This window comes from Schistocerca gregaria, chromosome X, assembly GCF_023897955.1.
Source record: "Schistocerca gregaria isolate iqSchGreg1 chromosome X, iqSchGreg1.2, whole genome shotgun sequence".
In the NCBI taxonomy this organism is placed as follows: Eukaryota; Metazoa; Arthropoda; class Insecta; order Orthoptera; family Acrididae; genus Schistocerca; species Schistocerca gregaria.
The window spans coordinates 664,364,472-664,650,950 of NC_064931.1; the positions used below are offsets into that span (position 1 = coordinate 664,364,472).

The 286,479-nt window shown below is 39.4% G+C and overlaps 2 protein-coding genes across 4 annotated transcripts; both read right to left on the minus strand.

The window, feature by feature from the left end:
- Positions 1-13,699: 13,699 nt before the first annotated feature.
- Positions 13,700-14,432, minus strand: LOC126298261 (uncharacterized). The gene is made up of 3 exons (XM_049989563.1): positions 14,355-14,432; positions 13,973-14,264; positions 13,700-13,812 (listed from the first exon to the last, which is right to left on the minus strand). The coding sequence occupies exons 1-3, from the start codon at positions 14,430-14,432 to the stop codon at positions 13,700-13,702; spliced, it is 483 nt and encodes a 160-aa protein (XP_049845520.1).
- A 5,042-nt stretch (positions 14,433-19,474) lies between these two features.
- Positions 19,475-202,709, minus strand: LOC126299036 (extended synaptotagmin-2-B). Of its 3 annotated transcripts, none has more exons than XM_049990676.1 (20): positions 202,184-202,709; positions 197,391-197,432; positions 184,916-185,056; positions 184,654-184,730; positions 180,592-180,658; positions 158,503-158,648; positions 157,283-157,403; positions 152,738-152,908; positions 112,459-112,544; positions 71,168-71,216; positions 67,593-67,682; positions 63,648-63,734; positions 54,887-55,045; positions 52,260-52,412; positions 51,516-51,660; positions 47,849-48,005; positions 39,708-39,800; positions 36,478-36,574; positions 26,924-27,064; positions 19,475-20,124 (listed from the first exon to the last, which is right to left on the minus strand). In XM_049990676.1, the coding sequence occupies exons 1-20, from the start codon at positions 202,472-202,474 to the stop codon at positions 20,038-20,040; spliced, it is 2,400 nt and encodes a 799-aa protein (XP_049846633.1). In that variant the 5' UTR covers positions 202,475-202,709; the 3' UTR covers positions 19,475-20,037. The 3 variants fall into 3 exon arrangements, with proteins under 3 accessions (XP_049846633.1, XP_049846634.1, XP_049846632.1); XM_049990677.1 differs by lacking the exon at positions 112,459-112,544 and adding an exon at positions 89,830-89,912 and having other exon boundaries at positions 202,184-202,706; XM_049990675.1 differs by lacking the exon at positions 112,459-112,544 and adding an exon at positions 95,995-96,092 and having other exon boundaries at positions 202,184-202,706.
- Positions 202,710-286,479: the final 83,770 nt, after the last annotated feature.

Below are 286,479 nucleotides of genomic sequence, written 5' to 3' on the forward strand. Positions count from 1 at the left end.
GCCTGGAATGGCTACTGCAAGTGCCCTACTACAGTTACAACACCAAGCCACCTTCAGGAAGACACCAATACCTTACCAAATATGGTCACTATGAGAGGTTTTGGTGTGAGGCACTAATGATGCCACCATTGCACAATCAGCAGATGGCATCACATTTAGTCCCCATCCCACTGTCATTTGTCATTTATCAGCAATCACGGACAGCGATATGTGGTTGTTTTATGATGATCCACCCTATGCAAATGATGCAGCTGCCTCTGCCCCCACTGGGTCCTGAACTTCTGCTCTTGGCCTGAGTGCCTGTCCAGGGAGCTGTGCTCTGCTTTGCCACCAGCTGATGGGACAAGTTGGGAGGTTTCGGCCTGCCTGCCATGCCCTCACTGGGGTTGCAACATGGGTCTCCTGTACTCTGGGGCTCGGAGCATGATGCAGCCCAGGTCTTCCTCGCCACCATGTTCAATGGTGTGAGCCACCACTATTAGGGTGTCCCAAGATATAATGGGGATGATTTTTCGTGAAATCGAAAACGCATACCCTCTATTTTTTCTATTTGACCTTAATAACGCACATACTAAATATTATCACAATTAAATTATTATAACACGTGCCAACTTGATGCTAAACATGAGACTTGAAAACTTTCAGTATATGAGAATGGAGGGATTCTCGAGCTTAATGATTGTTTGGTGCAGCGCGGCATTAGCCGAGCGGTGTAAGGCGCTGCAGTCATGGACTGTGGGGCTGGTCCCGGCAGACGTTGGAGTCCTCCCTCGGGGGGGGGGGGGGGGGGGGGTGTTTTTCCTTAGGATAATTTAGGTTACGTAGTGTGTAAGCTTAGGGACTGATGACCTTAGCAGTTAAGTCCCATAAGATTTCACACACATTTGAACATTTGATTGTTTGGTAAATAAAACACCAAATTGCCAAGATCGTGTTTATTCACTATTTAACATGTAAAAACATTAGTCTCTAAATTTTCGTTTCAAAGTTCGTTTTCTGAAGCCAGGATAAATCTTTCGGTGTTCTTGTACATAAGGTGACAAAAATTGTTTTTGTTCCACCTCAACCGAGATTAAACTACGAAAGTCTTGAATCAACTTGATCGCTCTTTCAGCTGTATCATTCACTGCTCTCAGTGTTGAAACCTTCTTTCTGGTTTCTTGAAAGGAAGCATTGTTTGACCACATGGCAGGGCATTCGTGGAGAAAACTGACTGAAATGAAGTCATAGACGTTTTTCTTTGTAATTACAAGAGAGCAAACCAGTTAACAAAATTATGATGAAAACAGAAAACTAAAAACACAACGTCTCTATTCATTTATTTAACTCCCCATACAATGGACCGCAAAGTTCTTCCTTCAAAGGGATGTAACGGTTAGCATCAGCTGGTAAATTATCTTAGGTTAAACTTTCAACCATTTTTACTTTTGTTTCTAGATCCACATCATCACCAAACAGTGACAAGACAGAAACTTCATCAGGCAAATACCGCAAATGCTGGCTTTTCTTTTGTAGAACTGCTTTTGAGATGTCTTTATCTGTTTTTTTTTTCGTATGCCTTCATTGACTAGATCACTATGGATCAATTGGAATGAAAGTAAATCTAATCTAATGTAATCCAAGAAGCACAAATCTTGGTAGGGTGCCTTTACTGCCAAAATACACTGAAGCCATGGCTTGACGTAGGATGTCACGGTGAACAAGCAAACATCAAACCTTCTCCTTTTCAACTGAGTACAAAGTAATGGTATTCTTAGGAAATATATGGCTCTCACCATCCATTGAGCTTGGTGTATGGCACCTGGAGGCCTTATCTTGAATTTTCTGTCTGTATCTCCACCTAAAAATATAACAGAAAGCTCTATCAACTCTCGGTAATCATCTCTGATTATTTCTGTTGTCAGTTCAGTGCGGTAAAACTCAAGCAGATTGTCAATTTCTGAAACAGTCAGGTGCATTGCGACCTTTTCTTTGTAGCACTGTATGTTATCTGGATTTACACTTTTCCAGTTATCTCGGAACTTTTTGAAGAGTGGAATATTAGGACTTGTTGCCACTGAACTGATTTTTACCTGGAACACGTTTTTTAACACTAGTTCATACACGTGGTGGCGGCTAGGAAAGAGAATGACACTTCTGTTAAGTTTTTGCTCAAGTAGCATACAGGCACCATTGATATGGCCTGTATTTGAAGCCGTAGTATCACAACAAAGAAACTGCACTTTGTCTTCGAGATTCCAGTCCACAATCGCGTTCCAAACAGCTTTCGCCTGTTCACATCTTGAAGAGTTTTCCAACCTTGGCACAGCAATAAGATGATCTTTATTTCTATATGAAATAGCTATCGGAAGACGTTCTTCTTCTGATTACCGATCATTTGTAGCAGGCAACAGTTCGCCATCCCAATGAACAGTCACAACATCTGGTGCCTCGTTTTGAAAATTAACTTTTATAGCTTCCGCACACTCTTTCCGTTTCTTTGTACAAATTCTTTGAATCGAGGACTTACTTATAGGAAATTCATCATTATTATATTCAAGTGCCTCAATGGTAACTTCAAGAATATACACTGAATCTATCACACTCAACTGGCACTTGCTGCTACTAATTTTGGCGTAATGAAATTTTTACGCGTAGTTGTTTTACTGGTTCCAGATTTTATGTTCTCAATCACATTTGGGACATTTTCTTGCAAACACATCTAATTTCATTACGATCTGAAGATGAGTCATTTCGTAGTGCTTTATAAGATGCTGTCGAAGGAGCTGACGTGGAAAAATATTTAGCACGTCGGTTTTCGTCCTCAGTAGTTTTGATGCGTGACCTTTCCTCTTTATAAGCCATTTTCTTGTGCACTCCAGCTAAGTGACCAGGCCGACCTGACTCTCTCTGTCGCTGTAAAAAGATTTTATCTTCATTGATTTTCATTAACTGAAGTGCATCGGCGTGTGCAATGTCGAACATATCATCCAAATTGTTGACAAACTCTTGTCGGCGCTGCCCAAATACCTTTTGGGTTTTTTGTGCATTTTTTTTTGCAAAACCCTCCAAACTTGATGTAGGTTCACTAATTTCTTCACACAATTAGGTACAGATCTGGTAGGTATACGCGCCTTTTCCCAAAAGATCATACATTCCCGAATAGTGAGATTTGCACTTTCACTGACAGTTAAATTCACTTCCCGGATATTATAAAATAAAACTGCTGGAACTTGTCGATGAGATGGCAGTTTTGGACCTTTTACCTGATGTTTTACCGCACCTATTAAAATATATGCGTTTTAGAACTACTACGTAATTCCACTGACATTTTCACTTACTGACAACAGTTTAGATTAACAATTTTAGAGACACAAGGGCGCGCGCCTTCGCCTATCTTACCAAGTAAAGCCAACCTGACATTTTTCAATGCATGTCGGCACGGGTTGCCAACATCCTAAGGCGCTGAAATTTTACATATAGTTGTTTTGGCATCGTACAAATAAATTAAGAGGGTATGCGTTCAAACAAAAACTGCTTAGAATTTTTGGGACACCCTAACCACTATGGGCCTTTCTGCAACAAAGAAATAGCAGCCGCTGCAAGCAGCTGGTCAGGAGCTGGGGTCCGACGCACCCATCCTGTACATTGTTAATAAAGTAGAATTGTAGTTCATCAGTGCCTTTCTCAATTGTTTGGCACTAATCCACAGCTCACCATCTACCATTCCTGTATCTCCTACACTTCTGTGACTTTTGGAGTGTTGTTGTTCTAGTTTCATCTAGACTGAAAATGCATGATCCTACAGCAAAATTTGGCTGTTGGCAAGGAAACAAATGCATTTTTGAGAGCACAAAATCTGTATCGAATGGAATCGATGAGGTTTTCCTGAATATCCCACAGATATGTCGTAGCATGCACAAAACCTTGGTTTATGAGAGAAACATTCTCAAAGCATGATGTGTTCATTATACCGAACAGGAGTGGTTATATCAAGAAAGAGACGCTGAACCATTCAACAAACAAGGGCTGACCATAGTGATGTTTTGTAGCAGAATACTAGAATAAAGTAACCTTGCTGTTACCCTCTGCCAAGCACTTAAATGTGAATTGCAGAGTAATCATGTAGATGTAGATCTGCCGACATCTCAGCTTCTGTGCTAGAAACAACTAGTTTTTCAGTGACTCAAAGAGAAATAGGCCTACAAGTCCTCCTGGACATCTTCATGGTTACATAACTCTGCATTTTTTCTAAACTTACTAAGTTTACCTAACAACACTTTGCAACTCTTGGGATAACAAGACTATGATAGCGTCCTAGTAAAGCACAACTATCAAACCTACTTATCATAGAGGGAATAGTACTTTTTCATGTGCCACAAACTACATAATAGTAAAACACATGAGAATTCCTACTATCAGAGAGGCAATAACTACACAGTTCCATAACATCTGTAAGCAATGCTAGAAAACAGTTCTTCACATGGTATGGCCAAGTTATATTACTTAGTAAATTTTGATGAAATCACCAATCATCATAATCAGCATGTCTGCAGCTCATGGTCTAGTGGCTAGTGTTGCTGCCTCTGGATTACAGGGTCCCCGGGTAGGGGATTTGCTCTGTCCAGGGACTGGGTGTTTGTGTTGTCCTTATCATTTCATCATCATCATTTATGATCGTGGCTAGACTGGACCATGTAAAAATTGGGACTTTATATGGATGCTGATGACTGCACAGTTGAGTGCCCCACAAACTAAACATCATGATAATAACCAGCATGTAAGCTGAAGAACTAAATCACAGGATATTGCAGATGTGAGTAGTTATCACACCACCTTTATCAGCTAGTAATTTCCAAACACGTATGGGTTGTCACCTAATAGTACTGAGGTAGCAAGTGCACTAGGGATTGATACCATACAATCACAACATTGATTATGAGTTCTGTGAATTATAACACAATCCACAAACAGCAGGCAGTTTTTGCAAGCATAGGGCAATTTTCATCCCAAAGTGCATTAAAAAAGTGCAGATTTCACAGTCTTCAGTCATTTATGAAGGAAAATAAATACCACACAACCTGGAGAACCCCGAAAAAATCCACAGACATGGGATTCCACAAGCATAACTTAGGTGAGATTATGAGGAACTCTAGCTGAGGGGTGAAACTGGATACACACAGATGGTGGACATTAGCTCTAATAATGTAACAATCATAAGTTTTTGCTGCTGAAAGACTGAGAACACCTCTACCACATATGACAGAGTGATACATGCAATAGCTGTCTCTTTCAAAGAGTCAATTTGGTCTGCCACGTACAAAAGTGACCCTCACTACAGACAAATGCATGGCACTCTACCAAACTATGTCATGGACAACTATCATATATGACTGACAACACAATACAACCAACATGTCAAAATCTTTGCAACAGAGTAAAGTTGAAAGATCCTGTTCAGAGCAAGTTAAGCACCAAATTACAAAGTGTAAGTGGCAAATAAATGATGTAAACGATTTCTGTCAAATAAGATCACACTGCTATATAAAAGGGAGATACCAAAATGTTGGAGATGCTGAAATGACAGCACATATCCACACTTTAATGAAATAACACTAAATTTCTTCCATAAGCCAATGTTTTTCATATTCTGCAGGAAAGAGGCAGTAGATTTCAGCAACCTACAGAACTTGTTAGCAGAAAACTATTAGTACATGCCAAAACATAACATAACATCACCAGAATCATGCATTAAAAATTTGTATCATCAGGTCAGACTCTTATAGACAATAACTGCTGTCACATAAATTGTAAACATCCAAGTACAAGATACAAATTGAACTTAAATTTAGTTGCTGAAGAGTTAAACTGTTCATGGGTTATTTTCCTTGTTGTGGCTCTGAATACATTGGCAAAGATACCCACAAATATCGCTCAAAGGAAAATGACATATCAGCATTGATTAAAAGCACCACACATGTTTGAGCACTGCATTTTATGCTAATATAGGATCCAGACTGTATGTTGCTTGAATACATCTGCAGGGAGCTTACATGTGTGCCATTTGCATTGAATTCATACCTCACCCATTGGTCATGCCCACATTCTGTGTCGATCATAAGTTTACTCAACATTTGCAGCACAGTATAGAAGAGTGTGTCCTGTGAATCAAGACATTATCACACTGAACATGAAATTTTATGTCATCAGGATGAGAGACTGCAATCAACAAGAGTGCTCATCTAATATGCTGTAGTGTTTTTCAGAGCTTGTGAATAAAGAAGATGAGGTAGAGTATATTATACTTGGTACTTGGTGCCAAGATGTTTCACTGGAGAACAACAGTCTTTCAGGGAAAGAAACTAAACTTATCAAAAGATAAATGTTGTGCCTATATAGACTGTTTCAATAATGATACTAAAAAGACTAGTTGGCAAGCTGGTATTACTACAAGGAACTGGAAAATTAGACAAAAGGGCCGTTGCAGACTGAAATAACTAAAACCTGTAGTTACTTAATAATTACAGCGTGTGACAGATCAGAAATCAGTTTTGATTTAAGCTCGATAGGCATATACAGAACATTGCAAAAGTTTTAACACAATTCACATTGATTTACTTCTTTTTTCTCGAACAATTAAATGCTATTAGAAATGTCTGTGAACAAATTGAAAGGGAATACATCCAAAAATTTATTATACATATGGTACATGCTCCCAATACATGGAGAGAAAAAATGACAAAAGCAATAGTTTTTTGAGACTTCATGACTTTTTAATGAAATTTCTCCTACATTTGACTTCTATGATGTACATCCAATGCAGGAAACAGAGTTTGCACCTGTCCTCTACACATCTATGCAAACAGCTATGGTCACATACCATGTGTTTCCAACAATCAATACATGTGAATCAATAGGCAAAATCACATGCTATTGCTTTGTGATCTATCTCATATTTTTCTATAAGCCTCACTTTTTTATTAAAAGAAACAAATTTTTCAGTCAGTATAGCTTAGTCAGTTGGGCAATAGTAAGGGTAATAACCTATTTTGTACAAGCTCCTACTAGTACCTTTACCTAGCTTTACTTAAGAAGAATCAAATGTCTCACTGACTCAGCTGTAATGACCAAACATCTTTATAAACTGCACACTCCCATCAAAACAGACACGCAGGGACATGTACAGACATGCTCATAAAACAATAGACATCATTTAAAGACTTAATTAATTTATATTTATTTAGCTAATAAACAATTGAAAATACATTTTCAACAGAACATGTCAATTAGTTTCTTGTGAGCATTATGAAAAACTATTTTCTTTTCATTTTCTGATCATAATTTATCTAACGACAGACATACTCCTCAATACTGTACACATTAGCTTCGGAAAACAGTCACTCTTTAGCCCAGCTCATTTTCTGTTGTTATTTGACAAAAACATACAAACACATATTGCTCAATGCTTTACTACAGATGTCTTTCTTTGACTTATACTGCTAAAAAACGTCGTGTGACTAGGGCTCCCTGTCAGGTAGACTGTTCACCGGGTGCAAGTCTTTTGATTTGACACCACTTCGGTGACTTGCATGTTGATGGGGATGAAATGATGATGATTAAGACAGCACAACACCCAGTTCCTCAGTGGAGAAAATCTCTGACCCAGCCGGGAATCGCACCTGTCGCACTGACCACTCAGCTACCGGGGGCGGACACTTCTGCTGCTGAATGCTTTACAATGTCTGTGAGTTGTTTTCATGTTTCATGGACCATTATCATGATAAACTGTAATGATGTGGAAAAGAATTATTTTACATTGGCATCAAAAATTAATTTGTAAATATGGCTACACACTGAACATTTAGTTATTTATTTATGTTTTAAATATACATGTGTGTATTAGCAGTTCCTATCCATCACCTTTTACATATTACAATAATAGAAATTCATCTATGGAATAAAAGGAGTTGTCAAGGAGAATCTTTCGCTGTTTGTTTTCAAATTTTACTTTGCTGTCCATCAGATGTTTTATGTCACTCCTTTTTGTGCTAAAGATAACTTTAATGTAGTGTAATGAATGTTATTTTTCCTTCTGGTATTGTAATTATGTATAGCATTGTTCCTTTTGAACTGCAATGGACTATTTACAACAAAATTCATGAGGAAATAAGTATACTGCGAAACAGTAGTCAGAATGCCCAACTCCTTAAACAGATGTTTACAGGGTGATCATAGGTGAGCACTACATATTATTCTTAAAGCATGTTTCTGCACAATGACTCGTTTCTTTCTTAAAGATGAGTTACCCAGAACATTATTCCGTATCACATTATTGAATGAAAATATGCAGAACATGCCAGTTTACTGATTTGTCTCTCCCCAAGATATGCAAATGTGGCTGAACTAAGTTGTTTTAGGAGTTCCAAACTGTCCTTTTTCCAGTTTAAATTCTCATCAATATGAGCACCCCAAGTTTCTGCCCTATTCATTATTTCCTCATCACGTGTCACACTTCACTGGTGTAGTACCCCTAGATGTGCAGAACTGAATGTGTCATGTCGTTTCAAAATTAAAGGTGAGACCATTTCAAGAAAACCAGTCACTCATTCTTTTAAGAACATTGCTTACCATTCCTCCAGTTTCTGTGGATTGATTACAATATTAGTATCATCTGCAAAAAGAACTAATTCTGCTTGTTGTATATTAGAGGGAAGAACCGTTAAATGTATGAGGAATGATAATGGACATAAGATTGAGCCTCGATGTTCCCCTGCATGATTTCTCCCCAGTCAGTCCTGGACAACATTGATTGAATTACTAAGCACAACTTTCCATGTTCTTTTGGTTAGAATTGACATTATCTATTGGTTGGCTATACCATCAGTGTCATTAAACTTCAATTTATCTAGCAGAATACTTTGATTCACAAAATCAAATGCCTTAGAAAGACTGCGGAAAATACCAACTGGTGCTATTTTATTATTTATACATTTATACACTGAAGTGGGGAAGCAGTGACTGTAGAGTTACTTGCTAAATGGTGGTGTCACTAGCATTACTGCAGATGTCAATTCACAATAGCAGTCAATGTTCAATGAAAATGGGTGTTAAGTGATGAGAAATTATTTTATTTGTTTACAAAATTGTTGTTCAGGATGGTGGTGATATTATTGATTTTGTAAAGGACTGAACAGAGTTTATTATTTGCACAGTGTGTGTGATAATGTAATAAAACTAGATCTTATGTTACAGTAATCCAATTGTTGTGTTTCTTATCAAACCATGAGCATTGCACAAATGCCTTCTTCCTCAATAATTCTCTGCAAGGCAGGCTTGTGGACAGTTAGTTTTCTGCATGTCCATAAAATCAGCCAGTAATGTTATGCAGTTGTTTACTGTATAATATATGTTCTCAGATTTGTTTCTTGGAATTTAGCTACCTTAAAAATTTCAGTTTGGAGCATACACCTTATCAAACACTGCTTTGTGCTTGCTGATTCTTACAAAATACCCCATCCTGACCGCCACCACTGCTGTTGACCGTAGCTCTTGGCGCTCTGCCAAGCAATAAATACACCAAGCTTACCAGTGAACCAGAATCAAACATACATGGGCTGCTATCACAAAGAAAATAACCCACAGTCGCAAAAACAGATACAAAACACTACTGAACCATAACTGAAGACTTTCAGGTTACAAAATTGAAGATAAACACCATGCAGACTCTGAGAGCCATGAAACCTCAAGGAGAGAAAAAAGTCAATATATCCAAAGAAGTGACTGGTGCTGCAGGGATGATCTTGACAGTTTTGTTCTAAGAATAACACAATTACATTCATGAAATAAACAAAATTTTGTCAGTGCTAAGGCAGCTAAGTGCACATGCAACATAGAAAACAGAAACAGGTTCCTTTAGTTTGAGTGCTCACTGATAATGGCTGTAACATCATCAAGAAAACTGAATAATACACTAAATCCATTTATGTGTGTCTTACAGTGACTTTAACTTTTTTCATGGTTTTAAGTCATACATCTAATGTTCTACACTAACTTTGGAACTGAGCAACGTCAAAACAAGTGATGTAATATGAAGAACAGATTTTAGAGAAGTAGGTATTGTTTGAGTCCAGGTGTTCTCTGGTCAAGGTTGGTGGGCAGGATAAGTCATAAGTGGCTCATTCACAGTAGAAACCTTTATATACTTATCAGCAGTTTACAATGGTAAACTTGAGCCACATCTCGTGAGCATTGGCTGGTGGCTGTTGAATTCACAGAACATGGTGCATAATGTGTAGAGGTGATGTAGCCAGCAGTTGCTACATCCATAGATCCTCTTCAGCACAGCTGCAAAGCAACCTTGACACTTTTCCTGTTTTGGGCAACCAGCAGTGCTGGATGACCTTCACAGTGAGGTATCTCAGCTGGAATAGGATGTAGGTGAAGGTGGCTAGCAGAGGATGATGGTGTGTGGCAGCAAAGGCATCAGGTAAAACCACCTATACCTGAATCTGGCTGTCGGCATCTGGCAATGGAGGGTGCCCATTGGCTCAGTGGCTGGGAGGACTTCAAATTGACCCTTGGCTCATCAGTGCTGTGGCTGGACCCCCTTGCAGGTGGGCCTGTCAATATGATAGTCAAGCAACGGTGGCCTCATGGCGGTAGCCCACACTATGGCAGATGCTGACTCTATGACTCATGATTTGATGCCCAACCTGGATGGACAGCCAGTATTTATATGCACCAGAGCAGGTTTGTTGCTGAGTGACCATCACAGGTGCCATGTATGTCACATGCCAAAGCATTTGTGGATTTGGTAACCTTGTAGGTCATCAATAGGACAGGCATGCTGCAGCTCATAGGTGGGCAGCCTGGCATGATGCTTTGTCAGTGTGTTGTAGCAGGTATTATGATTTCAGTAAGAAGCCTTTGTCTTTACTCATGCCACTACTCTCTTACACTCTTAGCAGAGTGCAGCCCTATTGTTATAGGCCTGCAGGTGGAAGGTCAGTAGTGGCATGCGGTATCAATGGAAAGACCCTTATTTTTGTAAATTACGTGTATGACTGACATAGAAGTTTTCCACGTGATGAGTCAGTGCTGATGTTCATTGTGGTACTGTCTTATATGCCCAGAAACAAACTCATGCAGTGTAAAAGTCAATGGAAAAAAAAATCTTTCATTACCTCAGACATAAAATTAGTTTCATGGTTGGTTTTCACAGTCTCCAGTGCCCTAAATTGGAAAATCCAGCTTGACCGATGCCGGAGTTACTATCTTCACTTGCTGATTTGACACAGCAATCACAGATAAATGACACAAACAGTGATCAACTGATTCTCTGCTGGAGTCTGTGCAAAGGGTCCAAGATTATCCATAACAATATCTCTACAATAATGTGTAGAGGTGATAATCTCTACAATTAAATTCGCTGGTGATTACACCCATCCCTTTGTGCACACAGCAGCAGTTTTCCACATATTGCTCCATGTCCTGCTTGTGCATTTTCCACAGATAATTCTCTCCAACATATTGGTTGGTAGTTTGGTGACCACCATGGCCTGCTAAGGTAGACTTGTGGGCTTGCCTCAATGCCTCATCGCGTATACTCACTGGCACAACTATATGTCATCTGCACTTTGTTTGTTTATGCAATACTCCATCATCAGCATAAAACTATTCACATATCCTCCTGGCTGACAACATAGTGCTAGTAATGAACTTCCTTCAGTATTAAATGGCACTTTCTTGAATTAAGTATCAATTGTACTGCTGTTTACTAAACACATCCCTAAATGTATCCCATGTTCTTGGGTGTCCTTAGAAAATAATATAATCGAATCTAAGTATACAATACACTGTTTTGGTTTCGGGGCTCATAATACTCCATGTAATAGGCATTTGAAAATCATTGGTGCATACCCCAATAGTATTTAGTGGTAGTGGTAGTGGTAATGACCATATGGAGCCATACACTTGGGCTTATGACTGTTCTTTGGCGCCACCACCAACTGACAATACCTACTTTGCGTACCCAAGATTGTAAAATAACAGCATTGCCCCAGGTTAACCAAAGATTCTGTGATATTAGGTACTGTGCATGTATCTATGACCATACATTGATCTAAATACTAATAGTCACAATAGCATCTATAGGTCTTACTCCTATCTGAGATTTTTTTTACAGCTACTACTGGAGCACTCCACAGGCTGGTACTCTCTTGTATAATTCTGTCACAGAGCTTTTGATTTATAAATTCTTCCTCCACCTGTTGGAGGTGATATGGTAGTTGGTATGCTTTCCTGTACACCAGCAGTTCATTCTCAGTGGGAATCCTATGCTATGTTATCAGTGTAGCTTCCAATGGTCCACAAGGATTAAATGATTCCTAAAAACTTTTCCATTACTCCCCTGTCATTTCCTTACAGATGTGACACTTTTCCCCATAGTGCAGCTATATCAGCAGTGCCATGGCTTAAAACCTTTTAGACCGAAATTCCTATACAACTTTCCTAACTCCAACCCTTCCAGGTTGATTATCAGTGCATGTCATGATAGCTTTTCTTCCAATGACTCAAAATTATTCATGCTGACAGGCAGTACCTGGCGTCCACGAAGCTCTTGCACATATGACAAACTATAGCATACAAAACACTGTGCCTTGTTCAGTTTCTCATCTTATGTTAAGAGTCCAACTATATACAATGTATTCCTTAAGGTTATTTATTAAAAATACACTGCAAAAGGTTTATGACGCACACATAAGGACATTGTACCAAAACATTTTCAGTTTTACTAGTCCAAATATTTCACTGCACTTGCACAACAAAGATATGAAAATACATTTTGTATTTTTATTTTCAATGTCAGGACTTCCTGCAAAGAAAAACATGAAATGTGAGAACTGAATTTTACATGGATTTAATCTTCTGCATTTCAATTCTTTCATGCAGAATCTTGAGTCAAACCCTTTCGAAGGGCTTTGTTAGCACATCAACTGACTGGTTGGGCCTGCCAGTGTTTTCAAATCCAAGGTCTGCATTCAAGAATCTCTTACTGATGTAGAAGTAACAAACTTTTATATGCTTTGATTTTCAAAGAAACATTGGATTTTTGGACAACTTCAACGTACTTACATTGTCAAAGTAGAACTTAGGTGATTTCATGTGTTTGGAAGTTCCAGTCAGTTAATACAGCAACCCCTCCAGCCAGACCAATTCCTTTGCCCCTTCACTTGCTGAGAGTATTTCTGCTTCCATTGGGGATATTACCACTGTCTGTCATAAGTGAATGGTCCATGATGGAGTCCCAAAACTAAGACTTTGACATCTGTTGTTAAATGTCTCTTGCCATTGCCATGTGCATAATCAGCATCACTGTTAACCTTTAAACCTCTTTGTATATGTAGATGGTTCCACAATCCATTGTATTCTTTAAGTATCTAAAAATTCATTTCATTTGATTCCAGTCTTGAGCCGTAGGATATTCCATGGCTCCAGGTGCTTTGTTCACTGTGAAAGCCCTGTCTGGATGTGAGACGACTGTATTCAAACACATCAGACAACTCATCACCTTGCGATAAGGAACTTTGGCTGTGATCTTTTCTTCGACATTACTTCCTATGTGCCAACTGGTGCAGAAACTCCATTAGACTTGGCCACTCCAGATACTTCTAGAATTTCCCTTGCATAATCCTCTTGGTTCACTGCTGCTGGCCCGTCTTCATTCTGCTGTATCTTCAGACTCAAAAAATTGTTGAGTCACTCTAACTGTATGAAACTCCAGCTTCAATGTTTTCATTAACTCCTTAATATCTGCTCTGTTGCTGCCCAGAACTAAAATATTAACAACAAAGATTACAACAGATAAATGATTATTCTTGCTTCAACAGTACAACAGACATGGATCAGCATCAGATTTTAAATCCAGCCTTTGTCACGAAGTCTATGAAATGTTTGCCCCAACAACACAGTGCCTGTTCGAGAAAATACAGACTTTTATTCAGCAAACATACACGTCCAGTATCATCTTCAGCTCCTTCAGGTTGTTTCACGTACACACCTTCCTTGAATACACCATTTAGAAAAGCTGTTTTGATATCAAACTGATCAGGCTTCATTTTCTCTGCAGCAGGCACTGCCAATAGGGTTTGAATAGTATAATAATACGTAACAGGGCTGGATGTTTCTTCATGGTCGATTTCCTGCCTTTTGCCACACATGAACAGGTGAAACAAACTTTCCCATTTCCTAGTTTTGTTGCACAAGACCCACAGTGTCTGCAAAATCTGTGCACCACAGGGACACTCAGCAAGTACCCAAGTATTATTCTCTTTCCAGGGACTTCAATTCTTCATGAGTGGCCTCCAGCCACTGACTTTTATTATTGGACTGCAAAGCTTTTCCTGATGATAGAAGTTCCAGCCACGTACACATAATCTCCACTGGTCATCCATTCTGGTTTCCTTCTTTCATGTTTGCTCTTCATTTATCACTTAATATTTGACTTGCTTCAGGACTTATGGTTGTATCCAAATCTTCCTCCTCTTCACTTAAACCTTCTGTTCTCTTGCCATGGCTGATGTTTTCTGATACCTTTTTCTCATTGGAAGTCTGGTTACACTGACTCTGTTGGATGGTTTCATCATGGGCACATCCAAACTTAGTAACATTTGTGTGCAGGCTGCATATTTTATGATGTGACTTAGTACAACCTTCCTCTGAGGTGGAATCCAGACCCTAACGACATCTCTGCATTTATGTACCCAACCAGACGTCCAGGAACAGCTTTGATGTTACATTTTGAATGAAAATTCTTGTTCACTTGCCATGTAACATTATGTTTTAAAAGTTATCAGGTAATTCAAGTTGCCTACTTGTTATCCATACCACAGTTCATGAGGAAGTTTGTTTTCAATACAGGACTTCCCAGTGCAATTCAAAAGGCGTGCAACAGTATTGAATGCTTCTGGCCACACTTCTTTTGGCAATTTACTAGGATTCCACACAGAATGAGCACACTCCACACTAGTGCAGTTTTCTCTTCCTGCAACACCGTTTTGCTGTGGTATGTAGGGTGGGGTAATGTAAGGCTCTATGCCTCCGTCTACCAGCAATTCGGAGACTTTATTGTTAAAAAACTATTTTTCTTCTGTGACACCTGAACTGTTTGATAACACAACCATTTGTCTTAGCTTTATTTGAGAACTGTTATGGGATGGTGTCAACTTTACCGTCCTACTTCAGGAAGGCAATTTTACAAAACTTGCTAAATCTGTCTATAAAACATTATGGAACATGTTGTAAGTTCAAGAATTATAAATTTTTGGAGAATGAAAATCTCCTCTCTAAAAATCAAGATGGTTTCCTCAAACAGAGATCTTGCGAAACTCAGTTTGCTCTATTCTTCCATGATTTCTGTAGAGCTGTAGACAATGGTATCAATGTTGATGCCATGTTCCTTCACTCCAGGAAGGCATTTGACACCACCCCGCACTGCTATCAAGGAAAAAAAAAAGGAGCTTACCAAGTTCCAAACCACATTTATGAATGGAGGTGGAGACTTTGGCAGTTGACCTTGAACTTAATAACTGTAAGATATTGTGCATATCTAGGAAAAGAAACCCATTGTTGTACAACTACACTATTGATGACAGATTGCTGGAAAAAGTATCTATAGTAAAATACCTACAAGTAACTATCCAGAGTGACCTTAAGTGGAGGAGGGGTGGGGGGGGGGGGAGTAGTAGTAGTAGTAAAAGCAGGTGCCACACTAAAATTCATAGGAAGTTCATTTATGAAGAAAGTGACTTACAAGGTGCTTGTTCAACTTATTCTTGAGTATAGTTTATCGACGTGGGATCCTTACCAGATACAGCTGATAGGAGGGGGGGGGGAGAGGGGGGGGGAGAGGGGGGGAGAGGGGGGGAGAGAGAGAGAGAGAGAGAGAGAGAGAGAGAGAGAGAGAGAGAGAGAGAGAGAGAGAGAGAGAGAGAGAGAGAGAGAGAAGAAGATCCAAGGAAAAGTGGGGTGTTTCATCATGTGATCATTTAGTCACCGCAAGAGCATTGCAGAGATGCTCAACGAACTCCAGTGGCAGATGTTACAAGAGAAGTGTTGTGCATCAATTATAGATTTACCATTGAAATTTCAAGAGAGCATTTTCTGGGAAGAGTTGGACAAAATATTACTTCTTCCCACATACATCTTGTGAAATGACCATGACCAGAAAATTCGAGACATTAGAGATAACACAGTGGACTGTCAACAATCATTCTTTCCATGGGCCATTCATGAGTGGAACATGGAAGAAGGGATCTGTTAGTGGTACCAGAAGTACCCTCCACCACACACTGTGAGGTGGCTTGTAGAGTAAGATGTAGATACGTATAAATGGTAGAGATCTTTTCCAAGAGACTTTATGGATGTAGGTCCATTTACATCAACATGGATTTGTTCATCGGCAACCATCCATCATTCGTTCATTCCCAAATGGCAGTCAATGCATTTTTACCACTGCACATCCATTTCAGAATTATTCTTTGCACCTATCCACACTGATGTTCATCTATTTCAAGAAACTTTGCATGTCTTGATGACCAAATGTCAAGAACATGAACTATGGCTGACATGATTGTCATCATTGTTTCCCCTGTCACTTTGTTTTCAATTTTGACACTTTCGTTATCAAGGCTCATTCAAAACCCTTTTCATGCAGCTGCTTTTATGGAGAACAAGTGAGCACTTGTTTCAGGAAAGTAAAACACATCTATGAATTCAGCATTTTTTTCTGGCAATACTCAACTGCATTTGAATTTTCACAGTGTAATGACCGAATCATGAAGGTCTGTCAGAAAAATAAGAAATCTTCTAGGTTTCAAACTTAACAGTAACTTAGATGGATATATACAGTGCTAGTTGCTTTCCCCAATTGGTACGAGGTCACACACATTAAGAAACCAATGATTTCACACTTGCTGATTGTGAATTGAATACGAAAGGCAATGCAGCCACATACTGTCTACAAGCAAACAGCCCCAAATGCAATCTATAGAGGCCTCCAAATGACAAGCAGACAGAGTTCCAGCCAGCACCTACTTGTCCCTAGAAATCTAGGATGAATCCAATTGCTTGATGTAATTTTCAGACTAGATATTCAGAAGGGTCCCTCGTGAATTACTGCCCCTCACACCTGTTTTAATTGCACGATTAGCTGGCATCATATATCCCCTTTACTGTGGCTATCAGCAGTTATTTTGCAGCCCAAATAGCAAAAACCATCTTCTACTTTTAGTGCACCATTTACTAACCTCATTTCCTCAGCATCACATGATTTAATCTGAATATATTCCATTACTGTAGTTTTAGTTTTGTTAGTGTTCATCTAATAATCTGTTTTCCTGTCACTATACTATTCAACTGCTCTTCCAGGTCCTTTGCCATCTCTGACAAAATTACAATGTCATCAGCAAACCTCAAATTTTTAGCTCATTCTCCTTGAATTTTAATTTCCTTTCCTAATTTCTCCTTGGTTTCCTTTACTGCTTGCTCAATGTACAGATGGAATAACATGAAAGATAGGCCATCATCCTGTCTCACCGCCTTCTCAAGGACTGTTTCCCTTTCATATCCTTCAACTCTTAAAACTGCAGCCTGGTTTCTGTTCATGTTGTAAAGAACTTCTCTCTCCCTTTATTTTATCCCACCTACCTTCAGAATTGTGAAGTGTATATTCCAGTCAACACTGTCGAAATTTTGTCTACAGCTACAAATGCCATAAATGGAAGCTTGTCTTTCTTCAACCTATCTCCTCAACACTGTGTGCACAATTTACTAGAGCTGGAGGCAATTCTAGTGAGTGTGGGCTGCTGAAACAGCCAGTGGTAGTGGCCTGCACATAGAATGTCTATGACTGAGTAACAACAAGTGGGAAAGAAGAAAATGCAGCACGAGTACCAATTAAAATACTAAGCGGGAGGGAAACCTCACCTCACTTAAAACATCTTTATGGAAAACAGCTTCCAATTCAAACAAGAGAATGCCATATTGTCTGTCCAAAAGTTTCACATAAATCCTTCAGTATACCTGCCCAATATCCTAATAATCTACAGAAATTGCTTGGATATTTATGTCATCTACATATATTAACATGCCATGGACTTGTAGAATCGACGCCATGACAAATCGCAAATCTGTGACATGCCAAAGTAGTACCAACACACTCCTAAGAAACTAGTCATAATTTTGTGACCAATGTATAGAGAAATGGCTACGAAAGTATTCTGCCCCCCATACAGCTTGTATACTACAAATAAATACCTGCACTATCTAGCCTACACTTAACATAAAAACTGCCTGCACAGATACTAATACCTAGAATAACTGCACACTGGACATTTACGAAAATCACTAGAGAAGTACTATTACAGGTATGGACAACTATGAGCTAAACGAGAGCATCTATCATACTGCACTTTACGGGTGCCTATGCATGACTACATGGTTCACCATGTCAATAAAATGACTTCTTATGATTACAAATAATTATGTACCGATTTCAAAAATTTCTGAAGGAAGCAGAAGTCATGAAAACACTAACAAGCAAAGATGTATGAATTAAGTATAAGTTTGAAGAAAACCATAACATGCAATGGATATTTACCAGTAGCAAGTGTACACAGAGTCATTTTTGTGAAATTAATAAACTATTTCATCATTCACTGAGAAAATAACGAGTTAACCTCGCTCTCCCATAGCTCAGAGCCTGTGCGTGCTCTTGGATTTTAATTACTTATTTTATTTTATTGTTCTCCAATTAACCAGCAACAATTACTCAGATATAGGCATCACTAAAGCCTTTTCTACCAAACCTGATACTTATGCCACGAATACAGTATGTGATCTCGTGAACTGAAATATTAAGTAGTAGTGTAGAAATGTAGTTTATTTTGTGCTATTTCATCATTATATCAATGCCTATTCTTGGAAGTTTTTCTAACTGTAAGAACTGACTGAAAGGTCCGACACATATCTTTATACAACTGGGATTTTTTTCATGGCTCTATGGGACCTCAAAAGAACCACAGTGAATATTCCTTTTGAGGACATTGAACTCAAAAGCAGATGCTTCAGTACTTGTTCCGGTATTTTTATTTGCAAGAGCAAGAGCTATAATTTCGTTGCCCCTTTTATTAGCTCTCAAAATTACATTGTTGGTTACTGTGCTGGTTATCCTTTCCATAATCAAAGCGACTGCTACAATTGCTGCTATGAATTTCTTGCAACTGGACAACATTACCTGCTGCAGTATGCCAATATTCCTGTGAAAAACAATAACAGTGTCACTATCATTTTGTCATGTATTTATTGATTAAAAGTGATATGATGGGGGAAAGGTGGATGGAAAAACATTCATTTCACAGTATTAATGTGAAAGATGAAGTTCCATAGTATATTCATACAGGAAATTACATGGCTAAAAAATAAAAGGTCAATGCAGTACTGTATGAATAAATATATTTAAATATTAGGATAACACAAAACATAACAGCAATAACTTCTTAACAATCACATTTCATAACAGAGTGCCAATTACTTTGAATTAATCCTTGCTGTGCTCATACATTTCATGTAAGTCATGCTTTTGTCAGTTTGATTACAACACAATAAATTACACACATAGAAACACAAAGAGCAACACTTCATTTCCTAAACTATTTAACTTTTATATTATTGCACAATACACACTGTATTTTTTTTTATAAAAGCTTTGTCTATTACTAGGTACTTGATTAGTAAAAAAGAAATGCACAAATATTTTTTTGTTTGAAGAAATACCTATAATTACACATAAAATGCTGCTTCTGCAAGTTTGTGTTTGCACAGCATCACTTGAAGAAAGCTTTAAAGACTCCATGTGAGAATTACAGATCGATTTTCTTTCACTCTTTCATGGCTTATGGCAGATTACACCTTCATTTACATAATTTTCCTAGAATCTGACAGTGGTTATCTCTGCGATATTAAGTGTTTTAAGTGAAAGGCCATAGATGAAAAGGGAATTTATGCTTCCCTGGAAGTTTCTGGACACAAGTCAAGCCACATTGTCTTTGCCTCATTTAGATCCATATTCTTCAGGTCCAGCACAACCTGTAACAGTTCATTTTTGTTTAACATCTTAATATCTATTACAAAAAAAGTGACAGAAACATAAACATTGCGCATACTAATAATATGGACTGTGTACTGAAGAATACAAAATGTGAACATACAGTACTTCTCCTTTTCAAAAACTGCTTAGATAATATTGTACACAAATTTTAAATAATTCCTGCAATTGAAATAAATGATACTCTCAAGATGTATCTGGGAATTAACTCTGATATGAGTAGCATGTTGCCTGTCTAGCTTGTAACACAAGTGTTGCTAAATTATGATGGCCATTAGAGGTAAACAGTAATAGTGCTTTTTTACAGCTCTTGTGACCTGGTACATAGCCAATGTCTTCACAAAATTTTTAAAAGCTGTGTGAATTTTCTTAAGGCCTTATTCCTATTATTGTCACAAAGATATTCAAGATATCTGGAAAGAAACCTACAAAATGCAAATAACGCCAATGATATGTTACTGGAGATGACTCGTACTGAAATATCTATACTGTTTGAGTGTCAGTACATAGCTATTGAGAAATAAATTGTGGGATGACAGCCAACCTCAAATCTTAACCTTTCCTGTAATTCTTTACACAGTGTGGTCCAATATGCCTGACACTAATAAGTTCTTGCAATTATAATGTAGTAGATACAATCAAAATAAACACAAGCTGTTTCAGAATGAAGTGTTTTCCTACTGCTAAGTGCCAACAAGTCTGCATTGGTTTTAAGATGCAATATTATTTTAATTACTCTGAGTTCGAGATACAATATACTGGCTTGTACTCTCAGATGCAAAACATGTTAACATTAAAGTTATGGAAAAAAAAAAACAACAGAAAATTCAGCTTTAGATACGCTATCAGCACTGAACCAAGATTATGGTGTGAGTGCACTAAAGAAATCCATAGCACACCACTGAATTTCTCAGTTTAAGGACAGATGAAAGATGCTGGGAGATGAACTGCATTTTGGGGATCTTTTGATATGTGAAAATGACTGAAGAAGTCCTAAATTTTAAAATGTGCATAACAGTCACCTTACGAGCAGCTAAAATGAGAAGGGAAAGGGGAGGGAGGGAGGGAGGGAGGGAGGGAGGGAGGGAGGACCGGGTTCATCTTTCAAATGGGAGCTCTTATCCTTTACTAGATACTAATACTGTGTTTTAATTCAGGAAGTTTGGCAGAGTGGCCAGTTTTTCCATGAGATAATTGCCACAGTCTGGCATTTCAACCATTCAGCTTTCAACATTATTACACACACATATATGTTTGAATAGTCACAGTACTCTGTCATTTGATTATGTTGTAATGAGTTTGTGGGTTTTATACATTGCCTAATGCACCATTTGCTTGTTTTCACATATTAACATAATCTTTCAAAACTACTTCTCTTAACCTGCAAGACTAACTGCAATGAAATACCAGAACTTCTGTGATGGTATTTCCTCCAAGTTTCCTGAAAGACCGTCAACATAAAGAGAAAATTTTCATGCTACCAGTGAGAGGGTTTATTTTAAAGTCAATACAATTTGTCCATAGTCTTTTAGCAAGTTGAATCCATCTCTGAAATGTAATTTTAAAAGGTCTGAAAAAAATGTGTGTCTATGACTCCCATAACATTTCACTGAATTCAAAATATTTTCAAGACACAACTTTTAATACATGTGGGAATATGTGAAAGTTATGAAGTTAAATCTTGTGAACAGAGTATAATTTATGCTTCAAATCATTCAATTCGTCCATCATCATAGTACCATTCTTGGCAGCTGCATTGTTTTGCATTCTAGGCCTTTCCTCACTTTGTTTTCATCCAGGCCTTTTCTCACTTTCTTGTTTACCTCCAGTTGGTCCAAAAGACTTGCATTTTATTTCCCAGTTATTGTTTTACCCCTGTTCAAAGCACTAAACGTGAACAACTTCATTTTCATTGTTGAAAACAATGGTCATACACCTTCTGGTAGGTGACGTTAGTTTTTTTTTTTTTTTTTAAAGAAAGAAGTACTGTATGGACACGTTTGGGCGCAGCTAAAACTGGAAGAGCACACAGCTTATAAATCTTCATCAAATTTGTATGAAAGAAGAGAAGACTGTGTTAAGTTAGTTTCATGTATCATTTCGAAGATAAATCATATGATGTGGAATGAGTCATTTTATATCCATACCACCTTTTACACATTAAAATAATACAAATTCTTCTACAGAACAGATGGAGTTGTCAAGGAGAAACTTTTTCAGTTTATTTTCAAACATTGCTTTGCTGTCTGTCTGATACTTTACATCACTGATTGGCGATCAAAACTCTTGGTTGCAGCACTGTGTACCACTTTTTGTGCTAAAGACAGTCTTAATGTGCGCAATGAATATCAGTTTTTGCTTCTGGTAGTGTAGTTATGTACATCATTCTTCCTTAAGAACTGCAGATTATTAATTACAACAAACTTCATGAGGGAATAATTATACTGTTAAGAAGTAGCCAGGATGGCCAACTGCTTAACAATATGTCTACAAGATGATTGTGGGTGAGCACCACATACCATTCTTACAGCACATTTTTGAGCAATGAAGACCGACTTTCCTTCTTAAAGGTGAGTTATCCCAGAACATTATTCTATTTGACATTACTGAATGAAACTATGCAAAATATGTCAGCTTACTGATTTCTCTCTCCCCCCAAGATTTGCAATGAAATTAAGTACGACTGTGTCTGAAGTATGTTGTTTCAGGATTATCAAAGTGTGCCTTTACTAGTTCAAATTCTCATTAATATGGAAACCTAACAATTTTCAAGTTTCCATCCCATTTATTATTTACTCACTATGCATTACACTTATCATTGGTGTAGTACCCCTACAGGTGCAGAACTGAATATGTTGTGTATTTTTAAAACTGAGGGTGAGATCATTTGTAAAAAACCAGTTGTACTTTTAAGAACATTGTTTACCGTTTCTTCTGAATGAGCCTTGTAGAAATCCATATGTTATATCCTCCCCTCCCTCCCCGTCCCCCAAATCAGAATAATGTCCCCGTACTACACACTTTCAAATACTAAGTAGAACTTTCTGCCTTCTTTTGGTTACATTTGACACTATACATTTGTTGGATATACCATCCACTCCACAAAACTTCAATTTATCTAGGTGAACCCTGTGATTCATGCAATCAAATGCCTTAGTTAGGTTGCAGAAAATACCAACTACTGCTATTTTGTTACAGGAGAATACAGACTAGGTAATAAGAAAGAGAAGGTGAGAGAGAGCCTGTGCTCTGTAATAAATTTTGGATAGTTAATAGCAATATACTGTTCAAGAATTACAGGAGGAGGAAGTATACTTGGGGAAAGCATGGAGACATGGGAAGATACCAGCTGGATTACATCACTTTGAGACAGATATTTCAAAATCATACAAAGGATTGTAATGTGTACCCAACAGCAGATATAGATTCAGATCACAATTTATTAAAGATAAAGAGTAGACTGGAATTGAAGAGAATCACCATGGAGAACAAAAGTCTAAAGAAGCGAGACACTGAATTATTGAGATTGAAAATGCATGTCTGAAGTTCTCTGTGGTTGTAAATACTGTGATAATGAGTGCCGCAGCAGGCAGTTCAGTTGAAGAGGAGTGGACATCTCTATCAAGGGCAATCACATAAATTGGACAGACAAATGTTTAAGTACAAGGAAGTTAATTGTGAAGAAACCTTGCATAACAGAAGAAATACTTCAATTTTTGATAGAAGAAAGAAATTAAAAACTGTTCAGGAAAATATACGAAAGCAACAATGTAAGTTACTTGAGAATGAAATCAATAGGTAAGTGCAGCAAAAATGTGAGGAGATCAACACAGAAATGGTCATTGGAAAAGATAGATTCAGCATATACAAAAGTCAAAAGGATCTTCGGTGAAATTAAAAGCAATAAGCATAAGAGTCCAAAAAGAATTCCACTGTTAAATACTAAGGAGAATGCAGAGGGATGAAAAAGAACATGCTGAAGGCCTCTATGAGTGGGACAAACTATCTGCTGACGATGTAGAAAAAGAAATGGGTGGCAGTTATTTGGGGATTCATTAGGAATCCAGCATTAGAGTCAGAGTCTTGGAAAATGTGCAATCAAATAATGTGGAAGGGATGGGGAAACATTTTTTTTGGTATTTTTAAAATTGTTGGAGGGAAGTAGTAACCAAATGATTATTCAAGCTGCTGTGTATAATCTATGAGACTGGGGACATACCATCAGACAGTTGAAAAAGTAATAATTCCGTAAACAGCAAGGGCAGATAAACACTGCTTTCGTATGGCATCATATTCTGGAGTAATTCATCGTTGAGTAGGAAAGTATTCATTGCTCAAAAATGTGTAATCAGAATAATTGCTGGAGTCCACCCACGGTCATCCTAAAGACATCTATTTAAGGATCTAGAGATCCTCACAGTAACCTCACAGTAAATATATATTCACTTATGAAATTTGTTGTTAATAATCCTACCCAGTTCAAAAGTAATAGCAGTGTGCATAGCTATAACACCAGGAGAAAGGATGATCTTCACTATGCAGGGTTAAATCTGACTTTGGCACAGAAAGGGGTAAATTGGTCACCTACCAAACAGTATCAAAAGCCTGACAGACAGTAAACCAACATTTAAAAATAAATTAAAAGAATTTCTAGATGACAACTCCTACTCATTGGCTGAATTTTTAGATATAAATTAAGGGAGGGGAAAAAAAAAACAAAAAAACTAGCTGAAACATTAGTGTCATGCAATATTTTGTGTAATGCAATATCTTGTACAGACATCTTTTATTAACCTGACACGTTCCACATCATTATGAAGTGTCGTATTCATGATCTATGGAACAAGTATTAATCTAATCTAATCTAAGAACATTCACAACAGTTCATGCTCTAAGTTTCTGGCAAGAACAGTATACAAAATAATCAAAAAGAAAATTGAGCATATATTAGACAATGGTCAGTGTAGCTTTAGGAAAGGTAAAGATAGGCAATGCCGATACTAAACTTGATAATGATGGCAAGACTTAAGGAAAATCAAGAAATATTCCTAGGAGATGTGGATCTAGAAAAAGCAGTGAAAAAAGTAAAATTGTGCAATATGTTTGAAATTCTCAGAAAGATTGCTAGAATCTACAGGGAAGTTTGATTATATAGAAAATGTACAACAACCAAGAGGGTGCAGAAGCATGGACAACTATGAGCAAAGTGGACGCGTGGATGGTTAAATTTTAAAGTTTACAATCTGTTGAAAATTACGAAATATGGCATAATCTTTCGGATGCTATGTGATTTGAGTAAGGGATACATTTCCTCATTGAAGATATATTCCGGCGCTGGACAGCCTTTAGCAAAAACAGTGATGGAACTATTGACACCTTCTAATGGAAAGTGGCTTAACCATGGATAATTATTATTAGAGTGCAGAACTTGCACGAAGTTACTTGAAAATAAAATTCGAGTTTGTGGAACGATATGGCAAAATAGAGGATTTTCAGGAAAATTAAAGTGCGCAAGAGTCAATGTGTTTGTAGCTTGTCATTAACCCAAAGGTGACATATTCACACAGAAATGGAGAGCTTCGAAAATTAAAATGATATGAATGATCTCTACAATACATAATCCCTCTTTGACTGGCACTCACAGAAAATGTAGAAAAACCAATTACACAATAAAAAACCTGAAAGTGTATTAGACTACAACAAATACATGAATGGATTGGATCGGGCAGACCAATATTTGAGTTATTGCCCTATATACAGAAAAACAATTAAAACTGTCAAAAAAAATTTGCATATACCTTTATTATTGCCCATTATTTAATGCATTCCGTACATGTCAATATTTCAATACAGAACACAAGAGTCTCTGATTTCACGATTTTTTTATTGATAGTATCTGCTTCGTGGATAAAAGACCATGTACCTGCTTCTGAGCAAAACTTGGAGGTTGCCACTACATCACGTATGTCTCCATCACATTCTGGTTGACAGACTTTCTGGTCACATAAACCAACTAATACTTATTTCCGAAAAGAATAAAAACAAAAACAGAGAAACTGCCTTGTATGTTCCAAAAACAAAAAATAACAACAACAAACTTAATGTGTAAGTCTTGTGGAGTTGCGTAACATCTTGGAGACTGCTTTGCTGCATATTATATGAAAGAGAAATACTAAGTACCAAAGACAATGCAAATAAACAAACATATAAGACAAACAAATTTTGTATTTATTTACATATGTATATCTTTGACGTTTCATGGAAGTAGGGGAAGAGGGTTGAGAACTTAATCTCCCGATAATGTCAAGAACGGCCAACGACAAGCCAAGTAATCTGAATTAGTGCTGCCGGCGCCAAGCAAATACATTTGTACAAGACGTGCAGAGGGCAAAAACTATGGGGGGGGGGGGGGGACAAATTGGAATATATCCTACTAATACCTGGGGTTGTTGGGCGCAAGTGCTACTACGAGAAGAAGAGGTTGGCACAGGAGAGGAAATCATGGTGGGCTATATCATCAATGAGGTGCAACACTGAAGAACACATACTAGCAATGGTACAGAAAAGTGTGTATCCCCCACTGAAAAGATACAATAGATTCATCTAATGTTTTTCACATGTCTGTTTCTTGGCAGCTGTTGGTATGAAGTGAATCTGATCACAAAGATACTTCCCTTCACACTTATAAGTAACCTACTACCAAGGAACAAACCATACTGCCAACTGTAGGAGCACAACTGTGTTTTTGAAAAGTGTAAAAATACTGCAGAATGTATTTACCTGGCCCATGGTAGGACTCTGCTGCAAGAATCCTTTTCGAGTAACAACAGAAACCTCAAGTTGCCTATTTCGCATGTCAGCCTGAGAGATAAGGTATTCAAATGTTTCATCATAAACAGGGTTGCAGTTGTCCTTCAGCGTCTGAAATGAAAATTTTTAAAAGTAGAATAACCATTAAATATTACCATATATTAGCAACACTATAAATTTTTGTTACTAGTATTATAAAAGTTTGTAATCTAAATAATGCAATGACATAGAATAATATGTTACAGTTACAATGTTTATATATTTCCTTCAGTAGTATACTTTGTGTAAGGCTTGCTATTTGATACCATTTAGGCGGTGTGTGGGTCACGTAACTTAAATTTAACTATTTCATGCATGTGCTTGTGCCAAGTACTTGTCTTGTGTAGTGTAGTATGCTGTGATGTGCTGTGCTGTGCTGTGCTGTACTGTACTGTACTGAAATGTAGTGTAGTGTGTCATGTTTGTTGCTTCCAATGATGACGAAGCGAAAATGGAGATGGTAAAATGTGGTGCCACCACATATCCTAATCATCTCAACAAGCACCCAGCAGACCATCCAGTTTGCTGTCCCCAATTGATGGATTAATTACTGTCAACACTGTGACATGTTCACGCTCTGTGGGAAACTGCAGAGATGTGACAGGAATTTTACTATCACTTCTTCTCATTTTGCTGACCAAGCTCTACAGGGCATTTTTTTCATTGTCAGGATTTGGACCTGCTACCTCGATATCCAACACTTCTGCACAAACATGCATTAGCAATCTCTACTAAAGAGGCAGGTATCAAGGACACAGCACTAAGCTGATATTTTTCCATGAAAAAGTATGTAGAATTATATTTAAAAATCAACTGCCACATTTCAAGAATCTGGGATGCAATTATGGATTAAACAAGGAAAGAAAATTATTTTTACTGAAGCTGTATCTTGAAATTTATTGGCTAGTTTCCACCACATGGTAAATTACCATATTTTTTTTCTGCTATATATTTCATTCTTTACAGAAAATTATGGATATATGACAACTTAGCAAGAATTCTAAAGAGGTACACAGGTGTAAACAATATACAGCCTTCATCATATTTCGTGGAAATTAGTTACGGTACTTGATATTGGCTGTCAGTGTTACACCCACAGACAAGAATGTACAGCAAATTGTAGTGCTCACATAAATACTTGCACAGAGAATATATCACTTTCAATTTAGTAACACTTCATAAAATACAAATATATTTTAACAGCTTAAAATGATAGTGTAACACACAAATTATTATGTGCCTGTATTGAGTGTCGTGTCTTTTGTAGCTACAATGTGGTGTGCATGCTTGTTCTGACAAGTCTGTGATTATCCAATGTACATGTCACAAGAATACTACATTAAGCCACTGACTGGCCTAGGCATTATAAAACAGTGATGAAGATAAAAAAAGGAAGGGATGCCCAACATCTTCACTGACTGTTTTGCGAATTCAGAATTTCTTTCCCAATAACATAATTTGAACCTTATTCATGTAGTACTCTATTCTATCTAGTAAATTGTTAAGGTGCCCCTAGGAAGATAGCTCCTGTGAATGATAGCATGAATGGTTTTACCAGTACTGCTTCAACATTAAGATTAATTTGTCTCTAAAACTGATGGCTGTGTGGGACAATAGTTAATGTATTACTAATAATGGGTATGAGACTATACTTGATTATACTGGAGAGAGTCAAACCATTCCATTCCAAAACCATTCCATTCCAAAATTGATACAGAATTATTTAGTGACTGGTAACTGCTTGAGCTTCTAAGAAGTATCTTTTAGGCATTCAGCTGTATTAAGTTTATTCTATTCACCAATCTTCATTCACGATATTTATATCTGCATTAGGTGTTTGATTCTGAAATTATGTACTTTCATCCTCATCCTTGAAATCCTTATGGCCATCTGAAGATGGGGTTATATAACCCAAAAAATCAATGATATGGTGTGTAAGTGTGTCCATCATAAATAGAAGACCTGAAGTGAATATTTAAGACGTACTAAAAATACTGCTGCTTTAATATGAATCATATTTACCATTAACAGAATGGACTAAATAGTTCTGTTAGATGATTCTAAATCAAGCAAGTGCTGTGCAACTATGCAGCTCCAAATAATTAAGAGTATAAGAAGAAAATGATAGTATGGATGATCGTGTTATGGGACAACTAGGAGTACAAAGATGTAGCATAAATCTAGGAAACAGTGAACAATTAGTTACATATTACGTGAATGGGTCGATTGTCTGGCAAGGTGTAAAACTTTAGTACTGATGCTACCTAAGTGCCCACGCTCTGACCTAATAGGTCAGAGAACAGGTATGCACGGTATGTAAGAGGAGCTGACTGACAGAAAAGCAGGAAGGTGTGTGTGTGTGTGTGTGTGTGTGTGTGTGTGTGTGTGAGAGAGAGAGAGAGAGAGAGAGAGAGAGAGAGAGAGAGAGAGAGAGAGAGAGAGAGAGAGAGAATGGGGGATTACTTGTATCCAAAGGACACTGTACTAAAGCTCTGTAAAGTTATCAACCTGATAATGTGCCTCTTTAGTCTCAGGGAAATTCACCCTCAAAAATCTTCATTAGCTAATTAAAATGTCTGTTCAAAATAAATAATGATTTATTATCACAACACAGTCAAATACAACTGTTGCATTTGTTACTTTAAGCCGACTATGATCAGCTTATATTTAGTAATTTCAACACTTAATATACCACAGGTCATCACTTCACACAATTAAAAAGTGGTTTAACAGAGTTTTTCACGTGGCTACACAGATAATTGACTTTGTAAGTTTAAATTACACTGGCTAAACACAGATTGAATGACACAATAACTGTACTGTTTGATTAGTGGACACGAACTAAGATCACAGTATCTGAACTGATTGAATGTTCACCTACTGCTGACTGACTAATAACATTGTGCCTTTATTGACCGAGTATCATCTGCAGACTTAATACTGACTACATGAAGTTTATGTAACTAATGCTACCCTCCGATTGCTTGTAGCATTGAGTGCCACAACTATTACAGAAACTTACAAATTAGTAAAACGTGAAGTTATTCCAGTTGCGATGTTAACATAAAATGCAAGAAAATTTAAACAAACAAACATACAATAGGTGATGAAGTAAGTTTAACTACTAGATGTTCAATTTCAAAACAGCAAAATTATCGGTACAGTTTTATTGGAGAGCAATTTAATGTACACAGGGATTTTTAAAGTTATCTGAAAAGTTCTCTGTGCACCATTCGATTTTCCGACCAACTTTGTTGTATGGGAGCGAAAGCTGGGTGGATTCAGGTTACTTTATCAACAAGGTTGAGGTTACGGATATGAAAGTAGCTAGGATGATTGCAGGTACTAGTAGATGGAAACAATGGCAGGAGGGTGTCCACAATGAGGAAACCAAAGAAAAACTGGGCATGAACTCTATAGATGTAGCAGTCAGGGCGAACTGGCTTAGATGGTGGGGTCATGTTACACACATGGGAGAAGCAAGGTTACCCAAAAGACTCATGGGTTCAGCAGTAGAGGGTAGGAGGAGTCGGGGCAGACCAAGGAGAAGGTACCTGGATTCGGTTAAGAATGATTTTGAAGTAATAGGTTTAACATCAGAAGAGGCACCAATGTTAGCACTGAATAGGGGATCATGGAGGAATTTTATAAGGGGGCTATGCTCCAGACTGAATGCTGAAAGGCATAATCAGTCTTAAATGATGATGATGATGATGACTGAAAAGTTTACAGAAAGTTAAATTTTCTAGTTGGAATAATTAACAGATTAACATGTTATTTAAGTGGAAGTATACATTTTCAGAAATAGAAAAATCTATGCTACAAAACAGTATTGGATTTTGGAAAGAAGCACATTTTAAGATTTGAACATTCTGGAACATGAGCCTTTAGTATATAAATAACTTTATGATATAAATCTTTTGGAAAGAGTAAAACATATGTTAAAAAGTGGAGAAACAGGGCTTTCAGATGAAACAAACAAGTTATGAAACAAACAAGTTTTAGCATCACTGAAATTTTACATTCACAAGGTTTGCCGGTATGGTAAATCATGAATATTTTTTTAAAATGAAATGTTTTCATGTGAACTATATGTATTACTGTCATTAGCAATCGTTAATTTATACAGTGAGTAACAAAGTTTAATAAAAGACTGTTTCAATAATGGTTTAGTAATTCTATGTACTAATAATGTATATACTACTAATGAAAATATGTCAGAAAAATATAGCATCAGGAGTGGTATAAGAGCAAGTAGGATAATCCCACGTTGCTCTACTACGGTTCAGCTAGATTTTCAATCTTACGTTCCAGTCAACTGTTGAATGTTTCAACTGTAAGCTGAGTGATTACCTAAACTCCTTCTATTACTTACACTATTGAAAATGTTTCACAACAGACAAGAGACCTTATGGTTATTCTAGCCACTTTACTGAAGTATTTTGAACTCCCTCTCTACAAGGATGGCCCAAAAATACTTTTGTGGGTGTTAAACACGTTGCTTGCCAAAACACGTGAAGTACCCTGAAGAGATGCTGAGATGTCATGTACCTTTGTGCCTGTACATACCACCAGCAGCTCGATAAATGAATAGAGATGCGAGAACTGGAATGGCCATCAGAGTGCATTAGTGTCGCTTGTGTTAACTGTTACCAGACCTAGTAGGGTATACAGGGTGTTACAAAAAGGTACGGCCAAACTTTCAGGAAACATTCCTCACACACTAAGAAAGAAAATATGTTATGTGGACATGTGTCCGCAAATGCTTAATTTCCATGTTAGAGCTCATTTTAGTTTCGTCAGTATGTACTGTACTTCCTCGATTCACGGCCAGTTGGCCCAATTGAAGGAAGGCAATGTTGACTTTGGTGCTTGTGTTGACATGTGACTCATTGCTCTACAGTACAGGCATTGTTGGTGATGTTTTGATTGGGCCCCATGTTCTTCCACCTACGTTCAATGGAGCATGTTGTTATGATTTCATACGGGATACTCTATCTGTGCTGGTAGAACATGGGCCTTTACAAGTACAACAGAAGATGTGGTTCATGCGTGATGGAGCTCCTGCACATTTTGGCCGAAGTGTTCGTAAGCTTCTCAACAACAGATTCGGTGACCGATGGATTGGTAGAGGTGGACCAATTCCATGGCCTCCACACTCTCTTGACCTCAACCCTCTTGACTTTCATTTATTGGGGCATTTGAAAGCTCTTGTCTACGCAACCCCGGTACCAAATGTAGAGACTCTTCGTGCTCGTATTGTGGACGGCTGTGATACAATACGCCATTCTCCAGGGCTGCATCTTCGCATCAGGGATTCGATGCGATGGAGGGTGGATGCATGTATCCTCACTAACGGAGGACATTTTGAACATTTTATGTAACAAAGTGTTTGAAGTCACACTGGTATGTTCTGTTGCTGTGTGTTTCCATTCCATGGTTAATGTGATTTAAAGAGAAGTAATAAAATGAGCTCTAACATGGAAAGTAAGCATTTCCGGACACATGTCCACATAACATATTTTCTTTCTTTGTGTGTGAGGAATGTTTCCTGAAAGTTTGGCCGTAACTTTTTGTAACACCCTGTATAATGGGTGTTAACAGTGTCAGATGTTGAGTACTCACTGTGAAGGATACAGAGATGTCGTGTAGTCATGTGAGACAGTATTATCACCACTTCACAGAATTTGAAAGGGGCTTCACTGTGGGTCTCCGTTTGGCAGACTGGTCAAATTGTGCAATATCCAGATTAGTGAGGTATTTGGACGTGACAGTGACATATTGCTGGACTGCGTGGAAATGTGAAGGCAGGAATATTCATTTACCAGCTTTCAGCTGACCATGTCTCACCACTATAAGGGAGGATTGCTGTAATGTGCACCAAGCACATCATAAACTCCTTCAAATATGCACCTGCCACCTGAGAACAAGTAATGGACTCCCTGCAACCTGATGTGTCATCCTCCACCATCGGTCAGAAACTAATCGCAGCTGGGCCAGGGAATTACTACTGTCGCATGTTAGGCTGCCGTTAACACACAACATGAACTGTTGTGATTGGAGTGGTACCTTGACTGGAAAGGATGGACTGCTGATGAATGGTGTTGCTTTCTGTTCAGCAGTGAATGAAAGTTCTGCACTATCCCTGGTGACCATTGTCGGCGACAATGGTGATGACCTGTAGAGAATGTACCATTCTTCAAATTTTTGGAGAGGTACACCTGATGTCCTGGTTTGAGGAGCCATCAGGTATGAATTTAGGTTACAGCTGGTAGTGATTGACGAAACTTAATGGCACAATGGTATGTCACAGACATTCTGCTCCCTCATGTGTTAGCTCTTGTGTGACACTACCATGGCACCATTTTTCAACAGGACAATGCTTATCCACACACGGGATGTCTCTCTATGAACCGTCTGCATGATGTTGAGGTGCTCCCGTGGCCATGTGGATTCCCAGAGCTGCACTGGATATTATATGTATTGAGGCAGCTCGGTCATCAACTCTGTCCCAGTGCCAGTATCCATGATATCATGGACCATTTACAACAGTTGTGGGCCAGCTTATCCCAGGAGTGGACAAAACAGTTTTAGGAGCTCTTCCAAACTGAATCACTCCTGCATCTTTGTCAGAGTAACATCAATGTCATTCTGTAAGTGGACTCACATTGCCAAGTTCGTTGTCAATATGACTCGATATTGTCATCACTGAAATAACATCTCACATGCTCTCAACCTGTGAAGTTTCATTTCATTCCATCCTCCCTTTCTGGCTGCTTCACTTTTGTTGTCATTCAGGTACATGGTTTTGTGAATGCTTGTCAATGATTTTAGCACTCCTGAAGAACACAGAAATGATAAACTAGTGTGTCAATTGTTATTTTGAACAAAGCTTCCTTTGAAATTTCTGAAAATTGTATAGAAATTCCTCATCATGCAACAACTTTCCATGACTTTCACATTTACACATACAATGGGAGCAACAAAATAAATGCTTGGTGTACAGACTCTTCTCATTCTGATTATTCAAGTGAAGTGCGTTTATCCATTTAAACACCACTGTTCCACTTCACCTCTTTTCACTTCACGGAGGTTATACATTAAAAAAATAAATAGATGCTTACTTTTCTTAACACTGCATTCTCTGGCAATGAGGAACCTAAACAGTGCCCACAATCTACTTAAGGGCAGTTATAACTTTTTGTCATAAACTGACGTGAAAATGACATGTGTACTAATAAGTGAAAACAAAAGTGAACAATTCAAAATGCTCAGTACAGGAAAGGCCACTGAACCTGATAATGTACCCACTGCAGTCTATATACAATATGGAAAACACCGACAGTAAAATGAGACAGAATGATGGAACATATATTAAGGCACCAGGGAATAACTTCCATGGTACTAGAGGGATACATACAGGGTAAAAGCTGGCAGGGAAGACAGACACTGGTATTCGCATAACTGTAAAATGGCACAGGTTGTTCCAGTCTTTAAAATGTGCAGAAATATAGGCCTATGTTACTGATTTCAGTTTACTATAGGATTATGATACCCATCGTGGGCTTGTGTGTGATGGATACTAAGTTGCTTCTACAGAAATCAGTACAGATTACATAGGCAATGAATACCTGGAATTCACTTGCTCTGTTTCTCACAAGATCCAGAGCTCTGTAGGTAGCAGAGCCCTTGATTTTTGGAAAACTGATAATATTAGACATCATCAAGCCAGACCTCAGCACACTGTTGCTGCTGGGGAGGCATCTTCAGAAATGAAAATGTTAACAAGGACACCAGAAGAAACTGTTGTACAACTGTTACTGCCTACAACATTTATAGATGACTTGGCAGACAACATCTGTAGCTGTTTGAGGCAGCTAGGAATTAAGGTGGAACAACCATATAAATGGAATAGTGGTGGAAGCAGATGCCAGACAGTGATTTCTCAGAAGAATCATAAGGAAGTGTTATTTGCCCATGAAAGATGAAGATTTCATAATAAAAAAAACTCAGCTCATCAGTTTTTGAGTATTGTTTATCAATCACTGATCCCTACCATGTTGAAACAACAAAAGATTCAAAGATAAGTAGTGTGATTCTTCACAGGTTTGTTTCATCTGTGTGAGTATCGTTGAAGTGTTTGATTAGCTAGAAGGTGAGAAAGTAGAAGATGGTTTTGAGTATCAGAGAAAGGTTTAACACCTGAAGTTCCAAGTGCCCACATTCTAGTGAGAATCAAGAAACATATTACTTCCTCCGGAATATGTTTAGTGTAAATACCAAGAGAAAAATTTATGGATTTGTACAGAGGAATGCAGATCATTAATTTTTCCTGTATATCACCTACAAATGAAACAGGATGGGGGGGAAATGATTCCGTACACTTTGTACACAATGCCACAGATGTACAAAGACCTGCAGCGTATGGGTGTAGTACTATATTGTTTATCTGCACATTTTACCTGTTTCACACATAAATTCTGTGATTTCAGAATAAAGAAAATCACCGACTGAATATGAGCATTCTTAGCGTTTTTTCTGAACTTTTCTAGCGGCACAGATTTTACTTCTGTGAGTAGCTGATGTGGATGTGAAAGGGTGTGTAGAACACTGTAACAAGATACTTTGTTTTTGTTATTACTTTGTCACTTGTTACATCTGTTATTGAAACTGAACAGTTTCTGACACAGATGAGCTGTATGGTCTCACCAGGTGAACTTGCTATGAATTAAAAAACCACGAAGTTTCACCGCACCCACATTATTAAAGAACTCACTATCAGCAAGAGTACATAATATTTGTTGCATACTGTTTTCATTTTGTTTATAGTGAAACGTCCCTATGTTATAGTGGATAATACATCTGCTTCATAAGCTGCCCGAGTAGGTTGTTACCACACTGGATAATAAAGTTGGCATCTGGCCAACAGCAAAAACTGTAGCCCACGCCTGAGAACAATATCATAAGTAACACTAATTTGTATTTGTACCTTGAAAACAAAAACACAAACACACACACACACACACACACACACACACACACACACACACACACACACACACACACACACCACCCCCTCTTGTCAACAGTTAGGTGATGGTGAGAGCTATGGCAGCAGCTGAACAATAATTTGTGAGCAGTTGTACATAAGCCGATTAAGATTTATGGCAGAGAGCCTTCCATTTTGCTTATGAAACCCTCAGCTCAAATTGAGTCATGAAACTTGAAAAAATATGTATGATAAATGCTCACCAACTAGTAGGTGCAGAATTATCAGTTGTAAAACCAAGAATTTCTGTACGCTATTCCTGAATTATTGGTCTGTCTCATTGTTATACTGTTCTTAGTTTATTTTGCTGTTCATATGGATCAACTCATTAAAATATTGGGCAATATAACTTTCTTCTCTACAGTTACTTATATAAAAGAGTTTACATTACCCAAATTACACACGCTAGTAATTTTAAATTATAACAGGAACTTACATCAGTTTTTCGTTTGGAATCCTTGGAACGTTCTGGAAGCAGATACAGCTTCACATATGGATCAGGGATACTGTTTGGATCCTTCAGTGGCAGATTACTGAAAGAAGTGAGAAATAAACTCTTGAATGTTGTCATGACAATGTGTCACAAAGTTAACAGTTTATAACCATGTACAATAACCTAAAATTTGTGTGTATATAAAAATATACAGCAACATTTTCTTTCAATGTTGGATAAAACTGGGGATTGCATTAAAAATATTTTCATAACAAAGAAACAATTAATATAGTTCCTGTGATAAAAGTTAATCATGACCAAACCACTCTACAACAATGTAGACACTGACATCATGGGAACTAATCACATTCTTTTCTGCTGGCATAATGTGCTCTTACTGAAACATCTGTTTTTAATTCAGGATCCATCTTATGCACTAGTGCAGACAAGCCTTAGTGAAGAAATAAAATGTTACAAGCTTAGAAAGTACTGCTCATCAGATTGAGGCATGCTAGCAATGCTAGATGTTACAAGTTTTCAGTTTAACAGAATCTAGAAGTGCAAGTTGAAAACAAGTGCACCGGACACATATTCCAGATGACAAATTCCAAATTGGTATCACTTATGCAGTATTAGGTAAACAGGGTTATATCAAGGCATATTTACACTACATGTATCCTTCACTGCAGTTCACTATCCTATGTAACCTTCTACTGGGATTAAATGTATGAGAGCACAGTTATTTTACTGAAGATGGGAAACTAAGAGGCTTGTCAAATTTAGTGTTACATATAGCCAGTTCTTTAACATTTGATATGGAACATTTTATGCCAAATTCTTTTGTATTTGCTACTTATTTATTAGGTGATTCTTAGCAAAAAAACAGAATTATATGTATGTAAAAAATAGTTCTCAGCATACATTACAGCCTCTTTACAAACTGCTTGCCCCTCAAGAACCATAATAAATAATATAAACTTGAAGTATGAACTGGAAAATTGAGATAAATGTGCATAGCATGAGATAACTTGATATCCTAAAATGCTAATTTTTCACATTCCATCTCAGGCTGTTGTTTACATAATTTTCAACTTCATATGTCCAGTTGACTGCTGTGTATTACATGAGGCACATCATTCTATGGGGGATTTTGTATGTGCATTAACTGTTTTTAAGCAATATCTTTGCTGCTGTTCTACATAGTATGTGTGGAAGCCACATATCTGTTCTTTAGGTGGAAGGAGTATACAGAGGGTCTATACAAGGGCGATGTACTTGAGGACATTGTTATAGAAATGGAAGAGGACGTAGATGAAGATGAGATGAGAGATATGATACAGCGTAAAGAATTTGACAGAGCAGAGAAAGACCTGTCACAACCGGCCCCCAGGAGTAGACAACATTCCATTAGAACTACTCACATGCTTGGGAGAGCCAGCCAACTCATCCATTTGGTGAGCAAGATGTACGAGACAGGAGAAATCCCCTCAGACATAAACAAGAATGTAATAATTCCAATTCCAAAGAAAGCAGGTGCTGACAGGTGTGAAAATTACTGAACTATCAGTTTAATAAGACACTGCTGCAAAATACTAACATGAATTCTTTACACACGAGTGGAAAAACTGGTAGAAGCTGACCTTGGGGAAGATCAGTTTGGATTCCACAGAAATGTATGAACACACGAGGCACCCTACGACTTATCTTAGAAGATAGGTTAAGGAAAGGCAAACATACATTTCTAGCATTTGTAGACTTAAAGAAAGCTTTTGACAATGTTGACTAGAAGACTCTCTTTCAAATTATGAAGGTGGCAGGGGTAAAATACAGGGAGCGAGAGGGAAAAATTTGGAGTAGGCATTAAAATCCAGGGAGGAGAAATAAAAACCTTGAGGTTTGCCAATTACATTGTAATTTTGTCAGAGACAACAAATGACTTGGAAGAACAGCTTAATGGAATGGGCAGTGTCTTTAAAGGAGGGTGTAAGATGAACACCAACAAAAACAAAATGAGGATAATGGAATGTAGTCGAATTAAATCACATGATGCTGAGGGCATTAGATTAGGGAATGAGACACTTAAAGTAGTAGATGAGTTTTGCTATTTGGGCAGCAAAATAACTGAGGGTGGTTGAAGTAGAAAGGATGTAAAATTAGACTGACAATGGCAAGGAAATTGTTTCTGAAGGAGGGAAATTTGTTAACATTGATTATAGATTTAAGGGCCAGGAAGTTTTTTCTGAAAGTAATTTGTATGGAGTTAGACATGTATGGAAGTGAAACATGGACAATAAACAGTTTAACCAAAAAAGAATAGAAGCTTCTGAAATGTGGTACTACAGAAGAATGCAGAAGATCAGATGGATAGATCACAACTAATGAAGAGGTACTGGGGGGGGGGGGGGGGGGGGGCAAAAATCATAGGAGGAGGCCAAGAGATGAATACACTAAGCAGATGCATAAGAATGTAGGTTACAGTAGTTACTCGGAGGTGAAGAGGATTGCACAGGATACAGTAGCATGGAGAGCTGCATCAAACCAGTCTTTGGACTGAAGACCACCACCAACTACAACAACATTACTTATGGTTGCCAGTCATCTGTATTCAGAATTGAGTTCAATACTGTGAATGACACTTTTTCTTCCACTTTATCTCAACTGTACCATTTCAAACAAAGTACATGACAGGGCCAGGGCTTAAGGCTGATACAGATATCAGCAATATACAGTTAATGAACATCATTCATCTGTCATTCTTTCAGCTAACGTTCCACAATGTATTCATATTTCATTACTACTTTGACCACATTGTGTCATAAGGTTCATATGGAACTACTAATCTGACACCACATTGCTCTCTGATGTCTTGAAAATGTACAATGTTCACTGTATACCTGTCTATCTATGTGTGCATTACAGCAAATGAATAAAGCAACCTTTCTAGCAAAACAAAGTAAATGGAATGGAGATCAGTTCTGCTACCCACTCATTAGTATTGAACTTTGCTGTGATCACAAGTCTACCATTAAAGTGCCATAATTTACACAAAGACGTCTATGACGAAGTGTCAAGAAAAATACTATGGAAATATTTGGCCATTTATGAAACGCAAGGAGTTGAGAAAGTAAGAACAGTTATCACTTTCACACTGTATGCTACACATTTACAAGCAGTACACAGTAAAATATATAGTAAGTACTAAAATAGTTATAGTAGACCCACTAAATACTTACACAACCCTGTGGACAACAACAATTAATCTCTGACGCTGCTGGCTGTAGCGAAGTGTCAACTGTATTCGGCCCAAGTTATATTCTCCAGCAGATCTGCAAACATTTATATTTATTGATATACATTTGTTAAGTAATGCTGTTAATGGAACAGAGTTCAAAGGCTTAGTGTCCAAACATCATATCTAGAAAACTGCCAGTTTTTCAGGTGAGGTAACTTTCAATGTGACAAAGATTGCATATCCAATTTCAATGCTTATCAAAATAGCATATAAACACACACATTATGTGAATTGATGAAACTTTGTTTTGCTTGCATAGCAAGAACCAATGAGAGTCAAACAATTGTGGACTAGAATAAGATTCTTGTTTCTAAAGGAATACATTGGCTTATTGCTAGAAGACTGGCCTTTTTTTTTTTTTTTTTTTTTTTTTTTTGCCGGTAACAAACAATATTCACAGCTGACTGTTAAATTATTTAAAAAGTCTACCTCTATTTCTGAGTCAAAGTTCCCTGTTAATCTTGGAGATCATGTTATATAGCAGAATATTACATGTTACATGACCTATAAATCATGTATTATCTGCTTTTTTATCTTCCATGGAGAATTTTAGTGACAGGAAGATCAGGCTTAACATCTTGATAAAATTAGCTTGACTGACTCTTCAAACAGAATGAATATTGTGATAAATAGAACATAATACAAAAAAATAAGCAGATGATTTAAGTTTTTGGAGTAATCATTTTAAGATTGCCTGTTAGAAAGAACATAATTATTACCAAAATCTTGATGAATAAAATAATTTTGGGCATTAGGCCATGTCATTGCAAAGCAGTGCAGTAGCTAAACTGTTGATGTTTTGATCGACTTGCTGCAATCCTCTTCAGAGCCAGAAGAAGACCACAGCAAGTCGGTTGAAACATTAATAATTTTGTTGCTTTAGTGTTTTTACAGTGACACAGCACAATACCCAAAATTATTTTATTCAAAATGACACTGGCTGTGGAAGCCTACATACTTATATGACCAAAATCATTAACATTTAGTATGAATAACTTTTTTTCATTCAAATTTGATCCAAGAGTAACACACAACATGTGTCATACATAATTTAATGACATTTAAGGTATATTGAAGTATGTTTGAATTTCTTTAGGTTCCTCCAGGAGTGAAGAGTGGAGGAGAATCTTGAAGTGCAGAAGTAACGACAAACAGACACACCATGTTCATCTGTCTTTCTACGAAAAGTGAAGCCAACTGTGAACCAACAACAGCATTGCCATGGTTCTCTAGTTGTTCATCAATTAGGAGTGTGACTTAACAATCAAGTTACTGATAAAAAGAGTAAAAATATAGGAAAAATCTATAGAAATTATAGCAAATAATAATGAGGTGAAAAGAGTAATTAAGGTTAATGACAGACAAAATGGTGCACAAGAATATCTACCTAAAAGAAGTAACAGAGCAAGGAAGCTAAATCAGATGACAAGAAAAAAATGAATGAAATCACCCTGGAAATGAATATGTACATAGGAATGCAAACATAATGACCCCAATAAATCTATTTAAAGCACAAGGCTACACAATGTGTTTCAGAAAATGTTGTCAAAATATCACTGAGCAAGAAAAAACAAACAAATGAAAACCACTAGGGTGTGCATGATGTAAGTGAACAAAGATGATAACCTACATTGATTTGTTAAAGAACCTGGGAAAGAACTGAAAAGGATCAAAGCTGATTTGTGTAGAAAACAGGGCTAGTGCTGTGTGGTTTGTCAGAAATTTTTTTGACCCCATACTGAAGAAAGTGACAAAGAACCAAAATTAACATAATGCAGTAGATGATGACAAAAGGTGTAAGCATACCCTTGCTATGAAGGTGCCAGAATGCCAGAAAGAATTCATAACTGAACACACAAGTTCACTTCCTCGTGTGATATTTTGTGATACTCTTAAGGATACTACAGAAAAGTACTTTGCACCAGATTTTAATACATCCAAAAATGTATTAAACCTTTTCAGATACATTAAGAGGCCAAAGCATTTCTCCAGAAAAATAGTTTATATGAATATTTTCGTAACAACTTCAATCTTCCATGACACATGAAATGACTAGCATGACAAATGGCATGTGTTTGAGAAAATGGGTAACAAGGAAATGTTGGAAAAGAAGGATAAACATGTGAAACAGAAAGTGAAAAATTAGGATATGTTCAACAAAAAGGCATATCTTGGTAAGTCATGTTTTTAAAATTTGACTTCAAAGCTGCAAATACTGTTGCTTTTTCTGACAAATGCCATGTTTAATAAAACAAGAATTTCCATTTCACTCTTACAATCACTGCAAGTACTATGAAAGTTAGGTGGGAGGTGTGAAAACTTTGATTTCATGGTCAAGCGGCTGTTTGTAAGCCATACATCACGTCGTTAAATGCCAAATGGCCCTTCGCTTGGTGTAAGGAGCATAAACATTGGACAATTGAATAGTGGAAAAATGTTGCGTGGAGTGAGGAATCATGGTACACAATGTGGTGATCCGATGGCAGGGTGTAGGTATAGCGAATGCCTGGTGAACATCTGCCAGTGTGTGTAGTGCCAACAATTAAATTTGGAGGCAGTCGTGTTATGGTGTGGTGGTGTTTTACATGGAGGGGGCTTGCACCCCTTGTTGTTTTGTGGAATATTATCACAGCACAGGCCTATATTGATGTTTTAAATGCCTTCTTACTTCTCACTGTTGAAGAGCGATTCGAGGGTGGTGACTATCTTTCAACACGATCAAGCACCTGTTCACAATGCACGGCCTGTGGTGGAGTGGTTACATAACCATAACATCCTTCTAAAGGACCGACCTGCACAGTCCTATCCTACAGAACGCCTTTGGGATGTTTTGCAATGCAGACTTCATGACAGACCTCACCGACCGACAGTGATACCTCTCCTCAGTGTCGCACTCCATGAAGAATGGGCTGCCATTCACCAAGAAACCTTCCAGCACCTGACCGAAAGCATGCCTGCGAGAGTGGAAGCTGTCTTCAAGGCTAAGGGTGGGCCAACACCATACTGAATTCCAGCATTACCAATGGAGTGTGCCATGAACTTTTAAGTCATTTTCAGCCAGGTGTCCAGATACTTTTGATCACATAGTGTATGTGTAGTGAACAACATCAGAACTCATTTAAAAATGATTATAATGAGAACAATTTCCAAGTTTATGGAAGAGACGGTAGTGCATATCTGCTTTAAGGACCATGGGCTGGAACAGTGCTACAGTGGTTCCATGAGAAATAAATAAATACATACATGAAATTTAGCAGATTAGTTTTCATAAAGCAATATTATTCCTGATTTTATAAACCTCTAGTCATCCAAAATCATAGCTACAGGTAGATGACTACAGTAACGAAGATGTACAGTAACTCTCAGTTGTCTTTCACATGCTGTTTCATATAATGGATAAGGTTAATGAACCTTCATATTGCAAAAATTAATACAAATTTTCAGAGTGTCAGCTGTAATCTGGTGGAGTGTGTAACCTCTTTAGACTCAAACAACCTAATATCACTAACCTTTTTTCCACAATTCTTTAATTTACTCAGGTGTTGCCAGGAACAAATGAAATAATTTCATGCAATAGTGTAAAGTCAGATGAAGTCAATAAAAAATAACTAACTATTAATTTGTTGACACAGTTAACTGCACTTCATTACTCCTCATCAAAATTACAGGTTTTGCAGATATAGTTTTACAAGGTGGGGCTCCACAGCTGCAATATGTTTAATGAAAGACATTTTTATACACCATCAGCTGCTTATAAACTGTACTGAAATAGGCTACTAGTTTCACTCTTTGAGTAACATCTTCTCTCACTAAAAAAAAAAAAAACGTATTTCTGATGTATTAAACAGTTGTCTTAATATAAACATAAATAAGAGAAACAACAATATTTATATTATATGTCACAAACACACTTTTGATAATTGGACACATCTGTACTCCACTGTAAAGGCAGCATATACATTTTTTTGCAAAACCTATCCTGGAACTGCAGTTCTCACATTGCTGGTGGTCACTGATCTCACTCCAATCAAAGAGACATAGAAAACCTTCAACACAATACCATACCGACAAGTAAAAACAAAAGTGTGTTACTGATGTGTAACATAAATACTGATGTCTGCCTATTTATGTCAATATTATGGCAACCATGTTTAATATATCAGAAAGTGAGTGACTAACAACTTTTTGTCCAGTGCCAGAAGATAGCCCACAGATTGAAACTAGTAGCACATTTCAATAAAGTTTATACAGCAGCTATGGTCTCAACATGAAGCCCTGAAATGCCAACAAGAACAAATGCAACACAAAACTGTTTTCTATTACAATAAAATAAGGACTGAGGAACATTAAACAAAAGTCTATTTGCAGAAACTGGATTACATTGACAGGTGTAAGAGATCAATACATGAAAGGAATATTTCAGACCTGACAGCTTATTCAGGAATTGGTAAGGTCAGAAGAAACTATTACCTGAATATCTTTTTAAAGAGGACATGAATGATACTTAGCAACATATCAGTCACTAATATTATCTCATCATATAAGGCAATCCCAAAAGTAAGTTCTTCAGTGCATTGGGGATGCAGAGAGACTGTTTATGTGGTTGTTGGCCACATGGCCGTGATTGGTGCTTCTCCCACTCCCAAATAAGGATGTGCAAGCTTTGCTTTGATGCTCAGTCTTGGCTTGGCAGCCTCTCAAAATGGAGCTCACATTAAACACTACTATCATGTGCAAAGTTCATGCAGTTATTCGATTTCCCACTGAAAAAGGCATTAAACTAGTTGAAATTCATTGCCAATTGATGAAGGTGTATGCACAGTCATGCATGACTGTCAAAAACGTTTGCAAGTGGTGTAGAGAGTTTACAGCAGGTTGTACTGAAATTCATCACAAAGAAAGGAGTGGCAGGCCATTAGTTTCTGATGAGAAGTTGTGAAGATTGAGGAAATCATGAGTTAAGATCAGAGGGTCATTCTTGATGCTCTCTGCATTCTGGTTCTTGAGATTTCCCAAAATACCATCCATAGGATTTTAACAGAAAAGTTGTAATACTGGAAAGTGTGTGCAAGATGGGTACCACATATGCTGAGATATGATCACAAACAGCAGAAAGTTGATTTTTCCTGTGAATTTCATCATCACTATGCAGACAAAAGGACAACTGTTTGGACCTGATTGTCACACGTGATGAAACCTGGGCATTCCACTTCACACCTGAGACAAAATAACAGTCACACAAGTGGTAGCATCCCTCTTCACTTAAGCTGTGAAAATTCAAACACACAGTCTCCTGGCAAACTCATGGGAATTGTGTTTTGAGAATGGAAGGGGGTACTGTTGGTTGACATTCAGTCTCCTGAGACAACAATAAATCTGGCAGGTACTGTTACACATGGAACAAATTCAGAAGGGAAACTCAGAACCAGAGACAAGGAATCATGATCAAGAGCATAAGCATTCTCCATGACAAAGTTTGCCCACACATTGACCATCAAACCGCCTATCTCCAACAAAACTCTGGGTGGAACTTCATCACCCACCTGGAATACAAGGAGGTCTTGGCACCAAGTGACTATCACCTGTTTGCTAAGTTACAGGGGCATTTGTCTGGAAGGTGGTTCTGCTCTGATGATGACATGAAAGATGAGATTCAGTGCTTCCTAAAGGATAAGGTGGCAAGCGAGTATGAAATGGATATTGTAAAACTGCGACAGCGTCTACAAAATTGCATAAACCAAAATGGTATTGATATAGAAAAATATAGGATTCTTCAACGATTAAAATTGTGTAACTGTTATAGACAATAAACAAACCTACCAACAAACTGTCAGAGCCCTGATACACAGAATCAGTGATGTATTTTGTTCCAAAGATGGACAAATGAGCTACTAAGCAGATGGTCATAATGTTTTGGCTCATCAATGTCTTCTTTGGGCGTGCTACAAGGTCACCATGTGAAATTCCCACAATATTTCCTTAAAATAACAGCCTAAACTTTTTCAGGTGTCTGTAGCAGTTGTCCCCAGAAAATGTCCAGCAGCTGTCTCAAGAAAATATTGTCAGAACTTCACCAAGATAATCTTGTAACAGACTAGAGAACTATATATTACATTCTTTCCACAACAGTACTATCTTATGAGCTGAAAAAAAAAACCATGATATATTGCAATAATGGATTTGATGAGTCAAGCAGCCATATGTAAATCATCATGAGGCTGAAGCAGCACAGGATTCAAACTGAAACGAACTATCATCACATTTACAATAATTTTAGTCAAACATGTCTGATGCATTAGCATTTTCTGTGGATTGTTCAAACTGGAATTTTTATTACAGGTAGAGACACACATTTTAGTTACTCTGGAAACACCTACACCTGAAAGACATAGCAAAAAAAAAAAAAAGCTATGTTTTCCCTTTGGACCACATCAATTATAACTACTAACTGTGATTTGCTAATTGTTTGCAAAATTAAAATTAAAAGAATGACACAGCTGGTACTGGACTCCAGTGCTTGAGGAAGTATACAGGACAATATTCTATAACCTAATATCACACCATCAAACCTCACGATGTTCAAAAAATTAGCTTCACTGAGTTTATAAATTAGTGGCTGGCTGTGTGTTTCAATTGTACCTGTCCAGAATATGAAAACCATGCTTACCATTGCTAAGGTAATAGCTGACAGAGACATTACTAACAGAAACAAGAACACAATAAAGCTTATGATGTAGCACTGGGACTGCGTTGGTGCAAATCTGGAGAAGCCTGAACGCCAATCTGCATTTAGTGTACCTACACCCACTGACTAACACATCAAACGGACTATATCAAGCTGCTGTTGACTAAGTATAAAGAAGAATTTTACTGGTGCACCTTCTTTAGAATACTGCAAGCACTATGTGCCCCCCAAAAATGTTGTGCTTCAGAAACATGACTTATTCATGGCATTACTTTTTGGAGGCACATACTGTATATTTGAGAACAATTGTAGTCAAAGACACACACAGTTGAATGGAAAGAAAATCTTTTGATGAACACTTGCTACTTTACAACACACACTAACACATCAATCTCACAAAAGCAATAGCACTTATATTTTTTTATCATATTTATTTTTTCATTGAAGGTGCCTGATAGTGAATTTTTTACTTGTCAGTCACAAAAACAATATCAGCCATATTTTACAGAGTTTATTTATGTGTTTATAATTTCATCTTTCTAACATAAGATATAAACACAGAATATATTGTAAGTCCATGTGTTCTTTCTACTGACATTTATCCTGTATCTTCATGAAGTCAGCATGTTAATTTGTGAATTCTGCAATTTTAGTGGTACAGGATGGCTGGATGTCCTTCCTGTCATTAGCTGCCAGCCCCAGCCCCCATTTGCCATCTCCTCCCCCTCCCCCTCCCCCCCCCCCAACGCCCCCGCCCCCCACCACCCCAGGGATGGAATTTGTATACCTCATTTGTCTGCATTTAGTGTTACTCCAGGTGAAAGTGTGCCAATGCTTTCTAAATGTTTGCAAATCATCTAACTGAGGCAGGATGTGGGTAGAGGCCCAGTATCCATCTAGTCAGATGTCAGAAGCCACCTCAAAACCACATTTAGGCTGGCCTGCACACTGGTCCTAGTCATTTATCCACCACCAGATGGATTCAATCCAGGGCTGGTGTGTCTCCCCGAACCCCAGAAGCACTGAGCTAACATGCAAAACTCTCTGGGCAGGTCTATTATAAGCTCCATATTGATCAACAATCACTTCCTGTCATGCGGTGGAGACCTGAAAAGCCCTAAATGATATCAGTTGTCAATAGAGACTCTTCTTGCATCATATAGAAAGAGGGATGGGAGGCAGAGACAGAATGTACTATACCCCTTGAAATTGTAAAATACTATAAATACTATGAGTGTGGGAAAGGGGGGGGGGGAGGGCCAGAGGTGGTAGGGAGGGGGAGGCAGGGGGGAAGAAGGGAGGAAGGAAGGTATTACATTCCTTGAAATTGTAAAATAATACTCTTATACTAAAGACAGAGACATTACTAACAGAAAAACAAACACAATAAATCTTACGAGGTAGCACTGGGACTTCGCTGGCGCAAGTCTGGAGAAGTCTGCACGCCAGGGGATGCTGCTGCTGGTATTATAATTTCTTCTGTAGCTGATTTCATTGACTCAGTACGATCAAGTTCAGTTTTCACAGCAGGCTCCTTTGCTGGACTTGCTTCCACTGTGAACAAATTGATAGTGTGTCTATACAGTGTTGTAAACTGTACAGTACTGTTGGAATAAAAAGCAGTTTCAGCTCAAGTGAAGAACGCAAGCATAGGTCCTATTCCCTTTCCTAAAACAATATAATATTGATGCATGTTACACACACAATGTTGGATCACTAATCATATCCCATCTAAATTCAGATGGCTATATAGCAGGTGAATTTGGTGGCACATGCAACCAGGCATTTTCATGCTGAAATATAATGTGAGGAATTGCCTAAAGGAGAAGCAGTACCTTGGGTTCAAATGGCTCTGAGCACTATGCGACTTAACTTCTGAGGTCATCAGTCGCCTAGAACTTAGAACTAATTAAACCTAACTAACCTAAGGACATCACACACATCCATGCCCGAGGCAGGATTTGAACCTGCTACCGTAGCGGTCGCTCTGTTCTAGACTGCAGCACCTATAACTGCATGGTCACTCCAGCCGGCAGTACCTTGGGTCCAAATACTTCTTGATATAGTGGGAACTCATGTCATCAGTACATTTATCACTCTGCATGTAACAGACAATGCTGATGTGCCCATTTCAGTATGAGACTGTTGTTTTTGGATAGAGGAAGCTGACACAATGTAACATGTCCAGACACAGTAGACTATGCCAAACTGTGAACACAGGCAGTTATAAGAACCAAATGACAATATTATTCACTTGGCCTCCCACAGCCGTAATTGGAAACACATGGTGACATTACAGTAAACAAAAAAAACCGTATCAGTTTTTTGTCTCTGTACTCTCTCTCTCTCTCTCTCTCTCTCTCTCTCTCTCTCTCTCTCTCTCTCTCTCTCTCCCCCCCCCCCCCCTCCAATATATGGAAGTCTGAATAGTGTTACGAGCAAGTCATTTCATCATTAGAACAGCAGAGCACATTCTGATGGTCTTAAAGTGCATGGGTAAACACATGAGCCAATTGAAACAACCTCACTTCCAGGTGTAATAATACTGTGGACACAGTGGACAAAACTGTGCAATCAACACAGACAAAATCACAACATCAAAAATATTAATGTAGAGCAACTGAATTTCAAGAACATACTTGTCCAGGTAACATATTTAAGTATTAACATAGCAAGATCACAGGTTAATTCAAGTGCAATATAAGCCACTCCAAATGTGAAATGCTTGGACTTTAATAAGCAGTGTAGCCACCACAATATTGAATGCAAGAAAACAAATGTGCACGCATTACTGTGTTATACAGACATTAGATGCCAGTTTGTGGGATGGAGATTCATGCCTGTTGCACTAGGTCGGTCAATGCAGGACTGTTAGTACAGGCTGTGGATGATGTTGGCATTGTTGTCTGATGATGGTTAATATGTGCTCAATGGGAGATTGATCTGCTACTTGAGCAGGCCATGGTAACATGTCTGCACACTGTAGAGCATGTTGGGTTACAGCAGCAGTATGTGGGCGAGTATTATCTACCCCCGTGGAATGCTGTTCATGAATGGCAGTAGAACAGGTGTAATCACCAGACTAACATGCAAATTTGCAGTCTGAGTGCATGGGATAACTATGAGTGCTCCTGCTGTCACATAAAATTGCACTCCAGACCATAACTCCCAGTGTAGGTCTAGTGTGTGTAGCACGGAAACCGGTTGGTTGTAGGTTCTCAACTGGCCTCTGTTGGACTAAAAGAGGACTATCATTCACACAGAGTCAGAACCAGCATTCATCAGCAAACACACCAGCCCCCCACTCGCTCTCACTTGACACCACTGAAGCCACACAGTGGAAAGCACACTACAGGGTATCTGGCTAAAAGCTGTCCTTGAGGTAACTAACCAATTTGTAACAGTTGATTGTGTCACTGTGGTGCCAACTGCACCTGAAATTGCTGCTGCAGATGCAGTAAAATGTGCCAGAGCCATATGCTGAACACAAAGATCTTCCCTATCAGTAATGCCACGACGCCACTCTGAGCCGGGCCATCTTGCGACCATAAATTCTTGTGACCATTGCAACAGTTATCATGTACAATGGCTACATTCCTGTGAAGACTTCCTACAATATCACAGAAGGAGCATCCAGCTCCTCATAGCTCTATTATACGATGTTGTTCAAACTCAATAAGGTGTTGATAGTGTCATCTTTGTCACATTAAAGGCTTTCTTGACCAACATCAATTCACCATGCCTAATCACGAAAGAAGCTAATGCTTGTGACCATTATAATGTGTATTTAAAGTAAACTTGATTTGCAACCTCATAGTGGCACTAGTAGTGCCACTCTTACCTGACTGGTGTAAAACTTGAATAGACACCACATTTCAGATGAAGAAACATGCCTACCCCTGAAAACATACATGCTAATGTTGTAAACTTTGATGCTGATGATGTCTTCCAGCACTTCCCTTCATGTTACTAGCTTGTCTGATGGTACTACACAATATGAGCTCAGTGTAACACCGCACTTTCGCATCACACAACAGTGGGATCTCCTGGTTCCACGTTTCCACCATCTCTCTGCAATTGTAATCACATATAGCTTATAGAATGTTCTAAACATTGTCTTAGTTTGTGTATAAAAAGAATATTATGTACACAGATAGTCTAGAAACCACAGAGACAAGAGCTTGTCATCAATAATGCCATGGTTGTAATGTAAGTTCACCAAACAAAATCTGTGTCAGGGAAAATAATGAATTTTCTGGCCAAAAAGTTGGCACCCCGACACTAGCCCAGAGGCACAACAGCCAGTGACCTGTGACACTTTTGTATACAGTCACTTTTGAGAGTTTTTTTGGCCATCCCTTTGAGTGTGCCTAATAGCACATAGTAAATGTGTTTCAGTTCATAGGTGGTTCACTGTCCAGTGTGTGTAAGGACTGATTTAAAAGAGGATTTGGTTTTCAAAAATATGTGTCAACTGTACAGCTAATATATTTGTGGATGATATATTTGAGTCAGCAAACAAGAACAGTTTACCATTGCATATCATCTGTGATTTGACTCAAGTCTTTTAACTGAATAGATCACCAACTACTATTAGGGTTTAAGAGAAAGCCTAGCAGCATGGCATCAGGGGGCCGTTAGGTAACCGGCTGAAATCCTGTCTCACCACAGTAAGGATGAAGTAATTTTAGACGCTGTGCATTGCAAATCAGGAATAGCTGTTGCAATGAATAAGGCGTTATTCATTGCAGAGTCCAAAAGCATTCTGTACTAGGTCCTTTAGTGTTTCTGATTTTTGCTCATGATCTGCCTGTAAGTAGAAATGGTAATGAGTGGAAATTAACTATGTTTGCAGACAACACCAGAATTGTAACAGATAATCTGTCAACCACAAACACAACATTTTACCAAAAGTCTTTAAACTCCCTTTCTGTTAATCTGAGCAAGAAAAATTTTATGCATTTTCCGTCAAGTCACAACAGCACAGAGGAATACACAGAGAGACTCAGTAGCAAACAATTACAGACAGTAATAAAATTAATAGTTAACGTATACGTAAGTCACCTGATGATTCAGATCCCTCGGATAATTGAGTGGGACTGCGTTTATCCAACAAAGGTGCTGTAGCAGTGTCAGTTTCAGTGTCTCCTCCTTCTGTGGGTTCCTCTTCATCTTCTTCATTTGTGTCTTTTTCCTCATATTTCAGTATCTAGGCAAGTAATTGTAAGTTGGATACACAATATAATTCTTATATATGGTAGTCAATGAGGCAGAGATAATTTTAAAACAAATACAAACATTTCACAATACTATTGCTAGCATCTTATACAACTGGTTATAACTCAAGCATTGAGTAAAACAGTTTTACAGGTTAAGGATGCCTTTGAAAAGAACAGACATTTTGCCCAGAAACCTATTTCATGTTTTCAGTTGGCACACACAATAATGTACAACCTCTTCAGATCTGTTATCCATATATAACCTAGTCATTATTTTTACTTTCAATATCAAAAGTCTGGATGAAATACAGAAATATATTTTTCTTTTCACATTTACTGCAATTCATGCCAGAAATCTCAAACACAGGGCTATAATAGTGTCAACAAGCCCCAGAGCTGTAAATTACAGGTTTTTTAAGATAACCCTAATGTACATCAAATGTGGGTATTATATTGATGAGTCTTTATTATATTTTTAAGGACAAGAATTTGTCATTTTGGAAAATTGTAGTAGCAGAAAGTGTGTGTGTGTGTGTGTGTGTGTGTGTGTGTGTGTGTGTGTGAGAGAGAACAGCACTACACTACTAACCCGTAAATGCATAGCCAGGTAAATTGTGCTTTCAGGACCAGATTTACTGAGTGAAAATGGCTGTTTCTCCACTTCCATATCCATCTTCTGAAGAAGTGTAGACACATTGTACACAAACACTCCAAGTTCTTGAGTTGTTTTACTGTCGATAGCCTAAAACAAAATCATGCATAATACATAAGGAATTTACACTAAAACTTATATGCAATATTTTCAAGCTTTTTGATATTATTACCTAGTACTACTAACACGGATTAATGAGAGATTATAGAGAACAAATAGACATTCAATGAACAATTCCTATTACATAACAAACTCAGATGTTATGCACAATTTTTGTGAAAACATTCAGCTCCGAGTGGTTTTGTACACATTTCACTCAGCCTTTAAAAAGATTTTCTGTGTCATCTGCTTACACAACTAATTTTTATTGTTGTGCTGAAATACAGCATAACTGCTTACATTTACTTGTACAGAAATTTTAGGCTATACACCATCTGAATGCGACACTGAAAATCTTTGTAAAAGGTATGGAGTACATAAAACTTTTCACCGAGTGCTCTTCCAATTCCATTCACAAGTGGTGATCAGATTTGAGTTCAATGAAAGCATGGTTTGTGTGTAGAACAACTGTCACAGTTACACATCTGAGCCTGAGGGTAGTGGTAGGTATCCAGTTAGATGGTGAAAATGCCTGCAGATAAGCACAGAATCCTCTGATCAGTAGGCATGCTTTCCTAGAGAAGGCAGTTAATGTTGCGTGTGTCCGTCATCTGCGCCCTGAACATTTGGATGAGTTGTTCAGCTGTGTTGCCAAATGATGTATGGGAAAGAGCTGAGGGAACATGGAAAATGTGATTCAGACTACATAAGATCAATATCTGAGCCAAGAAGATGTGCCCACTTGTCTCAGACTGATAATGAATGATAATTAATGACAATGAGTCTACCGTAAAAATACATGACTAGGTCCTCCCTTTGCTTCTGCTGACAGATGACACCATCACAACGTAAGGGAAACGTTACACAGCATCCATGGCAATTAGAAACATGAAATATAGGCATGGATCAAAGAAATTTACACTGACGCAATCCCAAACCACTGAAAAGTTTTGTATGACATTAATTTTGAATGTTATACCAGCTGAAATCAAGTAGATATCTAGGACTGACTGATCATTTTTATTTCTTCTTTCATCTGTGTTTATTGTATGTAACTCCATGCAAGTTGTTTTACCTAGGACATGTCCCAAAGCCTCTTACAGTCATGACCTCAGTGCTCAGATCAAGGTGTTGCACACACAGTCATCTGTTCTCTAATGCTGGAGAAGATGAAAATGTAAGGATTGATTCTCACAGGGGAAAAAAAAAAACCACCTTTCTATTTCTTGGTGTATCATTGAGAAACTGTGGGATCAGACATATTGTACAAAGGTATAAACATATTGCAGAGTGTGGATCTCCACTGTTAGGTCCATGATTCACTGTTCACTTAATATAAAAACTATGGAGGCCATGAGAAGCAGGTCTTTTAGCTGACTACAGACTTCCATCAAAGTTTCCAAGTTAATACTGGGCCATACAAAAAGGCAGGCAAAGGTAAAGTCAGTTGAAAAGCAATGCTATAATTTTAATTGTTTAACATACACATTTAGTGCTGCAGCAGCTGTTCTAAGCAATGAGGAATATAGTGCTGATGCCCAAGAATTTCTAGAAATCATTAGTGATATGTAACTAGTTAGAATATTACTCTGTAGAGGTAATTATTGTATTTAAATGAATATGTCATAAGAACTGAAAATTTGGATGCAACCTGAAATCACAGACAGATTTCCTGTTTTGTCAGATGTGTCCTCACCAGTTTGGCTATCTGGGGATGTTTCAATTTGTGATCCATTCATTTAATTTCATTACAATGCATTTAATTTATTTCAGACATAAAATTTAAATGCAGAAACAATGTACTTGAGAAAATTTTAGGCTCAAACTGGGATGCTAGATCACAACTGGTCAATACAAGAGCGCTGTGAGTTTCCTACTCCAGTGTCAAACTTGCCTCCCCTGTCATGCACAAATCCACCCATGCTAAGTGTGTTGATGTAGCAATTAGTGAAGCAAGCAGGCTGATTACCATCTGTCTGAAACCTACTCCATGTGATAAGCTCTAGAAGCTGGCTGGGAATGATCAACAAAAATTCGATGGGAGGCAAGTGGTTACAAGGAGAGAACGAAGTCCTCCACTGCCATATAAAACCTACTATATGAATCTGACCAGTTACCCAGAGGGTTAAATCAAGAAATAGCTTCCTCGGAGCAATTGCGGATTATGAACAACAAACACACCCTAAAAGGAATGGGTCAACTTTTAACTGTCTGAAACATGATGATATGTTTAAAGAACACAAAAAGGTTAGTTTCATTCTAATCAAAACATGCAATAATCATTCATAAATAAGCTGTCCTGCACTGTGTTTCACTTGGCCAGCATCCTTCTCTTTAAGAATCACAGAAAGAGAGTTATGAAATGAGGAAGGGGTAGCCCTATGAGTGAGATTATAAAAGAAAAAAGAGTATAAGATTTACTAAATTTTCTTTTCGTTTTGAGAAGTCATATTTATGAGACATACCTTGATATAAAGTGTGTCATTTTCAGGATTGCTGACAAGGAAAGTAAAGCCCTGTTCCCAAACAGGGTGAACTGTACGGAACTGACTTGCAGTCTGCTCTGTAGTGTTTCCCACTGTCAATGTAACATATGGATCTGGCAGACTAGTAGTGCGTGCTTTCTGCAACAGTTTAAACAATCCAAATGTAAGTTGCCACACATATCATGTTAGCACTGTGATTCACAGTATAACAAACTAGACATGCTATTCACCAAAACTGAGAAGGATAATAAAAGCAACATAAAAATTATGATCACTCTTATTCTTATACAGCCATACCTCTTAATCCAGTTTACGTAATATATTTCCTTTGTATGTCTTCCAATGTGAATTGTGATTTGAAAAAATCTGTTGCGGTATTATTTCAAGTAAGGAAAAAAGGGACAGAGTTAGATATTTACCCTACCTTTTCTTCAGCATATGACAAACTCTATTTACAACACGATAAATGAGATATTGTGGATAACTCACTTAAAATATCAGGACAGAAATGAGAGTGTCCATTTTTACACAGGTGCTAAGTTCTTTACAGCAGTTGGTTAAATGATCTGAGGAAGGTAATTATGTATCACATCCATTGGCAGCATGGCTAATATATAATTGTGGTGCTGAATGCAATTTCTGGATTGATTACTAATTTGCTCTTTCCATTTCACCACATTTTCAAATTAGTCTCTTTCCCTATGTATACTTTACTCGTTTGTTCTCCAAAGCACAAATGTCTCCATGTTATTTCAAGGTACACAATCAGTGCCTATCAGTCTACTGACACTAGGACAATGCATAGGATTTTGAATTCACTTCTCACCCCACACAGGCAAGAGTAAATTTCTTATTCACATTGTTACACAACTAGTAAACAAAGAAATAAATTGTGGCATCAACTTGGAACGTGCAATGAAAGTTTTTTTCTGTCATCCTCATATTCAATTCAAAATTTGATGATTTAATACTCACCTGCTGTTCAACTGTTTCAATTCTGTTCTTTGTTTTTCCCACTTGGATTAATCTTTTCATCTCTGCATGCTACATTTCCTCAATCTTTTTCACATATTCTGATATTTGTCTGCCCCTGGAAACTTTCCCCCTATTGTTGCTTCTTGTGCTAAGCACCACCATAATACATGTTCATTAACCTCTCCCTCTCCTTTCCTTCTAACCTCCCTCCCCCTTTAGGGGTTTGTCACACACACATTCCTCACATGCTCTCCCTAGCACTTCTTCATTTCATATTTTTTTGTTCTCTTTTTTTACAGTATCCTTATGTAGCAACAAATTTCAAATCATCATATTCAAGTAGTTGTTTACTACTCCACAAGGCTTTGTACTAAACATAGTGTTTCAGAATACTCTTCATCAGTTTGGACATCGACAAAGCTCTTTTGTTGGAGAGAGCTGCCTGCATATGCCTGTGTCACTTTGGTTCTAACATCTTCTTTGCTTTAACCATCTTATGCAATAAAAAAATGAGGTAGTTAAGTTGCATATGGAGCAAATACATTGTTTTAAGAGTCTCAGAAATTTTGAGCATAGAGATATGTGCTACTGCAAAGTGTAAAATACATTAACTATAAAATTTCATTTTATGTGTGTAAATGTCTACCCAAATGCAGTTATTGCACAAAATACAACAAAGAATTAAGATCAACAATATTACAAAAAGAACTAGAGTGATGAAATTATTATGGAGTTATTGGGACAGCAATATGCTGCAAAATATATATCTTACAAACTAAACCAGTAAACTAATAATTTTGAAAATTAAGATAATAGTGAGTTGTAGCTATATGATTCAGCTTTTAATTACAAAGGTTCTGCAGGCTGCATTTGTAAACTGTGCAGTATAACCAATGAAAGCAATGTTATGGGCACTGCATACAAAACAAATTTTGAGTTTTGATGAGGAAAAGTGGGGCACTTGAAAATAAGAAATCTATGATGACATGCAAATGCGATAAAATTGTGAGGCTGAAACATTCTCTTAAACAGGTATTAACTGCTCAACAACGCCAGTGACAATACAGAGTCTTAGTATCTTAACGAAAAAGCACAAAGGAAACACATGCTGCTGCTGTTCCAAAATATACACAAACAGCAATAACATGTAAAAATTCTGATGTTTGCACATGAATGAGATTTCTTTCAGGAGTTAAATAACTTTCAGGTATCACAAATCTATGTCAATGAAACTGTGTTTTATATAAGATAATTAGCATTTTATAACAAACGGTAAAGACTTCCATCATCATCAACATATCATTCCAGTGTTTTTCTCTTTGGTCTGGTTTGATTCAGCTCTGCACACTTGTCATTCCGTGTAACACTCCCTATCTCTGAATAATTACAACAGCAACTTAGAGGCATTCAAATCTGCTTACTGTACTCAAGCCTTGGTTTCCCCTTAACCCCCCCCCCCCCCCCCCACACACACACACAATTACTTACTTAGAATGAAATTTTCACTCTACAGCGGCGTGTGCGCTGATATGAAACTTCCTGGCAGATTAAAACTGTGTGCCGGACTGAGACTTGAACTCGGGCCTTTTGCCTTTTGCGGGCAAGTGCTCTACCAACTGAGCTACCCAAGCACGACTCACGCCCCGTCCTCACGGCGTTACTTCTGCCAGTACCTCGTCTCCTACCTTCCAAACTTTACAGAAGCTCTCCCGCAGGATATGTCCTCTCAACCCATCCCTTCTTTTGGTCAAGTTGTGTCATAAATTTGTTTTTCCCCAAATTTGATACAGCACCTCTTTATTAGTTATTCAATCCACCTATCAATTTTCAGCATTCTTCTGTAACCCCACATTTCGAAAGCTAATATTCTCTTCCCGTCTCAGCTGTTTATCATCCATGCTTCACACTCCATACAAATATTCTCCATACACTCCACTTCATACAAATATCTCCACTCCATACCCACTCCACACAAATATCTTCACAAAAGGCTTCCTAATTCTTACATTTATATTCTATGTTAATAAATTTCCTTTCTTCAGAAACACTTTTCTTGCTACAGCCAGTTTTTCTTTTAAATTCTTTCTATTTCAGTCATCACCACTTATTTTGCTGCTCAACTAGCAAAACTCATCTACTACTTTTAGTGTATTATTTCATAAACTAACTCTACCAGTATCAGCTGATTTAATTCAAATACATTACATTACCCTTGTTTTACTTTCAAGGATGTTGACCACATAATCTCTTTTTCAGTACACTATCCATTCTGTCCAACTGCCCTTCCAAGTCTTTTTCTGTCTCAGAAAAAATTACAATGTCACTGACAAAACCTCAAAGTTTTAATTTCTTTTCCATGAACTTTAATTCCCTTTCCAAATCACATCTTGGTTTCCTTTACCATTTTTTAAAATGTATACATGAAATAACTTCAATGATAGAATACAACACAGTCTTACCTATCTCTCAACCATTAATACCCTTCCATGTCCTTTGACTCGTATAACTGCAGTCTGGTTTCAGTACATATTGTAGATAATTTTTTGTGTCTGTATTTTATCTTCACTACCTTCAGAATTTCAAAATGAGTGTTTCAGTTAACACTGTTGAAAGCTCTCTTTAAATCTACAAATGGTATAAACATAGGTTTTCTTCAGGTTATCTCCTAAGATAAGTTGAAGGGTCAGTATTGCCACGCACATTCATACATTTGTCTGGAATCCAAACTGATCTTCCTCGAGGTCATTTATACAAGTTTTTTCCAATCTTTTCCAAATGATTCTTAGCAGTATTTTGCAACAATGACTTATTAAACTGATGGTTCAGTGATATTCACACTTTCCAGCAATGCCTTCTTTGGAATATGAATTACTCCACTTCTCTTGAATGTCTGAGGGTATTTAGTCTCTCTCTCATATTTTGTATACCTGGTGAAATAGTTCCAAGGATCTCAATAAGTTTGAGGGAATGTTCTCTACTCCAGGATCTTGTTTCAATTTAGTGCTGTACCACCAGGATACTGCCTACGACAGGGCAAACAGCCAAACAGTCATACACCACAGGTTGAAACAGCACTAGTCCACAAACACCACCTCCAGATGGCAGTCCGCAATGCTTGTTGTCAATTAGAAATATTGTAATAAGGTCCCATGATTGTATAACACTAGAATTAACAAAGATAATTTAACATAAAAACCAGTATGCACCAAGTAATCATACCGGCAAAATTACACACACTGTATGTAACGAGAGACAGTGTGCTGTAAAGTGTCATAGATGGTGGCCCATGATATGGGAATAATTAATTGGGATTTATTTATTTTGATGTAATGATGAAGTAATACACCGAGTAGGCAAAAGTCATGGGATAGTGATATTCACATATACAGATGATGGTATTATCGTGGATCCAAGGTATAAAAGCGCACAGTGCATTGGTGGAGCTGTCATTTGTAATCAGGTGATTCATGTGAAATGTTTCTGATCTTATTATGGGCACATGATGGGAATTAAGACTTTGATCATGGAATGGTAATTGGAGCTAGATACATGGGAAATTCCACTGTGGAAATCACTGGGGAAGTCAATATTTCCAAGACTCACAGGGTCAAGAGTGTGCTGCAAGTATCAAATGTCAGACATTACCTCCCACCAACAGCCTTCACTAAATGTCTGAGAGCAGTGGTGTTTGCATGGAGTCGTCAGTGCTAACAGATGAGTAACACAGTGTGAAATAACCACAGAAATCAATGTGGGATGTACAATGAACATATCTGTTATAGCAGTGTGGCAGAATTCAGTGTTAATGAGCTATGGTAGCAGATGACACATGCTACCGGCATGGCATTGCCTGCTGTGCCTCTCCTGGGCTCGTGACAATATCAGTTGGACTTTAGACGACTGGAAAACTGTGGCCTGGTCAGATGAATCCTGATTTCCGCTGGTAAGACCTGATTGTACAGTTCAAGTGTGGTGCAGACCACCTGAAGCCATGGAGTCAAGTTGCCAACAAGGCACCGTGCAAGCTGGTGGTGGCTTCATAATGATGTGGGCTGTGTTTACATGTTATGGAAAGGGTACACTCGTCCAATTGAATCAAACATTGACTGGAAATGGCTATGTTCAGCTAATTAGAGACCATCTGCCACCATTCATGGACTCCATTCCCCAAACAACAATGGGATTTTTATGGATGACAATGTGCCATGTCACCTGGCCACAGGTATTCTGGGCAATTCGAGTGAATGATCTTGCCCTGAAGATCATTTAACATTCATGGGACATAATTGAGAAGTCAGTTCATGCACAAAATCCAACATCAAAAACACTTTCGTAATTACGGATGGCTACAGAGACAGCATGGCTCAACATTTCTACAGGGGACATCCAACGACTTCTTGTGTCATGCCATGTTGAGCTGCTGTACTACACCAGGCAAAAAGAGGTCCAACACAATATTAGGAGGTATCCCATGACTTTTGTCACCTCAGTGTATAGTACATGCAAAATTAATAGGTTACATAATACAAAATATATAATAGAACTGCCTTTTAGAGGATAACTACACAGTCGAGATTTGCAGGAGGAATTGACCTTACTGGTCAGTTTTGCTGCAAGCAAAGGATGACAATAGTTAACAAATGTATGATAGGAAACTGCAAAACAAGCCACCACATGGTGTAGGATAGCAATATGAAAAACACTTCACATATGAAATTTTTTAGGAAAACATGCCTCAGCTATAGGATATATATAATGTAACTGTCTTTATTAAATTTACATCTTTACATCAATGTGTCATCATTGTATGAATAAAACTATAGTTCATTAACAACCATTAGAGAGAATTTCTGAAAATACATTGTGTGGCTAGGTATATGAGGGAAGTTATCACAAGTTACACTTATTGGCTGACTGTGATGTGCAAATTAAGTGGTATTTTACTTTCACATCCTGAATAAGTAGGCATGAGCAGCAAAACATTATTTTATTTAGTAATCGAGGCATTATCTGCCATATACTAATACTGGGTTTGCTACCGGGTCTCTGTCCTTACATTGTCAGGCACACATTTTCTGTGGTGTTTCAAAAGATATTTGCAATTTTGTGTTTTCAAACTGCAGCTAGAGTTCAAACAAATACTGCTCATCATGCTTCATACAATAACCAGTGTCAAAAGAAAGCATCAGTTTCTTCCCATCACAAACAAAAACATTTTTAAAGTGGAATTTGATATGCCCATTCGACTGAGTGGTCCCAAATAGTGAGATATCTACTTTAGCGATATGTATTAACAGGGACAGTAAAACATAAATAGTAACCAGTGCCCCACCTGTGACTCACATGTCAAACCGGCCACACTGACTGCTACGACCATATAGCAGTGATACTCAGTCACAACTGGAATATTGGTTATTCTTTCTGTTTTACTGCCCCGTTATTACATATTGCTCAAAAGGTTATCACATTAGACTTATCTGAGATTGCTCTATGGAGGGGCATGTGAAATTCCACTTTGAAAATCAGTTTGTGATGGGAAACAAACCAACACTTTTTGCTGACACTGGTCATCACGTGAAAATTGCGATGAGCAGTATTTGTTTGGATCAACTCCATCTACACATTGCAAAAATGAAATAGCAAATATCTACTGAAACTCCAGAGAAAATATGCCTGACGACTTATGAGAGAGAGCCTGTAATTCAATACCATGTACTATAAAGATTGCATTACTACTATTCTTATAAGACCTGTAACATACGCAAAGTGGGAGTCTTTCAGTACTAAGGTACAAGCTGCAATTTCATAAGAGTAGCATCCTGTAGTATGCTAATGATTTGACAAAATCAGAGTGATGCTCTTCAGCTTGTGATCTAGGTCCTAAATCAAATCCCAAAATGTACAAATGGTAAAGGTGAAAATCCACAAAAAATGGAGAACATAGATTTCATAGTTGAAGAAGAAATAGCATATTTTTACCATACATAAAATAGTGTAGACTTAAGCTAAGTGACAAGAAAATAAATACCGAAGTACACAACACACTGATTGCAGACTACGGTATCATTAACTTGGCTTATAATCTACTGGTTAATGAAAATAAAATGTATTTGTTGTGATAAGAGTGGTAGTGAAAATTTGATTACAAGAAACCTTGTCGCAATGTAATGTTACAATTTACCTCAATGTCTAGGTCAAAACATTCAAGCTACGTGATCTGTTAACCATTAAGCGGCAATATAAGACCAAATACCTTACAAAAACATCAAAAAGGTAAGGCAAATAAAACAATATCAAGATAGGCTTTGTCAAGAAACGCGCAGCAGTATGGGTTGCATAGTCCGAGATATAAGTAAGATCAACCCTAAGCCAAGGTTGAAAATTGAGTCCCAAAAGAGTACTAAGGGTGAGGCTGAAAAATCTAGGAAGAAATGGAGAATGTTGATTTCATACTTGAAGTAGCAACTGTATGTGACTACCATTTGTACATAACATTTATAAACACAGCAGGCCAATAAATTAACTTCTGGCAACTTTCCTCATATGGCTAGCCACACCACCCATTTTCAGAAATGGTGCCCAATGGTAGTAAACCAACTACAATTTTACTCAGTGATAGAACGTTGACGTACAAATGTAAATTTAATAAAGAAAATTTTATTACATGTACATTATGAGACTGGTGCATATTTAAAAAAAATTACACATTAAAAGGTTTTCATAATGTTATCCTACATTGCATATTGGCTTGTTTTGCAGTCTTCTATTACATAATTGTTAAGTTCTGTCATCCTTCGCTTGCAAGGAAATCTACCGATAAGGTCAAATCCTACTTCGTTTATCTGTAAATGTTGACTGCGTAGTTTTCCTCTAAAGGCAATTCTGCTATATACCTTGTATGATGTAATCTGTTAATATTTCATCTACCGTATTATGCCGCCATTCCATCAAAAACACAACAACAATGAATTATTCCAATGTTGTAGATCACCATTTATGATACTTTACATCAAACAGTGTCTCTTACGTATAATTTGTATAATTTTGCTGTTACAGTTACTTGGTGCATACTACCTTTGAAGTTGAATTACCTACGTTAATTCTAATGTTATACACATGTGGGATCGTATGACATTACGTCTAACTGACATCATGCACTGGTGATCACTATCTGGTGGTACCTCTCAGGACTTAGCATTACCGTTTTACTCAAGGTCTAGTCGTTAGTTACTCTGTCATAGCCAACATGGCATTAAAACATGAAATGACATTATGCAGCAGGAATTTCTTTAGGTATGTAGGCAGTGTTAAATTAAGAGACTACAACCTACAAAGGAGCAACTAATCACCACGCTCCCTTCTTTAGTGCCTCATTTGACCGTAGTCCTCACCATTTTCACATGCATTGGCCAAAAGTTGCATCTTTAATGGTACTGACAGTCAGCTTGTGACCTGTGTTTTATTACAATAAAAGTCATCCAAATGTGAAGTGCGGTGCAACATTTCTATGAAAAAAAAGTTTGGAGTCATTAAATTGTTCAACTTGAATATGTTTATTACACACAGTTTATTCACATTATACTAACAACATTGTTTTTTCTGTCAGGCAGATACAATGTAAAGAAGTAGTGTGCGCACACACACACACACACACGCACACACACACACACACACACACACACACACACACACACACACACCAGAGAGAGAGAGAGAGAGAGAGAGAGAGAGAGAGAGAGAGAATTTTTTCACATGGGTCACTCACAGGCAGGTTTTTAACTGAATCCACAAAAACAACCAGGACAGCAGTGCTCATGGAAGTAACTCTCAGCATTTGTGTTTCTTGCAATGCCTGTAAAAAAGAAAATTACTGTTACAAAAACAATTGTCACAAACCGAAAAAGCAGTATCAAGTTAATAAGCATCCATAGTTCTGGTAACGCACAACAATGACAAAAAGTGCACCATTTTCCTGTTGGATAATTACAGCAAGTGGACAGTAGACATGTGGTTGTCAACAGCCTTGGTGCCATAAAATCTTTTTAGAGTTCTTTCAACTAAAGGTAATCACAAATTGTCCTTAACTGCTGTTTGAAACACTGTCTTGACACAGTTTAATGACGATGTGTTCATAAATCTGAGCTTCAAGAATGTTTCCTCTTCGCTGATAGCAACAACATGAAGTGAACAGATGTGCCAGAACCTTGTCATTTTCTATCTAAAGTCAAGAGGAAAGTGATGAACTGCCAAATCACCCTGTAACGTGCAAAGAGACAGACATTTGCCATGATCCTTGAATGAAACAAGCATTTGCTTGGTAAGCTCTCTGTAGGAGGCAGGGCGAGAAACAAGTTCACCATCTATATTAATACAGTAAATGTCTTTTGGGTTAGATAGCACTTCTCTGAAGGACTTTATACAGAAACAAGTAGAAAGAAAGAGAGCAGAATTTTATGCAACCTTTAAAAAAACATTGTGACTCTAACCAAAAGGGATGCTATGGACTCCTGTCCACTGGAATTGGTTTTGAAACTCTGGTTGGCAGTACTGACATGAAGTCCCATATGGTCCTCATCTTATTTCAGGGATTACTACATGTTTCCCCGATTACAAAAAGGTTCCTAGGCAATAAGTACTTTCAAACAGAGGACAAAGTGGGAAAAACAGTTCAGAAACTGCTATCATCAGATTTGATGCAAAATTTTGTCAAAGTCTGTAGAAAGTATTACACACTACACAAACATTTGAAAAGAAAGTATGTAGAGCTTAACACCCAAGGAAGAAAGAAATTGCAGAAGAATTCACATCAATTTATTTTCTAGTTACCTGACACAGCCAGCAGCAGAGCAGTCTCTGGATCATAAAAATGTAATCTTTGTACCAGAGTAGCTTTGTTTGCCCAGATTTCAATAAATACACTATGTGATCAAAAGTATCTGGATACCTGGCTGAAAATGACTTACAAGTTCGTCGTGCCCTCCATTGGTAATGCTGAAATTTAATATGATGTTGGCCCACCCTTAGCCTTTATGACACCTTCCACTCTCACAGGCATACATTTCATCAGGTGCTGGACAATGGCAGCCCATTCTTCATTGAGTGCTGCATTGAGGAGAGGTATCAATGTTGGTCGGTGAGTACTGGTATGAAGTCGATGTTCCAAAACATTCCAAATGTGTTCTATAGGATTCAGGTCAGGACTCTGTGCAGGCCAGGCTATTACAGGGATGTTATTGTTAAGTAAACGCTCCGCCACAGACCGTGCACTATGAACAGAAGATCGATCATGTTGAAAGATGCGATCGCCATACCCAAATTGCTCTTCAACAGTTGGAAGCAAGAAGGTGCTTAAAACATCAATTTAAGCCTGTGCTGTGATAGTGTCATGCAAAACTACAATGAGTGCAAGCCCCCTCCATGGTAAACTTGACCACACCATAACACCAGTGCCTCCGAATTTTACTACACATGCTGGCAGATGTTCACCAGGCATTCGCCATACCCACACCCTACCATTCGATTGCCACATTGTGTACTGTGATTCGTCACTCCACAAAATGTTTTTCCATTGTTCAATCGTCCAATGTTTACACTCCTTATACCAAGCGAGGTGTCGTTTGGACTTTACTGGCGTGATGTGTGGCTTATGAGCAACTGCTTGACCATGAAATCCAAGTTTTCTCACCTCCCACCTAACTGTCATAGTACTTGCAGTGGCTCCTGATGCAGTTTGGAATTCCTGTGTGATGGTCTGGATAGATGTTTGCCTATTACACATTATGACCCTCTTCAGCTGTTGGCAGTCTCTGTCAGTCAACAGATGAGGTCGGACTGTATGCTTTTGTGCTGTATATGTCCCTTCACGTTTCCGCTTCACTATCACATCAGAAACAGTTGACCTAAGGATGTTCAGGAGTGTGAAAATCTCGGTAAAGATGTATGACACCACATCACCTGACCATATTCGAAGTCTGTGAGTTCCCCATTCTGCTCTCTGATGATGTCTAATGACTACTGAGGTCGCTGATATAGAGTACCTGGCAGTAAGTGGCAGCACAATGCACCTAATGTGAAAGAAACGTATGTTTTTGAGGGTATTTGGATACTTTTCATCACATAATGTACATATGGAGACAACTAGTTTCAGCAACGTAAATTGCCCTCTTCAGATCATCTACATACAACATCCACTGTGTTACTCGGTGAATATATTTGGGAGCAACTTGTTGCTGAAGATGCTCCAGTGTAACATCATGTTTCATATAATAAAACAATACTTGTGGTAAACACTCACAAAAAATTTCAGATAAAATGCATTTGGTACAAAGGGTATTGCTTGCTGTGTTTGTATTAACAGCTGGTGTGCTGTCAGCTGTCAATATGACACAGCAAACAATTCCCAGTAAATCAAATGTATTTTATCAGAAACTTTTGTGCATGATACCATAAATATGGTTTAATTATATGATGTATTATGTTACACTTGCATGCCTTATTCAGTGAGATGCTTCCAAAATGTTTTTGAGTAGCTGACAGTGCATTACACTGAGTGGCACAGTGGTTGATATACACAGATGATCTGAAGATGGCAATTTAAATTGCTGAACTCCATGTCTATGTAAATATTTATTGTGGTTTGAGCAAATAAAACTTGTCTAGTATTAAGACGATTAGATTTTTCAAACTCATTTTCTGTTGAAATTTGTCATCTTTTTTTTTTTTAAATTATCTTTTAAACTGATAGAATGGTTAGACCAGTGTTGCAATATTCTGAATGGACACAGAGCTACACATTTTTCCCCCCATTGCTATGACATTGACATCAGTTGAGAGAGAGAGAGAGAGAGAGAGAGAGAGAGAGAGAGAGAGAGAGAAAGAGAGAGAGAGAGAGTAAAGGGGAGAGGGGGGGGGGGGGTAGAGAGGTTACTACAACTGTGTGGGTGCCATTATTATGTGGACATAGCCAATTTTCACCAGAGGCATTTAAAAGGACCTTTCTGAGAAATTAAGAAGGTATCATATATTAACCTAGAAACCAATAATGGTGTATAGATGACAGCAATATCAAAATTTATGACAACATAAAATAATTTCCTCCAATCATCATTGGAAGTGCAATGTACAGTATACTCTAAAATGATGAGTTACATACGACCCATCCGACACTAATGATAAGCAGAATATTGCCTTTTGGTGGTTATCATGAGGATGATAAATGTCAGACTGATAAAAAGCTTGGTTTCCTCTCATATACTCTACAATTAGTTGATTTGGCGATGGTTATCCTCACTACAACTAATTGTTAAATTTCAAGCTACACAATCTGCAGCTGCCTTTGAGCAACTAAGTTCAAAACTTGCATGTAACAGAATGAGAAATGTCAAAGTTCATACCTACTCTTCTTGTAAAAACCACAGGATAAATTAATTTAAACATTTTACTCGTAAAATATTTATCTGCCACTAAATTTCAAAACTTTTTTCATGCCAGAGCTAGACTCTCCAGTATTTAGTCTCAAATTGTACACACATTAAGTTATCAAACAAAAGGAGAATGTTTTAGTGTGGAAATTTATTCTAGAGATTTTCCAAATTCACCTCACCATTATTATTATTATTATTATTATTATTATTATGAATAAAACTAAGAAACAGTTCCATCAATCTGATGTTACAAAATTTTAATTACTATACAATACAAACATACTTACTGCTGCAAGGTCATTCTTGTCCTTACTTAGAGTTAACCAGGTCATACGAACATGTACCATGCCACGCTTTGCTCCTTCTAAAGTCAGCCACTGAAAATATTTTGAAAACTTTAATAACAAAGGAAACTCATAGTTAATCTGTTACTAATTTTGCTGCATCAATTGTAACAGTTATTTTATGCTATACACTGTAAACAAGTGTAACAACTAGTCTGCATTTTGATAATCTGCAATGATTAGTCATTGTATTACGAAGTTACAGAAGTGCCATAATGTCAAGAAACAGCAGTTAGGCAGTATAGGTATTCTGAAATAAGAGACACAGCAATAATACATGGTACAACAAATTACTATTGACATCTACAGTGATACTCCATTATGCACTTTACGGTGCATGGCAGAGGGTATTCCGTACTACTACTACTACTACTACTACTACTACTAGTCATTCCCTTTCCTCTTCCACTCACAAATAGAAAAGGGAAAAAATACTATCTATATGTCTCCCTATGACCCCTAATTTCTTGTATCTCATCCTCGTGATCCTTACACGCAGTGTATATTGGAGTCACCAGTATTGTTCTGAGGTCAGCTAACAATGACAGTTCTCTAAATTTTCTCAAAAGTGTTCCTCGAAAAGTATGTAGCCTTTCCCCCAGGGATTCCCATTTAAATTCCTGAAACATCTCCATTAACACCTGTGTGTTGTTGGACTCTGCCAGTAATAAATCTAGCAGGCCTGTCTCTGAATTGCTTCAATGTCTTCCCTTAATCCGACCTTGTACAGATCTCAAACACTATCAATACTCAAGAATAGGTCACACTAACATCCTACAAGTGGTCTCCTGTACAGATGAAATACACTTTCCTAGAATTCTCCCAATAAACGAAGTCAACCATTCACCTGTAATCCTCACATGATCATTCCATTTCATATTGCTTTGCCATGTTATGCCCAGATATATTTCTCAAACTACATGTGTCTGTTAAGATGCAACACAAGATCTCTCTCATTTAATTAGTTTACAGTCAGTTCAGCAATTAAAGTCCAGTGTTACAACATAAAAACAACCACCAGCACCTACTAACCATCAGCAATGCCACCATTTCGGCAGCTGCCACCCATTCATTACCAAGAAGTCCCTTCTACTAGTCTAGCCACCCATGGCTGCTGTATACGTAGTGATGAGCAGTCCCTCTCGAAATACACCAAGGGTTTCACTGAGGCCTTCACAGACTGTAATTACACTCCCAACCTTGTAGAAAAACAGATCTGTGCCTTCTCTCTCCAGTCACCAACCACTTCCCAAAGTCCTAATGTCTGGCTGCAGAGGAGCATTCCCCTCGTGACTCAGTACCACCCAGGACTGGCACAACTGAATCACATTCTCTGCCAAGGTCTTGATTACCTTTTTTCATGCCCTGACATGAGAAATGTCTTACCCACTATCCTTCCCACCCCTCCCACAATGGTATTCCGCTGCCCACTGAACCCATACACAACTCCCGCTCCTAACCCCTTGCCTCATGGTTCATATCCCTGTAATAGACACAGATGCAAGACCTATCCCATACGTCACCTAATCTGGTCATACTCACCCCCCTTCTTCACAGATTTAAGATCCACATTACAATCTTTTTCTTTATTTTTCTTTGATCTCTCAGTTTTCATGTTGATTTCTGTTGGTTTTTGCCTTTCACCATTGGCCTACTCTCTGAAATTTCAGCTTGTTTCCACATACTTCATCTGTTTCATCCTTTTCAAAATTTTTCTCATGTTTGGTGTATTTTTTCAGACTCATTTCTACATTATTTAAGTGTTTTTACACGTTTTTATCCTCCACTATGAATCCTTGGCTCCATCCATCTGCTCCACACAGAAATGTTTCCTTATCCCTAACCAGAACCCAGTCCCACATACTTTTTCTGGAGTGTTGCTTGTCTCATAGTAACTCCCGAATGGCTTTCCTATAACATTACCCATCTCAGGATGCAACTTCCTCTTCAACAATGACCTTCATTTGTTCAGATTTCGCCAGTCCTTAACCCTCATCAACACAGTCCTGTAAAACCATGTCAATCAGGCCCAAACCACCCTGCAATACCTCCTCTCCACCTGTAAAATTCTCTTGGTATGTAATCCCAGATTCCTGGATTCCGTATCACATGATGAAATTCTTGCCCTCCGGGAAGTAGAGCAGCATGCAAAATGCCAACTCAAAACTCTCCACCCTGCTCACTTATTACTCCCGCTTTGGACTACCACTGTCCACTGCCTCTATAACAGCATCCAAACCTCCTCCACATCCCCTCACAGCTGACAAACCCTGCCTTGCAGACCTATGACATTTACCCCACCCTCAAAAACTCCCTCCCACCACCATACAGAATCAAGAACCCAAAGACACCCAAAACACAGTCACGAACCATTCCTTCAAAAGCCTAAGGTCCACAAAAGTATCAGTCCTTCCCAAACGCCTCCCCTTTTGCCCCACTCCTAAATTCAATAATGCAGGACTTGTTCGACCTTCTCTCCTTCCCCCAGTCCCTACAGTGAAAACGCAATATATCCTACGTTCCTGTAACCATCTTGCCCTCAACCTTCACTAGTAATTTTCCTTACCCACCTATAACCTTCCCTGTTCCCATTCCAGCACTACACAGCCCTCTGTTCCACCAACCCACCCACAGTCCTCTTACTTCTCTCCTTTTCCGCTGCCGCCCCACCCACCCATCCCTCCCGCCCCTCTGTCTAACATCTCATCTACATCTAGCTGCCCTAATCTCTTCCCACTTTATCCCTATGTGCTCCCTCAAGCAGCACTTTACATTCCCCCACCCCTACCCTACTATACCTTCCTCTGCCTGCCACAGCCTACTCCTTATCCCCACCACTCAGCTGCTTCTCCAGTCATGCGCTGCTGCTCACAGTGTGACCTTGGCAGCCTGTGTGTGTGTGTGTGTGTGTGTGTGTGTGTGTGTGTGTGTGTGTGTGTGTGTCATTTATTCTGATGAAGGCCTGTTTAGCCAAAAGCTTTGTTTGATAGTCACTTTGTTGTGCCTATCTGAGACTCTGCATCTCTGCTATATGGTGAGTAGCAACTATCCTTTTCATCATATTATCAAATATAAATACAGTATATGACAAAAATTAAATGACATTATTTAACCTCCCAATGCATACAAATTAGCACATTAAGGCACTAACAATGGGAACTACTACTATAAGGAAATTTGGGATTTGGGGGCAGGGGAGAAGGGGGCAGGGATAGGGAAACAAAAGCACAATTCAGTCATGATGAAGTTCTGTAGAGGCTGCACACCACTAAATAGCCCTCTGTATAGAGTTATGTAGCAAATCATTTTAAACTTTATTCTGACACCCCAACCAATTTAATAATAACTGATACTTTTATCTTCTATTTACTCATTAGAAAATCCTAATTTTCCTTAAATTCACTTGTTACTACCATAGTAAATAACATTATAGATAAGATAACATAGCAGTCATTCAAGCTGAGATCAAGGTTCTTTTAGAGAGGTATATTATTATCCAAGATTTATGCTATACGTACCATTCCAACTTTTCCTTTTTTGGTCACCTGACTTAGTTCAACAGTGGCTCTGGAAAACATGTAAATTGCTCCGTTAATTATATGTAAACACAGATCTAACTATTCTTAATATTGATAAAAATTTCAAATTTAGCTAAGAACAACATCTAAATTGCAGAATGCATGATTAACACAAATAATGTGTAAATGTATGATCATTGCTTTGGATTTATCTGGCAACCTGCTACCAATCTCATGCACAGTCCGCATGCTAGGATGCATGAAAACTACGACATTAAAATCTACAACTAGTAGTTCCCACAACATTTAATCACCTAAATGTAAAAACAGCTTACACATGAATACTATGCATACAGCAGCGCCTAACAAATATAAGAAACCTGCTATGAACTTAATTTCTTGTAACAGTAAACACATTAAGTACAAATAAAATTACATATAAAGTACATGTATAACCTTCAAACTATCAGCGATAAGTATTTTTTCCTGATTAGTTACAAGTTTAGGCCCAGACAATTACTGGTGACAGATCCATAAACTGAAATATCTTAATATTACAATTACTTTCACAATGTTACATACTTGTAAACTATGTCTTATTTATTATGGACTACACCTTTTTTTTCTTCTACACTAGAAGATATAACACTATGATAACCCACATTTGTTTTCAATACAGTGTGTTTCTTATAATGATACTAAATTACAAGAAACAAAATACGCAAAGAAAATCTAACTAAACAGCAAAATACAATGACATTGGATCACACTAATAAAAACTGATATTTCTACACTATCTGAATCAAAATTTCTTCTTCTTCCCATTAACAAAATCATTTACGGTACATCAAAGTTACTTTATCAGTAGGAACTAATAACTAAACTAAAGGATATAAAAACGATAGTTATTCAAATGACAGTACTCATATATTTAAAGAAAGAAAATGAAGGTAATTTGTAGACTGAGAGCAATGAGTTTGAAGAATGTTTAATAAATTACACTGAGTGACAATCAGAACAGTCTTATTTGTTGTCACTGTTTAAACAGAAAACATGCAGAAAGCACATAGCCAGAAACATTACACACACAAAAAAGCTGCTAATAATAAGATTAAGTAAAACACACAAAGATACATAGTGTATTTACAAAATTTCGATAACTATATAATAATGTAATTACTGGGAACTAAATAAAGACTAAATTCCATTACTTTTGCATTTTAAAGCTCAAGAAATTGTCCTTGATTAGCTTATAAAATGCAGAACATTCCTTATTTGTTACAAGCTAGAGTATGCTTAGTCATTATGTCCATAGCTTACTCAACAAATAATTTAACACTACAAATATCACGTAAAAAAAAAAAAGAGAAGCCATCAATAGCAAAAAGTGATTATGGCGGTGTATGATCTGCCAAGAATATAATTAGAATATATGAGAAATATCCTAAAGACATACATAATTTGGAACATAACGAAATAGTTCCTTTTATTCTACACAGCTTTTCAATCTCTGGGTACAAAGACATAATGTGTTATTTCAAGGAACAACTGAGTTGACCTAATGCAAACTAGCAGAAAAGGAAGAAACAGTACACATGGAAAGGTGACTTCAAATTTGATGTGATGAAAAATCTGATGATGGCATATGCCACCTGAAGGCGAGTTGATGTATTGAAAATGTTTTAAATGTCATCCACCAAAAACAGCGTGGTGGCGTAGCTACCAGAATGCCATCTGTGTATATCCTCTAATAGGAAATGCTCACAGCCAGAAGGCTCAATTTGGTGAAAACATGTGAAGCACACATGCAACCATACCACTGAGACACTGTCGTGCTTCCTACAGGCAACTGAGTGAGTTTGAAAGGGCTCAAATTGTAGCCCACCGAGTGGCCGCATGGTTCTTTTGGAGAATTGGCACTGAAGTTGGACATGCTGCATCAGATGTGCAACAATACTGGTCAATGGTCACATGAACATTCTCTCACATGCAAACATGGTTCTGGATGTCCACACAGCACAGATGCCCAGGAGGATCTCATACTGTAAGGACAGCAGTGGCAGATAGCTATCACAGAAGACATGAGAGGGTTTGTGAGCTCAGACATGTCAACATGAACTTTTGTGAACTGGTTATTAGAAGTAGGAATATGGGAATGCACACCTCCAACCCGTCTTCCCTCTCACCACAGCATCAACGTGCATAGCTCAACTGGTGCCTTCAGAGGATCACCTGGAAGATGGAATGGCATGCCCTGGTCTTCAGCGACGAAAGCAGATTCTGCCTGCATGCAGGTGATGGTCGTTTGTGTGTATGACGTAGACCTGGTGAATGCTGTCTCACAGAGTTCATTCAGCCAAGACACACTGGCCCCACCCCAGGTCTTAATGTCTGAGGTGTGATAAGCTACAACTCTCGTTCACCTTTGGTGTTTCTGGAGGGCCCACTAACCAGTGCTTGGCACATGCAGAATATTGTTAGACCTACTGTTTTCCTGTTCTTGCAGCAGGAAGGTGATGTGTTGTTCCAACAGGATAATGCTAGCCCACACTGCCTGTGAAACTCAATGTGCTCTGCAAAATGTGTCCAAATATTTCCTACAATATAAAGTCCGTATTTCTCTCAAAACATTTTCTATTACCAGTTATGTTGCTAGTGTTTGTAAACTAATTTTCAGAGAGTTGTTTTTATTTACATTGTACAAAGAAAATGGAATTTTGTTCTTTAAATACTGTTCATTCCTTAAATTCTCAACTTCAGAAAGAATTATGTAATTATATAAGTATTATGAAGGCCAAATATGGCTGAACGTTTTTTTCACTGTTAAATTTCTACCTAGTGGTTTACATTCCATTCCAACACGCTCAGTATCATATTACTGAGTTTTGTCTTCCAGTTGAATTTTGGTGCTGGTGTTCACTCACATTCTGGTCTGTCATTGTATCTACTCAAACCATTTATTTGTCAGGTGATATTCTGCTTTTGAACAGAATACGATTTCAGTTGCAACAAGATTCTCAATTCCTGTATCATTAGCTCTTTCTAAATGTAAATCCACTGCACTATGAGTAATTAATGTATCTGTTCTATTATGATACAATTGTCTGCGTTTAGATGACTATTAAACATTTAACTGTTTGTTGACTCACCAAGCACAGTTAGATTTGAAATAATCTCCCAGTTCAAATGTTGCTACATATTGCCAACAGGATCATACTAATTGTGATGTTTATGTCGCTACCAGCGATGTGGAACAACCTCACAAACAACTGCATGTGAGACATCTGAAGAGGTTACAAGGTGACTAGGGTAGCTTCAGTTTGCCCCATTTGATTGAAAATAAACCTCATATGAGCATACAGTATGAGTTATCATGTTGTATCTATGTAATGGCTAATGGTGAGGAATAATGCACATCTGGTTACCCACATGTACATTGATGGGAACTGTATGATTACACAAGTCCATGGATTGAAAACAAAGACGATTGTCTGAAACTAGCCACCACAAAGAAATGACTGTTATCATAACTGTGATGGATACTGACTGAAGAAATGGACTATTATCAAAGAAAAAGCATACAACATTCCCACATGGCCAGCATACTTAAAAGACATGCTGGCAATGAGCTTAAAGCAAGGAAAAAGGGGAAAAATGCTATTTTAATTTTTGCAACCATTTCCTGTAAGTACTGCTTATACTGAAACCTCAAAAGAAAATATCTACAAGTAATAGATTCTATTTTCATGTTTATTCTACCAGGACATGATCTACTTCTATTATTTGAAAGTTTCATTAACTGTGAACCAATTATTGCAAACATTTGGTAATGAATTTCAATCATTAGCCTAATTACAAAATTAGTTTGACTGCACATCCAATACACATCTATTCTCATTACACAGTTACAGTTTTTCCCTGTCTTCTCACACAAAAATCAAGATCACATTCCCAATTACAAGGAAATCGAAAAAATAAAACATGTTTCAGTATGATACAGGTTGAATTGGTTTTCATGATTATGTTAGAAAATATTTTGGCTAACATAACACACTGCTCTTTTCTTGCTCTGTCAGTATCAAGCACAGCAAAATATAAGAGGTGATCATCAAAACATTTCTGTTTGAGGACACTGTTGCAGCGTATATGCAACATAGCATAACTCTGATGTGTAGGCATGAGATTAGTGTGGCATTCGTATCTTTCTGATGTGTATGCAGTAAATGTGGAAACATGAATTATGGCAATGGTATTAGCAAATATGCTGTTATTCTTTCCTTGGCTCAGAGTCCATCCTGATAGCTGAGTGGTCAGCAGACTGTCATACCAAGGGGCCCAGGTTAGATTCCTGGCTGGGTCAGAGATTTTCTCCACTCAGGGACTGGGTGTTGTATTTTTCTCCTCATCTTCATCTCATTACCATCAACACACAAGTCACCAAAGTGGCATCAACTCAAAAGACTTGGACCAGGGACTGGTCTACCCGTTGGGGGGCGCTAGCCACATGACATTTCATTCCACTTTCTTGGCTCTGAATGACAAACACCAGTAGAAATCCATCAGAGACTTAAGAATGTATATGGGGGCAGCATGTCTATCAAAAACCACCACTGTGAATGGTGCACAGAGGTGCTCCCAATTCATAACAATGCACATCCCCATATCACAAAAGTCGTAATGTAGAAGTTATGCCCACTCAAATGCAAGACACTCAGCCACTTGCCATATAGCCCTGATCTTTCCCCATGTGATTATCATGCCTTCGGTCCCTTAAAAAAGGCCTTCATGATTTCTGCCAGATGAATGATATGCAGCAGGCAGTTACAGACTTCTTAACACAGCAGGACAGGGTGTTATACAACAGGTATCTTCAACCCAGTGTGTTATATATATAATCTTGTAAAGTGTTTATAGAAAAACAAATATCTTAGTAAAGAAAATATATTTTACCAAACTGCACTGGAAAGAAGGCCAATATACTGTACTGGACAGTTGCTAAGAAAAGATAATCAGTTTCAATTATTTGGCATTTACTTTACATACAAATTCTGCAGTAGTTACACAGAGATGAAGAGAGACAGAATAGACTAGCATGAAGAGCTGCATCAAATCAATCTTCAGTTTGAACAACACAAATTATTACACCAATAATTAACAGCTTTTCCGAACAGCACTTTCACCTTGCAAGTGCCTAGCAGGACACATTACCTTAAAGATCACTTTGAGTGTGTCAAAGGGCAAGTGAAATCAATGTTGATGTTAGAGCTATTCAACATTAGCTATCAGAGCACAAGCATATACAGCACAGATGAGGAGTCTGCTTAAAAATGGACACAAGATACGGACTTAAGACAAAACAGATTACTCTTCATAATAGTAAGAAAATTCATGCCAAGCTGACTAAAGCATGCACGAATTTTCCATGCCAATATAAAGGCCAATAACAATAATCAGATGCAATAATGTCACCATAACACTGGGCAACAGTACCCTGAAAGCATCTAAAAATGGATGTTCAGTAGTATGGCTATGTAGCTGTCTATATTTCCAACAGAAGAGAAGTGTTTACATATCAGATGTTGCAATGGCTGAAGCTGATATAACAGCCACAAAGATTTTGAAACATGGCTGAATCTTCAGATTTCCAGATTAAAAAAAAAAAAAAAGCAATTGTTTTACTAAAAAATACATAAAAATCACACTCAAGCAAAGATACAGAAGTGCAGACACTGAATGGAAGACTAAGTCATTCTAGCCACTATATAAAGAATCAATGGACTAAAGTTCAGACTTAGCTCAGAGTAATACCAAAAATGCGCTACTGGCAACTGACACTTACAATTGGAATGAACATGCACGTAACACCCCCCCCCCCCCCCCCCCCCCCCCAACAAAGAGGTGGCAGAAGGGGGGGGGGGAGAGGGAGGGGGGGGAGGGAGAGAGAGAGAGAGAGAGAGAGAGAGAGAGAGAGAGAGAGAGAGAGAGAGAGAGAGAGAGAACGCATAGGGAGGAGATATTAAGGGTATTGGAGAGCCAGTATTCATTGCTGAAATTTGAAAGCACTAGTCTGAAGAAAGGGAAAACAAAATTATCTGAACACTGGAACCAGTAACCAGTTCTCCAATTAAGAACCACTGGAATGTCAGAAAAATTATTTCCTTAACTAATATGAATAGTTCCTGTGATGGGTCGAAAAGCTGTTTCACAAGTGATGAACACACAGAGTTTTTCAACTGATATAATGAACACACAAAGTTTTTCAACTGAAATACTAAGAAAATGGAATTTGGGGTACTATGTACACATTCATGAGTAATTTGCAAAAAAGTGTATAAAGATGTAGTCCATAGCCCAATTTTGTGAGGGATGACTTTCTACCTAACTTTTGTAACACTATATATAATTTTTTTTAAATGTCATGCAATGGGATTGGGCAATTTGAAGCTCTCACACTGCAGATATGTTTAAAAATTTCTAAGACCACTGCCAAATTTTATCTGGCTCCTACTTGAAACTAACTAGCATACTGCTGAAACACTCTCCAATCATTTTGCAGATTATGGATTTGAAATTAACAACAAAGATGTTTCAACATTTGGATTTTCTGGCATAGGCAGGTGGTTCTCTACTTAAGCACCTCAAAGCTTAAATATTTATGATGAGAAAAGAATGCAAATAATCACAATTTGAGAGAAAGAATGACTTTTTCCGTCATCGCTTGTTTTTGTCACAAGACAATCTTCAGGTAGTGTGATATATTTCTTATGCAAATTAGATGTCATTTTTCATGGAGACTGCATTATATTCCTAAAATAATACAGATTATATAATGTTTGCAGTGCTCCATGTTGGCTTGCAGGAAAAATATTTTCCCTGCATGACAATAATATGCAATTTGCACAAGGTACATTCTTTCCAGTGATAATGGAACATAGTGGGTATTTTATATCTGTCATGTTTTAGAAAATGAGGGCTTTCTCTACATGAGAGACGACATGTAATTTGTATATGAAATGCTTGGTGTCTTCTAAATATGGGTTTAGGCCCAAACACAGTTACAGTTCAATAAACCTATTTTACTGTCAAAATTCTACAAATTTGTGGAGTTCTCCCATCATTACGGATAAAGTAATGCAGATAATTACATTTCAGTCCACTATCGCAATGGAAAACTTATTCAGTCTAAGAAGAGACACTAGATATTAGGAAAAACTACTAATAAAAAACACACTTATATCCATAACTTACAAGAACTTCAAAATTCATGAAATAACATGGGAGAAAGGTAAGAACAGTATGAGCACTGTTGCCAGGGCTGGTAACAGGGTGGCACTTGGCACAATGAAACAAATGTAAGATATGGTGACGCACACACTGTCAATATAGTGTGCTATGCCCTTGCATAATGGTTTCCCATATTGCGTATCAGGTTGTCTGACATGACTTGTAGTAACACATCCCACAGATGGACAAGCACTATACAGTATAGCAGACAGATATTGTCTGTTGTGGTGGCTTTATGGCTGCAGCCATTTGGCACAGTGTGTACCATGCACATTCAGTCAAATTGTTTGGTTTGGAGAGTTGTCTGGTCATTCCATGATGCCCGATACGCTTTGCTATTCACCAGGTCAGCTACGGGGGAAGGGGGAGGGGGAGGGGGAGGGGGAGGGGGAGGAGGAGGGGGGGGGGGGGTGGGTGGGCGGTGGCTCTAGTCTCTCTCACGCTGCCAGCAGATAGCCTATAATCTGTCAAATATCCAGTGACATGTAATGTCCTATGTATGTGTGTACTATGTCATTTTGCTTCCATCAAATGCAATAACATGCAGTCAGAATCACTACATTTAAGACTTCTGCTCAGCGGGGCCACAGTGGACTCCTACTGATATGCCATGCATGACACATTTCTTTGCTGTCTTCCAAAGTTCATTCCATATAAGGCCACAATCACACAATGTTTTTCATAACTCTCAAAGATCCCGCCACTGCTCGAGATGCGTGTAAATCAGTTTTAGGGCTAAGTATTATCACCCTTAATATAAAATATCCTTAATGTAAATGGTATACATAGTGACAAAGGACTGCAGCCATGCCACAAGATGATATATCTGTATGCAATATAGTGCTTGTTCATCTATGGAAGGCATTACTACAAGTCATGTCAGACAGCCTGATACACAACGCCGGGAACCTTTGTGCTACGGCAGAAGACACTATGCTGGTAGTCCACAGATTACCATCAAGGAAAAACCACACACAGGAAGTATTCTAATTCTTGATTAAAAAAAGAAATAAAATAAAAAAAACAGTTACTCAAACACATATATTATCAAATATGAAGACCACCACAATATCAAGATCCGAAATCTAAGTCCTCAAGTTATCACATTATGAGGCCCCACATGGAACAATAAATACTGATCCTGCCACAACTCTTGGGCAACATCTCCAGCTATGATTTGCAAATACAGAACTCAGCTATGCCACCTACAACCAGTACAGCATTTGTCATGAATACAATAATTACACTATGTGATACAAAGTATCCGGACACCCCGAAAAACATAAGTTTTTCATATTAGGTGCATTGTGCTCCCACCTACTGCCAGGTGCTCCATATCAGCGACCTCAGTAGTCATTAGACACCTTGAGAGAGCAGAATGGGGCATTCTGCAGAACTCATGGGCTTCGAATGTGGTCACATGATATGGTGTCAAACGGCTGCACCGAGATTTTCACACTCCTAAACATCCCTAGGTCAACTGTTTCTGATGTGATAGTGAAGTGGAAACATGAAGGGACATGTACAGCACAAAAGCATACGGGCCGACCTCATCTGCTGACCGACAGAGACTGCCAACAGTTGAAGAGGGTCATAATGTGTAATAGGCAGACATCTATCCAGACCATCACACAGGAATTCCAAACTGCATCAGGAGCCACTGCAAGTACTACGACAGTTAGGTGGGAGGTGAGAAAACTTGGATTTAATGGTCAAACGGCTGCTCATAAGCTGGTTAATGCCAAGTGATGCCTTGCTTGGTGTAAGGAGCGTAAACATTGGGTGATTGAAAAGTGGAAAAATGTTGTGTGGAGTGACGAATCATAGTACACAATGTGGCGGTCCGATGGCAGGATGTGGATATGGCGAATACCCATTGAACATCATCTGCCAGGATGTGTAATGCCAACAGTAAAATTTGGAGGTGGTGGTGTTACAGTGTGGTAATGTTTTTCATGGAGGGGGATTGTACCCCTAGTTGTTTTGCATGGCACTATTACAGCACAGGCTTTAACTGATGTTTTAAGCACCTTCTTGCTTCCAACTGTTGAAGAGCAATTCAGGGATGGCGGCTGCATCTTTCAACGCAATGAGCACCTGTTCATAATGCATGGCCTGTGGTGGAGTGGTTACACAACAATAACATCCCTATAATGGACTGGCCATTACAGAGTCCTGACCTGAATCCTACAGAACACCTTTGGGATGTTTTGGAACGTCGACTTTATGCCGGTCCTCACTGAGTGACATTAATACCTCTCCTCAGTGCAGCACTTCATGAAGAATGGGCTGCCATTCCCCAAGAAAACTTCCAGCACCTGATTGAACGTATACCTGCGAGCGTGGAAGGTGTCAAAGGCTAAGGGTTGGCCAACACCATACTGAATTCCAACATTACTGATGTAGGGTGCCACGAACTTTTGAGTCATTTTCAGCCAAGTGTCAGCATACTTTCGATCATGTAGTGTACCTTCTCACCACACCACCTTTTTGGATCATCACTATGGGACTGTTGGAGTCTGGACTGCTCTTTGGCTGGTTCCTTGTTCCTTAATGGCTAATTATCAATAAAAGGTGTAAAGGTAGCCACTCACCAAATTGCTGGTAAGACTACAGGTATATAAACAAGACAATGTCCTACCTTGGAAACTAACAAAACACTACTGTCACTTGTGACACAACAGGACAGTAGAAAATTACGTAGTTAATTTTTCTGTATGCTTCTACAGTTTCATTCTTAAATCCTTTGCACATTTGTATATTTAAAAGGAGTAGTCCCGCATTTTAACCAATTGTGTAGGGAAGATTCATGCACTCTCTAGAGCAGTTGTCATTTGTTTTCGGCAACTTAAAAGTGACTGTTGGAAACAGCCCTGTTAGGCTCCAGTGGCTGCTTGTGACACATTGGGAGAGCAGCAAGTTATATATTTAGCTTTTTCTGTGGGCTTTTCCAGTTTAATTCTCAAATTAGTAGTAGCAGGATGGACAGGGTGTGCATGTGCTCTGTATAGACGAAGGAGCTAGCTGCAGTTTGCGAACAGATGAATATGGTGCAGGCCAGGGTCAACCATCTGCAGGCTGCTGCCTCAGGTTGTAGCAGTGGCAGAGAGGCTGGTGCATCACATGGGACACCACAGGTATCGCTTGTTTCACTCAGAGGCTCTGTTACCAATGCACCTTACAGTGTACGTGAAGTTGAGGATCTGCCTTCACTGCAGGATGAGCGACAAGTTGTAACAAATTCAAATTGTTTGAAGGTCAAAGTCAATGTGGGCTCTGGAAGTCTGGCTTTATCCATTCACTCTGTGGGTGGGCAGGCGTCAGCTCCTCCATCAGGGCCCAAACAGGCACACAGGGTGAGGGGTTTACGGGTTATCAAAAGCTCCAATGTTAGGTGCACAGGAAAATAGTGTCCAGGGGTAGGGAAGAAACTGAATATGTGCTTGGTACATCTGTTGGGGAATCTCATCTAAGATGTGGAGGAGGCCCTGCCTACGGCTATTGAGGGTGCAAGGTATAGTCATCTGCAGGTTGTGGCCCGTGTACCCTAGCCTTGTTGATGGATGCAAGCAGGGTGGTATTATACCCAGAGATGATCAGGGTCCTTTGGTTTGGAGGTGAGTGGATGCCCTCAACAAGAGGCTCCTTCAATTCTACGATGGTATTGGCTGCAGATTTCTGGATCTGTGTTATGAGGTTGAGAACTGTAGGATTCTCCTTGAAAGGTCAAAAAATGGTTCAAATGGCTCTGAGCACTATGGGACTTAACATCTGAGGTCATTAGTCCCCTAGAACTTAGAACTACTTAAACCTAACCAACCTAAGGACATCACACACATCCATGCGCGAGGCAGGATTCGAACCTGCGACCGTAGCGGTCACGCGGTTCCAGACTGTAGCACCTAGAACCGCTCGGCCACCAGCGGCCAGCCCTTGGCAGGTCAGGTGTGCACTATACACAGGAAGCATTTACTCAGATAGCAGAGGGCTTGTGCAGTGCACAAACGTTTTTTTTTTTTTTTTTTTTTTTAAAGACTAAGTGATAGTTTGAGTTTCTCTGATAAACACTCATTAGTTGACATGAAGAGAGCAAAATCATTCTGCAACCAAAGTAAGGGGACTGCAGCTGTCAAATTTTTAACTGTAAATTGCTGAACAATTCGTAACAGAGTTCCTGAATTTACTACCATCCGGGGCAGTTGTCACACTAAAATTACTCTCGGAATTAAGAGCTGGATGAAAGCCGAAGTAGAGGGCTCCGACATATTTAATGAAGCATGGAATGTACATCTGAAAGACAGGTTAGACATCATAGGAGGGGAAATGTTAACTGCAGTCAACAAGGAAAAATGTCTCTATTGATTTGAAATTGAGGCTAACTGTGAAATTATTCGGACACAAGTAATCGGCCTAGGTGAACTCAAGTTAATCACTGGATGTTTATACTGGTCATCCGATTCCACCATAACAGTTGTAGAATCATCAAAGAAAGTGCTCAATAGTGCAGAAATACTTTGATTATGTAATACTAGTTGGAGGCAATTTTACTCTGTTGAGTATAGACTGGGACATCTATTGATTCATTGCAGGTGGTAGAGACAGTCAGTTTTGTGAACACATTTTCCAAAAAGTGTCTTGAGCAGCTGGTTCAACAACCAACATTAAATGTGGGCTTCAAATAGGCCTGACTTCTTGACAAGTGTCAGTATCAAGACAGCAATTAGTGATCATGATGTCATAGTGAAGACGGTTACTAAAGCTAATAAATCATTCAAGAAGGGTAGGAGAGCACTTATGCTAGAAAGAGCAGATAAGCACTTGTTAGCATCCAATTTAGACAGTGAATGGACATCATTTAGCTTCACTATGATGGCTGTAAAGGAATTATGAACAAAGTTTACAATCTGATGGTAAATCACTTTCTGGAGAAATATGTAACAGGACTAAGGATGCTTAAGATTCACAGTGTAACATGCTGAGGAAGCAGAGACTGTTGACTTTCAGGTCAAAAAAGAACACGGAAATGTTGACAGACAGAAGTTGTGGAAATTTGTAAATGTATAAAAAGATCAATGTATGAAACATAAAACAACTTCCACTGTCATTTGTGTTGTTTGTTTGTTGTTCAAAAGCTAGCAACGATTTCAATCTTCTTTATGTGCCTGATCACCCACTCAGTGCCTAAACTACGTGGAGAATAGTTTCATTTACTACTTCCATCGCTTGTATCCTTCCAGTGTTTTCCAAATTTCATTAATAATTAATTAGCCAGACACATGTTATTTGCAAATTTATGAATGACTTTGAACATATTATTTGTATAATGGTGACACAAACTTATGAGAAGTATGTTTTAACATATCAATAACATGATTTTTTTTCCAACTGCATATTCAATTATATGCATTGCTCAAGATTAATAAATTTCTAACCTGTTTAAATGTGTCAGAGTAACAGAAAAAAGGAATTATGACCTTTTTACATTACAAAACTAAATGAAGTGATTTTTTTTTTTTAAGTTTGTGGGCGTCAATGGATGAATTTGAAACTGACAGATCAAAACTGAGTACTGGGCCGAGATTCAATCTGAAACCTTGCCCTTCACAGTGCTCATATTTTATTTCCCTGTGGCAACCTCAATGTTGCCTCTGTCTTTGATGAACACTCACCATCTAAGACAATGTATTAAGCTATACTACCCAAAAGTCTGACTCTCCATCGTACTCTATTAACAAATATCCAAGTACAAGGAATAGTTTATCAAATATGACTGGCGCAAACACTTTTTCAGAAGTATAGGAATGTAGAATCCACCTATTTTCCTGCATCCATCGTTAGCATGATTTTTTGTTTGAAAAGGGCAATCTGTGTTTCATGTGAACAATGCTTTCTAAATCTGTGCTGCGTTATGGACAGAGACAAGACAAAATTAAGTTAAAATTATACATGTAACAGTGGCTCAGTTTCTTTAGGGAGCGATAGTGATGGCTGTAAAATCTGTGCCAAAAAGGTTAAAAAGAGGGTTTACTATATGTCAACTTCAAATGCTGGCACCACGACAAATGTGTAAGAGTAAATCTGAAATACGTAAAAGATGAACAGGAGAGGACATGCCATCAGTGCATTGAAAAATGAAATAATGAACATGCCAAAGCAAAGGAAAAATAGCAGGTGCACTAACAGAGAATATAGTGACAATTCAAAAGATCAAGAGCTTGTGAGGAATACAAAGAGTTCAAAATTAAATATAAAGCATTTGATTGGAAACATCACCTAGCCAAAGACAACACTGTTGTTAACAGTCATTCCATGCAGATAATACAACATGTACCCAACAAAAGACGTAAACATGCACTACATGAGTGCAACAACAGTGATACCGCGATCAAACAAATTGTCAGCACTAGGCACCGACTGTGGCAATGCAACAAACACACATGAAGCAAAACACAAAAGCAATGACAAAACTTCCAATAAAGAATAAAAAAGACCCCCGAACACAAAGATGCAGCAAGGAATTCCTGCTGTAAGCTAACAGTGAAGGGAAATATGTCCCCACTCTCATTCGTAAAAATATACATTCCAAGTATTCCATTTTCATAAAAGTTAAGCCTGGTGTCACATTAAATGCAGTGGCAAAGAATATTACAGCAGAGACAAGTCAACTACAAAAGACAAACATGTTGTGACTATAGGTGACAGCAATGAAGTGTATAAAAGTGAAAGCAAGACATCCCTCCAATGTTTTTGGAAACTTATTGCCTGAACTATTCAATATGAACACTGTTATCACAAATGTTCGAGTGTGACATGATCTGCCACAATGGTCATTTGTAAATAAAGAGGGGCTACAGATCTGACAAGGAGATCACACGGCAACCCATATTATAGATGCACAACTCGAGACACCATCTCACCTCAGTGTACCAAGTTTGAATTTATGGAAGTGAATAAGTAGGTAGTATGGAAGATAATATGCATGGCAATAAAAAATTTTTCAATGGAGTGGAATGGTATAACCAGTGCAATTACTAAGGTATGCTTAAAAGGACTCTCAAAAGTCTCTCACCCATCTAATTGATTACAGCATTACAGAAAATATCTATCAGACTGTTCTAAAAATGAGTGTCGTAAAATTATTTTATAAGAATGGAAGTATGGATGATATCTTCGACTATAGACCAATATTATTATTTTTCTCTTTTAGTAAGATATTTGAAAGCTTAGTGCCTTTTTCACAACACGAAAACTGGTAGGAGATTATCGGCATGACTTTAGAAAAGAGCTAAGCACAACCACAGCAGTTACAAAGTTCTTCTCTGAATTGTACTGCCTGTTGGACCAGAAGATGCAGACTTTAGCTATATTTTTTGACATGGCAAGAGCTTTCGACACTGTAAACTGTAGGTTACTTCTTAAACACCTGAGGTCATACTGTATTGTGGGGATCCATCTTTGAATCTACTAGCCACATACCTGCTGAATCAAAAACAATGCACTAAACTGACATAAATTACGCAATAAAATTATAAACTGTCAAGTCACTGATGAGACAGGAATACAAGGTGTATCTTGGCCCTTTCCCCTTCCTCACATATATTAATGACACTGCTCAATCCACTAACTCCCATATAATAAGCTATGCAGAACACACTTTAATCTCAGCTTGTGTTAGAGAATAGAAGGAACTAAAAACTTTTGCTACTAGTGGTGCAATAGAATTAATAAAATTCTTCAATGATTGTGGCATCAAGGTAAATGTCAATGAATTTCAAGTACTGGCATTTAAAATGGGCAGTTTGTGAGAAAAGCAATGTAAATTATGTATGTAACATGTCAGCAACAGAAAGTGGCAGCTGTAGATTATTAGGTGCTTATGCTGATGCCAATTATAGTGAACAAATCACATTAATTTTATATTTGGACAGGTCAGTAGTGGCAGGTACCTCCTTAGCCAGTTAACATAGATGGTTTCTCACAATCAATTAAAGCAGTATACTATGGAATGATTTACTGCTTCCTTAACTACGGGACTGAATTGTGGGGCTGTGAAGCTGATGTCCACTTACAAAGAATATTGCTGTTACAGAAAAGAGCAATGAAACTTATACACAGGTTAGGGCCAGAGAGAATCATGTTGTATATTCTTTACACGTATTCAAATTAGTTACATTTTTTATGAATCAACCAATGGAAGTTATCAAAGTGAAGTGATATACATGATCAAAACACCAGAACAAAATTCAACTATTTCCACAAGAGAACAAAATTAAAAATGGCAGTTCGAAGTCTATGGTTTGACTTTGCTTCAACAAACTACCAAACTTTCTTAGAACATGCAAGGTGAATGATTTCAACAGAAAATTAATTGATCTGTCTTTTCTGATAGCAAAATGTTTATATTCATTCAATGAATTTCATGACACTGCTTATGACATGAACCAGTGTATCAGCTGTAAAAAAGAAGACTGTGCAACATGTAAAAAACTTTGTAAGAGGAATTATTGTCACACAGTTATTTATGATGTGTGCAAAAGCCATCATTTTGATGGCACCATGCAAAGAAAATGTAAATAAATGAATAAAAAGAAGGATTTTAGTGAGAGCATAGAACATGCTCCAGGATTCTGCAGATCACCATTAAGGAAATCAGTCAATAATTTTGCTCACCCGTTCTTTTACTTTCCTTATACATGGGAGCAATCAGTACTTTTTCCCAGTTGGTTGGGAGTGTGTATTATATAAGAGCTTTGTGGTAAATGCAAGCTGAGAAAGGAACCAATGTCAGAAAGTACTTTTTGTAGAACTGAATAGTAATTAAATCAGAAACTGATGCATTACTTGTTTTCAACTGTTTTTGTTGCTTGTGAAGAACAACATGTGTTGACTCAAAATTCCCTGACATATGTGGACAGTCTACAAAAGACAAGGGTACAGGTTTGAGTTCACCCCTGGCTCACAATTTTCATCTGTCACGAACATATAAAACAAAAGATTTTTCACATATATCTAAACCACCTGAGGACTTTATGAAGTAATACCCTTTGTCATTTCTTCTCATGCGGAATTTATGGCTAACCCCTTTGAATAAGTAACTACTTTGCATCACTTTCAATAAGGTATCTTGGTCACAGAAAAACTCAACTGGCCATAATTTATTGTTTATAGTTTTCACTGTGTGTCAAGGTAAAGCAAAAAAGCAATGCTTATAAAGATGTCCTCCTACGACCCAAGCAATGACTGTTTTTGAATTCCATTGTTCCACATATGAGCAGCAATCTTTGAGCCATTACAGTACCCAAATATTTGAGATCAATATAAGCCGAGAAAGTTTTAGGCAGCTGTTGACAAATTTATATTGCCCTTCTTACATGGTGTCCTGACAATGTGTATTTCAGTCTTTAGCTCAAACTGTTTTCAAATACATATGTATTCATAGCCTCATTCAGGCACTATCTACAAAATGGTCACGACTTCTACCAAATTATTTATACCTGTTCTAGAGTTCTGGTTGTTTTATTAAACACCTTATATTTATAAGCTTTAAAGAGGATGAATGTCTTTATTTTTATGTAGAGCTACATGATCATATTTACTTATATTATACGTCTCATGAAGTGCTATCAACTCACTAAGAATTTCAAGTGTATACACTGGACAGTGTCATAGTATTCAGACTCGAACTGCTGGAAGAGTATAAAAGAAACTAAGTGATCTGTGAATGTAGACACAAAAATCTGAGCTGCAAAGATATGTATTGTGCGGCAAACAAAACATTTAATATTAGATGAATTCCAAATAATAAACTAAATGTGCACAAGTTCTAAGACACCGGTAGTCGAATAAATGCAAGATAGAATTTTTGCACTTCACTGAAGGACAATGCATAAACTTCTTAATATTAGGGTCCGACTTTTTATATAAAATCCGAACTGCACTGTCAGTGAAGGCTCAGAAGCATTTTTCCCCACAACAATATCATCCAGACAGATTTCTATGAGGACACATGTTCTGTTATAGTTGAAACCAGCAAGAGTATCAGAAAGAAAGAAAGAAAGAAAAAAAATGAGAAATCAATTTGTATAGCTATGAAGGATATTTATGAAGGTACTAACATTATTTACATCAATTTGGTGGAAATATCTATTCATCTGAGATGTTCTATAAAACAAATGATGACTTATGAGTGTTGTAAATGACTCTAGCAGTAAGTTGTTATCCTAGTGATGGGCAGTGTGATGAAGAATGGTGAAGATAGTACATTTCATACCGAAAGAGAAGGACCTTGACAGTTTTACAAATTTCTTGTTTCAGAAGACAAAGCAGGTACTAAATTGATGAAGTTCTGTTGTTACTGCTCAAGGTTCTACAACTGAAACAGTCCAGTAAAATATGAGAAGCAAACTTACTGAGTGAGGGTTCACTCATGGTTATTTTCTGTAGGAAAACAAGGAAACTTAAAACTTCTCCAAAGGCTACTTTTTGTGCTGGTGAGTGATAAAATAGCAGCTTAGTTATTAGGTTAATGAAGCATTCTAGCCCTCTCCAATTATACTTCATGGAACCTTCAGCTCAATTTATTTGCAAGTCCGTTCCCTCTCAAAAGTGCAGCTGTTCAGATGATACTGGACTCTCATTCAGGAGTGGAATTCAGATTCCTCTTCCTTCAACAAAAGCCACAATCAATATGGGAGGTTCTGGGTTTAACTTATTTCCAAAATATTCTAATCTGCTGGAATGCTTTATGTACCTGCATGTATAAATAGGAGCTCATTCGTATGAAGGAGGCAGCTCAGCTTCAGTCACACTTTATTGTGTGATCAATAAGCATTCCTTTCAGTGTAAAGTGTTAGTTCTTGTTGAGTGACCTGCTCTTTGCACTAGTACTTGATTCCAATTCTATGCAGTGGTGTATGTTGATGATAAGTTTTGAGATGAAAAATTTTGGGATTATATGAAATTCGTACAAAGAATAACTGAAATGGACAAAATTTGTTAGAAAATGTAATGTTATTTGGTACTGCTAGCCAGATTGGTGAAAAGATATTTTCTGAGAGGACAGAGGTTGGGAAGTAAGCTAAGCAAAGGGATGGACTCTCTTAAGACATGCTAGGTAAGCAGTGTAAAGAAAGCAAACGCCTGTTGCCATAATATGAAACTGCTCTTAAAATACTACACAGTAAGGGAGAATCAAGATTTCAAAGATGAAAGTTTGTCAATCACATAACCAACTCTTTGTGCTAGCACAGCTTCAAGGATAATGCAATAAATACTTGTTCTAGCAATGACATTGCTTGCAGTCATTCATTTTTAACACTCATGCTTTCAGTATAAAATACGTATTTAAAAAGAACTGTTCCATAGGAAATATTTAATACCTTCCAAGAAAATCATCTTGAGTTCTATCTTTGTCAAAGAGCTTGTATAGCACGTACTGGCTATTCACCTCCTCTACCACACACTGGGAAGTGTAAGAAGCAAAAGCACATTAAGAGCCAGTCACAGAACTTAATTATAGTTAACACAATGTTACTTGCAATTTATGCAGAATAAAATAGTACAGGAAAATTAAGTTAACTGAAAACACATAAACCAAATTATATTGAATGAGGAAGTGAAGGCAAACATGCTAGCTACGAAATCTGTAAAGAAGGGTAAGAAACAAACAGACTGCAGTTCATGAGTTAACACTGATACCAGCAGAAAAAGATAAGTGAAGGCCCTTGGAAACTATTTTTAAAATTTTGCAAACGACTGGTAACGGAGAGCAAGAGGTGCTGGTATTGCTCAAGAGCTGCAATCTATTATGAAGTATTTTTTTCAATATTAGAAGACATAAGCAGAGCCACACATATATTCTAGTTAATAGTTTGAAATTAAATAACCTAACTGGCAAACATACAAATTAGAAAAAATCAGTAGGTTGATATCCAAAGAGGAATTAAAAACAGCAAGCTCATTATTTTATAATCAAACATAAAATTTAAGTGGCACTAAACCACACTCATGTTCAGAAAAGACAGAACACCTTGAATGACCAGAGATAGGACGTGCATATTCACAGGACATGTACATTAGTACGTTCTGAAGAAGTAGCATTTGAACCATGTCGGCCCATGGGTTCAGGGTCAATATTGATATTGTGGCACAATACAACCTGCCTGTAAAATGTGTCTGTGGCTCTCATTGTTGCTATAAACTGAAGGTAATGGATCAATGTGACTTGAGCAGACATGCAAGATGCCTCACAGACGTATGCACAAATTGTACTGTCAAATCAGCGAGTCTGGAAGAGGGTGAATTAATGGCATGAGAGAATGTGATGCATCCATCTGGAAAATTGCTGCTCATGTGGAACGAAGTTTTTTGGCAGTGCAATGGGTGTGTGCAGAATGGTTGATGGAAGCCTGTAGAACACGACGAGGTGGGTCAGGTCGCACCACCCAGACTGTCCCCTGAAAAAAAGCCACACCTCATATGAATGGCATTGCAGGACAGATCTGCATACTCTTCGCCTCTGGCACAACAATGGAACAGTGTAACACATCGTATACTACCTGGGATGATAGTCCGTAGCTGTTTATTATGGTATGGGTTACGTGCACATTATACACTTCTCTGCCCACCTCTGAAGAATGTGCAAGAACATCCTAGACAGCAATGATGTATGGATGATGTCACTGGGCACAGGAATGGCATCAGACAGATTTTTCAGATGAATCCAGGTTCTGTTTGTTTGAAAATGATGGCTGCATTTTGGATTACCACAGACAGGGGGAGCAGCATCACAGTGACTGCGTTTTCACATGACATAAAGCACCAGCTCAAGGCTTTATGGTGTGGGGTGCCATTGGATACAATCAAAAATCACAGTTGGTGTGTGTCTGGGGCACTGTGACCAGTGTGACATATGTGAGAAGCATCTAGCAACCTGTAACTGTACCCTTTCTGCACAACACCCCAGATGCCATTTTGCAGCAAGGAAATGCACGACCACATGTTGCTGCATAAACATGTGTTTTCTTGATATCACAGGATCTTGACCTTTTGAGCTGGCCCACCAGATTACCTGATTTGTTAACTATTGAAAATGTGTAGGATATGGTGAAACGACAGGTGCAGCACTGTGACCCAATGCCAACCACCACAGATGAACTTCGGAACCAAGAGAATGCAACATGGATGGCTATAAACACAGAAATCCATTTGTGCCTTATCTACGTTGATACCATCATGCGTGAAACAAGTTATCAGGGCCCATGGTGGTCCCTGTGCCTACTAGGCAACAGGACACATGCTGAACAGGGGTGACTGAAATGCTAATCATTTCTACAGAACATACTGATGTATATGTCCTGTGAATATGAACATCCTCTAGTCATTCAAGGTGCTCTCTTTTTTATTTTTTAAACACAAGTGTGTTTTTCAAGCAATGATAAATGTCAGACTTAGCAAAGTGGCAAATTAGAAACCCACACCCTACATCATACAAACCAATGGATGTGAAGGCCAAGCAGGAAAATTAATCTAACAAAACAATCACAGCACACTGCATGTAAAGATGAAATTGCTTTTATAAAACAGTGAGTAAATGACATAACTTGATTCAATAACTTATAACAAATGAGATTTGAAAATATGTACATCAGAGATTTGAAAATATGTACACACCTGAAACAGAAAGTCAACTATTAACAAAGAGACACAATAAACAGCACAATATTAGCAAAAAAGCTGACACAGGAAAAACTTCAAAGACATAAAGCTGATATGTTAGCAGCAAACATTTTGATTAAAAGCAATTATAAAATAGTCTTGCAACTACAGAATACTTTTAAAATGGACGTAACTACTTAGGCGGCACTATTAAGCAGCCAAGTTTATCTTCACATGGCCATACAATGTAACAACTTACCATAATGTGTAATTCTCTAAAAGACCACAATGAAAAAACTGACTGCTGTTAATAGATCATGGGCTTACATTAAGTATGTACTCTCTGAGTATATTCTAGTTTCTAATATAAAAAAATGTGAGACACTTCTACTAGAGGCCACCTTCAAACGAAGTCAGAAAAAGGCAACCCTAGCATTTGTTGGAGGAGGAAGAGAAACAAGAATTTAACAAAATTGTTGAGTCTCTGCTCAACTGAGGGACAACAAAGTTAAATGTGCAACAAATAATTCAGTGAGATGAGAACAAAATTTAAACAGCAAAAACATATATAAACAGTAATATTAGTTGTAGGATCTGCAGGTTGCTCATATTTTCTGGTTATGAAATAATGAATAAAAATCAACTCAATTAGCTGTGAATGATCACAATTCATAATCTGCACACCTAAAAATAGCTGACTAATTAAAAGCATGAATATGCGAGAGCTTAACAATAAGCACGAATTTTTATTTTATGGAAGCTATTAAAAAAAAAAAAAAAAAAAAAAAAAAAACTATAAATGTCTGTACCAGTTGCAAAGGAATGGAGCAAGTCACTAAGCAATTTTTTTGCATTATTGGAGGCAAATAAATAGTACATACAATAGCAATACATGTAAGATTTGTTAACAAAACCTTTTTTCTATCTTAAAATGAGCTCCTTGCCATGCCATGAAAGCCCAAGGGGATATATACTTGGGGATAAGTATGCTTATCTGTATTAATGCTTCAAAACTATGCTCATGACGACACATATGCCACATTCTAGTCTCCTGCTGTCAGTGATGTGATGGAACACGAATGCGCGCGCGCGCGCACACACACACACACACACACACACACACACACACATATGCAGAGAAACATTAATATTGTAGGCTAAAGAGAATAACATTAAAAAAAACCACCAACACACAAAAACAGAAGCAAACAACTAAAGATAACTCTACATAAAATTAAACAGATGAAACTTGAAGCAATTGATGTTACATCACATGGCTCTGACAGTTGCACACCAAACCATGCTACAATATGCAAACTGGGTCTAGCATATGAAAGAGTAAGTGACAGTCAAAAAGTTTCCATCTGAGGGTGTTGCAGCAGACTCCAATGTGAACATATAGGCAAGGGGTCTGTAGGGCATTTGTGTCTTCCTGAGGTGTGCATGCTAAATATGCTCTATATGAACTATGGTGATATTATTACCAAATGCATCCAAACTGGACCAATGTGCTGTTATTCTCTTCTTGGCTCCCAAAGGGAAAAGACCGGTAGATACCAATAGGAAAATGAAGGATGTATAGGAAAATGAAGGATGTATACGGTGCAGTATGTCTGTCGAAATCCACCATTCCAGAACAGTGCAACAAGGGATGCTGCTGCTTCATCCTCCGCACCCTGTAGTCCTGACCTCTCCCCATGTGATTATTATGCCTTCGGTCCCTTAAAAAAATACCTCAAAGGGTCGATATTTCTTGCTGGATGATGATCCGATGCAGGCGGTTACAGACTTCTTCACAAAGAAGGACATGGTGTTTTACAAAATGGGTATTTTCAACATGATGTGTTGGTGGATGATTGCCTCACTGCTCAGGTGTTTTTGCCTGATTGGCATACTAATGCAGAATGTATGGCGTTTGAATGGAAACTTTTTGTTCACCCCTTACATACATTTTTCCAACATGAAAACCAAAGCATACCTCTCATAAAAAAGTCACAAAACATAATTGGCGGAAAATGGAAAGGGAATTTCTGGTATATACATCAACTCATGACTGGCAGGATCACACATATTAGGATATTAAAAATTCCAAATGAAATTAATCAATTCCCAGGAGCATTAGCAAGCAGTTGTAATGGGATATAATATATGGTGTTAAATCTGGGAGATGGATAAACAAAACAGAAAATCACCAAGGGTTTAAACACCACAATACCTTTACTATGACCAAAGCTTCCATACAAACTTACTAAATAAAATACACCTTTAAAGTCTGAATTTTTATGACTGAAAAAACTGATTTATTTCATACAGATTTGTCAGGCACAATCTTACAGAACACTAACTCAGCAGGTTTCACACTTCAAAGCTTTGTCTGCTCCACCACCAAACTGTCCTGTGTAAGTATATGAACACACAGTTTTAAACACCAAAACAGAAAGACTACCTGTATTTATTTGCACCAAAAATTAAAAATATTCATTTTGGATCTACAGGCCGCAGCATACAATACATGAGGGAAATTCAAGAAGCATTCAGACATTGGGAAGCACAAACATTTGTAAGTTCCTATTCAGATTATATTCGCTGTAGCTTCACTTCCTTAGTTAAGCAGTTCCTCCACCAGATGAAACTGTTGCAGAAGTTACCTACAAGAATTCCTGGACAACAGTCATGTTATTTGTTCATACTGCTAATACATAATCAGTAGCATTTTCATTTCTGGAAATGATTAGAAATAAAGTGGATCAGAGGTGGAAATAATGGAACTTACAAATGAATGCAGTGACTTACGAAACAACTTACAGTCATACTGCAGCTGACAGTTGGATGAAGTTACACCAGCAACATGAGTAGAGTCATGTAAGTGCACAGTGTGCACTTTAGGGTATTAAAACAAGGTATTAAAAAAGGAAAAAAATCATACTGATTTTTCATCACACTTGTTAAATTTTCTCCAGGTCTTGGGGATGTCCAATGTGGTAACTGCACCTCAGTTTCTTGGCCACAGGTATAGATTCTTTTTCTTGGTATCTTGTTACAGTCACGGAGAGATCCAATACCCTAAAACAGTACATGCAGGCCCCTCACAAGTAGCTTCTCGGTCAAAACAACAATGTTGCACCTCACTATTTGTGCAACTTTTTAACTTGCCTTGTAAAGTTCTTGTTATGTATAGTTGAAATGCAGTAATATTTACCACATTTCAACAATTATTCAATTTACATGACCTTCACAACACACTCTAGTTCTTTGGCCTGTCCCCAAGATTGGGTATCTGATTCAGCAATGCACTTTTGATGTTTGATTAGGAAAGAAAATGTTACATGGCTATAGGATACCAACTCATTAGCAAGTTTCCAAAAAATTCCTGCTGTATGCAGAAGTTCTGTCAGTATTCGAATATCACTGGTGTGCCATTAATATCATTTCACTCTTAATATAAAATAGTTATAGAAAGAGTCCTGTACTGCAGAAATATGAAAGTTTCTTAATTTTTTTATTTGTTTATTTATTTTTCCTAAGTATGTGTATTGAAAGATAATGGGGAAAACTTCAATTCTTTTTCAGAGGCCACCACATTACTTTTCAATAGTATATCACAACACTAAATTTAGAGTTCTTAAACTGCCAAATACTACTTTACACACTATGTGGTGTGTGTGGCCATACACTACAATGAAATATGGGCTAGAAACTAACTTTTATAAAGAGAATATATAGTTAGGGAAACCTATACCACGTAAGAAACTTGCATGAGCAACTGATATTACTATGCAGAAAGGTTGTAAGTTTGTATGGAAGCAGGCATTCTGGTACATTTCTGAAACAAAAATAAGCACACAAAAAAATTCTAACCTCAAGTAGTAGAAATCATTTTAAACTACCTGCCAAGAAAATCGTCATTTTCAATGCCTGGGAAACCGGGGTCCCAATCCCACAGCTCGAATGACAACATCTGTGCTTTTTGGGATGTAATCTTCGCCTTCGACATAAACATAAACATCATTTAAATGAAATGCTTCTTTGTGAGAATATTACAACTGCTTGCTACGCAACTTTGCTGAAATAATGAGCAAACAAAGACAAATAAAGACTGCATTACCAGTCGCAGAATAACATACATCAAAGAACTATGGCATGAAAAAGTATATCTACTTATGTGGAATTACTTAAGAATGTTACAGACTTCTGTTCCATTTTTTCTTTTGTGATACATAAACATACAAATCATTGTCATGTAACTAATACATTTTCTTTACCATGGAGGACTATGCATAGGTACAGAATACAATGGTCTAATGCACTGTTCTTACTATACTACAGTCTTAACATGCATGTGCAAGATCCAGTTTCTTGGTTTTCGAGTACTGTAACAACATTACTGTGTGCACCTGATGCTATAAACATGCCGAGTGTTATTAGCCTGCATACACAAGTGCTGCTAAATGTACAGTCATGTCAATGATGGTAATGATTATGAAGAAATTTACCAATATCTGTAAAGAAGGGTGACTAATTTATAAAATGACAGGCCACACAGGGCTGTTAGTTACAAGTAATTGAGAAATGAGGCACCAAAGTGAATGGCAGATGGATGGGACGTAACATATTTTATGTTGTACATAGATTCCACAAGCCTCGATCCATGCAACAGTCATGTACTGAGAAAACTGCTTGGGAGACATTACAGATGCTGCTGTCTTCTTCCCTGCCTACATCACTGCCAATGGGAACAAATAGCTGGAATTATTCAAAACAATCAGCATGACAAAGCAAACCTTAATCACACTATGACAGAGGTATATAACAGAAGACAGAAAAGTATTTATCAGCTTCTATGAGATTGCACATCAACTTAACAATTTCAGTCAGTCACTGGAAAGTGGAGGACTGAAGATATGTTCGTCAAACTAATCACTGTACATGCTTGTTTGAGCTGATAGATTTGTATATTTTGCAGAATACTTTAGGCCATCAATTGTACTGATTTCCTGAGGACTGGACAAATTGTGTCGATCGACATTTTAGCTTTCATAAGCTGATGAAGATAATACTGAAAGATAGTGTAGAGTCTATCAACAACAGCCTGCGCAAACTATAAAACATTCTAAAAGGACAACACATACGCTTACATGGCAAGTAACATTAAAACTAGGTTTGATGATTATTTTGGGGAGCTTCACACAATAGCTCATTGTATGTAACAAATGTGAACCCCACCAAGCACAACTGGTATGTGGTTTAGAAACCATGTTTAAGAACTTAAAAGTAACAATCACTAGGAATACATGTAAGGGTATAAATTTGCAAGATTCTAAATTTTGCAAAGGTCACCTGTCACTTGTTGAGTGAGTGTCATATCGGGTTGCCACACCTTGTGAAGTTGTAGGAGGGACCTACCTGGTATCAAGTACTCATATCACAAATATCATTCTGCCATTGTCTAGCACTGAATATGACATAGCAGCCCTGTTAATAATACAGACACTTATACTAACTCATCAATAATTAACTTGTACCAGAAGAGTACCGAGCGTGAGTCGTGCTTCGGTAGCTCAGATGGTAGAGCACTTGCCCGCGAAAGGCAAAGGTCCTGAGTTCGAGTCTCGGTCAGGCACACAGTTTTAATCTGCCAGGAAGTTTCACAATGTACTTTACTTCTGGTGTTCAACATAACTTTTCACTTAAGCATTAGAGATTACATCTTTCTCTGTAAACAGATTTTCAATGTAGAATGAAATATGGTTATCTCCTACTGAAAACATGCACAATACTAAATGAACTTCTTTAAAGTGACAACCATTATATTTGTAATATTACAAAAGAAAGTACCAGAATTTGAAACTGTATCTTGCTAACTTGTATTGTATGTGCTTATAACATTCAACTCACTTCATAAACGAAAAATATACCACACTACAGTCAAATAATATCTTGGCAAGTCTGAACATGTTACCTATATGCTTACACAAAAATTTTCAGTTTTTGTAATAAAAGTGTGTATAGTTTTCCCAGCAATCAACGCCCATTTTCTCCTGTTAGGTATCAATTTACTTTGACAGTGCAATAATGGCAGCACTTTTACAAAGAATCAGAAACTATGACTAGTGAAATTTTGGGTTCTAAGAGCTAAAATAAAATCATTGTGTCTAGAAAAATCAAGATTTATAAAATGTAAGAAACTGTACGTATGTACGCCTAACTCTCTTTTTATCATGAATAAATTTTTGGAAAGCATGCAAGCCTTAAACAGTACAGTTTTTTTACGATGTGGAAAATTCACTTTAAAATGCCATGCCAGAAACTGCACAAATTACATTTTCACAAATTCTCTTATTACTGAAAACTATCTATCTCAACAGCAGATGATCGTTACTTGTGGAAGGGACTTAACTCCAGATAAATATACTAAATAGCTGAAAAATTCAACTCTGGATGATACTTTATGTGAAATACAATGAAACAGGTGATGTGATGCTTTTGTTAGGGCTACCGTTATTCTATTAGGCAGAATCTTTCACCTTAGATTCACCAGTTGTCTCTGAAGAGATTGACCACAACGATTTAAATGCACTTTTCAATCACAGTAAATTACAAACAAGTTTCCAAAACCATTCTGTGTTCATAAGATAGTACTTTTTGAAATCTGGCAACACCATACACCTTCTACACTAAGACAGCGAGCAGCTTTGCTCATAATAATTCCTGCCTCTGAATAGAAACAAAACTGCTTTGACACCAGTTACTGCATTTACATCATATGATATTTCATATTATCTTCAGCAAGAAACTTTAATTTTCTTGTTTCAACAGAGCAAAACATTTAATAGTTGAGATCACAAATGTGTGTAAATCCAAGATAACCTGCTATACACGGTTTAATAAAGGAATGGTTCCAAACCAAATGTCTGCAAGGAGGTTCTATTGTTTATCGATTTGTTTGTTTCTCTTCTCAGGCATTCATTACCTTTTATTACTCCTTTCTAAGTTTTATTGTTCATAATATTGCTCCTCACCAACTTGCCTCTGGTAAGTTAGTTTGGTTAGCATCAGGCCTTGTTTCAGCTGCTCTTCATGTTAACAATGTTGCTTACTTCTCTACTTATTACTTTTGGGGTGTTTATATCAGTCAAGAAGCTGCTAATATGGATGGAGTTGTGATGAATGACATTCTGTGCAGATGGATGGTCAAACTTAATCCTCACTACAGTCTGCCTGTGGCAGTTTATATTTGTTGGCTGGTGATTGATGGCCATTCCCACAAAAAATTAATAATAATGTGCAGTAGTTGAACCAAATTTTGTATGTGGAACATCTGCTTCCACAAATGGCTTTAATTGGAAGAGAGAGAGAAGGTAGGTAATCCCTCTCAAAATATACAGAATCACTTTTCATCAGCTTCGAAAACACACACACACACACACACACACACACACACACACACACACACACACACACACACACACACGAGTGTATTGTTATTATCCATCCCGGATTTTCCACAGCTTCAAACATATTTTGCTGCAACATCAATATTTCCAAAAACCGTTAGATGTGAGCAAACTCCAGAGGAACACCATCTGAATTCAAAGCAATATTTTACAAGGTGAGGAATAAATGCAATGGGGGTGGGTGTACATCTCTAACTCTGTTGGAGGGAACCTAAACTAAATGGTGGAAGCAAGCCCAACCTTTTTGGGACTCGCAAAAATCTCCAAAAACTGTCCAAGGTGATTACAAATGCAGAGAATGTTTTAACTCGCTATTCTACAATTTAGTAGAATCTTTTTCTGACTTCAAGAACACAAAATTCAGTTTTCAGTTTTGATTAAACTAACATTCATTTAAAAGTACATACAGGGTCAGTCACATGAAAATGAAACAGATGGAAAAAAAGTAAGTAAATTGTTTATTATTTCAAAAGTAATCACTGTAATTATCAATAAATTTATCCCACTGTGAGGCAAGACAGTCAACAGCACCATGCAAAAATTTTTGTGGTTGTCTACAGAACAATGATTGAACTCAGACAGGTACCTCTCCAGACGAAGGAAATTGACAACCACGAATGTCTTCATTCAGCATACCAAAAATATGAAAATGACACTGGAAGAGGTTGAGATTTTAGGGAGGATGTAAAAGGGCTTCCCAGCAAAACATCTGCTGCATAGTCAGCATAATGATTTTGGCAACATGTAGGTGGTCTTCCTATACAATTTTCATTTTGGTGCCCTGAAGAAAGATATTCATGGCCATGTATTTGCTTTGGCTGAAGAACTGCACAACTGGGTACAATGATGGTTCTATAGCAACTGTAAACATTTTCCCATGAAGGCATCCACCATCTTGTTTCACAGTGGGATAAATGTATTAACAGTTATAGTAATTACTTCTGAAATAATACACAGTTTACTTTACTCCATCTGCCTTGTTTTCCATTTGACTGCTCCTTATAAAAAAGACACATTTTTCCCTTCCCTTTAACGACATGATTCCATAGAGGAATCACATACAGTCCCCTATCAGTTACAAAATAGTCTTTTCACCCACATGTTCCTCACAACCTCTTGCACCATGGGTCATACCTCTTGAAAGACGCAGGTGCATACCTATCTCATGCATGTATACCATAACTACTTATTTTATTACTGTCACCAGTATATTCTGTCTTGAGTACATAGGAAATATATATCCAAATTGTCCATTAGTTATAGGTGGAGACTTTAATCTGGCACCAATTGACTGGGAAAATTACACGTTTATCATAGGGGGCAGAAGCAAAGGCTCGTGTGAAGTTATTCTAGGAGTGCACTCAACATACAACCTTGAGCAATTGGTTAGAAAACCAACTCGAGATGGGAACGTATTAGATATCTTGGAGACAAACAGACCTGATCTTTTTGAGGAAGTTAATCTAGAAGAAGGTAATTGCGACCATAATGTCGTTTTGGCCTCTATGTCAGTGGAATTTGAAAAAAAACCAGTGCAGAGTTTTCTTGTGTGGGAAAGCAAATAAAAGTGGCATTAATGAATATCTTCATAGTCAGCTCCAAGCACACACTGTGGGACACAAAGATATTGAGTATCTTTGGTCGGAATTTATAGGTATTGTCCACAATGTGCTAGAGAAGTATGCGCCTAGCAAAAATAGAGGGGAGGGAAAGGATACACCTTGGTACAACAAACATATTAGGAAGTTGCTGAGAAAGCAGAGAATTTTGCACAGTCGTTTTAAACATAGTCACTACCCCGCTGACAAACAGAAATTATGTGAAATGAAAGCAGCTGTCAAAAGGTCAATGAGAGATTCTATTAACAAATCTGAAAGCAATATGTTATCTACAGATTCTAAAAATAACCCCCCAAAAAATTTTGGTCATACGTAAAATCTATGAACGCTACAAATAATTCAATACCTTCTCTTGCTGACAGTACAGGTAATGTGACTGATGATGATAAAGAGAGGGCCGAAATCCTAAACCTAGTTTTCAAAAATTCGTTTACGGTAGAGGGCTGCAGCACCATTCCCACTTTCAATTATCAAACAAATACAAGGATGGCTGACATAGTGTTGAGTGTATCTGGGATTGTAAAACATTTAAGATCCTTAGACGCCAGGAAGGCATCTGGCCCAGACAGTATCCCTGTAAGATTTTATGTTGACCATGCTACAAATATAGCACCATTCTCATCCATCACCTATCAGACATCATTGGAACAGCGGAAAATTCCATGGGACTGGAAGAAGGCCCAGGTCATAGCAATCTATAAAAAGGGTAGGAAATTGGATGCACATAATTATCGGCCAATTTCACCTTCATCAATTTGTTGTAGAATCATGGAACATATTTTGTGTTCAGACATAATGACCTTCTAGATTCTGAGAAGCTCATCTGCAGAAACCAGCACAGTTTTAGGAAACAACGGTCAAGCGAGACACAACTGGCCATTTTTGTGCATGATATACAACAGGCTCTAGAAACCGGCTCCCAGGTTGATGCCATATTTCTCGACTTTCAAAAGGCGCTTGACTCAGTTCCGCACAGCCGCTTGCTCAAAAAAGTGCACACTTACGGCCTTTCTAATGACATATGCCGTTGGATAGATAGTTTTCTAACAGACGGGGTGGCTTCAACAGAAACAAGCGTAACTTCAGGTGTGCCCGTGGGCAGTGTAATAGGTCCGCTGCTTTTTATGATTTACATAAGTGATCTGGTTGACGGTACTGACAGTGGCATTAGACTGTTTGCCAATGATGCTGTAGTCTACAGGAAAGTAGTATCACATGAAAGTTGTTTACAAATCAATGAGGATTTGTAGAAAATAAATGTGTGATGTAATGACTGGCAGTTATCTCTCAATATTAGCATGTGTAATCTACTACATATAACAAGGCAAAAATCCCCATTAATGTATGAGTACAAAATAAATACCCAGTCTTTGGAAGCTGTAATGTCCGTCAAGTATCTAGGTGTGACTATTCGAAATGATCTCGAATGGGATGATCAGATTACACAGGTAAAGGGCAAGGCAATCTCTAGATTGCAATTTACTGGTAGAATCCTGAAGCGATGCACAGGGAGGGGGGGAAGGGTGGGGGGAAAGGGGTGTGTGCAATGATAGTTTAGACAAATGTGGGTGATAATGGCTGTGTCCCTTATGCCTCTGGAACATAACTGTTGTTATAGTAGAGCTACTTATTTCTTACTACACATTTTGAGAAGTCTGATTCATATATGTTGAAAAAGTGATACCTTACAGTTAAAACAACAGCAAATTCAATTACATACGAGGGGAGGTCGAAAAATTTCTAGCCTAACAAATAAAAAATGACAGAAATTTCGTAAGACCAATTTATTTTTCAATATAATACCTGTGTGCACTAATACACTTGCGGGCATGCTCGGATAATTTCTGCAGGTCTTCTATTTCAAGTCCAACCAAGTGTTCACAGCATCAATCACTTCATCATCATTGTCAAATCATCATCCTTTGATATCTTTTTTTCTTTTAGGTTTAGGAAAAGAAAAAAGTCTGATGGAGCCAAATCTGGAGAATACAGCAGATCATGTGGCAATTCAAACCTGCAGTCATGTGGTTACCAGTATTGCGAGGGCTTTGTGCACCAGTGCACTGTCCTGATGCGAAAGAACTCCATGTGCCAATTTTCTGCACCTTTTTTCTTTATCTCTTCTTTCAAACGATGCAGGAGGGTGCAATAGTATGATGCACTGATAGTTACCATTTCTGCATTCCAGAAGACCAATGCCATCACCTGACCAGATGATATTTGCACCTGGAAATTTCTTTGGAGGTAGGGGATGAAAGATATTTCCATTGTTGTGACTGTTGTTTTGTCTCAGGATCAAAGTGGTGAACCCACATTTTGTCCAGTCTCACATAACTTTCAAGAAAACTATCTTCATCCACTTAAAATTGACGGACAATTTCTTCACAACACAGTACACACTCTTGTCTCTGATCTTCATTCAAGTCTTGTGGGACCCACCGAGATGAAACTTTCCACATTCCCAAAATATCCACAAAAATGTCATGAGAACACCCATGGGAGATTCCAAATGTGCTTTCAATGTGCTGCAACATTGTCTGTAATCCACGATACAATTGTGCAGGATCATCAGTCACTATTCCATCAGTGGCAACAATGACATGCCTTCCACTCCTTAGCACATCTTCCACACTCGTTCTTCCGCGTTTGAAGTCAGACACCCAGTTTTTCCCTGTTGCAAGAGACGAAGCACTGTCCTTAAGTGCATTCCGCATGTTCTCCGCAATTTCCTTCAGCATCATTCCCTTCAAATGAAGGCATTCAATTGCAGCACGGTTCTTGATTCCCTTGATATTCAGCATTTTCCTTACACTATGGTGTACAACACATCCTAGCAGTAAAACTAACAAAGCTGGAGCCACAAAATTTGACTTGCATACCCACAAAGGGGCACCATAAAAGTAGGTGGTGCTGTTTGTATGAGACATTATGGTAACTGAAACCCTGGCAGATTAAAACTGTGTGCCCGACTGAGACTCGAACTCGGGACCTTTGCCTTTTGTGGGCAACTGCTCTACCATCTGAGCTACCGAAGCATGACTCACACCCGGTCCTCACAGATTTACTTCTGCCAGTATCTCATCTCCTACCTTCCAAACTTTACAGAAGCTCTTCTGCGAACTTTGCAGAACTAGCACTCCTGAAAGAAAGGATACTGCGGAGACATGGCTTAGCCACAGCTTCGGTAGCTCAGATGGTAGAGCACTTGCCCGCAGAACACTTGCCCGCGAAAGGCAAAGGTCCCGAGTTCGAGTCTCGGTCGGGCACAAAGTTTTAATCTGCCAGGAAGTTTCATATCAGCGCACACTCCGCTGCAGAGTGAAAATCTCATTATGGTAACTATCTTAGGCTAGAAACTTTTTGACCACCCCTCGTATAATGTTCCCTCCCTCCCTTTCTTTCTTTCTTTCAGGAATAATGACAAATAATTATCTGTGCTTATTTTCCTAACACTTAGTTAGTACCCCACACACACACACAAAAAAAAAAAAAAAAAAAAAAAAAAAAAGGGGGGGGGGTATTCTTCACTCACCTGATACTTAACATAGCTTCAACATAGAAAAGGAGAAAATTTTTACTATTGTTCCAGATCTTATAGTGCAATGTGCATTGAAACTTAATGGTGATTCTTAACATTGAACTTTTTACATGAAGGAAAACTTCTCTTAATTTTCTTCTACATTTAGATCAAGTTACTAATCCTAGCGCCACACTGAATGTTTGTTACGATATTACTGTATGTTCATGCAGTTAGGTTTAGGTTAACCTTTTGTAAAATACATAATATGTGATTATATGTTACAAGTTAAAACTGGTTTAACTTGTCATTCATAATGTATGCTGTATATACACTACACAGATTTAAGAGAAGTTGTTCTCAAATATATATGCCTCCCAGTTCAAACATGGTTGTAACAAATAATTGTAAAGTTAAGATATTACACCTGCAATATTCTTCTCGTGCAGTTTACTACTTCACCTGCACCAAGAAAATTCAAACGAATAAAGCCCATGTTGTAGAAAAATATAGGTGCCATGGGCAACATGATATTTTGCATAATGATGCAATATAACACAATTAAAATCCAAGCAGTGTTTTGGAAGCAGCAGAAAATTTGGAGTTTTGATACTGATTGTACTGACTCAATACAGATATGAAATTATTAACAACTGCAAGTATAATTTTGGAAATATTAATTTGCATATAAAGTAGTGATGGTGATGGGATGATTACATTTTTTGTCTTCTTGATTATAATAACCCTTATTTCTTTACAAAACAAAATAAAGAAAAGGTATCAATTATGATAATACCAAGTTGGCTAAATACTAAAACTGGTTATTTCTTTGAGTTAACAGAGCAACACAAGCGCATGAAAAATATGGTACAAATCCTTTAAATAGTTTTGGTTGCATCAATTTATTTTGGAGGCTATGCATAGCATTGGGTGATATCTCAAACATAGTGAGAGTGTCCTAATCAAAATTTTTGAAGTCTGAGTCAAACATTTTTCAGCCTATTAAACTGATTTTCAACTCGCATGTTAAAAGGTAAAGTTGTTTGTACTTCACATTAAACAGTCTGTCACATCCCCTCACAACTGACACAGTAAGTTGTCTTTTAGTTCAGAGGAATGCCAGGACATATTTCCACCTGAAAGAGGACCTTTCCTAGAGGAGCTATGTTTTGCTTTTTTTTAAAAAACATCACACAGTATCAATAGTAAATTTAGCATCTTTTAGTAATTACGAATGAGCCTAGTACACTCTAGTCATATTAACAACACATGCATATGCGTGTGTGTGTGCTGAAAATGGTTGAAGTGTTAAATAGATAACATCCAACACATTTCAAAGGTCAATGGACTATATCTATTGTCAACTGAAATGGCAACAATTATAAAAATATGAATAAAAATTAAAGAATAAATATTTGAACTGTAATAATGCATAAAATCAATAATTATTGTGCAGTCACATAATTTACGATTTCATTTTTCCTTATTAAAATAGCTTTTTACATAATCAATACAAATCACAGCTATATGCAGTAATGCAATCTAACTTTTACAGCTCTGCATAAATATCACTCACTATCTACAATGCATATACCGTAGCATTCCATTCAGTAACACCATTACAAAAAGAACAAAGTCCAAGAATTCAAAACTTACACTTCTAAAATTGGACAAGAATTACATTTATTTAATGGTTATTTCTATACATCTTCTGAGAGCAGCTTTATGCAACACAGTCATGTGTGTGTCCCCCAACTATGTTAGTGAATAGAACAAAGATATTAGTAGAATTTGCTGGAAAGTGCCAAAGATATAAAAGGTACTGCAGTTAAAACAAAAGAAAGTTTCCACTGCAGACTGTGAAAAGAACTGGACCACCTGAACAACAAGAAGCACCATTCTCTGGGTGAAATAGCACACAAAGCAGAAAAACAGACTGTTGTAAGATACACAATCACATGCAATATTGGAGATAAAGTAGTTGGAAAGATGAATGACAAAAGAAAATTAGTGGGAAATAAAAACCACTGAAGCTGATCATGCTCTAATGCTAACTTGTAACAAACCAGTTTGCACATTGTATATCACAGAAGTTAATTTCTTAGCAATACTGTCACACAGCACCTTTTTCATTTATAGAGCTACTTTATGGAAAACTTAGCTTTTAATTTCTTTTTATCCTTTAAAATCACACTGAAGTTGCCAATTAAACCCATTTCATTATCTTCTTCTACTATAGTATTTTACTCAAAATTTCCTTTGCTCTCTCTCTCTCTCTCTCTCTCTCTCTCTCTCTCTCTCTCTCTCTTGCTTTCCACTACACTCAGACACTATCTATCCCATTTCTAACCAATATAACTTTATGAGCATATAAGAAATATTACACTGCAGGAAAAGAACACACACAGTGCCCAGTTTGTTTAGCGCATGCTGCTTCTGTAAACAGTTGTCAGACGCTACAAGAGTACAAGATAAATAAATACTGAAGGCATTCTTTACTTTCGCTGCACCACAGTTGTAATAATAGTTTAATTCTATATGGTACCCTCCCCGTTTACAATAATTTAATTTCAAAACTTACCTATAATTTTTACATGTGTTCAAATAGCTGATATTGATATTAAGTTTCTATACCATGTTGTTTTACAATGTTTTAATCAATATAAATTTACAAAATTTCCACACTTTGTATAAGCTGCAAAAATAACATTTTGAGGTGTACACATCATCTACAAATGAAACGGGAACTAACAATATATAAGGTGTACGTCAGAAGTATTGACCCTGGCTGTTGAGACACTTGTCCCACTGTGACACAAGGCTGTGAAAGGCTGTCTCATAAAATTCTCAGGGCTGTGATCTTAACTAGTTCCACAAGTACAGCTGGACGTTGTCATCCGAGGTGAATCATTTGCTGCTCAGAGCCTTTTCAAGGGGTCCAATAATGACATAATCACAGGGAGAGAGGTCCAGACTGCATGGAGGTTGGCTGAGAACCTCCCATTTGAATTTCTGCACGAGTGCTGGCACTGTGTTGGCTGTATGAAGCTTTGCATTGTCGTGGAGCAGGATGACCCCACAATTGAGATTGCCTGGTAGTTTCAATTTGTTCACTTGGCGAAGGGTGGTCAAGGTTAGCAAGTAACGCTGGGCATTCACTGTTGACCTGTGCTGCAAGAAGTGAATCAGAAGGGGGCCATCTTGGTCCCCTTAAAAAGGTTCTGAGGGGGCAAACGATTCACGTCGGGTGATGCGTTTCATGGCGGACGACGATGTCCAGTTGTACATGCGGAACTGGTTAACATTGCACCCCCAGGAATTTTATGAGACAGCCACTCACTGCCTTGTGTCACAGTGGGGCAAGTGTCTCAACAGCCAGGGTCAATACTACTAACATACAAGTACTGGTTTCTGTAATTATGCCTCTGGCTCATTTCTTTTTTAATACACATTATAAAACTAGGTAATAACTGTCAATCTGTTATCAAAGGGTATGTATGATGTCACATAGAAGAACTGCAGCTGTAGGCTTCTTAGGTGTTGTCTGTGAAACTGTACTTACTAAATATCTGATAGGTTACCACCTGTGGTAAGTGTTGTTGTAATCAAATTTAACAAAAAGAAAGGAATGTAGTTTAGGGTGTAATGTCCCACTGCTGTTGAGGTCATTAGAAAAAGGGCACAAGCTCACATTGGACATTGGAGCAGGAAATTGGCCATGACTTCACAGAAGGAACCATCCCCTTAAAATTTAACAGTTGAACCAAAGGCTCATATGTGCAATTTAGTGTGGACTGCACAATTATGTAGAGACAAGATGCAGTGAAAGATAAGCTCCTGAGTCTATGAATTTTCACCTGTCACTTCAGGTTTCTTAACATAGAGCACATTACAACAATCCTACAAATTCTAGACATAGAAATAATTGAGATATGACAAATTGGATGTTGTACAACTAAATTACCACAAATACAAAACTAGCCACAAGCACTGACATTCACAAAGTGCTAAGAAAAATCATCAGATGTACCAGTTAGACATGTGAAAACCTCGATCCACCTCACTAAAAAGGAGGAGATCTATGGTTACCAAACATAGTCACTTCCAATTACTAGCTACAATCATATGTGCAGACACTGGTCTGTATGTGGTAACATAGTTGTTTTCTTTTTTAGTTAAACACTTCATTTTATGATATAATAAACTGAAGCTATATATGGCAAAAACATCTTAATGAACAACACCTACAAACATGCATTATTTAACACTGTCTGTTAGAAGTTCGGAATGTTACAGACTGCTGCCAGCATTGAAGACAAGAGAAAAAATACTAGCTCATTTAGACAAAGATGGAAAAGCAAATCATCCATAGCCTTTTTGAAGGAACATTTTGCCATTTAAATCATGGTACTCAAATGAGAATATGGAACTGTTTCTGCGGAATATGTAATCAGTGTTGTGATCACTGTACTTTACTCAGTTCATATTGTTTGATATGTCACTGTGTGCATTTAAAACTAAATAGCAGCAGAAGAAAGCAGTGGTTCTCCAACTGAAAGTGAGTGCGATAATTCGCTTTGTTGGTGATGTAGTAGGCACCCCAACAATGAACTGTGAAATAAATACAGAACAAACTTGCAGTCCCTTATAAGGATGTTATCCAGAACATCCGACATTCACAGCCAAAGAATTATATGAACATTTAATATGCAATACGGCTTTGACTTCACCAGTAACTGATTTTTGAAGGGTATAGCATTGCTGTGTGCCTCTGAAATACAGCAAATTAATTTTTTTCTGAATAGATGTTCAGATGAGTACAGATGGTCCTAATTTGTACATTTCAAAAGGCTCATTTCCATGAATAACAATGTACAAAATACTGTCTGAAGGACAATCTGAAATGCACTTGTAGTTATCTTCATAAATATAACTTCATAAGCATGCTTATTTGTGTGCAGCTTTCACTCATTAAATTATAGTACTTGTATTATGACCAATAAACATTGCTATGTCTAAAGACTTTCTGAAGCGCTACTTTGAGTGGAAATGTATGAAAATAACAACAACTGGAGGATCTTTTTAAAGACAAACTTTTCCTCAGATACCACATTTCTCAATAAATAAGTTATAACTAGTACAACTGCATTATCACACTTAACTTATAATTATGTGACCTATTGTGATAATTAAATGGTTAAAAAGTATGCAATGCTAATTCTACATTATTTCTAGTACTCTTAATAAAACATACTGTGTTGTGGAACAGGAGTGAGAGAGAGAGACAGACAGACAGAGAGAGAGAGAGAGAGAGAGAGAGAGAGAGAGAGAGAGAGAGAGAGAGAGAGAGAGAGAGACCCCTACAGCTGCAGCAAACAACTTACCATAAAGGAGCATCATTGTAGAAGTGTATACATAATTGGGAGCAAGGGACACAAAGGGGGGGGGGGGGGGGGTAAATGCAAGAAAAAACAGAAATAATTATGAGGCCCATTATTCTTTTTAATTTAGTAACAGCTATTGTGAGCAGAAAATTTTTACTTTAGTGGGACTGGAAGGCCGTGCTATGATCATGAGATGGTACACAGGACAACCTGTTACTGTAAGTAATAAAAGGCGGCGGAATAGCTGTTCCCAAGACAATATCTAATGTGCAGCAGATAGTGTGTCTGGGAACATACAGATCAATTGTAATCAAAGTGACATTGTTATCTGTGGCAAATTCTTTGGGAACTATAACTAGTAATAGCCCACAATGAGGATGATGGAGGAATTTCTGGTTATATTAACTTCAATTGATATGTTAACAACTATTATCTCAATGTTTGCAAAATATGTGAGTAATAATAATTCACATAATAGTAGGCAAACAGAGTGGTACTGTATACAATCACAGTGATCTGATTGCTGAAACCTGCGTAACCAGTAGCCATTTATTAGTTTGGACCATGTTGGGAGCAAAATTTATTTTGTAAACGGGAATACGCATTACATTTCTTTGTCAGTGAAATTAGTTTTATCGACTATGTGGAACTGGATGCTGATTAATTTCTCTGAGCAAAACCATAGTTACAGTACATAAGTTTATGGCACTTGAGTATTTGAGATTTTGCATCTGCCACTGTCCATTTAATAAGCGAAAAACCACAATTTATTAATGACTTTAGCAACCTGCTACCAATTTGAAGGTAACAAGTGAGTCATGAATGTGACTAAGGAGGATATACTGAGTGAAATGTTGATTTACATGGGCTCTTGGAGGAAATTACAGATGTCAAGAGCATGTACCTGCATTACGGGGCCACATGGGAACAGCCATTGGTTGCAAGTTTGGTCTTGGAAAAGTAATTAAGAGATGAGGTACTGTTGCAGGGTCTGAACAAAAGAAATAAGAAAAATAATATCACATTTACATGATTAAAAATAGTACACTGAAATAATCTCAGTGCATATTGTTAGTAACACACAAAACTGGGTGTCAGTGGGAAACTCACGCAGCTACATGGAAGTGTTCTGAAATAATGCAGGAAGAACTTCAGTTAAAAAGATATGAATTTGTCTAGCCATCTCCAATGAAATCACACACAAAAGAACTAATTTTGTTTTATTTTCAGGAATGGTTAAAATTCTGACTTAGCAAACACATGCAGGTAGTACGATCCTATAGCAATGTATCTGGATCCTAGTGGTAAAATTTTTAATGACAATTACTGCCACCATCTGCAACCTGTGAATTTAGTTATGTGCATGTTCAGCACATTACTTGAGATTCAAAAGTCCATTTAATTTCCTTAGTCTCAAGTGATGGCTCACAAATACATCTGGTTCACAACTGCAACTTATCTGGGAACTTTTCATAAGCAAAAAATATACAGTCACCATCAGTAACAGAATGTGCTACAAGTGTGTACTTTATAAAAGAAATCAATCTGCAATATGTTACATTACAGGATCTTGCACTTTTAATATTTCCACCCATGAATGATGGTGCTGTGATATCATTATTATTTTAAGGTATCATTAAGCTTTTTTTAAAAATAATCAACAGCAGCTTAATTTGAAACGGAAACTTTTTCACATGATATTCTTAATATACTGACTACCTTTTCATTCAGATTGTTCAGTGTGCTTACAGTCAACTGTGATGGGCACAAAATATTCTTTCTATCTTCCATACATTCATCATTTTAGAATGTTGCACAAGACTTATAAAGAACAGATTACAATCAGAATGTACATTATCCTCTGATTGCAAATAAAATTTTATTTTGGGCTTATTTAATGTACAAAAAAGATAATATAGTTAACATACACATTTCTGAAACAATGAATGCCTGTCATCAAAATTCATTAGTTACTGACAGATCCTAATCTCCATCATGAAAAAAATGAGCATAATAAGGACTAACCTGGTTAACTATTCAGATAAAAATTGTATACAGGAATCTCACTTGTCACAATGCAGATCCTGCATCCTGGACAAGTTCGACATTCAATTCTTTAATTCCATGTGTGGAATGAGGCATTTCTCTAAAAACATTAAGTTCATTCATCTTTCATGTATGACCATGGAGATGCTCCTGTCTTTACTTTGTTACTATAACCCAGTCCCAAATTTACAGCAAATATGAGAACGAAGACTTGGTTAACACAGATCAACGTGTTTGAAAACACCCAGTTTTATGTCACACGTTACATATTTATTTGCCTCATTAAAGATCATGCTGAAATGTGGGTAGGTGAAATATGCTGGATTCTCACCTGCCAAGACTTTCATCCGCTGAAGAGTCATCATAATCCATCAGATGCAACAGAAGCTCTTGGCTGCGTGAGTCAAACACGATGCTCTGGGGGTGCAAGCAGGCTCACAAACATCAAAGCAGTAATGCCACACACAGTAAATACGCAGTATACTCATAAAGCAAAAATAAAAAGTATTTATTAACCTCATATGCTAAAAACCACCTAATCTTTGGGATGACGACATACTTTAAATACAATGAAGAGTTTTAGAACAGTTCATGCATGATTCAGGAAATTAAATGTGAAATTGCAGTTTCGGGGACATGACAGCTGTGTTTATACAAAATTTGGGATATTAGAGGATTATTTGTAACAACTATTTAAACTGAATCTAAGGGCAGTTAAAATAGATTTAGATGCCTCTTCAAAACATCTGTAAAGAATATAGACTGTGTCACCTCGTACTCTTAAGCATAGTATAGTGAGCACATGAATAGTAATATTATCTGCTGTGATTTACAACCAAGTTAATCCCATTCTAACTGACAAATCTTAGTGCATTAAACTCTGACTTCAGACAATAAAGCATTCCTAATCTACTAAATTGCATAATTTGCACAATAAAGGGCAGCTATCAAACAAAATGGAGTAAAATATATGCATATAAAATCTAAACTATGAAAATTTACATCGGCTCTGAAAATGTGGTTTTTTAGTTTCAGTATTAATGGCAGTCTTCACTGAGGGGAGCATGTACTACAAAATATGAATCACTTACTACAAAAAAAAAAATCTTCAATTTGACTGTAAAATATCACTGTAGGTCCTTATACAATTAACTTTGCCATACTTCAAAGCACTTAACAAGGACCACCAACATTAAACCTATTTTTAAATTAATTTGATAACAACAAACCTAAAATAGTTCACTGTAGGTTATTAACTGCATGACACCCATTACAGATAAAGACTGAAGTAGTTTGGTCCGCATGCAATGATATCTAGTCTTCAAACAAGCAAAGTGAGTAACACACAAAAAGATATCAAATTAAATTTTGGCTTCAAACTACAACTGGAAATAAATGTGTGTGGCTGTCTTCCCTTCAGTGAATTGTTTTGGGAAAGTATTGGTGAGTTTACTTCAGAGATTATGAAATAAATTACTATTTCAATTTTGAAAGTCCTTACTCTTAGAGAGTACCCAAGAAACTGCTGCCCACAACACCCTAGCCATAAATCATAAAATAATTTAATTGTCTAACAAATTATATTCACCTTATCCAAGCTTTTAAAGGAAATTTTCTTAGTTATACCCAGAAATGTAAAATATTGTGCTTCCAAAATAGGTCCTGGGGGATGGGGGATGGGAGGGAGCAGAGATGAGATGAGGTCCTGGGGGACAGAGACAGAGACAGAGAGAGAGAGAGAGAGAGAGAGAGAGAGAGAGAGAGAGAGAGAGAGAGAGAGAGGGGGGGGGGGGGGGGGGGGGAGGGATAGGGGATGCTGACAGACAGTCAAGGGCAGCAGGGCAAGCAGGGAATGAGAGTGAAGATACTGTATGTGAGAAAATGAAGGGGGTGAAAGTTTCTTAAGGTAACCCAGACCTCTCTGTTAGCAATTCAACTCAAACAACTCAATCCATTGCTTCGTTACATATTTCTATTTGTCTTACCTTTCTTTTAGCTCCTGACAAAGAAGTCACTGAATACAAAAGCTTGAAATTATAATCATCAACTACTGTACATTTAAGTTTGGCCGATACCAACAGCTCCTGTTTACCTGATTCACAAGTACCTGGTGTATCTCTCCCTATTTATGTTCTCTAACACAATTTTAAAAAATACATTTTAATTCAGTTTTTCAACACAGTGATAGTGAAAATGATGGCCAATACTTGCAGCATGCAGTAAGTATTTTTCTTTTTAGTACATGCAGCATTCTGTTTCGTTTAGTTTTATACTTTCATATTTTTAACTAAAAGCAGAAGTACGAAACAAGTATCTTGGTGGTATTTGTGGAAAGCACATGAAGAATCGAGATTTACTACAGATCAATCATAACAGTACGGAATAATTTTAATGTATTAGGCTTTTCATTTAATTATCCCTCTTCTTCATGAAGATCAAACTTGGACCATAAATACCTAGATATACAGAATTCCAGGTTTAGAAATGGACTCTAGCACTTAATTTGAGTTATGTTCTCTAGAGGTCCAATAAGCCCATGAAACAGACTTTCAGTGGGCTACTGTTTGAATTTCTCACGACTGTTGTTGATTGGTTTGTTCTCAATTGAAACTGACAGGATCATTGTGCCCATAACTTGGTGGACAAAGAATCATAGTTACAGAGCAAATGAAAATGTGAGAAAGTAGCAAAATGAAGTCAGGTAAGGGTTTAATGTCATTTAGATCACTAGGTCACCAGAGACAGGAACAACTAATATGCTAAAAGCACAAATAAAACAGTAATGCTTTCCCAAATTCAAGCTTAGGCTTAACAATTCCATTTAACATTTAATATTAAGGCACCAGAAAGTAACTTCTCTCCTGCTATTGGTAGTAAGTGCACTTAGCTAACACCGTGAAAGAGTTGCAAATCTTGTAATCATAGTTTAGCTAAAACCAATTTTGTTGAAAGCGCTTGTCTTTAAGCTTAATATTTAGGCTTTTCCTTCACATCATTAGTGCTAAATACAGTAATGAATTACAACCTCTTATGCATTTTTCAAAGCAATGTAGATTAAAACAGATACTGTATCACTAAGGACAATTTATTTGTTTTATTTTATGGCCAAAACAGTTTCTCAGTGTCTATATTAGAAAATGGGAGGTAAACTACCTTCAACACAACAGCAGGTCTTTGACAATGTAAATATTTTTCAGTTGGCAAGGAAAGTAGCACTTCTATTACATTCTGAAGGGATTGTACCCCTTCAGGGTATCTACACTAGAGAGAACTGCCACTGTGTATACATAACAGACTCTCTGCCATGTCTCATTAACAGAGATCATCATTATCACCCAAGGGTTGAAATAAGAACCAAGGGCTGTGGCCACAGACTTGCAGTGATCTGTGACCATGAGAGTTGGCAGCCTAGTCTGGTGCTGTAGCCTAGAGTGCACACAGTGAGAATCTAGTAAGGACAGTTGACCCCCACCCTCTAGGGAAGGAAAAAAAAAATTCACAAACTGAACTTGGATCCAGTAAAGCCAGACAGACAAGACACAATAATTCAGTAGCAGTCTGAAGAAAGCAGAACATGTAATGGACATTGACTAATAGCAAGTGTTCTCAGAGAGCTATTTGTGGTGAAATTTCCTCCTCCACTTGTAGGCCAGACCTCAGGTATGGGTACACTGTTAAGAGCAGTTCAGTAAATTTACAGCCCAGTACATTCCAATGTTTCCCTAATCTCTGCCTGAAGCTTTTTTTATGTTTTTCCAAAGCTTCACAGTTTCATCACCATAAATTACTTTTCTCACAATAATAAATCCATCGCTAAATTATTTTAACTTGCAACAGAGGTGCAAGTTTCATCCACCAATGTTACAATTCCCAACCTTTTAGCACACCAAATCATACAAAAAAAAAAAAAAAAAACCAATGTTACAATTCCCAACCAAATCACACAAAAAAAAAAAAACAATACATTTTGGAGATATTTATGATGCAGTGCAGATCAATAATTTTAGCTACCTGGGATCTACTTTAGAAAAAAAGAGATAAAATTAAATGTTGAATTTAATAAAGGAATTATTAATAGTCAGAAGGTCACTGGGATCCTGAGCTCATTTTTATGAAGCTTGACTGTGATTAACAGAACTAAAAGAATCATATTCAAGTTGATATTATAGAATGTAATCTTGTAAGGACAACAAACAAGAAATATGTCAATAAACTGACAGTATTAGCAGTGGCTAGTTTTGGAGATCAGCAAGAATTTGATCAGAACAAAAAGTAAGGAACAATGTAGCATTAAGAGAACGTAACTGAAACAAGGTGCATGTGACTTGCTGGATAGAAGGATGCAGTGGTATGGCACATATAAGAACAATGGAAGAAAATGAAAGAAGGAGAAGAAGATGACCTATGACTACCTGGCTCCAAAATATACAGTTGATAATGAGAAGACATGGTGCAGAAGATGAAGATACACACGATTGAAAACATGGAGGAACATCTTGAAGGGACAGTGTTGAATACTTGTGCACTAATACGTTAAACTTTCTGAGCTACTGTATGTTGAAGAAAGAACCTTGGTACTGAGGAAACCTCATTTAACAATAGTAATAAATTGAACTGCATATTTTTATAGTATGCACGTATAAAAATGAAAGCTGCCAAATATGGCACGTAAACTTTGCAAACACTTAAATCTGTATGGTGCCCGCTTGGTTTGCTTCCATCAGCTACTTACAGGAGGGGTATGTGATGTTACAAAACTGTATTTCTTATGGTAAACAGAGAACTAACAATGTTTATTTTAATCTCATTGTGAGCTAAAGTCAAAGTATATCTCTGGAAGCTTCTTTATTCTTATACGTCATTAAGTTGTTGTCTGTGTGTGTTCCTTGTTTGGCTCAGCATTGTGAGAGTTCTTTTAATGTTGGATCAAGTAGTGTATTTAAATCAAAATACAGCATTTCAGTGATCCCAACGTGATTTGAACATACAGCTAAGCAGTTAGCATCAAATGGTTTAGTCTAACATTTACACCACTAATTAAAAGTGTGTCTAAGGTGCCACAAATTGTAGAGTTTGAGAGAAATGCTGCCCACTGCCCTAACTGGTCTCCACATTATCATCAAGATCATAATGCTACAACAGATGAAATAGTCTATGGGCAACCAATCAGTTTGCTCAGTGAATTCTTCAACAATACATCTAACAATTTTATCCAATTGTGTTGACAGATTAATCAACTTTGACTCATCAAAGTAGGTGTTTGTAGTTCACAAAGCTCAACTGATGGATTACATCAACACCCGAGTATTTGACTGCTACAGGTAGGAATGGAAGCCATTAACAACTTTCTGCAACCTCAACAGTTCATAAGTTGCTACTTTTTCTCAGCCTTGCTAACTAGTACTGTCACTTCTTATGCAACCGTATACTTCTGGATGCTCTACTGAAAGACTTCTTAGCAGATTCACTGAAACCAAGAGAAATTACAATGGGCCACCAAACCAGACACTGCCTTGAACAATGTGAAGACAGCTAGCACAGAGCTCACATATTTAATACACCCTGTTCTCTAAGCAGCACTCGCTTTGATGACTGATGTGTCTGCAACCGCAATAGATGCTGCATGTCAACAACAGATAAAAGAACAATGGCATCCCTTGGTATTATTCAGTCAATAGCTGTCTCCTAAGACCCGTGTGTGGCTTACGCTTCTACAAAGAAATTCTATCATATGCTTAATGGTTACACCATTCACCAATTACATGTCCATAATTACATGCAAACTCGACTAAGAAATACCTTGGCACAGCAAGATGATTATGGTGTGGCTGAATATAGATACAAATGGTAAAGTTTTTGTACATCAGTGTATGGGCAATAAACATAATCATATCATAAGCCATAGCACTAGACACACCCAGGCTCATTGCACAGGCGATCACTGATGCTGTCACTGTAGCAGTGGTGGGCAAAATACAGGAAACTCTTGAGATGAAAGTGAGCAAGATCTTCGAAAGAAATTGAGGATAGGGAATGACTGCTTGAAAAGAAGCTGGTTGCGAAATATGACAAGCTTGCACAAACCAGAGATGCTATGAGTTTGGACTGTTCAGGATTCCTGAAAATCAACAGATAGAATTATGGCTCAGTCCTGCCCAAGAGAAGCTATGCCTGCAAATGACTCTGAATGACAGACATAATTCATTGAATAGGGTGTAAGCTGCAAAGATCTCCAAAACCTAGACCGATAATACTAAAGTTTGCATTGTACAGGAAAAGAACTGGAATTTTCAGAGCGAAGAAGAAACTTTCAAAGTCAGGTCTGACAATACATGAGATCTCACTTCTGAAAGACTAAAGATTTTGAACAGTGTGAACTCTAGATTTGGGCTACAAAATGTGTGTACAAATGAAGAGTGAATAATGGTGAAGACTGAAAATGGAAAAAGATTAGCCTGCAATGTGTAGAACTTAAATGCCTGTGCTTGAGGAGCTACAAGGGTGTAAACTCTTGCTGCCTCTAGTTTGTGTGTTTATTTCTGTGACTATTTTGTAATGAACAATTTATTTTTTACAATACTTTCTTTAAAATAGTTTTATGTTATTATCATTTGTTTGTTTAGGCTTACTTTTAACACCAGTTATAAATATTCTGTTCAACTCTCATACTTTCAATACCAATATAATACGTTGTTTTCATTATTACTTGAATATTCTCACAGGGCACTTATTCAGACAAATAATTTACTGCCTTGCTTCTATTTTTATTTAGCAATTTATCATCACATTACAGTTGTTACTAATAATTAGAAGGTTTCATAATACACATTGATTTTATTCTGTTTATCTTGCTGCCAGTACTGTTGAGCACAGATTATTGTAGTTCTGTTTAGTAAAGTCCTTCTCCTGTCTCCAGTCAGCTGCTGAATGACTGGCTGGCCTTGAAAACAGTTCCTTCCTTCTCCTTGAAGATACCTGCCACTCTCCATTTCCAGGAACCCTGCTCCCTTACCTCCTAAGAGCGCTGCTCCATAATGCATTGTTTCCTCACCTCACTGATCCAGTGTTGCCAATGTCCATTAACGGTATCCTTGCAAACTTTGCGCCCAAATGGACTAACCTGCACATTGAACATGCCAACGTCCAATTTCTGACAGCTCACCTTGATGAGTACTGTCACATATTTCATGAGATAAACATCCATGAAATACATCTGTCGGAGACCTGACTCAATCCCGGTATTCCCACAAGTTCAGTAAATCTAGATGGCTATATCTTTTTAAGACACAACAGATGTAACTGACAAGAGGGTGGAGTAGGGATGTACATATGCTCTGATTTTGTCACTTTCTGTGCTACACACGTCCAACAATAATGAAGATAAACAAATGTAATATATCTTCATACAGATCAAATGCTTGATACGTGTCCTCTATAAACCTTCTAAAGTAGGCAAGTTTGCCTGCTTCAAAACTGTTCTTTCAAGTCTCAAATAGATGTACGAGCATATAATGTGACACTAATATAAATTTTCTAGACAATAGTCCAGCTAGCATAAAATTTAAGTGGATGCCCCTTTTTTTTTTTCAAATATGTCGCCTACTTGAGCTTGCTACTACCCATCATATGAACAGTTGTCACACTATCAGACATATTTGCAATGAAATCCCCAACCAGAGTAATTCATCCTTCTAAAATATCTGTACCTGGAATGTCTGCCCATGACATAATTTTCCATGGCATACTTGGAAGAAGGTCCCAGAAAGAAGCTGCAACCTGACTACATACTGAGACTTTGTACACATTAGTTTATCTGAACTTGCAACTGAGGCACAAAAAAATAACTTGGTGGATGTCTTCTATTCCTTTCTCAGACATAAACGAAACATTTCATGGGTTTACTAACAGACTTATTCAGATATATGACAAACATGCCCCCCTTTAAGACCAGAAAAGTAAGAAGGAAACCTGCACATTTGCTAACTGAAGAACTAAAACAGCTCGTCAATCTCGGAGAGGCTGCACATCGGACATACAAACAGCAGTGCCCCACATGTGAAAATCATATTACTTATGAGCAGAAGTGGAACGGAGTCAATCAAGCTGCACAAAATGGAAAACTCAGGAATGCCCTTACATTAGCCGACAGCAGGAACAGACCAATTATCGAATGGAAAAACCTGTGTTGTCTTGGTACAGCCACAGTAAAGGCTGCAGCCAATCCTGTCGTACCAGGTGATGTGAGGAACTGAACTGGTACTTCACATTACCTATCACCAAAACTGAACCACAAATGAAACATACTCATTGATTACTTCATGGGGGTAAATGACTGTAGCCACGAAAGATTCTATCTAAAGCATGTTACTTGCAAAACTGTCAAAAAAGCCATCAGCATCTATTGGACATGACGGCGTCACAGTCCTAATGATGAAGCTTATTACTGGCCCATTACTGCCCACTATAAACAGATATCTTCAACCACTCCTTAGTTACAAGTCTTTTCTCTGAGACCTGGAAACAGGGACTAGTTAAGCCATTACCTAAAATGAATGTTGCTACACCACCCTCTGGTTACCGACTAATGACATTCTTCCTGCGTTGTCCAAAGCCTTAAAATATACAGTCCACAACAAGCTAACGAAGTACAAACAACCTACTACACCAATACCAATCAGGCTTAAGTAAACATCACATCACAACATATGCCTTAATTAAGGTAACAGACGACCTGAAGCTTGCAACGGATCCACAAGAGGCAACTATTATGTTATTCCTAGATTTCAGCAAAGCCATTGACACTGTCTACTATGACATTTTACTCGTCAAACTTAGCAGCCCAAAATTACTTGTCAAGTGCAATGCAATGACTTCGCTCACACCTGACATTTCACCAGCACTGCATCACGTCCTGCACCATAAAGTCACGATGGAGGCAGGCAGTATCAGGCAGCCCCGTGGATATGGTATTAGGTCCTACACACTTTTCACTGTATTAGGTTTGGGCATAAATTCACAGCATTGCTATTGTCATTTGGAGATAGTGAGTGGAACTGTGGGTGCTAGAAAATGGAGTGCCAAGTGGAGAAATCAGAACACTTCTGATATATTCTTCTGTTTGAGTGACAGCAAGAAACATTAGTGCCGTCTATGGCAATGATACCATTGGACACAGCATGGCAAGAAAATGACATCAGTGACTCTCCACATTCAGGAAGACTTTTGCGGTTTGAAGAAGATCATTCACACACATTAATCCACAATGACCCACATCAGTGTTTTCGAGAACTGGCAAATGTAATGAACTGTAGTCATTCCACAATCTTGTGACATTTCCATGTAATAATGGGGATGGTACAAAAATTGGGTGTACATGCACAACATGCTCCAAGCCAAAATCAGTAAAACCAGCAGGTCACCATATGTGCATCTCTGCTTGTTCGTCATCAACTGGCTTGTGAACATCAACCATTCTTATCCTGTATCGTTACTGGTGACAAGAAATACGAGTCTTTATGCTAAAGTAAGGAAAAGAGAAGAATGGGTGAGCATTTACATGTACAAAGACTTGCGTGCATCCACAAAAGATAATGTTATGCATCTGGGGGAACAGTGATTGTGTAGTATGCAACAAATTGCTTCACTGTTGACATTTATTCTTAACAGCTGAGGCATCTTGCGGAAACAATCCTAGAATGACAACCAGTAAGGCTGCATGAAGTGATGCTTCTCTATGATAATACCTAACAGCCACCCACATCCTGCTAGACTGAGCAAAAAACATTAAACAGGAATTGGATTAGGAATTCATTCTGCAACCACCTCACTCACCTGATCTCGGGCCCTCAAATTTTCACCTTTTCCATTCTCTAACAAAAACCTTCAATCAACTTCCTTTGCGGAGGAAAATGTGGTCTGAACATGGCTTGCCAAGTTCTTCACCACATAACCACGTGGTTTCTACAGTCATGAAATCGACATCTTACCACAGTGTTGGTCAGTTGTTAACAGTGAAGGAGAATTTATTACTGATGACTAAAGTCTACATTATATGTACCTGTTGTGTTTATTAATGTTACGAAAAAAAATGCTACAAACTTATGCACCAATCCAATACATAAATGATGTGTCATTTGTCTTGTCCTATTGCAAATGCCACATGAACACTGATACCTACACACTTGAAGACAGCTACCGAGACTCTCAATACCATCCCATGTGCACTATCAAAATGGTTGCCAATTAAAACTCAAGTGGTACTGGTTGGTCATTCTAGGCTCATTAGCCTGAAATATCAGGAATCCCCACCATCTTTAACCCTAAATGGGACAACTATCAACTTCTCATTCAGCAAAGAGTCTAGGAATAATAACAGATGAAAAATTTTAATTGGACTGAGCATGTAACTGTAAAGTGCAGGAAGGCATCAGCATCTCTCCACGCCCTACAAAAATATGAAAAGCTCTTCCCTCTTGATCTGAAAACAAAACTTACACAAACACTTATACTTCCAATTATTGATTACAGCAATGTTATCCTGCAAGGCCCTTCTCAGCAAAGTTCATGGCACCAAGAACTAGTTATGAATACCTGTGTTTATTATATATGTGATGTTTGACTCCTTGATCACATTTCACCATCTACGCACAGCTATTCTGGCTGTGTACAGCCAAGTGCAGATATTTTCATACCCTGTCTTCTGCACAGTCTTACCAATGAACAGAATCACTCGTATCTTTCCTCGAACTTAGAGCTCATTGAACAACATGGCAGAAACACCTGTCCCCATCAGAGCAAAATCCTTTCTGTCCCAGTCCACTGATCAGCTGTCTTCTCACAGTTCTTCTCATTAGCAGGAACCAAATTTTGGAACAACCTCCCACATTATATTACAGAACTAAGTAACACCTCCAGTTTCAGAAGACAGGTAATGACATATCTACTAAAACAACAATAATATTACCATTGTCCCTGTACGCACTCATTACCCTCGTACATGCCTCTTTCCAACCTGATCTCCTCATTTTCCAATATTTTTAGCTGATGTAGTCTCCTTGAATTTCCTTTTTCCAGAACTTGCTATACAAGAAACATCTATTGTGTACACCTATAAATTCTTCTTATATCTGCCACTATCATCATCATCATCATCATCATCATCATCATCGTTATTATTATTATTATTATTATTATTATTATTATTATTATTATTATTATTATTATTATTACTACTACTACTACTGTTGTTATTAGTGGCTGCAGTGTAGTAGTACTAGTGTTGTCAGTATTAACTTTGTTAGTTCATAGACAGTATAATTTACTCACACCACCATTTCAGACACTCAGATAATTTTAATACTAGTTGTCATATTGAAATTTATTTTCTTACATAACTGTGATGTAATAGACACTGTATATGTGAAACCGTGGTCTGATGTGAGAGAGGGCCTGATGGTCCTAATCAGACGAGTTTAAATAAATAAATGTAGCTCTAAGCACATTGGGCCCACGCAACCTACAATTTGAAAATGTACACATTAACTGTTGGAACTTGATCATCATCTGAAGGACAAATTTATTCTGTAACAACCATCTGTCACTGCAGTCTGGGAGCATCTCTGATAAAATATAAAAATGCATTTCTATATTATTAAAGACAAATTTTATTACATATGGTGTAGTGAACACACCCTCTGGCAGCAGCAGGATGTGACATCATACGATGGGTGCAGTAAGGGGATGCAAGAGAGGAGTGATTATTTTGTGTTTGGTGGCAATGAGGGCCACATCTGTTGGATAAGATCATACCTATGAGTTGAATAAATGTGTTCAGTGTGCATGGCACTTATTTCAACCAATCACAACTATTCTACAATTATTTAACAGTTCTATATTTTTTTAAAACTGTGCTGTTAGCACTAGTAACAAAGAGGGTGGGGGGGGGGGGGGGGCGACTAGAGGGCAGGAGATGAAGAGTTATTAAGTCTATTTTATGAGTCGTAAGTCAGTGTGTATCTCTGGATGAACTTTATTCTTACAGAGCATTAAGTTGTTATGTTCCATGGTCAGCACAACATTGTTCATGGTCTCATGAGTGTCTTATTAACATTGAAAAATAAATTATTTGTTCTAAAACACTACACAATATTCACTCCAGGTCTGTTTTATACTTTGCAAAATGAAGTTTGTGGTGGTGGCCTGATCAGCAGTGTAGCCCAAGGTAGGACTGGATGAAAGAAACATACCAGGTAGATGCCATACTCATTTACGTGTTTGTCAGTACTAAAGAGCTGTATTCAGTGGTTTTCCTATCCATACTTTTATATTAAAAAATATGCATTTTAATTGATACATTGCATTGAATACCTCTCCACAGTAGGTCATTTTTTGTACAATTTTTTAATGTAAGAGTTTGGGAAACATGAAGTCCACAGATTTTACTACAAAGAAGTTAACAGGAAATAGGGTATTTTGGTGTAACATAACATCTAGGGCATCGGTTCCTTGTGTGGTAAACGGTCATTCTAAACTTATACATAAACCTCAGACTTATGAAAAAAAGTCAATATTCAATTTAAACATTAGATAATTGTTAGGTACTAATATTAGCAAACTACTGTTTTACGAATCTTGCATTACCTGTCACATTACCATTTACGCAATATTTTCTCATACCTAACCATCCCATTTGTCAAAATTACTGGTAATGTAACATTTTGCATTTGAGCCTCATTATGTTTTTATACTGAATTTCATTTGATTAATCTTTTGGGGAGACATGTGAACTAAATCATGAGATTAAACCTTGTACAGTCAAAAAACTCAAGTAGGTGTTCAAGGATTAAAAAAATGATACTGCATTTTCAAGTTCTGAGTCCACGTGTGTGTGCGAGAGAGAGAGAGAGAGAGAGAGAGAGAGAGAGAGAGAGAGAGAGAGAGAGAGAGAGAGGAGGAAGAAGAGGAGGAGGAGGAGGAGGAGGAGTAGACTGTCATTAGCACAGCAGCACTGTGAACTACTTGTCTTTCAACTTGAGTTAAAAATATGGACTCTGTTTCTACTAACAAAGTATGAGACATAGCTGAAGAGATGCCACACTGCTTGCGAGATGGCAGCAATGCCTGTTCTTTCCACACAACGAAGAAAATATAATGAGGTCTAATTTAGATATTAGGTTTACTGAATGCCAACAATGCTAAAGAAACTGCATATACTGTATGACGAAAAATACTGAACAGTTGATTCCTCTGAGAAGAACCCCTGCATCTATGTGCACTGTAAGTAGTCTCATCTTGTCTTCACAGCCTCTATGGCAGTGATTTGTTTCTAGATTCTTCCATTAATACTGGTTCTTTAAGATTCGTAAGTAAGTTTCACAAGATAATTTGCATCTATCTTCAAGTGTTTGCCAATTAGAGTTTCTCAGGATTTTTGCGATGCTCTCCCGTTAGTCATACAAACCTTTGACCACTCCTCACACATACCAAAATAATTGACAGCAAGACTACTTTAGTCATAAACAGTAACATCTGTAATACGAATAATAAATTAAAATGGTATACAGTATGCTGGATTTTGATTAAATGTCATTTTCCAGCCTGATTTAATCTTGTTTGTTAGTTTCTGTTCATGGAGATCTGATTTTTAAGTGGCACTGTGAAAAGAAGGGAGTCAAAGCCATTTGTGCCAAGCAGTCTACAAAAAAATTATGAAACATTACAATGTAGCCAAACCATTAATGCCAGTAAGACAGATGATCAAGATTTGCAGAATATCCAGATCAGAGGTGGGTATGAGAGTTGCCCACCTCGTGGCTTATGGGCACTATAGGCAGATAGGATGCCATGAGAGCACGATGTACATGTAGCTTGTCAACAGGAGAAAATTTCCACTGATTGCAGCTGTCCTGCTTGTTGCAGGTGAGAAACACTTACCCATTTAGGTAAGTAGTTTGAGTCTACTCAGTTTCAAAATGTGTTAAAACATTTTGAATCTCATAGTCTCAAATATAATACATGCACAGCATAGTAAGCAAAGAACACAAGCTGTTTGCTAAGTGCCTATTAACATATTTCTAATTTTATGCAGAAGTGTGAAGTTCACTGTACGGCTAATACTTATGACTTCTTCCTTTTTTTTCTCTTTTTTTGGTAACATCTATGTTTGAAGTGAAACTACTGGTCACTGAAGGAACAGTTCCAATAAGATGAACATCAGTCAGACCATTCCTAACTGTTATTTCGTTATAGTAAGTATTGACTTAGTTAATTATTGGAAAAAAAAGGTTTGAAGCAAATCAGCGATTCCAATCAAACACAGACTTGAGATGCTATTTTAAACAATGGATGGAACTACTGATAAGGAAAATCTTTGTACAAGATTCACAAATTTTCTACAGAGAGAAACTTCTCTCTCATATACAATCAGACTAAGTCTATGAGCTCAAAGAGAAATCGGGAGGCATCTTCTCAATTTTCATTGCAAAAGGAATTGTAAGGATTTTAAAATCAAATTCAAAACAATTTAAATCAGTAGATGTATTGTCAACAAGCTCTCTCAGAAACTTAAGCAAACATTTCAAAGGATTTGTTACTGTGCTGATTTTCTCCTTGACCTGATGATAAAGATGATGATGGTAGGGGTAGGGGTGGTGACACACAAACTTTTTCAAAGTTGCTTTACTTGCATCAGTAATTTTCTCTAGGACCATGAAACAATTTCAAATACTTTGGTTAATTAGTTTATGTTTGACTGCTGTGCTCAAAACATTCAGATGCTTGGTAAGGTAAATTGTCAAGGTAGGCAAGATCTAATAACTACTGTGAGTCATCGAACTATTTTCCTAGCTTTCCATTTAATACCCTTGAATTCCACCACATCTTTACATACATGGAAAAAAACGTGTACTTCATCCACACTATTTACAAAAATAAGGCACATTGCCATATTCATAACAGAGCTCTGCCAGAAAAGAAGTGAACTGTGGTTGCCCCAAATCATGCAGTGTGAGTATATCAACTGCATTTTTCAACTACGTCCATGATGCCATTAATTTTGGACATTTTGTCAGCAGATTAATGTGATACAGAACACAGTGGATTGCTGGTATTTCCTGTTGGATATTAACTTGTTAAAAATTTTCAGCAAAGCAACGACAGTAGACTTGTGACCAATGACTGCAGGAGCTTGATCCATTGCAATTGATGAAAGTTTTTTAACAGGAGTCACGTTTGATGATCATGTTTTCTAATTATGGAAATCTGTCATCAGTTGTAATTGTGCCATGCACTGGGACCAAATCAAAGAATTGTTCCTTCTTGTTCAACTCAGTGTCATCACCAATCCGAAATCAGGCAAGTTGGCTTTGGACAAAAGAACTGATGCTACTAAAAGAGGGGGGCAGAAAAGATTTGTTTTCCTCACATTTTAGCTGTGCTTCCACATAGTTTGCCATTTCTTTACTGTATCTGCAAATCAATATCCTTGAAAGAGGAAGTATTTTGAATCGTTGCGGCAATCACAAAGCATTTTTTCACAGATTCTCCATCAATGAAAGGATTTACAGCTTTTGCAATTTTAAGAGCTACATGATAAGTTCAGCTTCACTGCAACATGATTATGCATTGCACAATATTCTTCATATAAATACATGACAAGGCGAAACTAAAATTGAGGGCAAAAGCATAACACATTACCAAGAACAGTAATAATTTCAAAACATGACATACCTACTTCAATAAACAGTGTAAATTTTTATCTGCCATTTTCCGACTGAAAATGCCTCTTCACATTATACACTCCTGGAAATGGAAAAAAGAACACATTGACACCGGTGTGTCAGACCCACCATACTTGCTCCGGACACTGCGAGAGGGCTGTACAAGCAATGATCACACGCACGGCACAGCGGGCACACCAGGAACCGCGGTGTTGGCCGTCGAATGGCGCTAGCTGCGCAGCATTTGTGCACTGCCGCCGTCAGTGTCAGCCAGTTTGCCGTGGCATACGGAGCTCCATCGCAGTCTTTAACACTGGTAGCATGCCGCGACAGTGTGGACGTGAACCGTATGTGCAGTTGACGGACTTTGAGCGAGGGCGTATAGTGGGCATGCGGGAGGCCAGGTGGACGTACCGCCGAATTGCTCAACACGTGGGGCGTGACGTCTCCACAGTACATCGATGTTGTCGCCAGTGGTCGGCGGAAGATGCACGTGCCCATCGACCTGGGACCGGACCGCAGCGACGCACAGATGCACGCAAAGACCGTAGGATCCTACGCAGTGCCGTAGGGGACCGCACCGCCACTTCCCAGCAAATTAGGGACACTGTTGCTCCTGGGGTATCGTCGAGGGCCATTCGCAACCGTCTCCATGAAGCTGGGCTACGGTCCCGCACACCGTTAGGTCGTCTTCCGCTCACGCCCCAACATCGTGCAGCCCGCCTCCAGTGGTGTCGCGACAGGCGTGAATGGAGGGACGAATGGAGACGTGTCGTCTTCAGCGATGAGAGTCGCTTCTGCTTTGGTGCCAATGATGGTCGTATGCATGTTTGGCGCCGTGCAGGTGAGCGCCACAATCAGGACTGCATACGACTGAGGCACACAGGGCCAACACCCGGCATCATGGTGTGGGGAGCGATCTCCTACACTGGCCGTACACCTCTGGTGATCGTCGAGGGGACACTGAATAGTGCACGGTACATCCAAACCATCATCGAACCCATCGTTCTACCATTCCTAGACCGGCAAGGGAACTTGCTGTTCCAACAGGACAATGCACGTCCGCATGTATCTCGTGCCACCCAACGTGCTCTAGAAGGTGTAAGTCAACTACCCTGGCCAGCAAGATCTTCGGATCTGTCCCCCATTGAGCATGTTTGGGACTGGATGAAGCGTCGTCTCACGCGGTCTGCATGCCCAGCACGAACGCTGGTCCAACTGAGGCGCCAGGTGGAAATGGCATGGCAAGCCGTTCCACAGGACTACATCCAGCATCTCTACGATCGTCTCCATGGGAGAATAGCAGCCTGCATTGCTGCGAAAGGTGGATATACACTGTACTACTGCCGACATTGTGCATGCTCTGTTGCCTGTGTCTATGTGCCTGTGGTTCTGTCAGTGTGATCATGTGATGTATCTGACCCCAGGAATGTGTCAATAAAGTTTCCCCTTCCTGGGACAATGAATTCACGGTGTTCTTATTTCAATTTCCAGGAGTGTATTTCTTTGACACTGAGAACATTGAAGGCTACTCTATGTTGCAGTTTTGTTTTTGCCACTGTGTGTTGAAGAGTAAAGGATTAATTAGATTTTTGCTTTGAGGAACTCAACTTCTTTTCGGCCATTTTCTCCTCAGTAGTTCTGTCTTATTACCACAAACTAGCCACCACCACACACAATACTAACAAGAAGATTAAAGTTAAAGCAATTACAGCACTTGGCCACATTTTTTTAAAAGTCTTCTGACCAGGTTTCGACAATTCTATGTGTGCCTTCATCAGAAATTAAATATTCAAATTGGCATGTCACGTATAACGTAAATATCAAGCGATAAAGGCTACAGTCACAAGTTGGACGCCACAGTGGTGTACCATGTCCAGCACCCACAATGCTGAAGGTGATGCTGAGGCATATGCTTGACTCGTACAATTGCTTTAAATTTAATTTGTAAATGGTGGCTGACTATGCAGCCATGTTTAAAACTAGTAACAAGAGGTCAACATGCCACATTATTGAGGTATCTCTGAAAGGCAAATACTTCAGGGATACAGGGAGAGAGGAAAGGATTATTAGTCTCAGGGGACTGTCAATTTTACACCACTCAACGGTGCAGCTCTTGACATGTTAAAGATGATGTCCCTACACTGTGTGGCCGTTTCACATTGTTTTCATTCTTAGTTCAATGATTGACATAGCACTGTCAAAGTACTGGTTTGCACAGCTTTGGGCTTCAAAAAATACAGCACAAAATAGCTACAAATAATGATTTTCCCATACATCTCAGAGCTACTGCTTTGGCATATTACACTTTTCTTAACCCTCTCGCCGTATTTTGTAGTTTTCCATATCTGTGGTTTACTTGGAAAATCATAAGTAGAATTTTTGCCACTAGAAATCTCAAAATTAAATTTAGCATTTATCTTTCATTTTGCAGCTTGAACTAGATTTGTGTCAAATTGAAATAAATATAATAACAACAGCAACACTGGGGAATTCCAACTATAATGATCACAAATAGAATATATTAGCTAGAATATGAAAAACGTGTTGGTACAAACTGCTTTGTTGTTGGGTTGGATTAATAGGGTTAAAGGGACCAAACTACCAATGTCATCAGTCCCTCCATTTAAGCCAGAAGGAGTCCTCAGAGAGTAACGCCATACAAGATAAATCCTGATGAACCTGATTGTAACAGGGAATGAATAAAACCACGAGATAGATGTGAGTACAAGTGAGAGGTGGGTAAGACTATAAAGATGCTCGAGTTCCTCCACTCAGAAAGCAGCTTGTGGCCCCTCGGACATATCATGTAACGGAAGATGCACCCTCTTCCTCTTATGGGTGTTTCCTTACCCTCCATAACCACAAGAAAAGATAGCAATGCAGACAATTTGATAAAATCTCAGGTAAGAGAGCAACAAAGAAGCAGTAGACTAATGCCAGGTGTAAAAGAATGAAAAGGTGTGAAGTGCCAGAGCCAGGCTGGACCACCAAGCAAGGGCAGCCATGGGAACCCTTGGGCTGGAGCAGGCACTTATGCACTCCTAGTAATTAATGAGGCTAATGTGCCCTGCCTCACAAAAAGGAGTAGAAATGAGTAGAAACTGTCTTTAAGAGTAAAATGTAAAACCCGATCAGCTGCTCTGCCACTGTCATAGCACCAGAGGCAGAATGTTAGCAAATTTAAGGTTTCATCATAAGGTGGCCAAATTGGGGCAGTACAGTGGACCTGTGAGCCACTGTCAGACAGGCACCACATGGACAGTAGGATGGTTCCTCACACCATAGTATGTGGTCACAGGTCAGCCAAGTGTGGCTAATGTAAAGTCGACAGAAGACGGTTGATTTCCAGAGAGAAACACAATAAGAAGACTGCCACATGGTCATGGTCCCATTTACTGCTTGCAGTTTGTTTGGAGAAACTGGAGCACACCATGTTCCAAGCCTCTAACAACTGATGGAATAGAGTTGACCGAAGATCCAGTTTTGGTATTCCTATCTCCAAGGTCAGCATGGCCAGCATGCTCGTTTCCTGGGATCCCAACATGACCTGGGGTCCAGAAAAAGATGACCACTTGATAGAGGCCAAAAAGGCCAAAAAGAGGTTCCAGATAGTCACAACTAGTGACCGTCAAGGGTAGCACTCGGTCGACAGCCTAACGATTACTCAGGGCATGGCTCAAGCAGTGGTCACCGATTGACTGAATCCATTCGGTTGATAATGTAGTTCACTGCACTTTGCATATGGGTAGGCAAAACCACTTCATCCATCAACAGAGCCATCAGTGTATACAACTTCCGAAACTGGAAATGCATCGAGCAGGCCAGAAAGAGGAAGTGAGAAACAACAGGGTCAACAGTCTTTCAGTCTGAAGGTTAGTGTACACACCATGGGAGTGTATGTGACTCCTCCCTGACATGAGGCAACTGTGGAAGAAGTTGGAGTTCAGAGGAGACACGCTGCATGAGAAAACTGTAATCATGACTCCAGTCTTGGGCTGCTGTTGCGGGAGGTGTATCTCGCTACCATGAAAAGGACACAGTAGTTCAGATACTCAGGCGAGCAGCGAATGTGTATTGAAAAGTTGAGCAGCAGTTGTTGGTGCCTTATTTGTAGTGGAGGGACCCCAGCCTCTGCAGGTAGGCCCTTAACAGTGCTGGCCCAAAAGGTAACTGTCGCAAGTTGACGCCACAATGGTGTACCACGTCCAGCAACTGCAATGCTGAAGGTGATGCTGAGGCATATGCTTGACTCATATAATCAAGATGGGATAGGATCAGAGCTCTGTACAGCTGCAAAACTGTAGAGCAGTCTGCACCCAAGTTCGTGTTGCTGCGGCAGCAAAGGGTATTAAGGTGTAACCAGCATCTTTGCTTAAATTGGCAAAGATGGGGAAGCCATATCAACTGGGCACTGAAGACCAGTCCCAGAAATCAACAAGACTTCAGCACATTGAGCAATTGGTCACTGAGGTAGAGTTCTGATTATGGATGAACAGTACGATGGCAACAGAACTGCATAACATGTCTTGGCGGCTGACAATAGGAAACCATGGGTGAGGCCCTGGATTATGCCTTTCATATGGCACCCTGAGGTTGGCGTTCAGCAGCATGCACAGGGGAAGAGCAACAGTAAATGCAAAAATCATTGGGGGGGGGGGGGGGGGAGACAATACACCACACAGCTGCAACTAAGACCATTGACAGCCACTAGAAAAAAGAGTACACTCAATACATAGCTCTGCAGGACCCCATTATGTTGCATTTGGGGTGTATTGTGGGAAGCACCAACTCAAATACGGAAAGTACAGTGTGACAAGGAGTTCCAGACAAAATTCAGGAGTTGGCCCTCGGGACTCCACTCATGTAGGCTAATCAGGATGTGAAGACAGCAGATGGTGTCGTAAGCATTTTGCAAGTCAAAGGAGACAGGTGTTGACATCAGGCTAAAGCTGTCCAGTTGCAGACTCCAGGAAGACCAAATTGTCAGTAGTAGGACAGCCTTGGTGAAAACTGCCTTGGGATGGAGCCAAAGGGCACTGATATTAATGGTACCAGCACAACTGCCAGCTCACCATATGTTCGAGAAACTTGCAGAGAACATTAGTAAGACTAATTGGGTGATAACTGTCCATCTCAAAGAAGCGTTTATCCAGTTCCAGTACCGGGACGGTCACGCATTCTCGTCATTAGGATGGAAACTGACCCTTGCTACAGATACAGCTGAAAATGGCAAGGATGTGAAACTGACAAGCAACTGACGTGTTCGAGCATTTGGCTGTGGATGTGGTCTGTCCCTGTAGCCATGTCAGGGCAAAAGGCTAGGGGACTGAGAATTTCCACTCGCCGAATGGAGCACTGTATGGCCCTAGGTGGCATGTAGTGAAAGTAATTCAATTTGATCCACCTGCTGTTTGAGGACACAAAATGCACACTGATTATTCTCAGACACTGAGGCTCGAGCAAAATGTTCGGTGGCAGCATCTGTGTCAGTGTAGACCAGGGGAGACCAGTTACACCTGTTGGGGAGTTTTGCCCACAGAGGCGTCTAATGTTTGCCCAAACCTTCATAGGAGGGGTAGGTGGTCCAACGATAGCAACATACCGTTCCCAGCATTCTTGTTTGTCATTTTACTGGGTAGCAGGCCTGAACACAGAGCTATTTAAACACGAGGTTCTCCATTGATGGACGTCAATTATAGCATTGGAGAGCCCATCTGTGATTTCTAGTGACCATAGAAATTTGAATTCCACCAAGGTACTGTCTTCCAACAGGGTTATCCCACGGAATAAGGGACTGCTAAGACTGCTGCTGATAAAATGGTTGTGGTTGTACTCTGGACAGACACATCAGTACCTCCACATGGCAGGGTGCTGAGGGCTGTGGCAGAGGCACATGCATCCCAGTCAGCATTGCTGTGAGCCCATTTGGGTGGGAAAGATCAATGGCACAGTAAGGTCGATACGCCACAGTAAGGTCGATACGTCACACTTAAGTGTGCAGGGGGACCAGTAATCAAGAGACAAATATTGAGCTCTGTGAAGAGGGGTTGTAGTTTCACCCACAAAGGGCTGTGGACCCTAAGTCAACCAAAATTGAATGGGTTGGGGGGAGCAGAGAAATCAGTGCAGACAATGCAGTCAGACACTTCACTACCAAGTGTGAGATACATGTCACAGACGGCAAAATCTAGACATGTCCTAACACGAACAGTCACAGCCTCTTACGTTTTATCACCTGGCACATGTTCACTGTAGACAGCGTGTGCAAATTCTGTCCAATGCTCTGACACAGTCAGCTTGATTCTTGAAATAGCCCCGAGAGCTACTAAGGGTATGTGAAATATACGAGAGATGACATAGGGCAGCCAGGTATTGGGGAAAACCACTACAGTTCCACTGGAGCATCACACTATCAGTAACCTGTTGGGACAGGAAGGGACCTAGGAGGTGGGTTACCTCTAGAGTTGCTTACTGCCACCAGTCACAAGGATATACCATCAATACACAATGGTTATGAATCAGCTCGCATGAGGGCACCTGATGATACAGAAGCCGCCTCGAGTGCAGAGGTGAAATATGCGGGTACAGCAGCATAGAGATCATCTTTTTGTCCCTCTTCTACTTGGATGATTTTGATGTCTGCAAGGGCTTGTCTGTCCTAGTCATGGACAGAGGAGGAACACAAAGCTCTAAAACCACCAACCTGGGGTTCCTTCAGGCACTGGCTGGTACTTGCTTGCACATCAGCAGAATCTTAAGAGGGGAGAGCCCCAAGTGATTCCTTCCTGGTGAGAGATGCTGCAAATGGTGTTGCTTTCTGGGGTTGGGGATTGACATACCCAGTGGGTTGGGAGTCAGTGCTCCTGTAGTGTGGTGAAACAGTAGGAGGGGGGCCCCCAACCACTAGGAGAGTGGGTGTAGTCATGTGGCCCTGAGAACCCATTGTAGAAAGCAGAAAGGGTGAGGGTACTGCCACTAGAGGGGATGATGATGTCGTAGCCATAGCAAACATCACCAACATATATACAGAATGCTGACAATCATATGTCTTCTTGTCCTCTTTATACATTAGTTAAGAGTCTTGTATTCCCCCTGTTCAACAGCACAAGCTGATGTCAACAATTGCTACATACAGGGCTAGTGTTACAACCCACATTAGTGTGCACAAATCTTGTGCATCTGAAGCACTGCATTGGCGGGGGAACATACGGTTACACACTGCATCCGTGCACCATCACCTTGACCTTTTCAGTCAATGCGTTGCTTCAAAGGCCAAGGTGAAGACCCCAGTATCAACCCTATTGTTCTTTAGCCCCCACTGAACATGGACAAAATGCACACCCTGTCACTCCAAATTGGCATGTGACTCATCATCGGTATGTAAAAGGAAGCTGTGGTGGAAGATGATACTTTGTACCTTACTGGAACTATTATGGGGGGTGGTAGTTACAGGAATATCATACAGTTTGTAACAGGTGAGCAGTGCCCATGACTGAATGGGGGTTGCTGTTTTAATCAGAAATAAACCACTTTTCATTTTCAAAATCACTGCTACTTCCCCAAACCTGCCCCATGGTGTTCAACAAAGAATACTGACTTAGTTGTCACAGTTGTCATAAGGGACACACTGTTGGTCCTAGAACAAGCTAAGTACTGTGGGGATTATTTCTTCCCTTGTCTCTTAGCCCTACATTCCTCCCACAGAGTAGCCAGGGAAGGAAATGTTGTGGGCTCATATCTCTGAATTGTGGTAGTTCTATCCTCCAGAACAGACTGATGTGGCCATGCATCCACCAATGGAAGAAAGTTTGATCTGCTCCATTTGCGAGTCATCTGCCTTTGTACTACCCACTCCAACGAGGGGTGGGGGCATGTGCATCAGCTAGCAACAGCAACCTGAGCATTAACCATTGACTGGAGCCCTTGTGCACCTGCTACGACAGGCACATACTCCTTGGAATAAGCAGGGAGTTTCCAGTTCAGGCACCAATACTGTCAGGGGCTACCACTGTACAGGTACTTCACACATCTGTAAAGAAATGGCTACCGTGTTGGGTTTCGGCTGTAGAACTTTTGTTAGAAAGGAAGGGTGCAAACACAGAAAAGCACAAAAGGTAGAATGTACAACCGTTTGGGTAATGTTCCCTGCATGATCTGCACTTCTGTAAAATTTAGAAGAGGAATGGTATGTCAAAACCAACAACGGGGACCATATAGTGAAGGATGGGAAGTTGTAGAACATGGCAGGAGAGAGAAAAACTTGTGTCCAAGATCTTAAACCAAATCAAAATATGATCGGCACCATAAAGACCAGTCAATGAAAAGGTAGAGGGGAAAAAAAAGAATAGTTTAAGGAAAGACTTTCAGCATGGAATGGGAAGTGGCAATGCGAGGGCTGGGCCCCGTGGTGGTGAAGCATGTATGCACAAAATGGATGTGAGCCGCTCTGGGGAGGCTGCTTAGTTTTGTTACCCGTAGTGTATAAGTACATATAGCAATGCTCCTATGGGAAGCACATTACAGTTTATGCACGGTGCATGAGATTTCAGGTTGCACCTCAGAAGCATGCCTTTTGAAAGGTGCCGATTTAGCACACAAATTTAATAACTATCTGGTAGTACAGGGAAATAAAATGAATATACTGATTACAAATGGCAGTAAGTATTTGGTGCACAGTGGTATATCAATAAAAACCGAGGAGAATGTAAGATAAAGTTAAAAATCACAATTGTTGCACAAGGACAGTGCATCAGAAGCTGGAGCATGCACAATGATGCACAAGTGAAAAATACTGCATCTTGAAAGAAAATGGTGGATACCGTACAAAAGGCAGCCTATATATTAGCATTTAATAGTTGTCATTCTGTGCAAAGAAGATTTTATAAGCAGTGCAATCAAGCAGCTCAAATATCAACAATATTTGCAGATGGAGTCAGACCGTTTCAAGGATGAGGAAGGAAATCGGCCTCGTTTTTTTAAAGAAACCATCCCAGTATTTTCCTAGAGCGATTGAGGGAAATTATGGAAAACTTAAATCTGGATGACTGTATGTGGATTTGAACAGTCATCTTCGCGAATGCAGAATGTAGATGGGATGTCGTCTGTATGACTAAGGGGTGTCATACAGAAAACCTATATGCAATAAAACTTCATCATTCTTTGAATTTCTCTGAAATTCTTGTTGGTGTATCACCAATCATTAAATAGTTCCGACAGTTTGTAACTGCTATATTCGTTTTTAGTTGCCCCGAATTTCTGCAAACTAAAATTAGGCATATGAAGCAGTAGCTGTGTTCTGATTAATGCTACATTACATGTTTTGATAATAAGCAATTGTAGCTGTTATCTTTATTTTTGGGATACATCACAATATACACGTTTCAGTATGCTCCAGCCACGTAAGTGCAGTTAAATTTAGCACTTGTACGATAACTGATAGCTGATTGTGTCTTGCTGCAGTTTGAGAGTTATATTTAAGCAAAATATTTTCTTGGTAGCCATGCAGCTTCTGCACTGAAAACCATGTATACTTACAGTTCATAACAAACCCAAGGCGCACAAATGACAATGCCTCACACTGTGCGTAACACTTTCAGATTTCAACATATGAAAATAACGTTATGCAATGCTGTGTTAGACCCCATCTAAAAACAAAATTCTAATTTATTTTATTAAAAAGGTGAGAAGAGGAAAGACACTTGGCTTGCATTTTGGTATCTTGGTAACAATTTCAGTTGTGCTAAAATATCACACAGGTATCAACCAATGTATACATTTTGTTTTGTAGTACCTCTCAACAGTTATAACTTCCAGGCAAAATAAAGCTGTATGCAAGACAGAAAACTGAACCTATAATCTTGCCTTTTGCATGCAAGGTTGTTGACAACTCAACTATTCAGACACACCCCACCATTCACAGCTCCAGTTCTATTACAGACACACACCTACCATTCTTTGTTTGACTAGTATTCTTAGGACAAAGGGTACTGAGGAGAAATGGTTTAGCCTAGCCTACAAACGGTTTCCAGAATGAACCTATCACTCTGCAGCAGAAAAAAAAAATCCTGTAAAAAGTGCCTGAAAGCTTCTATCAACTCAAAGAATGGCATCAGAAAACCATCAAAAGCTGCTGTAATGTGTATTTATTTAATGACAATCAGTTTCAGTCAAGTGATTACATCATGAATATATCCACCAGGTACAGAAAGGTTCCTTGTTGTCAAGTACATCATTATCAGTTGCAGCATGTCACAATGGACACATGTGTAAGTGATAGATGATTTATATCACACCTTACAGAACTCCTTCCTCTGATCTTGCCCTGAACACCAGTTTTACTGGATGTGATTTCTTTTGAAGGTAAGCAAGCACACATCACATTCCTCTGTTTCTGTACGTCAGTGTGTCCCTTCCACACTGGCTTTCTACCGAGTCATGTGTTTAGTTACACTACACACACACAATGAGAAACAGCTTAGCTAAGAAACTTCATTTTCTACGTAATTATCTGCTGTAGGTACATTCACATCGACCAATGCCAGTTAATTTACTATACTAACCTCACGAGACACAGTAAAGTAAAATGATCGATTACAAGATCTCCAATGGGTTAAATCAATTACTATACAATACATATAAATTCATGGTGTTTATTTGGGTTATCATAAAATAGAGGTTAATGATTTAAGATCATATTCTGATGCACTAATTATATTTACATGAATTTTAAACAGTCACGGAGCATTCTTACTGCAACCACAGAACAAGGAACTTAAATTAATTTACACTCAATTCTATGAGGCTATTTTATTTTTACCTAAATTGTCAAAACACTCTTTAATTAACTTGAAGATAGGAAAAAGAAATGTTCCTGTGGTAGGGAAGTAGAAACATGAAATATAGATGGTTGCGGACAATCAAGGACTTCTACAGATATTTCCTCATGGTAAGTGTTAAAAGTTATTAATGAGTCACCAACTCCTATACAAAGCCTATTCTGTAAGTCACTGAAGCAAACAGAAGCCTGTAATAGTGGAAACTTCTAATACCATGCAATAACAATATTACATTGAGATACACAGATGAATGAGGATATGCGATGTGTTCTCGCGTATTTTTTCATTGTCATATTGATAGACTGGTGGTAAGAACCTTTGACAGCTTGGTGGTAAGTGACACTGTTTACACTCTTCCATAATTATTAAAAATGGAGTGGCATCACAGCAGCATAATTCTGTTGTAAGAACATCAGAATGGCTGAACGAGGACTTGTTGCCTGTTCCTCTTGAACATGCATACAGGGCCTTAAACCATGGACACTCACACTTCATTAAGTTGAGTGTGTTATACAGTATTCTTTCACACCTCTTCTTTTAGGTAACACTGACATGTCAGTTACACATGTCACAGGGTATTAAATACAAATACAGAAAACTGTATCTAGTCACTTTTTTTTGAAATAGTTATTTATTTAATGAAACAGTTTTTGAACCTTTTCAGGCTCATCTTTAGATGGTGTACAGGAGGTTACAGATATATTTCAGAGCATTTGCTGGTTACAGATTCCTGTACTTATATTGAATAAACATCATGGCTTTTTAAATGTCAGTGATAGATAAGTTTAATCAAAGAGTATTTATTTCTGATGGTAAGTTTCTACTTACCTTCCCCAATGATTTCCACGAGGTCTGTTCAAAAAATTCTGGAACTTTGTCCACAAAATTTTTCTATGCTTATCTTTTACTTCTTGTGTATGGTCTCCTTTGAAATATTCTCCTTCACAATTGATAAACTGCTTCAAATGCTGTTGACTCTTCTGTAAGCAGGCTTGGTATGCCTCTTGCTGGATAGCATGAAGTGACATCTGTGACCTTTCTTTTATTTCATCTGCCGTTGCAAATCTTTGTCCTTTCAATGGGGTTTTGAACTTTGGATATAAAAAGAAGCCCGCAGGGACCAGGTTTGGAAAATACGGACAATGAGGCAGGACAGTGATTTCATGTTTTGTGCAATAGTAATGCACCAACAGTATGAATATGCAGATGCATTATCATGGTTTAAGAGTCATGAATTGTTTTGCCACATTTTAGGCTGTTTCCTTCTCACAGGCATCACAACACATCTCAATAGGACCATTAACAGTTTGTCCCTGTGGCACAAATTCATGATGAACTAATCCTTCAAAGTCAAAGAAAACTATCAGCATGGCTTGGACATTTGACCTGATGAGCTTTTTGTGGTCTTGGAGAACATTTCCCAACCCATTGTGAAAATTGAACCTTCGTCTCAACAACGTAACTGTAGAATTATGTCTAATCACCAGTTACGGTTCTCTCAAGGAACATCCCATTCTCATTTATGCGATACAAAAGCTCTTCACAGATTGTGAGGCAAAGGTCTTTCGGGTCTTGACTCTTGAGCAGTGGGATGAACTTGATGGCAACATGATGCATTTCAAGATGCTGTATCAGGATTTCATGATATGATCCAACTGAAATGTAACATTCTTCTGAAATCTGACATTCAGTCTTTGAATGGTGTGCACACTTTCGTTGATGTTCCCGACATGCATCGTCAGTAGATGTCTAAGGGTGTCCTGAATGAGAGTTACCTGTAACTTCCATCTGGTCATTTTTAAATTGAGTGAACCATTTGTAACACCAAGTACAGCTTAAGCACTAACCACCATAGGCTTCCTGCATCATTTGGTGTGTCTCAGTACAGGTTTTCTTGAATTTCATGCAAAATTTAATGCAGACACATTGCTCCTCTAACTCTGCCATTTCAAAACGTTCTACTCAATACATCACTGAGCAATAACTAACAGACATACAACAATGAAACTTCTGGCAGTTACAAATTAAACACAGGTGCATGCAGAGATGCCAATCGCATTTTTGTCCAACATACCAACGGTGCAAAATTATGAATGTTCTGGAGTTTTTTTTGGACAGACCTCGTATGGATAAATGTAACACCTTGAAGCCACTGCGACGTAATAACAAATAGTGATAGTCTACTCTGATTAATAATGGCATGCATAATCAAACCAGAGTGGAAACACATTGTTAGCTCACATAAATTAATGTTGTGTTTACTTTCAGACTAATGTTCCATAATTGTCATGAAGAAATGATATGGAAACCATTCATTTCTCTTAACAAGGCACACCAACAGTAACTTTTATCAAGGCAAAATCTGTTAATAACATCATAGCTGGAGACCTTCTTGAGCAATTTGCAAGAAATCATCAATAATTGTATTATTATTGGTATTTGTTTAATGGGCATTAGGCCATGTACAACACACAATTCTCTGACTAATGTTTCATCTTCCAATGCTGGAGACATCATGCGCAGTTCTAATGACTGAGAAAGCTGTTACGAGCCCCAAACAAGCTCAGGATCCTGAACTGTTTATATGTATCCATGCAACAGCCAGTTCGAGATGGCACCTTAGACCATGGAGTCATGCTGACATAAGTTATGGAGCTTTCTGAGTCATTAAAGCCTCTGATGGTTTATCTACCATTGGAAGAGGAAATGTTAGGCAAAGAATTACGCCTTGGACCATGGCCTAAAGTCAATAAAACAAAAATCAGGAGTAACACAAATATAGGCCATGAAAGCCTGCATTCTATGATTAATAATAATTGTCTCATTTGCTACCACACCAAAGCATACTTTCTACAGTCAGTAATTACATCCTCTTTCTTTATGTGCAGCATACACCTTACGTGAATGCAGGGTGTGTTACATCTGTCTCAGTTGTGGTTCATAGTGAAAGGCTCTGAAGCAGAGCAACGCCAGAAGATACATTAAAATATATTTTTCCACTAACGTATTACAAAATTTTAATTACCAGGAAGTATTCTGAATATTTTCCACACTGATTTGGGTAATAAGTCAAATTACTTAAAACTGTTTATTTCAAGTGATCTTTTTCAAACAGACAGTAGCTACTATTAAGCCTATGCCTTGAAATGCTGGTCAGCTCGAAGGAATAGAGAACTGGGGGCTACTTTCTACACAGTGCACCCCTGATGGTCTTCTCATAGGCTCAGTTAGCTGAACCTAAGAGAGTTGCACCAATCTCCATGATTTTCACATTTCACTGATAACAATGAAGGGAATTAATAGAGTGGCTGAACTTTCACTTTCGAATCTCGGACTCAGTATTTCTCTATTGATACATTATTAATCAATGTTTAATATTAAAGACACTTTTTCCATTAGCAATTTTTTCCACTGTGCTACAGGCATGCTAAGTTCATAAATGTTTTATTACAGCGTACTAGAATATGGTAACACAAGTGTCACAACTTAGTGAGAATTTCATGATTGATCGAATAAGGGCACAAAATGTTTTGTTACTTTCAGTTGCCACTAAGTTACATACAGTATAACCCTGCTTTTATGTTCTCGGAATTAACATTTTCCTGCCGTTTACGACTTTTTTACCAGTCCTGTCAAATTTCCTATGCCCCTAATGCTAATTTGCACCTGATTTTGTGTCAACATAATTATAATTTTCCAATGATTTGCGCATTACGAAAAAATGTTTTTGGAGAAAATATGCTGGTGGCATAATGTTGACTGTCGAGTAGTGTTTACAAATATTAAGTGGTTAAGTTTCTTGACACCAGGGAACTCTATTCCGCAGATTTGAACAGGTACACGAGTAAAAGTTGTCACAATTTGTCCTTATCTCCTGCCACTGCCTAGCTCTACGTGGCCTAGTGGCTGATGGGAGTAAACAGGTTCATTAGAATGAAGATATCATGAGCAATCACAACCATTTTCAAACTAATAGATAATGTATTTGTACAGAAAGAGGATGAAAAACAAACACAAGCTTTCCCTGTGGTAAATGGATTGTCAGACCATGATGCACAACTAATTAACTTACAAAACCTGACAGGGTGTACAGTTCAGAAACCATTAAGTAAAAGTGTACATCACTCAACCCGGTATCTATAGAGCACTTCAAAGAAAGCTTAAGAAATATTAACTGGAGAGATGTATATAATGAGAAAATGCTTATGATAAATGCAACGTATTTCTTGATAAATTTATATCCGTTTTGGAACATTGTTTCCCAAAAAAATTGCTAAATGTAACACCACACACTTCTCAAAGAAACTTTGGATTACTACAAGTATTAAAGTGTCTTCAGAAAGAAAAAGAAAACTTTATGAGACAGCAAAAACTAGTAAAGATCCAGAAGTAGTTTTACACTATAAAAATTATTGTAACCTACTGAGAAAATTTGTAAAGAAATCAAGAAATATGTATGTTAGAGAAGAAATTAACAACTCCGGCAATAAAATCAAATCAGTATGGAATGTTGTTAGAAGGGAGACAGGAAAAGTAACCACTGGAGTAGGTAGTATAAATATTAAGGAGAACGAGACCAACCTACCCAACAGTACACAAGTAGCTAATGTATTTACAACCATTTCCTAAATGTAGGAGAAAAAATTGATGAGAACAGTTCAAAAGAAAAAGCCACGCAGTACATGGAAGAGACTTTTGAAAAAATTTAGTCCGATTAAGTTTCACCTCTTGTGAAATAAGTAAAATTATTAAATCTTACAAAAATAAATGTTCTGTTGGAGTAGATGACATCTCCAATAAGATATGAAAACAATGTGTAGCAATTACAGCTGATGTTTTGAGTCACATATGGAATGCATCATTAACTCAAGGTATTAACCCAGACAGGTTAAAATACGCCATTGTCAGGCCGCTCTACAAAAAGGGGGACACCACAGATGTCAATAATTATCGGCCAGTATCCTTGCTTACAGCACTTTCAAAAATATTTGAGAAAGTAATGTACTCAAGAGTAGTCAGCCATTTCAACAGTAATAGGATACTTAGTAAATCACAATTCGGATTTCAAAAATGCTGTTCCACTGAGACAGCAATATATAATTTCACCATCCACATAATAGAGTCTTTAAATAATAAAATGTCACCAATAGGAATTTTCTGTGACTTGTCCAAAGCTTCGCGATAAAAACAATCTCGGCAGGCATCATATCAGATACTGTAATTTGAGCAGTACTGGCCAAAATGCGTAAAATTGTTGAGGCCAATACTACCGAAATTACAGCACTAAAAAGTCTGTGTCTGAATACGAGAAAAAGGCATGAGAGTTGGAAGTGAAACTATCTGCCGCCACGGACGAGCTAGAACAGTACCAAAGGCGAAATAGTCTACGACTGTTTGGAGTAGCAGAAAATAAAGAAGACACGGACAACCTGCTTATACAGGTTGTGCGTGAAAAATTAGGCGTTGAAGTGACCAAGGCAGACATTGACAGGAGCCACCGGGTGGGACGAAAACTACCAGGTGCTACCAAACCTCGTCCAATAATAATTAAATTTGTGTCGTACCGAAAAAGGGCTGAGATCTTTACTCAGAAGAAGAAGTTAGCAAGGACAGGGCTTACAATAAGGGAAGATCTGACACACGAGCGGCTAAAGATTTTAAACAGTGCCATATCCCATTTCGGTCTTCAGAATGTGTGGACTCAGGATGGCAGAGTAATCATTAAGACTGCAGCTGGAAAGAAGACAGTCACAAACATGACAGAACTAAATAGCATTAAGTGAACCTACTCGAGCCAAACGTCAAACTTAACACCATTTGCAAATTTTAACAGTCCTATACTCAGATATAGTCTTGTAATTGTATTAACTTTTTAATTATTTGTACCTTCAACTAATTGTTTTTGTAACTGTATTAACTTTTTACTATTTTTTTGTGTCTTTAGCTGTAGCCATTGCTTAGTTTTAGTTACTGCTAATACTTTTTTTCATTTTCCATTCTGTAATAGTTCTCTTCCATTCTGTAATAGTTCTATTGCAATTATTAGTCTCTCCTTTAGTTCATTAGTCAACCATCTCTTCGGTTTAAATTGTTCATAACAAAAATCACTATCAGTATCACCTTAGCAAATTTAAATGTAATTGTAGCTTCCTACGATAATCACTACCAGTATCACTCTAGTAAACTTCAATTTAATTCTAGCTTCCTACGATAATCCATTAAATATTAAGCTTACTTCTCTCTGCTGGCATCATCGGCCTCTTAAATCACTCCCCTTTCCCTTACTTCCATCCTAAGCTGTTTCAAATACTCTAATTACATTTCTCCTCTTACGACATAGGACACTCAGTGACACACAGCCGTCACCATTTTGGTCATATTCTCCCTGCACCGAATACCACTAATCCATTTTCTATACTCCCGCAACCTCAGGAAATCTCTTGCGGTCGCCTTTCTTTCGGCACTCGCGGAGACACAAAAAGGGCGCGCAAAATCTCGGACACCCCTGTATTATGTCACTCGGCGGAAACACCGGCCAGTGCCCCTCGCGGCAGGTAGTGCCTAACAAAGGGACAAACCAGTCTGCCACCCTACTCCAGACTGCTCAGCGGAATGCGTCCGAGCTTTTAGCAGCTCACTGCAACATTCAGTCTTTACCTGCGCATTACGAAGAACTTTGCCTCCTCTTCAACCAACTAAACTACCACGTAATCCTCTTATCCGAAACGTGGTTGAAACCACACATATCCTCTGCATCTATTCATCTCCCAGGGTACACATTTCTTAGGGCAGACAGATCAAAAAAGCGAGGTGGCGGGGTCGGCGCATATATACGAACAGATCTCAAAGCGAAAGTCTTATGTATGTCAAATCCTGCTGAAGAAAAAGAGGCTGAATTCATGTTCATTGAAATAAATATACAAAATTGGAAATTCTTGACTGGCATCGTATACAAGCCGCCAAAAATAAGCTCAACGAGTTCCTTCCAGTCGGAATTACATTCACTTCCATGTCAATACGAACATGTCATCGTAATGGGTGACTTGAACATAGACCTGCTAAGAGACACTCCCTCTGCAATAAACCTAAGTAGATTGTTTAGTTGCAATAGCATGAACATTCTTCCATTACAACCTACACACCATACGGCGCACAGTCATACTCTTATAGACGTGATCGCAACGAAACAGACTGACAAAGTAAGAGATGTTTGTCAATCATCGGCCCCTGGCCTCTCAGCACATGATGTAATATTCCTGGCCTAGTCTGTGCAGCCCCCAAGGATCAAATCGTGTTACGTAACTTGTAGGAACATGAAACGTATTGACCTTGACGCTCTAACAGCCGATTGCTCAGAAATCTCATGGCATCAAATAATCAGAGAACCTACAATCGACGGCAAAATTAATGAACTTGGTGATAAACTCACTGCCCTCTATGACAAACATGCACCTGTGCGCACAGTCCGTGTAAGAAAATCTCCTGCTCCATGGCTGACAGCTGAATTACGTCAAATGATGACTAATAGGGATGCTGCCCACAGGTGTTTCAAGGCAGATCCGAAACCCGAACGTTTCGAAGAATATAGAAAGCTACGGAACAGAGTGAAACAATGCATTCGCAATGCCAAAATCAGGCACGACCGCTCCCTTGTATGCAGCGATCTGACACTCACGACTCTATGGAAGAATCTCCGTAGCTTGGGGGTCGGAAAGGCAAAATCGGAAACTACTTTTCATGTGTCAGCTAACGAATTAAATGAATTCTTCTCTGTACCTCTGAATACCAGCACGGCTGATCATTACCGTCCACAAGAATCCCCAAACAGGATAACTAACAACGATACCTTCCATCTAAAACATGTAACAACAAATACGGCAAGAAAAGCAATAATGAGAATCTCTTCTGATGCAATAGGCAACGACAGTATTGGTATAACCATGATTAAGAAGGTTGCCGATATCTTAGTACCTGTCTTAACTGACATATTTAATTTTTCCCTCGTGAACGGAATATACCCCACTGCATGGAAAAGAAGCATAATTCGACCCATCCCTAAGATCGAAAACCCGCAACTGCCTAGTGATTACCGACCAATTAGCATACTGCCTGCTGTTTCCAAAGCACTTGAATATATTGTTCATGACCAAATCACTGAACACTTGCATGAATTCAGTCTATATGACAAATTTCAATCCGGTTTCCGTAAACATCACAGCACAAACACTGCTCTAATTAAAGTAACTGATGACCTGAAATATGCCATTGACAATCGAAAGGCAACAATATTGACGCTACTGGACTTCAGCAAAGCTTTTGACACTGTTAACTTTGACATATTACTCAGAAAAATGCAACAGCTTAATTTCTCTGATAGTGCAATGAGATGGTTTGAAAGCTACTTAAAAGACAGACAGCAATGTGTTGTCTGCGCAAATGAAAAATCTTCCTGGAAACATGTTTCTTCGGGAGTGCCACAAGGATCAGTCTTAGGACCACTTTTGTTTTCTTTACATGCCAACGATATTTCGTCGGTTTTGTCCTCCTGTAAACATCATTTCTATGCCGACGACCTCCAGCTCTACCTAAGCGTCAGACCTGAAGACGTAAACACTGCAATCGCTCTGATGAATGATGATCTGTCTTCAGTAGTGACATGGGCGAAAAACCTGGGGCTTAAATTAAATGCAAAAAAGACGCAAGTAATCTTAATAGCCCATCAGAAATTAATAAGTTCAGATTTCCGCGAACGGCTACCTCCTATTCTGCTCGAAGGTACTCCAATACCATATCAGAAAACAGTGAAGAACTTGGGTGTAACTTTGGACGAGCATCTCAACTGGGTGGAGAATACAGTTGCAGTGGGCCGAAAGACGTCTGCATGTCTCTATGCTCTCAAAAAGTTTCGGAACATATTCCCACAGGACTTGAAACGCCAGCTCGTGCAAGCACTCGTCCTACCGAACCTCCACTATTGTGATGTGATTCAACAAGGCATGAGTAGTGAAAACAAAAGACGGCTAGAGCTAACCATGAATGCCTGTGTGCGTTACACCTGCAACATTCGCCGATATGATCATGTTAGTGCTTCATACTCCGAGCTAGGGTGGCTGCGGCCGAACAAACTGCGGGACTACCACACTCTATGTCTACTTCACCGACTCCTCGTCGCGCAAGCACCCCAGTACCAAGCTTCAGAGATTAAGAACCTGTCATGCCATTCATAATCGAAACACGAGGTCACTCTTATCTGGTATCCTAACAGTGCCCACTCACAAAACAAAAACTTTTGCAAACTCCTTCTCAGTTTCCACTGTCCGCCTCTGGAACAAACTGCCCCTTACCTTGAGGAAAATTCAATCTCCTGTTGCTTTTAAGAAGAAGTTGAAGCATTTCCTACTATCATCTGCATAAAATTCTCCACAAAATTAATGTGCAAGGCCAATCCTCTCATCTGTCAAATAACAAAGCTCGCATCTCCTATCTTGCTCCTGAGATGCCTTCCTCTTCATCTATCTCTATTAGCCACGCAGTCTTCTTTTCCTTTATATTTTCCTTAATTATGTTTCATCATGTCTCTCTATTCTTCTTCTCCCTTCACCATGAGTCTCCCTCATACTCCCTGCTGCCAGCATTCCTATCTAATATCTCTCTCTTCAATAATGTATTTTTCGAGGTGTAGCTTTCTAATTGTTTATCTCACTTTTTGTATTAGATGTAGTTTAACATGCCTACTAAAACATATGACTGTAAAATAAGTAGAATGCCTGGTTAGATGTAAGAGGGGGCCTGATGGCCCTAATCTTGCCAGGTTAAATAAATAAATAAAAAATTATGTTACAGGAATTACAGTTCTATGGTATAAATGGAATAGCATATGAGTGGTTTAAGTCGTACCTAAAGAAAACTTCATCTAACCGGTGTGAAATTACATTAGGTGTTCCATAGGGTTCAATCATGGGACCCCTTCTGTTCTTGTTATATGTGAATGACCTCCCTTCCTATTTGAAACAGGAAGCTGAACTGACACTGTTTGCTGATGATACAAGCATCATTATTAACCCGGTAAAAGAAATTCCAATTGAAAATGATACAAATAAGGTCTTCGGAAAAGTCATTAACGGTTTTCTGCAAATGGGCTTGCACTAAACTTTGAAAAAACACAGTATATCCAATTTTATGCTGCAAAAAGTACAGTTCCTTCAATAAATATAACATATCAACAGAAGTCAGTAGAAAGGGTAGAGCATACTAAGTTGTTGGGTGTACACATAGATGAGAATCTTAACTGGAAAATTCATATTTTGGATCTTCTAAAGCGACTAGGTTCAACAACTTTTGCAATCAGAATAATTGGCAATTTTGAGGATATAAAAATTAGTAAGCTAACATACTTTGCATACTTTCACTCTATGAAGTCATACAGAATAATATTTTGGGGTAACTCAACATTTAGACAAAAAGTATCCACTGCTCAAAAGAAAGTGGTTAGAATAATGTGTGGGGATTCATAGTCGCACATCTTGTAGGCATCTTTTTAAAAGATTGGGAATTCTTACAACAGCCTCAGAGTACATTTACTCACAAATGAAATTTGTTCTCAACAACATGGACCAGTTTAAAAACAACAGTGACATTCAAGTTCATAATACCAGAAGAAAAAGAAAGACTTTACTTATCTTTGGCACAGAAAGGGGTAAAATATGCTGCTGTGAAAATTTACGACAAATTACCAGATGAAATAAAATGTCTGACAGACAGCAGTAATAGATTCAAAAATAAACTGAAATCATATCTCCTTGACAACTCCTGCTGTACAATAGATGAATTCTTGAATAGGAATAAATAAATTTATAAATACAGGATATTAATTTTGTGCCATTTAAGGTAATGGGGTAAATAATAGAAATATTAATCGTTAACTCTGTATTGTAATACATACATATTAAAAAATCTTGTTTCTTATGTGCATTTCTTGTGCACCTGACACGTTCCACATCATAATGGCTACCATACCGTGTGATTGATCAATGGAACACACAACCAACCAACTAACTAACTAACTAACTAACTAACTAACTAACTAACTGTCTCTACTGCGCAAACACAGTTTCGTGATTGTTGTGATCATTGTGACACCTTTGTCGAACAGTATTTAACGTGTTTTGGTTTATGGCCACATGGAACGCTACTTGACACCGTCATTCACTTTGTGTTGATCAAATGTTTTTATTGTAAACACAGTGCTGGTTACGTACTGTATTCATGCTGGGCAAAACCTATCTCATTGTCAAGTGCAGTATTTACGTATGTATTTTTTGTGATGTTACATAAACAAACAATGTGAGTGATAAAGTGTGTGTGTGTGTGTGTGTGTGTGTGTGTGTGTGTGTGTGTGTGTGTGTGTGTGTGTGTGGTTTTATAAGTAACTGATGAGGCGGAGTACCCGATAACCTCAAAAAGACAAGTACAGCGCAAGAGACGCAGAATAACACATATTCAAACACTATACAAACTACTTATTTTCATATTTGCACTTGACAATGAGAAAAAATTCGCTAAGCATTAAACAATATGTAACTAGTACAGTATTTTGTTATTTAAATAATGAATGACAGCTGCAGGCTTTCCAAAAACATCGATTATGACGTTTGAAATTAAGTCAAATGTTTCCACTTCCCACACAGTTATCAATTCCAGTTACACCAGCAGTTTTTATTAGATAATAAACATTTATTAGATAATAATAATGTCCCTGACAATTTTTTTACACCTGTTATGTACATACATCATACATAAAGTGCAAGGGGGGTATCCTATACGTAACTTTTACAGCTTGAAACATTATTTCCCACCTTTTACATTTTCCTGCATTTTACCATTTTAAGTCCCTTGAAAAGTGTAAAAGCGGGGTTTCATTGTATTTACTTACTTGCTAATGTAATTTGCTTAATGAAGTCATTATTTTCACATTTCTTTTTGTTACTTGAGAGCCATTTTGATGGATTTCACAATGTATGCTGTGCATTAGATAGAACTATTATAAACATGTATTTTGTAAAATAATTGAAGAGGGGAGGGGGAGGGGGAAGTCAGGAGAACTCTCGGGCACTTTGAAAACACATTCACATCCTTGCAAGTACAGAAACCATCTGCTATGTACAGTCATATACTACAAACCAAAAACACAGACTTAAAGGTGACCTAGCCCAAGTCTACCTTATTTACTTTAAAAGGCCATGTAAAATACAGAGAATCCTATACATGCATCAGAATCTCAAAGAACATGCTGACAGAATTTTTTTGCTATTATATAGTTTCTTTTCCCAGCTAAGCTACTCTTATTACATGCATTACCTAAACAAGAATTCAGTCTTTGTACAATAAATAGGGAATGAAGAAATAGCATTCTTCTTTTTAAGTTCTTGGAGCCTTCACTTTATTATGAGGATGGTTATAGAGATCTTACTGCTGTATTTGGAACAGGAAGGTGAACGAACATCTAGAATCATGGGACTGAACGTACTGTTTGGGACAATATACATCACAAGGCAATGCCATGTTAAAATTAAGGAAACTGTTAGTATTTCCAGCACCATTTATCCCTTTGTGAGATGGATGACAGCATCCAATTTTGATAGTAGCTTTCCACCTATAAATGTTTGTTAAAATATTTATCCATTTATTTGAAAAACACAATATAAGAATGATAATGTATATAGACCTTTTGAAAAAATTGAGGTTTCATCTACAGTATATATTAAAACATATCCAAAACATGTGCAAAAGGGTGAATATTAACCATGTGTTCGTCTGGAAAATAGAATAAATATCTACACAAATATGAATAAGTTTTAAAAAATATGTCTCTCATTTACTTAACCTGCATTATTTGACAAGTAATAAAATACTGAAACACTGCAAATGTAAAGGTCTTGTGCAGAATTATTTGGTTCACACACAGGATTTTGTGGTATGGTAGTATATCTGAGTGACCCACTGCTCATTTCAGTTATCTGTTGCTATATCAGTAACTAACGTGCACTAATGTTAAGTAAATGTTAAGAAAGTAGACTTCACTATTTGCATACGATAAACAAACTACAGTCACAATTTATTCTCTAAAATTCTAATTTCCTACTTTATACGTTAAGAAAAAAATCTACAGAGATTTACTTGGTGAATACAATTAATTTAATAACAGCAATGGATGGAAAGTAAAATCATGTAATTGAAGTGACAAATAAAATAGCTAACCAGTAAGAAGAGAGCACAGAAAAATGTTTAAGTGTAAACTTTATAAGAGACTATGTATATGCAAAGCAAGAGGGGAGGGCAGATGGAGGTAGACAGAGGAGATGGAGATGATCACTGTGATGACTAAAGTTTAAATGTATAATTCAATATGGCTTTAAGCTAAATGAATCCGAATGCAAGTCTATGACTTTTATTCAAAGTGAAATTTATCCCAACAAGCAGTAATGGTAAAATGGAAGATAATAATGAACACATTATTGTAAACGAAAGACAATGATTTAGGAAAAATGGTTCGTAATGAATCATCATATTTACACCAGCGGACAGAGGATATTTGAAAATTTCTGTAGTGACATTACTGCTTTGAACAACCTGTTAAAGACATATCTAAATTTATGGATTAGTAACAGCAGGAATTTGATAAACTGTGGTACTGTGAAGAAACACACACACTACTTTAACACTAACAGATAATACAGACATCAAGAGCATGAAGGCACTAAACAAGTATAAGCACTACAAACAGAGACGTAGCAAAGATAGAATAAAGTGAAGCTCTTTTGAAACTGTACTTCAGTTTCAAAACATTGAAATAGGAATTACACAAGAAATCACACAAGAATGCAAACACGATGCGCAAATGTAATGTACAGTGTATTAAGAGTAGTATTAACCTGGTCAATGTGAGAAAAACATGGAAATACACAAAATACAAACAAGCTGGAACCAACATCTGAAAAGGTATACTGAACATATGCACGCTCTTTCAGCAACAATGAACATTCCCAATTATGCTTACCTCACACCAGAAGTCCCATTTTGGATTCAGGGTGTTATCAATTGTCTGAGTACGAAATGTTTTACCTCCAATTGACACTATACAATATGGATCAGACTTTCCCATTCCAAGCATCTTCATATCCTTTTTCATCAAATTCTTGGCTTCAACTACATGTATACGAACCACACCCTACAAAAAATAAAATCCAAAGTAGTAAGATCAAAATCAGAAATGTTAATACTCTGATACTCTGTAAAATTATACGCATTTTTTAAAATGAATGACAACACATAGCCCATGGTGACCCACTCCATTCAAAACATTACTAATTTACAACTATTTTTAAACCCAAATGTGATTTTTTTTGGGAGGGGGGGGGGGCTGATGGACATTTGATGTCCTAATAAATGAACGGTCATTAGAGACAACTGTAATGTTATGATTCAATGGTTTTTCCTGGTGTATAATAGGAATGAAAATTTCTCAGGTAAATGAGCAGACCATCATGGCAAACTTGTGCAGTACATCATTCTGTTCTGTACCCTCAGTATTTTTAAGTCTATTCTGTTGTGTAATCTTTGATTTTCAATTATCCGAATCTGGTTTACATTTCTGCTATTTAAGCAAACAGATAAGAAGATCCAAACTTTACAGAGATGATACTCCTACCCGTGAATAGTAAGGTTTCACATAAATTCAATTACAAAGTATTTCTTTTTCTAAAATAATGGAATCCTAGAAGTTAGAAGTCTACATCACCAACTTTGTTCTGTCAAATGTCACAGAGTGCCTTGTTGCTGCACACTGTTTTGTGACCTCTGTTCTGCACAGATTTTAGGGTTCTCACTTCAATCAGTACAAATGGAATCCTTACATTATCACTGTTTTACGTCTGTTAAAACCCCTTTTTCTCAGGAACAGAGAGAGGTATTAAGATGAAGTATATGTAAAATACTAAGGTCTATGGTCCCTTGATGGTGTACAACATTTATGATTCTAAGTCACTGTAATCAAGAGATACGGCCATTTATGCCACATATTTTGATGCTCACAAACTAGCTCATCAAAACCTATAGGGTACTTCTACTTGACCTAAAATCATGAAATTTTGGTAAGTAGTAAGGTTTGATGGTAGAAGTAAAGAAAAAAATCCAAAAATTAATTTATTATTATACCACATACAATTTTTTTTTTTTTTTTTGCCATTTGCTGTCCATCTGTCTGTCTGTTAAGACCTCTTTTTCTCAGCAACAAATAGAGGTATCCAGTTGAAATTTATGTCAAATACTGAAGTCTATGGTTCCTTGGTGGTGTAAAAAAATTAAATTTTAAGTCAGTGCACTCAAAAGATACAGCTATTTGTGTCACATATTCAATACTCGCAAATCACTCACCTATAGATGACTTATTCATACACATAATTCAATTTGTACAGAAGCCTCAGAGCACAAGTCCTGCTCACACTTGTGCGGTTTTTTCTAAACACGTTTTCCACTGCGATTCATTACAGCATTCTTCCAAGGCTCTGACCATTAGGCCTATTTGTGATGGACCATATTGGAAAATGATCTGGTAAACTCTTAACTTGTGGAACTCCAAAAAAAATCTTCTATGCTGCCCAGCAATGATACTACTTGACATTGCAGCTGATCCCGTATGACAGAGTGCCACCATATGGCTGTCATCCTCAGCTTCTCTGCCTATTCCTAGGATGGGCCCAAGTAAATTGTTGTAGGAAACGAATAAGCTGGTTTCTATGTGGAAGAGTTTTTAAGAATGATAAGCATAAAATTTGATGACAAGATGACAGACCCTCATGAATCATTACAAACTGGTGTGTAAGGCAATTTGAAGAGGAAGCACTAAAATCAGCCACATGGAAGCATTTTTTTTTTTTTTTTTTAACCACATAGTCAACTCTGTTGCACAACAAAATGATGTACTTGGTATGCCTGGGGAAAAATTAAATTATCTCCCTCGACTAATGAAACGGGCCACATAAGTGGCTTGGACCAGAGCTGACCAAACATCACTGCATCATAAGCTACTTTCATGTACAACAAAATCATTGTTAGGACGCAGCAGCAAGGCAGAGTTACTGCAGTGTCGATGGCCTGGTTACTTCACATCTGAGCCACAGACTTTTTGTGGCTTGCGTGCTCAAAACCAATGCGATAGCAAAGGAAGGTCAGGACAAATTCATATAAATAGACATTTTTTGTCAAAAATATTACAGTCTGCTGGCCTCCAGTCCTGAAAACGCACGTATGTTTGTCCACAAGTCTACATGGCTTCACCAATCACTCTCTTCGGGTTCTGCTGCTGCTAGCTGTGTTGTTGCTGCTGCTGCTGCTGCTCGTGTGAAGTCTGATGATGTGGCCTTAGTGCTCTCCAACCAGTAGGCCAAAACCGCCAAATTCAGCTGCAGCAGCAGCTGCTGCTGCTTACCACCCTGGAGGTCTCTGGTTCCCATCCAGGGATGGGCAGCCACTCGTCTCCCATTGCCTTTGTGGGCAAACTTCTTGCTGCCTGCTTCTGCTTTGGACAGACTCTGCTGTTGTGAGCTATCCCTTTGGTGTGTGGCCTCCAGTGTGGTCATGCATTCCTCGGCCATTCTCAGGGCTGTTAGCGGCCTCTAGTTGGCACCACTGATACAGTGCTCCTGTACTGCTGCTGGCTCAGTGGTCTCATGCTGTCACTTGTGCCACCATCTTATTACCTGCATGTTGGCCATGTGCCGCATGCTGACTGCGGTGCCTTCTTTGACTGGGCACACAGTGTTTGCGTGCCATGAGCACTGTCATCCTGGGGCAATGACAAAATGGATGTACTTTGAGCTATAAGGGAATGGTTTTCCAATGCTGCTTCTCTTATTTCTCAGTGGACATCTAATAGGCACCTACTCACAGCTCCACTGCAGCCCTTGCCTTATTGGTCATATTCTGGCACCTTGACCACAATTTAACCAGTTCCACCATCGTGGTCGGTCAACGCAGCCACTGTTAACACATTTGCAACTTGGCTAGCTGTGAAAGACAAACTAGATTTCTTACAACAGCTAAAGTTAACATATCTCCATATAGCTCTCATGATGGAAGGAAACTGATTTTTGGATGTGTCAACCAGAAGGAAAAAAGGGATGGCAAATTAGGATACACAGTTTACTGTAAACCACCTCATAAGAACCTGTATCTTCAAGCTGACAATTACCACTATATAGTGTTGAGAAGAGATGTTCTGTCAGGCACAGGACACTTAACAGCTGGACCAGAATACCTCAAAATTATATTCAGCAGCAATGGTTATACCAAACAGCAAATATGTTGTACTCTTTGACCAATACCAATGGGCAGTGGGAACACAAACCAGGAAAAGACAGAAAATCCATGAGTAACCACCTTTATTTCATATGCTGGCAATTTTTTGAGTACAGTTAGTACCATTATGAAGTAGAATAAGGTATGATGCATGTTCTGTATGTACAGCAGAATTAGATAACTCCTGGACAGCATGAAACATGTTTTGTAACTCCATAAGACAGGAATCTACCGGATAATTTGTCAATATGGTTTGTAATAAATAGATCAAATGGTAATGACCATTGGAGACTGTTGCTATGAACATCAACGTTATGCACAACTGGGACAAAACAGTCAGTGGTCGCAGAACGTCTGGCTATGGGACACTCCACGAATTTCAACAAAATGAAGATATCGCAGGCCTTTAAATTCCAGAATTCCATCATAAAAGAATGAATTGAGATTAAAATTAGAGAACACCTTATTAATCCCAACACAGGAAAAGCCTGAGATCCTGTCCTCGATTTGGTTAAGGAGCGAGTGATTCCTGCTTGAATAAAAGGCCACTTTTCTCAGCTCCAGACATCAATTCATCAATGAGCCTGCTTATGACACCTTGGTTTGTTATTGAAATTTCATGCACATCAGACACAAAGCGCCAACAGTTTGCTCAAGAACTTTCCTTCAAATGTAATATTGCTTCAAGACAGAAATTTTATTTATTGGTGGTTAGTGTTTAACGTCCTGTCGACAACAAGGTCATTAGAGACGGAGCGCAAGCTCGGGTTAGGGAAGGATTGGGAAGGAAATCGGCCGTGCCCTTTCAAAGGAACCATCCTGGCATTTGCCTGAAACGATTTAGGGAAATCAGGGAAAACCTACATCAGGACGGTTGGAGACGGGACTGAACCGTCATCCTCCCGAATGCGAGTCCAGTGTGCTAACCACTGCGCCACCTCGCTCGGTAATTTTATTTATTAACACTTTAGTTATAGAGGTAAGTTTTATCCAACAGTAAATTTTACATTTATGTGCATTGAAGTAGTAATTGGAATTATCTGTAAAAGGTCCAAAATCAGTCAACATTATTGAATTTTAAATACTAATTATGATAGAATAGGTGGCTTTCTATGAACATGTCACACCTTTCAAACAAATAAAGAAGGCTAATATCATGAAGTACATCTCTATGACTATTCCACAGACAGATTCTCCATCCTCATTCCTAAGTTTATGTAGCAGAACTAACATATACAAGCATTACCTCAGGGTCTGGCATCTTCAAACTCAATGCTGGGACTGCATCACTTAGCGTAATTGCTATTTTGTTTGGAAGTACCATAATGTTTCCAACAGCTTCTACAACAATGCGTCGCAGGAGATCGCTACAAAGATAACACCACTGTAAATTAATTTTGTATGAAATAGTAAAGATGTCACTAGATTACAAAAAATGATATAAGAAGGTAACCGATATGCTAATAAAAGATCTACCAAGTGTGTTGCACTGTGAAAATACACTTAAAACAGGGAACACATGATGTCAGAATAGCAAATGATCTCATTAGTAGACGAAACTAAAAATTAAAATACTGGTTTCTAATTTACCTATCAACCTACCACTTAGTAAGTATATTTTCTTCATACTTGTTTGGCTGAATATATGATAGATAAATTTTATGTCTGCCTTGCATATACATCTCCCTTAAATATCAATACAGGTAGTTACCAGTAGATATCAACATTAAACAACATCTCACAGACAGATGGTCTCATTCTTTAGTGTCCAAATGCCTGTATAACATAAAAGCTACACTATGACACAGGCTACACAGCAGCTCCTTCTGTGTCTGGAGGAGTTAAATGAATGGCATTTATTTGTAGAAATAGGTAAAGATGTCATGTACACAAAGACATGTAAAAAATCACACATAGAAACCATTTAATTACCAACATATCACTGTACCTAGATTTTGAGGAATTTCCCCATCACCATGGAGATTTTTTTTTTCCTTCTGTAGTGAAAATAATGCTGACCTCCACAAAACATAATCAAATGAATAAATACAGTGAGAATGGTTTATGTTAACCAGATAAGTGTCCATGGAGAAGGTTTGGTGGTCCCAATGCCAACTAGAACCAACAAACACACCCTTTGCTCATTAAATTACTCATTCAATTTACTAGCTACCAAACTTCAGCACATCAAAACAACAAATCTTCAGTCTGCCATACTACCATTTACTATGATTACACCGACATACAAGATTAAGAAGTTATGGAAAATGGAATGCCTTCTGTTAGCACAGAATGGATTATTTTTGAGTCCTATGAAATATTGGCAAATGCAATCATTCATCTGATAAATAACGAAGCCACAGATCAACAAGAACATTCAGGCTAGTAAAACTAAATCCTCTCAAAGGAGGAGTCAATTCACTTTAGCACCTTACCAAGAATTTAAAAAATTAAATGAGCACATACCTAAGGCCAGGCATATCCAGGACATCAGCCACACCAACTAAATTGAAGTCTATTGTTGGGTGACGCAAGAAAAATACCTGAAGTCCTCCAATCAGTGGTACTGTGGATATGAGGGGTCTCATCACTGTCCTCACATTTCCTTGTATCTTAAAATGAAGAAATGTTTATGTAAATGGATGAACATATTTTTTATCAGCAAGATAATCTACTGATACATTAAGTTTTTGGATAATACGGGTAATAATGAGACATTAGGAATGTTGTTTTCTCACCCAGGAATGTTCTAGAATTTGAAGATTTTGCTGATCCCATATTATAAAAAGAAGGGAAAACAAACAATCTATTTATTTTAAGGTGTGTACTGTAAATCAACTACTATTCTCCGACTCTTTTTTGGTAAAATTTCAAACAATCCAAAAAATTATTTTTACTCGTGACAAATTAAAAGAAATAACCTGAAATATGTACAATCCCCTTCATGCATAAATCCAGTATTTACAATCCATTATACTTGAGGAAAAGGCTCTCAATTCACTACTGGACCATATAAATGTTTCTGGGAAATGTATGTATCACTAGGAAATAATGGCTTTTTTCATATAATACAATGATAGTCTACATATTACATCACTGACTGTTTACAATAATGGAATTATAATAACAAATTATACATTTCATGCAAATGTAAACCCTTGGCAATATTCTATCCATCCCTGCACCAAGTATAAACAGTAATGCCTCAGCAATGACACATAAAATGAACATTTATCACATAATTAATTTGTCATGAATTAGAATGAACAATGCCTCTTGTATGGGATGTCTGTTTTGATGCACATATTTTAATAGAGACAAGAAATTATTTTCTTATTCCATGGATTTAATAACTATAAACTACTGCAGTATCACATCAGTGAACTGGCATCAAGAGTGATTCCACTATGACCTTATAGCCACTGAATAATTATACTCCTAAGAGGTGGAGTGAGCAGATGGATGGCTGAATGGATGGAAGTAGTGTTGAATAAACTTTGCCATGTTGCATTTATGGTTGCTATTAACCACCTATCATTTTCTAATTTTAATAGTATGAGGGAGACGTTATTCGACTTTGGCTGAAATATTTACCGAGTCGCCATCTTACTTGCACAACTAGTTTTGACTACTAACAATATCAAGAATTTACATAGTCTAGTGTAAATATGGACACAAAATATAATGATTAGCAGTCATGCTTAGCTGATATAGTACACTGGTTCTTAAGTGTGAAAATAACTTTTCCTACTAAGAGTCATAGTTCAACGAAACTTTGACCATGCATAGAAAGAACTGCTACTGTATAGTACAGAAGGGAACTGAAAGAAATATGCAACGGGATGAACAGGAGTGATATTTTTATTCAAGGATAGTAATGACACCAAAATAGCTGTGACATATGATAGTCCCCTGGACATTACAAAAGGTGGGACATGGTATGTAATAGGGTGTGCAATCATCATCATGGACAGCAATGCAAGCTCTCTAACATGCTCCCATGCTGGCCACAAGGTTGGTAAGGAGTTCTTGTGGTTCATCCACCAGCACTGTTGACAAACGCTAGACAGGTGTCAATGCAGTTGGACATGCTACAATATATCTCCCCAATGCATCCCACATGTGCTGTATGAGGTTTAATGGGGTGAACAGGCAAGCCAGTCCATTTGTCGAATATCCTCTTGTTCCAAGAAGTCCTCCACCTTCACTGTTTGATGAAGTCACACATTTTTATGCCTAAAAATTATGTCAGGGTCGAATCCACCCCTAAAAAGGCACCCACAGGGAAGGAGGATGTTCACATGCACCAATGACTATCCAGCACTTGACGACCGCACTGTCAGCAGACTGGAATGTCCTGTTACAAGAACTCCTCATTAATCATGTGGCCAGAACAGGAGCATGTTGCAGAGCACGCATTGCTGTTCATTGTAATCACACTATTTATTACGAAAAATGATGCACCTTTTGTAATGTCTTGGGGAGCAACATAAATCATGGTGACTTCAGTGTTATAATAGTGTTTGAATAAAAGTGTCATTTCTATTCATTCCATTGTGTATTTATTTAAGTTACTTTCTGTATTAAAAGTTAGCAGTTCTTTCGATGTATGGTCCAAGTTTCATAGAGCTATCTACATTGCATGGCAGTGACACATAATCCGAAAGTTACTTTTGTCCATAAGTTTTGCACATGAGTGTACATATTATGAAACAGACAATAATAACACACCCAAGGAAGGAGCCACAAAGACAAAAATACGTGCTATTTTCACATGTGTAACACCTTGTTTTGAGTAAACTCTTATGTGCAATTTTATAATATGTACTGCAGTAGCTTTGCCAAATTGTCATTCATGATTCTTTTATGTCTATATTGACACTAGCAGATATACAAAAAAAAAAAAAGAAACCCATTATACATGGTGAAACTATCTGTGCATCTATGAGCTGAAAAATGTCACATCAATTTGATAAATTTAATGCTGTGATGTACACTGTGAAGATGATGTTTATATTAATAGTTTTTGGGACCAGCTTTTGGAGACAAGTACAGAAGAGGAGAACTAGAAATTTTTTATTTCATTTTCATTCAAGTTCATAAAACAGTTTTCAAACAATACAGCTCAGCACTAATTCTGGGTATGTACTGGAGTGATTTATAAGAATAGGCGATCATTGTCAAATTCCCATTTTCCCGGCCATCATAATTTGAAATTAACATTTTATACAGTGACAGAATTACTTTTATCACCACTCAACATTATTGTGGTATCAGCTGCGGACAAGATTTCACAACAAGCTGAGGGGCATGCAGGCCTCTTACTGATGAAATCCTCCAGCCAAATGCTAAAATAATGCTGGTGTAGCATTTCCATTGCAGCTGTCTACAGTAGCAGAGGGCTGCGTTACTTCATGCTGTGGCATAATACTGCATTTCTGCAGCTGTCTGTGTAATAGGAAGTGGACTGCTGTCAGGACCTATTCTCGCCCGGTGGATGCAGATGGGCTCCTCAGCCATTAGTGGCACTCATTCTCTGACTTCTGTTTCTGTTAGCATCACAACAGTCTCCACATGAGTTGTTGGTCTGGTGTGTGGCTGAACCACTACAATCTCACAAAATAGTGCTGTCAGCAAGACAAAGTTACTGGTCTGTGAGCCGCCAGCTAGACCTAACTGTTCCAGATCTCACATTGGTACGGCCAAGAGGCTTCTCGGCGAGTATCATCACCAGACACACTGGCTGGCTGCAGGGCATTTGCTCATTCTCGCCAGCTGACTGCAGTTTACACGAAGGCAGCCGTATACTCACGGGCCACTGAGCTGACTCTGGCCTTGCATCCGCAGAGCCATGCATGCTGCGAGCTGTGTACTGCCGAGGTGGCATGCCACTGCATCAGTGTCCACATCTGTCACCAAGTTCCTGGATGCAGACATTGACCTCTCCGACAGAAGTTGTGATTAAAAAAAAAAGGAGGTTGTAATTGAGTGAGTATTCTCGACTCTGTGCTTGTCGCTGCGTTGGAATATCCACAGGTCCTGCATTTGCCATTCTGGAGTAGATGTGGCCATCCTGGCTAGTACTGGTGTTCGTGTTGCTTACCACTCAGTGGTGCAATTACAGTTTGGTGTCATTAGAGGCAGCCCCAATGAGCGACATAGTTGAGCAATGACCTGCAGCATCATTTCAACATGGTGAGTGGGAAAAAACTATTTTTCACGCAATACATTTGGGCATGCAATTTAACTGCCAAGACTGGAGAACTGAATGAAAAGTTCAAGTGTTGAAAGAGGACTGAGTCAGTAAAGCAAGTGGTTTTAAAGGGCACAACAAGGAAACAGAGATTTGTGTCTGTTTAGGTACATGCAGTATAGCTTGTTGAGGCACAATTTCTCCATGGGCCCAGAATCCCCTATGTTTTTTTTGGAGTGTTGGAGGCCTGAACATTAGGTCACAGAATGTAGGGAATGCTCATGCATTCATATATAAGAATCAGGTGTAGTCAGTGCCAGGAAATGAAACTGTGATATTGGTTTGGCTCCTTTCCTATTGTATTTTTCTTTTATTGTGGGCATAAGCTTCACAATGGACTAATCACAGGTAGAGATGTTTACCACTGTATTGATGGTTCAGACCTTATTAATTCAGATGGTACAAATGCTGGCAGACAATACATAGTTGCACAATCTGTTATAAGTGTCTGAGAAGATTGGCCCAATGACACACAGTACTCTCATCAACACAATCACCATAAATTGCTCTCATTCTCTGATGAATCTCCTTTGGGGTGACACTTTCTGCCGTCAAGAAGTAAATGACTGCACATTGCTTAGATCGCATTGATCGACCGTCTGGGCAGGGTTCCATACTTAACACTGTGACAACACAACCGTTCAATGCTAAGACTTCCCGCCAACTGGAGTTGTAGAGAAGATGCTACAGAACAAGCCAATACCTCCCCCATACAAATGCTGCCAACTGTTGAAGAGTTACAAAGGTTGAGGCATTACTTTTCAGTCAACCCTTATACATAGTGTATGTTGAGGAACTGAGGAGTGCACAGATATTTGAAATTCTGAAGGCAGATATGGTACAGTGAGATAGAAGTAAAAACAGCTGTAGACATTATAGGGAACAGTTTAGCAGTGTCACAGGAACAGGGGAAGTCCATTGAAATCTTTGTGAACAGGATTAGGAGGCAAGCGACAAATACGAGTTGACACAAAGCAATGATACTAATAGCATTCTCCTGAAGAGGCAGAACAGAGTGCACTGGATACATTCTGCAGAGGTTGCTGCCTTATGTCAAGAAAGTACAGGCAGGGTTTCTTAATAATTCAGCTGAAGCCACAGCAATGGCATTGAAAGGTATGGATGCAGTAATCTGAGTTTGGGATAGAAAAAGACTTTTTATTGCAGCTGCTACGTGTAACAGATGTGGGACAAATGGGTCATATATGACAGGAATGCCATAAGGCACAAAGTAAGAAACTCAGGCAAATAGGGTATCTGGAATGGGATTGCAAGTGAAAGCCCATGAAAGGACATGATAGGATGACATGACGTGGGAATAGTAACTCATCATTAAATGGCACAGGGTGCTCCCAGAGAATATAAACACAGCAAAAATGTGTGTAGTAGTGGAAAGTCTCACATGTGTCCATGTAAGTTAGAATCTCATGTGGAAAAGCAGGTTGACCCCATCACAATGTAGGTTCAAGTGTAGTGGGTGGAAGCGTCATGCATTCACTAGGTTCACCGGTATTGTGTTTGTGTGTTCTGGTGAAAAATTTCATGGTTTGTATGGAAGTTTTCCCTCAGATGAGCGATCGTTTCTACGCAATCTTAGGATAGATTTCTTGCTTAAACAACATGCCCCAATCGAGGCAATACATTTATCTGTTTAGGTACTATGGCTGGAATAGTACCAGACATGATCTAAGCCACTTAAGCTGCATGCACAGTACTCTAGAATCGACTCCCACAAGGTACGGGAAAACTCTTTTGGATGAGTGTAGGAACCAATTTGCCGGTGGATACGCTGTCTGTTATAGAGTCTATAAAGGAAAGTAGGGAGTGACATTAAGCTTAGTGTCTCTCTGCAGGAGTGATGATCACTTAAATGAAGTAGATGATGAGCAGGTAGTGATTGTCGGGATAGATAATTTTGGGACTGTGGACATGAGGTTATCCAAAGAGTTAACCATCACAAGTTTTGGAGATTTTACAGGAAGACTATCTGGATAGAATAAATTTGGACCATTTAGCTGCATTACAAGACACGGTAGCTTACTTGGGAGGAGCAGAGAGTATAGGAACGTAACAGTTATTGTAAGAGAACCAAGATCCTCGTGGGTCTTTGGCAGTGACCCCAGTTACAAAGCACAGAATCCCAACTGGGAATGAACTGCCTGTGTATCATAAGCTGTATGGAATACATCACATACAGATGATGATGGGAGAATTTATTAACCAGCAGTTATGAGATTGTGTTATTTAAGAATGAACCAGTTCTTGGGCAGCATCAGTGGTGATTGTTCCAAAGAAGAGTATATATTCTTGGTACCCTAAGGTAAGTGCACAGCTGTGGGCTTATACAGTTCCAAATATAATGGAAACTTTGGGTAACTTGAGGCAAGCATATATTGTACCACCATGGCTCTGTGGAGTGGTTATAATCAGAAGTAGCACCAGAGAATCAGCTGCAGACAGGATTTTATGGTCTCTTCAGGACACTACCAGTATCAACATGTGCCACTCAGGTTGAAGTACCTACCACCTACATTTCACTACCTTTTAGACAGAGTTTTGTAGTGATTGAACCTAGACACAATTAACACCCTAATGAGTGATATGAAAAAAAAACTTATATCTGGAAAGTGTGAGCCTTCATGAAAATCACATATAATTTTGTGTGATAACGAACTGTTCCAAATATGAAGATAAAAAAACCTAACATCTAGAGAGTGTTGCCAACTGTTATCGCTATGAAAACTGTATACATTTACGGACGATTGTCAAACTCTTCCAAATAAGAGGAATGCAATTATTACTGAAGCAAGCGTTAGTGACAAACATGAAAGTGTGAAGCGTGATGGCATCAAAGTTCATAAACAACACAGCAGTGGAGCGAACGAAACAAAAGGAAGAGAGAGTGACAACAGAACCAAGACTCAGTCACCAAAAAGGTACGGTGTTCTTTTTTTAACAGACAACCATGGCAGAAACCCGGTGAGTATTTTACAAGACAATAACAAAGACTTCCAACCAATGGGAATAGTAGACCTGGTTGCAAGAATGAAAAATGTTACTGATGTCGACCTGCAGGAAGAAATGAAAGATGACACTGAAAATGCATAGCAAGTGCCAGCAATGTCACACGAAAAAGAGGCACAAAATTGCTTAGCAAGCCTGGAAAAGTTCTTAGAAGCTAAAAAATCTTGAAACACTATAGTTACAATGCTACCGCAAATGCACGACCTAATATACTGCATGTATCAAAAAGAATCATTCAATTTGGCATGTCTATATTTCTGAAACTAATAAACATATATGATGAATTTTGTTTTCTGATGAACAGGAAACTTGAAACTTTTTTCATACCTTTCATAGGTGTTCAATATGATCCCCCTTGAGATGCACAGCCATTGTCAATGCGGTATTCAAATTGTTCCCACATTGCAGTGAGCATGTCTTGAGATACAGCTTCCATTCAACAGTTGCTGTTATATGATGTCTCAGTTCATGCATTGTTGTTGGTAACGGAGGCACATAAACAGAGTCTTTTATAAAACCCCACAAGAAATAATCACATACAATCAGGTCCGGTGACCTTGGAGACCAGTAATGTAAAGCTGAATCACCTGGTCCAGTGTAACTGACCCATCTTTCAGTAATCCTTTGATTTAAAAATTTACGCACTTCCACAAGCTAGTGTGGTGGTGCCCCACCCTGTTGGTAAATGAAGTCATTCAAATTAGTTGACAACTGTGGGAAAATAATGTTCTCAAGCATATTGAGATATATGCTTCAAGGAACATGGGTGGACGCGTTCAACATCTGTGTTAGACACTCGGGGACGGCCTAGCGGTTTGCCTTTACACAAACAACCTATTTCTTGGAATTGTTCATGCCGCTGTCTAATGCCCTGTGCTGCAGAAGTATCCACACCATACCTAGTACGAAAGTCACACTGAACAGTTACTAGTGTCCTGCACTGCGCAAAATGTAGGATACAAAATGCTTTCTGTTGTCCCGGCACCATTTTTACTAGAACTGAGGTGAGCACTCACTGTTGCTACCTAGTGGGAACCATGTAAAACTCAAGAGTTCGCTCTTTCCAATAGTATGTTGTTCATGCACATATCTCAAATAACAACAGTTGTGACTTCTTTTTAAATCTGATGATTTTTTTCTGATACACCCTGTACAATGTGTGTCAATAAGAAGGTATGAAAAACGAACATCAAAATCAAACAGCTGTGTGCTTCGTTTGGAAAATGTAGAACAGTGGATTAGGTAAAATAAACAAATGCCCATATATCAAACATGGGATGCATCTAAATTTCAAAGGCAAGAAACTTTTATGTGAGAAAGTAAGCAATATTATCAATCACAAAGATAATAGGGATGCTTTTTTTTAGAGTAAAACATAGCAATTTAATCCTTGTATACCAGAATGTTCAGTATATAATGAATAAAACAGAGCATTTGGACATATACCTAAATGAATCAAAACCAAATTTCTTCATAGCAAGTGAAAAAGTCAATTGGATTGATGATCTGAGTAATGAAATGGTATCTGAGGTTGCAACAATAAATTTAAAACTAGGAAACAGCAGTCTGATTGTAGCAACTCTGCATAGGTCACTTGGAAGCAGTTATGAAGACGTTTTCAATTGTCTGCTGGAGAAGACATCAGCATATATATAAAAAGTGCTGTTTGTTGGAGATATCAACACACACTCTTTAAATAACAACAATAATTATTTTTACATTATGTTGACTTACTTCAGTGTTATAACTATTATCACATAAAATCAGAACCTCTACAAGAATTACTGTAGAAAGGCAGACATGCATTGACCATATTCTCATAAACGTAACAAAAGGAGAACTTAAACATACCACCACAGAAAATGACATATCTGGCTACATGTAAATTGATGTATGGAATGTAGATATAACTAAAAGTGATATGTTTATGCATGAAAGAAAAAGTAATTATAATCAACTTAAGAGGGCATTAGGCAATGACAAATGGGAACCTGTTTGCAGTGCAACAAATGAGAATGATAAATGGACAAAAAAATCTATAAACAATTCAATAAGACATTAAATGTAACATGTTCTTTAGTAAAACAAATTCACAATGCTATCAATCACAAATCTGAGAATTTCCCTCCAGAAACCACTGAAAGAGAGAGAACATGAAAGACTGTTACATACTCTTTATGGATACTAAACTACAATACTATTTCACAAAATAGATCTGCTCAGAAAAAAATACAGAGATTCCTTGACTAACCTTAAAGGTTATAAATACACCTATCAAAGAAGCAACTCAACCTGTGTCAGTAAAACAGCCTGAAAAATAATATATAAAGAATGTGGAAAACAGCAGGCTCATGAACATACCAGCATAACATTAAAAGAAAATGACGACATAACAGATGACCCAAAAGCAGTGCGTGAGAAATTCATTCATACAATGTTAAATACAATTAGCACAAATGAAACATATGACTGAGCACCCAGTTTAAATGGTGGACCTCTAAGCAATCATTTCAAAACTTAAAGCTAAAATGTCTTGTGGCTGGGATGACATTTCACATAAGCTGCTAAAGGAATGCAGAGCAGAATTAGTGAAGTTTCTGACACACCTAATAAATATTTCCCTCTGCCATGGAGAATTCTCTGATCTTTTGAAAATGATTTGTAATCCTACTGGTGTAAAAGAAGGGAATAAAAATTGACATGAGAAACGATAGGCCAACATTATTAACTTCAGACCTTGGGAAATTATTAGAGAAAGTAATATTAAATCAATTTGAGGCATATTTCATCAAACATAATCTCTTAAACAATCTACAACATGGTTTTAGAACAGGAAGCCCTACTGCAACAGCAGCAATTTTTATACGTGAAATATTGAACAAGCCAGATGAAGGAGACAAGGTAACATACATCTTCCTGGATACGAGTAAAGCTTTTGACACTGTGAATCATACAGTTATATTGCATAAATTAGTAGCATATGGGATGAGAGGGATAGCCTTACAACTATTTACCTCCTATCTAACACACTGGAAACAGCACATCAAGCTAACTTACAAAAGGAATGAACAGTTGGTAACAACCAAATCAACTCACAAGATACTTTAATGTGGTGTGTCCAAAGGAAGTATGTTGGGGCCTTTTCTGTTTCTCATGTATGTTAATGATTTGATTTAACCCCAAAACTCCAAGGTTGTAAGCTATGCTGATGAAACATTTTTTGTCAGATGGGGCACTGATACACAAACTACTACACACAATAGTGAAATCAATTATAATTTTCTGTCAAGTTATCTTACTGCAAATAAGCTGCTTATAAACAAAGAGAAGACAGTTACACTGCAATTTATGCTTAGCCATAATCATAACATAAGTAGAACAGTATTTACACCTCCATTGGTCCTAAGCTACATAAACACATATTTTTGGGTATAACTGTTGACAAAGACCTGTCGTGGAGAGAACATAGAGACCACATTTGTAAGAAAATCAGTACAAATGTGTACCTACTGAAAAGCATCTCGGTCTTCCTTGATCATGATAGCTCGAGACATACTTCAGAGTGATACAGTCACACCTTCAGTATGGTACCGAGATATGGGGTGGGGCACCAGCTGTCTATACAGGCAGGCTCTTCAGACTACAAAAAATGGCAGTAAGGTAAACAGGAGGGAGCCTTGTACAGAAATCTTCAGAAAACATAAAATACTAACCATCTACTCTACGTACACCCTGTAGACAATGAAGTTTGTAAAATAAAATCCAGAATATAATGTAATAAACAGTAATGTACACAGGTACAATACACGAGGAAGGGAAAACTTTCACAGAACTGTAAGTAAAAAAGGTTGCAGACCATTGTCCACATACAATATTAACCATGTTTAATAACAGACTTCCATCTGACCTCCTGGGCTGGATCAGATCCACAGTCAGATGATTAAACATCTCACGTCTTACTAAAAGCGACATCTCCTCGTCATCTTCAACCGGATCTGGTGGAATGGCATCTTTCCATTGCAGTGGCGGTAGAGCACCATCATTCCAGTGCTCAAGCCTAGTAAAATACCACTTGATGTGGATAGCTACCAGTCTATCAGCTTCACCAACTTTCTTTGTAAGCTGCTGGAATGCGTTGGAGGTTGGGTTGGGTTCTGGAGTCACGTGGCCTACTGACTCCATGTCAGAGCGGCTTCTGCCAGGGTCGCTCTGCCACTGATAATCTTGTCCCCCTAGAGACTGCCATCCGAACAGCCTTTTCCATATGCCAACATCTGGTTACCGTCCTTTTTGACTTGCTTAAGGCATACAACACGACCTGGCGACATCATATCCTTACCACATGGTATGAGTGGCGTTACTGCTGCCTGCTCCCAATTTTGATCCAAAGCTTCCTGTTGCTCCGTTCTTTCTGTGTCCAAGTTGGTGCCTCCCATAGTTCCCTCTGTATTCAGGAGAATGGAGTTCTGCAGGGCTCCATATTGAGTGTCTCTCTATTTTTAGTGGTTACTAATGGTCTCACCCCTTCTGTGTATGCGGATGACTTATGCATTTCGTACTGCTCCTCTAGTACTGGTGTTCCTGAGTGGCAACTGCAGGGAGCCATTCACAAAGCATAGTCATGGGCTCTAGCCCAGCCATGAAATCAGGTGTCATGCATTTCTGTCGGCGTCACACAGTTTATCCAGAACCACAACTTTACCATAATGACGATCCACTCACTGTAGTGGAGGCATATCAATTCTTAGGACTGGTTTTTGACACCTGATTGACTTGACTACCTCACCTTCGTCAGCTCAAGCGGAAGTGCTGGCAGCACCTCAATGCCCTCTGCCACCTGAGCAACACCAACTGGGGTGCAGATCATCCTTGTTCAATTCCGCCGTGACTATGGATGTCTGGTTCATGATTTGGCGGCGCCCTCAGCGCTGCGTTTACTTGACCCAGTGCACCACTGTGGCTTTCGCCTAGTGATGGGAGCTTTTAGAATGAGTCCAAAGACCAGTGTCCTGGTGAGGCCGGAGTCCCTCCATTGAAAGTTAGGTGTGCACAACTGCTCGCCAGTTATGTGGCACAAATTCGTAGTTCTCCAGTGCATCCGAATTACTGTCTCCTTTTCCCAACCACGGCGGTTCGTCTCCCACATTGGCGGCACAGGTCAAGGCTTAAAATTTTGGTTCATGTCTGGTCCCTTCTGTCTGAACTGGAGTCCTTTCTGTTACCACCTCTCCTCAAGGTGCATTCACGTACACCTCCATTGTGTACACCTAGGCCGCAGATTCTTCTGAAACTTTCACATGGCCCTAAGGACTCTGTTAACCCTGTGGCTCTCTGCTATCACTTCCTCTCGATTCTCGACATGTACCGGGGCCATGAAATGGTTTACACTGATGGCTCGATGGCTGACGGTCACGTAGGCTTTGTGTATGTTCATGTAGGCCATATTGAACAGAATTCCTTGCCAGATGGCTGCAGTGTTTTCGCTGCAAAGCTGGCGGCCATATCTTGTGCTCTTGAGCACATTCGCTCATGCCCTGGTAGTCATTTCTCCTGTGTACTGACTCCTTGAGCAGCCTACAAGCTATCGACCAATTCTATCCTTGCCATCCTTTGGTAGCATCCATTCAGGAGTCCATCTATGCCCTGGAATGGCCCCGTTGTTCAGTGGTGTTTGTGTGGACCCCAAGACATGTGGGAATCCCAGGCAATGAACTTGCCGACAGGCTGGTCAAACAGGCTACGCAGAAACTCCATCTGGAGATGGGCATCTCTGACTCTGACCTGTGTTCTCTCTTATGCCGCATGGTTTTTCAGCTTTGGGAGATGGAATGGCACACTCTCAGTGTGCACAACAAACTGCGTGTCATTAAGGAGACTACGAATGTGTAGAAGTCTTCCACGAGATCCTCTCGTAGGGAATCAGTTTTTCTCTGCCAGCTCTGCACTGGCCATACATGGCTAACGCATGGTTACCCATTGCGAGGACCCACTTCAGTGTCACTGTGGCTCACAAGTGCTGGTCATCCACCTCTTGCTGGACTGCGCACTTTTAGCCACTCTGCGGCGGGCTTTTAACTTAAACAGCATCCTACCTTTGGTGTTGGGTGACTGACAATACCTCAACAGCAGCTTTAGTTTTACGCTTTATTCATAAGGGTGGGTTTTATCAACTGATCTGAGTTTCAGCACATGTCCTTTGTCCCTTTGTGTCCTCCATCCTAGTGCTTTTAGGGTGCACATTTTAATGTGTTGCAGAGTGGCTGGCTTCTCCTTTTTATTCTCATGGTCAGCCAACCACGGTAATCTGCTCTCTTGCTTTGATCCCTTCTACATGTTTCTTGCATCTCTCTGTGGTTTTCTTGTCTGATTTTGTCCATTTTAGTGTTTGTTGCCCTACTGTCATTCTTGTGCTTTCTTCCAGCTGTGTTTTGTATGTCTTGATTATTTTACTCCCAGCCTTGTGGAATTATTTTAATCAGAACGAGGGACCGATGACCTAGCAGTTTGGTCCCTCCCCCCTCTTTTAAACCAACCAACGCAGGCCGACGTGTGTATAGAAGTGTCCTCCCTTGGGGATCAGAAGTAACTGTGTAAACATTCACCTCTATGCCATTTGTCTATTAGACGTGCTCAATGTGAGATCAGTGAGTCGTATGTGCACGAGACTTTCCTATGGAGACAAGGAAAAAAGAAAAATGAGGTGTAGTGCAATTCATGACGACAGAAGAAATGTCAGGAAGTGAAATTTGTGCCTCAAAGTCTGTTGTGTACAGTGAACACCATACGTCATATGCATGTCTGTTTTCCAGGAATAAAAGATTTCGAGAAGGTAAGGTACCATTGAAAGACAGTAGTTGGTCAGGACAGGCTCATTGTGTCATTACCCCTTCTGTCACTGTTGCGGTAGATGCTGCCATCAGAAATGATCAATGGCAGATGACATTCGGCTCATGTTGTGCATTAGTCACAGTACCACTCATGCCATCATGACAGAGCCTCTGAAGCTCCAGAAAATCTGTGAGCGGGGCTTGCGCCACAGCCTGATGGAGAAGCAGGAGTTGAACAGAATGTTAACATCACTGCAGCACCCAGAAGTGTATCACTGTGAAGAGTATTGTTTCCTGTCCCATACTATCGTGGAAGATTAAACATGGTATCATCAGTTTGAACCAGAGAGCAAGTGTCTGAACAAGTAATGGAAGCACGTGGATTTACCCCTATCAAAAAAATCCAAAGTCATGCATGCCAGCTCTGGGAAAGTCTAAATGGCCTCTTTATTTGACTGCAAGGGCCTGCTGCCCATTGATTTTCTGAAATACGATGCCACAATTAATGCGTCGCAGTATGTGGGCAATTTGCAAAAACTGAAGTGTGCCATCAGGTTCAAACACTCGGGAAAGTTGTGGATAGCATCATCCTGTAGCAGGATAATGACCACCCACATGTTGCCAAGGTTGTTTTGACTACACTGCAGAAGTTTCACTGTGAAGTCCTTACAACGTCTTCCACACAGTCCCAATCTCTCCCCATGCAATTTTCATATTTTTGGGGCCCTGAAGAGATATTTGTGGCCACTGATTTGCTTCAGACCAAGAGGTGCATACATGGGTACGATCATTGTTCCATAGGCAACTGCAAACAGTTTTCCTTAAAGGCATTGACCATCTTGTCTCACAGTGGGATAAATGTATTAACAGTTCTGATAATTACTTTTCAAGTAATAAACAGTTTACTTACTTTCTCTCACTGTGTCTTGTTTTCATTTGACTACCCCTTATACTTATATCAATTCCTATACCATAACTGAATGTCATTGGTAACTTCACACTTCCACAACTTAGGTAGTAGGAAGGAACAATATGAGAACTGAAAGAGTGAAATCACCCCATCCACTGATGGGGCTTCTCAATCCCTAGGCAGTGTTAATCAAACTGGGTTAAATCCAGAAACACAGTATGTCATGATATGAAGAATAATCCTGACTTCAAGGTATGACGATGCCAGAAGGGGGACTTTGCCACAATAAATCATCTCCAGTGAAGTGGCAAAGAAACTGGTATAGGCACGCATAATCAAATACAGAGAGATGTAAACAGGCAGAAGACAGCACTGCGGTCACTAACGCCAATATAGGACAAGTGTCTGGCACAGTTGTTAGATCAGTTACTGCTGCTACATTGGCAAGTTATCAACATTTAAGTGAGTTTGAATGTGTTGTTATAGTTGGTGCACAAGCAATGGGAAACAGCATCTCCGAAGGTAACGATGAAGTGGGGATTTGCCCATACGACCATTTCGTGAGCGTACTGTGAATATCAGGAATCCAGTAAAACATCAGATCTCTGACATCGCTGTGACTGGAAAAAGATCGTGCAAGAACAGGATCAACATTGACTGAAGAGAATTGTTCAATATGACAGAAGTGCAGCCCTTCCGCAAATTGCTGCAGGTCTCAATGTTGGGCCATTAACAAGAGTCAGTGTGCGAACCATTCAACGAAACATCAATGATATGGGCTTTTGGAGCCAATGGTCCACTCATGTACCGTGGCTGACTGCACGACACAAAGCTTCACACCTTGCCTGAGCCCATCAACACAATCACTGGACTGTTGATGACTGGAAACATGTTACCTGGTTGGTCGACTCTCGTTCCAAATTGTATCAAGAGGATGGCCGTGTACAGGTATGGAAACAACCTTATGAATCCATGGACCCTGCATATCACCATGTGACTGTTCAAGCTGGTGGAGGCTCTGTAATGGTATGGGGTGTGTGCAGTTGGAGTGATATGGGACCCCTGATACTTCTAGATATGACTGACAGGTGACATATATGTAAGCATCCTGTCTGGTCACCTGCATCCGTTCATGTCCACGGTGCATTCCAATGGACGTGGGCAATTCCAGCAGGACAGTGCGACACCCCACACATCCAGAATTGTTACAGAGTGGCTTCGGGAACAGTCTTCCAAGGTTAAACACTTCCACTGGCCACTAAACTCTCCAGACAGGATCATCATCGAGCGTATCTGGGATGCCTTGCAATGTGCTGTACAGGAGAGACCTCTGCCCCCTCGTACTCTTATGGATTTATGGGCAGCCCTGCAGGATTCATGGTGTCTATTCTCTCCAGCATTACTTCAGACACTAGTCAAGTCCATGCCACGTCATGTTGCAGCACTTCTGTGTTCTCGCAGGGGCCCTACACAATATTGGGCAGGTGTACCAATTTCTTTGACTCTTCAGTGTAGATATCACAGACTCATCAGTTAAATTACAAGACAGTTGCAGATCCAAGGAAGGATCTGCTTCATCAAGTATCAAACATTAATAACCAATTACTGACCACGGCTTGCCCCATTGTGTCAGTTTGTTGATTTGCATAGCTGTCACTTCTTTGTAGCATGAAAGGTGATCTGCTACTGTTAAAAAATAACAATTTTCTGCCATTTTTGCCCAAGAAAACCTGGGATGTCAAAACTGATCATCTCAAACAGCTTACTTGCCTCCAGTAATCTCTGTAGTGCAATGCACTAATGACGTGACTCGTTGGATGCTTGGTACATAGTTTTTTTTACATACTGTTCTATGTTGTGCTTATGTATTCAACACCAATATTGTTCTGCCAAACATCATTCCATTTTTCTATAACCCCCATGTCCTGCTAACACATTATTGTGAACCCACCTTAATACTTAATCTCAAAATGTAGCTGGTACCACAATATGGAGTCTGAGCTTTGTTTTCTTTCATAACACACTGTTGCCCACAATGATTTGGGATTGCATTTCAAATAATTTGGTTTTCATAAGCTGTTTGCGCCTTCTACCATTCTGCAGTGGTGGAACCTATGAATTGCAATGTATTAAATTTCTGACTGGTACGGCTGCCCAATATTGTGAAGGGCCCCCCACGAGCACGCAGAAGTGCTGCAACATGACATGGCATGGACTCAACTAATGTCTGACGTAGTGCTGAAGGGAACTGACACCATGAATCCTGAAGGGCTGTCTATAAATTTGTAAGAGTAAGAGGGGGTTGAGATATCTTCTGAACAGCACATTGCAAGGCATCCCAGATACGCTCTATAATGTTCCTGTCTGGGGAGTTTGGTGGCCAGTGGAAGTGTTTAAATTCAGAAGAGTGTTCCTGGAGCCACTCTGTAACAATTCTGGATGTGTGGAGTGTCTCACTGTCCTGCTGGAATTGCCCACGTCCATCGGAATGTCCAGTGGACATGAATGGGATGCAGGTGATCAGACAGGGTGCTTATATATGTGTTACCTGTCAGTTGTATCTAGACATATCAGACATCCCATATCACTCCAACTTCACACACCGCACACCATTGCACAGCCTCCACCGCCTTGAACAGCCCCCTGCTAACATGTAGGGTGCATGGATTCATAAGGTTGTCTCCATACCCATACACATCCATCTGCTCAATACAATTTGAAATGAGATTGGTCTGACCGGGCAACATGGTTCCAGTCATCAACAGTCCAATGTCAGAGTTGGTGGGCCCGGGCAAGGTGTAAATCTTTGTGTCGTGCAGTCATCAAGTGTACACAAGTGGACCTTCGGCTCCAAAATCCTGTATCAATGATGTTTTGTTGAATGGTTTGCATGCTGACACTTGTTGATGGCGCAGCATTGAAATCTGCACCAATTTGCAGAAGGGCTGCACTTCTGTCATGTTGTCATATTCAATGTGTCTCTTTAGTCATCGTTGGTACCGTTTTAGCAGGGCCTTTTCCGGCTACAGCAATCTCGGAGATTTGATGTTTTACTAAATTCTTGATATTCACAGTACACTCATGAAATGGTTGTATGGGAAAAATCCCCACTTCACCACTACCTTGGAGATGCTGTGTCCCATCAGTCGGGTGCCGACTATAACACCACACTCAAACTCACTTAAATCTTGATAACCTGCCATTGCAGCAGCAGTAACCAATCTAACAACAGCACCAAACACTTGTTGTCCTATATACACATTGCTGACTGGAGTGGCATCTTCTGCCTGTTTGCATATCTCTGTATTTGAATAAGCATGCCTATACTAGTTACTTTGGCACTTCAGTGTAAATAGTGAAGGTCAGAAATTATTATTTTTTTTGTTGCAAAAACAAACTTGTATGCTATGTACACTGTTTTACAAAATGCTATTAGAACTTTAAAGCTTCTACTGAATAATAGCTTTTCTCTATTAATAAAGGCTAAAGTTTATTCTTTGAAGTGTTTAAATTAGCAATGTGCAAGGGTGCGAGGAGCTCCCACTCTGTAAATGAGGCATTATAGGGTTCACTGTGGCATGTAGTGAACAAGAGGACTTTCTGTTCTGCCTGCCGTTAAAGAGTGCAAAAGGCTGCGGGGGTGGTTCTCCGAGTCAGGGACTCCAGCACAGTGCTCAGAAAAGTGTTCAGCAATTGCGCTTGACGTTAATGTCAGGGACACATGTTGGGTTCTGGTTCCCAAAAATACGTCTGATCTTCGTCCAGACTTGGGAAGGTGACGTACGGCACCCAATGATTTGACACATACCTCTCCCAATGTTCCTGTTTCCATCGTTTTATAAGTTGGCGAACACGGGCATGCAGCTACTTAAAGGCTATTAGGTGCTCTACAGAAAGGTGCCGCTTATGTCACTATAGAGCTCGCCAACGCTCTTTAACTGCCTCAGTGACTTCCGGCAATCACCAAGGGACTGTCGTTTGCTGGGGGCACCCTAAAGAATGAGGGATTGCATTTTTCACCGCAGGAAAGATTGCTGTAGTGACCTGCTCAACGACAACATCGGTGGCACCATGTGGGGGAGATTCGGTGGTGACAGCAGAGATGAACGCTTCCCAGTCTGCCTTGCTTAAAGCCCATCTGGATAGGTGTCCATGGGCATGATGCCAGGGGAGTGACAGGAAGTTGGGGAAGTGGTCACTACCACACAGATCATCATGTGCTCTCCAGTGGATGGATGGGAGAAGGCCAGGACTGCAAACTGAGAGATCAATGGCCAAATATGTGCCCTGTGCCAAACTGAAATGTGTGGGTGCACCTGTATTTAAGAGGCAGAGGTCGAGTTGTGACAGTATATTTTCGACCTCCCTATCTCTGCCAGTAAGCATGGTGCCACCCCACAAAGTGTTATACGCATTTAAGTCTCCCAAAAGTAGGAAAGGTTTAGGGAGTTGATCAATCAGTGCAACCAATATGTACAGGGGTACTGCAACATCTGGAGGAAGCTACACATCGCAGACAGTTATTTCCTATGTCATCCATATCCTGACAGCCACAGCTTCAAGAGGGGTTTGAAGGGGCACACGTTGACTAGATACTGAGTTCAGGACAAAGACACAAACCCTACCTAACACACTATTATGGTCGCTACAGTTCCTGTAATATCTCTTATAGCCGCGGAGGGCAGGGGTCTGCATTGCTGGCAACCAGGTTTCCTGTAGGGCAGTGCAGAAAGCAGGTGTAAATCTTAACAGTTATCATAGCTCAGCCAGGTTGTGGAAAAACTGCTGCAATTCCACTGGAGGATTACATGATCATGCGACTGGGAAGATATGAAACACTCAATGAAGTAGTCTACACCTCAGGGTCACCAGCTGCAACCAGATGAGTGAATCCATTGTGTCCGAGGGCACAGAGAGATCTACATCCTCAGCAGACACCAGAATCTGCCCCTCATCCTCAGACACAGAGCTTGTAAGTAGTGGCGGTGTGGGTGCCACCGCAGTGCCTTGGTTCTTGGGAGTATTTTTCTTTTGAAGTTTCTCTCGCTGCTCTGTAGGTTTGTGCAGCTGGGATGACTTCACTGATTCAGTCTCAGGGACTGAGGAGGACCGTGACCAGCTACCTGTTGATGCTTCAGCCACTGGCTGGTGTCAGCTTTGTCACTCGTAGGAAGCTGGGAAGGGAGAGACCCAAGAGATCTCTTCCTCGCAAGAGGAGCCGAAGAAGACTTACGCTTCTCTGGCTGAGAAGTGGGGACTGACGTCCTCAATGGTTGGGGGGAGGGGGGGGGGGGATTGGCTCCTGAAGTAGGTTGTGCAGGAGCAACTGGGAAGGAAGTGCCTCCCACCACCAAGGGGGCAGGTGGAGTCTGACGGCTGAGAGCCAACTGTACATGGCAGAACGGAAGATGGTAGAACCATTGTTGTAGTGGCGGCGTAGGTTGACGGCATATGCACAGGATGTAGCTACTCATATTTTCTCTTAGCCTCAGTGTAGGTCAGTTGATCCAGGGTCTTTTATTCCATTATTTTTCCTTTTCTTTCTGGAGAATCCTGTAGTCTGGCAAGCAAGGCGAATGGTGCTCTCCACAGTTGACATAGATGGGAGGCGGGGCACAGGGAGTATTGGGATATGAAGGATGTCCACAATTCCAACAGGTGATGCTGGTAGTACAGCAGGAAGACATATGGCCAAACTTCCAGCACTTAAAGCACCGCATCGGGGGAGGGATATACGGCTTTACGTCACAGCGGTAGACCATCACCTTGGCCTTCTAGGGTAATGTGTCGCCCTCGAAGGCCAAGATGAAGGCACTGGTGGTAGTTTGTTTATCCCCCAGACCCTGATGGACACCTCGCCGCTCTAAATACTCGCGCAGCTCATCATCAGCCAGCATAAGACGATCCCTGTGAAATATAATACCCTGGACCATATTTAAGCTCATAGGACGTGATGGAAACAGAAACATTCCCCAGCTTGTCACAGGTGAGTAGTGCCCGTGACTGGGCAGACGATGCTGTTTTGATGAAGACCTACCCTGACCGCATTTTGGAGAAGCCCTCCACCACCCCAAACTTGTCCTCTAAATGCTCCACAAAAAACTGAGGCTTCATTGACAAGGAAGATTCCCTATCGATTCTCGTACATATGACGTACCGGGGTGAATAAGCTTTGCTGCCATCCTTAGTCTGGTGTTCCTCCCATGGAGTGGCCAGCGAGGGATACGATTTGGGGTCGTATTTCTTAGCACTGAGGTCAGACTTTGACCGCTTAGAGACTGCTAGTGTTTGACCACCAGCAAGAGATGACGTACAATGCTTCATGGTGTGTCATCCACCCTGATGCCACCCACTCTGACCAGGAGCCCTCCCCAAAGGCGCCACCCAGCCGCAGCAAAGGCCAACTGGCTGAATGGCCATTGCTGAGAGCCCCAATGCCCCGGGGTGACGGGCATCTACTCCTTGGCATACGTGGGGAGTTAATGGCACAGGCATCAGCAGAGTGATCCCTGTGTTGTCAGAGGGCTACAACCAACAGGGTACATGGCAGCCCCACCACAATGGACTGGCTACCATGCTGGATATCAGGCGCAAACGAGCTAAGAAGACCATAATGGTCGGCAGTGCAGAAAGCGATACTGCACAGAGGATGGAGGAAAACACACTCAGGAGGGTGACCTCGCCCAACAGCTGGAGAATGAGCGTAAGTGCAGATCCACGCTGATGAAAGATGCAAGAAGTCTCAGCGCATGATGGACATTACGCAATATGGAAGGCGCCCTTCCCCAATTGGCTTGCTCTTCGGGAAAATTTTGAGAAATGGAGGACAAACCGTATAGAGGACCATCACATAAAGGCCGAAACATGTGAGACTCCTTTTCGTCGACTCTTATGACAGGTAGGAATACCTTGGGCCTATTCTAATCCCTGGACGTGCAGTGGGAGGCAGGGGGAGGGGGGGGGGGACCTCCTGCCTGCATTACCAACATCCACATCACATCATGCACATGCACATTATATAGCCTGTCTTGTTTCCATTTGACTGCCACCTTGTATATATGTAACAGCTATCAAGAATACATAAAGGTAAATGCCAATTTCGTTGGTGTGGTGGCTGCATTGACAGCATGTAGTCTGTGGTAAAGAGAGCTCAAAAATTCCTATGTGTGAGTGAGAGAGATAGAATATGCCTAGTACCAATTTACAGGAGGTATAAAGAGAACTGCACCCAGCACTAAACTGGCAATGCAAATACATTAGAACCAGCAGGATGAAACTAGTAGAATGAGGAACTGATGAGGAGTAGCGGAGCCCCCTCCCCCCTTTTTTTTTTTTTTTTTTTTTTTTAAGAAAGGGGTGGGGCAGGGAAACGAGAAGATACAAGCATTAAGTTCACAAAACCTTACTAGTGGTTGTCATGTAGTATGCTTGCAGAAGTAATGATAATGATTTATATGATTATCATGATGATAAACCTAAACTCAATGACACACATGTAATTGGCATGGCAGAAAATATGCTAGATATTAAATACAACACACCTGTAAATCTTTAATGCCTCCTTTGATTCCACCAATACTAAAAGATATATCACAGTCACCAGCGTACCTAGAACATAAGAAATGTAAACTTGAAAACTCATCACACACAACAGAAATTCTAAAAAGAAAAGTGTCAGAATCACTCTGGAAATGAAGTAAAACTATTTTTTAAATTCTTTTAGTCTGAAACTTATGTTAACAATGCACATTTTTGTATCTTAACAACAATAATCAACTTATATTCTTATGTTAATGCGAGATATCCAAATAATTTCACCAAATCTATATCTGGGATGATACACTCAAAACTAATCTTATTTGGACAAGAAAGTATTGCCGCACAAGTTCTACAGGGTGGCGAGACTGTCTCTAACACACATGCACAAATTCCCTACAAACTTTCACAATTCATCTTTCAAACAGCATTAATCCTTACACAGTAACAGGCCAAAAAGGTGTTTTTCAGTTATGTTACAGGTCAAAAATATGACTTAGCATGGTAATTCATACATAAGCTAAGCCTGCTAAATGACTGCAGGAATCCTGTTAACGTTTTGTACTTACAATGTCTGTTATAGGGTCAGATTCGAGCAGAAAGAAATAATAGGAATGCAGCTCAGAATGTTGTGGGAAGAACTGCAGGAAATCTCAAACAGATGTTAACAAGGGAGCAAATGTACACCTTCTCTGGTATAATTTAAGAGCAGCACGTAGAACATCATTTTACATTCTACTATGTTCATTTGGACAACTCTATTTCAAACTTCACAGGCCAAGTTACTTCAATGATTTCTGGTTCTTGTGGCAGATATGTGAACTGCTGAGCAAAGGTGGTAAGCATGCTGTTATCATTCTTTGGTGGAGAACAGAATTGTATTTTTAAATTTCTGAGTGCACCATAACAAATCCAAATTCAAATTTACAGGAAAATGTTGAACAAGCTTGGAGGTGATTACATAAACATGTCTAAAGGTGGTGCAGTTTTTTTTTAAGATGTCCATTTGAAGACTGAAAATTTTTTGTGTTCTGGGTGACCAATACCAGTTGTTTACTTACATGGATATGGTGACTATACAGTTCTAACAATACCAGTCATGACCTTCTTCTTCTGCGCAAATGCACACATATTACCAGAACTCTTACGGGACTTGGTAAGAATGTCTTCCACGAGTAATGAGTGTGCTGGGCTGGGACACTACGGATGTAGTGTGTGGACATATAAGGTGACAATGTGGGTCTCACAGGAAGTGTGCAAGAGATAGTACCTGCAGTAGCACTATCCTCTGTGCCCTCGGTGGCTCAGATGGATAGAGCATCTGCTATGTAAGCAGATCCCAGGTTCGAGTCCCAGTCAGGGCACACATTTTCACCTGTCCCCATTGCTACATACCAACACCCATCAGCAGTTGAAGGTATTAATATATAATCTAATAGCAGTTGTATCTTCACTTAATGTCACTACTTTTCGGGACTACCAACAGATCCAGCTGTGAAACTTGGTACACCAGTTAAATAGTTTTTACAGTGTAGTGTATAATATAATGCAAGATAAATGAAAATTTAATCAAGTTAGTGCCAACTAAATAGCAAGGGATCTAATAAATGGTTTAGGCGGCCGCTGAATGATGACATCTAGAACACAAAGCATTTTTGCTGACAGCATGTTATTACCTCATGGAAGGAATTTTTTTGAACTATTTAGCACACAAGTATAAACACAAAAAGATGCATTCTCCAAAGAATGGAAACAAACTGGAATTCCCCTGGATCTCATAAATTCAGATAGATGCAATTTACAAAAAAAAAAAAAGTATTAGAGAGAGTGCTTTGTAGCATGCATGATGTCCTGATAGTGGTCTTTGTTTACGGCGACTTCTGCACAAGGGAAAGTATTACCAGCATGGAAAGAGATTCGTTGAGAGATGACATTAGTGTTACAAGTTATAAATGAACATTTACACATATATTACAAATATATTAATTCTCCAAGTGTCTGATAGTCCCATGACAAGGTTCCCCCCTTAGTTTCATTTCCTCTGCATGAGCGGGTACTTATTTATCAACCTTAATATGAACTTGCAAACGTAGGTTAATGTGCACCATACTGACAATAATACAAAATGAGAATGTGCGCTGCTACAAATCAACATGGCGTAAAGAGATCAGAAATGAAAACAGTTTGTTCCAGGTAAAACTAACGAACTACACAAATCACATGACACTATATGCAAAATTATAATCCAAATTTATATTCCATTAATTTAGCAGCTGAAATTTAAAATACTGGAATAAGTGCCTTAACAACACTCACAGCAGAGGTTAGAGCCTGCTGAAAAGGTAAGTATACTGTCACAGGTAGTTTCGACTATGAATTTAACTACTTTAAAGGTAAGATAAAATTGATATTGTAGTACACATGGTGTTTCAAATAGATTCATGTAATTTCACAAGATTACATCTTCTACAAGAACGAAAATAGAAATCTGGGGTGAATTTTAATTTATGCACTGAAACTAAAAGTTCACCTTTGCACCAGTTTTAAGTAGTTGATTTAAGTGGTTGCTAATAAAGGCCTCCTTGCTGTAGTTAGCTTGCTCTCTCACTCATTCATTACCCAGTGCATCGAGTTAAGATGACAATAACAAGGACACAAAATATGCTTCCCATTTGCCATTTCAACATGTGCAGTTCAGTTACAACTGTGTGGTTTGATTTTCATTGTGAGTAAGCACTGAATTGTTCTACAGCTCAAGATATTTGAAAATGACCCAGTAGTTTCAAGATATGGATTGTTTATGAGAAGTTCCTAGGTCTCCCCTGAGCACTTGTTCAAAGTGTGCAACACATTCAACAGAATTTTGCGTGTGTGTGTGTGTGTGTGTGTGTGTGTGTGTGTGTGTGTGTGTGTGTGTGTGTGTGTGTGTGTGTGTGTGTGGTTTTGTGGCAACGTTTACGTTTCAAATCGTACAGAATTCAACTGCTTGAAGTTCTCAATGGTTACAATAAACCATTTGCTCTAAATGAAGGAATGTGAAGTTGAACACTTCAGAAAATGAAAGAACATTGTATCCTATGATTACAATATCAATAAGTCACAACTGGAATCAGTCAGTTCAGACAAATAACTGGATGTAACACTTTGTAAGGATATGAAATGGAACTGTTACATAGGTTCGCTTTTTGGTAAAATAGGCAACAAAATTGAGTTCATTTGCAGGATACTAGGAAATTTAAGATTGCTTACAAAGAACTCGTGCGACCCATCCTAGAACAATGCTCTAAGTGTGTGAGAACCATACAGAAAATATCCAAGAGGGGATGTTGAACGTATACAAAGAAGTGTAGCATGAATGATCACAAGTTGTCTGACTCATGGGAGAGTCTCACAGAGTTTCTGAAAAATCGGAAGTTGCAGAAGCTTAAATAAATATATGCAAGCTATACCATGAACACCTATTTACAAAGTATCAAGAACTAGCATTAAAAGAGGACTGTCTGATTATACTAAAAACCACTGTGCATTCTCTTGCAGGGACCATGAAGACAAGATTAGACTAATTACAGTACACACAGAGGCATTTAGGTAAGCAATTTTTGTGCACTCCATACATGAATAGAATGGGAAGAAGCCTTAATAAGTGCTACAACACGAAGTACCCTGTAACATGCAATTAGCAGCAATTTGTAGAATATACACGTAAAAGAAGATGAAGTTAAGATTTACTCCATGCTTCTACCTTCACTCATGTAGAATATAGTCCTTGAAACTGTATGAACCTTTTTGAAACATTTTGCATAACATTCCCCCCTGTAATGTACAAAGCACTAGCTGATGCAGTACTGGCCACAAAGGTTGAATAACTCTGCTTCCTTCTCCAACAGATAAAGAAAATACTCTCATTGTATAAAATTACGATTGCAATCCAAAACGTAAGATTGCTCTGCTATCTTGCTTGTTTCATACAATATCATAAAAATACAGTTGTTAGTAGTAACAACAACAACAACAACAACAACAACAACAACAACAATAATAATAATAATACGGCAAATAGCACTTACGAAACATCCATATCCAAAATAATTTGGTCCCGTGGAACATTCTGGTCATATACCTTCACACCACCAATCCTCAGGGGCTATAAAATGAAATGTTCAATATATTTTACAATTAGCATGTACTACACTTTTTAACTGGATTGCAGACATTTCTGTTTCTCTGTACATATTCTGCAGACCATACTCACTAAATAATGATTTAAGAAAATATTCAAGGGTATTAAATAAGAAATTAGTTATAAAATATGGTTTGTGATATACTTACAATACTACCCAATACCATTTTCTCAAAATGGAAGCCATTTAAGTGGTAAGCAACTAAGCTTTCTCTGATGCTTGGTTCAATAGTGTTTTTAAGGATATCTTTGGCATAGTGATTTACATTTGGCCAAACTTGACGAAGGATCTGGAATGAAAGTATTTCATCATGATTGTAAATTTTCTATTTGAATGAAAAAGTACATTGTGATCACCACTGCATAAAATAATTCATTTCTTTTTTCTATGTGACCAATAATTCACCACTAATTCAGTCTACAAAAGGGACATCTCAATTATGATATGTATAAAAAAATTTGTTTCTACCATTTTAAGTACTATTAAAAACTAAAGGCAAGTTTTGGAAAAGTTATCCTTGAAAACTAATATTATTATTTTATATTGTAGGTCTTCCACTACCTGAAAAAAGAAATGTTTAAAAATTTGGTAATTAAAGGAATCAAACTGGACTATTTGCATTACTAAAAAGAAAATCAAGTATCAGAACAGCAAGTGATGACCAATAGGCTCGCCACAAAACTACTTGAGTAACAACTCTGAACAGCGCTGATAGCATCAATGGTTGGTTGATTCGGGGGATGGTACCAAACAGCAAGGTCATCGGTCCCATCTGATTAGGGAAGGATGGAGAAGAAAGTCGGCCATGCCCTTATAGAGGAACCATCCTGGCATTTACCTGAAGCAATTTAGGGAAATCATAGAAAACCTAAATTAGAATAGCCAGACATGGGTTTGAACCATCATCCTCCCTAATATGAATACAGTGTGTTAACCACTGCACCACCTCAGATGGTGACAGCATCAATAACCAAACTATAATTTTATAATGCAGAAGGATGCCCTTAAACACTTAGAGATGTTAGTTCTACAAAAGAACATGTGGACACCTCACCAGGAATACAAATAAAGTCAAGGGGGTAAATATACAAAGACATACCCAGTATGTCCCCACCATCAGTTTTAATTAGTGATATACAATATTAGTAATACATACAATGACAGCGAAAGATATAATCACAATTTCAGTATAAATCTGTCATCCTTTTAGATTAAGGTTCAGAGAGGAAATCTGTATTGTGATGTGAAAGTCTTAACAAGTTGCCCAGACACAATGCTAGAAATTGGGAATCCTCAGAAACCCAAAATTAAAGGCGTGCTCCATTTTATATTCGCTCACACTGTCTTGGATATGGACGTGGACACAGAGCTCTACTACTGGTCTTACCTTTCAATTAAGAATACTGATAACTGAAACTGAAAGTTGTATGAGGTAAGATTGGTTGGTTGTGGGGGAGGGAAAGGGGGGTGGGGCTGGGGGTTGAGAGGGGACTAAATGTGTACATGGTAAGAAGATAGTAACGCAACATTTCTGCAGTGGAAAACGTTCATCCTGTTGTATAATAATAACTAAAAATGAGACCCCACCAGAAAAGCAAAACAAGCCTGTAACAGCTGCCTGAAGATTGATTTTCAATAATTCTGAAATCAGTAATGGTTTGGTTTAAACTGCATAGTATCTTACTCTGGAATAAAGTTTCAAAAGATCAGATCTTCAAATCACAAGTGTTTCTGTAACATCATTTGATAGGCTATTAAAGTTCACATTTAACTGGTAATTAGATCCAGGGGCAGTGATGGATCAGTGCCACTAACCATTAGCAATATGTGATACTACAGTAACTGTGTTATTCTGAATTATGATGCAAGTTCCTTGGGAACTGCGATGACTACAGAAATTATGAAATACGTGAAATGTATTAAGAACCGCAAATATGGACTACTATCAGCTGTATAATGGAATAACGGCAATAAAAATTTGTGCCAGACCGGGACTCCAATCCATATTTCCCACTTATCGCGATTGGTCGCCTTACCATTTCACTATCTGAGCATGACTCACAGCCAAACAACTTCCACAGGTTGACAACAAAGTGTCCATAACATGTACTTGTACATATGTAATGTACACTACTGGCCATTAAAATTGCTACAACACAAATATGACGTGCTACAGATGCAAAATTTAACTGACAGGAAGAAGATGCTGTGACATGCAAATGATTAGCTTTTCAGAGCATTCACACAAGGTTGGCATTGGTGGCGACACCTACAACGTGCTGACATGAGGAAAGTTTCCAACTGATTTCTCATATACAAACAGCAGTTGACCGGCGTTGCCTGGTTAAACGTTGGTGTGATGCCTCATGTAAGGAAAAGAAATGTGTACCATCACATTTCCAACTTTGATAAAGGTCAGATTATAGCCTATCACGATTGCGGTTTATCGTATCGCAACATTGCTGCTCGCATTGGTCGAGATCCAATGACTGGTAGCAGAATATGGAATATGTGGGTTCAGGAGGGTAAAACGGAATGCCGTGCTGGATCCCAATGGCCTCGTATCACTAGCACTTGAGATGACAGGCATCTTATTCGCATGGCTGTAACGGATCGTGCAGCTACATCTCGATCCCCGAGTCAACAGATGGGGACGTTTCCAAGAAAACAACCACCTACACGAGCAGTTCGACGACATTTGCAGCAGCACGGACTATCAGCTCAGAGGCCATGGCTGTGGGTAGGGTGTATTTGTCATTGCCGTACTGGTGTATCACCAGGCGTGATGGTATGGGGTGCCATTGGTTACACGTCTCTGTCACCTCTTGTTCGCATTGATGGCACTTTGAACAGTGGACTTTACATTTCAGATGTGTTACAACCCGTGGCTCTACCCTTCATCCGATCCCTGCAAAATCCTACATTTCAGCAGGATAATGCACGACCGCATGTTGCAAGTCCTGTACGGGCCTTTCTGGATACCGAAAATGTTCGACTGCTGCCCTGGCTAGCACATTCTCCAGATCTCTCACCAACTGAAAACGTCCGGTCAATGGTGAACGATCAACTGGCTCGTCACAATACGCCAGTCACTACTCTTGATGCACTTTGTTATCGTGTTGAAGCTGCATGGGCAGCTGTACCTGTACACGACATCCAAGCTCTGTTTGACTCAATGCCCAGGCCTATCAAGGCCGTTATTACGGCCAGAAGTGGTTGTTATGGGTACTGATTTCTCAGGATCTATGCACCCAAATTGCATGAAAATGTTATCACATCTCAGTTTTAGTATAATATATTTGTCCAATGGATACCTGTTGATCATCTGCATTTCTTCTTGGTGTAGCAGCTTTAATGGCCAGTAGTGTATAATCACATACAGGGGAGACATTTTAAATGAAAATCACTTGCCCGGTATTGGCAGATAAATACAATATGGCAGTGCCTGTGTTAGTCTGAATTATAATGGGTAGTTCGTTTGGACATGCATGTGTGCTACAAATTTGAGGTAGGTTTATGATTCTTTCATGTTGTTTCTACTTTACTTGAAGCTGCTGCTGAAGTTAGTTTGTTTCTTCCAGTGTAACTAAACAAAGTATGCAGATCTATGTGAGCAGACAAATGTTGATGAGACAAGTGCCAAACCAGAAAACAGGCAGTGTCAATACAAAAACTGAAATACTGAATTTGAAGTCTCATCATTACTTAGCAAACGGGGGAAAAACATTGAACCATCCACTGTCACACTACTGCAGAGAGGTAAGTTACACATACATCACTACCAGTGATGCTGAATAGCAACTGAGATTTCTGAAACTCAGTATTGTTATAGTGTCAGATAGAATCCCAAATTGGTCCTATAGAGTATTCGACAAATGACCTGCCAAAGTAGGAATACTTCAGGAAGAAGAAAATATTCTAAATTTAACTAGCCCCACTCTTATCCATAATTCACTTCAGATCCCTTGAGCAAAAGTCATTAAGGAAAATGAAAAACAGCACAAAAAGGCAACAGAATTAAGCTATCCTGCATCATTCTCCTTAATTTGGCGCAGAATCCTACACAACATTCATATAGTGACCCTCATGGAGAAAGAGAATAGCTTCCTCAATGGCAACTAGAATACACTCGAGAAAAATTAGCAATGCAAACCCAAACTTGTTCTCTTCATGCACGAGATCCTAAAAGTCAAGGCCAGGAGTAACTAGCTGAATTCAGTATTTTTACAGTTTAGCAAAGTGTAACTCAGTTATCATAGTGACTTAAACTAAACACACACATAAAAGGGGAAAATGCAACAATCTTGGCCTGGCACATAAATGGCATTGGCATCGACAGAATTTTGTTTTGTTGGTATACAACGTGTACAATATCATACAAGCACGAACTTTATCTGTGGAATAGTTCTGATCATACAACTATTCAGAGTAATAGTGTGGTGTGTGTCATTCGAACCGAAACTGGAATACTGTGCCAGTACAAAATTCTTTTTATTGGATAGTTTATCGCCAACAAAAATTCATTAAAGTTGGTGAAAACTCATAATGAAGCTAATAGCTAAACTGAAAAAGGCTGTGCAGCAGGGGAGAACAACCTCTGTGCACATTTGTACAAGCATCAATTACTTTAATTTTGACACTGTATTCATTACATACGAGGTTCATTTGGTACATCTGATAAATATCCGTAAAATGTCAGGGAATTTTGTTAGATTGCATCAGTGTTGACAATGACTAAATGCACTGCACTGAAATGAATGCATTGATGGGGATGAAATTGATTATGGTGCAACTATTCTGTTAAGTAAGTATACTTCATATGCCCAAACACCAGAGTATATGGAGTTAAAAAATTTTCAATAAAATAAAAGGCAGTAATATATTTAAAATGGAAATGGGTTCACTGAAAAGATTGCTCTTTACTCATCTGGTGGAAAAGTGTTATTATTCTGTCGATGAATTCATTGAGGACAGCTTCACAATCTGAACACAGGGATTGTATTACACTTATTATTTTATGTACACGTAACTTAGAAATGTAAAATATAATGTAAACTTTTGTATTTCTCTTAAAAAAGTGAAAAAAGTTTCTTTTGTAAACCTTGACATGTCTCCTGTACATCAAATCAAATGAGTTGAAAATTGTATGTAATGAGATGAATAAACCACATATCACATATGTGCTGTGGCACCCTAGACATCCGGCACCAACAGTGCCATGCACAATATATTCATCATGCGGGTTGCAGCAAGCTCAACCTCTACAGTGTATACAATATGGAATTTCAAAATACTGTAACTCCACAGCCAGACAAGCAGAGAGCATAAACAGTACTCCGGCCAGATCACCAGGTCACATACACAATGACAGAGGTCACTGACAAACTGCACATCTGCAAGCATCTGCCATGTCATATGCCAAAATTAGGCCAGCAAGTATCCATCTGTGAGGCGACTACTTAGGTTGGCACTCGACACCAGCGGGGATTCTTAAGTGATCAGTGATGTGGTGGTTGAGGCTTTGCAAACTGCACTGCTGTTCTTCGAGACAACAAGATAGTGTCAGACAGAAAGTTTTTATTCCTGTCAGACTTAGATCCCTCAATACTTCTTCAGCAAAGTACACCATAAGAGGTTGTTAAGTGTTTATTCTCCTTCACTGAAACTTGGGATTGGACTTTGGTTCTAAACCTGAAACGAGAGATCTATTTTTTTTCTGTTTTAATCTAAATTTAATAGGACTTCAAGACGCTGCTCACCAAAGAGCATGTGACTACAGAAATCTAGTTCACTATTTTTAACATAAACCTCAAATGACATCAAGATTATGCTAACAGAAGAGTGTGTATCATAGCTATTTCAAGATCATGGAAATTATTATTTACTTTGTGATTCTGGGAATCTAAGTGGTTCCGTTATTTACACGTGATATTTATTTATTTATTTTTTTTTTTTTTCGCTTCACTTACTGAAAGACTAATATTCATTTTGGTTCACTTATTGAAGAACCATTCTTTCTTTTGTTTCACTGTGAATAATATTTTTGTGGAAATTGTGTTCAACAAACTTTTGCTTGTTCCCTATACCTGGGCTGTTTACTTTTGCCCGCCAGCAGTGGACACATCAATTTGAAATCTTGATCATTCATGCGCCTCAAGTTTAAGCACAATTGCTCTACATTTCCACACCTGAGTTACACAATTTCAGTTCCTCTGTGAGATGTGTCATGATCACTTGCTTGAGCAGTTTATTCATGATGTCTTTACTTAAATGTGCTTTGTAGCTCTTGGTACCTGGTTAACAATTTTTACCAACCACTGCCCAGTTTCTATGAGAATCCCTCAATGAGGATTGCCCTATTTCCCGTTGACAAATATACAGGTAACTCTCAGAAAACGCATACATGTGTTTCACAATGATGCAGTCAACAAAAAAACTTTGTAAAACTGAAGTACTGTTACACAAAAACATACTGGGTTAAATTAGATCTCCTCTCTCTTTCCCTCTCTCTCTCTCTCTCTCTCTCTCTCTCTCTTTTTGATAGAGGGGTGATCACTGTCAACTGTAGATCTTTCTTCAACATCCCTTCACTATTGTGCTTCTTTACATATGTAGATCATTGTCTACAAACATTTTCATTGAAGAATACCTACCAAAATCTTTGTTGTCAGCTTCATTGCACAGTGTACTACTTTGATTTATTCCTTCATACATACATAAATACTTGTTCTATAGACCATGAATATGACATTTTGTAATGATGTGGAACACGTCACTATAACGTAAGTTTTCTTTATACAAAGTAATTAAATATTTTTTTACATTTACTACTTTATATCTAAAAATTCATCTATTGAGCAATAGGAGCTGTTATTCAGACATTCTTTTAATTTGTTTTTAACTGTTGGATGGCTATCTGTCAGACTTTTAATGCTATTTGGAAAATGACCAAAGATTTTTGTGGCAGCATTTTCTGTGCCAAAGTCAGATTTTACCCAGAATAGTGAAGACTATCCTTTCTTCTAGTGTTGTAGCTATGCACTTTGTCATCATTTTTGAATTGGGATGGGTTATCAATAACAAATTTCATAAGTGAATATATGTATTGCTAAGGTACTGTGAATATACTTCGTTCCTGCAAGGTGATCTTGGGTGGGCTCCAGCTATTATTCTCATTACACATTTCTGTGCAATGAATACTTTTTTTCTTCAAAGATGAATTACCCTAAAATTGGTGCCTTATGAAAACAGTGAATGAAAATTGGCATTGCAGGGTAATTTACTGGTATGTTTATCACCAAAATTTGCAATAACCCTAATAGCATAAGTAGAGGAACCTAACTGTTTCAGCAAATCATTGATGTGTTTTTACAATTAAATTTCTCATCAGTGCATACACCCAGAAATTTTGAATATTCTGCCTTAGCAACAGACTTCTGATCAATGTCTGTATTTATCAATTGTGCTATGCCATTTACTGTAGAGGATTGTATGTACTGTGTACTCTCAAAATTTAGAGAGACCCCATTTGCAGAGAACCACTTAATAATTTTCTGAACAACATTATTTATAATTTCCTTGGCTAATTCTTGTTTGTTGGGTGTGATTACTATACTTGTATCATCAGCAAAAAGAACTAGCCTTGCATCTTTATGAATATAGAGTGGGACATCATTCTTGATACCTCCCAGTTAGAGGACTCTGCTGATTTTTATAGACTATCTGTATCATTAATTTCAACCTTCTGCAGTCTTCCAGTGAAATATGAATTAAACCATTTGTGTACTGCCCAACTCATACCACAATACTTAAGCTTATCTAAAAGATTTTCATGACACACACAATCAAAAGCTTTTGGGAGATCACAAAATATCCCAATGGGTGATGTTTGGTTAATCAATGCATTTAATATTTGATCAGTGAAAGGATATATAACATGCATTCTGAAAATCAAATTGACATTTTGTTAATACTTCATTTTTACAAATATGTGATGCCACTCTTGAATACATCACCTTTTTAAGACTTTTGGATAAAGCTGTCAGAAGTGAGATTGGGTGGTAGCTGTTAGCATCAGACCTATCCCCTTCTTTATGCAATGGTTTAACAATAGCATATTTCAGTCGATCTGGAAAAATACCCTGTTTCAGTGAGCTACTACATACATAGCTGAGAATCCTACTTATCTGTTGGGAACACCCTTTTAGTACTCTGTTCAAAATTTCATCAATTCCATGTGAGCTTTTACTCTCGAATGAAAGTATTATGTTCCTAACTTCCGTAGAAGAGGTGGGTTGAATTTCAATTTTATCAAATTGCATAGGTATTGCCTCTTCAATATACTGCCTTGCATTTTCTAATGAATAGCTGGAGCCCGTTCTCTCTACAACACTTAGAAATGATTATTAAAGACGTTTTCTAGTTCTGACTTCTTTACAACAAACTTCTTATCAAGTCTGACAGAAATACAGTCTTCCTGTGCTCTCAGTTGCCATGTTTCCCTTTTAACAATATTCCAAGTAGTTTTAATTTTATTGTCAGATGTGCTAATCTCAGACATAATGCACATACTTCTGGACTATTTAATAACTTTTCTTAATACAGTGTAGTAGTTTTTTAAAGGTTTCTCTGTTTCTCGATCATTAATCCTCCTAGCTGAAAGATACATTTTCCTTTTCTGTTTACAAGATGTTTTTTATCCTTTTAGTAAGCCATGTCTTTGTAGATGGTTTCTGACAATTATATTTGAGCATTTTCTTGGGGAAACAGTTTTCAAATTCACTCACAAAGGTATCATGAAATAGGTTAAATTTTAAATTAGCTTCAGGTTCCCGATACACTTTACCCCACTCTAGCTGCTGCAGGCTTTACCTAAAATTTTCAACTGCTAAATCACTAACCGAATGCACTATTTTGGAAGACTGTTTTGCATTACTGTATGGAGATGTGTCATATACTGTAACTAGCTGTGCATCATGATCAGACAGATCATTCTTAACGGGAAAAGCTTTTATTCGATTAAATTTGGCGTATAAAAACATTATCTATCAGTGCCCTGCATTCCTGTACCACCTGCGTAGGAAAATCAACAACTGACATCAAATTGAAAGAACCAAATATAACTTCAAGGTCAAACTTTCTATCAGACAATCTACATTGAAATACTTACAAACAATATATTGCTTCCTTCTGCCTGACAGACGGCACAACAAAGAATTCAACTTTTTTGAAAATAGCTGAAAATTTCCCTATGGGGACCTATACATGGTTACGATTATAAAAGTACCATTATTTAGCTTAAACTGACATGCAAATGCTTCTCTACACAAAAATGTTTCAGTTCCTTAAGTTTTCACAAATTTTAACATATATGTCAACTCCTCTCTCCATAGTGTCTCTACTTACATGTGCTGAAAGCTTATATCCACCTACATTTACCATTTCCATACCTGTGATTATATGATGTTCACAGAGGCACAGTACATCTATTCCACCCTCAATTTATGAAGCTTTTAAACAAACAAGAAGCTCATCTTCTTTGTTTTTTAATCCCCTGATATTCTGATGCAATATACTAACATTTTCCGCTGTGTTTTTAGGAGAATCTTGTGATATTTTAACATCTATAGTACCTGCCTGTCTGAGCTTCTAATTAAACTTAATTTCAATTAATGTTTGATGATTGGAACTAATCTTAGCACAAAAAAGAGGTACTCCCATCAGTTTCAGTGACCCCCTTAAAGATTTTGCTATCATATCAGCCAATTTACCCTTCCCTTCCCTACTGAGATGTAGACCATGTCTTGCAAAGTCCCCCCTACCAATACCATTAACAGGAACCAAACCTATGCTTGAGAAAGTAGCTACACCAAGCAGCTGATATAGCTCCATATTGACCCTCCTGACAGACCTGTTTAACTGGGGCTATCAATGCCACATGAAAGCAGGAACCAAGCCAACATTTGCATGGTTCATTGCAGATGCTGTTTTTACCAAATCACACTCAATATTGTAGCCCCACTCCCTATCAATACAGTATCCCTACCCCCCCCCCCCCCCCCCATTACCACAACATGATGACTTTGCTTTGTGATACACCTGCACAATGATAATATTTAAGGATCTACGGATCCTCACAGTATATATATTCACTTATGAAATTTGTTGTTAATAATCCAACCCAATTCAAAAGTAATAGCAGTGTGCATAGCTATAACACCAGGAGAAAGATGATCTTCACTATGCAGGGTTAAATCTGACTTTGGCACAGAAAGGGGTAAGTTATGCTGCCACAAAAGCCTTTGGTCACCTACCAAACAGCATCAAAAGCCTGACAGATAGCCAACTAAATTAAACGAATTTCTAGATGACAACTCCTTCTACTCATTGGCTGAATTTTTAGATATTAATTAAGAGGGGATAAAAACAACAACTTAAACATTAGTGTCATGCAATATTTTGTGTAATGTAATATCTTGTACAGACATCTTTTATTAACCCGACACGTTCCACATCATTACGAAGTGTCGTGTTCATGATCTATGGAACAAGTATTAATCTAATCTGTCACCTGGCTAAGACAGCACTGGGCTTGAAAATAGGACCTGGTACTTGTCCCCTAATTTTTCCTTCAATATCTGGCCCACACGTCTTCCATGGATACTACCTAACAACAGAACTTTCCTCCTACTTTATATTTCTTTTTCTTCTTTTCGAAACAACTGGTTTCCTAGTGGAAGTCTATTGGGTGCTAACTACAATTACAACTACTTGAGCCTCTTCCTTAGTTGAATGAGGTAGCAAGACAAATCTATTTTATGTGCCAATGATGAAACAGTCAGATACTGCTCTATTTCTGTGGCCCCTGCTCCTTGCCACCACTTCCCACCTGTCGTCACCCTTCTACCTCCTTAACCTCATCAGTTCCCCCCTAGTACTATCCAGTTTAGCCTTAAGAGCTCTAACGTTCCCTATTTATGAAATTCAATGAAATCAATGTTTTGTGCCATGCTAACTACCCTTTCAGTAGGAATAGTAATGTCAATATCCATTTTCTGGAACTGGCAGTGTAAGGCAGCAGTTTGCTACAAACAGCATTAAAATATTTCAAACTGATATTTTCCATGTATATATATTTGCCTCTATCAGCATGTTAATGTTGAACTGTCATGATAGGCTCTTGATGGGAACATTGTCATTTGAGTTCCATTTGGGTAAAGTTTTGAAGAAGTGTGACATATAGATCATCTTTATTGTTACAACAAACATTTGATCAGTGCACTTTGAAACAAAAATAATGCTGATATTTCCATTTCAAATAATAATGGCAGACGGTGCCCTTAGACTTGGTGAATGGTAACTATAAAATTTCAATTGTCTCCTCCTGAAAGGTCTCCTCTACAAATGAGTTTTTTTTTAATTTTTATTTTAGCAGCCTATAATGTGGCAACAATTCCAGAATAGACAAAAAAGATTGTATGGTTAAACAATTGTTTTCAAAATAAACCCATTTTGTTCAGTTTAAAAAGATTCTTTTAGTGCAAAACTGGTCAATTGCAATTTTCTTGAATATCGCTTTAAATTCTTTTATTCCAAGTTAATCTTTTAGATTTGTATTCACTATAAGGTTTATTTTACAAAAACCAATTGTAAGATCTGTAAATGAACTCTTAGCTTTAACTCAACATCCTATAGCATGCTGAATGTCAACGATGTGCGCAACTTCTCACTGTGAAACAAAACTAACTTCTTTTCTGATGGACATTGCTGTTTTATGCACCTTTTTACCTTGACAGACACACCTCCTTATCCTTCTCCTCCTTTGAATACAGAGTATCACATATACACCGTTACATCTCTAGTACAGTGATACGGCAATAAAACAGACGTGTGAACATAATATGTTAAGGTTGTCATTTTGCTGCTGCTGTTGCACTCCAAATGCTATTTAAGCAAGACTTGTGTTTAAGTGAAAATGCAGGTTCATATATACTTCCATTATGGATTTTTTCTGAATTACCCATCATGGAGGCTACTTTCAGAGTATGCTTTGAGGACAGTTATTCAAGAAAGTTTTTTCTCGACTACTGCCTGTGAGAATTGTAATTTTAGCACTCATTTCCAGTTCCCTGCAGCCTTACTTCTGGTAAACTTTTACATCTATCCCAAAAACATTACTGCAGATATCATGTTTAGAGCTGTATAAAAGGTGCTAAAGTATAAGAAAAATATTGCTATGACCATAGGAAGCATAGTATATGCCTAACTCAGCATACTACTGAATGTCACATTTTGCTTCAAGGTATCGTAATGATGCTATTTGAATTTCCAGAGCAAACGAAAAAGTCAACACGAAGTAAAACTTCCATTGTTATACTCTTTGGACAAGCAACACACAACAGTAGGCTAAACACAACTTAACCCCATACAACATTTTAATAACTGCAATACTTCCAAGCACTTGCTGTACTTTGCTTAGTTAAAATGACAAATACAGATTGCCATCAAACACAAATAGTAGCTCACAGTGCAGCAGTATTTGCACTGTACCCCACAATCTGGAAATATATTTTGGAAGCACAAACAAATAAAAATTAGAAAGACCACATGGAAAATTGCCTTACCTTATTAACCCATTCAACTCTTTCCACATCGGGGAAGAAGACCTGGAAGGAAAAAATAATAAATAAATTGAACAATTTAATTTAACATACATATAGCAAACATTGCACATTACCACAATAAGTCAGATTATTATTTATTTTTTGCTACATTTAAGTAAAATTGGCCACCCCCCTCCCCCCAGGGACCTTGCTGTCGGTGGGGAGGCTTGTGTGCCTCAGCAATACAGAGAGCCGTACCGTAGGTGCCATCACAATGGAGGAGTATCTGTTTAGAGGTCAGACAAACATAGGGTTCCTGAAGAGGGGCAGCAGTTGCAGGTCAGCAGTCTGGATGATTGACTGATATGGCCTTGTAACATTCACCAAAATAGCCTTGCTGTGCTGGTACTATGAACAGCTGAAAGCAAGCGGAGCCTACATCTGTAATTTCTCCCAAAGGGCATGCAACACTACTGTATGGTTACATGATGATGGCGTCCTTTTGGGTAAAATATTCTGGAGGTAAAATAGTCCCCCTATTCGGATCTCCGGGTGGGGACTACTGAGGAGGTGGTTGTTATCAGGAGAAAGAAAACTAGCGTCCTACGTATCCCAGTGTGGAATGTCAGATCCCTTAATTGGACAGGTAGGTTAGAAAATTTAGAAAGGGCAATTGATACGTTAAAGGTAGATATAGTGGGAATTAGTGAAGTTCGGTGGCTGGAGGAACAAGACTTCTGGTCAGGTGAATACAGGGTTATAAATACAAAATCAAATAGGGGTAATGCAGGAGTAGGTTTAATGATGAATAAGAAAGTAGGAGTCTGGGTAAGCTACTATAAACTGAATAGTGAATGCATTATTGTGGCCAAGATAGACACGAAGCCCACGCCTACCACAGTAGTAAACGTTTATATGCCAAATAGCCCCGTAGATGATGAAGAAATAGATGAAATGTATGATGAGATAAAAGAAATTATTCAGGTAGTGAAGGGAGACGAAAATTTAACAGTCATGGGTGACTGGAATTCGATTGAAGGAAAGGAAGAGAAGAAAACGTGGTAGGTGAATACGGGTTGGGGTAAGAAATGAAAGACGAAGCAGTCTGGTAGAATTTTCAACAGAGCATAACTTAATCATAGCTAACACTTGGTTCAAGAATCATGAAAGAAGGTTGTATACATGGAAGAAGCCTGGAGATCCTAGAAGGTATCAGACAGGTTATATAATGGTAAGACAGATTTAGGAACCGAGTTTTAAATTTGTAAGACATTTCTAGGGGCAGATGTGGACTCTGATCACAATGTATTGGCTATGAACTGTAGAGTAAAACTGAAGAACTGCAAAAAGGTAGGAATTTAAGGAGACGGGACCTGGATAAACTGACAGAACCAGAGGTTGTGGACAGTTTCAGAGAGAGCATTGGGGGAAAGATTGACAAGAATGGTGGAAAGAAATACAGTAGATGAAGAATGGGTAGCTTTGAGAGATGAAATAGTGAAGGCAGCAGAGGATCAAGTAGGTAAAAAGGTGAGGGCTAGTAGAAATCCTTGGGTAACTGAAGATATACTGAATTTAACTGATGAAAGGAGAAAATATAAAATGCAGTAAATGAAGCAAGAAAAAAGGAATACAAACGTCTCAAAAATGAGACTGACAGGAAGTGCAAAATGGCTAAGCAGGGATGACTAGAGGACAAATGTAAGGAGGTAGAGGCATATATCACTAGAGGTAGGATAGATACCGCTTATAGAAAAATTAAGAGACACATTTTGAGAAAAAGAGATCCATTTGTATGAATATCAGAGCTCAGATGGAAACCCAGTTCTAAGCAAAGAAGGGAAAGCAGAAAGGTGGAAAGAGTATATAGAGGGTTTATACAAGGGTGATGTACTTGAGGACAATATTATGGAAATGGATAAGCATCTAGATGATGATGATGAAATGGGAGATATGATACTGCGTCAAAACATTCCATTAGAACTACTGATAGCCTTGGGAGAGCCAGCCCTGACAAAACTCGTACCATCTGGTGAGCAAGATCTATAAGACAGGCGAAATACCCTCAGACTTCAAGAAGAATATAATAATTCCAATCCCAAGGAAAGCAGGTGTTGCCAGATGTGAAAATTACCAAACTATCAGTTTAGTAAGTCACGGGTGCAAAATACTAACACAAATTCTTTGCAGATGAATGGAAAAACTAGTAGAAGCCAACCGCGGGGAAGATCAGTTTGGATTCCGTAGAAATGTTGGAACATGTGAGGCAATAGTGACCCTATGACTTATCTTAGAAGATAGATTAAGGAACGGCAAACCTATGTTTCTAGCATTTGTAGACAGAGAATGTTGATTAGAATACTCTCAAATTCTGAAGTTGGCAGGGGTAAAACACAGGGAACAAAAGGCTATTTACAATTTCTACAGAAAGCAGATGGCAGTTATAAGAGTCGAGGGGCATGAAGGGAAGCAGTGGTTGGGAGGGGAGTGAGACAGGGTTGTAACCTCTCCCCGATGTTATTCAATCTGTATATTGAGCTAGCAGTAAAGGAAATAAAAAACAAATTCTGAGTACGAATTAAAACCCATGGAGAAGAAATAAAAACTTTGAGGTTCGCCAATGGCATTATAATTCTGTCAGAGACAGCACAGGACTTTGAAGAGCAGTTGAACAGAAGGGACAGAGTATTGAAAAGCAAAATAAGAATAATAGAATGTAGTCTAATTAAATCAGGTGATGTTGAGGGAATTAGATTGACACGTGATGGCAAGAAAAGCATTTCTGAAGAAGATAATTCTGTTAACATCAAGCATAGATTCAAGTGTCAGGAAGTCATTTCTGTAAGTATTTGTCTGGAGTGTAGCCATGTATGGAAGTGAAATATGGACGATAAAGAGTTTAGACAAGAAGAGAACAGAAGCTTTCAAAATGTGGTGCTACAGAAGAATTAGATGGGTAGACCACATAACTAATGAGGAGGTACTGAATAGAATATGGGAGAAGAGGAGTTTGTGGCACAACTTGACTAGAAGACGGGATCGGTTGGTAGGACGTGTTCTGAGGCATTAAGTGATCACGAATTTAGTACTGGAGGGCAGCGTGGAGGGTAAAAATCGTAGAGGCAGACCAAGAGATGAATACCCTAAGCAGATTCAGAAGGATGTAGGTTGCAGTAGGTACTGGGAGCTGAAGAAGCTTGCACAGGATAGAGTAGCATGGAGAGCTGAATCAAATCAGTCTCTGGACTGAAGACCACAACACAAGTAAAATTGCCTTCTAAGTTTAAATGGCATTGTGTGTGAAACCTGATGGGGAAGTACAATCCAGAATCTCACACTTTTGGAACCAAGAAACATCCACCAAGACCTTGAAAGATTATCATGTAATATCCTGTTGATGATTAAGTTGTTGCAGATGGGGCCACAAGCTTGGGCTGCAAAGGACATCAAACCTAGTCCAAAGTTCAATAAACATTATAAACACAGTTTAAATAAAAACAAACAATGTGAATGCAAATAATGCACTAAAAAGGTGTTTTTTTTTAATAATTTCAATTGAGTACCTCTATAATGAGGGAGTAAATATTCTAATACTGCATCTGCATATAATGCAAACAATGTACAACTTTCTTCATCAAAGTCAGAACTGTAGCAAGCTGCTCACAAAGTAAGCACCGTACACATTAACATAGACGTGGAAGATGTTTTTGAGTAACGAGAGTAATTTTCTGTTTACTCATTAGAAGTCAATGCAGATGCTATTTTCACAGTGCTTAACGAAAATGATTTTTGGAATTTCACAACCATCATCAGCAAGTGCAAAGTGGGATTTTGTTATGTTACTGACAGCAGTCAGCAGAGAGGGGTATAATAGTGGCACAAAGAAATTTTGACCAACATTTACAAGCGTATTTGCAAATGGCTATGTGCATCAGAAACTTGGGTTCTACATACTAATTCTCGAACTGTACCACTGAGAACAGTGTTTAACAACAATTTCGTGGCATGTTGTACAACTATGATATAGAGGGAATAATTTTTCCTTTTTAATACATGTGTTGTTGGATAGGATTCACCTTTAGCAAAACACAATTGTGTTCTTTAATACAAACATGCTTCACTACTGTTGCAGCATCTTCAGTGGGCTTTTATTTTGTGGTTTTCCTGACGTATTGCGTTTCTACAGCGACCTTTTTTTTTTTCCTTCACAGTTTGTATCTGCAACCACTTACAAACTGTGAAACAAAAGAGCCCATGTAGAAACATTATACATCAGGAAAACCACACCATGTGGTAAAAAGCCATAAAATAATAGCCCACTGAAAATGCTGCAACTGCAGTGAAACATGTTTGAGTTAAAACACAAAGTTATGTTTAGTAAAATGCGGACCCTATCCAAAAACATATGTATTGTTAAAGCAAACGCGGGAAATATAGCGCTTCAACACCAATATGATTATTTTCCTTTTTATTTTACTTCCGTTCTTCGAAAATGCAACGATTAGTTCTAATAGATGTAGCATAAATATTGTCCATATTTTTAAATTTAAGCAACATTAATTTATAATGCTTCCAGCAGTGTGTAGTTCGGAACACAAAAGAAAATATTTGGCTATTTGTACTTCACTATTCTCTCAACCATGTTGATTCCACGGATATATTAAGTTTAAGAATGACAATGCAACGATTGCGCTTTAAACATCCCGGTTTCATGCCAGTGACGGAACAGACTGAATACAAACTATATCCGACACAAAACAGTTATATCAAACAAAATTTACGGAATGTCTGGGATTAACATTTAAAAAACTTACCCAGCTTGGTAGTTCGTCGACTCTTGCCAGAATTACTTCTTTTTCCTGGCACAATGCTGATGCTTTGGCAATGTTTCGTTGGAGTTCTTTCTCTTTTTTCCACTCATCTCTTATGACAGATAATACGATAGGTCCTATCAGCCACGCTATACTGAATTCCATGTACCCAAGAGCATACACCAACGCAACTGTCCCTAACTTTTTTACAAAACTATACATAACATGCATTATGTTCACTCCCCCTATACGTTTTGGGGCATCTGCGGGCTGCTCTTTACTTGGTGCAACCATTCTGCCCGCTGACGGAAGAACTGTCAAAAAGCAATTAAATGCAACTCCGCCAGATCAACAAATGCAAGTGGAAACTGAAGAACACAATGCACCTGTCACTGCTTAAATAACCACACCCACTCCATAAACCGGGTGTCACAAATCCTCGTTGTCTGACGTAATATTTATTATTAAACACTTTGGCGGCAAAGTAGTTAACTGACGACACCGCAAACGCGCAAACTACTTGCCACATAATCGATACGCATCGACACAGTCGAAAGTTTTAAGATCGATTCATACATAACGGAGCGGAACGTCAAAATATTATTTTTAAATTTTGTACATTCTTTGCATGTAGCCGTCCAGCTAACGACTTTTGCACACGTGATTTAGAGATTGAATAATAAATAATACTTACATATAGTAATGGTACATAGAATAGTCTTAATATTCTTAATATACTACGTTTTGCAGCAGAAGCCCTGCACCTTAAAGGTCACGGAGTGAATATAAACAATTATTTACTAGGAATGCTTTGAACCCTCCATGGAACAGTTTTCCTTCAGAAGTTTTTCAAAGTACTAGGCAGCTTGTTGAGCCCTCTCCGTTGTCAGTTATTTTTAATTTTGTAATTGCTTTAAGAAGTCACCCTTGCTTCTCGTCTCATAATATGTGTATCACTTCACTTGCTTACTTTGTTGGTGTTGCTTACAAACTATACTAAGTTTATACAAATATAAGGAATATATTATTAAAATTTTTATGTACTCTGGATTCACAACTGGACTCCCTGAGACTCCGTCCATGTGTTAATGTAATTATTCTACTCTCCAACCTCAACGTTCTATTCAAGTGTAGATTTGCTGCATAGCTCCGCAGTTTAGTCCCATTATTAAGAAAAGGATAAATTGTGCTGTAGCATGGAATTTTTAAGATTTGGGTTTGGAACTATTTTTTCCAGCTGAGGTGTCAGATACTAGGGACTGCTGATTTTCTCGCATATGGAATCAATGTAATCTGCTCATCGAAGATTTTTGATCAGGTGGATACCAGAAAACTTAATGTTATTTGCAGCTATTGACGTAATACCACAAATATTATTTCACTTCATAAGAGATGGTTGTTTTAAATGTTAGTTGCTGGATTTTGCTGATGTTAGTGTTTAAACCTTGGCGTCGAGAATACCTTGTTATTTACGTCTAGTCCTCAGTTGCAACAGATTATGATGGTTCAATGTCTTTGTCATTAAATAAGAGGGAGGTGTCATCAGCAACCTTACTAGATGTGTTTTGCAGTATTTGAACAGCCATCTTTCCTAATGTCATTCTGTTTTTCTGTTAGCAATTTGTTTTTTGTAAAATGAGCAGAGAGCTGTAAAGGATAACCACTACAAAACCTCTTCTAAAAGGGGGGATCAATGGTACTGGGTGGTTGTTTGAAGCCTCTTTTGCACTTACCCATCTTATACACTAGTTTAACAATGCTTATTTTTACACTCCTAGGAAAAGTGTTTTCTCTATCACTACAGTTTATGAGGTAAGGTAGTGGTTTAACTCTTTCTTTTATGTATTTTTTAACTATGGTATTTACCACAACATTCCATACATCTGTAAATTGGTCTTTAATGTGAGGATTCTCTTGCTTATTTCATTTTCATTAACCTTCTGAAGTTCAGAATACACTGTTTGAGTGAAGTGATTACATAATTCCACAATGCATTCCAAATGGCGGTATTCATGTAGGCCATCAACAGAACGGAATAGGATGGCAAAGAATGGCAAATCAAAGCCAAGGTATCTCGGGAAGCAAGTTTTTGACTTTAGTGGAGGGAACTATGTCGTCATCTTTCAACATCAGAAGTTAACCTTCTTTTATGCACATCCTAGCGTTTTAGTAGTATATATCGTGCTTGTCCATCTTCTCAGTCTTTGTTTACTAATTTTGTTTTGTTTTCGGCACGTACTGGAAATGCTCCATTACAAGTAACATATTGCTTCCACTGAACGCTCTTTCACAAGAGAGGTCAGATAACTGGAGTGAAAATGATTTGGGTTTTACAATAAGTGGACAGAGACAAGTTCTGCACTGTGTATGAATAAGAAAATTGAGAAAGTAGTTGTCATTAAATAACATTTTGTTAGGACTGAAAAAGTTATATCTACTGAAGCAGAAAAAAGAGCAGTTGTGGACGTTATACAGTACTTAGAGAAGAAAACGCGATGGATGAGGTAAACAGACTCTGCATATCACCTCAGATATATTGTTTGATTTGTCTGTGTGCATATAATTTCGCTGGAAAACAAATGTCTGTGTTTTAAAATGTTTTGAAGACACTTTCCTGTTGTCTCACTTCTCAATAGTTTATCTCAAAAACGTTATCAACGGTATCTGTAACGAACTTTGCTTTAATCACTGACAAATTTTATTATTACTAGTTTTAATTCTGATGCTATATTCCCACTGTTTGTGCCATGAATGGTATCTCATGATGTCACTTTCACCATTTGGTACTCAAGAGCATAAACAAAGAGGGGGTCCAATGAATCCTGATCCCCTGTCCCCCCTCCCATCATCCAAATGAAGTTATGCACAGCCTAGTTGCCATGTAATAGAATTAAACGACATTTTTATTTTCAATCATAACACGAAAAAGGGATTTGTGCTATTAATAGTCAGGAAGGTCAAAGACAGATTTGAACTATCTATGCATCCATAGCACTATCAGCTATCACCCATCCCTATTTTCGCCAAGGCTTTACTTCAGCTCACCTATTGTTTTGTTAATCAGTTCAATTCTTTTAATTGCAGTTAAATATAATGTAAGAGCTATGGTCTATTGCTTTTGTGTTTTGTTTCTAAGTATGGGTAAGTTTGTGACAAGAAAGATGAGGAAACCCCTTTCTGATTCGTCCACTAACTTTATGGCAAGTTAAAAATATGTATGTACTACTATGTTAGCCCAATTACCTATCTAATTACCTATCTATATGCGCAATTATATGAAAATCTTACATCTTTGGTTATGGTACATTTTATTTTGTTTTAAAAACTTGTACAATAACCACTTTTCTTCAAATTCTGTTCTGACTTGAGATAGCCCCGCATGTTGAGCTGCTGAGCTAGCAATCCATGAAGTCGAGAGGTGAGGTGATATGAATCCATCTGCCAGCAGACTAGAAAATGGATTTATGTTATTACCATATTTAGTTTAGGCAAATACTAGGATTTAGGCCACAGCCAGTTGCTTCTGAATACCTTTCTTTCCTCACAGATTCCAATATCCTGAAAAATTCCAATATGCTGAAAGATCTAGCTCCTCTGCTCAATGGAAAGAGCTACAACAAAGGCAAACCAAACACATCTTCAGAGATTCATGGCACTAAAGCTGTGTGATAACCAATAATCCAAATTCCCCTCAATTGGGCTCATGCATTTGCTCTCAGGACATTCTTTAACACGGACAATGATCTTTCTTAGCTTCTAAGAAATCGTAAGGCTGAATAATTCCAGATACTTTGTATGTTCACCACCAACAATTATTCTAGCTCCTCTGTCGAACAGAGATCTCTTTATTCCAAAAGCTCTGTCAGTAATAATTACAATTTTCCAAAATATTAGCGCTTGTGCGTTTCTGATCACTTCCTCAACTCAAATCTAGACTGAAAGAAGAAAAGTATAAAATGACTTTTGAGGGTGAAGTAGCCTGGAACATGACTGCTCCTTAGTGGTTACCAAAATATGTCACCCTAAATAAAAAGATTATATCTCTGTTTGATGAAAACTCTAAGATCATTCTTGAATAAAAATTTTATCATTCTTTACGAAAATTTTCAGAATAAACCAGAAGCATGAGTCTTTTTAGGGCCCTCGTTAAGACATTGGACCCTCATTTGACACAATCCTGGCTACATACTTGTGGTACTGAAAAAGTGAAATGATGAAGAGTTGACGTTCTGCCCAGTGTGAACACTCTTCCATGTTATTCTATGTGGTGATTTGGACATGTCCGAAAGACCAGACGCCATTTTTTGATTCAGGAGCCAGATATATACATGATGTAAGAGAGATTCAGACCTCAACCACAATCAGGCATTGCAATAAACCAATGGTGACAAGTAAAAACCTGAGCCAGACTGAAAGTCAGTCCCAGATATCCTGCTTTACATGAGCAGTCGCCTTAACGATTTTGGCTCTCTGAGCATGCACCGCCTCCACCCCACCCTAATTCTCAACTTGTTGCACACTATACATGCAGTGCCCACTGTTTGTTATCCTTGTTGCTTGCAGCTTCATTTGGTTTCTGCAAGAGTTCAGGTGTAGTGTGCATCTACAATGAAGGTATCATTATTTGCCATCATACAGGTATGTCTTATTATATGCATGGTGCTCGTTCTTTTAGCAAAAATACTTTAACTTGGAAAGTTGATAGATGACATCAATTACACCTCCAGCGTTAATTTCAAAATCTTCTGCCCAAGAAACCTTGGCCTAGGTATCCTGTTCTGTTCCGATGAAGGCCTAGGCGAATGCAACCATTTTAAATGCATTGTAGAATGTGTTGACTTTCCATCCCGTCTTATTCCATTCAGTCAAGTGTGAATCGATCCTAATGAAGGCAATATAAAAGGTAAATGTTCCAGACTCTACAACCCTGTAAAAATATTGCAACACCAAAGTTTTGAAGCCATATACATATATCAAAAAAAGTTTTGCATCACCTCAGTTCAGAGAGTTCTGGAACCTGTACAGAAAACTGGAATAGAGATCAGCATAAACATCATTTCCGCCCTTTTTATTGCTTATGAAAACCACAATTGCATGTTGTACCACCATACAGCGAGATCTTCAGTGGTATTGGTCCAGATTGCTATACACACTAGTATTTCTAATACCCAGTAGCACGTTGCCTTGAATTGATTCTTGCCTGTATTCACCGTGGCATACTATCCACAAGTTCGTCAAGGTGCTGTTGGTCCAGATTGTCCCACTCCTCAACCGCGATTCAGTGTAGATCCCTCAGAGTGGTTGGTGGGTCACATCATCCATAAACAGCCCTTTTAAAACTATTCCAGGCATGTTCGATAGGGTTCATGTCTGGAGAACATGTTGACCACTGCTGGCCGGTGTGGCCGAGTGGTTCTAGGCGCTGCACTCTGGAACTGCGCGATCGCTACGGTCGCAGGTTCGAATCCTGCTTCGGGTATGGATGTGTGTGATGTCTTTAGGTTAGTTAGGTTTAAGTGGTTGTAAGTTCTAGGGGGCTGATGACGTCAGATGTTAAGTCCCATTGTGCTCAGAGCCTTTTGAACCATTTGTTGGCCACTGTAGTCGAGCAATGTTGTTATCCGCCGGCTGGGGTGGCCGAGCGGTGCTAGGTGCTACAGTCTGGAACCGCACGACCGCTACAGTCGCAGGTTCGAATCCTGCCTCGGGCAAGGATGTGTGTGATGTCCTTAGGTTAGCTAGGTTTAAGTAGTTCTAAGTTCTAGGGGACTGATGACCTCAGAAGTTAAGTCCCATAGTGCTGAGAGCCATTTTGTTGTTATCCAGAAGGAAGTCATTCACAAGATGTGCACAATGGGGGCGCAAATTGTAGTCCATGAAGACGAATGCCTCATCAATATACTGCTGATATGGTTGCACTATCTGTCGGAGGACGACATTCACGTACTGTACAACCATTTTAGCGCCTTCCATAACCACCAGAGGTATGTATACGTCAGCTCCACATAATGCCACCCCAAAACAGCAGGGAACTTCCACCTTGCTGCACCCACAGGACAGTGTGTCTAAGGGATACAGCCTGATTGGGTTGCCTCCAAACACGTCTCCGGCGATTGTCTGGTTGAAGGCATATGCGACACTCATCAGTATGATGCCAATCCTGAGCAGACCCATTCGGCATGTTGTTGGGCACATCTGTACTGCATTGCGTGGCGTCGTGGTTGCCAAGATAGGCCTCACCATGGACATCAGGAGTGAAGTTGCGTGTCATGCAGCCTATTGCAAACAGTTTGAGTCATAACACGACATCCTGCGGCTGCAGGTAAAGTATTGTTAAACATGGTAGCACTGCTGTCAGGGTTCCTCCGAGCCATAATCCGTAGGTAGCAGTCATCCAGTGCAGTAGTAGCCGTTGTGCCGCTTGATCGAGGTATGTCATTGACAATTCCTGCCTCCCTGTATCTCCTCCATCGGTTTGGTTCACTCCAAGATGCCTGGACATTTCCCTTGTTGAGAGCTCTTCCTGGAACAAAGTAACAATGCGGACGCTGTCAAATTGCGGTATTGGCCTTCTAGGCATGGTTGAACTACAGACAATATGAGCCCTGTACCTCCTTCCTGGTGGAATGACTGGAACTGGTCGGCTGTCGAACCCCCCTTTGTCTAACAGGCGCAGCTCATTCAAGGTTGTTTACATCTTTGGGTGGGTTTGGCTCAAATGACTCTGAGCACTATGTGACTTAACATCTATGGGCATCAGTCCCCTAGAACTTAGAACTACTTAAACCTAACTAACCTAAGGACATCACACAACACCCAGTCATGATGAGGCAGAGAAAATCCCTGACCCCGGGGTGGGTTTAGTGACGTCTCTGAACAGTCAATGGGACTATGTCTGTGATACAATATCCACAGTCAATGTCTATATTCAGGAGTTCTGTAAATAAGGGTGATGCAAAACTTTTTTTTGATATGTGTAGTATGTCTTCCCTTTCAGACAAATTTAAATTGTAATTTGTCTCCATATTACAATAAAACTTAGCTGCCCATCACTTGCAGCTGATATTTCTCTAAAAGTGTTCTCTAACCACCATAGAATACAGCTACAATATTAGAGTCCTATGACAGGCCTCTTGTCACTAGAATGGAACAATATGTAAAGAGAAGAAGTATGTATGATGGTAACATCAATAGGGTGAACTGTATATTAGAACCTATACCACTGTTTGACGTGATAGCTTATCCTACGACAGTTTTGATGTTGACTTATACTACTGTTCTGATATTGCATGCCCAGTTGTAGCCACAAGAGCTAACCTCAGAAAAATACAAACAAAAGTATCTGGATAAATATTAATGTCATTAAAATTATTCTATTGAGCAATGTTAAATGATAATAAAAATGACAACCTAAAAAAAGCCTTCAAAACTTATCATGTGTTTTATAAACATTTGTTAACACAGACAAGGACCAACTACACTCCAAACTAGGTTAAGCCTTTACAAAATGTTAGTGCTGGTGTCTGGATAGTGATTAACAGTTTTAGAACAATCTGGGACAAATCCTATATGGACTTTGTTATTAACCAGAATGGGATTTACATAAAACACCTACTTCAAATTGCTAAGACATTCAATGAAAGCTTTTCTTCACTAGGAAAAGTCTTTAGAGACAAATATAAAAACCTTCAATATAATTTTAAAGGCAATTCATATGAGCACAGCATATACTCAGCCCCCAAGGGTGCAGAGGAATAATTGATATTGTAAAATTATCAGTTACTTTGAATCTGTCAGTTGTGCAGGACATGACAACCTCAATTTAATGTACTAAAAGCATGCAGACAAAAGTATCATTATCATTGTCTGCGACAGTAAATAATGTAATAGAATCAGGCATCTTCCCAGACAGACTAAAACTTATCCAGATGAGACTGATCTTTAAAAATTATGTGAAATACAAAACAAAAAACTTTTAAATCAATTTCAGTACTGTTTGTCATTTCCAGATTAGTTGAAAATGTTTTCTATAGCAGAAATACAAATTTTCTGAGTATACACAATCTAATTCTAAAAACAAAATGGATTCCTAAAATGTAAATCAACTAAGACAGTAGCTTCTCAGTTAAGGTGAAGACATGTGGTGAAATTGGTTAAAAAGTGAAATTTTACGATTATTATCTCTTAATAATGTTTGATCTCTCCTGTATGATTTCAGGCATCATTTGTCGATTACAGTAGAGTGTCGATTATCCGAACGTCGGTTAACCGAACGACCGCTTAACCAAACTGTGTACTCGCTCGCACCTGTTACTCTCCCACCGTACCGCACAACATCCCCCTCACTCCCAAACCAAGCAATAGATTGTCACGAATGTGATGAAGAAGACGTTTATGAATGGATGAATATCAATGATGCAGATCCAGGACACCAAATCACGCAGGACAGCGAGATTGTAAACGTCGCCACTGATAAAGATGACGCCGCCAGCGTCTCATCAATCAGTGCTCCAGAAAGTGAAGATGAAAGTATACCAACAGCTTCTGAGGCGTTCACTTGTTTAGATACTGCCTTGCGATGGTTTGAAGCCCAAGATGAAAGTGACCAGTTTCAGATATCTGTAACGAAAAAGTACATGACTTAGCTGCTCGTAAGCGTGTAGGCTTGCTTAGACAGACCAAAATAAAGGATTTTTTTAAATGTTAATTTTGTATACTGTGCATATTGTACATGCAAAATGTGTATGTAATATATATATATATATATATATATATATATATATATATATATATATATATATATATATATATATATTGTATTTGTATGGAGTGTAGCCATCTATGGAAGTGAAACATGGACGATAAATAGTTTGGAAAAGAAGAGAATACAAGCTTTTAAAAAGTGGTACTACAGAAGAATGCTGAAGATTAGATGGGTAGATCACATAACGAATGAAGAAGTATTGAATAGGATTGGGGAGAAGAGAAGTTTGTGGTACAACTTGACTAGATGAAGGGATCGGTTGGTAGGACATGTGCTGAGGCATCAAGGGATCACCAATTTAGTATTGGAAGGCAGCATGGAGGGTAAAAGTCGTAGAGGGAGACCAAGAGATGAATACACTAAGCAGATTCAGAAGGATGTAGGTTGCAATAGGTACTGGGAGATGAAGAAGCTTGTACAGGCTAGAGTAGCTTGGAGAGGTGCATCAAACCAGTCTCAGGACTGAAGACCACGACAACAACATGTATTTATTTTTGTGTAATAAACTGTGCCGCATACTATATATTCCTACTGATGTTGCCGTTATATGTTACTTTGTAATACTAAAAGAGATGCCTGTTTTTATGAATAAATTTACTGCACAGTACGTCTTTTGGCAAATAAACATGTACAGTTCGATTATCCGAACAAACCAGTTTTCTGAACACCCATGTCCCCCAATTACTTCGGATAATCGACGTTCTACTGTAATTCCAATTAGAAGTGTAGCTTTTATTGTTTCAAAGCTAATATTGCAAGTGTAAAAAAGTCCAGTCGTTCTGCACTGACTTTCTTAAGTATCTCTATCTTAGGAACTATTCAGTGTAGAAGGCTGTGATATTTGTTCCTTGAATTTGAAACGTCCCCTTAGAAGAATTCTACAAGACTGGTCTATGTGAAACGTCCTCTTTGAACAATTATACACGAATGTGCTTAAACTGACACATAATATTTTTAGCGCAACACAATCTGACTTCCAAAAATCCCTACGAAAGAATGGCCCAGACTAACATTAACCTATACGTTTCACAAATCACTTACCTCACAAAAATCTTCGTTACTCGAACTACTGCAATACAGCGAGCGCCACTACTGCCAGCTAACTAAAAGTTTCAAACTACGGAAGTCACTAACTAATGATAGGCACAGTTAGCAAATGAAAGATTTTAATAGAGAACAAACAATGTATTTACCTATATAGTCACAATATATATATATATATCAGTTCATGACACCAATTCTTACAAATTTCAAAACTTCGCCATCTCTCTCCCCACGTCCACCACTGCTGGCGGCTCACCTCCAACTGCGCAACGCTACGCGCTGTTAGCATCCAGCTGCCGCTGCCCGACACTACAATGGCAGACAACAATGCAAACTAAACACAGACTGTGCACAGCACAGCCAGTGATTTTTCATACCGAGCGCTAAGCGGCGTTACCAATAAGAAAACCTAAACAGCCTACTTACATAGCCCCCATGCTCCCCACAAAAATTTTTTACAAATTGTTTTGGGCAGTGGCCAATAATGATTTGATAAAATTTTTCATAATTAGTATGACAAAGAAATGAAATGCACACACTTATCGATACAATGTTGGTCAAAAGTTAAAATTTTCTCACAGTCCATAAAGACAGTCCTGATCATTCATCAAAGTAAAATTGCAGTGTTTTTCTCAAAGTCTGAGTAGTAAAAGAAAATGCACACGGAAGTAGAGGATTTCCATGCAGTCTTGAAGAAGTAGTGTTGTCCTTCCAACAGAAAGACAGTGCTGACTCTTGACATGCTGACAGGTAATGGGCCATAACAGAGCAAACCCACAGCAGAGTCAGTCGACGTTGAAGACTATCGGTAGGTAGGTCATCACAGAGCAGACCCACTGTAGTCCTGGTAGAGATTACAGTATTGGTGGGCCACCAGAGGTGCAGACCCATTGCAGTCCTTGTAGAAATAATGGTATTGGTGTATCATCATAGGTGTAGACCCACTGTAGTCCTTGTAGAGATGGCCAGCAGCCATCTGTTTGAATGTGCAGGCGCACAATCACCATTGAAGAGTCTTGCGGATAATATAGCAAGTCCATAACCACCACTTGTGCACTCACAAAAATTGTTTTTGAAATGTCCTTACAACCAGCAATGCTCTTATCCAGTCCCTTACTGAATCATTAACACACGTGCAAACACTATCAGTCCCTACTTCTCACATATTGTCCATATACTGTGACCAACTGAAACGTGTGCAGTGAAATGTAATTTACAAGTTACTTAATTTGATGAACTGGTGTCAATTACAATTTTATAACATAACAATACAGATAAGATTAGCAGTAGTACAGGCTTTACAAAAGAATCGAAATAGCAAATACATCAGTGTTACAAAAATTACGACATAAGTACATACATAAAAGATCAGAATAACTTTTGAAACATCAACTTCACACATGAGCATTACAACAAAACACAATAAATAATGTCTGAACATATTTACAAAGAAAATAACATAGTATTTGAAAAATTCTACAACATAAATCTTATTAGCTAAACACATAAAGACAGGAAAAAGACAAATACACAAGGGTACATAAACACATAGAGGGATAATACGAAAGGAAAGGACAGGGTTTGTTTTACTGCAATATTTTGCATAGAGATCTCCCGTAGTTTATCATTATTCCCAAAAAGTCCTATCTAAACCTGCTTTCTGTATTCTGTTCACATCCTCTTTCAAAAATAGTTTTTCTCCACTGTACACTAATTTTTTGGCCAAACCATTTTCTGAAAGCTTCTCAATGCTTTTCTTCCAATTCATCATAGTTAGGTTCTTATATAGTCTACCCCCTCTTAAGCTAACTTAAAGCTACTGAGCTCAGATGCTAAACTAAGGGGCAAGGCAGCAGCAGCAGCAGCACAAAACAATTAATACAAACAGCAATGACAAAAAAATGCAAGAAAGCATAGCGAGCAGCAATAAATGTAGTAATTTATATCTAAACATGACAAAGCTGAAGCAGAAACAATATTACAGTAAAAATGTTTAATACCTATGTCACATCTTAACACTAGAGTGATGCATCACAAGAACATACGCTAGCAGATAAGTTACCAAATCGTAAAAAAATTATTTTTGCAATTCCCGTGAAGGGAAATGTCTATTTGTGCTCTCTTTTCCAAGAAAGTAAATCATAAAATGATTCTTTACTGGGTCTGTAGACAGAAAGTAGTTATATTAGTACATGTATTAAATTTTAATTTAAACAATGCTGCGTTGCAACAAGAAACTAGATATTAAACAAAATAGGCAAAGCAAGGCGTGAAACATCATTCGCTAGCTATAAGGCACTTCATAATGCAGTAAACAATCTTCCAGCTAGCAAGACAATAGACATGAAACGTTTCTCATCATTTCATTTCAGTAAATATCATAAATTAAGAACTCCACAGTGTAATCATGTTTTCAAGTTTGAGGGTGTCGTATTTACGATGCTTTCTACAAAGGAATGTCAATACCGAGGATAATGGCCATTTTTTTTTTGTTTCACCTGTGTCTCTGACAGGCACACACTGGCTTTCTTTTGTCAGGTGGTTGTCACTCAACTGGGTGCCCATGACGCATTATGTGCAGGTAGTCACTTAACTTTCTTACCGAAATATTTACGACAGCAGTTTCCGCTACAGTGACAGTCTCTTATAAAAATATTTTCACAGGTTGAGAATTTGCGTTATGAATGTGTAGAAAATAAAATCCTATAAATATAAGAGTGTCCAAAAAATTTTCGTCGGCATTGTAATACATTCACACATTTACATACATTTCATAACTCTTAAAGTACGATTCTTGGTTTCCAACAACCTTTTTCACAAACCAGAGTCCCTAACCACTACTCATTATTCCTTACCTTATTCGTAGATACTTCTTCAATATTTCATCATAACAGATACGTAGCATAATCAAATAACTCTTATACCATCAGCTTATTGATCATAAACATACCACAACAGCATAATACACATTGTCATCGTCATAATAACATCATAAAAACTCAGCTAAATCTCAAAATCCTATTTCAAAACCTAAAAAAAAATCTGTGCTCATGTCAAAAGTGTCATCTACCTCAAACGTACTTTAAAAATCATGACCCCATACCAAATACATCATTCAAAGCTCTCATAGTATCACAATGGTTCTGAAAAAATATGAACAGTTCACAATGTACAGACAAAATACAATTTCGTAAGTGTGAAGTTATCCAACTGTGTAATTACGTAAACATCTGTCACTGATGTAGTATAATAAATGTTTGTTTCTCTCAGTTAAATGATCAGATAGCTGTGTAATTTATGTGTTAGAGAAATATGGTACCGATGTGTAAAGCTGTATAAGCAAATACCATATTAGCTAGGGCACCTTGTGCTTGCCAGACACATGGTACACAAAGTAAGCGTGTACACCCCCCCCCCCCCCCCCCCCCCCGAGGATTAATGTAATTATATCCTCAGGTGTTACAGATTACAGCAATGGAATGAAATGTATCACAAAAAACTTTCTTTTTAATTCAACAATATTGATAAATAAATGGTTTAAGTACCAAATTAATCACTCAAATGCGTGCCATGTAGTGCTAAATGTGCGTTTTGCTGTAAGATAATTCTGTGGAACTGTCGTAGTTATCGTCCTCTGTAAGCAAAGTTGTGCTGAAGTCAATGTACTTACCTCATCATAAACGAAGGTGAAATGCTTTCCGTATAGATATCGTAGTTATTACGTACCTTACCGTGATCAAGAAAGTACTATAATGGAACGTATTGTTGTGCTACGATAAAGGCTGTCTCATTGTAGCTATATCACAAAAGTTACTACTAAAACATGTTTTACTTTCCAGAATAATACAGAAAAACTGTGCAGATATAAAACAGATACACCGCAAAAGCAACAATGTAAATCGTGTCACATATTAGTAGCGTCGTGATATAATCGTGTATCTATTAGAGAAACCAAATGCTGAGTCATCTTTAATCTCACCGAATGAACTTCAAATAAAGAATGTGTTTTCAAGTAAACCAAAATGTTGCATTAAAATCTCATTAGCAGTGTATGTTGTAAGTGTGTAAGCCTTATAGCCGTTACGTAATCGTGCAACTAACAAGCAAGAATGTACACATACAATAACATTGTGTCGTCTGTTCACAATAACAGTTCACTCGTAAATACTGTTTAAATATGTTCCCTAGGTTCTAGACTGGATAGTTAACTTCAAAACATTGTTGCATGTTAACAGTTTCTCAGTGTGACAGATTGTACTAGTAGCGTGAAGTGATAAATTTTACGGTAAAGACTAAATTAAAAAGCAGATTATTTTTCAATAAACTGTTTTACATGTGAAATGAGGTGCAATCCTTCACTTTTCCTAGTGCTTATAATTAACTTGAACGCAGTTATCATGCGGTATACGCCGGTAAAGAATACTGGAGTTTTTCTCAAGGTTAGCGCCTATGTTATTTTTCTCTGAGCCAGCCGGCGCACGCGGCTGCCTGCGGTGCGAGTCATTGTCTGTTTCTTTGTTGGCGCGCGTCGTTAATGGGATTAGGAGACCTAACTTCTAAAAATTCACCTTGCCAAGAGGGCCCTGTTCTGTTTGAATCCCGCCAGTTCTGATGCAATTCAGGTCTGTCGTTACGATCATATCGTCTGTCGTCATGTCGGTAGATTCCATAGTTTCTTTCTTGTCGGTCACGTGGTCGAGAATTTCTCCCAGAATCGTAACTGCGTGGTGGACCGTTGCGTCTGAAGTTATTCTGTCTCCCGTGATAATAATTATTTTGGTTTCCATATTGTCTGTTTCTCTGATTGTCTCTGCGATAGTCATTACCGCGGAAATGCGATCTTTCTCTGTAATTATTACTACTCCGCCAGTGGTTGTCATATGGGTGGCGTCTGTTTTGGTCACGATTTGCGTTGTAAGAATAGACATGTCGTGTCCAGTTATTGTTTCTTTCATCGCGGAATTGCGACGGATATGACCTGTAATTGTTGTGTTCCTGTTTTCGCGTTCCGCGATTGGCAGTGTCAATTTCTAATTCTTGTAAGAGTCCCCGAAAAGCTTCAGTGTCGTCTTTGCAACGTCCTACCAAAATAATATTCCTTAAATGTTCGGGCAATTTCATTAAGCAAATGTGGATGAGTTCTGTGGGGCTGTGTGGGTTTGAAAGATATTTATTCTTATGTAACATGTCTTCAAAATATTTCACGTTGTTGTTGTTGTCTTCAGTCCTGAGACTGGTTTGATGCAGCTCTCCATGCTACTCTATCCTGTGCAAGCTTCTTCATCTCCCAGTACCTACTGCAACCTACATCCTTCTGAATCTGCTTAGTGTATTCATCTCTTGGTCTCCCTCTACGATTTTTACCCTCCACGCTGCCCTCCAATGCTAAATTTGTGATCCCTTGATGCCTCAAAACATGTCCTACCAACCGATCCCTTCTTCTAGTCAAGTTGTGCCACAAACTTCTCTTCTCCCCAATCCTATTCAATACCTCCTCATTAGATACGTGATCTATCCACCTTATCTTCAGTATTCTTCTGTAGCACCACATTTCGAAAGCTTCTATTCTCTTCTTGTCCAAACTAGTTATCGTCCATGTTTCACTTCCATACATGGCTACACTCCAAACAAATACTTTCAGAAACGACTTCCTGATACATAAATCTATATTCGATGTTAACAAATTTCTCTTCTTCAGAAACGCTTTCCTTGCCATTGCCAGTCTACATTTTATATCCTCTCTACTTCGACCATCATCAGTTATTTTACTTCCTAAATAGCAAAACTCCTTTACTACTTGAAGTGTCTCATTTCCTAATCTAATTCCCTCAGCATCACCCGATTTAATTTGACTACATTCCATTATCCTGGTTTTGCTTTTGTTAATGTTCATCTTATATCCTCCTTTCAAGACACTGTCCATTCCATTCAACTGCTCTTCCAAGTCCTTTGCCGTCTCTGACAGAATTACAATGTCATCGGCGAACCTCAAAGTTTTTACTTCGTCTCCATGAATTTTAATACCTACTCCAAATTTTTCTTTTGTTTCCTTTACTGCTTGCTCAATATACAGATTGAATAACATCGGGGAGAGGCTACAACCCTGTCTCACTCCTTTCCCAACCGCTGCTTCCCTTTCATGCCCCTCGACTCTTATTACTGCCATCTGGTTTCTGTACAAATTATAAATAGCCTTTCGCTCCCTGTATTTTACCCCTGCCACCTTTAGAATTTGAAAAAGAGTATTCCAGTCAACATTGTCAAAAGCTTTCTCTAAGTCTACAAATGCTAGAAACGTAGGTTTGCCTTTTCTTAATCTTTCTTCTAAGATAAGTCGTAAGGTCAGTATTGCCTCACGTGTTCCAACATTTCGACGGAATCCAAACTGATCCTCCCCGAGGTCTGCATCTACCAGTTTTTCCATTCGTCTGTAAAGAATTCGCGTTAGTATTTTGCAGCCGTGGCTTATTAAACTGATAGTTCGGTAATTTTCACATCTGTCAGCACCTGCTTTCTTTGGGATTGGAATTATTATATTCTTCTTGAAGTCTGAGGGTATTTCGCCTGTCTCATACATCTTGCTCACCAGCTGGTAGAGTTTTGTCATGACTGGCTCTCCCAAGGCCGTCAGTAGTTCTAATGGAATGTTGTCTACTCCGGGGGCCTTGTTTCGACTCAGGTCTTTCACTGCTCTGTCAAACTCTTCACGCAATATCGTATCTCCCATTTCGTCTTCATCTACATCCTCTTCTATTTCCATAATATTGTCCTCAAGTACATCGCCCTTGTATAAGCCTTCTATATACTCCTTCCACCTTTCTGCCTTCCCTTCTTTGCTTAGAACTGGGCTGCCATCTGAGCTCTTGATATTCATACAAGTGGTTCTCTTCTCTCCAAAGGTCTCTTTAATTTTCCTGTAGGCAGTATCTATCTTACCCCTAGTGAGATAAGCTTCTACATCCTTACATTTGTCCTCTAGCCATCCCTGTTTAGCCATTTTGCACTTCCTGTCGATCTCATTTTTGAGACGTTTGTATTCCTTTTTGCCTGCTTCATTTACTGCATTTTTATATTTTCTCCTTTCATCAATTAAATTCAATATTTCTTCTGTTACCCAAGGATTTCTAGCAGCCCTCGTCTTTTTACCTACTTTATCCTCTGCTGCCTTCACTACTACATCCCTCAGAGCTACCCATTCTTCTTCTACTGTATTTCTTTCCCCTATTCCTGTCAATTGTTCCCTTATGCTCTTTCTGAAACTCTGTACAACCTCTGGTTCTTTCAGTTTATCCAGGTCCCATCTCCTTAATTTCTCACATTTTTGCAGTTTCTTCAGTTTTAATCTACAGGTCATAACCAATAGATTGTGGTCAGAGTCCACATCTGCCCCTGGAAATGTCTTACAACTTAAAACCTGGTTCCTAAATCTCTGTCTTACCATTATATAATCTATCTGATACCTTTTAGTATCTCCAGGGTTCTTCCACGTATACAACCTTCTTTCATGATTCTTAAACCAAGTGTTAGCTATGATCAAGTTGTGCTCTGTGCAAAATTCTACTAGGCAGCTTCCTCTTTCATTTCTTAGCCCCAATCCATATTCACCTACTATGTTTCCTTCTCTCCATTTTCCTACACTCGAATTCCAGTCACCCATTACTATTAAATTTTCGTCTCCCTTCACTATCTGAATAATTTCTTTTATTTCATCGTACATTTCTTCAATTTCTTCATCATCTGCAGAGCTAGTTGGCATATAAACTTGTACTACTGTACAGTAGTACAAATATTTCACAAGACTTGAAAATTCAGATTGTTCAAAATTTTTCATCATTATGATACCATGTTTTACTCGGTCTTGTGTGGCTTGAGACCAATATGCTGAGAGGAAGGCATGATAAAATTCTCCTTCACTATGACAATCGTGAATGACCGATCGCATTCTTACAGCTGGTTCATTCTCTAAATAGCCACATATAAATTCTAATCTGTGCTCTAATGACCAGTTGGGAGGAAAACAATGAGATAATTGATGGAGCCACGCTTGTGGATGAATGTCGTTGCCAGAATTCTTAAATGTTTTGAATTTACGTGCAGTAATGAACAGCTTAACACATTTCCTCAGTGTGTTTTTCTGAACCAAGTTTCAGAGTGTCCATTTGTGTTGAAATCGAATCTACTGTGACCTTTAAGTTTTCCTGAGTTCTTGCAAGTTGCGTAACCGAATCTGTGGATGCAACTGAGTCCATTTTAGCTTGCAAGGTGTCGTGATTTTCACGAACAATAGTTTGCAGTTCTTTTATGGTTGCTTCATGATTCTGTAATGCATTTTCATGCCGCGAAAAAATAGGTTGAAAATGCTCACAAATTTGTGTTTTTACGTCATTACAGATTTTTTGGCATTTCGATTCAATGTTATGTAACTCAGTAGTTAAATCTTCACGTGTTTGTTCAAGTGTGGTGTCTAACTTTCGAAGATTTTGTTCCATTGTGTCTAACTTTTGAAGATTATGTTCCATTGTGTCTAACTTTTGAAGCTTTTGCTGTGTTTGTCTCTGATTTTGTTCCATTGGGTTTAACTTTTGAAGCTTTCGCTGTGTTTGTCTCTGATTTTGTTCCATTGTGTCTAACTTTTGAAGCTTTTGCTGTGTTTGTCTCTGATTTTGTTCCATTGTGTCTAACTTTTGAAGATTTTATTCCATTTGTTTCTGATTTTGTTGAAGCGTTGTGTCTAACTTTTGTAGCCTTTGTCCCATTTGTTGCATTAACTGTAATAACAGTGCACTGGTGTCTGAAACATGTTCCTCAGTGCTTTTCGGCAGTGCATTTGAACCGGCAATATTCGCATTTTGAAAAGCAGAAAATGTGTCTTGATTTATTTGAGAAACCGGTGAGGACGCAAAACCTGAATCTACAGTATTTGCAAGAATGTGTCCTGTCATTTCGGACTTCTGAGGCGTGCGGCTGCCAACCGATCGATCGATAATGCTTCCCTGTTCACTAATTGTTTCACTGTCTACACCATTGTTTGCAGCCCGCTCCATTTCCCTATGTACAATTACCAAATTACTACTTTGAACATTAGTTAATTCATTACATGGTGACGCTAACACACTGCTTTCGTCTTCACTGTCATTTCTCAGTTTACTTTGGAGCCTAGTGTTACGTTTTTCACACGCCATTATTGTCACAAATTTTCACACGACAACACAGAAAAACACTATTTGAAGAACAAAAATAAGAGAACACATTAACATAGCACTGAAAATAATATCTAGTTAACTGCAAGCACAGCTGCGAAATACTTGGTGCAAATCTACATGCACGCCACAACTTGCAACTACGAAGGAAATTCTCTCTATGATTACGCGCTAGCAATAAACAAAAGCTACACTAATTACACAAACTACAAGAAAAAATCAGAAGATTCCAGTGAGGTATCCTCGGCTAAGGGTCGACATATGAAACGTCCCCTTAGAACAATTTATACACGACTGGTCTATATGAAACGTCCCCTTTGAACAATTTATACAAGACTGTGCTTAAACTGACACACAATATTTTTAGCGCAACGCAATCTGACTTCCAAAAATCCCTACGAAAGAATGGCCCAGACTAACATTAACCTATACGTTTCACAAATCACTTACCTCACAAAAATCTTCGTTACTCGAACTACTGCAATACAGCGAGCGCCACTACTGCCAGCTAACTAAAAGTTTCAAACTACGGAAGTCACTAACTAATGATAGGCACAGTTAGCAAATGAAAGATTTTAATAGAGAACAAACAATGTATTTACCTTTATAGTCACAATATATATATATCAGTTCATGACACCAATTCTTACAAATTTCAAAACTTCGCCATCTCTCTCCCCACGTCCACCACTGATGGCGGCTCACCTCCAACTGCGCAACGCTACGCGCTGTTAGCATCCAGCTGCCGCTGCCCGACACTACAATGACAGACAACAATGCAAACTAAACACAGACTGCGCACAGCACAGCCAGTGATTTTTCATACCGAGCGCTAAGCGGCGTTACCAATAAGAAAACCTAAACAGCCTACTTACAAATTCATGTTAATGTTTGTGTAAGGAGTGTGCAGTGTGTAAACAGAACTGGCATTTTGTGAAGTTACTTTGTGGTTGTAGTGTTTATAGGTTTTGAATTCTAACCGTTGTGGTTGTTGCGTTATTACCTGTTCTTATACCTCTTTTCAGCATGACGAAAAGAAAGGTTGTTTTAAGAAGCAACGTTTCCATGGAAACCAGCATACACCTGAAGCACAAACACATGATAAGAGCACGCCCTCTAGTGCTTCATAGAGGAAACTTGGAAACCATGAAGATTTCTTTATTAATAAAGAAGATCAAGTAAATAGTCCAGGTTATGTTTTATTATATTTGTGTGTGTTAGGGCAAATTTTACAAGATGCTGTCTCACGTAAGTTTTGTGGTGGGCAAATTAATGTCTGCAAGGACACATCTGCAAGGAGAAGACTTGCTGACAAACATGTTATTCAGTGCAAAGTTTACAGGCTCTCTATGTCATTTTGGACGTCTCAAAAGTGCATGAACGACTTGTTTGAGAGCAATGTTAGATTATTAAATGGAATGAAGTGCTCCGTTTGTGAATTTCACGATCCACACATGCCTCTTAACAATTCAAACTTGCTAAGAAGTGCGTGTGGATTGTGACAGTCATTCTGCAATCATTTTATAAAATATATGTTGCCACTTTTATGTCATTATTAAGATCAGGCACTTTCGGTTAGGACTCAGTAGTCCAACCTTGAAAATGAACCTGTAAGTTTTGGAACTAGGCACGAACTATAAGTACTGCAACTCCTGGCAGATTCATTAATAAATGCTTTATGAAACTGAATAAAGTTATTGGTTCCCTGTTAACAAAATGCTGAAACTGAGAGAACAGTTTTTTCATGAAGCATTTTATCAGAAAGTTTTTCTTTTCACAGTTAGGTGTAGTTGTTAGTCTCTGCTATGCGTGAGACATTGTGCTTTCTGTATATGTGTATCACAGCACTTTCACTATAGAATTACAGGTCATAAATGGGTAAAACCATTGATGTAAGCAGCTTTAACAAAGAGCGAATTGTTATGGTCCTGTATCTTGGAAATGGCGAAGTTACTCAGCTGTTCACATATACTGTCGTGAGCACCTATAGAAAGTGGCTGAAGGACAGTGAATCAGTCAGTAGTCGACTAGGTGTTGGAGATCAATACTTCATCACAGAATCGGGTGATTGGAGGTTTGCCCACTCTGTAAATCAGATTAGGCGACGATCTGCAGCAGATCTGATGACTGTGTACAAGTGTTTCAGAACTCACCATTCATCGCAAATTGTTGAAGATGGGGCTCCTCACCAGACAGTGCCGATGTGTCCCATTTTGACCCAACAACATTGTCAGGTGTGACTGGAGTGGGCATGGGATCATCGAGGCTGGACTGTAGATCAATGGAAATGTGTCACCTGGTCAGATGACTTTGTTACACCCAGTCAACTGTTGTATGCACATATGCTATCGTTCAGACAAACAGCTATTTGAAACACGCACCACCCTTTGAACAAAGGCAGGCAAATTCAGCATTATGCTATGGGAACACTAACTTGGGTTTCAACGGGGCCTATGATAGTAATCTAAGGCACAGTTGTAGACTATGTGAAAATTAATGGTGGACCACCTGCATTCTTTCACACTTGATGTCTTTGCTGACAGCTACAGCATCTTCCAGCAGAACACTGTTCTTGTCACAAGGCCATAATCACGCAACAGTTGTTTAAGGAGCGTGATAGTGAGGTAATGTTGATGTCTTGGTCACCAAATTCTCCTGATCCGAAACCGATGGAATACGCCTAGGAGTTAGGCCATGTGTTTATTTGACCTAAAGAATAAGCCGACTTATATGAGTGTAATCTTAAGCTCTGCAAAAATCGATGTGCATGGATTTCTCCCTCTTTTGTTTAATGTGGAACAGATCCAAGTTAGCACATATTTAGTGCTACTTATTCAATTTAACGGATTTCAGAAACAACGGCTCACTAGACTATAGTGGCTGTTATCTCTAAATGGAAACAAGAAAATGAACGAAGTAAAACGGCTTAACGTGCGACAGTTCCAATTTCATTCTACAATACAGGTTTGCATGTCAGGCGATGAGAACCTAACACATACATGGAAGACGAGCACTCGACAAAGCAATCGGCTTACACATCCAGCCAAGGCAGGAAACCCACCACCAAAGACAATATTAGTTCTACACAAATCTCAAACACTTTATAGTACACCCAAGCGATGGCCAATATATGTATCACGCATCTTAATGAGGTTGAAAACGGTCAAGTATCAGTACATGCATACTGTAAAGGCGTGCCAGATCATGAAAGGTGCTAAACGTAAAGTAGACTTCCTTTAAAGGCACATCCAATTAGTTTGTGTGCTATCCTAAATTGCAGATTTTTCAGCCAGTATAATGGGGGCGGGAATATCCACATGTATTTCAGGTTTTTTCACACAAAAAACATAGTAAATTTTCAGGACCTTTTTTTTTTTTTTTTTTTTTTTTACTATGAAAGCGACACTACACTACGAAACAATACATTATGGCAAGCATAAATTTCACTAGTAAGGAATTCGTAACTATAGGAGGACTAGCAATCTTACACGTTTCATTACACACAGTATGTGTATGCAGATATATCCAGTGCCAGTTTAAGGTCCAAGCGACACAACGGATCACTTGGTGTGCCAAGCTAAAAGAGGAGCCAAAGGAGCTCCTAGTTCGAAATATATGGACAGGATACATCATAGTAGCGAAAACAACTCATTTCTACAAAACTATATTTAGATAATCCCAAGTATCAGCTGCTGATGTATAATGGAGGAGGAAAAAGAGAGGACGGCACCAGATGGCATGTCCTTTGTGTGGAAAAGTGGAAGACGTGGAAGTTAAGTCATACGAGGGCATGCTGAAAAGTAATTTCTCCGAAGTTATTATTTGAAAACTCTTAAAGCATTTAAAAAAAATAAACGTTACTAACATTATGCATCTTTATTCTACATATTTGCAGCCCCCTATCACCAGAGGGCTCCAAATTGTAGGGTGTAACATGGCGGTATGTAACGTAACTATGCATGTGCGTGAGAAACAGCGTGCTGAAATCGAGTTTCGAATTCGAAGAGTTCGTCCACACATGGAGCACCCCCTCCTTCAGCATTTCAATGCCAGAACAAACACAAGCACTGTGGTAACTGCCACAATCCGAAGCCTTGGGTTCACCGTCACTGATAATCCTCCATACAGTCGCGACTTGGCCACACCGGATTTTCATCTATTTTCGAAAGGGTGAAAACAGAGGTGATATTGTGGATCCATTACCAAAGTCAAACATTCTACAACGACGGTATCAAAAAACTGGTTTTTTCTTGGGAGAAATGTGTTCGTCGCCAGGGAATCTATACTCATATTAAGAAATAAATATGTAGACTTGAAGAATAAAGATGTAATATGTAATAACGTTTGTTTTATTTAAAAAGCCTTAAGAGTTTTCATGCAAAAAATTCGGAAGCATAGATTTTCAGCACACCCTCGTATACCGCCTGGTGAAAAAATGTTATAGAATCGGCCCTGGATGTATCACTCACCTATTGACCGTTTCTTGACTTCATATTCAGCTACCGTATGTATTTCAGAACACAGCTCGGTATAAGGTTCACTTAGAGGATACAGTGACTCAGTGTGTCCCTATAAACATACACTGTTGCCCATTAGAAATGAAGGCTACATGTCAGAAACGTCAAACTGGTATGAATAGTATTACATTCTTGGACATGCAAACGATTAGCATTTCAGCGCAAGCACACGAAGTAGGTAAGGGTAACGGAATCAGTATGCTGTGTTTAAGGAAAGATTATGCGGAGGGTTTCTCATTCAGAAATCGCGTTTGATTGTTGGTTGTTTGTGAGAGTATGTTATGCCTCGTGCAAGAAGCGAAAACGTCTATCAAAATGTGCTGGAATTCGACAGTGGCAGTTCACGGCCTTTGGGACCGTGGTTTATCATGTGATTGGATTGAAGAGTTCCTAGATAACAGAACGCAGCATGTCATTCTCAAAGGAGAGAAGTCTTCTGAAATCAGAGTGATTTCAGGTGTGCCGCAAAGGAGTGTCGTAGGACCGTTGCTATTCACAATATATATACACTACTGGCCATTAAAATTGCTACACCAAGAAGAAATGCAGATGATAAACGGGTATCCATTGGACAAATATATTATACTAAAACTGAGATGTGATAACATTTTCATGCAATTTGGGTGCATAGATCCCGAGAAATCAGTACCCAGAACAACCACCTCTGGCCGTAATAACGGCCTTGATAGGCCTGGGCATTGAGTCAAACAGAGCTTGGATGGCGTGTACAGGTACAGCTGCCCATGCAGCTTCAACACGATAACAAAGTGCATCAAGAGTAGTGACTGGCGTATTGTGACGAGCCAGTTGTTCGGTCACCATTGACCGGACGTTTTCAATTGGTGAGAGATCTGGAGAATGTGCTGGCCAGGGCAGCAGTCGAACGTTTTCGGTATCCAGAAAGGCCCGTACAGGACTTGCAACATGCGGTCGTGCATTATCCTGCTGAAATGTAGGATTTTGCAGGGATCGGATGAAGGGTAGAGCCACGGGTCGTAACACATCTGAAATGTAAAGTCCACTGTTCAAAGTGCCGTCAATGCGAACAAGAGGTGACCGCGACGTGTAATCAATCGCACCCCGTACCATCACGCCTGGTGATACGCCAGTATGGCAATGACGAATACACGCTTCCAATGTGCGTTCACCTCAATGTCGCCAAACAACAAATGCGACCATCATGATGCTGTGAACAGAACCTGGATTCATCCGAAAAAATGGCCTTTTGCCATTCGTGCACCCAAGTTCGTCGTTGAGTACACCATCACAGGCGCTCCTGTCTGTGATGCAGCGTCAAGGGTAACCGCAGCCATGGTCTGCGAGCTGATAGTCCATGCTGCTGCAAATGTTGTGGAACTGTTCGTGCAGATGGTTGTTGTCTTGCAAACGTCCCCATCTGTTGACTCAGGGATCGAGACGTGGCAGCACGACGCGTTACAGCCATGCGGATAAGATGCCTGTCATGTCGACTGCTAGTGATACGAGGCTGTTGGGATCTAGCACGGCGTTCCGTATTACCCTCCTGAACCCATCGGTTCCATATTTAGCTAACAGTAATTGAATCTTGAGCAACGCGAGCAGCAGTGTCGCGATACTATCAACCGCAATCGCGATAGGCTACAATCCGACATTTATTAAAGTCGGAAACGTGATGGTACGCATTTCTCCTCCTTACACGAGGAATCACAACGAAGTTTCACTAGGCAACGACGGTCAACTACTGTTTGTATATGAGAAATCGGTTGGAAACTTTCCTCATGTCAGCACGTTGTAGGTGTCGCCACTGGCGCCAACCTTGTGTGAATGCTCTGAAATGCTAATCATTTGCATATCACAGCATCTTCTGTCTGTCGGTTAAATTTCGCGTCTGTAGTACGACATCTTCTTGGTTTAGCAATTTTAATGGCCAGTAGTGTAAATGACCTTGTGGATAACATCAGAAGTTCACTGAGGCTTTTTGCGGATGATGCTGTAGTATATTGAGAGGTTGTAACAATGGAAAATTGTAATGAAATGCAGGAGGTTCTGCAACGAATGACGCATGGTACAGAGAATGGCAATTGAATCTCAATCTAGGCAAGTGTAACGTGCTGCAAATACTTAGAACGATCCGTTATCATTTAGCTACAATATAGCAAGTCAGCAGCTGGAAGCAGTTAATTCCATAAATTATCTGGGAGTAGGCATTGGGAGTGACTTTAAATGGAATGACCATATAAAATTAATCATCAATAAAGCAGATGCCAGACTGAGATTCATTGGAAGAATCCTAAAGAAATGCAGTCCAAAAACAAAGGAAATAGGTTACAGTACACTTGTTCGCCCGTTGCTTGAATACTACTTACTGGTGTGGGATCCGTACCAGATAGGGTTGACAGAAGAGAGAGAGAAGATCCAACAGAGAGCAGAGCGCTTCGTTACAGGATCATTTAGTAATCGCGAAAGCGTTACAGAGATGATAGATAAACTCCAGTGGAAGACTCTGCAAGAGAGACGCTCAGCAGCTCGGTACGGGCTTTAGTTGAAGTTCTACTACCAACTATTCCATTATCCTATGTGTTATGTGATCTGAATGAATTTTTACAAATGTTTTTGTCCTCTATGAAATCAAACAAATACACTGCCTGACAAAGAAGTGAAACAACGAGAAGGGGAGAAGGAAACGAGATGAAACTTTACAGGTCGAGTTGGTATGTGACATCCATTTCTTGTAGAATCTTAGAACATATTCTGTGCTCAAACATAATGATTTATCTCGAACGCAACGACCTCCTCCATGACAACCACCATGGATTTCGAAAACATAGATCATGTGAAATCCAACTCATACCTCTCTCACATGACGTCCTGAAAGCCATGAACCAAGGCAGTCATGTAGATGCAGTAGTTTTTGATTTCCGGAAAGCATTTGACCCAGTAACACACTTATTTGAAAAGTGCGATGGTGTGGGGTTTCAGATGGAATTTGTGAGTGGATTGAGGATTTCTTGGCAGAGAGGACATAGGATGTTACCTTGGATGGAGAGTCACTGGCAGATGTAGAAGTAATGACACATGAATCATACAACAATGCCTAACTGTACTACTCAGTGTGTATGTGTGTACAGGTGTGATACCGTTAGTTACGTATGCCCATCCACCACGGCAAGGTCATATCACATCGAATGGGAAAAATAGGTTTTTAATTGTCCTGAGGCCAAAAACAGCATAAAAAGCATTAATCACATTGGTTTTTAATTGTCATGATGCCAAAACCCGCATAAAAAGCACGAATCATAATCAAATCGGATTATTAATTACTGTGTGACTGGCGTGAAACAGGTTCAATATGCTGTCCACCGTTTTGTGCAACAAGTTGAAATGGAGAAACAGCATGTTCCACAACTGATCGAAGTGTTTCTGGGGTCACGTTCAGAATGTGTTGCGCAATGCATGCCTTCAATGCAGCTAAGTTTGCAGTCGTAACACTGAACGCAACATCCTTAATATAGCCCTATAGCCAGAAGTCACACGGATTAAGATCAAGTGATCGGTACGGCCAGGCTGTAGGGAATTGACGGCTGATAACTCCAGCACTTCGGAAATGGCGCTTCAGCAGCTGCTTAACAGGATTTGCAACGTGCGGAGGTGCGCCATCTTGCATAAAAATGATCCCATCCACACATCCACGCTGTTGGAGAGCTGGAATGACGTGGTTGCGCAAAAGACACTCATGGAGCTTACCAGTGACGGTACAGGTAACAGGACGGGAAGCACCGGCCTCTTCGAAAAAATATGGCCCTATGATAAATGACGCCCTAACCCGCACCACACAGTGACGTTTCAGGATGATGTGGTACTGGTTGACTTGGGTGTGGATTTTCCGTTGCCCATATTCGACAATTCTGTGTATTGACATATCCTATCAGATGGAAGTGGGCTTCGTCTGTCAACAAAATTTTCCACAGCAAATCATTGAATCATTGTCTACTTCCATGCGAGCAAGAAATTCTAAAGCAAAGGTCTCTCTTGCTAGCAGGTCAACAGGAAGCAACTCGTGCACATGGATAATTTAGAAAGGATAGTAAAGAAGAACGTTTTGTAGGATTTTACGCACCCTGCTCACGAGTATGTGGAATGTCCGGCCAATTCTCCGTGCACTACATGTTTGCACACCACCACTCGTCTCCTCCTGCATTGCTGTGGCCACTACTTCCACTGACGTCGAATCAATTCGTTTCCTCCCTCTACCAGGTTGCACACCAAAAGAACCAGTCTTTTCAAATTTCCGAATCATTTTCTCCAGGCCCACTGCAGTCATTGGTCCAATGCCTTTTCTCAAACCTTCAGTGTCCGGAACTTCTGCAGAGCGACGTGTGCACAGTCATCATTCTTGTAATACAGCTTTACAAGCAGAGCGCGATCCTGCATTGAGACAGTTATGGCGAACGTCACAGACGGGAAGGAGGAAAAGCCGTGTCCCCGGCGTGTTTATACCAATTCAATGGGTCGTGCGCATCACAGGTGTTTTCATTTACGTACTCTGACACATGCAGCGCCATCTATTGATCAATTTTCACACTACTTTTTTGTTCTGCCACACGTTCTCCTCCTTGACGTCATTCTGACCAGTGGTGTTATTTCTACAGCGTTTTGAAAGTTTAACTTTAATTATAATCTCCCTGTATGTTAATGATCTTGCAGACAATGTTGATAGTAAACTGATACTTTTCGTAGATGATGCAATTATCTACAACGAAGTACAGTCTGAAAGAAGTCGTATAAATATTCAGTGTATCCTTGATAAGATTTCAAAGTCTTGCAAAGATTGGCAACTTGCTTCAAACGTTCGAAAATGTAGAACTATGCACTTCATAAAATGAAAAAAAAAGAAATGTATAGAATATCACTGAGTCACTGCTGGAATCTGTAAGCTCATACAAGTACCTGGGTTTATCAATAAGGACATGAAATGGAACGATCACATCACTCCTACCCTCAAATACCTCGGCCTCACCCTCGACCGCCACCTCACCTGGACTCCCCATCTTCTTACAATCCAACACAAAGCCCACAACAGACTCTGCCTCCTGAAACTCCTTTCTGGCCAGACATGGGGACTGCATCCTTCCACCATCCTTCACACCAACAAATCCTTGACCTGCCCCATCCTTTGTTATGCCAGCACTGCCTGGATTTCCGCTCCTCCATGGTTCTATAACGTCCTCCAAATCCTCTAGCGCCATGCTCTCCACCTTGCCTTCTGTATCTGCTTTCCGTCCCCCATGCACATCCGCTATGTCCTTATCTGCTTTCCCCACCTTCTCCTTTTTCTTGAACACATCTGCACCCTCTATATTGTGCACCCACCCGATCTCCTCACCCCCTCATGTTCTCCTTCCTCTCCACCCCCAGCCCGTTGCCGCGCCTTTACCGTTGTGTCCCACCCTCTCTCCATCTCCACGCCCTCCATCTCCTGTCCCAACGCAACTTACAGCGCCTACTCCTCCCAGATGATGAACTTCGCCCCAACATCTACCTCTCCTACCAACTCTAACCCCACCTTTTTCCTGCCTCCTCCTCAGGGCTCCCTCTCCTCCCCCTCCCTTCTCCTGAGCAGCTTTCCCTCTCCTACACCCCCTTCCTCTCCAGTGCTTCCCTCCAGTGTCTCTGCAATCCCTCCTGTCTTGTGTTCCCTTTTCATCTCCCACCCTGCCCACCTCCTGCCCCTTGATGCGCTCCCTCCCTCTTTTTTCCCCTCTTCCTCCCACCACCCTCCCAGCCCAACCACCGCCACTTCATCCCCTCTTTTTCCCTCCTGTCCAGCCTCCAGTCCCTCCACAGGTCCGTAAAAGCGGTTTTTTATTTTTCTCGAGTGCATGGCCCAATTGTAGTGTATATTTTAACTCCCATCATCTCCATTTACTGTGTTTTTTATGTCCCCCTTTTTATGTAATGAGCCTTCTATCTTTTTGTTGGCTGAAGAGCTGTGGACTGTGCCACTGCCAGCCTTCCACTGCCCATATGGGACAGGGGAATGAAATTACAATAAAGAAAGTAAAAATTATCACATAGGCCCAGTCCTGCGTAAGCCAGGTAGCAGGCTTCCATTTATTGGTGGAATAGTAGGGAAACACAATCAATTTACAAAGGCGATTTCTTACAAATCACTCTTATGACCCATCCTAGACAATTTATGAAGTGTATGGAACCCGTAACGAATAGGACTAACAGGGCATATTGAACGTAAACCGAGATGGGGAGCACAAATGACCACAGGTTTGTTTGACCTGTGAGAGAGTGTCACAGAGATGATGAAAGAACTCAGCTGGCGGACTCTTAACGAAAACTATATTAAGGAAGTCTACTAATTAAGTTTCAAGAACTTGGTTCAAATGGCTCTGAGCACTATGGGACTTAACATCTGAGGTCGTCAGTTCCCTAGAACTTAGAACTACTTAAACCTAAATAACCTAAGGACATGTCACACGTCCATGCCCGAGGCAGGATTCGAACCTGCGATCGTAGCGGTCGTGCGGTTCCGGACTGACGTGCCTAGAAACGCTCGGCCACAGAGGCTGGCATTTAAAGAATCATTTTTCCCGCTCACAATAAGTGACTGGAACGGGAAAAAGCCTTAATAACTGGTACAGTGGGATGTACCGTCTGTCATGCACTTCACAGTGATTACAGCATCGAGTCAAATTTAGAAGGAACTTGGCAACATGAGTGTACATACCATATGTCATTTATGCATGCATTGTTTCGGTTGAGAAAGGTGACAGGAAGCCGTTGTATTCTCTCCTGAGGCAAGGTAGCCTACAACTGTTGTAACTGGTCCTTGACATGCTAGATACTGGCTCTGGGACGCAATTAACGTCCAAGTTGATAACACACGTGTTCTACTTGGGAGTGGTCTGCGGAGCTTGCTGGCAACGGGAGTATCTCAACATCACCCATAGAGAAACTGACTTGTCCGGACGAGCATTGCCTGTTAAAAATGGCACCACTACACTGTTGCATGACACTGAACACAAACAATACTAATGCACATTCGTGGACGTCCTACCTGTTACAGAGAATATTAACAATAATCATTTACTTACTTGTGCGAAGTTACATCGACATCCGACCATGTTTTCAGGCGCTTCACTTCTTTTGTCAATCAGTGTAATTTCGGACAGTGAGCTGCAATCATTGTTCACTAAAAAGTGTAATTTACTTTTAAATTGGATTTTGTGGCTGTTTTTATGCTAGTTTCCGACATCGAAATAAGTGTCCATTGAGTAGAAAAGCAACTGAAATCACTCAACAGAGGAAAGCCCACTGGACCTGACGGGATACCAATTCGATTCTACACAGAGTACGCGAAAGAACTTGCCCCCCTTCTAACAGCCGTGTACCGCGAGTCTCTAGAGGGACGGAAGTTTCCAAATGATAGGAATAGAGCACAGGTAGTCCCAGTCTTCAAGAAGGGTCGTCGAGCAGATGCACAAAACTATAGACCTATATCTCTGACATCGATCTGTTGTAGAATTTTAGAACATGTTTTTTGCTCGAGTATCATGTCGTTTCTGGAAACCCAGAAGCTACTCTGCAGGAATCAACACGGATTCCGGAAACAGCGATCGTGTGAGACCCAACTCGCTTTATTTGTTCATGAGACCCAGAAAATATTAGATACAGGCTCCCAGGTAGATGCCATTTTCCTTGACTTCCGGAAGGCGTTCGATACAGTTCCGCACTGTCGCCTGATAAGCAAAGTAAGAGCCTACGGAATATCAGACTAGCTGTGTGGCTGGATTGAAGAGTTTTTAGCAAACAGAACACAGCATGTTGCTCTCAATGGAGAGACGTCTATAGACGTTAAAGTAACCTCTGGCGTGCCACAGGGGAGTGTTATGGGACCATTGATTTTCACAATATATATAAATGACCTAGTAGATAGTGTGTCGGAAGTTCCATGCGGCTTTTCGCGGATGATGCTGTAGTATATAGAGAAGTTGCAGCATTAGAAAATTGCAGCGAAATGCAGGAAGATCTGCAGCGGATAGGCACTTGGTGCAGGGAGTGGCAACTGATCCTTAACATAGACAAATGTAATGTATTGCGAATACATAGAAAGAAGGATCCTTAATTGTATGATAATATGATATCGGAACAAACACTGGTAGCAGTTACTTCTCTAAAATATCTGGGAGTGTGCGTGCGGAACAATTTGAAGTGGAATGATCATTTAAAATTAATTGTTGGTAAGGCGGGTACCAGGTTGAGATTCATTGGGAGAGTCCTTAGGAAATGTGGTCCATCAACAAAGGAGGTGGCTTCTTCCCGCGAACCATACGCGACTGGAACAGGAAAGGGAGATAATGACAGTGGCACGTAAAGTGCCCTCCGCCACACACCGTTGGGTGGCTTGCGGAGTATAAATGTAGATGTAGATGTATTATTTTTGCCGAAAACTATATTCCTCCAGACTGAGTCACCTGATTCTATTCATGGGAATAACATGTTTATCATGTAAGTAAAATAGTCACAATTCAAGTCGGTGAAATATACAGTTCTCGAGAATCATAAATGGTGAACGTTACAGAGAGACAGTGAGGAGCGATCGCATTTGGCGGCGCAGAAAAATCTGCGAAGTATGACGAACACTTCCGGTGGCAGCAATCTCTGTTTGTAGAAACCTGTCGGTTGAGAAAGCCATGCATTCGCAGAACGGAGCTGTGTACGTGGTGTAGCGTAGATGAGAGTGGCTCTGATGTCATCGCAAAGCCGGACGCCTTAGCCATGAAACGGCAGCGGTCTGCGTGCCAAATCGTTGAGTTGCCGTTCGCAGCTAGCACAGTGAAATCACACGGCATTCCACGCGGCCTAAATACGTCACCTGCAGGACGATTTAAAAGTGACTCGTGTCCCACACCTAACTATAAACGTGTTTCGAACACTGACAGATCGATATATATCTAAAATTGCCGCTTGACGAGGAATCGTAGCAGCTCATGGTTAGCAAAACAAGTTTCAGGCTGTTCAAATACAAACACTGGCAATTTGTGTTGCGAGTGCCATGATTATTTTTCAGTGATGCGTGCAAAAAAGAGATAAGCCATTTCTGTGAAAATTGTGATGATCATATGATGAAATTTTTACTCTGTAGCGTAGTGTGCGTTGATATGATATTTCCTGGCAAATTAAATCTCGGACCGAGTTTCGAATTCGGGATGTTTGCATTTCGCAAGCGAGTACTCTACCAACTGAGCTGGTGTTCATAATCATTGGGGCAAATGCAATATACCTGAGTGCTCCAACACTTTTTCTTGGTCAAAAATGTCAAAAGTTTACCCACTGTTTCTTGACAATTTATTAGAAATTCATATACCGCACTAGTGAAAGATTTATTTTCTGGAAGCCATTTGTGGTATCAATGAGGATTTAATTTTTGTCTAAAAGGTCATTAACATCTTAAACATTTTTTTCCCGTGATTTTTCCAAAGCGTGATGTTAAGGAGACCGGTCTTTAGTTTTCTACATCCAGTGTTGTCTTCTTTCATTTGAACAGCAACCGCTTTGTCAATTTTTAGACCGTCAGGAAACGTTCCTGTCAGAAACGTGTAGTTTACTGTAAGTGCAGTAGTTACTGAATTGTTTGTAATGCATCGTTTACCCGATCGGTTAGCCATAAGGTCTAACGCACGGCCTTCCAGGTTGGGAAGGGGCGCCTGGCGGACTTGTGTTGAGGTCCGGTGAGCCGGCCAGTCTGTGGATGGGTTTTAGGCAGTTTTCCATGTGCCTCAGCGAATGCGGGTTGGTTCCCCTTATTCCGCCTCAGCTACACTATGTCGGCGATTGCTGCGCAAACAAGTTCTCCAAGTACGCGTACACCACCATTTCTCTAACACACAAACATAGGGATTACACTCGTCAGGTGTGAGACGTTCCCTGGGGGGGGGGGGGGGGGGGGGGGGGTCCACCGGGGACCGAACCGCACAATAACCCTGACAGAGTATTTCTGTGTGGGGCGGCGGAGGGGTGAGGTGGACTGCGGCAGTCGTCGTGGGGTTGTGGACCACTGCGGCTGCGGCGGGGACGGAGCCTCTCCGTCGTTTCTGGGGCCCCGGTTAACATACAATACAATACAATGCATTGTTTTATGACGAAATCTGGAGTACCATGAACCCCTTATGACATTTTCTTATAGCTGTTGCAACGTGAATGATTTTATGGGGAGTTGTTTCACAAATGTAGAATGAAGACAAGAATGTACTTTGTTTTGCTGTTTGTTTGTATTACGTCTTTTGTCACTGACTATTAAATTATTTGAGACATATGTGTAGTACTACCTGGAAAGATTTAGGGACTCATATTGCCAAAGATTCAGTGCGATACTGTCATTTTTAAGAGACAATTTATTATTGTAGAAATGGTTCTCGGACGAGTCGTCGAATGTTGCTGTGAAAATCTCTCAGGATCTGACATGTGGCATCTCACACGAAAACTATTCCTACAACAACTCTGTCAGAAAGTCTCAAACGACAATTTATTTGCTTCATTATTTAGTCCTTCCCGGACTGATTGGCTTTAATTTGCTGACTTTGAAATGAATTTCTCACAGCCTATTTTTTCTCGGAAGTTAGACCCCTCTGTATATCCAAATTTATTTATGAATGTAATTTTTTTAGGGAATTTGCGTAATTCCATTTTCTTTACACTTGAGACTTGATGCTTATTGATGACCAAGTATTTGATTTTGGATAATTTCTCAAACTTTCGATTGATATCTGAGGAGTTTTGTTCAAAGCATTCTCCTGATAATAGGGAACTGAATGTTTTTATGTTATGTGTATTGAGCCCTCATACTGTTATGTTTTTTTGAATAGTTCTCTCTCTCTCTCTCTCTCTCTCTCTCTCTCTCTCTCTCTCTCTCTCTCTCTGTGTGTGTGTGTGTGTGTGTGTGTGTGTGTGTGTGTGTGTGTGTGTGTGACAGAGAAACGGTAAGTAGCTGAAATGGGGAAAAACTTGGGTTTCATGGATACTGGAGCTCATATTTACACATTTTCCACTACAAATTGTATTTACATGTATGTGGTTCAGGTTAGAAGCAGTAGTTACTGTCATTTCTGTTGTGGTTTTTACTGTCTGTATTAAGTTGAAAGTATCTATAAGGTTCAGCAATAGCTCTTTCCTTTTGCCGATTCCAGGGAAATCATTATTAAAGTCTCTACACCGAATTACGGATTCCTTGCCCAGATGAAGCCATTTAGCACATTTTAAAGCTTATTTAGGAAGGAGTCAGAGTTTCCATATGAGGAGCAATAGAGGCCAGCAAAAATTGTATTTGCACCACTGAGTTCAATTAGTATTAGCTGATTAGCTAAAAGTTTCTTTCTGCATTGAGAGGCTAAAAGTTATTAATAATTCAATTAAGATCGATTAAAATTAGAGTATCTCCCTTTGTATAACTGCTTCTACAAAAATTATTTGCTAGTACATAACCTGGCACGGAAAATGAGACAAGCTGATCTGCGAGGCATAAAGCACTGTCAGAATGTAGTTCAGTACATTCAAGATCGCAACAGCTAAAATTCTGTAGGTGGCTGATAGAATATTATGGTGGTATACAGAAACATTTTGGCTACTGAGTTTTACATTAACTTTTAAATTTCCTTAGGTCTTTTTGTAACATCACTTACCTAAGATTTATTTTGTAAGAATCTGTCCACACAGAGTCATTTTTGAGGGTGTTTTTTTGTCTTGTTGACATCTGAGCTTTTCGGCCATTTGGCTGTCCAACACTTCTGCATAAGAGAGAAATGAAAGCCTTGTGAATGAGTAGAGAAGAAATGGTTATGGTTCTGTCTGGCACATAGATAGCTAACACATACCTATGAAAAAAGTCGTGGCCATTCTAGTGATCTCGATACGTTATCCTGTCTGGCATTTGTTCGAGAAAAGTCACGAATATTCTACTGTTTTCTAGTACAGAGAACATTCGATACGTAGCGTTATAAATACGGACTATTCGCCGAATAGGATGCTAGGTTACATTCAGAAGCAGGAATACGATCACTGTAGAATGAAAAATAAGAAGTCCTAGGTGTAGCAGGTGCACGTGTGAAGATTAGCTCTGTTGAACACGCACCCTGAAATTGATTGTCCTATTGATGATGTAATAACCCAATTTGCCAGGAAGAATAGGCGCACAGAACTCATCATTTAAGGAAGAGAACGACAATTGTAACTGTTTTATGTAATAAGATGGCATTGTCTTGTATATACAAGGTGTTTCAAAAATGACCGGTATATTTGAAACGGCAATAAAAACTAAACGAGCAGCGATAGAAATACACCGTTTGTTGCAATATGCTTGGGACAACAGTACATTTTCAGGCGGACAAACTTTCGAAATTACAGTAGTTACAATTTTCAACAACAGATGGAGCTGCAAGTGATGTGAAAGATATAGAAGACAACGCAGTCTGTGGGTGCGCCATTCTGTACGTCGTCTTGCTGCTGTAAGCGTGTGCTGTTCACAACGTACAAGTGTGCTGTGGACAATATGGTTTATTTCTTAGAACAGAGGATTTTTCTGGTGTTGGAATTCCACCGCCTAGAACACAGTGTTGTTGCAACAGGACGAAGTTTTCAGTGGAGGTTTAATGTAACCAAAGGACCGAAAAGCGATACAATAAAGGATCTGTTTGAAAAATTTCAACGGACTGGGAACGTGACGGATGAATGTGCTGGAAAGGTAGGGCGACCGCGTACGGCAACCACAGAGGGCAACGCACAGCTAGTGCAGCAGGTGATCCAACAGCGGCCTCGGGTTTCCGTTCGCCGTGTTGCAGCTGCGGTCCAAATGACGCCAACGTCCACGTATCGTCTCATGCACCAGAGTTTACACCTCTATCCATACAAAATTCAAACGCGGCAACCCCTCAGCGCCGCTACCATTGCTGCACGAGAGACATTCGCTAACGATATAGTGCACAGGATTGATGACGGCGATAAGCATGTGGGCAGCATTTGGTTTACTGACGAAGCTTATTTTTACCTGGATGGCTTCGTCAATAAACAGAACTGGCGCATATGGTGAACCGAAAAGCCCCATGTTGCAGTCCCATCGTTCCTGCATCCTCAAAAAGTACTGGTCTGGGCCGCCATTTCTTCCAAAGGACTCATTGGCCCATTTTTCAGATCCGAAACGATTACTGCATCACGCTATCTGGACATTCTTCGTGAATCTGTGGCGGTACAAACTGCCTTAGACGACACTGCGAACACCTCGTGGTTTATGCAAGATGGTGCCCGGCCACATAGCACGGTCGACGTCTTTAATTTCCTGAATGAATATTTCGATGATCGTGTGATTGCTATGGGCTATCCGAAACATACAGGAGGCGGCGTGGATTGGCCTCCCTATTCGCCAGACATGAACCCCTGTGACTTCTTTCTGTGGGGACACTTGAAAGACCAGGTGTACCGACAGAATCCAGAAACAATTGAACAGCTGACGCAGTACATTTCATCTGCATGTAAAGTCATTCCGCCAGACACGTTGTCAAAGGTTTCTGGTAATTTTATTCAGAGACTACGACATATTATTGCTACGCATGGTGGATATGTGGAAAATATCGTACTATAGAGTTTCCCAGACCGCACCGCCATCTGTTGTTGACAATTGTAACTACTGTAATTTCGAAAGTTTGTCTGCCTGAAAATGTACTGTTGTCCCAAGCATATTGCAACAAACGGTGTATTTCTATCGCTGCTCGTTTAGTTTTTATTGCCGTTTCAAATATTCCGGTCATTTTTGAAACACCCTGTATGTATAATTAGTTTAAATAAAACTTCCTTAAACTTTGCATGTGACTTGATTATTTTTTAATATGGTAAAAGTAAAGGTAGCTCAAGGTATCTTTAGCGCCCCCTCCTTGAGTTTTTTCTGTGTCCGCCACTGCACAGGACCACGGTGGAAAGCTCATTAATAGAACATTTGTATTAGTCAAGTGTCCTAAACACTTCTTTAATTCAAAGTGGCCTTTAAAGTCTCATTCCTGAAAATCTCCTTTGCTCCTGGAAACACCACAACAAAATTACTAATTTCTGACGACTGGACAAGTTCCTTGTTCCAGACATAGGAGTACGAATTTGAACACATTCGGTTACTTTTCCATCTATTGTTTTAGTCATCCGAGCAGCAGTCAGACAATCATGAATGTCATCAAGCACAATAAGCTGTCCGCTATTTTGTCGTGTTTCGTAGTATTCGGATAGTGCATGACTTTCAGAAACAATAAAAGATCCCTATGAATATTAACTGGAAAATCTTATTTTCCTATGTCTTCCTTTTTGTTTCGATTATGAAATTCAATAACGTATAGAGCGCGTGAAGAACTTCTGTTTAAATGCCTACGTGCGTGCTGAAATTAAGCTAATATTGTCCTCACAGTCCCTATGGGAACGATATGTTTGGGACTGTATTATATTCATAGAGTCATCATTTAAAGCTGTTTCCTAACATCTGTGGACTTAAGGAGTCTTTCTCGGGATAGTTTACGTCTATCTACAGGAGTGAGCCAGTTCAGTTCTTTCAACCATTTTTGTGACGTTCTCTCGTGGGTGAAACAAACCTATGACCATTCGTGCTGCCCTTCTGCGTATCCGTTCAATATTCTCTGTTAGTCATATTCGATATGGGTCTGACTGTTCTGAGCAATATTCTAGTGTGGATTACGTGAGTGTTTGCAAGCAATCTCCTTTGTAGACTGATTGCATTTCCCCTGTGTTCTACCAACAAACTGAAATCTGCCACCTAATTTAACAACGACTGGCCGTATGTGATTGGTCCATTTCATGTCTCTACAAAAATTGCCGAACTCAGGTATTTATAGGTATTTACTGATCCCAGCTGTGCCGCAATGACGTTATATTCATAGGATATTCCGTTTTATGGGGGGAGGGGGTGGGGGGATGCACAATTTTACAATTTTGAACATTTAAAGGAAATTGCCAATCTTTGAACCACTTTGAAATGTTATCAAGATCTGACTGAATACTTGTGCAACTTATTTCGGGCTGTACTTTATCATAGATAACTGTACCACCTGCGAAAAGTCTGATGTTACTGTTAATAATGTCTTCAAGGACCTTAACATCCAACATAAACAGCAAAGGACCCAAGACACTTCGGTGGGGTACACCGGAAGCTGCTTCTTCATCTGCCGATGACCCTCAATTCAAGATAACTTTGCTACCTCCTCCCCACGAAAAAATCCCCAATCCAAACAGAGTAATTGTTTTAGTCTATAGTCGTATCTTTTTATGCCACCATCAGACCATCCTATGATCAAAAAATCACATTGTATAGTTAAAATAATAATGTAAGACACATTTACAAAATAGTTTTTCTCTATAATAGCAAACGTATTGAACAGAGTGCAACCTTAAAATACGTAGGTAATCCCTTACCCGTTGCATACAGCCATCACGCTCATTTTCCAAGAAGTTCTGCCGGAAACTAAAAGTAAATGCTAAGTTTTAAGTAGATGAGGACTCCGGGCATCAGTAATAAAAGTGCCCCGCATATACAGAGTTTCTTTGTTTTTCTTCTTGCAAATGAGTCACACTCTAAAATAATATCTAAAGAATAAAAATAGCATCAAGTTTGATATTTACGAAATCATATACTAAAACAAAAAATCTGATTTTCAATATGTAATTCTGTTATTATGACGACACTTTCCTTGATTAAATGATTAATGGCTATATCGTTGTTTTAAAGTGATATAAACCGTATACCGTCGGTGAATGTAAACATGGCTACCGAGATTTTCTATTTTAATTTTTATGTTTTCTTTTCTTTGTTTTATTATGAGATTTCGTAAATTTCGTATTTCATGCCATCTTTTATTCTTTCGATTTTTCACGGTTTAACTCATTTTTAAGAAGAAAAACAAAGAAACTTTGATCATAGGGGGCACTCGTATCACTGGTGGCCGCAGTTGGCATCTATTTAAAGCTTCGCATTGACCATTACTTTCAGTTTTTGACACACCTATTTGGGAAGCGAGCGTGATGAGCGCGTGCCAATGGTAAGGGACTATCTACATCTTTTAAGGCTGCGGTCTATACCATTAGTTGCGTCTTTCCTGACACAGTCACGTCGTTTAAATATCCGGGCGTAATATTGCAAAGCGATATAAGGTGGAACAAGCATGTGAGGATTATGGTAGGGAAAGAGAATGGTCGATTTCGGTTTATTGGGAGAATTTTGGGACGGTGTGGTTCATCTGAGAAGGAGGCAGCATATATGACGTTAGTGCGATCCATTCTTGAGTACTGCACGAGTGTTTGGAATCCGTACCATGTCCAGATAAAGGAAGGCATCGAAGCAATTCAGAGGCGGGCTGCTGGATTTATAACCGGTGGGTTCGAACAACAGGCAAGCGGTAGGTTACTGGCGTCCGAAAACTCGGGAGGGTTTGAGTTTGGACGCCAGAGTGCCAGTAACAGGGTCACGTGATCTAATGGCAGCCATTACTGGACGTGTCTTAAAGGTACTGGCCGCCAGTAGAGCGCTAGACGCTGTTGAAACAGGTACTACTGTTGAGCGTATTATACTGAAGAGACAAAGAACCTGGTACACCTGCCTAACATCGTGTAAGGCCCCCACGAGCACGTAAAAGTGCTGCAACGCGACGTGGCATGGACTCGAGTAATGCCTGAGGTAGTGGCGGAGAGAACTGACAGCATGAATCCTGCAGGGATGTCCATAAATCCCTAAGAGTACGAGGGGGTGGAGGTCTCTCCTGAACAGCACGTTGCAAGGCATCGCCGATATGCTCAATAGTGGTCATGTCTGGGGAGTTTGCGGGCCAACGGAAGTGTTTAAATTCAGAAGAGTGTTCCTCGAGCCAATCTGTAGCAATTCTGGACGTGTGGGGTGTCGCATTGCCCTGCTGGAACTTCCCAAGTTCGTCGGAATGCACAATGGGCATGAATGGATGCAGGTGATCAGACAGGATGCTTACGTACGTGTCACCTACCAGAGTCGTAGCTAAACATATCACGGATCACTCCAGCTGCTTACACCCCACACCATCACAGAGTCTCCACGAGTCGGAACATTCCCGTGCTGATATACAGAGTCCATGGATTCATGAGGTTGTCTCCATACCCATATCGATGATGTTTCGTGATGTTTCATGATGATCCGCACGCTGACACTTACTGACGGTCCAGCATTGAAATCTGCAGCAATTTGCGGAAGGATTGCACTTCTGTCACGTTGAACGATTCTCTTCCGTCGTCGTTGGTCCCGTTCTTGCAGGTTCTTTTTCCGGCCGCAGCAATGTCGGAGATTTGATGTTTTACCGGATTCCTCATATTCAAGGTACACGCGTGAAATGGTCGTACGCGAAAATCCCCACTTCATCGCTACCTCGCAGTTTCTGTGTCCCGTTGCTCGTGCACCAACTATGAAACCACGTTCAAACTCACTTAAATCTTGATAACCTGTCACTATAGCAGCGGTAACCGATCTAACAACTGTGCCAGAAACTTGTCGCCTTATACAGGGTGTTACAAAAAGGTACGGCCAAACTTTCAGGAAACATTCCTCACACACAAATAAAGAAAAGATGTTATGTGGGCATGTGTCCGGAAACGCTTAATTTCCATGTTAGAGCTCATTTTAGTTTCGTCAGTATGTACTGTACTTCCTCGATTCACCGCCATGATTTCATACGTGATACTCTACATGTGCCGCTAGAACATGTGCCTTTACAACTACGACACAACATGTGGTTCATGCACGATGGAGCTCCTGCACATTTCAGTCGAAGTGTTAGTACGCTTCTCAACAACAGATTCGGTGGCCGATGGATTAGTAGAGGCGGATCAATTCCATGGCCTCCTCGCTCTCCTGACCTCAACCCTCTTGACTTTCATTTATGGGGGTATTTGAAAGCTCTTGTCTACGCAACCCCGGTACCAAATGTAGAGACTCTTTGTGCTCGTATTGTGGACGGCTGTGATACAATACGCAATTCTCCAGGGCTGCATCAGCGCATCAGGGATTCCAAGCGACGGAGGGTGGATTCATGTATCCTCGCTAACAGAGGACATTTTGAACATTTCCTGTAACAGTAACAAAGTGTTTGAAGTCACGCTGGTACGTTCTGTTGCTGTGTGTTTCCATTCCATGATTAATGTGATGTGAAGAGAAGTAATAAAATGAGCTCTAACATGGAAAGTAAGCGTTTCAAATGGTTCAAATGGCTCTGAGCACTATGGGACGCAACTTCTGTGGTCATCAGTCCCCTAGAACTTAGAACTACACAGCTTAGTACCCTACCTGACTGTCTTGCCTGCTTTTCAGGAAAATGACCAAGTATGACACTCTTGATAAAATTTCCATGCCACTCTGAGATAGAATCGCTCTGCGGTATCACGCCAGTTCTCCCCCAGATTTGGACAATGTTCTTTTCTTCACCGGCGTCACTACCCTGTTTTGAGAGTGGATGCTTTGCATGATGGCGGGATACCGCGGATTGCTGGTGGTTTAGGTGACCACCCTTCGCAAAACGCATTGGCAGACATCGAGTAAAGCTGAAAGAGCTCGGTAGCCCACATTCGTGTTGTCAATACGGGCTTGCGAGATCTTGTCTCCAGAGGGACCAGCACTGACAGGGTAGTCCAAAGTGGGTGTAGGACTTTCTTGGGAATCGCAACAAAGTGGGCAGGGATACTGCTATTTCGAGGCCCAGAGCGATGGAGAGGCGATGTCCAAGGAAAAACGACTGCGAGATGATCCAGGGCACAGAGAGCATGTCTGCATCGGCAAATGAACTGGTGTCATCAGCTAATACTATGGTCATGATCACAGATCCATCTCTTGTAGAGGTTGCAGGCTTGGAGAATACATCGTGGACAAACCAGGCTGGGATGACAAACGCATAATTGTCGGACTAGGTGGCGGATAACTTGGATGTGCAAGCCCATATCCTCATACAGCCGCATCTCACCGGCAAGGAAAAATAAAAAGTTGATAAGAATCATGTATAAAACAATAAGCAGATGTATTTAATAATACTTTGTACTGTTTTATTTACGTTTAAAATTAGCGGGCTCCAAATTATTTGTCATGATGTCTTGTAATACCTTATCTTTCTGTACCATCACAATATTACGCTATCATCGAGTGTGTCTCGAAACGAAGATCTATGATCATTACAAGACGGTTCAGGGTGTGGGGAGCGCGGCTGCGTTGGCAAACGAGCTGGTGTCATCACCCCATACCACTTTGCTGTTGACGGACTGAATTACCGTTGTGTTTGCAGGCGCTGCGAATACATCGGTGACAAACCGGGCTGAGGTGATGTACGCATCATCCTCGTTGCAGGGGCAGCGCCTAGTCTGTACACATTTATCACACCTACAACAGAAGAAGAGGACGAAAAATGAATCATCAAATTGGAACTACACTAAAGAGTCAAAGAAACTGGTACACCTGTCTAATATGGTGAAGATCCCTGCGATCACGCAGACGTGCCGCAGCACAACGTGGCATGGACTCTACTAATGTCTGAAGGAGTGCTGGAGGGAACTGACACCACGAATCCTGCAAGGCTGTCCATAAATCCGTAAGAGTACCAAGGGGAGGAGATCTCTTCTGAACAGCACAATGCAGGGCATCCCAGAAGTGTTTAAACTCTAAAAGTGTTCCTGGAGCCACTCTGTAACAATTCCAGGCGTGTGGGGTGTCACATTGTCCCGTTGAAATTGCCCACGTCCGTCAGAATGCAAAATAGACATGAATGGATGAAGATGATCAGACAGGATGCTTACGCACGTGTCATTTGTCAGAGTCGTATCTAGATGTATCAGGAGTCCCATATCACTCCAACTGCACACGCCCCACACCATTGCAGAGCCTCCACCAGCTTGACCACTCTCCTGCTGACACACACGCGTCCACCTGCTCGATACAATTTGAAACGAGTTTCGTCCAACCAGTCAACATGTTTCCCGTCATCAATAGTCCAACTTCGGTGTTGACGGTGTTGTGTCATGCAGTCATCAAGGGTACACGAGTGGGCCTTCGGCTCCGAAAGCCCATATCGATGCTGTTTCGTTGAATGGTTCGCACGCTGACACTTTTTGATGGCCTAACATTGAAATCTGCAGCAATTTGCGGAAGGATTGCACTTCTGCCACGTTGAATGATTCTCTTCAGTCGTCGTTGGTCCCGTTCTTGCAGGATCTTTTTCCGGCGGCGGCGATGTCGGAGATTTGGTGTTTTACCGTATTCTTGATATTCGGAGTACACTTGTGAAATGGTCATACGGAAAACTCCCCATTTCATCGCTACATCGGAGATACTGTGTCCCATCGCTCGTGCGCCGACTATAACACCACGTTCAGACTCACTTAAATCTAGACATCCTGCCATTGTAGCAGAGGTAACCGATCTAACAACTGCGCCAGACACTCGTCTTATATAGGAGTGGCCAATCGCAGCTCAGTATTCTGTCTGTTTACATATCTCTGTATTTGAAAACGCATGCCTATATCAGTTTCTATCACGCTTCGGTGCATAACGAAGACATACAATCATAGAAAAAATATCATCTTCAGCACAAACCTGTAGAGACACTTGGGTCAAATCAGAGATGCCAATGAACCACTGGTGAACCGTCATCATAAACAATTCGATTACGGCGTTTTGTCTCTTTGAGTCTGTCGGCGCTGTTTACAGTGCTGCTAGCAGGTCCCAGTCTAGAGTGATTTTGCACACCGAAACGATTCGTATTTACAGCCGAAACCCACATACCTTTACTTATTTCAGTCAACAGGAATTTAGTATGATTGTCTCTGTTGTTGTTGTGGTCTTCAGTCCTGAGACTGGTTTGATGCAGCTCTCCATGCTACTCTATCCTGTGCAAGCTTCTTCATCTCCCAGTACTTGCTGCAACCTACATCCTTCTGAATCTGCTTGGTGTATTCATCTCTTGGTCTCCCTCTACGATTTTTACCCTCCACGCTGCCGTACAATACTAAATCTGGGATCCCTTAATGCCTCAGAACATGTCCTACCAACCGATCCCTTCATCTAGTCAAGTTGTGCCACAAGATTCTCTTCTCCCCAATCCTATTCAACATCTCCTCATTAGTTATGTGATCTACCCATCTGTCTCTAGTCATGTGGAAAATACCGGTTCAAATGGCTCTGAGCACTATGGGACTTAACATCTGAGGTCATCAGTCACTTGTTGTTTTTGTGGTCTTCAGTCCTGAGACTGGTTTGATGCAGCTCTCCATGCTATTCTATCCTGTGCAAGCTGCTTCATCTCCCAGTACCTACTGCAACCTACATCCTTTTGAATCTGCTTAGTGTATTCATCTCTTGGTCTCCCTCTACGATTTTTACCCTCCTCGCCGCCCTCCAATGCTAAATTTGTGATCCCTTGATGCCTTAAAACATGTTCTACCAACCGATCCCTTCTTCTAGTCAAGTTGTGCCACAAATTTCTCTTCTCCCCAATCCTATTCAACACCTCCTCATTAGTTACGTGATCTATCCACCTTATCTTCAGCATTCTTCTGTAGCACCACATTTCGAAAGCTTCTATTCTCTTCTTGTCCAAACTAATTATCGTCCATGTTTCACTTCCATACATGGCTACACTCCATACAAATACTTTCAGAAACGACTTCCTGATATATAAATCTATACTCGATGTTAACAAATTTCTCTTCTTCAGAAACGCTTCCCTTGCCACTGCCAGTCTACATTTTATATCCTCTCTACTTCGACCATCATCTGTTATTTTACTTCCTAAATAGCAAAACTCCTTTACTACTTTAAGTGTCTCATTTCCTAGTCTATTTCCCTCAGCATCACCCGATTTAATTTGCTACATTCCATTATCCTCGTTTTGTTTTTGTTGATGTTCATCTTATATAATCCTTTCAAACCACTGTCCATTCCGTTCAACTGCTCTTCCAGGTCCTTCGCTGTCTCTGACAGAATTACAATGTCATCGGCGAACCTCAAAGTTTTTACTTCTTCTCCATGAATTTTAATACCTACTCCGAATTTTTCTTTTGTTTCCTTTACTGCTTGCTCAATATACAGATTAAATAACATCGGGGAGAGGCTACAACCCTGACTCACTCCTTTCCCAAGCACTGCTTCCCTTTCGTGCCCCTCGACTCTTATAACTGCCATCTGGTTTCTGCAAAAATTGTAAATAGCCTTTCGCTCTCTGTATTTTAACCCTGCCACCTTCAAAATTTGAAAGAGAGTATTCCAGTTAACATTGTCAAACGCTTTCTCCATGTCTACAAATGCTAGAAACGTAGGTTTGCCTTTTCTTAATCGTTCTTTTAAGATAAGTCGTAAGGTCAGTATTGCCTCACGTGTTCCAACATTTCTACGGAATCCAAACTGATCCTCCCCGAGGTCCGCATCAACCAGTTTTTCCATTCATCTGTAAAGAATTCGCGTTAGTATTTTGCAGCTGTGACTTATTAAACTGATAGTTGGGTAATTTTCACATCTGTCAGCACCTGCTTTCTTTGGGATTGGAATTATTATATTCTTCTTGAAGTCTGAGGGTATTTCGCCTGTCTCATACATCTTGCTCACCAGCTGGTAGAGTTTTGTCATGACTGGCTCTCCCAAGGCTGTCAGTAGTTCTAATGGAGTGTTGTCTACTCCCGGGGCCTTGTTTCGACTCAGGTCTTTCAGTGCTCTGTCAAACTCTTCACGCAGTACCTTATCTCCCATTTCATCTTCATCTACATCCTCTTCCATTTCCATAATATTGTCCTCAAGTACATCGCCCTTGTATAAACCCTCTATATACTCCTTCCACCTTTCTGCCTTCCCTTCTTTGCTTAGAACTGGGTTCCCATCTGAGCTCTTTATATTCATATAAGTGGTTCTCTTTTCTCCAAAGGTCTCTTTAATTTTCCTGTAGGCAGTATCCATCTTACCCCTAGTTTGAGAAGCCTCTACATCCTTACATTTGTCCTCTAGCCATCCCTGCTTAGCCATTTTGCACTTCCTGTCGATCTCATTTTTGAGACGTTTGTATTCCTTTCTGCCTCCGTCATTTACTGCATTTTTATATTTTCTCCTTTCATCAATTAAATTCAACATTTCTTCTGTTACCCAAGGATTTCTAGCAGCCCTTGTCTTTTTACCTACTTTATCCTCTGCTGCCTTCACTACTTCATCCCTCAGAGCTACCCATTCTTCTTCTACTGTGTTTCTTTCGCCCATTCCTGTCAATTGTTCCCTTATGCTCTCCTTGAAACACTGTACAGCTTCTGGTTCTTTCAGCTTATCCAGATCCCATGTCTTTAAATTCCCACCTTTTTGCAGTTTCTTCAGTTTTAATCTACAGGTCATAACCAATAGATTGTGGTCAGAGTCCACATCTGCCCCTGGAAATGTCCTACAATTTAAAACCTGATTCCTAAATCTCTGACTTACCATTAAATAATCTATCTGATACCTTTTAGTATCTCCAGGATTCTTCCATGTATACAACCTTCTTTTATGATTCTTAAACCAAGTGTTAGCTATGATTAAGTTATGCTCTGTGCAAAATTCTACCAGACGGCTTCCTCTTTCATTTCTTAGCCCCAATCCATATTCACCCACTATGTTTCCTTCTCTCCCTTTTCCTACTGACGAGTTCCAGTCACCCATGTCTATTAAATTTTCGTCTCCCTTCACTACCTGAATAATTTCTTTTATCTCATCATACATTTCATCAACTTCTTCATCATCTGCCGAGCTTGTTGGCATATAAACTTGTAGTACTGAAGTAGGCATGGGCTTTGTGTCTATCTTGGCCACAATAATGCGTTCACTATGCTGGTTGTAGTAGCTTACCTGCACTCCTATTTTTTATTCATTATTAAACCTACTCCTGTATTACCCCTATTTGATTTTGTATTTATAACCCTGTATTCACCTGACCAAAAGTCTTGTTCCTCCTGCCACCGAACGTCACTAATTCCCACTATATCTAACTTTAACCTATCCATTTCCCTTTTTAAATTTTCTAACCTACCTACCCGATTAAGGGATCTGACATTCCACGCTCCGATCCGTAGAACGCCAGTTTTCTTTCTCCTGATAACGACGTCCTCCTGAGTAGTCCCCTCCCGGAGATCCGAATTGGGGGACTATTTTACCTCCGGAATATTTTACCCAAGAGGACGCCATCATCATTTAATCATACAGTAAAGCTGCATGTCCTCGGGAAGAATTATGGCTGTAGTTTCCGCTTGCTTTCAGCCGTTCGCAGTACCAGCACAGCAAGGTCGTTTTGGTTAATGTTGCAAGGCCAGATCAGTCAATCATCCAGACTGTTGCCCCTGCAACTACTGAAAAGGCTGCTGCCCCTCTTCAGGAACCACATGTTTGTCTGGCCTCTCAACAGATACCCCTCCGTTGTGGTTGCACCTACGGTACGGCCATCTGTATCGCTGAGGCACGCAAGCCTCCCCACCAACGGCAAGGTCCATGGTTCATGGGGGGGGGGGGGGGGGGTCACTTAGAACTGCTTAAACTTAACTAACCTAAGGACATCACACACATACATGCCCGAGGCAGGATTCGAACCTGCGACCGTAACAGCAGCGCGATTCCGGACTGAAGCGCCTAGAACCGCTCGAACACCGCGGTCGGCTGGAAAATACTGGCTGAAGGCTGGGCACAGGCAACGCTATCTTGCACTACTTCCGCTGATGTTCTTAAATAGGGATTATGTTTTAGTACAGATGCGCGCAGCCTGATCCATCCTGTGGATGTTAGTGGAAAGAAACATCCGAAAATGAAAGAGAAGAATAATTTTTTGAGACTTTGAGACTTATAGCTCACTGCGGTTGGTATTTAGGGAGTACTATCCGTTGTTCAGACGAGACTGCCATTGTTGGCTCTGTTCAAGGAATTCGATACATATTTCAGTAACACGCCTTTGCAGGTGTTCGCTTGCACGGAAGCCAACGATGTTATTTATAAGCAAGAGGCGTCACTCAGAGTCAGGTAGCTGCTGCGGTATGCACGGTATGCAATGGAAGGCAATGAGAATAAATTGTACCTCGCCAGTGAGGGCACACGAAAACACAACACAACGTCAAGTAGCAGCGGGCACATTCCGTCCATGCCCCTGCATTTTCTATGTGGATAGACAGCTGCACATCTGTATTAAGACGTTAATAAACCCTGGCGTGTGTTAAAAATATTATAAAAACCCAAATATTTTTTACCAATAGCAAAGTATGTTTATGAATCACCCTGTGTTAATAATAAATGAAAAGCACCAGTTTGCTTTTGTTCTACTTTATGTGAATACATCAACAGCACGAGTTTGCGTAATCGACTTCCACATTAAATAATTAAAATTATAGACTGACAGACAATATTTTGCATTAGACCACCTGTCAAACATGGTTTATTCGATTGCTCATATCGACATCGATAACTTCTGAGTAAAGATACAAGACGGCAGCACTTCCGATCATTTTCCCTAAGTGTGGATGTCATTGCAAACCAGAAACACTATTTCGTTTGTGTGCTGCGACTAGGATACCCTAATGCCAGGGGTAGGTAGGACGTGAATTTTTTTGTGTGCATAGTGTTACTCAACACACTGAAATGCATACTAATGAGGTGTCAATCCCTCTCTTAGATCTAGTCGTTACGTCAAGGACTCACAGCCAATAACAAACTCCATATATCTTTTTCAAGCGGTCTTCGGGCTTTATCAACATTTACCGCAGATCTCTCGGTCATTTGGAAACAGATTTTGCTGCGATTCTAGTAGTTCACTTCCTCGGGTCAGATTTGTAGCTTTCTAGGAAAGTATCTAAGAGATCTCCAGATACTTTGATCTTGAGTTTAAGACACGAATTTCAACTACTTCCTGTTTATAAACACAAATATCCTTTTTGACCATGTCGTAACAGGATTTTAGCACATTCTTGACTTTTTTTACCGTTTGTTTCACAACTTTTGATAACTCTCCACACTTTTTCCATTATTTCCTTTTTTCCGCATTTTTCAATTCTTTTCCGCTTTTCCATAATTACCCCTACCTTACAACGCGAAAGTAGCCCATGGCGTAATAAAAGGCAACAGACGGCCATCTCTGGCAGTGTATTATGTGCTACACTGTTCCACCGTTGCGCTAGAGCCAAGGAGGACGCAGATCTGTCCTGCAATGCCGTTCTGACAAAGTGTCGATCTTCTCTTCTCGGAGTGTGGGGCGGGGATGGTAGAACGAGGGTGTCTGGGTGGTGCTACCTGACTCAGCTCGTCGTGTTCTGCGGCCTTCCGTGAACCATTCGGCAGACATCATTTACACTGCCGAAACACTTCGTTCCACATGAGCAGCAGTTTCCCGAATGAATGCATCACACTCTCCTATGCCAATAATGTGCCCTCTTTCAGACTCACTGATTTGTCGGTACGGTTCTCGAATACCTCTGCGAGGCATCCTGCACGTCTTCTCAAGTCACACTGATCCAGTATCTTCCGGTTCTAGCGACAACGAGAGCGGCAAGCACATTTTATCGGTGGGTGGTTTTGCGCCGCGATATCGATGTTGACTTGAACCCGGTGGCCGACATGTTTAAAATCCTAATCATTTCTTCAGAACATACTAAGGTACATGTCCTGTGAATACGAACATCTTGTCTCTAGTCGTTCAGAGTGTTCTGATTTTTTCTGAACATGAATGTATGTAAAATTAAAGCAATAACAGCCCTCGGTCGCAAAAATGAAGTCTTTTTGACCTAGGTTTCGGCCACTAATAAGAGTGCCTTCATCAGAAATGAAAATTTAAAGTGGCCTATAACAAAAGTACAAAGTTTTAGGAAATTTTTTTTAAATATAAGTTCTGCCTAGCAGTATAAAAATGAAAGGCATTACTTACATGTCACGTATAAAATAAGTATCAAGCAATAAAGCTTTAATCGCAAAATTTTAAAAAAGAGCAGTAGGAGGAAATAAAATCTCATTTAATGTTTTTCGCAAAGAAACATATACCGATCAGATCGTACTTGCGTCTTCCACGCACCCACAATATCACAAGAACGCTTTCTTTCACTCTGCTAATCACACAGCTACTTCAGTTCCACTCTCGAAAGAAAAATTCGAGAAAGAAATTAATTTAATCAAAACGATAGCAGTTAATAACGAGTACGAACCTGCCATAGTGGATAACATCCTTAAAAAGAAAACTGTTAAAAGAGTTACTACACTCGACACCTCTATCGTTGAGTCCAGCCTAAAGAAGAAGTATTCTTTTCTTGGGGCCCACCTCGTATCAGGTTCAACGCCTTCTTCGTAATAAATACAACTGGAATGTTGCCTTTTTAACCAATAATAGTTTGAAAAACAATTTATTCATAATTTAAAATCGACCCGTTCTCCATTGAAAAACTCTGGTGCCTATAATATTGCGACACCCTCTCTTCTTACTACATTAAGAAAAAATGGTACTAGAACCCAAAATTCGTCTTTTGCCGACCACCTTCTGATTACAGGTCACGCGCCTAAAGCTGTTATGCCGGCCGTGGTGGCGGTGCGGTTATAGGCGCTGCAGTCCGGAACCTCGGGACTGCTGCGGTCGCAGGTTCGAATCCTGCCTCGGACATGGATGTGTGTGATGTCCTTAGGTTAGTTAGGTTTAATTAGTTCTAAGTTCTAAGCGACTGATGACCTCAGGAGTTAAGTCGCATAGTGCTCAGAGCCATTTGAACCATTTTGAACCCAAAGCTATTTACGATATCAACATTTTGAACACTGAGAGGAAAGCGCGTAGATTAGGTGTTCTGAAGAATTAGAAATTTTTAAACATCTTTCTCGAAATGATGGCCTCATTCTTGATGGGCGGCTACAATTACGTAGTAGAAATTTCTTCATCGTATAAACCCGTTACTTGATATCTGATTTCGTGTTCCCTCGTGCAGTTACCGAAATATTTTTTCCGTCTAAGACGATTCATAATTTTTTGTTCATTAACTGGTTTACATTAACTACATTTCATGTTATACCGTTTTTCTACTTGCTAAGTTATTCATCTCCCTTTGTAATTCTATAATGGCGCTTTCAGCCTTTAAACTGTACTTCTAACCTCTTATGTAGACAAATCGTTACCATATTAGAATTATATATTAATACCTTCAGCTGCTGACGGGCGTTGAAATCCTTCAACGGGGACAGGTGAAATGTGTGCCCCGACCTGGACTCGAAACCGGGATTTCCTGCTTACATGGTAGACGCTCTAGCCATCTTTGTTCACTTTCGTTCGTCCTTTGGGCAAACGTCGTAAGACACCCGTTTTAAGTTCGTCGTTGATCGGTTTACGAAGTTCTTTTTTATTGCAGAGGGCAGCTAACCCTCTGACCGAACACGCTCAGCTACCGTGCCGGCGATCTCGCACACGCCTCCCGCGAGACCCACATTCACACCTTATATGTCCACACACTACATTCGAAGTGTCCCTACCCAACACACTCATTACATGTCCGAAAGAACAGACACCATATCCATATAAGTAAATTGTTACCATGTCTGCTGCTGTCAGGTAAAATATTGCCTCTTACTTCCTGTATTAAATAATGTTCATCACAGTATTCGTCTGCCTATATTTAAATGTTAAGTAGTCTGTTTGCATTTGCGGCTACTAGATGGCACTTTTGGTGTAATGTTTACCTGCCCGCAATTGCTAACGCGGGTGCCTCAGTCTGATGCTACCACAGCTTCCATGTTTTACATTTTAAAATTTTGTGACTAAAGCATTATCGCTTGATATTTCTTTTATATGTGACATGTAAGTACTATGCCTTTTCTTTTTAAGCTGTTAGTCAGCACTTACATTTAAAAAAAATAATTCCTACAACTTTGTGCTTATGATAGAGGCCAGTTTAAATGTTTTATTTCTGATCAAGTCACTCTTAGTAGTGGCCGAAACCTACGTCAAAAAGACTTCATTTTTGTGACAGAGGGCTGTTATTGCCCCAGTTTTACTTTGTAACGGTCACTGACAACACAGCTATGTTTAAAACTTTATGGATGTATGTATAAAAGTAAAAATTTGTATATGCTCTTACTGCTTACATTACAAGGTGCGGCGTGCTATTTTTACCACCTACCTGTGATACAAAGTCCCACCCCAGCCATATTACAAATTAAACTTCTTTAAAATGTCATCCCACACAACTACAGCCAAAACCAGCGGCAAAGCACACGCAAAATGGTTCAAATGGCTCTGAGCACTATAGGACTTAACATCTGAGGTTATCAGTCCCCTAGACTTAGAACTACTTAAACCTATCTAACTTAAGGACATCACTCACGTTCATGCCCCAGGCAGGATTCGAACCTGTGACCGTAGTGATCGCGCGGTTCCAGACTGAAGCGCCTAGAACCGCTCGGCCCCACCCTTTTGCACGACGCACGCAGTGACTTGCCATTATGTCCAGAACGACTAGTACCGCGAAATGGTTCTCTATCAGCACAATTGGAAACGCTGGTGAATAGGTAACGATACATTCTATTCTACATAAACCTCAAGCAGCGTCTCAGGTTGGAAATTGAAGTTTCTAGAATCACCCACGGCATTTCCTTCGTGCAGTTTTGCTGGGTGAAGAAATACGTTGATGTAAACACCGAACAGAGGTCCCTCGTCATGTGTGCCTCTGAAAAAGATTTTTACGAATTAATGAACAATTCAGAGTTCGGAAAACAGTGGAAAATGTCAGAGAATACCGCGAAATTTATTTACACTCACGCTCATAAATTATGGATAATGCTGATACAAGGTGAAACAACGCTCTGGTGGGCGGTTTGTGGGTTTAAATCACCTCGGGGTATGACCATGCGGTGCATTTGACCCGCGGTCGTCGCACGGTGGCGCTGGCAGCAGTCCACGTATGCAGCGGTGTGTTGGTGCATGCATGTCAGAGTACGGAACAGCGAGTAAGTGTGCAGACGTTTTCAGACGTGCTAATAGTGACTGTGCGTTGAAAATGACTCAAATAACACATATTGATGACGTTATGAGGGATAGAATACTAGGGCGACTGGAGGCTGGTCAAACACAGTAGGTCGTAGCACGGGCCCTCCGTGTGCCACAAAGTGTGGTCCCAAGATTATGGCAACGATTCCAGCAGGCAGAAAACGTGTCCAGGCGCTACAGTACGGAACGTCTACAGTGTACAACACCACAAGAAGACCGATATCTCACCATTAGTGCACGCAGATGGGCACGGGGTACTGCAGGTGGCCTTGCTCGGGACCTTACCGCAGACACTGGAACAGTTGCCTCTAGACACACAGCCTACAGACGACTGAACAGACTTGGTTTATTCTCCCGGAGACTGCAAAGTGCATTCCACTGACTCCTGGTCACAGGAGAGCACGTAAAGCCTGGTGTCAAGAAAACAGTACATGGTTATTGGAACAGTAATCCCAGGTTATGTTCACGGACGAGTCCAGGTATAGTCTGAGCAGTGATTCTCGCAGGGATTTCATCTGACGTGAACCAGGAACCAGATACCAGCCCCTTAATGTCCTTGAAAGGGACCAGTATGGAGGTCGTGGTTTGATGGTGTGTGGTGGGATTATGACTGGTGCGCGTACACCCCTGCATGTCTTTGACAGAGGAACTGTAACAGGTTAGGTGTATCGGGACGTCATTTAGCACAAGTATGTCCGCCTTTTCAGGGGTGCAGTGGGTCCCACCTTGCTCCTGATGGATGATAACGCACTGCCACACCGAGCTGCCATCGTGGAGGAGTACCTTGAAACAGAAGATATAGGCGAATGGAGTGTCCCGCCTGTTCTCCAGACCTAAGCCCCATCGAGCATGTGTGGGATGCTCTCGGTCCTCGGTCAACGTATCGCTGCACGTCTTCAGACCGCTACAACACTTCAGAAGCTCCGACAGTCACTGGTGCAAGAATGGGAGGCTATACCCCAGCAGCTGCTCGACCACCTGATCCAGAGTATGCCAATCCGTTGTGCGGCCTGTGTACGTGTGCATGGTGATCATATCCCGTATTGATGTCAGGGTACAAGCGCAGGAAACAGTGGCGTTGTGTAGCACATGTGTTTCGGGACGGTTTTCTCAACTTATCACCAATATCGTGGACTTACAGATCTGTCTCATGTGTGTTCCCTATGTGTCTATGCTTATTAGCGCCAGTTTTGTGTAGTGCCACGTTGTGTGGCATCACATTTTGCAATTATCCTTAATTTATTAGCATGAGTGTAGTTTAGCAATGGAGGGGAGGAACTGTTTTGTTGCAAGAGATGACATTGCCAGGCCAAATTTCAAGCAGGTCACCTCCTTCAATAGACGGCTTTTTACTGTGGAGATGGCTAAGATTTAAGTGCAATTCATGAACCCTGTGTGAATTGGAATATGTGTTATGGATCTCTCAAAACTCCACTTGCACCAATTACACTATGAGTTTGCAAATCCAAACTTCGCTTATCCCAAGTTACTTTATACAGATACAACCAGTTTCATCTACTGAGTGAAAGGTTGCGATCCGTATGGAGTAATTAGGTAGAATCACGAAGAATTCGACACGACTGCATATGCACCAGATAATTCTTATGGAATACTGCCACAACACAAGAATTTTGTTCAAATAATGGAAGACGTGGAGAATGGTTCTTAGATGATGGATTTTGCGGGGCTCAGGTCGAAAATGTATGCATATCGCATAGATGCAGGTGCCACACACAGGCATGCTAAATATGTGCATCACGTGGCCTCAAAGGCTCCCATGATCAAGGACTGCAAGGGATCCCTGCTCGATGGCGGTGGAACTGCATATGGAATGGCAGTCATTCATTCAATCTCGAGACCATGAAGAACATATTACACTGCAGCTGAAAGTCGGGCTGTTGTGTCATGACGACAAATGGTTCATCTTCGACGCCGGGATAGGCACCCTCCCGTACTCCCGCTGTTCACTGCGTGATGGAGTATGTGCCTGTGTATTTACTTATTTATAAATAGTGGATGTGTGTGTGAAATAGATGGATCACCCAACTCTCGTAGTTTTGTGTATTAGTATGCATGAATGACCACGTATGTTCAAATGGCTCTGAGCACTATGTGACTTAACTTCTGAGGTCATCAGTCCCCTAGAACCTAGAACTACTTAAACCTAACTAACCTAAGGACATCACACACTTCCATGCACGAGGCAGGATTCGAACCTGCGACCGTAGCGGTCACGCGGTACCAGACTGAAGCGCCTAGAACCGCTCGGCCACACCGGCCGGCACCACGTATGTGTGTGTGTGTGTGTGTGTGTGTGTGTGTGTGTGTGTGTGGTTCAAATGGCTCTGAGCACTATGGGACTTGACATTCATGGTCATCAGTCCCCTAGAACTTAGAACTACTTAAACCTAACTAACGTAAGGACATCACACAACACCCAGCCATCACGAGGCAGAGAAAATCCCTGTCCCCGTGTGTGTATGGTTTTTCTCCACGTTCACCTGCTAGTCCTTGTTTCTCATACATATAGCAAAATGTATAGAGACTGTTCAATGATTAAAGTGTGAATGATCAGAAACAAATAGTCAAAACTGTTTACACACTGAGGTGACTAAAGTCATGTAAGGCTCCGTAATATCGTGTCAGACCTCCTTTTGCCCGACTAAGTGCAGCATGGGTTTAGTAAGTCATTGGACGTCCCCAGCAAAATTACTGAGCCATGCTGCATATATGTTATTGTTGTAGTCTTCAGTCCGAAGACTGGTTTCAGGCAGCTCTCCGTGCTACTATATCCTCTTCAAGACTCTTCATCTCCAAATAGTTACTGCAACCTACATCCTTCTGAATCTGCCTAGTGTATTCATCTCTTGGTCTACCTCTCCAATTTTTACCCCCGACGCTTTCCTCCAGTACTAAATTGGTGATCCCTTGATGCCTCAGAATGTGTCCTAACAACCGATCTCTTCTTCTTGTCAGGTTGTGCCACAAATTTCTCTTCTTTCCAGTTCCAGTCACTACCTCCTGATTAGTTACGAGATCTACCCATTTAGCATTCTTCTGTGGCACCACATTTCAGATGCTTCTATTTTCTTCTTGTGTAAATTGTTTATCGCCTGTGTTTCTCTTCCATACATCGTTACACTTCATACAAATACTTTCAGAAAGGATTTCCTGAGACTTTCAGAAACGCATTTCTTTCCATTGTCAGTCTACATTTTATATCCTTCCTACGTCACCCATCATCACTTATTTTGCTTCCCAAATAGCAAAACTCATCTACTACATAAAGTATCTCACTTCCTGAAGTAATTCCCTCAGCATCGCCTGATTTAATTCCACTACATTCCATTATTTTCGTTTTGATTTTGTTGATGTTCATTTTATATCCTCTTTTCAAGACGCTGTCCATTCCATTAAAATGCTCTTCCAAGTTCTTTGCTGTCTCTGACAAAATTACAATGTCATTGGCAAACCTCCAAGTTTTTAATTTCTTCTCCCTGGACTTCAATTCTTGCTCCAAAATTTTCTTTTGTTTCCTTTCTACTTGCTCAATACACGCATTGAATAACGTCGGGGATAGTCTGTAAACATGTCTCACTCCCCTCTCAACTACTGCTTCCCTTTCGTACCACCGAGCGAGGTGGCGCAGTGGCTTACACACTGGACTCACATTCGGGAGGACGACGGTTCAATTCCGTGTCCATCCATCCTGATTTAGGTTTTCCGTGATTTCCCTAAATCGCTCCAGGCAAATGCCGGGATGGTTCCTTTGACAAGGCACGGCCGACTCCCTTCCCTAATCCGATGAGACCGATAACCTCGCTGTTTGGTCTCCTCCCTCAACCAACCTTTCGTGCCACTCGACTCTTATAACTGCCATCTGGTTTCCATATAAACTGTAAATAGCCTTTCACTTCCTGTATTTTACCCCTGCCATCCAGGCAGCACTGGGTTTTGTGCACAAACTGACTTCATGATTATGTCCCATAAATGTTTGATGGGATCCATGTCCGGCAATCTGGGTGGGCAAATCATTCACTCGAATGGCCCGCCGGCCCGTGTGGCCGTGCGGTTCTAGGCGCTTAAGTCTGGAACCGCTTGACCGCTGCGGTCGCAGGTTCTAATCGTGCCTCGGGCATGGATGTGTGTGATATCCTTAGGTTAGTTAGGTTTAAGTAGTTCTAAGTTCTAGGGGACTGATGACCACAGATGTTAAGTCCCATAGTGCTCAGAGCCATTTGAACCATTTTTTTTTTTTTTTTTTCGAATGGCCCTGAATGTTCTTCAGACCGTGAGCAACTGTGGCCCGGTGACACGGCGCATCGTCATCCTTAAAACTTCCATCGTTGTTTTTGAACATGAGGTTCATAAATGGCTGCAAATTGTCTCCAATTAACTGCATGTAAGCATTTCCAGTGAATGATCGTTCCGTTGGACCGGAGGGTCCAGTTCATTCCATGCCCACACCGTTATGGAGCCACAACCAGCTTACACAGTGCGTCGTTGACAACTTGGGTGCATGGCTTTGTGGGGTCAGTGCCATACTCGGAACCTACCTTCAGCTCTTACCATCTCAAATCGGCACTCATCTGACAAGGCCATGGATTTCCAGTCGTCTATGGTCCAACTGATATGGTCACAAGCCCAGGAGAGGCACTGCAAGCGATGTCATGCTGTTAGCAAAGTCACTCGCGTCGATCGTCTGCTACCATAGCCCATTAACGCCATATCTCACTGCAATGTCCTAGCCGATAAGTTCGTCGTATGTCCCATAATGATTTCTGCGGTTATTTCACGCAGTGTTGCTTGTCTGTTAGCACTGACAAATCTACGCAAATGCCACTGCTCTCGATCGTTAAGTGAAGGCCGGTGGCTACTGCATTTTACGTGGTCGAAGGTAATGCCTGAAATTCGATATTTTCGGCAGACTCTTGACATTGTGGATCTCGGAATATGTGTTCAGCACCGCAGTCAAGTCTGCTAATTTCATCATGCAGCCATAGTTACGTTGGACACCTTTTCATATGAATCACCTGAGTACAAATGACAGCTCCAACAATGCACTGCTCTCTTATACCTTGTGTACGCGATACTATTGCAATCCGCATATGTGCATATCACTATCCCATGACTTTTGTCACATCAGTGTAGTACGACCAAAAACAAAAGGATTAAAATCGTAAATATTGCACATAGAATAAAAAACAACAAATTCTATGAGGCACACATTATTGACGTTTTTAATGTATCTGACAGTATTAGTGATATACAAGTGTGTAAGACTTCAGAAAAAATAGCTTTGTAAGTAAACCAGTGTTTTATGTCAAAAAGTAGCTTTGCAAATTGTTGTATATAAGAAACAAATAGCTTTGTAAATAAACCAGCAAAAGAAACAGTTATTAATTTAAAAAAAGGCCTTAGAGAATGACGCCAGAATTAGAATTACAAATGTGATCATCAGAACGTATGACACAGGTATCTGAAGGTCTCCTTAAGACCATAATGGCTCCCTTAACAGAGAAATGCAATGCCATTAACTGTAAAGGTATGAGAAAACTGGTTTATATGCCATGAGGAACAAATTTCTCAGAATGTTCATGTGGAGCAGAGCAATGTCAAACATAGGTTGCGGAAAAACTGGAAGAGATGAGAAGTTGCAAGCGCTACTCTGAGATAAAAAGGTTGGCACAGAAGAATTCGTGGAAGGCTACATCATGCCAGTCAGCTGCAAGTGCTACTCTCAGATGAAAAGCTTGGCACAGGAGAGGAATTCGTGGTGGGCTATATCAAACCAGTCAGAAGACTGATGACTCAAAACAGTGCCGTGTTACCAAGGTTGTGAACAGAGTACTGCTGAGAAGAATCAGAAATAAAACGGAGGAGAATATAGGAGAAGATCAGTTCGGATTTAGAAAAGGATTATGGACTAAAGATGCAACTGGGTATCTGAGGAAGAGAGATGTTTCCTGTGGAAGAGAGATGCTTCCTGTCATGTTAATGTGCTCGCAATGGACCAGGGACTCCCCACCTCTTTCATATCATATATGACCAACATTGAGTTACATTATGACGTAGTCCATTTGCCTAAGGTGCATGGTTAGGACAAGAGTTCCCCTGGATGACTTTGAATACACCACATACACATTCCAGTGATTCCACTGGGGAGGGAAGTGGGTGGGAGTTACCCTGGACTATCTTGATCAACTACCGGTTATTCCCTGTGGGGAGGTCAGTGGAGGTGACTGAATATAACGAGCCCAAGTATGTAACCTAACGCCACAAGCCTTTATCAGTGACGTTGAAATAAGATTGTCATCTCCACAAGAACTGACACTGATAACCTACTAGAGACATCAGGCCTGAAACCCAACAAGCCATTGTCAAAATACATATCCAGTTTTCAGTTGAAATATCTCCATAGTTTTTAATTAAGGTTCACCCACATGATGGAAAACTAATGTCAACATCTAGGTCGCTAGGACTGCACCCTTTCTTCTTTTCGACCACGTAGGGTTAGGAAATTAGAATGGACCAGGGAGATAATAGTAAGATGGAAGAAAAGACCTACTCTTTCACGTGCAATGCACCTCATGAACAATTTCAGCGCTTTTCAAATCTACATCTACATTCATACTCCGCAAGCCACCCAACGGTGTGTGGCGGAGGGCACTTTACGTGCCACTCTCATTACCTCCCTTTTCTGTTCCAGTCGCGTATGGTTCACGGGAAGAACGACTGTCTGAAAGCCTCCGTGCTCGCTCGAATCTCTCTAATTTTACATTCGTGATCTCCACGGGAGGTATAAGTAGGGGGAAGCAGTATATTCGATACCTCATCCAGAAACGCACCCTCTCGAAACCTGGCGAGCAAGCTACACCGCGATGCAGAGCGCCTCTATTGCAGAGTCTGCCACTTGAGTTTGCTAAACATCTCCGTAACGCTATCACGGTTACCAAATAACCCTGTGACGAAACCCGCCGCTCTTCTTTGGATCTTCGCTATCTCCTCCGTCAACCCGATCTGGTACGGATCCCACACTGATGAGCAATACTCAAGTATAGGTCGAACGAGTGTTTTGTAAGCCACCTCCTTTGTTGATGGACTACATTTTCTAAGGACTCTCCCAATGAATCTCAACCTCGTACCCGCCGTACCAACAATTAATTTTATATGATCATTCGATTTCAAATCGTTCCGCACGCATACTCCCAGATATTTAACAGAAGTAACTGCTACCAGTGTTTGTTCCGCTATCATATGATCATACAAAAAAGGATCCTTCTTTCTATGTATTCGCAATACATTACATTTGTCTATGTTAAGGCTCAGTTGCCACTCCCTACACCAAGTGCCTATCCGCTGCAGATCTTCCTGCATTTCGCTACAATTTTCTAATGCTGCAACTTCTCTGTATACTACAGCATCATCCGCGAAAAGCCGCATGGAACTTCCGGCACTATCTACTAGGTCATATATATATATATATATATATATATATATATATATATATATATATATACACGAACTATTGCAGGGATGAACGACGCATTTGCTTGAGGAAAAAGATCGTAGGAACAGATCGAGACCAAATCACGAATATTTGAATTAGTGTTCTTTGAATAGCATGTGCACCATGTTTCAGTTGTACTACAACTTTCTTCTTTCACTAACAGGCGGTGCACATTATTTTACATCGCTTTTGTAGTTGCTGGTCTCGCATTTGACGCTCACCAGATATGGTGGATACCGAAGAAATGAAATATCGGGGTGTACCAAAACCATCAGAATGAAGCTGGCTTTTCAGAGGCTGTAGGAAGAAAATCCGAAAGAAAAATTTCCTGGTCCTCCAGGTTGGGGATTGTGCATAGGGGTAACAATCCTATCGCGAGATCTATTTAAGGATAAACTCAGTGGTTGTGAACCGGACATACAATGCAACCGGATGGATGAAAATCGTGACTGATGACCAAGCGTTTTAGGGAATGATTTTGGGTCCTTGTAATGTATGCAGTCTCTATGAAGCAGGCGCGATATAATCTATAATTGAAGAAGTCTCTCAGCGCAAAATGAACATTGTTGTGGTGCAAGAAGCAAGATGGTTGAATAAAGGTGCTCTTTCAAGGAATAATTTCATAATATCTTGTGGTGGAAATACTTCTGGAAAAAGTAAGCTTGGAACTGGTTTCTTAGTGAGTAACAACGTTTTTCACACTGTTAAATAACTTCAGGCAGCAAATGAGAGAATTAGTTGACTCATAACTGAATGTAAATATCTGTAATTAATCATCTTCAGTTTACAACACCTACACCTGATTATGTCAAAGAGGGATTTTATGAAAAGCTGCAAAAACTCTAAATAACAGTATTATTATATTCACTGGAGATTTTAATGCACAGGTAGGACAGGAATCCCACTATATGCTAACAATTGGCAAACACAGTGCACACATAGATACAAGTAACAGTGATCTCAAAGTAACAGACTTTGCTGTATCAAGTAATCTTATAGTTAAGACTACTTATTCTCCCCATAAAAAATATTCATAAACTTATACGGGTCTTCCCGAAAGGAATCACACGAAATAAAATTGACCATGCACTACTTCAGAGGAATCATCAATCATCCATAACAGACATAAAGAGCTGTAGAACACGATCGAAAAGTAAATGGCAAAAAAGTACTACCATCTGCAAATGTGATACTTCTAAACTCACAGATATCAGAATTTGTGGGGAGTTCGTGGCAATAGAAGTAATATAAGCCCCCTGTAACTGGACAAACAGATACTACAATTAAACATATATTTTTTCCAGTATATAAACCTAGATAAAAGAAATATTTGCAGTTACATGAAAGATGTAAATGAGAATCTGATAACAGAAGAGACACGCATTAAAGACAGGTGGAAATACCATGTTGAAGTACTACTTGGTTATAAAAATCACATCAACTCAAAGATGAGTAACGCAGTGTTTCAAATCACTGAAATACTAGTTGAGGAACCCCCTCTACTAAAAGTGAAACAAAGTGTATAGAAATTAAAAAGATATGTAGCAGATGTCAGTGACTTAATTCCCACCGATCTCTGGAAAGTATAGAACTTACCTACACCGGTAAAACTCCATAATCTGTTTGTCAATATCTGAAAGAAGAACAAATTTTAGAATATTGAAAAGATATTTTAATTCACCCATTATATAAAAAAAAGAAGATCTGCCTATCTGCAACAACTACAGGAGCATGTCAATACCCAACCCTGCATAAAAACTTGCAAATATAATTTTATCGAGACTACAACCATATCTGGAAGACATTGATGATGCACAAGCTGGTTTTAAAAGAAATAGATGAACATTGATTAATATTTTCATTTTATGAGTCCTACTTGAAAAGAAATTTGACTATGCTCTAGACGTGTCCATGTTTTCCATAGACTTTAAGAAAAGCAGTTAATGGTATTAACAGAATCTATGGAGGGATGACACCCTTAGGCAAACTACACATGCCAAGGTAATTCCGTAATGCGGCAGCTGCTGTTCGACCAACAGTGTGTGATGACTCTAATTTTGTAGGGCGTCCATTACTTCTTCTCGGATGGTAGGCGCGGATGTACCATTTATCTTTACCACCCCAAATAAACAGCCTTTCTGCCGTGTCTCCGTTGGCGTACACTTTACTCACACAAACCTTCAATTGAAGAAGGCTGATTGAACGACATTTGTGAATTTTCCTTTCGTTGCCATTTACTCACTGTTATTTCCAGTAAGTGGATGAGTTACATTACTCCCGGGTACCTACACCACCTGCACAGGAGAGTTAAAGTCAATTTGGCGTTACGCTTTTTAATATCGTCATATTTCCGTGAATGGTACACTGTGATTCGTTCTTGTACAGTTCTTGAGGAGAGCAAGTGAAAGACCATAGCATACTATTTAAGAAAAAAAAAGTACTGTCTTTCAAATCTTCGTAACAAGAAGTCATCTGGAGCGGTGTAGATAAATAGGACATCCTTCCCAAGAAAGCACGTCTTAGCTCAAATTATACAGAGAATTTTCATCACTAAACAGCCAAGTTCGCATCGTTGCAACTAGAAGTAGGAACGATTTTCATAGAGAGGTACATACAGGGTATTTCAAAAATGACCGGTATATCTGACACGATAATTAAAACTAAACGAGCAGCGATAGAAATACAGCGTTTGTTGCAATATGCTTGGGACAACAGTACATTTTCAGGCAGACAAACTTTCGAAATTACAGTAGTTACAATCGTCAACAACAGATGGCGCTGCGGTCTGGGAAACTCTATAGTACGATATTTTCCACATATCCACCATGCGTAGCAATAATATGGCGTAGTCTCTGAATGAAATTACCCGAAACCTTTGACAACGTGTCTGGCGGAATGGCTTCACATGCAGATGAGATGTACTGCTTCAGCTATTCAATTGTTTCTGGATTCTGGCGGTACACCTGGTCTTTCAAGTGTCCACACAGAAAGAAGTCACAGGGGTTCATGTCTGGCGAATAGGGAGGCCAATCCACGTTGCAATCCTCCTGTATGTTTCGGATAGCCCAAAGCAATCACACGATCATCGAAATATTCATTCAGGAAATTAAAGACGTCGGCCGTGCTATGTGGCCGGGCACCATCTTGCGTAAACCACGAGGTGTTCGCAGTGTCGTCTAAGGCAGTTTGTACCGCCACAAATTCACGAAGAATGTCCAGATAGCTTGATGCAGTAATCGTTTCGAATCTGAAAAATGGGCCAATGATTCCTTTGGAAGAAATGGCGGCCCAGACCAGTACTTTTTGAGGATGCAGGGAGGATGGGACTGCAACATGGGGCTTTTCGGTTCCCCATATGCGCCAGTTCTGTTTATTGACGAAGCCGTCCAGGTAAAAATAAGCTTCGTCAGTAAACCAAATGCTGCCCACATGCATATCGCCGTCATCAATCCTGTGCACTATATCGTTAGCGAACGTCTCTCGTGCAGCAATAGTAGCGGCGCTGAGGGGTTGCCGCGTTTGAATTTTGTATGAATAGAGGTGTAAACTCTGGCGCATGAGACGATACGTGGACGTTGGCGTCATTTGGACCGCAGCTGCAACACGGCGAACGGAAACCTGAGGCCGCTGTTGGATCACCAGCTGCACTAGCTGCGCGTTGCCCTCTGTGGTTGCCGTACGCGGACGCCATACCTTTCCAGCACGTTCATCCGTCACGTTCCCAGTCCGTTGAAATTTTTCAAACAGATCCTTTATTGTATCGCTTTTCGGTCCTTTGGTTACATTAAACCTCCGTTGAAAACTTCGTCTTGTTGCAACAACACTGTGTTCTAGGCGGTGGAATTCCAACACCAGAAAAATCCTCTGTTCTAAGGAATAAACCATGTTGTCCACAGCACACTTGCACGTTGTGAACAGCACACGCTTACAGCAGCAAGACGACGTACAGAATGGCGCACCCACAGACTGCGTTGTCTTCTATATCTTTCACATCACTTGCAGCTCCGTCTGTTGTAGAAAATTGTAACTACTGTAATTTCGAAAGTTTGTCCGCCTGAAAATGTACTGTTGTCCCAAGCATATTGCAACAAACGGTGTATTTCTATCGCTGCTCGTTTAGTTTTTATTGCCGTTTCAAATATACCGGTCATTTTTGAAACACCCTGTATCAAGATCCTAATAAGAAAAAGTATGCTGTATAAACTTAAAATAATCTTCGATGCAATGCCTTCTGAAATCCATACAAATTATAAAAAGAGTACGTACGTATGTATGTTCCATATCTCCTCCTAAACCACTAGACCGATTTCAACCAAACTTGGTACACATATCATTTATTGTCTGAAAAAAAATTACTGTGAGTGTAAGAACCACTCACCTATCAAAGGGGTGGGAGTGGCGATGAAAAATCAGTGTAGCCCACAACGCGAGAATACGCACAGTTTAGTCATCCAGTGTTGGAGAATGAGAGTACCTACAGACTTTCAGCAAACTTGACACATGAATTAAAGCCTTTACGAAACTTTTTCTCGCTGAAGACCCCCACAAAATGATAAAAGGAAAAAAATTATCTCTTACTACTTTTTCGCTGTTCATGCAGTAAAAATGCCACATGAAGCACAACGCTTTAATTTATTTCATCTTTACCACTAACTGCACACGTGACACTTTTGCAAACAGGTTTCACATATACCACTCAATGAACCAGAAAAATTACATCATTGTACGACACTTAGCTCAAGAGATATGATGTCATAAACACTGAATCCATGAAAAACTACCGCATTATGTAAAACGTTTAAATTTATTACTCCCTTTCCACTAACTCTATTTGCAACACTTTTCGCAGACAGTATTAACATATGCCGCTTCAAAACTACAAAATAAATCATTGTAGGACACATAGTTCAGGAGATATGACGTCATAAACATAGAGCTACGTGTAAACGAAACCACAGGGCGCATTTCGATACTAATACATGTAAAACATATGTACAGTTATATATTAAATATATGTGACGTGTGCGTACGCTGGCAAAGCCATGGATAAGAAGTTCCTGCTAAGCCCCTGGATCGATTTCAATGAAATTTGTTACATATACACTACTGGTCATTAAAATTGCTACACCACGAAGATGACGTGCTACAGACGCGAAATTTAACCGACAGGAAGAAGATGCTGTGATATGCAAATGATTAGCTTTTCAGGGCATTCACACAAGGTTGGCGCCGGAGGCGACACCTACAACGTGCTGACATGAGGAAAGTTTCCAACCGATTTCTCATACACAAACAGCAGTTTACCGGCGTTGTCTGGTGGAACGTTGTTGTGATGCCTCGTGTAAGGAGGAGAAATGCGTACCATCACGTTTCCGACTTTGATATAGGTCGGATTGTAGCATATCGCGATTGCGGTTTATCGTATGGCGACATTGCCGCTCGCGTTGCTCGAGATCCAATGACTGTTAGCAGAATATGGAATCGGTGGGTTGAGGAGGGTTATACGGAACGCCGTGCTGGATCCCAACGGCCTCGAATCACTAGCAGTCGAGATGATAGGCACATTATCCGCATGGCAGCCAAGTATCGATCCCTGAGTCAAGAGATGGGGACGTCTGCAAGACAACAACCATCTGCACGAACAGGTCGACGACGTTTGCAGCAGCATGATCTATCAGCTCGGAGACCATGGCTGCGGTTACCCTTGACGCTGCGTCACAGACAGGAGCGCCTGCGATGGTGTACTCAACGACGAACCTGGGTGCACGAATGGTAAAACGTCATTTTTTCGGATGAATCCAGCACCTGTTTACAGCATCATGATGGTCGCATCCGTGTTTGGCGACATCGCGGTGAACGCACATTGGAAGCGCATATTCGTCACCGCCATACTGGCGTATCACCCAGCGTGATGGTATAGGGTGCCATTGGTTACACGTCTCGGTCACCTCTTGTTCGCATTGACGGCGCTTTGAACAGTGTACGTTACATTTCAGATGTGTTACGATTGCATGTTGCAGGTCCTATACGGGCCTTTCTGGATACAGAAAATGTTCGACTGCTGCCCTGGCCAGCACATTCTCCAGATCTCTCACCAATTGAAAACGTCTGGTCAATGGTGGCCGAGCAACTGGCTCGTCACAATACGCCAGTCACTACTCTTGATGAACTGTGGTATCGTGTTGAAGCTGCATGGGCAACTGTACATGTACACGCCATCAAAGCTCTCTTTGACTCAATACCCAGGCGTATCAAGGCCGTTATTACGGCCAGAGGTGGTTGTTCTGGGTACTGATTTCTCTTGATCTATGCACCCAAATTGCGTGAAAATGTAATCAAATGTCAGTTCTAGTATAGTATATTTGTCCAATGAATACCCGTTTATCACCTGCATTTCTTCTTGGTGTAGCAATTTTAATAGTCAGTAGTGTATTGAATAAAGTGAAATGGAATAAAAGGGGGGAGGGTAGATGGACAGAGGGGGAAGTAGCAAATGTTCCGAGGAGGGAAGAGCAGTTGGACAGAGAGGGGGTAGGAGGAGATGGGTAGAAAGAGGCAGAAGAAGATGGACAAAAAGGGAGAAGAGGAGGAGATGGACTTAGAGGGGGGAAGAGGAGATGGACAACAGGGAAGGAGCAGTGGACAGAGGGGAGAGGAGCAGATGGACAGAGAGAGGAGGAGCAGATGAACAAGGAATGGGGGATGGTGGAAGTGGACAGAGAGACTGGGTGCAGGAGATGGAGAGAGAGGGAGCGGGAAGGAGGAGATGGTCAGAGACGGGAGAAACAGGAGACGAGCTAATAGAAGATCGAAATAAATACATTATGCCAGGTACTTATCAAACACAGAACATAAAAATATCGGGCATACTTAAGACATATTTGTAAAAGATGCCAATATTCATAACTTTTTATTGCATTGTAGAATACATAACTCATTCAAATTGAAACCGGATTGTCATTTATCCAAGAATACAGGTTGAGTGTTTTACTTTGTCTTTTCAATAAAGTGCTTTTCTGCTGCTGCTTCTGTGTTTTGCTTATTTTTGGCTGTTTTCCACCCAGAAAGCTGATGAAGTAAGGTTGGTGAAGAACAAGAGTAATTGCGAGACTTAAAGTAAGTGTGTGAAGTGGTGTGTTGGAGTGGTGTTAGCGGCGTGTGCGTGTCTGTCTGTGTGTGTGTGTGTGTGTGTGTGTGTGTGTGTGTGTGTGTGTTCGCGCAAGCGCGCTCGTACTGACTCTCTTTCGTGTTACATTAATACATTCTGTACATATTTGTTTCAGTGGGTGAATAAATCTTTTTATCGTTAATGTTAGTATTATGAGTGAAGGGAACATTGATGTTTTAAGCCGAGATTTGAGTAACTATTTATCTTTTCTTTTTAAATAGGCCTCAAATTATTTTAGTATCGACTTCATTAAAAAAGAATGTGCTTCTGATATAAGTAATTTTTATAAAATATACAGAGGGTGGATGGCGTACATCATACAGGTCACTAAGGTGGGACGATTCCTGGATGATTACATACCGGAGTATGGTGTCACCAGTGTGTGGTGCTTGTGGCACATTAATTACTGTGTGCTACTTTGTAACAGGATGCATTCTATATTTTGACGAGCGGGCAGCGCTCTGTTGTAACTGACGACGAGACGAATGTAGTTAAACCCTTAAAATTGAATATTGTCCGGTCTCCAGCGTGAGCATTTATGCTGGATGTTTCAGTGTTTTACAGATTGGCTGGCTGGTACCTTTCTTTGTCCGGCAGCCAGGCAACAACTTTTTCCTCTTGCACAAATCATATCAACCAGGAGCAGCTCTGAAGTTAATATTGTTGCTTATTAAAAAATTACGTACAGTAAAAGACTGAAGAAAACATCCATATATCGCAAAAATCCATTATAAAGGGGATACTTACACGAGGAAACAAAATAAAGACAGTACGGAATATAGTGAATGAGGAAACTAAGAGAACAAGAGCTGAGGAAATTCAGACGATTTTAAGACGAAGTCATGCGCTGGTAACCGATGTTTGTAATGTGGCAAAGCTCTTTAACAAGCACTTTTTATCTGTTACTGATAAGATAGGGTCCTAAGGCTCAGAAAGTGCTGTCCTGGTTTGTAATACCTGAGACTAGCCTTCCCGTTTTACTTCCATAACATAAAATGACACTCACTACACAAGAAGTAGTAACCACTATCGTAAAATCTTTAAAACTATAATATTCTAGCAGTAAAGATAAAATGTAAACGCAGTTATTTAAACAACGTTGTTCTGAGTTCCGGAACATTTTAAACTGTTTCTCGTCGATAACAGGAACATTTCCTGACTAGTTATATAATGAAATACCATCAAACTTATTTGACTTTTGCGAGCATTGTCAAAAAATTTATAAAATGTGATATACATGTCGCATGTTAGCCGTCTGACTACAGATAATATACTATCGAAGTTACAGTTTGGGCTTCCAAATGTTTCCGAAATAAAGAAGTCTATTTACACGAAAAGGGTGAATGCACTTAATTCGTTGCACAATTAATAACAAATTATGAACATATTCTGTGATCTTAGTAAATCGCATCACTTTAAACTAACTGTAGTGCTATTGTGTCACACGAAATTCTTCAAAATTGTTGAAATGATATATCTTTAACAAGAAACGAAGGCTATATAAAGGAAATAGTTCTGTATTAAGCTACCCGTCTTTGTCCAACTGGGTTCCCAGTTACGCGTAGTACTCCCGCCCTAGGTTGCATTTTAAGGTGTTTACTTTTCATTTTGTGTATAAATGATGTTTCGTCCGTAATATTAACAGATGCTGAGTACATTTTCAGATGATACGGAATTTCTGATAAATGGCAAATCAAGTATAGCTTTAGAAAGAGTTATTCATGATATTTTTATCAGCATTACAGTTTGGTTCCTGACTAAACAATTGCCATTAAATTATGAAACCCACTCACAGTGAGCAGTTCAGAAACTGAAGCGATTTTGCACCCAACTTACGCATAAAATATGAGAACATGGAGATAGGAAAACTGGGTTCAAATGGCTCTGATCACTATGGAACTTAACTGCTGAGGTCATCAGTCCCCTAGAACTTAGAACTACTTAAACCTAACTAACCTAAGGACATCACACACATCCATGCCCGAGGCAGGATTCGAACCTGCGATTGTAGCGGTCGCGCAGTTCCAGACTGAAGCGCCTAGAACCGCTCGGCCACGCCGGCCGGCTAGGAAAGGTAGGAAGAGCTAAATTCTTGTTACGGTACTACAACTTGAAAACAAATTTAGTTGGGATGAGTGAACCACAGAATTACTGAAACGACTAAACCAATCGATACCACCGATACGAATGTCGTCAGACGTAGGTAATGTAAAAATGAGGAAGTTCACAAGAATGCATAATTGTGATGTCACGATACAGTCTGGAACCGCGTTAACGGTCGCAGGTTAGAATCCTGCTTCGGGCATGGATGTTTGTGCTCTCCTTAGGATAGTTAGGTTTAAGTAGTTCTAAGTTCTAGGGGACTGATGACCTCAGAAGTTAAGTCCCATAGTGCTCAGAGCCATTTGAACCATTTTTTGTGATGTCACGAGATAACAATGATCTAGTTTTATAAGTTTATGTGCAAAGAATACTCCAGATAAGGTTTTTTTATTGTAAATATCATTTTCCGTCGAACAAAGTCATGTTAGGCTGTAAAAGTATAACAATGAAAAAAAAGTTGTATATTAACTATCATTCGAGTTATTTATAACAATCAATGAAAGGAATACACAGTCAAGGTACCAGGTTCCTAAAATACAAGAGAGGATAGTAACCATCACCGACGTCAACTAGTGCGTGTCAATATAACTGACAAATCATTAAAAAAATTTGATATTATATATGAAAGTTTGTCAGAACTTTCTCGTTACCATGTAAGTAAAACGGTATCAATACATCAGCTAAATACAGAGTGTGTATCAGGGCTACTTATGAACTGCTGTGTTTTAATACATCACATTCGTATTTCAGCCTTTGCAATAAACTGAGTGGCCAAAACTCACGGGAATGGTTTTCCTACACCGCTCAGTAGATAAAGTAACACAACATATTAACAACTCGGTGGAAATGAATTAAAAGAGCGGCAGCATGTTGCCTGAGGTCCCCCGGTCGTGCACAGAAAGCTGTACGTCACATGGCATGAGGTCAGCGTGATTGTGGTGCCAAATGGGGCTGGTGCCACAACACGAGACAGTTGAAGGAGCGGGAAAAGAAAGTACGAGTATGTGTCAATCAGCGTGTAGTTACAGTGCACTGTGGCCGTATTCCTCTTTATAATGCTTGGATGACTTGACACGGGCAAGTCTACATCTACATCTATATCCATACTCCGCAAGCCACCTGACGATGTGTGGCGGAGGGTACCTTGAGTACCTCTATCGGCTCTCCCTTCTATTCCAGTCTCGTATTGTTCGCGGAAAGAAGGATTTTCGGTATGCCTCTGTGTCGGCTCTAATCTCTCTGATTTTATCCTCATTGTCTTTTCGCGAGATATAAGTAGGAGGAAACAATATACTGCTTGGCTCCTTGGTGGCGGTATGTTCTCGAAACTCCAACAAAAGCCCGTACCGAGCTACTGAGCGTCTCTCCTGCAGAGTCTTCCTCAGGAGTTTATCTATAATCTCCGTAACGCTTTCGCGATTACTAAATGATCCTGTAATGAAGCGCGCTACCCTCCGTTGGATCTTCTCTATCTCTTCTATCAACCTTATCTGGTACGGATCCTACACTGCTGAGCAGTATTCTAGCAGTGGGCGAACAAGGGTACTGTAACCTACTTCCTTTGTTTTCGGATTGCATTTCCTTAGGATTTTTCCAATGAATCTCAGTCTGGCATATGCTTTACCGACGATCAACTTTATATGATCATTCCATTTTAAATCGCTCCTAATGCGTACTCCCTGATAATTTAGGGAATTAACTGTTTCCAGTTGCTAACCTGCTATATTGTAGCTAAACGATAAAGGATCTTCCTTTCTATGTATTCGCAGCACATTACACTTGTCTACATTGAGATTCAGTTGCCACTCCCTTCACCATGTGTCAATTCGTTGCAGATTCTCCTGCATTTCAGTACAATTCTCCATTGTTACAACCTCTCGATATACCACAGCATCATCCGCAAAAAGCCTCAGTGAACTTTCGATGTCATCCACAAGGTCATTTATGTATATTGTGAATAGCAACGGTCCTACGACACTCCCCTGCGGCACACCTGAAATCACTCTTACTTCGGAAGACTTCTCTCCATTGAGAATGACATGCTGCGTTCTGTTCATTAAACGACTGTGGAGAACTGTATCGAACGCCTTGCGGAAGTCAAGAAACACTGCATCTACCTGGGAACCAGTGTCTATGGCCCTCTGAGTCTCGTGGACGAATAGCGCGAGCTGGGTTTCACACGGAAACTCGAAGAAGGACGAAGTGTGACGAGTGTAGTCCTGGAATTTCGTATTACTCACAGCATTGTTCCACGTGCGTGGGAAGCCAACCACAGGTACTGTTGCCCGAAGGAAACGAAGTGACGATCACTACAGCAACAGATGACGCCTGCATTTTGCAACAGACAAGAAGGTTGTATAACATTGCAGCTACATTTAACAGGACTGCAAGGCACAAAATCTCAAGCTCCATACTTGTTGCCAAACTTGTTTCGACCACACACACAAGTTTCGCTTACACATGTTCCATGTAGTCTCGATCTCTCCCCATGCAATTTCCATATTTTTGGAGCCCTAAAGAAAGACACTCGTCGCCGTCTATTTGCTTCGGACGAAGAGGTGCAAGCCTTCCTACAATCGCGGAAACTTTTTCCATGAAGGTTTTGGCCTTCTTGTCTCGCAGTCGGATAAATGTGCTAACAGTTATGGATTGCTTTTGAAATAATAAACAGTTTACTTCCTTTTTCCATCTGTCTCGTTTTCATTTGACTCCTAATTTTATTTTGAATTTTTCTATTTTCCTCAGTATCTCGAGTTGACATGAGCCGAAACATGTATCGAATGAACAGTCATCAATTTATTTTATGGTCTAGATAGAATGTGGCTTTTAATACTATAGTTCTGTTTTCAAATTCGTAGTTGTAGCTGATTTCTCTATAACACTGAACAACAAATTTGAAGTGAAAGTATGTAAATTGCATGGTTTTGAGTTAGTTATGCTTATTTCAGTATAAATGATACAAAATCATCATCTTCATAAATATTTAGCTCTAGTTTTTTTTTTAAAGTAATCTACATTTTTGTATAAATAACTCGCTAACTAAATATGCATTCATGTTCCAAGAATCAGAATAACAAATTTGAAGTGAATAATTACTTGAATTATACAGTATTATGTGTTATGCACTGATAAATTTCGGTGCCATTCTGGAAGTGCAAAAGTAAAATATTAAGAAAAAAATGAAGACAATGTTACATAAATGAAAATACTTTGTAAGTCTACTTTGTACCAGAACCATGTAAAACACAAAAGAAAATATATAAATTAACTGGTCACAAATGTATATAAAGGATTACAAATGTTAAATGTCCATATGTACTGTATATACAATTACATATTTTGTTCAGAGATAAATTCAGAAGATGACCGTTTTTGCTTGGCTTGACATTTATCCACATACTCGGGAACATCCCTTAAGACAGTCCACCAGTAATCTGCTAAAATAGTAAGGCTCCACTTTCCGACGTACCTCTTCTCAAATGTGGCAATATCTTGATGAAATCGCTCTCCATGTTCATCACTTACTGCACCATAATCTTTGGGGAAGAAGTCAAGATGACTATACAAGATATGCATTTTCAGTGACATGTTGGAACCAAGTTTTTCATAAGATGACAACATGTTATCTACAATCTCCTTGTAATTTATTGCTCGTTTGTTCCCTAAGAACTATAAACAGACTGTCTTAAAACATTCCCATGCATGCTTCTCATCACCTTATATGAGTCTATCAACAGTATGGTCTTCAAAAAGCTCTCGAATGTGTAGGACTACAAAGATGCCCTCCTTTACTTTGGTATCACTTAAGTGAGGAAATTACTGCCTTAAGTGCCGCGTGGGGTAGCCACTCGGTCTAGGGCGCCTTGTCACAGTCCGTGCGGCTCCCTCCGTCTGAGGTTCGAGACCTCCCTCGGACAAGGTGTGTGTGTTGTCCATAGCGTAAGTTAGTTTAAGTTAGACTAAGTAGTGTGTAGGCTTAGGGACCGATGACCTCAGTTGTTCGGTCTCATAAGACCTTGCCACAAATTTTCAATTTTTTGCCTTAAGTACTTAAATGCGTCACCATCTTTGTTCATTCCCTTAACAAAGTTTTTCATGAGACCCAACTTGACGGTCAAGGGCGGGAGCAGACTCTTTTTAGGGTCTACTAGAGGTTCACACTTAATGTTCTTTATACCTGGATGAAGAGATCTTCTGGTGGGCCATTCATGTTTACTGTAATCAGATGCACCAGCTCGGCTATCCCATTCACAGAGAAAACAGCAATATTTAGTATACATTAACTGCATACCTAATAACAGTCCAACCACTTTCAGGTCATCACAAATCTGCCATTGAGATTCATTATACTTGATGCATTCTACGAGGGTTGAAAATTTAATAGTAGCAATTGTTCATTTAAAGCTCGTACAAAATAGATATGTGTTTCACAGTTTTACTGACCTTCAAAGTAGTCACCAGCATTGTGTACAGCTCGTTGTCAGTGATGTGGAAGTCGTAGCATACGCTTGGCAGTGCCAGTTGTGTTGACAGTTCGAGCGACGCGGTCTATTGCCCGACGAATTTGTAGCAGTTCTGAAGTGATTGCCGTGAAGTGTTTCCTTCAGTTTAGAAATCGAGTTGAACTCACGAGGGCTTAAGTCTGGGGAGTGCAGTAGGTGGTATAGCACTTAGCAGTCCCATCAGTCAAACTGTACGTGCTTGAGCATTGTCCTGCAAAATGATGGTCAAGTCCTGCAGAAAGTGTCATCACTTCTGTCTCTATACTGTTCATTTTTGGAACACAGCCTACGACCAGTTTAGAGACAAAAGCGATGACGCTTTCTGCAGGACGCCGGCCGCTGTGACCGAACGGTTCTAGGTGCTTCAGTACGGAACCACGCTGCTCTTACGGTCTCAGGTTCGAATCCTGCCTCGGGCATGGATGTGTGTGATGTCCTTAGGTTAGTCAGGTTTAAGTAGTTCTAAGTCTAGGGCACTGATGACCTCAGATGTTAAGTCCCATTGTGCTTCGAGCCATTTGAACCATTTTTTCTGCAGGACCTGACCATCATTTTGCAGGACAACGCTCAAGCACGTAAAGTGCAAGCTGTTACTAATTTGTTTGATTGATAGGGCTGCTACGTGCTATACCACCTATTGCACTCCCCTGACTTAAGCCCTAGTGAGTTCAACCCGATTTCTAAACTGAATGAAACACTTCACGGCATTCGCTTCAGAACTGCTACAAATTCTTCGGGCAATAGACCGCGCCGTTCGAACTGTCAATACGACTGGCTCAGACACAATGCTGGTGACTACTTTGAAGGTCAGTAAAACTTTGAAACACGTGTCTATGTAGTACGAGCTGTAAATAAATAGTTGCCACTATTAAAGTTCCAACCCTCGTATTAAAATTTTCATGTTTTAGTATGACCCTTTCATTTGCACACTATGCCCAACTGGAACAGAAGGAAGCTCATTACCAATATGTAAAATCACTGATTTTAAGCTCAATTTTGACGGATCAATAAAGAGTCTCGACTAATCAGGGTTGTAAATAATTCTGAGAGCCTTCATTAGACGATATATTTCTACACGTGTCACAAGACTATCTTGTATGTTAAAAAAAGGAGTGAATTGTTGCTCTCTTCTGCCGTAGAATGAAACACTTACATTTCTTTCCAGAAAATTGCGCTGCAGCAGTGTTGATGCTAAAATCTCAGCCTTAGCTTTAGAGAGTTCCAAATCTCTAATGAGATCACTTAACTCATTTTGAGACAATTTTTGTGGACCATCAGTTGATGATATATTTGGAAGAAACTCTGGATCTTGTGATGTGCATGGTTCAGAACATTCAGAATCCCCATTAGAGCCGGCTCCTGTCGCCGAGCGGTTCTATGCGCTTCAGTCCGGAACCGGGCTGCTTCTACGGTCGCAGGTTCGAATCCTGCCTCGGGAATGGATGTGTATGATGTCCTTCGGTTAGCTAAATTTAAGTAGTTCTAAATCTAAGGGAGTGATGACCTCAGATGTTAAGTCCCATAGCACTTACAGCCATTTGAACCATTTGAGCCAATCCCCATCAGAAGTAATCTCGTAGTCTATCGCTGGTTCAGGTATTGGCAATCATTTCCCATGTAGAACTGGACGTATGGCAGATGGAATGTTAGGACAGATCACTGTCCGCTTCTTCTTCTTAGATATTTCCTTCTTGATAGGAGGAACCATACAAAAGTAGCAGTCACTGACATGGTTAGTTGGCTCACGCCAGATCAAGGGAACTGCAAGGGGCATTGAACGTCCTTTCTCATGCATCCAATTCTTGAGGTTGCTAGCACAAGTGTTGCAGATCACATGTGGATCCCAGGCTTTATCCTGATCACCTATTTTGCACCCAAAATAATAACTGTAAGCTTTTTTAATCAATGGAGTTATTTGCTGTTTTGGTGAAGCAAATGTCACTTCTCCACACACATAGCAAAATGTGTAAGCACTGTTAACACAAGCTCGTGGCATTTTTGTTCACTTCAGTAGCAGTCAACTTGTACAACTAGTAGTAAATCTGGAACCAATTGTCAAAAATTATTACATCCATTAATAAAGTCATTCAAGTTGGAAAGGAGGGAGACAAAATGATCACTAAAATTGATAGCAGAATGTTTATATCCAAAATATTGGACACAAGTAAGATCAGGGACAATAATATAATCCATTGTTACTAGTTATTATGGCTTTCACAAACCACTATAATATCTGATTTTAAACTTAAAATAAAAATCCGTATATAATTACCTCACCGCAATAAAACAGTGTAAAATGAAAACTAGAGCTAATTTTAATTTGTCTTTGTGATATTCGCGATCAGAACATTAGAATTGATAGGAATTGGCTATTTTCATTCGATTTACATTTTCATTGTTGCACAGCGTATACATTCTAAGACAAAAAAAAGGACGCACGTCGAAGGAAGTATCCTAATAGAACGGAAACCTGTAGACGCCTTCGCTGGTCATTGGGGCAGAGTTCAATGCGGGACTCATTACCGAAGACAATTCTACTCCAGCCAATTAGATTCCACACCAAAAACGTGTCTGGAGACGCCCCAGACAGCTGTGGCATACCAAGCTGACTGTCGCCCGCCATATGGCCTGGCAACTAGGAGTGATGGCCTGGGGTGCCATTTCAGTTCGGAGCAACCTTTGGTTGTCATCCGTGGCACCCTTACAGCGCAGCGTCATGTCAACGATATTCTACGCCTCGTTTTGCTGCCCTTCTTGGTAATCCATCCTAGGCTTGAATTTCAGCAAGATAATCACTCACAAACGGTGAAAGATTCTACTGATCGTCTTCGTGCTTGCCCAACCCTTCCTTGGACAGCAAGGTCGCTGGATCTTTCACCAATTGAGAACGTGTGGAGCATTATGGGCACGGACTTACAACCAGCTAGGGATTTTGACGGTCTAACGCGCCAATAGGACAGAATTTGGCACGATGTCCCTCAGGAGGACATCCAACAACTCTGTCAATCAATGCCAGTCCGAATAACTGCTTGCGTTAGACCCAGATGTGGACCAATGTCTTACTAACTTGCTCAATTTGTGAACCTCTTTCTCTTGAATAAGTCATCCAGATTCTGAAATTGTTGTCATTTGGCTCTGAGCACTATCGGGCTCAACATCTGAGGTCATCAGTCCCCTAGAACTTAGAACTACTTAAACCTAACTAACCTAAGGACACCACACACATCCATACCCGAGGCTGGATTCGAACCTGCGACCGTAGCGGTCGCGCGGTTCTAAACTGAAGCGCCTAGAACCGCTCGGCCACACCGGCTGGCTGTTGTCATTTGTTTGTCTGTACATGTACGCCACATCTACCAATTTCCGTCTCATTCGTATATCTCCATCGTGATGCATCTTTTTTTTCCCTTAGAGTGTATCTGTGACAAGATAATATACGTCGTTCAATGAGGATTTCGTTACAATTCATCTTGGTGAAGACAGAATTACAATATTTTAAACTGTCCACGGAATATTTGGGGGTGAACTGTTTCATTGAATCACCCTGTATACTGACCGTCTTCAACGGCTGAAATCCGAATTCTTGAACCTCTATGTACCTAAAAAAAAAAAAATATTCAAATGTGTGTGAAATCTTATGGGACTTAACTGCTAAGGTCATCAGTCCCTAAGCTTACACACTACTTAACCTAAATTATCCTAAGGACAAACACACACACATCCATGCCCGAGGGAGGACTCGAACCTCCGCCGGGACCAGCCGCACAGTCCATGACTGAAGCTCTTTGACCGTTCGGCTAATCCCGCGCGGCCTATGTACCTAAATTGTCCAGTTATACCATGTAGTCAAAATTCTTTAGGTGTGCGCCTAACGAACTGTACGGGACACTGAGAAGACGAATCATGGTGCAGCAAACATATGATGTGAATTCTGTGTCCTGTGTCATATTGTTTTCAGCACCCATCGTTATTTGTATCACATCTCGCAAGTTCGAGAATTTCATTATGCAAGGTATTTCTAATTTAGGGGCAGTTGCGTATATTGGCAGGTCCAACACATTTCATAAGTGATGTTCTCTGCTTCTGTGTCACACAGAGCCAGGAGGAAATTGTGACGCTAGTCGACAACTATCGTGAGTCACCAAGAATCTATGACGTAATCATTGTCTACTTGTCATTCCGTTCCTCATCGTCGCTATCAGATGCAGAGAACAGAGCGAACGCTCGTGGGACTAGGGCAAAGTCGTGAGACTGTAGTATTAGCCGTTGTTGGCTTTAGTAGTGATGATGTCGGCAACGTTGTTTTGGAGTAATACGTGTCTCCGCCAGCCACGGTACACAGCCGGAGCATCAGAGGTTCTATATAACAGTGGATCTCACAAGGGGCTGCGCCCACTCATCAACATCGATTTTGTCTAAATTTATAGTAATGCGTAGCTTGGCCAGAAAGTGAAAGAAGTGGGAGCTCCAGATAGCCAAACGTTTAGAAAAAAAATAACATTTTTGACGCGAGTCGGGTGAGGCATGAACTGAGTATATTCTATATTAGCCTAGTATTGAGGGAACGGTTGGCCCAATGTAAAGAGCGCAGAAGACACACAAAGCGTCATGGTGTCGAGTCCCTATGCAGAATCTTTTCTTTTTGTTTCCAGTTTTTACGTTAGTTACAATGTAAATAACCCGAAAGAATGCTCAATACATTAATATTTTCTTAAGAAGCATGAAAAGGAACAATAAATGAAAATTAGGGATTGTAAATAAATTTCCAGAAATGTGTTGTAAGGCGTACACGAGAATTTTGTATACAAAATTAGATGCTTTTATCATTTCACAGTTGATGATTTCACATGCTGGGGTAATATCGTAAAAACGGGAGAAATAGTAATTGTCTTGGCAGCTTGCGCACGCTATAGATATTTTTACAATTACATGTTTGTTTTAAAGTTACTACAGAAAAAATATAACTTACATTCATAAAAGATTATCTTTCATCACACAGTTTGGCAGCAAATTACGTATAACGCATCGTTTCACAAAATGTTGGCAAGGATAGCTGGTGATGTACAATGGAACGCATTTTGATGCAGTCTTCTCGGATTGTGATTCCTTTTTCTCTCTCGATAGGTCGATTTTACTCGCAACAGGAGAAAACCGAGGACAGCTCGAAGTTCGAAATGAAACTAACGGACTACGAAGTCTTGTACTCTTTAATTACAATCCATTCTTGGACAATTATTTGTAGAGTCTTCGTGGACGCTGTAAGTATAATCCTTTCTTGGACATTTATTTACAATCCAAAATTTTCCTTTGTCTTTCCTTTCTTTTTATGAGTATATCAATAAATGCAATACATTGAGTATTATTTCTGTTTATTGACGGTGTAAATAACGTAAAAATTGAAGATAAAAGAACTCCGAACAGAAACTCGATCCCACGACCTTCAGATTAGCGTTCTGCACTCTTTCCTCTGCGCCTGGTAATTACACTTAACGTAAAAGACGCAAGCCTCGCCCGATCGTCGTCAAAAACGCTTGGCAATCTCGAGGTTCCGCTTCCGTCACTTTCATTGCTGGCTAAGCCCTGTGTATACCACAAACCTGTCGACATCGGTGATGGCGACTGGGTGCGGTCCCCTTGTCAGTAAGGCGACACAAACAGTATTGTCAGTAGCCCTCTAGATGGTGTTCATACCAAGATCTACTTTATGCTTCCGCACAACACATTCAAATAAGATAGTCGTCCACCAGTAGTTATGTGTGGACCACAGAGAGCGCTGAAACCCAGAACTATTTAATGCATCTGCTAAATACGAGGGACGTTCAATAAATAATACAACACAAGCTTTTTAACCGCCAGTTTCGGTTGGAAAATGTGAAATTTCTTGTGCGACATTGTGGAATACTCCCGGTTCAGCACCTATAGTTTCTGAGAGGTTGTGGGGCTCTACGTAGCCTTCAAAGTGGCGTCTGTAACGGAAGTGCGTTCCAAGTAGAGAGCTGTCATTGAGTTTCTTTTGGCGGAAAATCAGAGCCTCGCAGATATTCATAGACGCTTGCAGAATGTCTACACAGACCGGGCAGTAAAAAAATAAATAAAAAATAAAGTAAAAGACGGTGAGTCTTTGGGCGAGGCGTCAGTCGTCATCGTAACAAGGTCGCGCGAAACTATACGATCTCTCGCGTGCCGGCCGGTAGCATACAGCTGTGTGTCCTGCAGTGTTGGAACGTGCGGGCACTCATTTGAGGTGAAGCTCAAAGCCGCACTCTCAGCCGGTAAAATCATGGCTACGGTCTTCTGGGACTCTGAAAGGGTTATTCTGTTTAATGTCCTTCCTCATACTGCAACGACCAATTCTGAAGTGCACTGTGCTGCCCTCAGGAAATTGAAGAAACGAATTCAGCGTGTTCGTCGCCAGAAAGATGCAAACGATCTTCTCCTTCTCCATGACAACACAAGGCCTCACACAAGTCTGTGCATCCGAGAGGAGCTCACAAAACTTTATTGGACTGTTCTTCCTTATCCACGCTACAGACCAAATCTCATGCCTTCCGACTTCCATCTGTCTGGCCCAATAAAGTATGCATTCCTCGGAAAGCAGTACGTGGATGGTGGCGAGGTTATTGATACAGCAAGACGTTGGCTCCGACTTCAACTAACAGAGTGGTACCATGCGAACATACAGGACCTCCCAGTAAGGTAGCGTAAGGCCGTCGAACTGAACGGAAATTATGTTGAAAAATAAGAGCGCGGAATAAAATGATGCACTGGAATCCTAAATAAAACCAACCTGCTTTCAGAAAAAGGGGGGTATTACTTATTGAATGCCCCCCGCAGTTCATAGGATAACATTCATACGCCGAGCGCATGATTTAAGAGACCGCAAGCCGACACTCGCCCAGGTCCAGTAGTTCCACAGTTGTTTACAAGTTATCTGCAATGCCGACCAGTCTAGTCGTCGGATAGTTTACGCCGAGTGTCGAACAGTCATCGTAGTGATAGCAGAATTGTATACCTACTGAGAGACTGAACTTAAACTCTCTAAACAGCAATCTACACTGAACTTCGGTTGGATTAGTTAGTAATCATCTACTGTGTTAGGTTAGAGTAGGTGTAAAACTTCTCTGGAAGCCAAAGGTTTGATGTTTGACGTACCTTATTTCAACAGATGATTATTATTGTTTCCCATATGTTGCCTAGTGTTTGAGTTGGTAGCTACCGTGCTGGGAGGCCACTTCCACATAGATACAGATATCTATCGCAGGGGTTCGCTTCCTGCTACCTCAATGTTGCGCACCTACCTTTGGTGTACTTAGCAAAGTAGTTATTGAAGCTGCGATCATTGCTGTTCGAATGGTTTCTGTTGGTACTGTATGTATTTTTGCATGACTTTTCCATAACGAAGGTGAAACTCACATTCACTTCTCTCAGAGATAACTAACATATTTAAAACAAATTTTTATCACCATCAATTGCCATAAAAATGTTCGTTACAGCTACCAATTTCGATTATCACAAATCATCAGTAGGCGCTGTAAGTTTTTCTGTCACACTGGATATATACACTAATTTCAACACCATTCTACATAACGTGACGTTGGGAAGACGATAGGAGAACGTCATCATACAAGGGCGTACTGAAAAGTAATACCTCCGAATTTTTTGTGTGAAAACTCATAAAGCTTTTCAATTAATACAGATGTTATTAACATTATATAGCGTTATTCTTCATGTCTACATATTTACTTCTCAACATAGTTGCCTTGGCGACAAACACACATGTCCCAAAGAGATACCAGTTTGTTGATACCGTTAATGTAGAACATAACAACCTCACCTCTTCTTATACCGCTTCATCATTATCAAAGTGACGTACTCAAAGATGTTCTTTAAGTTTTGGAAACAGACGAAGAGCTGAGGGGGCCAAATCGGGACTGTATGGAGAATGATAGTTGATAGTGAACTAAAGGAGTCGGATTCCTCCCCATGCTGTAGTGTTCGTGTGTGCTCTGGCATTGACATGCTGCACGAAAAGGTGCTCCATGTGAGCGAAACTCGATTACACCACGCCGTTCCTCACGCACCGACATAGTTACGTTATACACCGCCATGTTACATGCTGCATTTCGGAGCACTCTATTGGCAAAGGGTTGCAAATATGTAGACATGATGAGTAAAGATGCAGAACGTTAAAAACGCTTGTTTTATTTGAAAAGCTGTATGAGTTTGGGAGGCATTACTTTTCAGCACGCCCTCTTATATTTGTTGTTACGATCTTCAGTAAGAAGACTGATTTGATGCATTTCTCCATGCTAGTTTATCCTGTGCGGGATTTTTCATTTCCGCATGACTATTGTAACCACGGCCATCGGAATTTGCTTACTGCAGTCGCCGTTGGTCTCCTTCCAGAATTCGACGTTTATCCACATGCTTCTCTGCATTACCAAATTAACTTTCCCTTGACGCCTAAGATGTGTCCTACCTACCTATCTCTTCTGTTAGTCAGCCTATATCATAAAAAATCTCATTTCCCCGATTCTATTCAGTAGCTCTTCATTGGTTGTCCGATCTACCCATCCCTTTCTTTTCTATGCTGAACATAGCCCGTGTTTCACTTCCATACAAGACTCCACTCCACACAAACACTTTCAGCAAAATATTTCCTAACACTTAAATTTATATTCGATGTTAAGATATTTCCTCTTTCAGAAACGCTCGTCTTACTATTGCCATTCTGTATTTCACATCCTCTTTATTTCTACCGTAGTCAGTTATTTTGCTACCCAAACGGCAAAATTCTTCTACTACTTTTATTGCGTAATTTCCGAATCTAATTCCCTCAGTATCACCTGTTTTAATTCGACTACATTCCATTACCCTTGTTTTGATTTTCTTGATATTCATTTCGTGATCTCTTTTCAAGAAAAAATCTATTCTGTCCAACTGGTGTCGCAAACATTCGGCATTTCTGATAGAAATACAGTGTCATCGGCGAACCCCAAAGCTTTCATTTATTTTCAGTGAATATTAATTCCCTTTCGAAATTACTGCTAAGTTTCCATTTTTGTACGATCTATACAGGATGTTACAAAAAGGTACGGCCAAACTTTCAGGTAACATTCCTCACACACAAATAAAGAAAAGATGTTATGTGTACATGTGTCCGGAAACAATTTCCATGTTAGAGCTCATTTTAGTTTCGTCAGTATGTACTGTACTTCCTCGATTCACCGCCAGTAAATTTTCACAATCAACATGTGTGGGCTGACGAGAATCCGCACGCAATTGTGCAATCACGTCATCAACACAGATTTTCTTCCACCTACGCTCAACGGAGCACGTTATCATGATTTCATACGGGATACTCTACCTGTGCTGCTAGAACATGTGCCTTTACAAGTATGACACAACATGTGGTTCATGAACGATGGAGCTCCTGCACATTTCAGTCTAAGTGTTCGTACGCTT

Coding starts and splice junctions, on each gene's coding strand:
- LOC126298261 (XM_049989563.1), bottom strand. CDS start 14,432: ATGGATGACCAGTGGAGATTATGTGTACGTGGCTGGAACTTCTATCAT. Junction 14,265..14,354: donor TTTGCAGTCCAATAATAAAA/GTCAGTGGCTGG, acceptor TGTGGTGCACAG/ATTTTGCAGACACTGTGGGT. Junction 13,813..13,972: donor TGTATGTTTGCTGAATAAAA/GTCTGTATTTTC, acceptor TTAATATTTTAG/TTCTGGGCAGCAACAGAGCA.
- LOC126299036 (XM_049990675.1), bottom strand. CDS start 202,474: ATGGTTGCACCAAGTAAAGAGCAGCCCGCAGATGCCCCAAAACGTATA. Junction 96,093..152,737: donor AATGGGACTTCTGGTGTGAG/GTAAGCATAATT, acceptor TTTATGTCGAAG/GCGAAGATTACATCCCAAAA. Junction 55,046..63,647: donor ATTCAGTTAAAAACCTGCCT/GTGAGTGACCCA, acceptor AAACTGTTGCAG/AAAGCACGCACTACTAGTCT.